We start from the raw sequence: 288,358 nt of genomic DNA, 5'->3' as shown, positions 1-288,358 counted from the left end.
TGTTCCCCTTTCTTCACATCCTCTCCAGCATAAGTTGTCATTGGTGTTTCTAATTTTAGCCATTCTGGCAGGAGTAAGATGGTATCTCAAAGTTATTTTGATTTGCATTTCCCTGATAGCTAAGGATGTGGAGCATTTTCTTAAGTGTCTTTCAGCCTTTTTGATTTCCTCCATTGAGAATTCTTTCTTCATTTCTGTACCCCATTTTTTAATGGGGTTATTTGGTTTTTTGTTGACTAGTTTCTTGAGTTTTTTGTATATTTTGGAGATCAGCCCTTTGTCAGGTATAGGATTGGTGAAAATCTTTTCCCAGTCTGTGGGCTGCCGTTTGGTCTTGTCCACTGTGTCCTTTGCCTTACATAAGCTTCTAAGTTTGAAGAGGTCCCATTTATTGTTTCTCTCAGTGTCTATGCCCCTGGAATTATATTCAGGAAGCGGTCTCCTATACCAATTTGTTCAAGGGTACCTCCTATTTTCTCTTCTAAGAGGTTCAATGTGGCTGGATTGATGTTGAGGTCTTTGATCCATTTGGACTTGAGTTTTTTTTTTTTTTTCTTTGAATTTTTTTTATTTATTTTTTTTATTTAATTTTATATAACAAAGTCCAATTAAATGAAAACAAACATTTATACACAATATTTGGGAATTTGGGCGTCGTTCTTTCCAAACTACTTCCTGCTGGTAAGGGGCGCTGTCTTGGGGGATTCGAAGAAGATTCAGATATCCTAGCTGTAGTCTGTAGGGCTGTTTTGTCCAGCTGTTTGGAATGTAGGATCAGCTTGTACTCTGTTTCAGGCGGTCTGGTGTGATCAAACCACATTAGTCTGGAAGGAATCCACATCTTTTCATTTTCTGTGGAAACAAAAATAGAAATACTTGTAACGAGTATGGTTTTTCTGCGTGCCGCCGCCCGGTCTTGTCCTGCTGCTGCGCCAGCCCCAAATAATACATAGAGACTCTGTATTAGATATAATTTTGTTGGCCCTGTTACTTGTTTCTTATCGGCTAGCTCTGCCTTAATTATTAACCCATTTCTGCTGATCTATGTATTTCTCTTACCGGGGAGCCGGCGGCATACTGCTTTCTCCAGACTCTCCATCTTGGCTCCTCCCTCCTACTTCCTATTTCCTCCTTGTCTCCTAGTCCCTCCTATCTTCCTTTCCCATTGGCCAACAGTGCTTTATTATTAACCAGTATGAGAAACATATATACATAATGGCATCTCCCATCATCTCCTCTTTTCTGTTTAAATAAAAAGAAGAGTTTTAACCTTAACATAGCAAAATATATAATATAACAGTTATCAAATAAGAATCACAGTTAACAATATTTAGTCCATTAACATTTATCAAGATTAAAAGAAACTATTCTATCATCTATCCTATATTTGTGAGTCCAAAGTCCTATTTGTAACTTATCTGTAAACTTAACTAAGGAAAACTATAACCATAACTATCTGTCTTCAACTCCTTCAAAGACCACAGAAGGATAGTATATAAACTCTAGAAATGACAGAGACAACTCACTGCCTGGTCACCCGAAGTTCTTTTGTAATCTTCCATCTTCAGCCCATAGGCCATAGTGTGTCTAGCTGACTCTTCAGCAACGCAGGAAACTTTAAACTGTCTTTTTGTATTGGCAGTTTGACAGTCACTTTTCTCTGTGTCCTGCATACTGTCTCGCAGACCATGAAGCAGGAACTCTGTAGCAATGTCCATCTTGAATCAGCAGTCACTTTTCTGTGAGTCCTGCATGTCCAGTTTATACAGCACAAAGTCAAACATTCCAGACAAGAGCAGTATCTTGTCCAAATGGCTAGTCTTGCCGTATTGGAAGTAAACTCCATAATGAGTTTCTTCAATGTCCATCTTCCTTTTTGACGCAGGTGGTGTTACCAGGAGCATTTATGTCTCATTGCCAAGTAAAACCCTAAATCATTTTAAATGCCATATTCTGTAGGTCTTTGAAAGGTGCCATATTCTGTAGGTCTTTGAAAGGTTTGAAGAATGCCTATTCATCTCAAATACATCTCTGTATATCTAGAAAACTTAACTAACTTAACTATAATATCTGACTATCATAGGTACTTATCTATAATCTGTACTACATTATACATTACATTTCTAAATAAGCTATACAAACAAGAGGAGAAATATACATATGACAAAATTGACCTTAAATTGTATCAATAAATGAAAATCCATTCCAAAACAAACTATGCATATCTATATCATAATTCCCTTTTTACCTTTAAAAAGAACTGGCTGTGATCATTAACCATTTATACCCAAGTCCATTTAAATGAAAACAAACATTTATAAATATTTGGGAATTTGGGCGTCGTACTTTCCAAACTACTTCCTGCTGATAGGGGACGCTGTTATGGGGATCCTAAGAAGTTGCAGAAATCTTGGCTGTAGTCTGCAAGTCTGCCTTGTTCAAGCTGTTTTGAATGTTGGAACATCAGGAACTCTGTTTCAGGGGGTCTGGCTTGCTCAAACCACATTAGTCTGCAAGGAATCCACAGCTTTTCATTTTCTGTGGAAACAAAAATAGAAATCCTTTTCCCCAGTAACTTGTCCTTGAACTTAAATTTTGGAGTCAACGCATTTTCAAAATATATAAATTGAATTAATCCAGCAGCATTTGTTTTAACAGTTGTTGTTTCCTCAGCAGTCAAACAATACAAAGACAATATAATACCATACAGTATACAAATTTTCTCCATCTGTGGCTTTTTATTATTCTGTTTCTTTTCTATTTTTTGAGACAGGGTTTCTCCTTGTAACTCTTATCTGTCCTGGAATTTACTCTGCATACCAGGTTTACTTTGCAAATCACAGAGATCTGCTTGCCTCTGTCTCCTGAGTGCTGGGATTAAAGGCGTGTGCTACAACACCCAGTTCCTCTTTGTCTCTTTAAAACCATTTTTTTTCATGTCTACATATATTTTAAAACACACTGTAAACCTTTACAGGTTTTTCTTAATATGAATCTGTCTTTACTGTAAATCTTTATCTTTGTCTAGCCACAAGTCTTTTATCTGGTAAACAACAACATTGCTAAAATGAAAGTCATAGTTGTGTCAGCCGCGGTTTACCAAAGATGGTGGCGGGTATTTTTACCAGCACTGAGAGCTGCGCTCACTGCCTTGATCTGCATGCTGCCGGCTTGGAGATGTGGTCACTGCCATTGCCATCTCTCATACACACCAATAAATTGTTATCTGTGCTTTGTAAAAGCCATGCGGTTTTTTGCTCCTATGCTGAGTCAGGAACCTTCCCTTAAAGGAGCCGCACAAATATCTGCTTATCTCTTGCAAAGCAGAGTCCAACAGAGAAAAATGCTGATACCAAGAAACCTTGCTTGTCTCTGTTCTTTTGTTTCTAAAATCCTTTTTTTAAGCTTTTGTTAAATTTTAAGTATAAGTTCTTAGCCACGTTGGGTGCCATTTGTAACGAGTTCGGTTTTTCCGCCTGCAGCCGCTGGTCTTGTCCCGCCGCCGCGCCAGCCCCAAATAATACACAGAGACTCTGTATTTGATACAGTGCTGTTGGCCCTGTTACTTGTTTCTTATCGGCTAGCTCTGCCTTAATTATTAACCCATTTCTGCTGATCTATGTATTTCTCTTACCGGGGAGCCGGCGGCATACTGCTTTCTCCAGACTCTCCATCTTGGCTCCTCCCTCCTACTTCCTATTTCCTCCTTGTCTCCTAGTCCCTCCTATCTTCCTTTCCCATTGGCCAACAGTACTTTATTATTAACCAGTATGAGAAACATATATACATAATGGCATCTCCCATCAAATACTTTTCCCCAGTAACTTGTTCTTCAACTTAAATTTTGGAGTCAAAGCGTTTTTTTTTTTAATTTATTATTTTACATGTCGATCCCAGTTTCCTTCTCCCTCCCTCCCTCCCTCCCCTCCAGCCCTCCCTCCTTACCTCCATTTTGCCCTCTCTACCCTCTCCCATGCACTCTAAACACCCTCCCCTCCCAACCCCCCACCACAATACCATATGTAGGGGAATGCCATCCAGTTGGGGTCATGTAGATCTGACAGGTCCTGTGAAGTAGGGACTAGGGCTTCTCTCCTATCTCTAGAATAAGGCAGTTATCCCTCCATGGGGGATATGTTTGCAAAGTCCTTTTGTGCACCAGGGATACATCCTGGCTCCACTGTCTGAGGTCTCTTAGACTGCTCAGACCTTCTGGCTGAGACCCATATTCAGGGGGGTCCGAGTCAGTCCCCTGTTGGCTTCCCAGCTATCAGTCTAGTGGCCCTTAGCTCCTCCTTGTTCAGGTAAGCTGTCTCTATGTACTTCTACCGCATGGTCTTGTCCTCTCCATCTGCTTCTGGGTTCTAGTTTGACTCAGTGTTTATGTATGGGTGTTTGCTCCTGTTTTCAACAGGCATTAGTTGAGGACTCCATGGAGAAGTTAGTTGTTGATCTCACTCTCCGGGAAGGGCATTTATGATAGCCTTTCCACGGAAGCTGAGATTGTTAGTTGGGAGCAGTCTTGTAGTTCCCTCGACCTTTCTTTGTGTTCAACTTTATCTTCAAACCAATATTGGCTCCCTCTTTTATGTTCTCTCTCTCTGTCTCTGTCTCTCTCTTTCCTATTTTCCTTTCCTAACCAGGCTCAATCCTCCTGGTCGCACATGCCTTCCTCTCCTCCCTCTCATTTTCTCCTACTTCTCTCTCCATTAGCTGTCCTCCCCTACTTTACCTGAGGTCTGGGGGACTTGTCCCTTCCCAGTTCTGTGAGGGACTTTATATGAATCTCTTAGAATACAACTTGTATCCTAGTTCCTCTGGTGATGTGAATTATAGGCTGGTGATCATTTGATCTAGTTCTAAAATCCATATATGAGTGAGTACATACTGTGTTTCTCTTTTTGTGACTGGGTTACCTCATTCAGGATGGTTTCTTCAAGTGCCATCCACTTGCCTGCGAATTTCAAGATACCATTATTTTTTTCTGCAGAGTAGTATTCCATTGTGTAGACGTGCCACATCTTCATTAACCATTCTTCAATTGAGGGGCATCTAGGTTGCTTCCAGGTTCTTGCTATTACAAATAGTGCTGCTATGAACATAGTTGAACAGATGTCTTTGTTGCATTGATGTGAATCCTTTGGGTATATGCCTAAGAGGGGGATTGCTGGGTCCTGTGGTAAACTAATTCCCATTTTCCTGAGGAACTGCCATACTGATCTCCAAAATGGCTGTATGAGTTTGCACTCCCACCAGCAGTGGAGGAGTGTTCTTTCCACTTTCTCCACATCCTCTCCAACATAAGTCATCACTGGTGTTTCTAATTTTAGCCATTCTGGCAGGGGTAAGATGGTATCTCAAAGTTGTTTTGATTTGCATTTCCCTGATAGCTAAGGATGTGGAGCATTTTCTTAAGTGTCTTTCAGCCTTTTTTGATTTCCTCCATTGAGAATTCTTTCTTCAGTTCTGTACCCCATTTTTTTAATGGGGTTATTTGGTGTTTTGTTGACTAGTTTCTTGAGTTGTTTGTATATTTTGGAGATCAGCCCTTTGTCGGATGTAGGATTAGTGAAAATCTTTTCCCAGTCTGTGGGCTGCCGTTTGGTCTTGTCCACTGTGTCCTTTGCCTTACAGAAGCTTCTAAGTTTGAAGAGGTCCCATTTATTAATTGTTTCTTTCAGTGTCTGTGCCCCTGGAGTTATGTTCAAGAAGCGGTCTCCTATACCAATTTGTTCAAGGGTACCTCCTACTTTCTCTTCTAAGAGGTTCAATGTGGCTGGATTGATGTTGAGGTCTTTGATCCATTTGGACTTGAGTTTTGTGCATGGCGACAGACATGGGTCTATCTGCAGTCTTCTACACACCCTCATCCAATTGTGCCAGCACCATTTGTTGAAGATGCTGTCCTCGCCCCATTGTATAATTTTAGCTGTTTTGTCGAAAATCAGGTGTTCATAGGTGTGTGGGTTAATATCAGGATTTTTCAATTCGATTCTATTGGTCTACTTGTCTATTTTTGTGCCAATACCAGGCTGTTTTCAGAACTATAGCTCTGTAGTAGAGCTTAAAGTCAGAAATGGTGATGCCTCCTGAAGTTCTTTTATTGTATAGTGTTGTTTTGGCTATCCTGGATCTTTTGTTTTTCCATATAAAGTTGATTATTATCTTTTCAAGGTCAGTGAAGAATTGTGGTGGGATTTTAATGGGGATTGCATTGAATCTCTAGATTGCTTTTGGTAAGATTGTCATTTTTACTATGTTAATCCTACCTATCCAAGAGCATGGGAGATCTTTCCATTTTCTGGTATCTTCTTTGATTTCTTTCTTTAGAGCCACAAAGTTCTTATTATATAGGTCTTTTACTTGTTTGGTAAGTGTTACACCAAGATACTTTATGTTGCTTGTGACTATTTTAAAGGGTGATGTTTCTCTGATTTCTTTCTCTGTCTCTTTGTCGTCTGAAAAAAGTAGGGCTACTGAATTTTTTGTGTTTATCTTGTATCCTGCTAGTTTGCTAAAGTGTTTATCATCTGTAGGAGTTTCCTGGTAGAGTTTATTGGGTCTCTTATGTAAAATATCATATCATCTGTGAATGGAGACAGTTTGACTTCTTCCTTTGCAATTTGGATCCCCTTGATCTCCTTTTGTTGTCTTATAGCATTAGCTAGAACTTCTAGTACGATATTGAAGAGATATGGAGAGAGAGGACAGCCTTGTCTTTTTCCTGATTTTAGAGGAATTTGCTTAAGTTTTTCTCCATTCAGTTTGATGTTGGCAGTTGGTTTGCTGTATATTGTTCTTATTATGTTTAGATATGTTCCTGTTATCCCTGACCTCTCCAAGACCTTTATCATGAGAGGGTATTGAATTTTGTCGAAGGCTGTTCCCGCATCTAGGGAGATGCAAGTGCTGAGATGGTTCCACTGTAGACTCAAACCCAGAAGTTGGTGACTTGGGGTGAACTCCAAAGTACACCTGACAGTCAATTCCCCGTAATATCCGTAGAAGAGGGGAGTTTCTAAAATTACTTCAAAATTTAAAACAAGATTCTGACTATCTGGAATCTTTCGTAGGTGTTGGATTTGCTGATAGACTTGAAAAGTACCACATTAAAATCTGCCAACACAATTTATATTGCAAAAATGTGGGACTTTATATCCTTGTATTAGTCAGATCCTGAAAAAGTAATAGGCGAGTTATAACCCATGGTAATTCTTAGGGCTGTATAAATCTGCCTAAGGTGAAAGTCAATATTCAGACTTTAAAACTGTAATGACAGTATCATTTTCCACTTTGCATTAAATACAGCCAATGCCTGCAGTGTTGGATTTTATATGTTTCATATTGATATAAAGTGTATAGAGAATGACGTTTATTCTACATCAATTTTACAAGAAATTGTCCTTTCAGTCAAGCAAATTTCCATTTGTGTTCAAGTTGGGAGAGACAAAGTGAAGGCCTTTCTTTTAAGCATCATAAAGGCAAGCAATAAGATACATGCAATAAGATACATTTTATATAACTGATACAAGAAATTTCTTTAAATTTAGAGGTCTAGGGTGAATCTCAGAAAGAGTTTTTAAAAAGTTGCTTCTTTTTTTTTTTTTTTTTTTTTTTTTTTTTTGAAACAGGTTTCTTTGTATCTTGGGAGCCTGTTCTAGAATTCCCTCTGTAGATTCACCTGCCTCTGCCTCCTGAGTGTTGGGATTAAAGGTGTGCACCACCACTGCCTGGCAAGAGTTTTTTTAAAAGCTTTTATTGAGAAACATAGTTTTATATCCCATGTCATGGCAAAGGACTAAAGGACTGCTTTGAAAGTGCTTCTTGTAAATCAAGATTATAAATAGTTCCTATTTATTTGTTTGCCAGTAAGAACTGGATTTCCATTTTGTGTGTGTGTGTGTGTGTGTGTGTGTATATATATATATATATATATTAACTTTGTAGGCAAGTTATATTCCATTATAATTTTTATAATATATAATGTACAACATAGAATAAGTTCATACATTAACATGGCATCTCCATAATGTTACATTAATGATACAATTTAATTTATTTTACAATATTCTCCCAAAGAATATGGGCAGAAAAATGAAAGGGCAATTTAAAAGTAATTATAGTAAAGTTTCGTTATAATTCTTGTGCTTATTCATATAGTCCTGTCTTTTTAAAAAATAATAATAAACACAATTTTATTTCTCCAATAACCTTTAAATAAATGTCAACACTCTATGATTTAGCCACAGACTTTACTTCTGAGTATTTTTTTTTTCCTGGGCCTCAATTCCCTTTGAAAGACACACTCTTATCCCAGAGGGCAGTTAGCTGTTCATCATCCCTCCAGTCTGGATAACATCCAGTGACAAATCCCACAGGGACAAGTCTATGAACCCAGTAGTCACCTGCAAGCTGAAGTAAGATTATCCTGATTATCGTTGTTTAATAAGAATCAGGATAAACAAATAGGCTGAATATATGGTTATTCAGGGAGAAATAACTTACAACCTAGACAGATGAACATCAAAGTTTCCACCTGCCAGCAAGAGAGTATTCCCAGGCTCCTCCTGAGACCTAGTTCCACAGGTCACTTCTGCCTCTGGCTCCACCCCCAATGGGCGTGGTCAGTGCCACAGAAGCTGACAAAGTGAGTATCTCACTACACCTGATTATAGCCAGGTGCATGTGACCCTGCATCCAAGGGCAGCATCAGGGAGCTAGGCCTATATAGGCCTGTGTAAAAAAGAATTCTCTGAGCCAAGGTATAGTGATACAAGTTTGTTTGTTTTTTGTTATATTTTTATACATTTTTATTTAAATTTAAAACAATCTTATTTTATATAACAATCACAGTTCCATCTCTCTCCCCTCCTCCCATGCCCCCCATCAACCCCCATCCCACCCTCCATCCACTCCCCAGGGAGGGTGAGGCCTCCCATGGGGGATCATCAAAGCCTGCTACATCATTTGGGGCAGGGCCTAGGCCCTCCCCTGTGTATCTAGGCTGGGAAAGTATCCCTCCATAAGTAATAGGCTCCCAAAGTCCATTCGGGCACTAACTAGGGTTAAATACTGGTTCCCATATACTGCCCAGGCCTCCCCACTGATACCCACATTCAGGGGACCAATCCTATGCTGGCTCTCTAGCTGTCAGACTAGGGTCTGTGAGTTCCCACTTGCTCAGACCAGCTGTTTCTGTAAATATGTTTCTCTTATTGGTTAACAAATAAAGCACTGTTGGCAAATAGGAAGGCAAGATAGGTGGGACTAGGAGACAAGGAGGATTCTGGGAGAGGTAGTAGAGAAGAGTCAAGATGTAGGAAGAGTCAAGATGTTGGACATGAGAAAAGAAGTCCAGACCCTCTCCTCTCTCCAGTAAGATACAAACATGTGGAAACACTTAGATTGATAGAAATGGGTTGATATATAAGACAGAGCTAGCCAATAAAAAAAAAATAGCAACCGGCCAACAGGTTTATAATTAACACAGTCTCTGCTTGTTATTTGGAACTGATGGTGGCTTTGGGACCAGGCTGGCAGGAAACTGCTTGTAACATGTGGGTTTCTCCAGCCTAGTCTTGACCCCTTTGCTCATCACTCCTCCCTCTCTACAACTGGACTCTAGGTGTTTGGCTCAGTACTTAGCTGTGAATCTCTGCTTCCATCAGCTTCTGGGTGAAGGCTCTAGGATGGTATTTAAGGTAGTCATCAATCTCATTACAAGGGAAAGGCATTAAGGTAGCCTCTCCAGTATTGCTTAGATTCTTAGTTGGGGTTATCTTTGTGAATCTCTGAACATTTACCTAGTGCCAGATTTCTCTTTAAACCTATAATGGGACTAGGAAGATTGAGAGAGAGAGAGAGAGAGAGAGAGAGAGAGAGAGAGAGAGAGAGAGAGATACCATAAAAGAGGGAGTCATTATAGGTTTGAAGAGAAAACTGACTCTAGAGAAATGTCCAGAGACCTACGAGGATGACCCCAACTAACAATTTGAGCAACAGTGGAAAGGCTACCTTATGACTAGCATATCTACCATTATACAACTCTCATCTAGTAGCTGATGGAAACATAAGCAGACACCCATAGTTAAACATTGAGCTGAACTCCTGGAATCCAGTTGTAGAGAAGGAGGAGTGATAAGAAAATGTAAATCTGTCAAGTCATTTGAAGTAGGGGCTAGGACTTCTCTCCTGTCTCTCAGGGTGCATGTGAGGGGGCAGAGAAGGTAAGAGGGAGGGAGGGAGGGAGGAAGGAAGGGAGGGAAGGAGGAAGGGAAAGGGAACTGGGATCGACATGTAAAATAAAAAATAAATAATAAAAATAAAGAAAATGGAGACAAGACAGGCTACAGAAACCCACAGAGACAGCTGACTTGAACAAGGGGGAGCTCATGGACCCCCAGACTGATATCTGGGAAACCAGCATTGGACCGACTCAGACCCCCTGAGCATGGGTCTCAGTTAGAAGGCCTGGGCAGGCTAAGGGACCCCTGATAGTGGAACCAGGATGTATTCCTGGTGTATGAAAGGATTTTGGGAGCACATTCCCCATGGAGGGATACTTCCCTAACCTAGAGAAAGGAAGGAGGGCCTAGTACCTATTCCAAATGACTTGACAGATTTAGATGACCCATCCTGGAAGGCATCACCCATTCTGTGGAGTGTGTGGGGGGATGGGGGGGGTTGGTCGGGGGTCATGGGAGGGAGGGAGAGAAGGAGAAAGAGGGAACTGGGATTTATATGTAAAATAAGAAATAATAATAATAATGAAATAAAACTGAAAACAATGAAAAAAAAAAAAAAAACCCTGTAATGGCTCCCTTTACTTATTAGGTATCTCTTTTCTTGCTCTCCTCTATTCTTCCCTGGACTCAATATTCCTGATCCTTCATATTCTACTCCCACCTCCTTCTCCCCTCCCCCTGTGCTCCCAATTTGCTCAAGTGATCTTGTCCCTTTCCCCTTCTGGGGGGAATGTATGTTTCTCTTAGGGTTCTCCTTGTTTTCTAGCATCTCTAGGGTTGTGGATTATCCTTTGCTCTATGTCTGATCTCTATATATGTGTGAGTATATACTATGTTTTTCTTTTTTCAACTGAGTTATGTCACTCAGGATGGCATCTTCTATTTCCATTCATTTGCCTGTGAATTTCAAGATGTCAATGTTATTTTTCTGCTGAATAGTACTCCATTGTGTAAATGTACCACATTTTCTTTATCCATTCTTCGGTTGAGGGGCATCTAGGTTGCTTCCAGGTTCTTGCCATTACAAATAATGCTGCTGTAAACATAGTTGAACAGATATCCTTGTGGTGTGAATGTGCATCCTTTGGGTATATGCCTAAGAGTGAAATTGCTGGATTTTTTTTTGAGACAGTTTTTTTTTGTGTGTGTGTAACCCTGGCTGTCCTTGCTTTGTAGACCAAGTCAGTCTGAACTCAACATAATACCTGCTTCTGCCTCCCAAATGTTGGGATTAAAGACTTGAGTCACCACTGCCATACCTTAATACTGGCACTCTGGGGAGAGGCAGTAGATCCTAATGAGTTTAGGGCCACCCCGATTGTATTAGTCAGGATTCTCTGGAGTCCCAGAACTTACAGAATGGATCTCTCTCTTTCTCTCTCTCTCTCTCTCTCTCTCTCTCTCTCTCTCTCTCTCTCTCTCTCTCTCTCTCTCTCTCTCCCTCCTACATGCCCCCTCTCTCTTCATATATAATGGATTTATTAGAATGACTTACAGGCTGTAAGGGGGGGGGTTGCGTGTCAGCTTGATGACACAATTTAGAGTAATCAGAGGAAGGAGCCTCAGCTGAGAAAATGCCTCAATGATATCCAGCTGTAATGATTTTCTCAGTATCAATGGGGGAAGGCTCAGCTCATGGTAGATGGTGCTATCCTTGGGCTGTTGGTCCTAGTTTCTATAAGAACGTGAACAAGCCAAGGGAAGCAAACCAGTAAACAACTCCCCTCCAAAGCCTCTGCATCTGCTCCTGACTCTGGATGTTGCCCTGTTTGAGTTCCTGTCTTGACTTCCTTCAGTGATGAACAGCAGTGCTGAAGTGTAAGCCTAATAAACAAACCCCTCCCTGCATAACTTGCTTTTTCATCATGGTATTTTGTCACAGCAACAGATACCCTAACTAAGGTACCAACGATGATTAGCCGTAAATAGAGAGTTCAAGAATCCAGTAGTTGCTCAGTCCCACAAGACTGGGGGTGTCTCAGTTGGTTTTCTGTACGTGCTGAAATCCTGAAGAAGTAGGCTTTGATGTAAGAAATGGATGTACTGACAAAGTGAAGGCAAGCAGGTAAAGTATCAACATACCCCCTTCCTTCTTCCATTGTCCTTTTAGCAGAAGATGTGGCCCAGAGCAAAGGTGTGTATTCCTGCCTCAAGGTCTGGATTAAAGGCTTGTGTCATCCAGCTTCAAAAATGTAGAGCATCTTGTCTCAAGATCCAGATCACAAGTGTGCCCTCCATTTCTGGATCATAGTTCATTCCAGATTAGGTCAAGTTGACAACTGAAAATAGCAATCACACTGGTCTACATAGTTCATCCTAGCACAGTCTAAGCTACATAGTGAGACTGTCAGGAAAATAAAAAAATAAAAAAATAAAAAAAAAAAAAAGAAAAAAATTCTGATAAGACACGAAAAGAAAAAAGTCTGTAGCAATTTGGTATTACTGTTGTCAAAGTAAAAAGCACTGTAAGATTACTAAGATTAGAGTTTATGATATGAGTTTCTTGGCCCAGCATCTGATGGCCCAGCAGAAACACTTCAGTAAGTCACTAAACGATTTCAGTGTGTTGGCCTCCTAATTCCACTTCTTTGGATGCATCATAAAGAAGTGACATAAAACAAAACATTTCAAACTGCCCCATGAGTAAACTGCAATGGCCATAAGAAATTTTGGAACAAGTTTCTGAACACTTAAACAACCCCAAATTAATTCAAATAAGATGTGTGACAAATCTAAGGAGCATCTGGATCTCCCTCATGTTGCATCAAGCAATTTCAAAACAACTTCTGTCTTAAAGGCACAGCAAGCCTCTTGGCTCAAATTTAGGACTATGTTGTACATTACAAACTGCAATGTCATTACTGTATACACTCTCTACTGCTCCAGAGATGTTGGTTTAATTGTGAAAGAAATAAAGACTTAATGTTTATTTTCCTAGCATCATTTCTCAAAAATTAAGTATTAAATTAACACATCTTTGAATTTTGTTGTATTGGGAAGTTTGATTTCAAAACAGTCATTTGAGATGTTGACATGCATTTTAGTAAAAAATAAAAGAATTTTGGCTTGGGATTCAAACAGCATTCCAATATTTCTGGAATGGCCATATTTGTGACTTTTTTTTCCCACATGTTTAGGCAAAATAGTTTTGTCAGAACTGATCAGAATATTAACCAGTTATGACAAACATTGAACAACAGTCTGGATATACTGAAGTATCAAATATTCAGAAGATCTAATTCTTTTTTTTATTAATTTATTTTGTTTTATTTTATATAACAAAGTCCAATTAAATGAAAACAAACATTTATACACAATGTTTGGGAATTTGGGCGTTGTTCTTTCCAAACTACTTCCTGCTGGTAAGGGGCCCTGTCATGGGGGATTCTAAGAAGATGCAGAAATCCTGGCTGTAGTCTGTAAGGCTGCTTTGTCCAGCTGTTTTGAATGTAGGATCACTTGTACTCTGTTTCAGGTGGTCTGGCGTGATCAAACCACATTAGTCTGGAAGGAATCCACATCTTTTCATTTTCTGTGCAAACAAAAATAGAAATCCTTTTCCCCAGTAACTTGTCCTTCAACTTAAATTTTGGAGTCAAAGCATTTTTTTTAATTTAATTTATTATTTTACATGTTGATCCCAGTTCCCTCTCCCTCCTTCCCTCCATCCCTTCCTCTCTCCTTCCCTCCCTTTTACCCTCTCTGCCCTCTTACCTGCACTCTAACCACCCTCCCCTCCCATCCTCCCACCCCAATTCTATGTGTAGGGGAATGCCATCAAGTTGGGGTCATGTAGATCTGACAGGTCCTGTGAAGTAGGGACTAGGGCTTCTCTCCTGTCTCTAGACAGTTATCCCTCCATGGGGGATATGTTCACAAAGTCCTTTTGTGCACCTTGGATACATCCTGGCTCTACTGTCTGAGGTCTCTTAGACTGCTCAATCCTTCTGGCTGAGACCCATATTCAGGGGGGCCTGAGTCAGTCCCATGATGGCTTCCCAGCTATCAGTCTAGTGGCCCTTAGCTCCTCCTTGTTCAGGTAAGCTGTCTGTATGTGTTTCTGCCGAATGGTCTTGTCCTCTCCATCTGAATCTGGGTTCTAGTTCAACTCAGTGTTTATGTATGGGTGTTTGATCCTGTTTTCAACAGGAATTAGTTGAGGGCTCCATGGATAAGTTAGTTGTTGATCTCACTCTCCAGGAAGGGCATTTATGATAGCCTTTCCACGGAGGCTCAAATTGTTAGTTGGGAGCAGTCTTGTAGTTCTCTAGACCTTTCTTTGTGTTCAATTTTATCTTCAAAGCAATATTGTTTCCCTCTTTTATGTTCTCTCTCTTTGTCTCTGTCTCTGTCTCTCTCTTTCCTATCTTCTATTCCTAACTAGGCTCAATATTCCTGGTCGCACATGTTTTCCTTTCATCCCCCTCATTTTCTCCTACTTCTCTCTCCATTCGCTGCCCCCACCCCCACTTCACCTGAGCTCTGGGGGACTTGTCCCTTCCTGGTTCTGTGAGGGACTTTATATGAATCTCTTAGAATACACCTGGTATCCTAGTTCCTCTGGTGATGTGAATTATAGGCTGGAGATCCTTTGCTCTAGGTCTAAAATCCATATATGAGTGAGTACATACTGTGTTCCTCTTTTTGTGACTGGGTTACCTCATTCAGGATGGTTTCTTCAAGTGCCATCCACTTGCCTGCGAATTTCAAGATACCATTATTTTTTTCTGCAGAGTAGTATTCCATTGTGTAGATGTGCCACATCTTCATTAACCATTCTTCAATTGAGGGGCATCTAGGTTGCTTCCAGGTTCTTGCTATTACAAATAGTGCTGCTATGAACATAGTTGAACAGATGTCTTTGTTGCATGGATGTGAATCCTTTGGGTATATGCCTAAGAGGGGGATTGCCTGGTCCTGTGGTAAACTAATTCCCATTTTCCTGAGGAACTGCCATACTGATCTCCAAAGTGGCTGTATGAGTTTGCACTCCCACCAGCAGTGGAGGAGTGTTCCACTTTCTCCACATCCTCTCCAACATAAGTCATCACTGGTGTTTCTAATTTTAGCCATTCTGGTAGGGGTAAGATGGTATCTCAAAGTTGTTTTGATTTGCATTTCCCTGATAGCTAAGGATGTGGAGCATTTTCTTAGGTGTCTTTCAGCCTTTTTGATTTCCTCTATTGAGAATTCTTTCTTCATTTCTGTACCCCATTTTTTAAGAGGGTTATTTGGTGTTTTGTTGACTAGTTTCTTGAGTTCTTTGTATATTTTGGAGATCAGCCCTTTGTCGGATATAGGATTGGTGAAAATCTTTTCCCAGTCTGTGGGCTGCCGTTTGGTCTTGTCCACTGTGTCCTTTGCCTTACAGAAGCTTCTAAGTTTGAAGAGGTCCCATTTATTAATTGTTTCTTTCAGTGTCTGTGCCCCTGGGGTTATGTTCAAGAAGCGGTCTCCTATACCAATTTGTTCAAGGGTACCTCCTACTTTCTGTTCTAAGAGGTTCAGTGTGGCTGGATTGATGTTGAGGTCTTTGATCCATTTGGACTTGAGTTTTGTGCATGGCAAAAGACATTGGTCTATCTGCAGTCTTCTACACACCCTCATCCAATTGTGCCAGCACCATTTGTTGAAGATGCTGTCCTCGCCCCATTGTATAATTTTAGCTGTTTTGTCGAAAATCAGGTGTTCATAGGTGTGTGGATTAATATCAGGATTTTCAATTCTATTCAATTGGTCTACCTGTCTATTTTTATGCCAATACCAGGCTGTTTTCAGAACTATAGCTCTGTAGTAGAGCTTAAAGTCAGGAATGGTGATGCCTCCTGAAGTTCTTTTATTGTATAGGGTTGTTTTGGCTATCCTGGATCTTTTGTTTTCCATATAAAGTTGATTATTATCCTTTCAAGGTCGGTGAAGAATTGTTGTGGGTTTTAATGGGGATTGCATTGAATCTGTAGATTGCTTTTGGCAAGATTGTCATTTTTACTATGTTTATCCTACCTATCCAAGAGCATGGGAGATCTTTCCATTTTCTGGTATCTTCTTTAATTTCTTTCTTTAGAGTCACAAAGTTCTTATTGTATAGGTCTTTTACTTGTTTGGTAAGCATTACACCAAGATACTTTATGTTGCTTGTGGCTATTGTAAAGGGTGATGTTTCTCTGATTTCTTTCTCTGTCTCTTTGTCGTCTGAAAAAAGTAGGGCTACTGATTTTTTTTGAGTTTATCTTGTATCCTGCTAGTTTGCTGAAGGTGTTTATCAGCTGTAGGAGTTCCCTGGTAGAGTTTATTGGGTCGCTTATGTAAACTATCATATCATCTGCAAATAGAGACAGTTTGACTTCTTTCTTTCCAATTTGGATCCCCTTGATCTCTTTTTGTTGTCTTATAGCATTAGCTAGAACTTCTAGTACGATATTGAAGAGATATGGAGAGAGAGGACAGCCTTGTCTTTTTCCTGATTTTAGAGGAATTGGCTTAAGTTTCTCTCCAGTTTGATGTTGGCAGTTGATTTAGGTATGTTCCTGTTATCCCTGACCTCTCCAAGACCTTTATCATGAAAGGGTATTGAATTTTGTCGAAGGCTTTTTTCCACATCTAGGGAGATAATCATATGGTTTTTCTTTTTCTGTTTGTTTATATGGTGCAGAAGATCCAATTCTTATGTGAAAAAAAAAACAAAAGTATTCATCTCATTCATATGCAAATTGACTTTCATTTTCAGTAAATACTAAAATTGTATGTGCACAAAAGAATCCTTTTTAGATGAATGTTTTGTGATTTATTATCAGAAAATGTTTGGTTGTATATACATTTTATATACCTATATACTGTAATATAAAAACATATAGTACAAAAAGGGGTCACCAGTGAAATGAGTTTAAGAAGCCCTGATACTAAGCACACAAGTTCTCCATATTCTTTAATGCATGATTTGGTAGGGAAATGATGGCAAACTAAACAATCAATGACATGGACTATAAAGCAAGAACCTGTCTCCAAAAATCTTAAATGAAAAACTAGTATAAAGAATTGTAAAATAGTTAAATGGAAAGAAGTCATAAAGGCAAATTGTTAAATTAGAAGTTTTCTCTGAGAAGTTAAATTATGTTTTATTAATTTATTGATTCTTACATTTTCTTTTTTTGTTTGTTTGTTTGTTTGTTTGTTTTGAGATAGGGTTTCTCTGTGTAGCTTTGTAGACCAGGTTGGCCTCTAACTCACAAAGATCTGCCTGCCTCTGCTTGCTGAATGCTGGGAGATTCTTACCTTTTCTAAATTTTCTATAAGGCACATTTTTCTTAAATATAAAATATATATTTTAAGAAAACAGGAATAGTAATTAGCTATGTAACAGATCTTGTAAGGGTTACATAAATGCCAAATATGAAGTTCTAGACTATTTACTAGATTTTTTAAAAGAAAATACTAAAAAAAATGTTTTGTGTTAAGATTAAAACCCTTCTTTTCATTTAGACAGAATAGAGGAGATAATGGGAGGTGTCATTCTGTAAATATGTTTCTCTTATTGGTTAATGAATAAAGCACTTTTGGCCAATAAAGAAGCAAGATAGGCAGGACAAGGAGCTTTCAGGAAGAAGTAGGGAGGAGTTTCAAGATGTATGACCAACAGTGTAGAACTCTGGACCCTCTCTCCGGTAAGCCAAGACCATGTGAAAACTTAGATTAATAGAAATGGGTTAATATTTAAGACAGAGCTAGCCAATAAGAAATGCTAATAACAGGCCAACAGCTTTATATCTAATACAATGTCTCTGTGTGGTTATTTGAGGCTGGCACGGCTGAGAGACCAGGCCAGCGGAAAACCTACTCCTAACAAAAGGTTTGCATCTAGCTATCCCAGTTGCTTCCATTATAAATAGTAACAAAAATCCTTGCATGATGCATAGGGTCAAGTCCTCTTCCTATCCATGCTTCCAGGAATAGTCACTGAATAATTACCATAATAGCAGAAAACATGCTAGCATGACAACTGAGGATTAACTAGACATATTTTGTTCATTTACAGAATAGAATTAATAGTAGTTTTTAAATAGAATGAAGTAGGTCTGAAAGCTATTAAAAATGAACATACCAGGACATAGCTTTAAGTGAAGGTGTGGCTGTTAAATAATGCATTATATAATTCTGGTTCTTTCAAACAAAGGCAGAATAAAATATCACCCTGCATAAAAATAACTTCAAGTGGATCATAGGCTTTGTCTTGGTTAGCGTTCCTATTGCTGTGAAGAGACATCATGATCATAGCAATTCTTTTTCTTTTTTCTTTTAAAAACAATCTTATTTTACATACCAATTCCAGTTCCCTCTCCCTCCCTTCCCCCCCCCACCATTTATCCATCCCATCCCCACAATGCACTCCTCAGAGAGGATGAGACCTCCCATGAGGAATCAACAAAGTCTGTCATATCATTTGAGGCAGGGCTAAGGCCATTCACCCTCTCCCCATATCTAGGCTGAGCAAGTTATCTCTCCATAGGGAATAGGCTCTGAAAAGCCAGTTCATGCACTGAGGATAAATCCTGGTTCCCTTGCTAGTGATCCCACAAACTACCAAAGCCATGTACTGTCAGAGGTCCTGGTTCAGTCTTATGATGGGAGATGTCATTCTGTATATGTTTCTCATACTGGTTAATGACTAAAGCACTGTTGGCCAATAGGAAAGCAAGATAGGCGGGACTAGGAGACAAGGAGGAAAGAGGAAGTAGGAAGGAGGAGTCAAGTTGGAGAGTCTGGAGAGAGCAGGATGGCAGCTGGTTCTTCGAGGGTAAGAGGAGACCATGTGGAAATACATAGATTAGCAGAAATGGGTTAATACTTAAAACAGAGCTAGCTGATAAAAAACTTGTACATGGCCAACAGAATTGTATCTAATACAGAGTCTCAGTGGGTTAATTGGGGCTGGTGTGGCAGTGGGACAAGACTGGCAATGGGAGGAAAAACCTTACTCCTTACAGTCTTAGGCAGGTTTCCCAGCTGTCAGTCCAGAGTCAGTGAGCTCCTACTTGCAAGGGGGAGCTGTTTCTGTGGGTTTCCCCATCATGATCTTGATCCCTTTGCTCATTTTATTGCTCTTCCTTCTCTACAACTGGATGCCAGGAGTTCAACCCAGTGCTTAGCTGTGGATCTCTGCATCTGCTTCTTTCAGTTACTGGATGAAGGTTCTGTGATGACATTTAAGGTAATCATCAATCTGATTAGAGGGGAAGGGTAGTTGAGGTACCCTCTCCACTACTGCTTAGATTCTTACCTGGGGTCAGCCTTTTGGATTCCTGGGAATTTCCTTAGTGACAGATTTCTTGATAACCCCATAATGGCTCCCTCTATCAAGGTATCTCTTTTCTTGCTCTCCCTCTCTGTCCTCTCCCCAACTCAACCTTCTCAATCCTTCATGTTATCTTCCTCCCTTTCTCCCCTGCCCACTTCCCTACTACCCAACTCCCCTCATGCTTCCAATTTACTCAGGAGATCTTGTTTATGTCCCCTTCCTTGGGGATCTATGATTCTTAGGGTCCTCGTTGTTTCATGGTTTGTCTGGGGTTGGACTATAGCAATTCTTATAAAGGAAAATATTTAATGGGGTGGCTTACAATTTCAGAGGTTTAGTTTGTTATCATCATGGTGCTGCATGGTGCTAGGCAGGCAGACATGGTGATTGAGAAGTAGCTGAGGGTCCTACATTTTGCAGGCAACAAGAAGTGAACTGAGAGACTGGGGGGGTATCCTGAGCATATGAGATATCAAAACCCTCCTCCACAGTGACACACTTTCTCCAACATGACTACACCTACTCCAACAGGGCCACACCTCCTAGTAGTGTCACTCCCTTTGGGGGGGACATTTTCTTTTAAACAATCACAGTCTCAATGTGTATCCTAAAACACAGAAACTGACAGAAGAAAACATAGGCAGTATCCTACAAGATGTAGGTATAGCAGAGGACCCGTCTGAATAAGACTGCATTCACGCAGGAATCAAGGCTAATAATTGATTAATGGAACCTTAGAAAGTTAGAAAGCTCTGTACAACAAAGGAGAGAAAAGAGGAAGTTGGACAAAGGGAGTCTTTGCCAGGCATACATCCAATAGGGGATTAGTATCCAGAATATACAAAGAAAAAAAAAGCCCCAGAAAAAAAGGTTCAATTTAAAAAGAAAAAAGCTACTTTTCAGAACGGAGTTATCAAAAGAAAAAATAAAAATAGTAACACATGTCTTAGAAAGTGTTCAACATCTTTAGTAATTATGACAGTACAAAGTAAAAGTGCTTTGAAATTTCATCAGAATAGCTAAGATCAAGAAACTTACTGACAAAAAAATGGTGGATGTTGGGATAAGTTAGAACTGGAATTGACCTTGAAACCTCTTTTCTGAAAAGTAGTTCTCATAGAAGCCCATGATGCTGTGCAGGCTGCCAAGAGTGAAAAGCAATTAAAAATCCTACCCAGTTGTAAAGTCCACAAATCACAATGAGAAGCACAGTAAGATATACCTATGGGTGTAATAGTGGCACTTATATCACGGGGATAACCAACAGCCACCTAATTGTATTTAAGACCTACTAAATTTGAGGGAATTTATGCCTTGTAAACCTAGCCCATTATTCAAGGCTGGTAAGGCCACAGACTTACAGGAGAACCTACTACTGCAACTTTTCTAAACCAGGATAATTATTATTTGTATTCTACTTATCATTATATTTACATGCAGGTATCTCAAATCCCTCATCAAAGACAGTTCTTTTTGCAAGACTGTTCTTTTTAGAAACCATTATGTAGGTAGAGTTTCTCTGTATCTTAGTAGCTGCTCCCAAATAGCCATTCAAAGACTTATTATTAATTATTAATGCTGAACTGATAGCTTTGGCTGGTTACTAGCTAACTCTTACATTTAAAATTAACCCATACTTCTTTTCTAGCCTCTACATGGCTGTACCTTCTTTCAACCCTGGCATGTTCATCTTACTTTCCCTGCATCTTTTGAGACTTTGCTCACTCTGCCCTCCTTCTTCCCAGCATTCTTTTAGTCTGGTTCTCCCACATAACCTTATCTTGTCTAACCATAGGCTAGTCAACTTATTTATTAAACCAATCACAGTGATATATATTCACACAGTATAAAGGAGTATTTCACACTATTACAATGATCCACACCTGGTCTGCAAACTGCAAAAATGCAGAGAATAAGTGACTGCAGAGGGTCTAGCATGGCTGTGTTCCTGTTGAAGATGCAAGGGGAGAATTCTTGTCCTCTCAAGCTTCTGAAGACTCCATTGTTGTAGCCTATGCCTCTTTCCACACCATGTTCTTTGTGTGTCTCCTCCCTTAATTTATTTTATTTTTATTTATTCATGTGTGTTTGTGCATGTATTGTCTATCAGTGTGTGGGTGTGGGTGTGGGTATGTGTGGACTACAGAACAAGATACCAGATCTCCTGGAGCTAGAACTGACATGGATACTGGGAAAAGAATTCCAGTTTCCTGGGAGAACAACATGCTCTATAAATTGCTGAGAAACTCTTGTTTCTTATAAAGATGGTCTCATCGAAGTTAGAGTTTACTCTAACTCAGTATGCTCTATTTTTTAATATATCTGCAAAAATTACATTTTCATGTCCCCTACCACTCTCCCTTCCCATCTACCACCCCCCACTCCACATGTAGAGTGATGCCCTCCAGGAGGGGTCATCTAAATCTGTCAAGTCATATGGAGTAGGGATTAGGCCTTCTTCTCTCCTGTCTCTAGGTTAAAGCAGTATCCTTCCTTGGGGGATGTGCTCCCAAAGTCCTTTTGTGCACCAGGAATACATCCTGGTTCCACTGTCTGAGGTCCCTTAGACTCGGACTGATTGCTCAGGTCTTCTAGCTGAGACCCATGTTCAGAGGGTCTGCGTCAATCCCACCAAATAACCCTATTAAAAAATGAGGTACAGAATTGAAGAAAGAGTTCTCAAAAGAGGAAATCAAAAAGGCTGAAAGACAGTTAAGGAAGTGCTCAACATCCTTAGCCATCAGGGAAATGCAAATCAAAACAACTTTGAGATACCATCTTACTCCTGCCAGAATGGCTAAAATTAGAAACACCAATGACAACTTATGCTGGAGAGGATGTGGAGAAAGGGGAACACTCCTCCACTGCTGGTGGGAATGCAAACTCGTACAGCCATTTTGGAGATCAGTATGGTGGTTCCTCAGGAAAATGGGAATCAGTCTTCCGCAAGACCCAGCAAGACCCTCTTAGGCATATACCAAAATGATCCACATCCATGCAACAAAGACATGTGCTCAGCTATGTTCATAGCAGCACTATTTGTAATAGCAAAAACCTGGAAGCCATCTAGATGCCCCTCAACTGAAGAATGGATAAAGAAGATGTGGCATATCTACACAATGGAATACTATTCTGCAGAAAAAAAAAAAATGGAATCTTGATATTCACAGGCAAGTGGATGGAACTTGAAGAAACCATCCTGAATGAGGTAACCCAGTCACAAAAAGAGGGACATGGTATGCACTTGCTCATATATGGATTTTAGACATAGAGCAAAGGATCACCAGCCTATAATTCACACCACCAGAGAAACTAGGATCCAAGGAGGATTCTAAGAGATTCATATAAGGTCCCTCACAGAAGGGGATAGGGGCAAGATCTCTGGAGCATATGGGGAGTGGGGGGCAGTGAGTGGAGAGGGAACTAGGAGGAAGAGAAGGGGAGGAGAGGAAAGCACGTGGGACTAGAAAGATCGAGTCAGGGGAGGAATAAATGAGTGAAAAGTTATTTATTTTCTTATGATGCCATCTTTATTTGGAATCTTTCCTGTGTGAGTAGGAAAGTCATCAGATTCTAGATTGTGAAACCTGATAATCCTGGCTTCCCACTTTCTAAAGTCATGTGACATTCAGTAAATCATTTGATCATTATGTTTTCAAGCAAAAATGAAATTTATTTGAGACTGGATTATTCTTTAAATCCCATCTGGGTTCATTCTGAGAAGCAGAGGAAATAAAACTTTGAAGTTAAGAAAAGTCATTAGAAATACATTAGGAAGGTCAGGGTGAACGGGCAGAGTGAAAAAGAAAAATGCTATGTGAACTGTGAGTAGTGAGGGGTGTAGAGAGTTAGAATAACAAAAACCTCAACATTTCAAAAAACACACTGGGCAGTCCAGGGCAAAGATGGGTTCTTGAAGAATCCTGTGTAGGGCAGCCATGAGCTGAATTAAATACACAGTATGTCATTACTTAGGAGCATCCCAGAAAGTATGGCCTGGGTATGAGGACTGCTGGAAATCTCAAGGTTGACTGTTGGGAATTAGCTACTTAGAGCAAATTGACATAGTTTTAGGATAGGTATCAGTTCCAAGATTCAAAATTATAAGTACTTATTTTCATTTCAGAGAGAAAGAGATTGGGTTGGGGGAAAGGTAGAAGAATAGGGAGAGGATGAAAGAGAGGGAGAAAGGAGGGGTGAGGGGAAGGAGTAGGTGGAAGGAGTAGAGAAGGAGGAGAAGAAAGAGTTAATCCTTCCAGACAATAATAACACCACTACCACAATTTTTGAGCCAAATTTGAAGCAAGCTTTATTAAGCTGGCAAAAAGGATGGACACTGGCTAGGTCTATACCCAGGATTCCCAGAGAATGGCTGTGAGTTAGTCAGATACTTATATAGGCAAAAACCACAGGGCTACATATTTCCGCCCTTTTATCCAATAGGGGCAAGCATACTTCCTGCCAATGTACCTCCTGTCTACCTGTGATAATTACATCCTGCCAGGTTGGGGCAACCAACCTTCCTTACAGAAGAGAAAACATATGGCTTGCTATATGAACGATGGCCCCTAGCATTCTAAGATCTGTCCTTGGGTAAGTGGGGCTTACAGGTTAGATGCATTTTGTTTTGTTTTATAGATCTCTTAAACAAGGTAATTAAAACTTAAAAGGCAGCTTCAGCCCTCAAAAAAGGAGTAAAAGAAGAAAGAAGAGGAGAGGAAAAGAGTGGAGAGGAAGAGAAGAAACCTCCTTTATTTCAGTCAAACTCATCCTTAGTTTGAGCCTGAGAAACCATACAGGCTTTCTGGAAAGTTGTGTCATAAGTATCCATGCTTGCCTCCATTTATTCCCTCCTAAATGATAATAATAATAATAATAATAAATGATTTATATGTCAATATCATGCTCCTTCTAGCTGTCACTTTGAAAGTTCATTGACTCTTCTCCTCTTTTCCTTCTACTAGTGATATGCAGGCAACCCTCCAAGGTTTGGCAGTGCCATTTCATCTTCTCTTTGTAAAGAAGTGTCTCTCAGCCTTGGCTTTATATTCAAATCCTCTGGGGAGCTTCAGAAAAGTTCAGTACCTTGGACAAGCCCCAGATCAGTTGAATCAGAATCCCTGTGGAGGGAGGAAAGACAAGGCATACATATGTTTTAAGGCTCTTCAGTTGGTCCAATGGTCAGGCAGGTTTAGCACTGATGCAGAGTCATAGCCCAAGGGAGAGAAGATGCACAAGGCAAGCTAATCAAAACCTCTCAGCAACAGTGTACCTTTTTTTTTTTTTTTAATGCTTTGTTTTTTCAAAAGAGACACAGCATTTCTCTTCTTTTCAATAAGGGAACCACACAGAAGTAAAATTCTCACAAACTTTCCTACTGTTCGTCACTTTGGAGTTCTATTCATAACTAAACTCTTTTATTATCTTTGGGATGACCATTTCCTACTCTTTTGTGGGTAAAGGGAAATTACTTTCCAGGAGTAATAAAAATTTTGGACTCCTTTGGAAATGTTGGGACAGAATTGATTTCTTGAACACTTGTGTGATGCTGGGGTGTCAGCCCTGTCTGAAAAACAGAGAGTGGTCTTCAAGCAGTGTTGAATAGTGTGAGACAGAATTGGTTTGTTTCATTTGTGACAATGCACCCAAGGTCTGTGCTGTAAAACCAAAGGCACACTTATTCATTGAGTTTCTTTCAGTAATTAGGTACTGTTAGTGGTAGATACTGGCTTGAGGCTAGTCAAAGATGAATAAAAAAAGATGTTGTCAATCATCAGGGAGATGGTTAATTAGTGGACCATCTTTAAAATAGATATGACTCTGACTCCCAAAGTGTAGATTAAAGCTATATTAAAATACTGGAGAGTTTATCATTAGAATGCTAAGTTTTTGCAACTTATTATATTTTTTAAACTGTGTAAGTGGTGTGAATGTACATGCTATATTTAAAAACTTAGGAGTTCACACAAAACAGTGAGTATAAATGTAGAAACAACTGAATCTCTAGGACCCTTTATACTTTTATAAAACAAAAAGGCAATAAGATATTAAGTCATGAAGCCTTTAACATCTTCCTTTGTGCCTAGTACTATTAGTCAGGCAGAAGAAAAGCTCATGGGTCTAGGAGGTAAAAGTTTTGCTAATGACTTACCAGAGCAGTAGTAAATCATGCTACTTCCACTTAAACCCTGAATTTTGGGATCCTCAACTCTTGGCTGTTGGAGACTATGTATGCAGACACTTACTTGGAGCTCATGTAGTTGTCTTTGGGAACTCTGCCATTATGCCTTCAAGGGATGATATACAGACTTGTGTTACAAGTGTCTTCAACTATCCATGCCATCATTTTGTCAACCCGGCTGCTTCACATTGACAGACAATATGGTAAGACTAATTCTCTGAACACAGACTCACTGTATTTCTTGATGCTAAACAATGCTGTGAGGAATACCACAATGGTGGGTGAGGCATGCTGGAAGTCCAGGGATAGTAGTTTTGGTAGAAGCCAAGTTGTGTGCTGGGTAGGGAAATCCAAAGTAAATGTGTATTCCAAGTACAACATAACACTGTCCCTTCAATGATGGAAGTAACCCCACTTTTCACTCTACCACTACAGAGCAGGCTGATCACAGCAGGGAATAGTATTCTACTGCCTGTAGATCAAGCACTCAGCAGTTGCTAGAGCCAGGTCAGTCTTGATGAATGGTAACCCATGATGCTGCACTGCCGCTAATCCCTATCTCTATAACAGAGTGGCCAGTAATTGGGCAATAGCACTAGCAGCTGGGGAAAGTGACTGGCTGGTAGGTATGACTCATTTTATCCTTTGGGTTATTAAAATTCTCCTCTAGACACTCCCAGTCTTGATGAGCAGGTTTTTTTTTTAAACTTTATTTTATTATTATTATCTTATATGTCTATCCCAGTTCCCTCTCCCTCCCTCCCTTCCTCTTACCCTCTCTTCCCCCTCACATGCACCCTGACCACCCTCTCCTCCCATCCCCCACCCCAATTCCACATGTAGGGCAATGCCATCCAGGTGGGGTCATGTAAATCTGTCAAGTCATTTGAAGTAGGGACTAGGACTTCTCTTCTGTCTCTAGGTTAAGGGAATATCTCTCTATGGGGGATGTGTCCGCAAGGTCCTTTTGTGCACCAGGAATACATCCTGGTTCCACTGTCTGAGGTCCCTTATACTGCTCAGTCCTTCCAGCTGAGACCCATATTCAAGGGAGCCTGAGTCAGTCCCATGCTGGTTTCCCAGCTATCAGTCTGGGGGGCCCATTAGCTCCTCCTTGTTCAGGTCAGCTGTCTCTATGTGTTTCTGCAACTTGGTCTCTTTCTCTGCATCTGGATTCTAGTTCGACTCAGTGTTCAGTTATGGGTGTTTGCTTCTGTTTCTAACAGGTACTAGATGAGGGCTCCATGATGGTGGATAAGTTAGTTGTTGATCTCACTATCAGGGAAGGACATTTATGGTAGCCTTTCCATGGTTGTTGATGAGCAGGTTTTACATCACACATATACTCTAATATCTCAAGCTTCATAAGCCTTTTGACACCTTTCACTACAATTTAATAATCTTGTCATTTCAGTATATTTAGTTTAAGAAATGTTGTTGTGGTCCACATTTTCAGATAATAAAACAAACCATTAGATTTTGCCACTTCCTCGAACTACTGAGTCTGGAGTTTGCCTGTAGATCGTTATTAACAAATTTGGACTTATTCTTCTTTCCAACTTTATATTATCCTACTGTTTTATTTTATTCTCTTACTATTATCTTGTGTGTGTTTTTGTGTGTAGTGAGATATTCACGCCTCTCACATCTGTCCCACTGACCACACCCATTGGGAGTGGGGACAGGGACAGATGTGATATAGAAGAACTAGGTCTGGGGTCGGGAACCCACAGAGACAGAGGGCATCTGAAAGCATCCTTGGAACTGGAACCTGCTGGTGTTCATCTGTCTCTGTTGTAAGTTATTTCTCCCTAAGTAAACATCTATTCAGCCTATCTGTTTTCCCTGATCCTTATTTTTCCTCTATATGTGTGTGTGTTCAAGTATGTTGAGGGGAATGGATGTCTATATGCATGTGGAGATGATGGGTTAACATTGGATGTCACCCTCCATTGCCCTCCACCTTGATTTTTTTTTGAGACAGGATCTCTCACTGATCCAGGAGCTCACTGATCTGGCTAGCAAGTCTTGGCCATCCTCTCAGTACTGATGTTGCAGGTGCATGCTTTCTGCATCTGCTATTGGCTTGGTTGCTGGGACTCTGAATGCAGGTCCTCATACTTGTAGGGTGGGCACTTTACCACTGAGCCACCTCTCCAGCCTTTCACACATTCTCACACATGCTCTCAAGATTTATGTCTTCATAAGTTGGAAAGCCAGGTGAAAATGGGAAAAAACAGGTTAATATTTTATTCTTTTACTGAACAGAATACCCATTCTTTAGGCCCAGCACCTCTCCTGGGCAGTGCAGTAGAGACAGATCCGGTGGCATGGGCACTGCTGAGCCATCCCAAGGGCATGAGCACAGGAGAACTTGCCCCTGCCTTTGCCTGCACAGTGTGGGAGGACTGACCCCGCCTGACCCCGCCCTTCACCTGAGCAAAGTGGGAGATCTGGTCCTGGTGGCATAGGTATATGAGAGCAGGTGGGCTGAGCAACTCAGCTACCACCCAGGCCCCCACACATCCACGGCTTTGAGCTGGCCCCCAACATTCATCCCATCTAAGAACTGCTGAAGAACTAAGGCTGCAGGGTCTCCATGACACAGGACAACAACAGGAGTTCCAGTGTGACACAGTAATGATAGGGTTACAGAATCCAGAGGCCATGAACATTTGCAAGTAAAGCTGTTTGAGCAAAAGGGTAGACTGTGTGACACACCATAGCTTCCACTTTGAGGTTTTTTTTCCTTTAACTTGAATTTTTATTTTTTAAGCTTTATTATTCTCCTTTTGTTTGCTTTGGGGGGAGTTGCAAGGGTAGACAGAAGATATGGAGAGGCAGGAAGATGGATGGGATTGGGGGGTGTAACATGAAATTCACAGAGAATCAATGAAACAATGAAAAGTAAAAAAAAAAAAAAAAAAGAACACTTACTCTTGAGTTACACTTCAGGTTAATCTTTAAGGCTTGTTGAGACTTGAATTTAAATTTAAATCTAAAAGTCAAAGCATGATTCCCAAAGTGAATCAGCAATGATTTGCAAGGCAACTACTTCAGGAATATATTATAGGTGTATCAGACAAAGCAGGATTAATTTCTATAAGCCAAGAGGCAGATGGGATGCTTTGATTGCACATTCTGGGAATTCAAAATCTTTAGTGTCGCTGTGATCTTCCCAAATGTCCCCATTCTAATAATTAGAATTCCATTTCTGCCAGTGGGGTTAGAATTCAGTTTTCTTTTTCTTCAGGAGAATGAAAGCCTAGGTTCAGTTTTCAAACATTCATCCTGATAGATCTAAAAATTTCTTTCAAGTATAAATAGAGACTTTTTGGTCACTTGCGCTGAGCTTAAAGTGGAAATTTGAACCCAGGACGCATCCTTTTCATCCTATGCTTTCTTAAGTGAATTTAGGAATGATCTGATGAAATATTTTAGTTTAACTGAAATGTTCAAGGTATAGAATAGCTACCAAGAACTCATTTGATTTAGAGTATGCAATGATGTATGTGGCAAGGTATGGGATGGATATTCACATGAATGTCAGTGCCTGCAGAGGGCTTTGAATCCCCTGCAACTGGAATTACTGATAGTTGTAAGATTCCTGATGCAGTTGCTGGAAACTAAACTTTGGTCCTATGTAAGAGTAGCATACGTTTTTAACTATTAAGACCTTCAGCTCTGTCTTAGTTAGGTTTCTAGTGCTGTGAAGAGACACCATGACCAAGGCAACTCTTATAAAGGAAACATTTAATTGTGTCTTGATCAGTCCATCATGGCAGGGAGCATGGCGGCATGCAGGCAGATGTGGTGATGGAACTGAGAGTGCTAAATCTTGATTCATAAGTAACAAGAAGTTGGCTGACACATTGAGCTGTATCTTGAGTATATGAAACCTCAAAGTCTGCCCCTACAGTGACACACTTCCTCCAACAAAGTCATACCCACTCCAACAAAGCCACACCTCCTATGATAGTATGGGATTATGGGGGGACAAATTACGTTCAAAATACCATAAGCACCTAGTTTTTTATTTTTAATTATGTGTTATATGTTTGACATGTATTCATGTTGGTAAAGATGCTCCTTGATCATGTATTTTAACTGTTGTGTAGTACTGTAAATGCACCACAACTAATTCCCTATTGTTTCTACTTTATAAAAGTAATTTGAAAACTGTTGAATGGAATATCCTGTGTGTAAGGAGTATGGTTTTTCCGCCCGCCGCCTGGTCTTGTCCTGCTGCATCGCCGCCAGCCCCAAATAACACACAGAGACTCTGTATATGATATAATTCTGTTGGCCAGTTACTAGTTTCTTATCGGCTAGCTCTGTGTTAATTATTAACCCATTTCTATGTATTTCCACGTGGTCTTACCAGCGAGAGACGGCTAGTGGTTCTAGTCTCTCCAGACTCTCCATGTTGACCCCTCCTTCCTACTTCCTATTTCCTCCTTATCTCCTAGCCCCTCCTATCTTCCTTTCCTATTGGCCAACAGTGCTTTATTCATTAACCAGTATGAGAAACATATACAGAATGACATCTCCTAGCCCCACCCTGTGCCAATATTTTGTACAAAACCGTTAGAAATAATTTGTAAACAGTTTCCACAATCCATAATCTATCATTACATGGATGATATATTGTTAGCTGACTCTAAAGGAGAAATATTAGAAAAAATGTTTGAGAAAGTAAAGGAAGTTTTACCTCGCTGGGGATTACAAATTGCACCTGAAAAAATACAAAAAGGAGAGTCTATCAACTACTTAGGATATAAAATAGGTCTACAGAAAATTAGACCACAAAAAGTACAGATCAGAAGAAATCGCTACCAGACTCTTAATGATCTTCAAAAATTACTAGGAGAGATTTCTCAACTGCAAACCATTATTGGAGTAGAAGGGCATGATTTGAAAAACCTGAAAATGGCCCTAAAAGGAGGTAAGGACTTGAATAGTCCATGAATACTATCAGCTGAAGCTGAGAAGGAATTAGAATGGGTAGAAAAGAGGATACTAGAAGCACATGTGGACCGTGTGGATCCAAACCTAGACTGTATTCTGGTTATATTACCATCTAGAGAATATCCTTCGGGGATTTTGATGCAGAGAGAAGATATCATATTAGAATGGATATTCCTACCACATAAACAGAATAAAAAACTAAAAACATATATAGAAAAGATCTCTGACTTGATTATAAAAGGTAAATTAAGACTTCGTCAGCTAATAGGAAGGGACCCAGCAGAAATTATAGTACCTTTAATTAATGAGGAAATTTCCTCCTTATGGAAAGATAACGAATATTGGCAGAGAGCTTGCAGTAACTTTTTGGGAACGATTAGCAACAACTATCCAAAAACTGAGAGAATCAAATTCATAAAACGATTTGGATCCTTCCACACATTGTAAGAAAAACACCTATTTCTGGAGTTCATACATTCTACACTGATGCAAACAAATCAGGTAAGGCAGGATATAAATCAGGAAAAATTAGCAAAGTGGTTTAAAGCCCTTACAATTCTGTACAAAAGGCAGAATTGTATGCCATTCTCATGGTACTTACGGATTTTAAAGAACCCCTCAATATAGTTACTGACTCTCAATACGCAGAGAGAGTCGTTTTACACATTGGGACTGCAGAATTTATTCCTGACAATACAGAATTAACTTCATTGTTTATACAGTTACAAGATACTATCACAAAGAGGACTCATCCTATACATATAAAACACACATCAGATCCCATACAGGTCTGCCAGGTCCTCTAGCACAAGGCAATGATGAAATTGATCGTTTATTGATAGGAAGTGTGCTAGAAGCCTCAGAATTTCATAAGAAACACCACGTGAACAGCAAAGGTTTAAAAAAGGATTTTTCTATCACTTGGGAACAAGCCAAGGAAATAGTAAGGAAGTGTCCTACTTGCTCATTCTATAACCAAACTCCTTTACCACCAGGCAGTAACCCTAAAGGTATAAATAGGAATGAAATATGGCAAATGGATGTGTTTCATTTTGCAGAATTGGAAAATTAAAATATGTACATCACACTATAGATACATTTTCAGGGTTTCAATGGGCTACTGCTCTGAGCTCTGAAAAGGCTGATTCTGTTATCACACACTTATTAGAGGAAATGGCCATTATGGGCATACCTGCACAAATAAAAACTGACAATCTCCAGCATATGTCTCCAGCAAATTGAAACAGTTTTTTGAGTATTATAACATAAAGCACATAACTGGTATACCACACAATCCTACAGGACAAGCAGTGGTTGAGAGATCCAAACGTACTTTAAAAGAAATGCTCCATAAACAGGCAGGAGGAACCAAGACACCCAAACACAGATTACATAATGCTTTATTAACATTAAACTTTCTTAATGCTGATGAAAAAGGAAAAACAGCTGCAGAAAGACAATGGACAATAGAAAAAACTTCTGAACTAAATCAGCCAGTGTACTTCAAGGATGTACTGACCTCAGAATGGAAAGCAGGATATGTGTTACGTTGGGGTAGGGGTTTTGCATTTGTATCTACAGGAGAAGAAAAACTATGGATACCATCTAAGTTAATCAAGATCCGAGTTGAACAAGAGAAACATCTTAATGAAGAGAAATGACAAGTCATCCAACAAATTAGGTCCCATGAGGTGTGCGGAGGCCTCTCAGAGGTAGGGGAAGTGTTCTGTTCTTGTTCTTACAGGAAAACAGAGAAAACCTATCATCAAACAGCCAAAAGACACTGAACATGTAGGTACCTACAGAAGAGAAGACAGCTCTTCAGAAACAATCACTTAATGAAACAGAATCTGATATATGGTTAAAAAAATATTTAATTGTAGTAAACTATTTCTATACAGAAATCTATTTCTCTCTACTATCTAGTATTCCTGAAGTCCCAATTTATGTAAACCAATGCTGGCTTTGGAGTTGGATCTGGCTTTCCTTCTCTAAATTCAAGCATGTTGTTAAGATTAAATTCATGGTTTCTGCCTTAAATCAAGAAGCCAATTGGTGTAAGGCAGAAGAAAACAAAATCTGGGGACTCATTTTTTATACGCAATTTTCTCTCTGAAATCCTAATTTTCTCACATACTTTTTAATGCTTATTGTTGTCCTTCCCTAATGCATACCTTAAAACTTGAAAATTTTACTTTAACATTGATGTGTAACTTTTCCACAAGGAATAATAATGATTCCTAACAGCAGTCTTTGAACTCTCCAGAAAGAAGATGGGGCTCCACATCATCGTTTCCACTTGACTCAACCTGATGCATCTGAACTACAAACATCACCCTAAAACCGGTTTGAGACTCTTTTTCTCGAGACAACTCATGACTAGCTAGCTGTAATGGTGCACCTTTTTATTACACCCTGGCCAGAGTTTCAAATACAACTACAGTCAAGAATTTTCTGCCACACAGTGACTAGCTACATATGTCGCAGCCAGTTCTGTTGAGAAATTTGGTTGCTAAAAATTTTCTTCCTACAGGATCCATTGGAGCAATCATCATCCCATTTCAGCAGGAAGTAACCTTAAGATAATGACGCCCCTTTCCCTACCCCTGGAATTTTGGGATAATAGTCATCGTCTTTGGGTTGGTTTTAGTTATTTAGGGTTGGGTATGGAAGGTGATGCTTACACTTGGGTTTATCTTTTAGACAGGAATAGGGAATGGTTGGGAAAGGTATGGTTTAGATGGGATATAGGTAGATTTTCTTGTGAATTTGAGTAAGAATGAGATAATATTTTATAGCTTACATTGTTATGTATTCTTATATGTGGTAAGCTATGTAAAATTAAGTTTATATTTTGTTATATTGTATGAAATCTTCCACTTACGATGTTTTATGCACATTATTTTTTTTACCATATTCTATGTATGTATACTTTTCTTGTATTCAAGACATTTTGTATATTGATACAATTTGGGATATTTATCATGCTGCCCTTTATAGTTCTACCTCTTGTCTTGATATTTCTACTCTACCTCTATTTTAGGGATTTATATGTATGTATATGTTTATAGTTATATTGTTTAAGTATTTGTTCCTGCTTTACTCAAGGAAGTTTTAATTAGTTTTTTAGCTAAGTTCCTGAGTATTACAGATTATCTTTACTCATATTTCCTGTACCTATGAGATTAGTCAGATATAGATGCTTAACCTTCAATCACTTCATAGACATTCAGAACATGGCATTTAAATGTTTTAATATTAGTACTCCATTGACATGAGACACTGTTGCCCCTGACAGCACCGTGCACTTTCCCGAAAATATGTTGGACACTGTGTTGCTCCTGCTGGAGTTCATTCTCGCCTCAGCTAATGGCCTGTTGGGCAAAGAATTGCCCCCACCTTGACCACTGATTTGGACATGCAGTCCTATGTGCTTGCAGGAGACAAATATAGAAGACTGCTGGACCTTGCCAAATCAGGGTAAGACAGCCATTCTACCTCCCTGCTGTTGTTGTGGCTTGTCAAGTTCTCTTGGCCTTAGCCAAAACTGGGTGTACCAACGTTGCTGTGAGACCTAGGGTGACTGTCCAGGTGGCTTGCTGTTTCTGTCCTTGCTGCACCTTTTGGAAGCTGTCCATCCGCACTTCCTGTCTACTCTAGTATCGTTATTTTCCTTCTCAGGTCTTGATGAGGTTGAAGATTAAACTATCACAACTATTATTCTCTCTTCCAGCTTAGGACAACTCTATTGTAAACTCCGTTATGTCTTCACCCTAGGACTAGATATGTAGGTCATTTTGTTCTCGATTTTCCTTTTCTTAGAGCACACTTGTTATTCACTGTTTTGTATATAGTTTTGTATTAAGCCTAAATCTTTTCTTTAGAATAAAAGGGGAATTGTAGTGAGATAGTCCTTCTGTGGCACTGACCACGCCCATTGGGGGGGTGGAGCCATGGGCGGAAGTGACCTGTGGAAGGAGGTCGGAGAGAGACGGGAAAAGCTCTCTTGCTGGCGGGACTCGGACAGAAGAACATCGGGTGGAATTTCCTGGTGTTCATCTGTCTAGGTTGTAAGTTATTTCCCCCTGAAAAAACATCTATTCAGCCTATTTGTTTATCCTGATCCTTATTTAACCGCGATACCTGTGCATGTCTCCTGTTGCTTGCTTGCAAAGGTTAGGGTGTATATTCATGAGTGGAATCATGTTTTTGTGCATCTTATTTCATACTAAGTATTGGTGAAGGCAAGTATCTTTTACTAAGACTGGCATTAGTATTCCCAATATTTTATTGTTCATGTGGCATTCAAGGTGGCCATTCAGAGGACCCTTTCCCAGTTTTAGGAAGCATTTTTTTTACTGTTATATAAATGTGAACATTTTTGATGAACAGAAATCAAGACTTATCAAATGATTCTCTGTACTTACCAAGATGCTTTCATTCTATCAATTTGCATTATAAAATGTACTAACAGATTTAAACTTTTTGAATTTTAAGAAACTTTCCCTAAGTTCTAAGCAAGTTATACTTCACTCCCCAAAAGATTATTTTCTGAGGAAGGCTATAAAACCACACTGCTGAGAATTCTGAATGACCTGGAGCATAGCCTGACTGCTAAGCCAGGTTTCTCCTCTCACAAATTTTGTCTTAAATTCTCACTGTAGAAGATCATGAGATTTCTCAGCAGGTAAAAACTACTACCAAGCCTAATGGCCTGAGTTCATCCCTGGGACTCATAGAGTGGAGAGATTTCCCAAATTCACCATTTGACCTGCAGTGGAAATGCAAACTCATATACATTTGATAGAGACAAATTAGTACTACTGGTGGAAGTGTGAACGCTTCTGAAAACTACGGAAAGATGTATGGAGGCTTCTCAAAAGCTGCAAGTAGATTTTCCATATGGTCCAGGAATACCACTACAGGTTATTTAACCAATGAACTCCAAATCAATATATCACAGACATACTTGTATGTTACTATTTGTTACACATACACATATACAATGGTTAAACTACAGAACCAACTCATGTATCCAACAGCACATAGATAAAGAAAATGTTCTGTGTATACACAAATAAATTTTTTTAACCATAAAGAAGAAAGGTACATAATTTTCAGGAAAATGTTTACAACTGCAGATATTAAGCAGAGTAAGACTGTTTTAGAAAGACAAACAGTAATAGACATGGGTCTATCTGCAGTCTTCTACATACAATCATCCAGTTGTGCTAGCACCATTTGTTGAAGATGCTTTCCTCTTTTCATTGTATACTTTTAACTGTTTTGTCAAAAATCAGGTTTTGTAGGTGTGTGGGTTAATAACAGGATTTTCAATTTGATTCCATTGGTCTACCAGGATGTATCCCTGGTGCATGAAAGGACTTTGGGAGCACATTCTCCATGGAGGGATACTCCCTTAGTCTAGAGACAGGAGGGAGGGCCTAGTTCCTACTCCAAATGACCTGACAGATTTTGACAGTCCCTCCGGGAAGGCATCACCCTCCATATGGAGTGTAGGGGGATAGAAGGGGGGGTCAGGGGGCATGGGAGGGAGGGAGAGGGAGCTGGGATCAATATGTAAAATAAGAAAAAAATATATAAAGACAAAGACAAATATAACAATTTTTCTGGTATCTGTGATTTTTAGCACATTTTTACGGTATTTGCAATTTCTAGATCTTTCTAATGTGTGATTCATGTATTTTATATAGATGCATAGAATCATCTAAGTATATATGAAAAGAAAGTGTCTGGGAGAACAAAGGGACTTGTGGAGGGGAAAAAGATGAGAAGAATGGGAAATGAGGGGAATGCACCTAAAATACAATATATTCTCATAGGAAAATATCCTTATATGACATAGTACCACATACAATTAGAATTGTTTTTAATTTTTTTTTTTTGAGATATGCTTTCTGTGTGTGTGGCATTGGCTGTCCTGGAACTTGCTCTGCTTTGAACTCACAGAGATTTGCCTACCTCTGCCTCCCTGGTGCTGGAATTAAAGGCAGGCACCACCACTGCCCACTGTTTTTAATTTTTAATCACATTTTAGTTGTTTGTTTATTTGTGTGTGAGTATACACACACATATGGGCACACATACCATGGTCCATGTGTGTATACACGAGTTGGCTTATAATTTTTGTCCTATGTTTGGGCAGATATTACTAATTTATCTTTCAAAGTTCCAGTCAGGGTTTTTGCCTTTCTCCATTGTGTTGAACATTTTCAAGATAAAATTATTTAAATGTTTCTTTTCCCCTGAATTTCTCTGTAAGGGTTTCTTTTCTTTTGTCTCGGATAGTCTGGTTTCATGAAAACTGTTTTGAATTTTGCTTGTTCCTGACCTTTTATGTTAGGGCTTTCCCCTATAATGTGAAATAGTGGTTTCCTTTTCAAACTGAATAAGAAGGAGGTAAATATCCCCCCCCAAAAGAAAATGTAAGTAAAAAGTTATCTAGAGTATATGACCAAGGAAAAGGAAAATGTAAGTCCACATAAAAATTTCTGCACCCAACTGTGCAAAAGTTAATGAGTAAACACCACATTTCACTTAATCATAACAGAATATGAAGAGCCCCCAAGGTCTCAACCATATACAAAGAACTACAGGCAACTAAGGAATGCTGAGAACAGGAGGAATAGTCTTCCCCAGGGGAAAGCAGACCAATTGGTTACCTAATATCAAATGGTCCACACTGAAAACATGCATACAAGTAATACTATGCAGATTGAATGTGTTATATTTAGGTATGTATATGCATGTATGTACATGAATCAATAATAATTAATGAAAAAAGAGACCATGGCATTGAAAGAGAGCAAGGAAGGGTTTTCTGAGGGAGTGTTTGGATGGTTTGGAGGGAGGAAAAGAGAGTGAGAAATATAAAATTTAATCTCAAAAAAGTTTAAAAGGGGTAGTAGTATTTACATATATTACAATATGTATTACTTGAAATGGTTATCTTAAGTAAAAGAAGTCAGGTGGAAGAGAACATGACTGATTAAAAAAAATGTATGTTTACACCTACATAAACACATCCAGAATAGGCAAATGCAGAGACAGAGTAGATCAATAGTTCAAAGAACAAGGATGCATGATTGCTAATAGGTAAAGGTTTATTTTCACAGTGAAGCAAATTTCTTAGGTTTGAATTTTCTGGCAGAAATGATACAACATTGTAGTATACTGATAAATGCTAAATCCATAGACTTGTTCAGTTACCCATAATTGTGTGTATGTGTATGTTTTCTTTTTAATTGTAAGTTCATTGTAGCACAATCTGCCCGGAATAGTCCTTTAGAAGAACTTATGACCTTACCTCCATTTTTACCCCATACTCAGGAATTTCTGATGCCTCACCCATAGGTGCTTTAAGGTCAGTTATATAAACCAGGTGGCCTTTTGGTACTCCTTCAAAAGTCACTTGTTTCCAGGTTGCTCTGATAGTTACTACCTGTCTATCAGCATTCAAGTTTTCATAATTTTATTATAACGTGTCTTTTAGTCTCTTCTAGATAAATTCATTTCTTCTAGAAAACCCCAAACAAAACCCACTTTAATGGTGTTTTTGGAGGTAACAAAAGTCAATATATTTACACAATCTATTATCTTTGCTTAGAATTCATTGATCCAGTTTCTGGGGATGATCTATCTAGTGTGTCTAGAATAATGTCTACTTGACAACGATACTACAGAATTAATGAAATTATGCTGAATTTGTTATATTTGCACTTTGCTTCATTTTCATTTTTCAAGTTTAACTTTTTGTTGATTGTGGATTCCACATTATGCATCTTGATCCTTCTCATCTCCCCATCCCTTCCCATCTCTCCTCTACTCTTGTAGCCCTTCTCCCAGGATAAAACAAGACAAAGTTTAAAAGGAAAGGGAAAAAAGAAAAGAAAAATCTCATTGTGGAAGCTGTAGTGTGACACAGCGAGTAACACAGTCCTTTAGACCGTATATTGTTACTTGCAAGTATTCATTACATTGAGTTGTTGATTTGGTTTGAGACCTTTGGTTTTTGCTACATCATAAATACTGGGCCTTCACTGTAGCTCCTTTTGGATATCCTTTTGTTATCCTGTGTCAAGGAGATGCTGTAACTTTGGGTTTGCAGCAACACACCCTTTACATACTCAGATCATAGGTGGAGTGGATAACGGGATGTGACAATCATAGCTCTTGTTCTGGGTCTGGGTAGTTGCTGGGTTGGTTAGTACACCAGCTGTTCTTCATTCTCAACACCAGAGGGAGCTCTCCAGTACTGCTCTTGATAGCCCATTCTGTGTAGTAAGCAGCATGGGGCAGGGGCAGTTATCCTGCTCTCATGTTCTCAGAGTCAGCTCACTCAGATCTACACCACCAGGGCCAGCCCTACTGTGTTCCCTAGTAGAGGTATAGGGACCACGATGTCTAGTGCTGCAGGTGGTAAGAGGCAGGGCCAGCTCTCTCACTCTAGTTACCACAGGGATGGCTCTTTCACCACAGTACTTGAGGGCCACAAGGGGACTTTCTCCCTTGCCAACACCACCATATGGTAGATGAGGGGGAGGGCTTGGTCTTTCACTCGTCCTTGGGATCAATTTATCCACATGTCCTTTAGTAAGATCAGCTCTACTTGTCCAGGCAAGGTGCAGGAGCCACTCTACCTAGTTCTGCATCTGACGAGGAGCAGGCACAGTTCTCTCATCTGCTGCAGATGGTACAGGTCAGGAAGGAGAGGGCATCTTTCCCTCTTCCTCATGGCAGAATAGGGCTGCAGGACCAGCAGTTCTATTCTTATGACTTCAGGGTGGGCTTATCTATGTTCCTCCCAGCCGGGTCAGTACTACTATGGTGCCCAGGTGGGGTGCAGGGCCTGCTCTCCTGGGTGCTGTAGGCACGAAGAGGTAACAGGCAAGGAGGGGCATCTCCTCTTCTCACACTGCATGGCAGATGAGAAGTGGGGCTAGCTCTTCCACACTTATGCCCTCAGGGTCTGCTCACCTGGGCATCACCAGCAGGGTAATATTTCCTAAGTTGCCCAGGTGAGATGCAGGGCCTGAGTGCCTGTTGACTGTTGTCACTATGTTTTGTTTAGGTAATCACACGGTTGATATTTCCTGTGTGCAGCATCATCCTATTTATGTCTAGAAGACTATCTAGTAGTAGGTGTTCAGGTCCTCTGGCTCTTAAAATCTTTTCTCCCCCCTTTTCTGCAATGATTTCTGAGCATCAGATATAGGGGGTGCATTATAAATTTTCAAATTGGGGATGGACACGCCATGTTCATTTCTCTGTATTCTGACCAGTAGTAGATCTCTATAGGAGCCTCTACCTGTTACAGAAATCAAGCCATGCAGTGTGAGATGTAAAGTAACAACACTGAGTTACTATTGAACTCTAAGTTTCTGTTAGTGAAGTATTTCTAGGCAAAAGTTTCCTGAATTTAAGGGTAAGACCCTATTGCTGGGAAAAGAGCACACACTTTGGACAGAGGACTTGAAGGCATGAAACTGTATCTGATCTGAAAGTCTCCTCACTGAGGGATAGCTCTCAAAGTAGCCAAAGGCACTATAAAAGCTGCTTAGAGAGAAAAACTATCAGTAGTTCTGCCCAGCTGTATAGCCTACAACAATGTCTATAAAACCACAGTGGCTGGCTTGGAAAGTGTCTTAGGGTTTTTATTGTTGCATTGAAACACACGGTGACCAAAAAGCAAGTTGGAGAGGAATGGTTTATTTGACTTACACTTACATATTGCTGTTGATCATTGAAAGAAGTCAGGGCAGGAACTCAAACAGGGCAGAAACTGGAGGCAGAAGCTGGTGAAGAGGCCCTGGAGTGGTGCTGCTTACTGGCTTGTTCCCATGGCTTGCTCAGCCTGCTTTATTATAGAGCCTAGGACTTCCAGCCAAAGGATGGCACAACCCACCATGTGCTGGGCTTTCCCCTATTGATCACCAATTAAGAAAATGCCTTACAGCCAGATCTTAGAGCAGTATTTTCTCAGTTGAAGTTCCTCCTTTTGTATATGTAGTTTGTGTGTCAAGTTGACATAAGACCAACCAGGATGCAGGATATTTCTGATGGTGCAATAGTGGCACTTTTATCTTTAGCATAACCAACTGCTGCCTAACTGGACTTAGGAAGTGCTCCATAGGAGGAAATTCATACCTGGTACTATAATCTTGTCCAACTACCCATTGCTGGAGGGGCCCTGGGACCTAGAGAAGAACCTACTAGCCCAATTTTTCTAAACTAGTATAGTTTCTAACTGTATTCTAAACACATATATCTAGAGGTAGGTGTAGCTCTAATCCCTCATCAAATATTTTTTCTTTTTTCACCAAATGAGGACTATTATTAAGATCCACAACTGGTCAAAACATGGAAAACAAGTGACTGTGAGGTGCCTAGCCCCAGCGGACACATCTGCAGTAAAACCTCTATGTTAGGCTCTGGGGACATCATGGAAAAGGGGGCAGAAAGACTGTAAGAGGTAGAGGCTCAGGACATGTGCTGTTAGATAGTATCTCCTGACATGATGGAGAAAATACATCGGTAGACTTCCAATAGTATGATTGCCTGAGTAAGACCAGCATGTTGACAATAGTACTTGACATACCAATGTGGATGGGAAATTCCACATGGTCCCACTGCCAGTGAAGAGATACTTATGGTCAATGGTTGTTGATATACGAAGAATCAGTTTCTTCTAGGGATGCACTGCATTGGCTGTTCAATCCCAAGTGCCCAGCATGTATGCATCTAATATGAACAAAGCTAAATGCATGTAGTAGGTTATGTATGCATGTGCATACACACATACATGTACATATGTATATATACATAACACAGTAATAATTAAAGAAGAGATTATAAATTTGGAGGAGGCATATAGAAGGAGTTGATGGAGGAAAAGAGGGGTAGAAGTAATATAAATGCAGTGCTTATGTATGAAATCCTCAAGAATAGTATTAAAAATAAAAACAATAAAAAGGAAGTGCATCTTTGACCATGATTGGGTTACAGAGATTATTCTTAAAATAATTCAGTTACTTGTTTTTATAACAGGTTATGCAAAATTTAACACTTAACTGCTTCCAGATCATTTAATATATATGATTTTTGTCTTCCAACTAAATTATAGGCAAGTTAAATATAAGGATCATGATTTATATATCTTTATGTGTTTCAGAGTGGTAAGCACTATGTTGGACAATACCTACAATGTGTAAATATTTTGACTAATTTAAACATATCTCTTTACCATTTGTATAATTCCTAATTAACTTATCAAAGATTCTGGTTATATTACTGCATATTAAATGTCTTAAAATTGTTCCTCAACTTTACACCAGGCCTCTTCAGTTTTTAATCACTTAGTCTTAATGACTAACTCAGGCTGCTCATAAGAGTAATGGCCCATTCATTTATCTAATCTTCAATAATTGGTGCAGCTCATTGAACCCAATAGTTCAAATGCTGTGCTTGAGCTGGCAAGTAAATGCATCTGCAATGAGTATGACAGTCATTCAAAGGGGAGATGCTGCCATCTCCATGTGGGAAGCCTGCTGGTGGCCAGGGGAATCTGAAACAGTATGGATGAAACAGTGGAGCAATAATCTGAACACTTAACATCTCATGCACAGATCAGCCAAACCATTTTTCATTGTGAGGAAATTTTGTTGAGCTGTGCAGCTGCTTAATAACAATGTGCACAAGAGTTGGGATCTTCTTAGGAGCAGACTTCTAGATGGAGGCTTCTAGACCTGTAACTCACTAGACTTGAGTTCATATAAGATGGGAGAACTGTCTTTTCAATGGTTTTATAATTAGGTAAGGCCAGAGGCACAACTCATCCCTAATTCCATATGTCAGCTGCAGCCACTGACATGATTTAAAGTGTGAGACTCTGGAGCTTTACAGAACTTTTGGGTCCCTGACTCCTGGACATAGAATCTGTATTTCTCATCAACCACTTCAAAAAAGGTTTATTAGTATCTTCATATGGTAATGGAAAGGTTCTATTTCAGGAATCTTAGCTGGGGTAATCCATGTGGATTCCTGAGAATTTCTGTAGCACCAGGTTTCTTCCTAACCCCATAATGGCTCCCTCTATCAAGATACCTCTTTCATTGCTCTTCCCCTCTGTCCCCCACAACTTGGTCTTCTTTACCCCTCATGTTTCCAACTCCCATCCCCTCACTTCTACTCCCTCCCAGTTTACCTAAGAGACCTTAACTATTTTCCCTTTCTGTGGCTCTCCATGCATATCAATCTTTTTACCTAGCTTCTCTGGGGTTGTGGAATGTATTCTGGTTATTCTTTGCTTTACATATAATGTCCACTTATGAGTGAGTACGTACAGTGTTTGTCTCTCTGGGTCTGGGTTACCTCACTCTGAATGTTTTTCCCCCTAGTTCTATCTATTCCACCTATTTGCCTGCAAATTTCAAGATATCATTGTTTTTTTTAAAATAATTTATTTAATTTTAGTTTATGGACATTGGTGTGAGGGTTTCCAATGCCCTGGACTGTAGTTGCAGACAGTTGTACGCTGCCATGTGGGTACTGGGAATTGAACCCAGGTCTTCTGGAAGAGCAGCCAGTGCTCTTAACCACTGAGCCATATCTCCAGCCCCAAAGCAATTTTTTTTTCTGCTGAGGAATACTTAATTGTGTAAATGTACCACATTGTTTTTATCCATTCTTTGATTTATGGTCATCTAAGTTGTTCCTAGGTTCTGGATATTACAAATAATGCTTCTATGAACATAGCTGAGCAAATGTTCTTGTGGTTTGATTTGGTGTATGCCCAAGAGTGGTATTGCTGGGTTTTGGGGGAAATTGATTCCCAATTTTCTGAGAAACTGCCATACTGATTTTTGAAGTGGTTGTTTAAGTTTATATTCCCACCAGCATTGGAAGAGTGTTCTCCTTACTCCACATCCTCTCCAGCATAAGTTATCATCAGTGTTTTGGGTATTAGCTATTCTGATAGGTGTAAGGGTGTCTGAATGGGCCTTCTCCTTTAATCACATTAGTAACTACCCTATGGATATAGGTTCTATGATGACAGTAACTCACAGCCAAACACTGGGCTGAGCTCCTGGAGTTCAATTGAAGAGAGTGAGAAGGGATCATATGAGCATTGGGGTGTTAATAGTATGATGGGAAAAACCAGAGACAGTTGACCTAGGCCAGTGGGAGCTCAAGGATTATGGACTGATATGTGGGTAACTTGCTTGGGACTGAACTAGGCCCTATGAATCTGGGTGACAGTTATGGCTTCACATGTTGGGGGGGGGGGGAAGCGCTGACAGTGGGACCAGGATCTATCCCAGGTACATGAACTGGCTTTTTAGAATCCATTCCCTATGGTGGGGTGCCTTGCTCAGCTTTGATACAGTGGAAAGAGGCTTGGTCCTACTTCAACTTGATATCTGAGACTTTGTTGACTTCAAAAAGGAGGCCTTACTTCCTTTGAGGTAAGGGGGGAGATGGGGAACCAGGAAAAGGGAAAGTAGGGGAACAGGGGTTGGTATGTAAAATGAAAAAAAAAATGTTCTGTCTTAATCTGTCTTAATTAAAGATTAGAATTTATGAGAGTGACATGAAAATGATTATCTACCCAGAAAATGCTTTTTCTCCCAGTGGACTGAAAAACATGGAATATGGATGCTTCACCAATTTGCATTGCAATTTGCATTGAGCAAGCATCATGCTAATCTTTTTTGTATCATTCCAACTTTAATATATGTACTGCTGAAGTAAACATTCTACCATGAATTCTGAGAGGAAGAAGCAATTGCTTATTCAAGAGTGCTGAATTGCTGGTTAGTAAGGTTAATTAAGCTCTGGTGAGACTCCTTAAGCTGGGGAGCAAATAAAAATATTAACAGCCAAAATTTAGGAGTGGGGGTAGGAGAAATCATCCTATTAAAAAAGCAAAATTTTCTTCTCTCCATGTACCAACATCTGGATCCATCCTCCCATCTTTCAATTGACTTTGATTCTCAGAGTCAATCAATTAAATCTAAGATCTGATCTATGATAAATAACAGCACAAAGAAAAATGATCAAAACGTGCGTTAGAGTTTCTATTGCTGTGAAGAGACATCATGACTCATAACGAAAATATTTAATTGGGGTTGCTTACATTTTCAGAGGTTTAGTCCATTATCATCATGGCATGCAGACAGACATGGTGCTTGGTACATCTTGATTCAAACACAACAGGAAATGAATTGAGATACTGGGCACAGCTTGAGCATAGATGAGACCTCATAGTCTACCTCTACAGTGACACACTTTCTCCAACAAGGTTATACCTACTCCAACAAAACCACACCTAATAGTGCCCCTCCCTATGAGCTTATGGGGGCTAGTTATATTCAATCTACCATGCTATCTAGGTTTTTGCATCTTTTAGGTTTTCCCCACAGGTAGTTTTAGTTTCTAATACTTTATGAACAGTTATTTAAAATACTGCAATTGAATGATAATGGAAACTGAATGGAGTTAACATTATAAGTGTATCCAAGAATCAGGACTATATACTTAACAAAATAGAATATAAATATTTGTTTAAGAACAGAAGACTTCAAAAAATGACATTTCAACATTAGCATAAGGAATTATGTTAAACTTACAACTTGAAGGATTTTATTTAGAATGTGAAACATTTAAAGACACAATGAAACAGAAGAGAAAGTTTATTAATTTGGGTAATTGTGTTTCTTGAGAACGTGGTTTGACAGTAAAATAAAAAATGCAAAGAAAGTATAATAGTAAATTACATAATGTGGGACAAAATCAGAATTAAGAAAATACTCATAGAAGTGACTTATCAAATGATCTAATTGTCCCCCTTTGGGATGGCAAAATATAAAACGGGTCATAAGTATTCAAGAGTTTATTATGAGATAATTATGAAACAGATGATCAATAGGTTCCCTGGGAAGAGTCGGCACTTCAGCAGGCTTTACTGTCATTCACAGTGGCCTACCACTGCTGATAGAAAGAGAAGTGCTAGTTGGTTTCAATGTTAGCTTGTCACAAATTAGAATCACCTAAATGTTCTTCAGACTTGTTCTGACTGCCTTGATTGACTGGGAAGAGCCACCTAGTGTGGGGAGCACTTTCTTGTAGCAGCCCAGATCTGAAGAACGTGGCAGAGGGAAGAATATTCACTGTTTGATTGTTTGGCCTTCCTTCTTGCCTGCTCAGCCTCTACCTTTGCTGCCAAATGCCTGCCTTGGTTCCCTTGAAGGACTCTAACCTGTGAGATGCAATGAACCCTTGACTCCCTAAGTTGCTCCTGGTATTTTGTCCTCCATCAGCAACAGAGAAACAGAGAAGTAAACCAGGAAAAGAAGTCAGGAATAAGTAACCATCCATGACAAGATGATTGGTACTTTGGGCAAGATGATCCTTGTAATTGTTGGGAATTTATAATCCTGTCAATCCTGAGACGATGGGAGCCATTTTACAACTCTGAAATATATGGGTGACTGACAGCAGTCAAATAATGTTGTCCTGTAGGCCCATGTCTGCTTGAGAGACTCCATGGGCTATTGTCCCCTTAAGAAACTCAGTTACTTTTGCCTCCATTTTTATATCTGTTATAAGGCTTATTATCTATAAATATGTTTGTTGGTTTGGATTCCTCTTTGAACTATGGTAACATCTTTTTCTTATTTCATTAATGAGTTAGTGATAATACATATTTTTTTCTTTTGCTGTATTGGGGATCACACCCAAGGCTTTTGTATATGCTGGACAAGTGCACTATCTCTGACCTACACTCTTAGCTCCAAAGAAAAGCTTTACTATGAGGTTGCTTTCTTATCTGTGTGAAAGTCACAATTAGAGGGATTTCTTTTGAAATGTGTCCTTTAACATCACTTAGGAAACAAAATTTACTCTATACCTAATTAGTTGGAATGAGTGACCAGAATATCTATTTCATTGGCATGCTAAATCTTCCCACACCAATTAAACATATTCTTTGCTTAGTGAGCATGTTAAAGAAGCTTCTCCTCTAATTAGTTTCTCACTAATCAATCATTTTCAGTCTGATTTTCTCCTCTTTGGGGAGGCAGGGAAGAAGGACTTTTGCCTTCGTTTGCACTGAGGATTTGGTGTGCATGGCTGCTGCTTTTCTGTTCTTATGTGGCTGATTGTATTATATAAAGTACAGAACTGTCTGTTTACTTTCCCTGAGAGATCATGTTTTAGGTTGAATTATGAAGGTCCTGTTCCTTCTTGGATAATGGGAAGAATTTATGGTATGGCTCCAGTCATGCAAGCAAATCACCAGGCGATTTCTGAGTTCTTGGAAAGATGTTACAATGTATAAGATAATACATTCTTGCCTCAGCGACTTTGCAATCCAAGTGCTAAGAGGAATTAAAAGTTCAAGTCAATACAAATCAATAAAAGGCTAAACTGGTGAATATTAAGGATGCAGTATAAGTTCAGAGCAAGGAATAATCAGCATAGATTGGCATAGTCAGCAAAGACTTTCCTGAAAGAGGTGGTCTGGGTGTATTTGCACTCTGAAATTTGTATGTTGAAACCTAACCTGAATGGGATGGTGTTAAAAGGTGAACTTTAGAAGTTTTTTAGGTCACGGGGGCCTCAGGTAATCATGGATTGTGTTAGTAGTCTTGTAAAAGAGGATCTCTGTGGTGGTTTGAAAGAAAATGGCCCCCAAAGGGTGTGGCACTATTAGGAGGTATGATCTTGATGGAGAAAGTATGTCACTGTGGGGGTGAGCTTTGAGGTCTACTTTGCTCAAGTTTCCCTCAGTGTAATAGTCAGTTGACATCCTGTTGTCTGCATGCTGCCATGCTCCCTGCCATAATGATAATGGATGGGACCTATGAAACTGTGAGCCACCCCAATTAAATGTTTTCATTATAAGAATTGCTGTGGTCCTGATGACTCTTCACAGCAATACAAAACCAAACTTAAGGTAGTATCAGGTTTAATGCCTGGGGAAGTCTACTTCCTGGTTTGTGTGTGGACCTCACCAGGCATTAAACCTGATGCTACCTTAAGTTTGAATTTAACACCCTATAGAAGTATGAGAAATAAAGACCTGCTGAACTTCAATTTGACCTCATCTCAGATCTCAGTTTACTTTCTAATATCAGCTACATGGCTCATCGTATATATTAGTTACTGTTTTGATGCTATGATAAAACACCATGATCAAATTTAAAGTCAATTTGGTGATATGTATATTTCTCCTCTTGTTTAGGTATTGTGTTTATTGAGCTCAGTTAGAAATGTAATGTATAATGTAGTACAGATTATAGATAGTTACCTATGATAGTCAGAACTTATAGTTAAGTTAGTTAGGATTTCTAGATATACAGACATGTATTTGAGATGGATAGGCATTCTTCAAACCTTTCAAAGACCTATAGAATATGGCATTTAAAATGGTTTAGGGTTTTCGTGACAATGAGACATAATTGCTCTTGGCAACACCACCTGCGTCAGAAAGAAAGATGTACATTGAAGAAACGAGTTATGAAGTTTACTTCCAATATGACAAGACTAGCTATTTGGACAAGATACTGCTCTTGTCTGTACTGTTTGACTTTGTGCTATATAAACTGGACACTCAGGACCCAAAGAAAATTGACTGCTGATTCAAGATGGATATTGCTACAGAGTTCCTGCTTCATGGAAGTGTCTGCCAGACAGCATGCAGGACACAGAGAAAAATGATTGACAAACTGCCAATACAAGAAGACAGTTTAAAGTTTCCTGCTTTGCTGAAGAGTCTGCCAGACACACTATGGCCTATGGGCTAAAGATGAAAGATTACAGAAGAACTTCAGGTGACTGACAAGGTGAGATGTCTCTGTCATTTCTAGAGTTTATATAGTATCCTTCTGTGATCTTTGAGGGAGTTGAAGATAAATAGTTATGGTTATAGTTTTCCTTAGGATTTAATGATAAGGTATATATAGGACTTTAGACTCACAAAGATAAAATAGATGATGAAATATTTTCTTAAATCTTGCTAAATGTTAATGGACTAAATATTGTTAACTGTGATTCTTATTTGATAACTGTTGTGTTATATATTTTGCTATGTTAAGGTTAAAACCCTTCTTTTTATTTAGACAGAAAAGAGGAGATGATAGGAGATGCCATTCTGTATATATGTTTCTCATACTGGTTAATAATAAAGCACTATTGGCCAATAGGAAAGGAAGATAGGAGGGACTAGGAGACAAGGAGGAAATAGGAAGTAGTAGGAGGAGCCAAGATGGAGAGTCGGGAGAAAGCAGTATGCCGGACGGCTCCCTGGTAAGAAAAATACATAGATCAGCACAAATGGGTTAATAATTAAGACAGACCTAGCCGATAAGAAACAAGTAACCGGGCCAACAAAATTATATATAATACAGAGTCTCAGTGTGTTATTTGGGGCTGGCGCGACAGCAGGACAAGACCGGGTGGCGGGTGGAAAAACCGTACTCTTACAGAGTGTGTTTTTTTTTGTTTGTTTGTTTTTGTTTTTTTCTTTTTTTTTATAGTTTTAGAGAGTTAAGAGTCCATAATGGTGTGGAGTCAGGGCAGTGCATGGTGGGCATGGTGGCAGAAGCAGGAAGTTGAGAGCTCAGATTCTCAACCACAAACACACAGCAGAGGTCAAACTGGAAATGGGCCAAGGTTTTACACTCCCAAAGCCCACCCCAGTGATCTCCTCCATCAAGGCTGCATCTTCCCTTAACTTCTCCAAACAGGGGAGCAAGTAGTCAAATGTTCCTGCCAATAGGGAGACCTTCTCATTCAAACCACTACATGCTATTTTGTTTTAGTAGCCTGAACAAACTAAGGTGAATGAGAATTAGGTATCTGTGTCAGAGCTGATGACTTGTAGAAACAGGATCTTCTAGCCTGGGATACATATTTGTATGTCAGGAAATCTCAAGAATTGTTTTTTAAAAATGAGATATTCTTATACCTGTGCATTGTTTTCTTATGAGAGAGTCCATAACTTTTGTCAGCTGCTTAAAGGTGTGTGTGTGTGTGTGTGTGTGTGTGTGTGTGTGTGTGTGTGTGTACACAAATATGTGTATGAGACTATCCAAAAATAGAGGCAGCACCTAAATCTTTGTACTCAGGAACAGGACTTCCAGGAAATTGCAAACTATTACAGTCAATTTCGTCTCAACACTTAGAGCAGTTATATTACCAGATAGTAATGTACCTAAAGGAACAGGGTTAAAACATTTATACATTTAGATGCACATAGGAATCTTACATTTGGACATAAAATAGTTTCTACTCTTAACACTACTAAAGTTTAAGTTGCTAGAAAAATAGCCATCTTATAACTTAAAACATGTAAATTCATCTTTTTAATGCTTGAACTCTTCTGTGTGCTTTTTAAGATATGGTTTTATTATGTTATCCAGACTGATCTCAAACTCCTGGCCTCAAGGGATCATGCCTCCCTTGGCAGTATCCTGAGTGGAACAACAGATATGCTTTGGCTGTGTAGTACATGCCAAGCCATCGTGTTCTCTCTCTCTCCTCCCCTTTCTCCCTTCCTTTATCTCCTTCTTCCCAATCCATTCCTCTTTTTCAACAAAGAGAATGTAAACGTAAGTTATCCTGGCCTTCTGTTACATGTATTGCTTCTCTAGATTCCATTTCCATTGCCTTGCAGTTAACAAAAGTGTTTTTAATTTTTCTTTGAATTTTATGTATAAGTTAAAGACATGCTCGATTATTGCAGAAGCATTTAAAAAATAATTTATTCTTAATTATGTGTATATGTGTGAACACAGGTACCCTTGAAGGCTAAGAGAGGATGTCAGATTTCTTGGAACTAGAGTTACAGACTGTTATCTCTGCAATAGATCAATAGATTGTGAGTTCTTAACCAATGTGCCATCTCTCTAGACTTAAGCCCTGAAGTCTTACCTGCAGATTTTTATTTTTAAAAAATGGAATAAAAATTGAATCTATTACTTAGAATTCCTATTCTTTTTTTTTTTTTGAGACAGGGTTTCTCTGTATTGCTTTGGAGCCTGCCCTGGAACAAACTAGCTCTGTAGATCAGGCTGACTTCGAACTCACAGAGATCTGCCTGCCTCTGGTTTCTGAGTGCTGGGATTAAAGGTGTGCACCACTAATGCCCAGTGAATTCCTATTCTTTAAAGCTATTGGTATAGTGGTAAAAGGTAATGGACTTATTCCAACAACTAATTATTTCCTGTGCCATATAAAATATGCTCATGAGAATAACCATGTTATGCTACATAGGTAGCTATGAACAAGCCAGACTGAGAATGTGTCTTAATTCATGTTATATGGATAAATTATAATGCCTGAAGCTGGGTACTTTATAAGTAAAAAGAGATTATTTACCCTACAATGCTGGTGGCTAGAAGGTCCAAAGCCATGACATCACGCCCATGTTATTACATCTTGACACATGTCAAAATATGAAGGAATAAAAAAACAACTTTCTGTACATAGAAAGGACCATGGCATGGGGGTAGCCTCGATTTACAAAACTGTTCTCAGAGAGAACTAACTGTTGAGACCTTCTGAAGGTGGTATCCCTATGACCTAATTATATTGCACTAGTCCCCACCTTTTAAAGGTTTCATCATGCCAACACCACCACATTGAGGACTAAGTCTCCAGTGCATAACCCCAGGGAGACAGATTAAAATCATATCCAAAGCCATTACAGGGTATTAAAGTCAAAATTTGCTTTATTCATTGGATGGCTCGATCGGCAGTAAGATTTGTATACAGCATCCATTTTATTCTCTTCCTCCACCCTTCCCTTTCTCAAGTCAAGTGAGATAGAATGTGCCACTTTCTGCTCCTGGAAGGTGCAGACATAAAAAGCTGGGGCACTTGGCCTGTACGATACTCTGACTTTTCTAAGCTGTGACTTAACAGTCATGCATGCAGAAGTATAGGCAGAGTACAACACCAAAGAAAAGCATATAGTCCAGCTTACTAAAGAAATTTCACTTTGAAAATTAATCATATGTATATACAATGTATGTTGTTCTACCCTCAACTCATCCTTCCTACTCTCACAAGTGCCCCTAAAATGTGCCCATCCCATCTTCTTGTGCATCTCCTCTTCTTCATTATTCTTTTGTAAGCCAGTGAGTCCAATGAGTGCTGTCCGAATGAACTTGGACAACTTCAGCACCACACTCACAAAGAAAAATGATGCAGCCTTCTTAGCAGCCATCAATCGCCACATGCCCTTCAACTAGGTATGGAGCCTTATGAGTATCTCTTCCACACATGCCAGAGATCTTTGGCTTGACCTCGTGCACCTCTCATTCAGGGAAACAGAGCTGTGGTCCTTTTACTTGCATTATTCATGTTACTGGGAAATGAATTTATTAAATTTTTTCACTTCTTGCTATAAAGCAAGAAACTTAGAGATGAGTACAAACCAAGCACTGTATGATATAACGTACATTTAGAGACAGTATGGGGCATTATGAGGGGAGCTTGGAGTTACAGTCTCCTATAAAGCTCTCACCTTATTTTGGCATAGGAGAAATTAGGTTGAAATAAGGACTGAGAAATATCACTGTATTTATGTTAGCATGGAAATTCAGAAAGGTAAGTTTTTTCTCAGTGAGAAATATTTGAGGGTGGCTGTTGCCTACCTATCTCCCCAACCTAGAAAGCTGCTGCATTTGCTAGGTGGTCCACCTCCTTTACTAAACTGGACACTCACTTTATGCTTGATCCCTGCCTGCAATACCTCCCACTCCCATCCCCATCCCACAGGTGCATCTCTAGGGTCCCAGATACATACCTGGGCAGCTATATTAAAGGAATACAGCAAGAACAAGCTATGTTGTTCAAGTTGCTTTGTTAAGTATTTCTGTTTTAAATGAAGCCAATTGCTCCTAAGAATGATTCTTGAACTTCACAATTGAATCACATGGATTGGCACTTACAATTTAATTTCCTACTACATAAATTTCTTACTATAAAACTGACCTAGCTACAAGAACTTGATTTCTCTAGTCAGGCAAGTGTGGGTTTGGTTGTCTTTGATATTGCACACATGGAGCTGATGACCATATTAACTCTCTCTAGATGGTTAATAATGTGGCCATTTGGGAAGTGACTAGACCACAAACACTTAAATGAATTGGTTCAATGGGGAGATGGGATGGGAGGGTGGTCAGGGGCATGGGAGGGAGGGAGAGAGGGATGGGAGGAGAGAGGGATGGAGGGAACTGGGATCAATATGTAAAATAAAAAAATGTTGAAATAAAAACAAAAGAAAAAACAAAACAAAACAAAAAAGAATACTTAAGAAAGGTGCATGTAGAAGGCTTGGGTCAATACTTGAGTCACTGTCAGCAATTAATCAATGCCAGTTATCATTAATTTAGTGAGAATTTCTGAATATCTTTCCTGAATAGGTGTGTTATAGTGACTAACTTATGTAAGTTCTTTGTGCCAGTGTCTAATCATCTGAGGAGTGTATTTGTTGTTTACTTTAAACAAACAGACTCTCTTAGCATATATTTTCTGGGTATAGGCGTTTTGCCTTCATATGTGTCTGTACCATGTGCATGCAGTAACTGGGGAAGCCAGAAGAGGATTTGGAATTTTCTGGAACTAATTTTACAGGTGGTTGTTAGATGCCATGTGGGTGTTGGCAACCAAGCCTGGGGCCTCTGTAAAAGCAGCAAGTGCTCTTAACCACTGAGCCATCCCTCCAGCCCCTTTACACATCTCTTCAAACAGCTCTGTGTTTATTATTCAGTGTTTAAAGAAGCAATCCAGAAAGATGGATTGCCTTGATTCAGATGATTGGTTGATTCAGTGATGAATAGGGATTTGAACACAACTTTTCCCTAGATTTTGATTCTTTTATCCAAATATCACAGTTCTTCATCAGTGACATAGCTAAACAAAAGACCTGAATAGTTGAAACACTAAAATCTTCCAATCTACTGAAGATGAACCCCAAGCCTGAAAATACAGATGAAAAGTAGTCAGAATAACAACAGTAGCAGAGGAGCCTGGGAATAGAGACATGACTAATGGCAATGTTGGAGGCTATATAAGGAAACTGACTAGATCATTGAGACACAACTGTGATGGTCTCAGTTGTCATTGTAGATGGGATTAAACCCCATGTCCCAACTGCCTCTGTGAATCTGTCCCTCATACTGCTACCACCATACCACAATTAAGATACACAAAGAATACATGCCAAAGCCTGCATCCCCCTCTGTCCCCCCTCCACACTATTGATCAGGTAATCTACTGTTTAAAGTAAGAGGGCTTGGCACTCACTCCTGATGGAGAGACCAAGTGAGGATGTAAACCTGTGTTTGAACAATGTTTTGGAGAGATATTCTTCATCCCTCTAAAGTATTACTTTTCAAGGTCAGGTATAAAAAACTCAGAGATAAAGATAAATTGGAATGTTAGCTTGAAATCTGGAGGCTAAAACAGTTTACAAGCCAAATTGGAAACTAAATGTAAGATTCTTTTGCATTCAACTTCTGTTTTTCAGCATTCTTGGAAAGTGTAGGCAGGAGCAGGTGAAAAGTAGATTGTCTAGGTGGCCAGCAGTTCAGGTGAGTCTCTTGCAGGCCTGCTTCAAGGGTCTGTACACAGAATCAGCAGAAACTTGGCAGATCCTCCAACTCAGTTTATGCAGGACCGAGGGATCATGGCATGCAGTTTTAGGGAACCACTTTCCTTCTTAGAGAGCAGTGATCTTTAAGCCAGCAGTTAGACTTCCTAGAAAAATCCCTTGTGCTAGTTGAGGCTAGCCTCAGTGTACCAGAGGCTGCCTGTCATTTTCCTCTCCCCAGTGTGGGTGATAACAATACAGTCAGAACTTAATGTCTTCTGAGTTGTGTGGACAGAGAACTGCTGGAGACTAGACTAGGAACATAGAGGACAGTCATTATTCTACAGGATATTTAGTTTTTGCTAAAATGGGGGTACTTGGAGAGTGGGGGTGGGGGGCACTTTAAGCAGCACTCTCTCAAGTTGCTGTAGTTTGGATCTAGAATGCCCCCCCCCCCGCCCCAAGAGGTCCATGTGTTAAAATCTTGAATCTATTGAGAGCAAAGAAACTTTGAAAGAGAGAGCACATTAGGAAATCTGGTCATTTGTGGTGTGACCCATCCCTTCCTCATTGTTAATGGCTGCTTGTCCACCACACAGTCCCCACTGTGATGCACTATCACAAAGCATTGGGGTCAACTGACCACAAACACACTTGCAACACCATTAGCCTAAATAGGCCTCCAGTCAGCCCTGTGATTATCTCAGTTATTTATTATAGTAATGGAAAGCTGACTAACAAACTTGTCCGATTACTCTGTCTGAAAATTAATTTAATATTCTTCTTGACAGAGTAAGATAGATGCTTATTAATTAGTTTTAGTGCACAGACATTATGAGTGGTTAGTTAATATTTGAAGTACCTTCCTGGGAGTGCATTATTTTTAAAAAACAGTTAACATTTGAATGAATAATGAGATGTTCCTTCCCCTAGGGTGACATTGACTTCACTTGTCTTTGTTAATTAGCATCATGAATATGAGAAAATTTCCAAGTGTTGTTCAAGATGTATAGATAGGCCAGACATGCTCAGGGGTTGCCTTCCGTGTATGAGCAGTGCATAAACACACAGGGTGCTCAAGAGCTTACCCTGTTCAGAATGGCTTATTAGGTTAAGGATGCCAAGGGAGTTGAGTGGCTGCTTTCAGCTTCCTAGAAGAAGATTTTACTTCCTACCTCTGAACAGAAAGGTAATGTGATGTTGTTACATCTGTTTCAGAATAATTCTTCAAGCATATTGTGCACAGAACTAGGATTATCCATACATATAAGTTGTGACCCTGTTTCCCTGTGGGAGAGGAGTTAAGGGGAAGAGGCTTTGTAGTGTGTATGTATCTCTAATTGCAGGGGATGGTGGATATCTTTCCAACATAGCTGAGAAGGGCAGTGAATGGCACATTATTTCTAGCCTTCTTCCCATTATGGAGAAGAGGGAATGCTTGACTTTATCATTTGAGATTTAGAGGTATGTATGAGCCAGAGATAGGTGTCCATTTGGGGTCTGAGGATTTTTGACATAATCAAGTCACCTGGGTAACAATTTTTCCTATGTATGAAGTAATTGTGCTACAATGTGTCTGTTTTGGAAAGATGGGGGTTGTTCAGTTTCTTTTTTTTTCAGAGTATATGTACAGGACTGGAGATGACAAAACACAGCATTAGGGAAAGAACTGCCCAGAGAAGGGCTTGAGCAGTGTGTAGCTAGAAGGCCTTCGTTCACCACTACCATTCAAAAAGGTATGTCCATGCAGCTAGACTGTGTGTGTGTGTGTATGTTTGTGTATGTGTGTGTGTGTGTGTGTAACTGCAGCAAACTTGTGTTCATGGTATGAAAACTGAGAATAAAATCAGGCATTGATTATTGCCTTCTACATTTGAGACCCCATAGCTGCATGGTCCAGGACAGCTTCTGGGGGGAAGCAGTAAGATCACAGAAACACTTTATGTTGTTTAACTCTACCTGGTTTCTGCCAGTTCAAATTTAGGTACTCATGCTTGCAAGGCAAGTTCTGTATCCACTGAGCCGTCTTTCAGCCCCTCAGAATGATTCATATTATCCTGAGAGACCAATGCTCAACATTTGTGCTGGAACCATTGTGTGAGCAGAAGCCACCAACAGTCCTTGATAGAACCAGAGCAAGATAAGGAAACCTTTCCTAAAGATCTTAGTCTGGGAAGCAGGTGAGATGGCTTAGTGGGTAAAGGCTCTTTCCCATCAAGCCTGAGTTTAATCCCCAGGACCCACTGTTAGAAGGAGGAGAGACTGACTAATGCAAGTTGTTTTCTGACCATTGGGTGCACACACACACACACACACACACAGAATAACAAAAATATTTTTAAAAAGATCTTAGTATGTTTGAATTTAAAATAGAATAAAATAGATGCAATAGCCTGGATAGTTTGAAAGACAGGTATTCATGTTTTCAGTTCTAGAGACTAGAAGTTAGGGTGCCAGCATGGTTGGAGTTTAGTAAGGGCCCTCTTTATTCATTGTAGACAGCTGGCTGTTGTCTGGCTGAGTTCCCAAGTGGAGGAAAGGAAATTCTCTTCCTTTCCTTATAAGGACATGACTCCCATTCACAAGAGCTCTGCTTTCCTGGTCTAATCACCCCCTCCCCAATGTCACTATGTTGGGGATTAGGATTGCAACAAGTGAATTTTGTGGATACATAGAATTCATACTGTAGTTAGGGACTGAAGGCAAGTGGTGATCCATAGCACCTTGGAATGCTCTAACAGTTTCCAGTGTTGATGTCAATTATTAGGTTGTCATTATGTTGCTTCCAAGATTCCCAGCTTCCTTTACTATGTTGTTTGAAATAGGAATATAGCTCTAACTTGACTAACTTTAATGTTTGATTAAAATTGCTACCAGAATGGGTGAAACAGTATTCTAAAGTAGCACACCTTACTGAGAACAAAGATTGAATTACGGCATGATTTGATTTAGGGAGCTATCTCAGGATCACGGGGATCAATCAGAATGCCTCCAGTTATGCTTCACAGGCTACACTGGTAATTTACAAAGGGCAGAAAACTGTAGAATAAATAAACAAAAATGGAATAAAAGCACTAAAAGAAGGAAAGGCTTATCTGTTTTATCCTGATATAATTGCAGTAGCTGGAGCCAAGGCCGTCTTCAGCTCTGCTGTCAGACGCATAATTCCCCCACTTAGAACTCTATAGGGACTATTGATGGAACTCACATGCATGCCCAAATTTTTCTACAAGCCCCGTCTGACCTGCTGTCTGCTTCACTCTCCAGCCTCATCTTGAGTGTCTGTGTCGATTACTGTTTTTAGGTCTTCCTCCTTTGGCTTCTGCCTGAAGGATTTGGGAAAACGGTTTCCATCTTATCAAGACCTCCAGTCTCCTCTCTAACATAAAGCATGGATCACTATGTAAATTCCTTTCTAGAAGGAAAAGTTGTCCCACTTTTCTAGACCTAATGTTAGGGACCTCATTATATGCTTCATCACACCTCATTTGGTTCATTTAAATTATTTTAGTTAATGTATGCAATTGCTTTCTTAATTTAGCTTAGACCAGCATACAACATGTGTCATTCTGCCCCCTCTGCATTCTGAAGAAGACAGGATTGTTGGCATCAGTCTTCTGGGCTTAAGTATGTTTGAATTTAAAACTCTCTAGTATCTGCTTTCCCTACTATGTTACACATGTTATTAAATAAGAGGTCTTATCTAATGCTTTTGACCACTATGTGAGGACTGACAGAATAAGCACTTAGTGTAAAACTTTTGACTAATAGCCATCCTTCTAATTGTATCATTTTTTTGTGATTACCCAATAATATGCATATTCCTTGCATTGATTAGGAATGTAGATATTTTACCTTCCTATTTTTCTGAATATTATACTGGCAAACTCCAGTGTATATTTTTTAAAAAACTAATTTGTTTACTTAACAGATGTTATTTAAGCCCTTATCACATACAGGGAACAATACCAGGCATTGGGGACAATGAATGAGAACAATGTATAAGGTTGTGAGTCCCTATGTGGGAATACAAATTGATGAAGCCACCCTGGTAATCAGTGTGGAGAATTCTCAAAAACCAAAAAATGAATCTACTATATCACTATACCACTCCTTGGTATATGCCCAAAGGACTCAACACCATATTCTTTGCTTGCTCAGCCGTGTTCCTTGCCATGTTATTCATAATAGCTGGGAACTGAAAATAACCTGTTGTTCTTTAACAGAAATGAAAATGTGGTACATTTCTACTATAGAATACTATTCTGCTGTGAAGAAAAATGAGATCATGAACTTTGCTAGTAAATGGATGGATCTAGCAAAGATGATACTGAGTGACATAACCCAGACTCAGAAAGATAAACCCTGTTTGTTCTCACTCATCTCCATTGTGCCTTGTTTTTAATATCTGCATTTCAGATCTGGGACCAGATTCATTGAATCAAACTCTTAAGACTGTACAGTTATTGCATTTTTGGTATTGTGCTAAGATTCATTTTTGTCCTCATTCTACTTAATCTCTCAAATACCTTTAGTGTAGACCTAATTCTCTCTTTACACATGACAGGTACTGAGGATGAAAGTTGTAATGGTCCAGATGGGGTTAGCAATCAACATCTCTACAAGCTGTACATATGCATTATTCCAATGCCAGAATGAGAGTTATTAAAATTTAATATGATTTTCACTTAGTTGGTCACTTTCATATAAAACAAACCCACCGAAAATTGTTATGTCAAAGAAAAATTATCTTCTTGCCCTAAAGCAGGCACAAAGCTGCGAGAGTTCATCAGCAGGAGACAGATTCCTATTAAAAGGCCTCTGGCTTAGCATTTAGGTTATTTTCATAATTTTTTTCTTAGAATATAACAGTCATTCTCTGGATGATCTCAGAACAGTAGCTGTCCTTTGTTATTTCATGATACTCGTTTAAGTATAATAAATATGAATAGAGTGCAATTTTTAAAATTTGAGTATAATTAAGTTTGGCAGAAGCTAATTAAGTAGGACATAGGCAGAAAGGTTCTTAATTAGCCTTTAAGAAACTGTCACTTATCTTGTGACTTGCACTCTTAAGGAAAAATGAGCCAGAAGAAACAGCACAGAACATGTGTGTAGAAGAAGGGTGCAACTCAGACCATCTGGGCACAAAGTAAAGACATTGATTCTGACCTCGTGTTGCAGAATAGTTGTCTAACTAAATAGAGGAGAACATTAATAGACTAATTTCCTCTGTTGGAATTAGCTAAACTCATTTCAGTACACTGGGAAATAGTCTGAAGAGACAAAACAAGGCATGTGGTGGCCAAGGACTGGGTGATACCACAAAATATATGGTCATGCATATGTATACATACATACAGCACCACTGCCCTGCTCACTCATTACACGAGATTTAACAAAAACAATCATGGCATTTTACCTAGAATCGGCATTACTGATGGAAATGAATATAATCTCTAAATTCTACCTTTAATCCCATCACTTGGGAGGCAGAGGCAAGCAAATATCCGTGAGTTTGAGGCCAGCCTAATATACAGAGAGAGTTCCAGGCATGGTAGGATGGTAGCACAAAGAAACCATGTCTCGAAAACTCAAAACGAATGTTTTTTTTTTTTTTTTTCATGGTGAGATCTTATTATCTTTTCATTATTAGTAGAATTTGATGCAATGATGTATCTTTTTCCATTACTGGAAATTTGTATCTTCTCTTTTTTCTTGATCAGTATATCTATGTTTAAAAGCTTTTTTTTTCTTTAAAAAAAAAACAAGCTTATGGTTTCAATAATCCTCTCTAAATTTTTAATTCTATTAATTTCCACTCTGACCATTGACCTTTGTTAACTCCTTTTCTGAATTAAGTATATTCCACTTCTCTGTTATTCTTCTTATTCTATGTCCTGTACTGAGATAGAAGCTTAAATAATTGATTTAGATTATTCTTTTAACATATAGACCTTTAAATCACAAACATTCTAAACACTGCCATAAACTGTTATACATTTTAAAGGTTTATTTGTTTATGTATTTTATCTATATGGGTGTTTTATCAGCACATATTATGCCTACACATCAGAAGAGGTCATTGGGTGTCATTATATATGGTTATAAGCCACCATGTGGTGATTAGGATTGAACTCAGGACCTCTAACTAAAATTATTTAGTTAATTAATTTTATGTCCCAATCCCAGTTTCCCCTCCCTCCTCTTTTCCTATCTCTCCTCTCACATCCCCTCCAAACCCACATCCACTCCTCCTCTGTTTCTGTTCAGAAAGGGACACAGCCAATGCTCTTAACCAATGACCCATCTCTTAGCCCTGATATAATTTAATATGCTCTTGTAGTAGCATCTCCTTGCCAGTGAATTTGTGTTGGTGTCCACACCACTTTGGCTGTGGCTTCAGAAGTGTACATTATCTGAAGGTGGAGAAGCTTGCTCTCTCTCTCAGGTCAGCGATTGGATCAGAAGGGCAGAGACTGAATCTTCTGCAACAGGAAGGCCGTGGTCTTTATTTATTATTATCTGTGTAAGTTGTTCCCCAATAAAGCACCCCTTTATTTTCTAGTGAACTCATTATTACCCCACCTTCATGCTCAATTTTTTACCATTGTTCAATTAATATATGTTCTAGTTTCTTTATTGAGTTCTTACTGGACTCAAGGATTATTTAGAAATGTTTTAATTTCCTAAATAATTGGGAATGTTTTGATTTTTCCTTTTTGAGTTGCTTCATTGGTAACAAACTTTCCTCTTTCTTCCATGATTTTCTATGAGCCTTAGGTAAAGGAGTTATGTTGTAGATGTATCCATTGGGGTTGGATGATCAGTTGTTTTCTTCATTTTGAACAGTTGTGGTTTATGGCAATAGTCTCATCCCTCTAATGAGAACTACACTTACTTGTGGCTATAAGGATAACGATTTAGAATGCAATTAGTAATTATAGTGGCTTAGGACAAGTGTCTGCAGTAGTTTCTCTTCTAAGATCCATGACACCACTATTCCTGAGTAGTTGGCTAGGTTCATCACTAATTAAGAAAATGTTCTACAGGCTTGCCTGAAGCCAATATCTTATGGAGTTTTTCTTTTTTTTTTTCCTCATTTTTTAAAATTAATTTAATTTTTACATTCCAATTCCAGTTCCCCCTTCCTCCCTCCCTCTACTGTTTCACAGAGAGGGTAAGTCTGTTCCATCATCTAGCTGAGGTAGGACCAGGACACCTCTCCACCCCCACACCCCTGTGTCTAGGCTGTGCATGGTATCTTTCCATGCAGTAGAGGTATTTTCTTAATTGAGGTTCCTCTTCTCTCAGATGACTTCAGCCCATGTCAAGTAGACATAAAACAAACACTTCAGGAAACTGGTTCCACGTTGAAACATGGGATTTAGGGTAACCTAAATTTGCATTCCAGGGCCATGATTACTCAAAATGGCTACAGAATAAACTATCTTTCATTCTCTTTGAGATGAGAACTATACTTTTTTTTCCTTGAGAAGTCCTATATATTCCACATAGTAGGCTCTTATGAGACATACTATTTGTAAATATGTTCTTCCACTTGGTGGTTATATTTTCATTTCCTATCTTATAATATCACCAAATGAAAAATATTTTAAGTTTTTCTAAAGCCACTTTGTCTAGATTTGAGTTTTATGCCTGTGCTTTTGGTGTCCTTTTAGGAATAAATTTATTGACAAATCTAACATGAATATTTTTTTCTGTATATTTTACTATTGAAAAGACCATTCTTCTCAATTGTATGTTCTTGACATTGTTGTGGAAAATCAGTTCCCCCATTGTTGTAGGGGCTTATTTGTGGATGTTATTACCGTGATATACATGTCTATAATTATGTCAGCATCATACTGCTTTGATTGTTGTATATATGCAATGTTTTAAAATCTAAAAGTGTGAATCTCCCAACTTTATTATTTTCATTAAACAATATTCATTTAAAGATCTATTTTCTATTTCTACAAAAGGGGTCAATAGGATTTTCACAGAAATTGCAAGGAATTGTTGATTACCTTAAGGGGTACTCCAATCTATGAAGAGGAATGGTTTCTATTTGTATAGGTCTCACTGAACTATGTTCCTGATAAGTCAGTTTCTGATTAGAGAGTATATAAAAACTGGCAAGGAAAATAATGATTTGCAAGTCTATGAAATATAACACAGAAAAATACATTTGAATGTAATGATATTTGTTATTAAAAAGAAAAATACTATAGGACAGGGAACTTAATAACCATTTTAAGAAATTATAAAATGATAAAGGAATTATACAATGATAAAAGAAAAGAAAACATACTAATCACTACCATCAACAACAAATCAAAAATAGACAAAAATGAAAAGCCCAGACAGGAAAATCACTAAGCTCAAATTTAACTAAACAACAACAAAAGCTAAAATAAAAGAATACAGGAAAATCTTCATAATGCTCTAAGCTTTCAGCAACACAAAACAACCAGTAATTTGTAATTTACTCACTTGAATAATCCAATTAAGAAAACAATCTCTATATGAGAATAAAAGGAAAACATAGAAGATGACTAGTGAGGTTGGTGGTGTAGTTATTAGACAACAGGAAGTTTCATAAAATTTAACTAGGTTTGGTGGTTCCTGCCTTAAATCCCAGCACTAGGAATGCATAGGCAGGTGGATCTTTCGGAGTTCGAGGTCAGCCTGGTTTAAATAATGAGTTCTAGGACAGTCAGGGCTTTGTGGAGATCCAAATCTTTAAAAAATTAGAAAAAACTAGATGGGTTATATATTAATTAGGGTTCCTATTGTTGTGACAAAACATCATGACCAAAAGCAAGTTATTTGATTTACTATTCTCTATCACAGTTCATCAATGAAGGAAGTCTTGGGGCAGCAACTCAAGCATGGCAGGAATCTGGATACAGCTAATGCAGAGACCATGGAAGAATGATGCTTAATTAGTGTCTCATTCCACTCATTCCAGGTTTACCCAGCCTGCTTCTTTATAGCACCAGGACCACCAGCCTAGGCATGGCACCACCCATGGGTGGTGCCCTATAGGCTTGCTTATAGCCTGACCTTATTTATGATAGCTTTTTTTTTTTTCATCAATTGAGGTTCCATCCTCTCAGATTACTTTAACTTGTGTGAAGTTGATTTAAAACTAGGCAGAATAGATTACTAGCAAAATAGAAGAGACCAAAGCAAAACATAGTTGTGGAAAAGTTTGTAGAAGACAATTATGTTGAAAATGAGTAAAATTCCTGTGTGTGGTTGAAGGGGATGTTCTTATGTATATATGTTTCTCTTATTGGTTGATGAATAAGACACTGATTGGTCAGTAGCCAGGCAGGAAGTATAGGTGAACCTATGAGATGAGGAGAATTCTGAGGAGAGGAGGCAGAGAGGAGCCGCGGGAGGATGCCATGTAGATACCAGGGAGACAAGACGCACTGGGTGTTCTCTGGTAAGATAAGGCCATGTAGAAATATATAGATTAGTAGTTATGGTTAATAATTAAGAGAGAGTTAGTCAGTGGTGCATGCCTTCAATCCCAGCACTCAGAAGGCAGAGGCAGGTGGATCTCTGTGAGTTCAAAGCCAGCCTGGTCTACAAGAGCTAGTTCCAGGGCAGCTTCCAAAGTCACAGAGAAACTCTGTCTTGAAAAACCAGAGAGAGAGAGAGAGAGAGAGAGAGAGAGAGAGAGAGAGAGAGAGAGAGAGAGAGAGAGAGAGAGAGGAGAGGGAGGGAGGGAGGGAGGAAGAGAGAGAGAGAGAGAGAGAGAGAGAGAGAGAGAGAGAGAGATCTAGCCATTAAGAAGCCTGAGCCATTGGCCAAACACTTTATAATTAATATAGTTTCTGTGCTTATTTTTGGCTAAATGACTGTGGGACCAGGTTGGAAAGAAAATCCAACTACATATGGTCTTTAAAGATTATTTCAGTAGCATCAAAGTTTCAAACAGATAGGAACATTCAAGGAAGGATTTATGTTACTCACAGATCCTGTGAGAAGAATCTCAGTAAAACACAGGAGTCACAGGGAAGCATGGTGGAAACAGGCTTAATCAAGCAGGGAGAATCAAAATGAATGAGATGATAAGAGGCTCTGCCACCTCCCTATTACAGTCCTCTTTCACTCTTCTGGTTTCATTGACTGTCTATATAAGGTAGTCACTTTGTTTCTTTTAGGTGCAGGTCCCCAAGGGGGTTCTTAGATCACATTATAGTTCTATTTTAATAACTTTAGTCATTTCCATATTTCCCTTTGTAGGTGCACCTGACTGAATTCCTGACAACCATGTATAAATGTTCCCCTTCCTTTACATTTTCACCAACCCTTAGTATTGCTATACTTTAGATAATAGCCATTGTCACAGGTATTAGGCAATACTATGGTTTCTGTTAGCATTTTTATGATTAGTGATACAAACTCCTTTTTGAACCACTATTGTTAAAATTGTTTATTTTTTTTTTATGTTTTGGATTCTTTTAGTTACTCATATACTTTATATTTAATCCCTCTCAGAGATATAGATCACACACATTTTTTTTGTCTCAGTTTATAGGATGCCTGTTTATTTAATCATTTTGTTTGCTACAAAATAGCTTTTTTAGCTTGACATAACCATTTTCATTTCATTGTCTATATTTTGGAGTTCAATCTCAAAGCAATTACCACAAAGACCAATGTCAAGGATCCTTCCCTCCATTTAGTTCTAGTAGTTTTATGGCTTTATGTCTTATGTTTACACCTTTAATTCAATTTTAGTTGCTTTGCATGTGAGGTAAAAGTTCAATTTCATTACATGCAGATATTCAGCTTCCTCAAGAATATGTACTAAGATCATAATTCTACCATTGATTCTTTTTGGTGCCTCTTGTTGGTATATGTTTGGGTTGATTTATGGGCTCTCTCTACTGCTCTATTGGTCCAAATTATCCAAGTACTACATTGCTTTGACTACTATAGATTGTAGTATTATTATTTTTTCTTTTTTCTACCACCACAGGGTTACACTGGCTCTTCATTACATGTTTCAGAATTGTTATTTCCGTTTTCTGGGAAAATTATCTATACTGACCATATTTGCCATGTTGGGTAGAACAAGACTCCTTAATAATATTGATTCTTCTAATTCATGAACATAAGGTTTCCTTTCATCTATTTGTGTTTTCTTCAGTTTCTTTCATTTAGATGTATTTTGCTTTTGGTGATATTTCATTTTTGTAATGAAGTTTACTCTTTTATTTTCCTTTTTTTAAATTTAAATTTGAAACAAGCTTGTTTTACATAGCAGTCCCAAAGTTTACTCCAAAGTATTGTGTTTATGTTTCATTACTTTTGTAAATGAGACCAGTTTTCTTCAGGGACATAATTACTGGTGTTAAAATTTGTATGTTGTAGCTTTTTTTTTCATCCTGTAATTTTACTGAATTCAATAGTTAGTGTTGACAGGTTTTTCTAAAATTTGTTGTGTTTGAGGAGTATTTAGTGTTTTTACTAGATTTGGGTGTCTTCTATTTCCTTTTTTTGTTTGAGTTCTCTAGTGAGATTCAAGTTCTCGGCTGATTAGAAGTGAAGGAGTGACAGCCTTGTCTTGTGCTAGGTCATAGGAAGAGCATATAGTTCTCTCCTTTGTGTTGTTTATTGTGAGATCTGAATATATGGATTTTTGTGGTGTAGAAGAAATTTTCTTCAATACCTGGTTTATTGAAAGAGTAATTAAAATCTTTTGCAAACGAAAAATGGCAGCACCATGTGGCTTTGTGCAATTAATACCAACCAATCCTTCTAAAATACTTATAAAGAACATGTGTAGTGGGTGTTTTCCTTTTGTGTGTGTGATAAGGATGGGGAGTGTGGTAGTGTGATTTTCCTTTGTGTGTGTGTGATCAGAGTGGGGAAGTATGGTAGTGGCGATTTTGTGTGTGTGTGTGTGTGTGTGTGTGTGTGTGTGGTGCATGCACATAAGTATGTATGTACATGAACCATTTGTGTGCATGTATGGGGCCATAGCAACATATTATGCATGTCTTCTTTGAATGCCTTAATGCCTAGAGATGGGTTTCTCACTAAACTAGAAGATCACCATTTTGGCTAGGCTGTCTGACCAGCAAGCTCCTGCTTGGATCTACTTGTCTGTGCCCCACAATGGTGGCATTACAAGGCATGTACAGTTATGCCTGCCTTTTACGTGGATGCTGGGGATTTATCTCAGTTTCTCATGCTTGTTTGAAAAGCTCTTTTTTTTTTTATTGAGATTCTAGTCATCTCACTAGGTCCTTTTTTAAAAATTATGACAATGTGTTTATCTTTGTCAAATGCTTTGCTGCAAATATTGAGATGATTATGTCAAAGTTCTTTTTTGTTCATCCTGTTAATATTGTATATTTCATTAATTGACTTATAAATATAAAACCAACCTTATATCCGAGGAATAAACCCTGTTTGGTTGTGTGTGTCAGCTTTTTTCACATGCTGTTGAATTTGATATAGTAGTGTTTTATTGAGGAATTTTACATCAACATCAGAAGTATTCTCTTGTGTCTTCGTCTGGCTTTGGTATCAGAGTGTTATTTACCACATATTCTTTATAACTCTATTTTTTGTAAGTGTTTTAAAAGGAGTTGTTAGTACTAATTCCACAAAGCCACCTGGTGCTGACATTTTGTTTGTCAAAAAACTTTTAATTACTACTCTAATCTCTTTATTTGCTATTGATCTATTCAGCCTTTCTATTCCTTCCAATTCAATCTTAGTAGATTATGTACCTCTAGCAATTTACTCATTTCCTGTGCATTATCCAATTTGTTGGCATATAATTGTTTGTGAGAGTCCCTTATGATGTTGTTAATTTCTGAGGCATCCATTGTAATGGCTTCACTTTTATTTCTTATTTGTTTGGGACCTCTCTCTCAGTTCACATAGCTAAAGGTTTGTCCATTTTATGTATATTTTTATAAAAATCCAATTGTTAGTTTGGCTGATTAAAAATTCTTTTATTCTGTCTTTGATATATTTCTGCTCTATTTCTATATTTCCTTCCATCTGGTAATTTGAAGTTTAGTATGTTCTTTTTATTTCCTGAGGAATAACTTTATGTTGTTTCAGATCTTTTTTTTTTAAAGGTAAGCATTTATCACTATAAAACATCTCTTAGAGCTCCTTTCAATGTCCCAAAGGTTCAGGTATATTGTGTTTCCATTTCTATTTGCTCTCAGGGGGCTTAGTGGTATAGAGTAGCTTAAGAAATAGCAGTACAGCTGGTACTTAGAGCTCTAGGAGCTTCTTGAAATGGTTAAATTGTAAAGTTTTAGGTTGCCTTTTTTTGAAATGAAAGTTTTAAAGATAGGAGAACATGCTCTTGGGACTTGTAGTCTTAGCTCATGATAAACCACAATTCTCACATCTTCCCTCCCTCTTTGTGCTGGCTAGTTTAATGTCAGCATGACAAAAGCTACAGTCCTGGAGAGGAAGGTGCCTCAATTGAGAAAATGCCTCCATATGGGCTTTGGGCAAGCCTTAGGGAATTTCCTTAATTAGTGATTGATTGGGGAGGACCCCTCCCATTGTGGGTTGTGCTATCCTTGGGCTGGCGATTCTGGGTTCTAAAAGAAAGCAGGCTGAGTAGGCAGGCCATGAGAAATAAGTAAGAAATAAATCCTCCATGGCCTCTGCATCAGCTTCTGCTTCAAGTTCCTTTCCTGGTTGAGTTCCTGTCCTAACTTCCTTGGATGAGGAACAGTAACGTGGAAGTATAAGCCAAATAAACCCTTTCCTCCCCAAGTTGCTTTTGGTAATGGTGTTTCATCATACCAATTGAAACCCTAACTACATTGATGGTTTCTTACTAAAAGCTTTCTATTACCCACTGGCCCAGAACCTGGTAGTCAATAGCTACCACCTCCTTTGCCACTCAGGTGCATAGGCAGGGGAAGGAAGAAGTGGGGTTAGGGCCTTTGTTGCTCTGCATGCTGGTAGGACCCTGTGTGCTGGTACAGAAAGATGTTTTGGTTAAGTGTGGCTATTAAAGTCTGTTTCTTGGGTTGGCGATACTCTGGAGGTTTGGGTGGTGTAGTGGTATCTTGTTCCACCAGTGTACTTGGGGTGGTGGCCACCTTATGGTATGGCTTCAGTGTCTGCATAATCCTTTATAAGGAAGAGGAGAGGCTTGCTCACACTCTTTCTTGGGTTGTGGTCAGAGCATCCTGAAGGGCAGAGGCTGTGTCTGCAGAAGATGAAGACTGGGGTGGGGGTGGGGTTATTTATTCATTGTGTGAGTAGTCCCCAAATAAATATCTGGTCATTCTTCAAGGTGGGCTATTTAATGAAGGCCTTTCAGCTGCCTTTGATAAGGATTAATTGCCTTTTTATGTATAGGCTGCAATCCATTGTGAGTAGTCATTTTCAACAGATTCAGGGGAAAATGGGCACATAGGAAAGGGAAACTTCCACTGGGGAGTCTGACTGCCCTTTCTTTTCACCCTGGGACTTGTTGATTATGTAGCCAGCAATCTAGCTTCTTTGAAGTACTCATTCAAAGCTATCTGAATCTATATTTTCCTAAATTGCAATTATCAGGCTGCAGATAAAATTCTTTTGCATTTTGAGTTTCTGAGTTTGGATGTATTGATAAAAGAGACTTGAAGCCAAGGGTCTGATGGCTGTGAGGACAGTGGTTATAGATACTGTATAGATACACAAAGTCTGATGACTTGACTTATCCTTTTGAATTCTCTTTACTTGATCATTTCATCTCCCTTCTGGCTTTCCCAAAGCTTGAAAACATCACCAGATTCAAAAGAGACATTAAGCATCATTAGCTGTAATGAGACTGTATACCAATAAGACTTTATTACTACCCATAAAATATAGACTTTGCTCTCATGCCACAAACACTCTGTCATATATAAGAGGAATCCAGCTTTGCATGACAGAATAATTGAATGTGATACATTTTGTAAAAAAGCATCTCTCATTTTTATATTGTTTGTTGACATACTCATTTTCTGAGTTCCACAGCATATCATTAGCATTTGGGGTAATTTTCATAATGTAGCAAGGACATCAATGGGACAAATTGATCCAGATTTATCTTCTCAGTGTCCCTGTTAAGCAACTATAGCTGTTCTGAAGGACACCAGAGACTTGGAAGGAAGACAGAGGACTGTGTGACTCAGCTTGTGCTAGAACCATGAACTTTGCCATATTCCTCTTGGAGTCAGTGTTGGTTTTATCAGCCTACCCAATCTTTAGTACATACAATTGGTATGAGTCTAAGATAAAACAATTTCTGAGTTTGTATAGTTTCAACCAACCTGCTAGGGCTTTTTTCTTTTTTATTTGTGCTCAATTGACTATTCTCTTAGTTTGTTATGGAGGTTTAATAAAAATAGTTTTATTAATTTTGATTAAAAATTTCACCTCACTAAAGAAAATAGGAAAAAAAGACATCAAATTTAATAGCATCTTATAATATTTGACCAAAAATTTGAGTAAATATTAAGTTTTCCATTGAAAATAAACCATATAAAATATATGAAATAACAATTTGTGAGATACATCATCAGGCATGAAAGAGAATATTTCTGAAGGATGAAAATTTAGGTGTTAAAGTTGCCTGAATTGGCTGTATTGATTTTCCAGTCTGTAGGACAGAGAGGGAGGAGCCAGGTAGAGCTTGCCAGGTGAGTAAATAGAGCCAAGAGTCCAGGAGGACCAATGTAATGAACATCCTTAGGGGAACTTACCACCACCACTGTCAGGTTAGCCAGCAGTGTCTGTATGTAGGAGATACTTGTAGTTGTGGAAAGAATGGAAAAGATTATGGGAACAATGCTCATCCCCTAACACACACTGGGACAGAGCACTACTCAGAATATGGCTTTCTTTTACCCTTATCCTCTAAGGTCCCTTGTCTTCCTTTGAGGAGGAAGTCTAGATGTAGAAACCAAGCTGATTTACTTGAAGAATCAAAAGATAATGTCTTCTACAATTCCTCCCAGATAATATTTGCTTAGATGAATTTTCATATACAAATAGTTTGCAAAGTATAGTTAAAATGCCTTCAGTCATATGATATAAGTAGGCAGCTTTTTTTCCCTGTAGGATTTGAGGGCACTTTAGCAGAATATAGGGTAAAGGCTGCACTCATGTCTGATTTTACACCTGAAGGGAATAAATTACCTTCCTAACTCTTAAGTTTGTTAACAAATATGAAATAGAGAGCTGGAGATATGGCTCAGTCAATAAAGTATCTGCCATACCACTATGAGGAACTGAATTTTAATCCCTAGAACTCATATGAAGCTGGGTACAGATGTGTACTGGGGTGGGGGTTAAGGACAGGTAGGCTGCTGAAACTCACTGGTCAATAGACACAGCAATCAATGAGCTCCATGTTCAGTGAGAGACTCTGTTTCAGAAAATATAAGGTGAAGAATGACTAGAGAGACATCCGTTGTCCACCCTGGCTTTTACATGCACCATTATACACATACACACTCACAGAAACACACACACACACACACACCATACATCAAAAATAAAATACAGACTAAAACCACAATGTCTTCCTTTATAGTATAGAAGACTAGATTAAATGCTTACCCTCATGAAAATTAGGGCCTGTCACATGGATGGGAATCACCTTGAGTTCTTATCAATTCCTATATGTGTTCAAGGCAACTTCAATGTCAGACTGTAGTTTGAAGGTTGGCTACTGCTTCTCTGCATGTCACCTTTGACTTGGGGATATAGACAATTAGTAGCAATTGAGAGAACCAGGATGGAAAGCCCAGTGACAGGAGATGCAACTTAGGTAGTTAAAGTAACTCAAAATGCTTGTTTCTTCTCTGCTGTGCTATTAGGAGAGTTGGAAGAATTTATTAAGAATCCTAGGTAGACAATGTATTTATGATGTATATAGACTCAATAACTCATAATTTACTCAAATTATCCTCCATGGATGATTTCTATGGGTAATTATGCTCCTTTCTTCTTTGTTCTGTGTAAGAAAATCCTTTTGATCATCATGTATGCCATGTACCACTTTCATATCTGTAGCTGCCCTTGCATAATGCTGTGAAATACATAGAACATGTAAAGCTACCATGAAAACCACTAAATTTTATCAAAATTTAGGTATAAGTATTACATTATAATTTACATTTTCCTTAGTACATTAAATAATAAGAAAATCTAATATGTTTCTTAATTTGAAGTAATATCACACACAATAACATGTGGTGATATATTATTAATGATTTATTAAAGCTTGTCTGAGGGTTCAGAAAGTAAAGGCGGCCTTGAGCTATAGAGATCAGGCAGTGGTGGCACATACCTTTAATCCCAGGACTCAGGAGACAGAGGTAGATGGATCTCTCTGAGTTCAAGACCACCCAGGGCTATGCAAGATTGAATCAGTCTAAAAGAGTAGCAGAGCTCATGCCCTTGATCCTAGTACTAGAGAGGTATTTAAGATAGGAACAGGGTCATAAGTGACCCCCCCCAAAAAAAAAAACTCTACCAGGGAACTCCTACAGATGAAAAACACCTTCAGTAAAGTGGGAGGATACAAGATTAACTCAAAAAGAAATCATTAACCCTACTATATACAGAAGATAAAAGGCTGAGAAAGAAATAACAGAAACATCACCCTTTATAAAAGCCACAAACAACATAAAATATCTTGGGATAATGCTAACCAAACAAGTGAAAGACCTATATAATAAGAACTTTGAGTCTTCAAAGAAAGAAATTAAAGAAGATACCAGGAAATGGAAAGATCTCCCATGCTCTTGGATAGGTAGGATCAATATAGTAAAAATGGCAATCTTGTCAAAGCAATCTACAGATTCAATGCAAACTTCATCAAAACCCCAGCACAATTATTCACAGACCTTGAAAAGACAACATTCAACTTTATATGGAAAAACAAAAGACCCAGGACAGCCAAAACAATCCTGTACAATAAAGGAACTTCTGGAAGCATCACCATTCTTGACTTCAAGCTCTACTATAGAGCTATAGTCCTGAAAGCAGCTTGGTATTGGCACAAAAATGAACAGGTAGATCAGTGGAATCAAATTGAAAACCCTGATATCAACCTACACACATATGAACACCTGATTTTTGACAAAGTAGTTAAAATTATACAATGGAAAAAAAGCATCTTCAACAAATGGGGCTGGCATAACTGGATGCTGTTGTGTAAAAGACTGCACATAGATCCATATCTATTGCTATGCACAAAACTTAAGTCCAAATGGATCAAAGACCTCAACATAAACCCAGCCATACTGAACCTCTTAGAATAGAAAGTCGGAGGCACCCTTGAACAAATTGATCTAGGAGACTGCTTTCTGAACATAACACCAGTAGCACAGACACTGAGATTGACAATTAATTAATGGGACCTTCTGAAATTGAGAAGCTTCTGTAAGGCAAAGGACACAGTCAACAAGACAAAATTGCAGCCCACAGAATGGGAAAAGATATTCACTAATCCCACATCTGACAGAGGGCTGATTTCCAAAATATACAAAGAACTCAAGAAGCTAGCTACCAAAACACCAAATCATACAATTAAAAAGTGGGGTACAGAACTAAGTAAAGAATTCTCAATAGAGGATCTAAAATAGCTGAAAGACACTTAAGAACATGTTCAACATTCTTAGCCATCAGGGAAATGCAAATCAAAACAACTTTGAGATAACATTTTACTCCTATTAGAATGGCTAAAATCAAAAACACCAAAGACAGTTTATGCTGAAGAAGATGTGGAGAAAGGGGCAAACTCCTCCACTGCTGGTGGGACTGCAAACTCATACAGCCACTTTGGAAATCAGTATGGCAGTTGCTTCGGAAAATGGGAATCAGTCTACCACAAGATCCAGCAATTCCACTCTTATGTATATACCCAAAAAATGTACATTCATGCAATAAGGACATCTGTTCAACTATGTTCATAGCAGAATTATTTGTAATAGCCAGAACCTGGAAGCAACCTAAATGCCCCTCAACTGAAGAATGGATGGAGAAAATGTGGTACATGTACACAATGGAGTACTACTCACGGAACAAAACAATGGAATCTTGAAATTTGCAGGCAAATAGATGAAACTAGAAGAAGCCATCCTGAATAAGGTAACCCAGTCACAAAAAGACAAACATGGCATGTACTCACTCATATATGGATTTTAGACATAAAGCAAAAGGTAACCAGCCTATAATCCACACCAACAGACAAGCTGGGAAACAAGGAGGACCTTAAGAGTGACATACAAGGTCCTCCTGAGAAGGGGAAAGGGACAAGATTTCCTGAGCAAATTGGGAGCATGGTGGGAGGGGAGAGTGAGTTAGGAGAAAGAGAATGGGAGAAGAGGAGGGGAGAGGAGGACACAAGGGAGCAAGAAGTTTGAGTCAGGGGAAGAATAGAGGAGAACCAGAAAGGAGATACCATAATAGAGGGAGCTATTATAGTTTAAAGAGAAATCTGGCACAAAGGAAATATACAGAGAACTACAAGAATGACCCCCAACTAACAATCTAAGCAATAGTGGAGAGGCTACCTTAAATGCCCTTCCCTGATAAAGAGATTGATGACTATCTTATATGCCATCCTAGTGCTTTCATCTAGTAGCTGATGGAAGCAGAAGCAGACACCCACAGGTAAATACTGCGCTGAACTTCTGGAATCAAGCTGCAGAAAGGGAGGAGTGATGACCAAAGGGGTCAAGACCAGTCTGGAGAAACCCACAGAAACATTTGAACTGAACAAGGAGGAGCTCATGGACACAAGTTTGATAACTGGGAAACCAGCATAGGACCAACCCAGACCCCCTGAACATAGGTGTTAATTAGGAGGACTGGCAATCTATGGGGCTGTGGTAGTGGATCAGTATTTATCAATATTGTTTGAATGGAGTTTGTGAGCCCATTCCACATAGAGGGATACTCCCTCAGCCTAGATAAATGGGAGAGGGCCTAGGCCCTGCTGTAAATGATATAACTAACTTTGAAGATCCCCTATGGAAGACCTCACCCTCCCTGAGGCACAGAAAGGGTATGGGGTGAGGGTTGGGGGGAACAGGGAAGGAAGGGAGGGTGAGGGAACTCCGATTGACATGTAAAACAATCTTGTTTCAAATTTAAATAAAAAAAAAATAGTATCATAAAAAAGAAAAAAAAAATAAGACAGGAATAGGGCTTCAGAGCAGACATTCATTCTCCAGCCACAGTGAAGATAGGAAGGCCTAGAGTCTCAGGATTCAGGATTCTCCAGCCATGCTGAGGAAAGCATAGCAATCTGCCATTGCAGTCTGAGGTTTGGTGGAGTCAGGATCATCTTTCAGTCTGAGATAGAGGTATGAGCTAGTGGCCAGCAGCTTTGCTTTTCTGACCTTCAGCTTGAAGCTTGAACCCCAACCTCAGTCCCCAGGTCTTTTATTCTTTGTGTTAAAATAACATTTCTAGGTATTTACAGTAACTGTAATATACTATAAAATTGCAGTGATTTTTGTTCTGATAATTTCTGCTGTTGAAAAAGGTCTATTTTTGTGGAAATTTGTGTCCTACATAGTAGAGGCACATGCTGAATAATTTATCAGACATCCATGCAAATAAAAATGTGACTTACCCCCAGGCAAGGGCATGAACTGTGTGTTTTGGAAGGGGGAAGTGCTTTTTCCTCTCATCAAAGTGCAGATGTGGAGTGCTTTTCTTCCGCCTATGAACCCATAGTTAAAATCCTGTCCAGCTTTGCAGAGTCTTGATAATTGCCTCACTTCCAGGTGTGTTGCTAAGCATCTTAAACAGGAGCTGTTTGCCCAAGAGCAGTGCATGTTGAAGCAGATATTAGATATACAGAGAGTAATTGGATAGATTTGAGGTGTCAGGTGTGTCAGGGAGTGCCTGGACCTTGGAGAATTGTCTTTACTTCTGTTTTTAATCCAGGTGGCTGAAATAGGAGAAGCCATGTTAGCTGGTGGCTTGGTCACAGGCCTTCCTTCTGCAGAGATGTACAGACACAGGGCTCTCAGCAAGTTTCCTGGTGGGATGCCTGTGAGAGTTGTGATCATGAAACCTAAGCTCTGATATATGCGTGGAGTTGCAAACATGAGGGCTAGTAGCTTTTGAGCAGGGTTTTCAAACTTATAAAAATATTAGGCCCAAAATAAGAAACACTTTTTACACTCATACCCCAACACTCACACCCACATACACTTATACAGCCACAATCTTCACTCACAGATGCATTGCAATGGAAACAATGTCTGTAAATGAAATTGTGCCATGTGTGATGCATTCTGATCTATTCTGTTTTATTCTATCGTGTTTTCATTAAAACATGCTAAATTGATTTCATGACTCACTAATGGGTTGAAATCGTCAGTTTGAAAAGCCTGAGTACCGTGGATCAGAAATAAATGTATTGCATTTCAAAAGTACAGTGGTTCTCTCTCCAAAATGGAAATGACTGGTGCCTCGTGGGGAAAGGGGCTGAAGGAGAAACCACTATTCTGCTTCCCTGCACCCAGAACTCAGGCTCCCTTCTTTGCAGCCCATCTCAACTAAGCATTTAGAAGGTGATCTTGACTTCCTAGGCACAAAGAGCTGGCGATTTTCTTTCAAAAAAGCACTTTAAATAGGACTTTTTGTTCCTCTCACCTCTCACTAGTAAGCAGTTCTTGAGACACTTACTGTTTTGACATCACTGTGGTCTCCTTAAGTGGTTTGTTCCCACGCTGTTCTGTGTCATTCTGCCTATTGATTTCTAGAAAGTAAGACTCACTTGGAATGCCAAGTCTTTCTATTAAGTAACTTTAGATACAAGTTTGCTAGATTACATCAAGTTTTGAGGTGATTCTTTAACCTTTATTTTATGTGACTGAGTGTTCTGCTTCCATGTGTGTCTGTATGCCATGTGTGTGCTGGATAACCTGGAAGTGGAGTTCTAGACAGTTGTGAGATACCAGGTGGGTGCTGGGAATTGAACCTGTGTCCTCTGGAGAAGCAGCTAGTGCTCTTAAGCACAGAGCCATCTCTCCAGCCCCTCAGATTGTATCTAAAAAGGAAGTTTCTGGTCTCAGGGACAGTAGTAGACAGTGGAAGACCTCATGAAACAGTAATGACAACATCTAGAGAACATTGCTCATAAATATCTACAGATAAGTTACTATAGGAGAGTTCTTCACTGGGTACAGACGCTATCTACCCTTGAACATTGGGATGAGAAGCTGCTCCAAGCTTCTTATTCACAATATTTAACATCATGGCTAATCTGATGATAGGTTCTGGAAACTTGACAATGGCAGCTTAAGCGGAACTGGGGGATATAGTATTTGTTCATAACTGATTTGGCTCCCCTTTTATTCTGTTTTTTTTTTTGAAACTGTGTGATTAGGTATTCTAATGCCCATGTACATGTGTGGAGGTCAAAGGACAATCTTGTAAGTTGATATTTGCCTCACACCTTACTCCAGTCAGGGTTCTGCATGTTCCAGGGGGGATCCTTTTGTCTCTACCTCCCGCCTCAAAGCAGAAGTGCTGGAATTAACAGATGCACACTACTGCAATATTTGTGATTTTTACAGGAGTTACAAAGATCTGAACTCAGGCCATCAGGCAAGTGCTTTTTCCCCTTCATGTCTCTCCTTGAGATTTTGTTTCTATTGTGAGTCTCATTTGTTTGGACCCTTGTGGTTTCTTCAGATCATCTTTTAACTTATGGACAGGAAGACAGTAATAGCATTCCACTGACCAATTTATCTGTAAGCATACCAGTCACATCACCTGACTTCGATTAAAAAGCATACTTTCCTGTTTTTTTTTTCTTTTAAATATTTTTTCATGATGCATTCTGATCACAGTATCTCCTCTTTCATCTACCATCTTTTTCTTTTCTGCTTGGTACACATATTTTAAAATCTAAACTATGTTCTTTCTTTTCTTTTTTCTTTTGTGTCTTGTTTTGAAATACTATCTTGTTATGTAGCTCAGGTTAGCCTTGAATGTGTGGTCATACGCCAACCACCCAAGAGTTGGGATTATGGGTATATGCCAACATGGCCAATGAAAGCTGTACTTTACATACTGTGTTTTTACAGATAGAATTCATTAATTGTGTATTAAGTTTCTTAGCTCTAGGGCATGTGGCTGAACCTGTTAGAACTTAGTTCTGAATGTGTCCACTCAGTTCTTTGCTTCCTAGCATAGCTAACTATATAAAGGAAATAAACAATGCACTATAGCAGCCTGTTACCTATTGCATCCCTAATGGTTGAGATCTACTGGAAAGAAATGAATAGTTGCTCTAATAATAATTTTTTCTCTCCCCCCCCACATGCACCCGGACCACCCTCCCCTCACATCCCTCCCCCACATGTAGGGTGATGCCATTCAGGAGGGGTCATCTAAATCTGTCAAGTCATTTGAAGCAGGAACTAGGACTTCTCTCCTGTCTCTAGCTAACAATAATTATTGATTCCACATTGTTTATTTAAAGAGTCCTGAATCAGACTCTGAGTTTTAGTAACAAAGTCATGAGGGTACCTCTGCTATTATAACTTAAAGGTTGACATTGTGAATAAAAGCAAACATTTTCATACAGTATGAGGTGACTGAGAGGGGAGATAACAGATGGACAATGACCCCTTATTTCACTATGGTGAAGGAAATGATTCTAAGAGTCACTGATCAGAAAGAACTCAGGAACTTGCAAGACCTTTTCTCAGGAGGCTCAAGATAAATACAGATTTGCTGGAGTTTGTAAATTGCCCGAGAAGTACAAGCTGCTCCTGGACTCATTGCTAGTAAAACAAGTTGTGCCCTAAGGTTTAGGGGATGGAGGAAGCCTAGGAAAGTGGGAGTTCTAGCTGAGATTGCAGGTTGGACTGGCTCTATTACCATCACAAGGTTGTTCTTTCAGGAGGGAACAACGACTAACAGCAGGGGGAGCTCTAGAGCGACTTTGGTACATCATTGTGGCTCAAGTAGGGCTGTAATCCCTGTATCCTTATGCTGCCTCAATCAGTCCTGGCTTCTGGCTCTTTTTTTTCAGATCCTAGAGTGACTCCACAGCAGCTGGGACAAACTATGAAGTAGGTGACAGCTGGGGCAGCATGTCACTCCTTGAAGAGATTCTGTCGACACATCTCCATGTCTATTTCAGCTAGTAGGTGACAGGTGAAAGTGAACTCAAGGTCAACTGATTCCAAAGCTGATGACTTCTCTCTATCCCTCTCTTTATTTTTTGAGCAAATAAATATTTACTATTTTCTTATGGAAAGGTCTTGTTCTAGATATTAAGGATTTAGTTTTAAGAGGATAATAAAAACTTTAGGAACCCCCTGCTGCTCCACTTTTAGGGGAGTATATTGTCATTTCAGGTGGAAAGAAGACAATCTCTCATAAACAAAGAAGTGGAAAATAAATTGGAAGACAACTAAAATATGTGATGAAACTTACGTGGGAAAGGTAGAAAGAACTGTGCATGTGTAGGAGGGAGAATAGGATAGATCGTGTCACTTTGGTAAACAGGAATAGAAAAGACATTTAAGCAAATACTGAAGAGGGGAAAGTGCAAGTCTTGTGGATATGTGAAGAATCATTCCAAGCATAGAAAAAAGCAAGTGCAAAGGCCTGAGGAGAAGTATGGGCACTACACTTATTCTCTCATAGAGTTTCCTTCAAGTTTCTGTGCATACCATAACAGCTAGCACAGGCCTGGTGCAGAATGCAACATTTACAAACTGTACTTATTTGTGTGTCATTGTGATAATTTTTACTATATCCCCATACCATTTCTACTATTATTTAATTATATTTATATTAATTAAATTCATATTTCACTTAAATACATGTATTTTTAATTGAAAATATATTTTCTGTACTATATCTTCTGATTATGGTTACCCTCAACAAGCTTCTCCCAGATCCTCTTCACCCACCCAAAGTCATATTTTTTCTCTCTCTCTCCCATTAGAATACAAGCAGGCATCTAAAAATAATAAAAATAACAAACAAAAAAAATCAGAAATACATGTGTTTGATAATGAATTTTATTTTGTGGTAAGCAGTATCTACAGTACTTCATTAATTTAGCTTAATCCTCCACTGTGAAGTATTAAGAGGATAGGAACTTAGTATGACTATGATGTTAGAAATGGAACATTTGAGAGGTACCTAGGATGGTATAACATCAATAAAGTGAAGCCCCATGATTGAGTCTTGATGCTTTAAAAGAGGGAGAGGACTCAGAAGAGAAATACCAACACACATGCACTCCTTGCCTCTTGCTAAATGACATCCTGTGTCACCTCAGGTCTTTGTCACCCATGCACACATGTACTTTCTGCCTCTTGCTAAGTGATGTCCTCTACCTACTCATGGCTCTGTCATTAGGCAGGCAACTATTAGATGCAGCTTTTGATCATCTATCTCTAGAACTGTACAAAAACAAACTCTGGGTTCAAGTCCTACCACTGAAAACAAAACTAAAAACAAGGAAAGCTTCAGATGTCATTGCTCAGAGACTACTGGTAAAGGAAAACCTGGAGGCAGAATTACTAGAAGAAGGGAAATATACTTGACTTTACACCATCAAGCCAAATTTGGTTCAACTTTGGTCTCAAACTGGAAGTAGGTTCAAAAATTGGAGAAACTGTTAGATATTGTCTTAATGAGGGTTTTTATTGCTGTGAAGAGACACCATGGCCATGACAACTCTTACAAAAGAAGAACATCTAATTGGGGTGGCTTACCTTTTCAGAGGTTTAGTGCATTAACATCATGTGGCAGCATGCAGGTAGACATGATGCTGATGAGGTAGCTGAGGGTTCTTCATCTTGCTTAGGCAACAGGAAGTGGTCTAAAACACTGGGCAGTATTTTGAATGTATGTGAGGCCTCAAAGTCTGCTGCCATGGTGATGTGCTTCCTCTATCAAGACCATACCTACTCCATCCAAAACAGTCAGTCACACCTCCTAATAGTGCCACTCCTTTTGGGGGACATTTTCTTTCAGAACACCATAGATATTAATCAAGTCCCAACCACACTGGGTCCATTGTTTGCAAAAGCTGAATGGAATGGCTGATACAGGCAGTGGTCCAGCTTCCAAAAGCCTGACTTTAGATTAGTGGGTTGATTTATATTGTATGTAATCTGAAATAGTGGATATATTTTTTTTTTGCCAGAGCTGGCAATTGTGGCTCAGAGGTTTTCTTTCCATATGTGGTCAGACATGGCCAATTTATATATTCAGTTGCTCATTTTTATTTTTCTAAAGCACAAAGCTAGCATCACTTTCAACATATGAATAGTTGCAGAAGCAAGCACATATGCATGAACATGTAATAGAAATTTTCATATGAAACTGGAAATAGTTGTATGAAATATTGAGTATCCTCTATAAAACGTGTCATACTTTGGGAAAAGATGAATGATAGTCATCATATTATATATGTATACATATATATTGCACACTTGGTGTAAAGTATTAATTGAATTATAACAGAGTAACAGAGAAATGTGTTTTACAGACTGTTGGAAGACAAATCCATATATGTTAGACTCAAAACAAGGAAGATATCATGACTTTTTTCTAAGCTGTTTTGCCTGATTGTCAAACATATTCTTTGTGCCTGTACACATGTAATTATGTATTCCATTTAATGCCATTTTGCATTTGTCTTCCCTAATTGACTGTGGAATCCTCAAGCTAAAATTAGTTAGAATTAGTCTTACAAATGTTTGAGATATGACCTATTAGTCCTGACTTTGCCAAATAGCATATGCTCAATAAATGTCAATTAAATAAACCAGCAAACAAATCTTCAGAGCACTTGTACCTTTGCACAAAACATTATGATTGTACTACTTGAGCCTGAAGAAAGGAAGAGCCAGCAGTCCCAGTGTTGTTCTCCCATGGATAGATCCCTATGAATGACTAATCTGTTTGAACCATGATAGCTCAGGAAACCTTACTTACAGCACTTGTGTCAGAAATACTTTCATCACCAGTAGGACAGTGTTGGGTGGGGTTTGTTAGTTGGCACTCTGGTCTAGGGTAGGTGTGGTGGGAATGGCCACTCTCCACCGAGGGCTTCTTCTGGTCAATATTGCATTTTACTAAACAGCATTATGATGATTAGAAATCAGGCTTCATAGGGTAAATGAAGAGAGGCCTAGTGTGGTGGTTTGTGTGAAAACTGTTTCCCATGGGTTGCAGTCATTTGAATACTTGGCCCCCAGCTGGTGGTTGTTTGGGAGGACTAGCATGAGAAGAAGTAGGTAACTGGAGGTGGGCTTTGGGGTCTCAAAAGACCTTTTGAATTAGGGCTCTCTGCCTCCTGGTTGAGGCTTAAGATATGAGGTCCCAGCTGCTGCCTTAGCCTCTTGCCATCATGCTTTTGCTTTGTCATCATTAGCTCTAACCCACTGGGACCATAAGCCCAATTGAACTCTCTGTGTTACCTTGGTCATTCAATTTTATCATAGCCACTGAAAATTAACTTATACACCTAGCTAGTCAGCAGGTGGATTTATCAATTAGTTCTTCATTGCTGAAATTAGTGGCACTTAGGTTGTGTGGCTTGGGTGTAATAGTTGAGAGACATGTGCCACTGTCATAAGAGAGGCAAACTCCCAAGCCTTGTATCCTTGGGCATAACTCATAAACAGTCTATGTCCAGGCACAGCGTCAGGGTCAACAGAGGCCTTTCATTACAGTATTGTCACAGGGTCTCTGATGGACTGTCATGTAATTTGATGACAGAAAAAGCTGAGGCTTCCCTGTGTAAATAGCATAGTCAGTAAAATGCTGTGCACCTGTTTACTCATCAGTGATGCATAATTAAAGCTTAGAATATGAGAAAGTTTGGCCTGACATTTACTTTCATTAAATCCACTGGAAATTATGGTGTAACTATACTTTGCCAGCGTATAGTTGTTGAAGATCATTTTCTTTACATGTAACCAAGGGTCTAGGAGTTATGGATGACTAAATAAAGGATTTCTTTAAAAAATATTTTTCTTTGTTGATACACAAGTTTTCTGTGTCCTAATTTCCAAGTTTCTTTTATCACTCTAGGTACAGAGAAGTAGACTAGAAGGATGTATCTATATCTATCTGTCTGTCTGTTTGTCTATGTAATCTTATCTGTCTATATCCATATACATGGAGATTTTTTGTAAGAAATTCCTTTGTGTGATTTTGGAATCTTCTGAGTCTGTTTGTGCAGCAGGAGCTTAGGAAGCCCCAGGATTCCCTAGCACAGGCTGGCACTCCCTAGTACAGACTGGTACTCTCTAGCACACACTGAAGTTGCTGTTTACTGGTATAGCTTAGGGAAGCCACAGTGCTGCTGAGTAATTTTTTTAAGTGATTAAATAAGGCCCACTCAAGTTATCAAGGATAATCTCTCCTGCTTACATTAATTACAGACTTTAATGGTTTTTCCAGAATTTCTCTCCACCAATACCCAGCTCAGTTTTTGATGGTAAAACAGGGATGAAAGAAGCCCAAACTGATACCACGCACGCACGCACGCACACACACACAATTCAGTTTTGGTTTTTCAGGGAGTCAAGGTGGATATAGCCAAGGTCTGTACCAACCTTTTCTGTCCATGCTTCCTGTACATCTCTTATAAAAGATCATTGCTTTTGTTCAGTCTCATGAACATTTTTCTGATTTCATTATTGTTTTGTTCATTTTGTAGAAATACCAGGTAGTATTTCTAAAGAGAGTTTGATAAGAAGCTTATCTTGATGTTGCTGTGTTTCCTTCTTAAATTCTTATTTGGATTGGCAACATGGGCTTCTCCAGCTCAATTCTCTGATTAAAGGGGATTATCTCTCAAAAATATTTGCTGAGCAGATACCACGTTCTTCTGCATCTTATACATAACAGTGGCGGTATCACAGAGGGGTGTGTCAGGAACAGACATGGAATGTAGAGTAAAATGCACTGAGCATCAAGCTTTACTCTAATCCCTAGGACATTACTTAATCTGACCAAAATTTGGCACCTTAACTGTAATGTAGAGGAAGTGATGGTATTCCCTTTTAAGTGATCAGGAATAATATTGGGAAAGCATATCATAGATTCTTGGTATATGAGTGTCATTGTCATTGAGCCAACAGCCAAACCCTTGGCTGTACCAAATGCTCTGGGATCTTCCCCTTTCCTGAAGAAAAATCTAAAAGGCCAGATCACTAAGACTAAGGGAATCATGGTTCTAACTGAACCTCAAATACAGTTACCATGTATATTTGTATATCATTATAATATTGATAAAAATCAGAGGTTATTTTATGCAATTAATAGTAATAAATGCTCCATAACATATATTCTTTCTACATTGTTGAGTTGAGGAATCAATATTGTATTTTCTATCCTCTAGCAATAGTCTTAAAAGTAGCCTGAAATAAATCTTTCTGAAGTCCCAGTGTTCACTGCAAAAGATGAGGCAGGAGGACTTTCAGAGCCAGAGGCAGTGATGACTGCAAGGAAACAGCATCTTCTGGACATAATAAGGCAGCGGCACATCTGAATTCACAGCAGTTGAGGCAGCATGCACAATTCTTGTACAAACTAATTCCAGATAAAATCCCTAGCTAAGGAGCAATCAGCAATGGATAGCTGGTTGAAGAAGAGTCAGTTTTTTTTTTTTTTTTTTTTTTTTTTTTGTGAGACAGGGTTTCTCTGTATAACAGCCCTGGCTGTCCTGGAACTCTTTGTAGACCAGGCTGGCCTCAAATTCATAGATATCTGCTTGCCTCTGTCTTCCATGTGCTGGAATTAAAGGTGTGTGCTACCACACCAGCAGGAGTTGGTTGTCTTTAAGGGTGTGGCCTCTAGGTAGGTTGGCCAGGCTTCAGTGGAAGACTGTATATCTGATAGTATGTGGGCATCACCAATTGTACATGATATACTAAAGACAAAAGAGAACACACAATTTAGTGATTGGGAGTGGTATCTGGGAGGAGTTGGGAGAAGTGGTGAATCTGATCAAATACAATGTACGAAATTCTCAAAGGATGAATGAAAAAGTTTTTCTGTATTTAGCCAAGGCAAGCATATTGGCAGTAATATATAAATTGTCTTTTATTCACTCAATAATACATGATTTATGCTGCTATGTACATTCTGTTTTATTTTAACCTTCAGACCTACAAATAGAAGATAGTACAATAGGCCAGGCTTTTCATTTACTTGATCTTAGTCAAAAGGTCAAGAAGTTATCAAGCCTTCTCGAATTGGCAAAATTTAGCGTCTCTTCCCTAGAACCAGAGAGTCCAGACATTTTCAGTTTTTATCTTTGTTGAAATCTAATAAATTTTACACTACAGGCTCAAAGAAATTATGAGTATTTGACTAGTGACAAGGAGAAAAATATTAACAAGCCAGTCAGTTTAGCAACAGGCATCATTTTATAACTCAAAATATTTCAATTTCTAAAGATGTTTCCAAAACAAATAAATTTAGTGATTTCATAAGAGTTGACATACCATTCCATTAGGGGATAAATCATTCAGCTGATATAGGTAAAAAAAAAATAATGTGTGAAATTTTGCTTTGATGTTACTTCCCTGTTTAGATTTTTTTCCTCCCTAATTACTATGCCCTTGTAGTCCTCAGGTAGATCCTAGGCAACCTCACAATTTTCTTATCCTTGCCTCAAAGAACAACTTACAATCACAGAATAAACCATAAAATCCTCTTCTTTAACTACCTTAAGTACCCTCCCCCATCTTCTTCCTGATCCGGTTGTCATCAAGTATTCTTTTCATTAGGTAAATAGTCCCAGAGATTCAGCAAAGTCCTGGGGTGCAAAGGTGAAAAAGCATGGTCGTTGTCTTTAGCAAGTTATAGGTCATTTTCTGTTGCTATAACAGAATAGCATGAATTGGATAATTTTAATACAGAATGTCAGTATCTGGTGGGGGCATTCATGTTGCAAAGAAGCACGCAAGAGAGCAAGAAAGCAAGAAGGTAAAGATGCTCTTGTCAGCATCCACTCCTGGGAAAATGCCTGCTCCATAGATAACAGCATTACTGCATCTTGAAGGAAGAGCTCACTGAGCAGCAATAGCCTATAATAGACACCACTTTCAATGGTACTGTTACTTTGACAATTCAGTTTCAATTGCTGGATGTGGTGATGAGAACTTGTGAGATGGAGGCAGAAGCAGGCATTCATAGAGTGGTAGAGCAGTAGACAGTGAAATTAGTGAAAAGGTGGTGTTTCTAGTGGAGCAGAAGTGCTGGGTTCATCAGTAGAAATCTGAGACTCCAGCACGTACCTCTGGAGATGATTTTTCATCAAGAATATGTATTTGCCAGGAAATGCAGGGTAAGAGATGTGTGTGTGTGTGTGTGTGTGTGTGTGTGTGTGTGTGTGTGTGTGTGTATGTGTGTGTGTGTGTTTCTGAGACAGGGAAATAAAGTCTTCTTGGTGGAGGGAATTGCATTAACAAATAATCAAAGCGTTAAGAAACACTGTTGTTCTTGGGCAGCTTCCAGTCAATCATACCTTTCTAGCAATTCAACAAAGCATCGAAGGGGTAAGTTTTATAATGCAGGGCAGAAGGGGAAAGACCAAATCATGAGGACAAGTGAGGAAAGAGAAATCTGCATTTTATCCTTGAATAGTGATAACTGGGCAATTGTAAAGAAATAGTGTCAAATTGACCAATTAGTTGGCTATGAAAGCTTGATTAGAGGTCATCAAGTGCAGGAGTAAAAAGGCCACTGTAGATGTTTTGGTAGTAACATAAATACAGAAAAAAGGAGAGAGATGGACATTAATTAACAAATTAATTCACCCTCCAACAAGTTCTAGTTGAATACTAAGAATGTGTCAGACATGTGGAATATGGAGATGAACACCTAATTGTTCCTTCATGCATATTTCTAGGAGGAAACCCAGGGCATACTCTTTCCAGGCTAAGCTTCTGAGATTTTCTACTGGGATTAAATGTGATATCCACAAAGAGCCTTAGGCTCAGTCACAAACCTGTCTCTGTGGTTTTCTAGCTGAGGGGCCTTAGGCAAGTTACTTAATTCATTAGTATGTCTGTAAAGGAAATGACTGTCTATATAACAGGGCTTCCAGGAAGATGAGTAGATAAAATGTACACAAACGACTCAGCAATGCTGGGCACGTTACTAATATCTCTTGCCTATCAGCAATGAGGGGGGCAATGAGTTGCCAGGACAGGAGTGAAACAGGGAATGGGATGTAGGATCACCATGCATGACATGAGTGATTTATAACTGTTAGAGGACAACACAATATCAGGACTGCATTAGAATGACTCTCTTCTTCTCTTTGATCATCTCCAGATCCCCAAATAGCACTTGTGAAGGAAGTGCCAGGTACATGCAGTGCAGGAGGTGCTCTGATTTTCTTTCAGGACCTGGGTAATCACCTTTTCTTGATTTCTCCTACTTCCAATGTTGATGATCTCTGGCTTTAGCTTATCTGGTCCTCCTTGCTGCATGAGCTATGCTCAATTTTGGAGCAGATGGATGAATTCAGGTCAGAGTTGAATTCAAGAAGATGTGAGCCTAGTATTAAAAATATAAAGTGAGAGACATAAGGCAGAAAGGAAGAGTGGTCAGAGAGAAGGGACCTGCAGAAGGAATCATCTATTTGTAGGGCAAGGCTTTGACAACCTCTCTACAATTGCTTTAAATATCCAAAGCATCTAGCTGATGATTGTCAAAACTCACATTTCAGGCAGGAGGACAAGCTTAGCATTAGCAGAAGATACACCTGAGTATAAATTGCTCTGGAGGTAAATAGTGACCACCTGATGGCTTGGGGACTAACTATAATCATTGTCCTTTAAATGTATGCCTTACATTATAGAAAGAAATTCTATATATGACAACATCAGGTCTCCCACCTGAGGATAGATAATATCATAGATAGATCTTTCTGAGATTGCAGTCTGGAAAGCCAGGAATGTCTGTTTCTGTGTTGCCATGGCAACTTCTCCCTCTTAATGATAGGAAGGAAGATAGAGGTCATGTTGGTGGGCTGTTTAAATGTTGCTCTGATCATGCTTTTTATTTCCTCAGGGGAAAGAGAAAAAGGCAATAGGCAGGAAGGAAAAAAACAAGGATAGAAAATAAAATATAAGAGATAAAGGGATTCCTGTGAGTGATTTTTAAAATAGATTCTGTTATTGAAGGATTTGTATTAATTCAATTGGATTTAAATCTAATAAGAGAATTGAAGATGAAATCTCTAACACTTGAAGGTGTAATGAGCGTTCAAGTACCAAATGATGCAATGGCCTCTTTTCTATTGTGGAGAGAGACTTTAAAGTAGATTGCAGGGAAGAGAAAAAGAGGCTATAAAAGCCATCATTTAAGATTTAGAACGAGGGGAAGAGCAGTTTTTCTTTAAATTAATGTAGCTTCTTTTTTTGATTTCTATTCCCTTTTTGAACTTACAGATTAGAATTGAGTAAAACCTCAGTTAAATTAGAGAATAGGGTAACATGAGTCAGGGATATTCAGAAGTATGGAGCCAAAGAGGCATTGGAAAAGCTAAGGATGGAGATAATGTTCCATTTTGTATATTTTAAATAGGCAAGGGGAGAGGAGACAGAGGAGGGGGTGAGGGACAGAAAGTTAGCTTGGCACTTAGGAAGAACTGGAACTGCATCCTCTTTGCCCTATGGCTATAGGACAAAGGGAGGGATGTTGTCATAGGACTTCTGGGATTGGGCAGCATGGTGAGAACTGTGACCATGGAAATGGTCATCTGTTAGGAAGAGACAAGCTGCTGTTGAAAGTGCCATCCAAATCAGAGGGTATGTGTGTGTGTGTGTGTGTGTGTGTGTGTGTGTGTGTGTGTGTTGTGTAGTACATATACTTCTTTCCACTCTCCGAAATTTTCATTTTCCAATCTTTCTTCTCATTGCTTCCCCTTAACAAGAAGCTAGTCACTGAAGGATCTAGGAACAGATGCTATGGACCAGCCTCCTGTAGTGCAGAGCAGAGGAAGGGAGATTCTCTTACAAGTAATAAACAAAGGGCTCAAGGGAATGTTAGAACACTAAAGGCTAGTAAAAACTCCGATTTGTAAAGATTTCAAAAACAATGTGGACTTGCTATTTCAAAAGGCATACCAGGTCAAATACACTCAGGGCCCTTCTTCCTGGAGTACATAATCAGTGGCAACAAATGTACCATTTTAGTTAGGGAAATCCCTTTTAGTATCAGAATGTGAATTCCCCTAACAACACATTTGTAGAATAACACAGAATTTTTCCTGAAAAGCTGTATGTCAGTTTAAAAAAAATCAATCAGAAGTGATCAAAGTTGAATTATCAAATTCCCCAAACAAAATTAACACACCAAAAACTGGGCCCAAAGTCTATGGCTCAATGAATTTCTATATGGTTAGGTGTTGAGCTTCACATTAAATATTACATTCTCAGTATCGAATATATTTAATGCACATTTATGTAAATTACAATTCTGATGTGTGATTGTGTTTTTATTTATTTGAAAGTTTTTAAATAATGAAGCTTATAAAATACAACTCCCCAAACCACAAAATCCTTAATGCAAAAACCACTCCCCTAAAACAAACTCCCCTAAAACAAACTAAATTAATATCGCTAGATATTAATTTAGAACCCCAGAATGTTAGATGCAGAATCCAGATTAGCATCTTTGCCCAGGCTGCCTGACTTCCACGCTTACCCAGCCTCTTTTGAACTAACGTTTTGGGAAGTTGCCTTCCTGAGGCAACCTGTGCCATTTTCAGACTGTTAGCAATAAATTCATTATGTTAAACAATCTGTCTTCTGCAGATTTCCTTCATGGGGCTACATTTTGCTATCTAGGGTCAAACACAAGGACTACCACTTTTGCTCTATGACATTCCTTTAAATGTTAAAAGATGGAAGTCATGTGCCCACGACAATGACATTTTTAAAACTAAACATGTCCAAGATCTTCAGAGATTTCTTCTCTTGTGGTTGAATTTTCTGTTCTTGCTGTTGTTGTTGCATCTTTTTACTTTTATATTTTGTGGTGGTTTGGATAAGAATGCCCCCCCAGACTCATAGATTTGAATGCATAATCACCCTATGCTGTGGAAATCCTGCAGCCCTGGGTCCACAAGACTGACCCTCTTCCCCCATTCTCCTGCAGATCACAGATGGGGTGGATGTTGGGGTGGGCCAACACATAACCCTGGTTTTGGACCTGGGTAGTTGCAGGGCTGGTCAGTCCACCAGCTCTCCCCTGTCTTTGCCTCCAGAGTGGACTCTTTGGCATTGCCCTGGTTAGGTCACCCCCTTCCGCAATGAGAAATGGGCAGGACTAATTCTTTAGGTATCACATCCTCAGGGTCAGTTCTCCCAGCCTACACCTTCAGGGCCAGTTATACTATGCTGTCCAGGCAAGGTGTAGGGGTCACTCTCCTGAGTGCTGCATTTGATAAGGGGCAGAGACAGCTCTCCCACTCTTATGATCTCAGGGCCAACTCTCAAACCTGCCTCAGGCATTGATGGGCAGGGGGTCGGAGGGCATCTATCCTCTACCTGTGCTACCACAAGATAGATGAGTAGTAGGAACAGCTCTCCCATGCTCACAACATTGGGGTAGGCTCACTCACACCTTCACCAGCAGGGTCAGCTCTACCTTGCTGCCCAGGCAAAGTACAGGGCCTGCTCTCCTGAGTGCTGCAGCTGGTGAGGGGCAGGGACAGGGACAGGGAACTACATCTTGACAATTTATTTTGTTTTACCTTACACAATGGTAGGGGAAGTGTATCTAAGTAGTATAGTGGTATTCATAAGGAAAACAAGCTCTATATCATGATCTGATGGTCTCATTTGTTCTTTTGTCTTCTTCATGCTGTTCTCCCTTGCCTGGAAGCTTTGTACTCTTATCTTTTTAGAGAACTCTTCCTTTAAGATCCAGCTCAAATAGTAGGCATTCTCTCTCTTTTTTTTCAATTTTTTAATTATTATTTTATTTTATTTTATATAACAAAGTCCAATTAAATGAAAACAAACATTTATACACAATATTTGGGAATTTGGGCGTCGTTCTTTCCAAACTACTTCCTGTTGGTAAGGGGCACTATCTTGGGGGATTCGAAGAAGATTCAGATATCTTGGCTGTAATCTGTAGGGCTGTTTTGTCCAGCTGTTTTGAATGTAGGATCACCTTGTACTCTGTTTCAGGCGGTCTGGCATGATCAAACAACATTAGTCTGGAAGGAATCCACATCTTTTCATTTTCTGTGGAAACAAAAATAGAAATCCTTTTCCCCAGTAACTTGTCCTTGAACTTAAATTTTGGAGTCAAAGAATTTTTTTTTAAATTTAATTTATTATTTTACATGTCGATCCCAGCTCCCTCTCCCTCCCTCTTTCGTTCCCTCCCTCCCTCTCTCCTTCCCTCCTTCCCTCCCTCCTTCCCTCCTTCCCTCCCTTTTACCCTCTCTGCCCTCTCACATGCTCTCTAAACACCCTCCCCTCCCACCCCCCCACCCCAATTCCATATGTAGGGGAATGAGTAGGCATTCTCTCTAGCTTTTCTCATCTTTACCAGTCCTAGGACTCTGCCCCTTCCAAATCAGAATATATTATTTTTGTATTCCCATGGTACACATTAATTCTCATATCTCCTACATGCCTTGGTTTTGTAGACATGTAGACATATTTTAAACCATTCCAACATTGGGGTTCAGAATTTTTTTTCCATATGAAATTTAAAGTGTAACCTTTAATAGGTTAGTAAAATAGCAAATGTTGAGAACTTTGTTGAAGACTTGGTACACAGTAGGGATTCAATTCATTTTTTATCATTATGACATTTGTATCTTTGTATCATATTTTATGGAATCCCTGTCTATAGGACAGAGTTTAGTTGAATTTTTAACATTGAAAATAGATTATTCTCTCATGCTTTACATCCTGATTCCAGTTTCCCCTCTCTCTACTCTTCCCAGTTCCCACTCCCCATTCCACCTCCCCCCTGTTTTCCTTCAGAAAAGAGCAAACCTCCAAGAGACTACAGCCAAACACAAGAAAACAAATATAGTAAGACAAGGAAAAAATACTCACAGTGAGGCTAGACAAGGCAACCCAAAAAGAGGAAAAGAGTCCCAAGAGCAGGTAAATGAGTCAAAGACACCTGCTCCCACAGTTTGGAAGTCCCATAAAAAAGTGATCTAACAGTCACAGCATATATGCAGAGGACAGGTGAAGACCACTGCAGGCTCCATGCTTGCTGCTTCAGTCTCTGTGAGCCATGCGTAGATGATTCAGTGGGCCATATTCTCCTGGTGTCCTCTATCCCCCTGACTCCTATAATCTCTCTGCACCCTCTTCCAAGGGATTCTCCAAGCTAGGAGGGGAGGGATCCAATTGAGACATCCAATTTAGATTTTCTGCATAATATCTGGTTGTGGATCTTGGCATCGGCTTCCTCTCTGATGAAGATTGGACAAGGCTTTGATCTATGAGTATAGCAGAATTTCATTAGGAATAATTCATTATATTTTTTAAGACCAGTCATATTAGGTTCTATCCTACGTCTCTAGATATCCACTCTCTGGTTCCTGGCCATTTAAGCAGTGCCAGGCATGAGAACTTTCTTATGGAGAGGGACTCAAGTTAAAGCAGACATTGCTTGGCCACTCCCACAAGTTTTGCACCACCTTTGCCCCAGCAGGCAGAAAGTATTGAAGGTAGAGGGTTTTGTGACAGGATCAGCATCCAGGTTTCTTTTTCAGTAGCCTACAGAGAACCTTCCTGCACTGAAGAGACTAGAGTATAGGAGTGAAGTCTGCATGGAGGCACCACCAGCTCCATCTCTCTACATTCAATGGGGTGTGGGGATGTTGTTCTCGGCAATGATGCCCGACTGTTAGCTTTTGGAAGGCATCTCTCTGTCCTAGGATCAGCCTGGGTTTCTTATGATTCTCCATGAGAACTCCGTGATAAACAACTTAACTGAATGTACCCTAGTCCTACCACTGGGAACCTTATCTGGCTATAAGAGATGACCAGTTCAGACTCCAGTATCCACATTACTAGGGGTCTTCATGAGGAATTCCCTTTTGTATTCCAGGAAGTTTCCCTATATTGGGTTTCCAATTCTAGCCATATCCCTCCACAAACTTCTTCCGTCCCATCTCTCCACCTATCTGATCCCTCCCACTCTCATCCCTGTCTGCCCCCCAGTTCACCAGCAAAATCTATTCTATTTTCACTTCCCAGAGAGATCCATGTGTCACCTAATAGTTCCCTCCTGTTAACCTAACCTCCTTGGGTCTATTGATTGTAGCTTGGTTATCATTTACTTAGCTAACATCTACTTATAAGTGAATATATAGCATATTTGTCTTTCTGGGTCTGGGTTACCTCACTCAGAATAATTTATTTATTTATTTCTGGTTTCATTCATTTGCCTTTAAGTTTCATGATGTCATTTTCTTAAACAGCTGAGTAATTCTCCATTGTGTAAATGTACCACATATTCTTTATCTACTCTTTGGTTGAGGGGCATCTAGGTTATTTCCTGGTTCTAACTATTATTCATAAAGCTGCAGTGAACATAAATGAGCAAGTTTCCTCATGGTAGGATGGAGCATCCTTTGAGTATATTCCCAAGATTGGTATCCCTGGGTCATGAGGTAAATTGATTCACAATTTTCTGAGAAATCCACATTGATTTCCATTGTGGCTATACAAGTTTGTACTCCTACCTGCAATGGAGGAGTGTTCCCTTGCCACATCCTTTCCAGCATGAGCTGCCTTGTGTTATTGATCTTAGCCATTCTGACAGTAATACAATGGAATCTCAAAGTAGTTTTGATCTGTAATTTCCTGATGGTTAAGGATGTTGAACATTAAGTGTTCCTCTGTTATCTGAGATTCCCTTTTTGAGAATTCCATTTAGATTTATTTTATTTTTCATTGAATTACTTTATTGAATTATTTAGATTTTTGGTATCTAGCATCTTGAACTATTTTTGCAGTTTTAAAATTTATTTTTAATTAATTAATTAATTTTCTTCCCAGCCCAATCATAGGTTTCCCTTCCTCCATCCTCTCCTCCCAGTGTCTCTCCACAACCCTCCCTCTCTCCCATCCACCCCCCTCCTCGTTTCTCTTCAGAAAAGGACAGGCCTCCCATGTATATCAACCAGGCATGGCATATCAATCTCCAGTAAGACTAGATACCTCCTCTCCTATTAAGGCTGAATAAGGCAATGCAGTAGGAGGAAAGGGGGCGCTGGTGGTAATGAGTTCACTAGGACCAAGATTCATGATAAGTGGGTGTTTTATTGGGGGAACAACTTACACAGATAATACCCAGATAATAATAAAGAACCACTACAGCCTTTCTTTGCCCTTCTGATCTTATCAAAGACCTGAGAGAGAGAGAGAGAGAGAGAGAGAGAGAGAGAGAGAGAGAGAGAGAATGCCCAAAAAGGTGTGGCCACTAACACAATACACTAGCAAGGATAGATGCTGCTTCAGGAAAGGGGTCCCAAAAGCAGCTAACAGAGTCAGAGACAGCTGCTGCTTCCACTGTTAGGGGTCCCACAAGAAGACTAAGCTACACAACTGTAACATATGTGCAGAGGACCTAGGTCAGACCCATGCAAGCTGTTTGGTTGTTGGTTCAGTCTCTGTGAGCCCCTATAACCAGGTTAGTTGACTCTGGGTTTTCTTGTGGTGTCTTTGGACCCTCTGGCCATAAATAATATTTTCTCCCTGTTTTCCACAGTTTCTTGGGCTTCACCTAATGTTCAACTGTGGGACTCTGCATCTGTTTCTGTCCGTTGCTATCAGTTTCTATCAGATGACAATTAGGCTATGCAACAATGGGTATAGCAATCTATCACTAGGATTAATTTCTTTGACTTTTTTGCCAGTCATGTTTAGTTCTATCCTAAGTCTTTGGAATGTCTTGCCTCTGCCTCCTGGATCTCCAGGCAGTGTCAGGCATGGGCTCCTTTTCCTGTACGGGGCTCAGCCTGGACCAGTCACTGGTTGACCATGCCCATAATTTTGTAGGCAAGGTCAAAGATTATGTAGTTGAGTTGGAGTCCTAATCCCTCCAATGGAAGTCTTGCCTGATAGGAGATGGCTTGTTTAGGCTCCATATCCCTTTTGCTAGGAGACTTAGCTAGGAGTAACTCTCATAGATTCCTGGGAGTTTCCATTGCAGTAGCTCATCCCAGTGATGCTTTGGATTTTAATTGTCTTTCCCAGTACTCTTGCCCTCCACCTTTCCCCATCTGATCTCTCCTGTTCCTATGTCTATGCCCCCATTGAGACTCCTCCCCCAATCCACTTGTAATGTCTATTATATTTCCTCTTTACAATGAGATTCATACATCCCCACTTAAGCCTTCTTTGTTACTTAGCTTCTTTGGGTCTGTGGGTTGCAGCATGATTATCCTTAACAGCTAATATCCACATATTGGTGAGTACCCTGTTTGTCTTTTTGGGTCTGGGTTACCTCACTCAGGATGATCTTTTCCAGTTCCATTCATTTGTTGGCAAATTTCATGATGCTGTTATTTTTAACAGCTGAGTAATACTTCGTTGTGTAAAGGTATCACATTTTCTTTGTCGATTCTTTGGTTGGTGCACATCTACAATGTTATTTATGGCTATTATAAATAAAGCTGCTATGAACATACTTGAGCAGGTGTCCTTGTGGTATGGTAGAGCATCCTCTGGCTATATGTTGAAGTAGATTGAGTCTCAATTTTCTGAAAAGCTGTCATATTGATTTCCAAAGTGGCTGTACAAGTTTGCATTCCCACAATCAGTGGAGGATTGCTTCCATGCTCTACATCTTATGCAGCATGAGCTGTGATGTGTGTTTTTTTATCTTAGCTATTCTGACAGGTGTAAGATGGAATCTCAGAGTCATTTTTATTTGCATTTTCCTGATGGCTAAGGACTTTGAACACATCTGTAAGTGCTTCTCTGCTATTTGAGATTCCTCTGTTGTGAATTTTCTGTTTAGATCTTTATCCCATTTCATAATTGGATTATTCTTTTTGATATCTAGTTTTTTGAGTTCCTTATATATTTTGGAAATCAGCTCTCTGTCAGATGTAGGTTGGTGAAGATCTTTTCCCATTCTGTGGGATGCCGTTTTGTCCTATTGACTGTGTCCTTTGTTTTACAGAAGCTTTTAATGTTCATGAGGTATCATTAATTGTGGACCTTAGCATCTGCACTATTGATGTTCTGTTCAGAAAACTGTTTCCTGTGTCAATATGTTCATGACTATCCCCGACTTTCTCTTCTATCAGGTTCCGTGTATTTGGCTTTATGTTGATGTCTTTGATCCACTTGGACATAGGTTTTGTGTAGGGTGATAGATACAGATCTATTTATGTTCTTCTATGATGACACCCATTTATGCCAGCTCTGTTTGTTGAAGATGCATTCTCCTTTCCCTTTTTATATTTCTGGCTGTTTTATTAAAAAACAAAACAAAGCAGGTGACCATAGGTATGTCTAGGTTTTGGATTTGGTTCAAGGGTTAGGCCAACCTGTCTTTTTTTTTTTTTTATTATTTTACATGTCGATCCCAGTTCCCTCTTCCTGCCTCCCTCCCTCCCTCCCTTCCTCCCTCCCTCCCACCTTCCTTCCATCCCTCCCTTTTACCCTCTCTGTCCCCTCATATGCACCCTGACCACGACCACCCTCCTCTCCCATCCCCCCACCCCAATTCCACATGTAGGGCAATGCCAACCAGGTGGGGTCATGTAGTTCTGTCAGGTAATTTGAAGTAGGGACTAGGACTTCTCTCCAGTCTCTAGGTTAAGGCAGTATCCCTCCATGGGGGATGTGTTCACAAGGTCCTTTTGTGCACCAGGGATACATTCTGGTTCCACTGACTGAGGTCCCTTAGACTGCTCAGTCCTTCTGGCTGAGACCCATATTCAGGGGGGTCTGAGTCAGTCTCATGCTGGATTCCCAACTATCAGTCTGGGGGTCCATTAGCTCCTCTTGTTCAGGTCAGCTGTCTATGTGTTTCTGCCACCTGGTCTTGTGCTCTCCGTCTGCATCTGGATTCTAGTTCGACTCAGTGTTTAGGTATGGGTATTTGCTTCTGTTTCCAACAGGCATTAGTTGAGGGCTCCATGGATAAGTTAGTTGTTGATCTCACTATCCGGGAAGGGCATTTATGGTAGCCTTTCCACGGTTGCTCAAATTGTTAGTTAGCAGCAGCCTTGTAGGTCTCTAGACCATTCTTTAGGTTCAGTTTTCTCTTCAAACCAATAATGGCTCCCTCTTTTATTCTCTCTCTCTCTCTCTCTCTCTCTCTCTCTCTCTCTCTCTCTCCTGTCTTCTATTCCTACCCTGACTCAATCTTCCTAGTCACTGTGTTTTCCTCTCCTCTCCATCTCTTTCTCCTACTTCTCTCTCCATTCACTGCCCCCCAACTTCCCCCGTGCTCTGGGGGATTTGTACCTTCCCCCTTTTGTGAGGGACTTTATATGAATCTCTTAAATCATCTTGTATCCTAGTTCCTCTGGTGGTATGAATTATAGGCTGGTGATCCTTTGCTATATGTCTAAAATCCATATATGAGCGAGTACATATCATGTTCCTCTTTTTGTGACTGGGTTACCTCATTGAGGATAGGTTCTTCAAGTGTCATCCACTTGCCTGCAAATTTCAAGATTTCATCGTTTTTTTGTTTTCTGCAGAGTAGTATTCCATTGTGTAGATGTGACACTGTATAAAGGGACTCATGGAGCTGCTTAGCCCCACCTGCCATGTGCAGATTCAATAAGACCACAGACCCTTCTGCCTTGATTTTAGATTTTCCAGCCTTCTGAAATGTGAAAAGAGTCTCAGACCATTCCATCCAAACACAAAAGAATACACCTTCTTCTCTGCTTCATATGGAACATTCTCTAAAATCGACAACATACTAGGTGGCATGACAAACCTCAATAGATAGAAGAGAATTGGAATAGTCCCCTGTATGTTATCAGACCACCATGATTTAAAATTGGAATTCAACAACAACACAAATAGCAGAAAACCTGCAAACTCATGGAAACTGAACAATGTGAAATGGCACTATACCTGGGTCAGAGAAGAAATAAAGAAAGAAATTAAGGACTTTCTAATATTCAACCAGATTGAGGACACAACATACCTGAACTTATGGGACACCTTGAAAGCAGTGCTACGAGAGAAGTTCATTGCATAGGTGCCCATATGAAGAAAACAGAGGATAATAACATTAGAGAATTAACAGCACAACTGAAAGCCTTAGAACAGAGAGAAGCAAACTCACCCCGGAGGAGTACATGCCAGGAAATAAACAACTTGAGGGCTGAAATCAATAAAACAGAAACCAGGAAAACAATATAAAAAATCAATGCAACAAAGAGTTAGTTTTGTGAGGAAATCAACAAGATAGACAAACCTTTATCCAAATTAACGAAAAAGCAGAGACAGAACATGCAAATTAACAAAATCAGAAATGAAATGGGGAAGATAACAACAGACACAGAGGAAATCCAGACAATTTTCAGGTCATACTTTGAAAACCTGTATTCCACAAAAATTGAAAATTCAAAGGAAATGGACAAGTTTCTGGATAACTATCACTTATCAAAATTAAATCAAGAACAGACAAACAACTTAAATAGTCCTATAACCTGCAATGAAATAGAGGCAGTCATCGAAAGCCTTCTAACCAAAAAAGTTCAGGGCCAGATGACTTCACTCATCTGGTAGAATTCGGAATTCTACCACACATTCAAGGAACAACTAATACCAATACTCCTCAAATTGTTCCACAAAATAGAAACAGAAGGTTCATTGCCAAACTCTTTTTACAAGGCCACAATAACCTTCGTACCCAAATCTTACAAAGACACAACTAAGAAAGAAAACTACAGACCAATATCCCTGATGAACATCGATGCAAAAATACTCAATAAAATACTGGCAAACCAAATTCAAGAATACATCAAAGAAATCATCCACCATGACCAAGTAGGCTTCATCCCTGGTTTGCAGGGATGGTTTAACATACGAAAATCTATCAACGTGATCCACCATATAAACAAACTGAAAAAGAAAAACCATATGATCATCTCCCTAAATGATGAAAAAAGCCTTCGACAAAATTCAACACCCTTTCATGATAAAGGTGTTGGAGAGATCAGGGATAACAGGAACATACCTAAATATAATAAGAGAAATATACAGTAAACCAACTGCCAAAATCAAACTGAATGGAAAGAAGCTTCAGGTGATTCCTCTAAAATCAGGATCAAGATAAGGCTGCCCTGTCTCTCCGTATCCCCTTCAATATCGTTCTTGAAGTTCTAGCTAAAGCAATAAGACAACAAAAGGAGATCAAGGGGATCCAAATTGGAAAAGAAGAAGTCAAACTATCTCTATTTGCAGATGATATGATAGTTTACATAAGCAACCCAATAAACTCTACCAGGGAACTCCTACAGCTGATAAACACCTTCAGAAAACTAGCAGGATACAAGATAAACTCAAGAAAATCAGTAGCCCTACTTTATTCAGACAACAAAGAAGCGGAGAAAGAAATCAGAGAAACATTACCCTTTACAATAGCCACAAGCAACATAAAGAATGTTGGGGTAATGCTTACCAAACAAGTGAAAGACCTATCTAATAAGAACTTTATGGCTCTAAATAAAGAAATTAAAGAAGATACCAGAAAATGTAAAGATCTCCCATGCTCTTGGATAGGTAAGATAATCATAGTAAAAATGGACAATGCCAAGGTCTGCTGCCAGCTCAAGCAATAGCTGGCCCATGCTTATAGCAGCCTCTGAGTCCTTGGGCAGCTTAACTAAGGAAAGCGCCACCCCCAGCACCTTAGGGTTCTTTCTTCTTAAGGGAAAGTCTTTCAGATGAATTTACATCTTTATACTTGTGAGCCTGTGGTGGTGTGGTTGGGGTCTGCCAATTCCCATAAGCTCATAAGCTCATAACATACTTTCTATTGTTTCAGTTAAAAGGTCTGTATTTCTCCCCCTGTACCACCCCTCCCGGCCGAAATCTCTGTCCCCAGGCTGGTTTGAACTCTCTATGTAGATGAACTCGGTCTTGAACTTCTGGTCCTCTTGCTTTCCCTTCCTGATTATTATGTCTATGTGGTGCTAGGGATCTAACCCAAGGCTTTATATGTATTAGCAAGTATTCCTCCTCTAATTGACCTACTTCTACAATGTTTTCTGCCAGATAAATAATTAAAAGTCAGGGCAAATCTTGACACAATAAGTAAGATCAGGTGAAACCTTTAGAGCAGACAGTAGCAGACAGACTCAGCTAGTAAAGAAAGGTTCTTCTTAGGGGCGAGGAAACACACATACAGCAAGCACACAGAGGGAAAGATCTTCTGCAGGGCAGAAGAGGGCCTTTGGAAGACAAAGTTCATTCTCTTCTTGATGGAAGGAGGTCTTAAGGGTATTTGGAGGGTCTTCCTAAGTTTAGGGTTGGTTAGTTTGAACAAAGACAGGGAAGCTGATAGTCCCACAGCTTTCGGTGAAACAGGACCTAATCTGTCTTGAACTTGTTCACAAGCAAAGAGGGCCCTACTGGTGGGAGAAAAAGTCTATCAGACCTTTGCTTTAAGTGTCAGGCTTTTGTCTTGAGTCAGGAGGGTGAGGAAGAAGCTGGCTATCTTGAAAGTTCACCATCTTTGTTATCTGGAAATGACTCTCTCCCTATCTGTCTGCCTGTGAGGGAATTTGTCTAACTCGTTGTCCCTCAATGCATTACCATACCAAGTTCCAGAATGTTTTCATAAAGTCTTTAATGATTATAAAAGGCAAGGAAAGTGTATTTCTTCTAGTAGCCCTTCCATATTGAATAAATATACTTTTTGTTTTGTAAACCCCTGGACACACATTCAGTTTTTATCCTTAGAAACATCCTCGTTCCAGCTATCAGGATATGAAAAATAGTGTGCAATTGAATTAAGCAATGCCAGTGAAGGGAAACAGGTTGGAGTTTCAACTAAGGCCTTGGTTAGGGTCTGGCAGATTTTATTCAAGGCTTATTCTAATAGACACGAAGGCTATTTCCTTCTTGATCTTCTCTTCTGGTCTCAGGGGTACTCACACTTGGCTTTCATCCCATCTCTCAGGACAGGCTATCTTGCTATTTATTAGTCTATTTTAGTGTGTGTGTGTGTGTGTGTGTGTGTGTGTGTCCATGTAGAACATCAGAGTTCCACAGGTCAGCTTGGGCATCTTATTTAATAATTCTCCTTATTATTTTTTAGATATATTTTGGAGCCCACCAGGCAAGACTTTCTGCCCCTTCCTTCCCAGGAGTGGGGCTATCTGCAAATACCACCACACCTGCCTTTTACATGGGTGCTGGGGATTAGACTCGGGTTCTCAGGCTTGAGCCATCTCTCCAGCTTCTCTAACTCCTTTCAGATTTTGTTCTTTGTTCTTTAAAGATGTATTCTTCCTCAGACTTACCTTTCTGCTTACTCCATCCATTCTGGGTGACCTTATCAGGTCTAGGACTGAGCTCCTGTGTCCTAATGATTCTTTCCTTTGCTCTAGCTCCAGTTTAGCAACTGATTAAGCTACTTGCCCCCCCAGATGTCTTAGGAACACGCAACTCAATAACTGAACAGAAATACATTTTTTTTTTTTACAGTTAGACTTACTGTTTTCTAGTATTTCCTTTCTCTTCGAATAGATTTCCAAGCTAGACATATGCGTGTCATTTTCTTCCTCCTCTGACAGCCCTACCAATTACCAAGTCCTGGAAATGTCTAAATATGTGGGATTCACTTTCAAATCCACCCACTTTTCACTAGTTTCTGCCACTTGCCTGCTTGCTATATTTCTGCAACTGTCTTATAATTACCCATCCAGAAAGTAGTTGTCACAATGTAACCTAAGTGGTCTTCCACCAGCCATGTTATTCTCTTGCATTAGAATCATCAGTAGTTTCATGATGCTCCTAGAATTCAATGTAAATGTCTTTAGTTGATCAACAAGGCCTTTCACTATCTGTATCCTCTTAAAGCATGGCATATCACTGAGTATTCTTTTTTAAATCAATTTTTATTTAAATTAAAACAACTTTATTTTATATACCAATCCTAGTTCCCTTTCCCTCCCACCCTCCCATATTACCTCCACCAACCCCCCAAATCCCATCCCCCATCCATTCCCCAGTGGGATCATCAAAGTTTGTCATATCATTTGGGTCAGGACCTAGGCCCTCCTCCATGTATTTAGACTGAGAGCGTATCCCTCCATAGGGAATGGGCTCCCCAAATCCATGCACTAGGGATAAATGCTGGTTCCACTGCCAGAGGTCCCATAGACTGCCCAGGCCTCCCAACTGACACCCATGTTCCTGGGGTCTGGTTCTGTCCTGTGCCAGTTCCCCGGCTGTCAGATTGGAGTCCACTTGCACTGAATGTTATTTTGGACTCTGACTGCACTGGTCCAACCACACTAAAAATACTTTTGGTTAGTATGTAATGATTGTATATATCTGTAAGTTTTAGTAAGACAGATGCTGATCAAATTCAGAACTGATCCACATCACCTTTATAGCTTCTAGGAGTCGCTATTCTACTTTTAAGTTAAATATTATAGTCTCCATATGTAATAATGTGTATTGCTTGCCTTTTCCTGTCTTGCTTATTTTATCCATCATAGTATCTTTCAGTTCCATTAATTTGTTGCAAATGCCAGACCTTTATTCTCCTTTATGACTAAATTATATCTCATTGTGTATGTATGCCACAATTTATTTACTCATTCATACACTGATGCTTACTAGCATTGGAATCTTTGCATATGCTCTTTCTTCAGTGTGAAACAATTTCCCTTTCTTAGCTCAATGGGGCTAGAGTTCTTGGTTAGATTTTGCTTCTCTACAAAGCTCCCTGTGACTTCTGTAGGCCTTCTTTAATCTCCAAAATTGTGTTAGGAGCCTTCTGTCTACTCTCATGGCGTTCTTTACCCAGTCTGAAAGTACTTATTATACTATGTTACAACTGTCAGTAGTTACTCATCTCCTACATTTAGTAAGCTATGTGAAGGCAGAGTGTTTTTTTTTTTCTTTTCTATTTTATCTCAATAATGTTTTCACTCTGCTTGGTAGACATGGTTGTGGTTGCAATGTCTGTGCTTCACGTACCATCAACTTCATGATTCTAGAGCAACAGATGCAGAGACAGCTGATGTTCAATTCTGAGGTGCTATTGCTAGTCTAGGGCATACTGTTTACTTCTCACCTTATGTACCACATTATGGTGGCCAACGCCACATAGAGTAGAAAATTGAGCCAAACCTGGACATAAAAGTATGTATTCCATATCCCTACATTAATGAATCACATGGTGTAATGCCTCAGAACCTAGCCACAATGGAGATTATACTGAACCTTGATGAACCAGAGTCATCTGAGAATCAATAATGCTCTTTTGCAACATGTACACAGACATGCAGGAGTCCATGTTTGGTGATGTCCGGGAATCCAGGAACATTTTAGCAACAATCCTTTTGTGATGATATTGAATGAGCTTTTCTATGGTAAAGTCTCTAGCTACAGAAGCAGCTCTGTTTGCAGCACCCCATTTTTCCTGCCAATAATTCAGAACCTTGGCTTTTTTTTTTTTTTTTTTTTTTTTTGCAAAATTTCCTTTTTGATCAAGAACTTGAGACCTTGGAAACCAAGGCTCTCATCTGGTATCTAGCTTTGGCTCCTGTTGGACATTTGGGACCTCAGAATTTTTCAGAGGCTGAAGTGTTAGCTCCTACTTTCTGAAGGCCATGCTAGCCATATCTTCTCTGAAGAGGTATCCAATGCCTAGCAACAATTTGTATAGATAGTCCAGTTTTTAACTGAAAAATAAACCACATTTTAGTAGCAAACTCAACTCCAGAGGCTTCATAAATGTGAGACACATATATAGATTCAGGCTACAACAAGGGATTGGGAGACTCCTGAGTGCCTGAATATCTTAGTCCATGACTCAAGTCAGCCTCCAGTGCCTCTATCAACCTCTATCCACAGTAGCCTGCCAACCATTTATCTTGTCCCTTATCTTTTCTTTATAGCGGGGTGACTTTAGGAGCATGGCCCCACTCCATGGGTAAGATGTTTTTGTTTCATTACTACATCTTTTATAGAATCAGAATCTTGTCTCATTGTCCTCCTTGCACACATCTATTTAAGCCATTTTCACAGTCCCATTGATTGGCACCACCTTCCTGTACCATATGATCCTTTGCAGCCTACAGAGCTGTATGCAACACTGTAGAATCAGAGAATGAGCCACCTTTGTGAGTGTCTTCCATCTGCATCCTTAGAGGTTGATAGTCACACTCTGTACTGTTGGTAAGTGCCTTGTTCTTTCCCTTTCCCTACCTCTTACCCCCTGCCCAACCAATGCACAGACTTCACATTCTGGGGAAGGAGAAATGAGCTGGGCCCCTGTTCTGGTCACTTCAGCCAGCACTTTCTCATGTGTTCTTCGGGGATTTTCATGGTGAGCAGAAAGCACCTGCATTCTTTGCTTGAAAGGGAAGAAGAGGTATGGATGTCTGAACAGGAATCAAAAAGATATGGGCCAGTTCAAAAGAGCCTGGTACCATGAGGATTAGATGATTTGTGGAAGAAGGGAATGGAGAAGACAGGCTGAGCCAAAGGTTGGGAGAGTGCAACTATCTGAAGTGGGAACACTGATACACTTTTAGGCAGAGGATCCAGAGCCTTGCCTGGCAGAGGAGACTTAGAAGTGGTAATGGAATTTGAAACACTCAGAGAAACCTGAGGATTCAGCCACAAGCTACAGAGGTCAGTCAATGGTGGTACACACTTTTAATCCCAGCAGTCATACTAGCTAGTCAGGCAATGGTGGCACACACCTTTAATTCCAGGACTAACAATTAAGATATAGAGGGATCTCTGTTAGTTAAATGCCACACTGACTACATGGAATTAATCCAGTCCCAAAAGAAACAGCTCACACAAAGGTGATCTCAGCATGCGGGATCACATGCATTTAATCCAAGCACTAGGGAGGTGTAGACAGGAGTGGTATGGCTGGGTGGAGAAAAAAGTGTAAAGCATGAGGAGAGCCTTTGTCTCTAAGGATTTGTGGAGACAGAATTGCCATTTCCACTTGGTGGAGGTAAGATTTGCTGACTTGGATGCTTTGCTTTTTCTAATATTCAGCTTGAAGCTTGAACCCCAATATCTGTCTCTGGGTTTTTGATTTTTTGTGCTACAGGACGGAAGTACAGTGTCCTCATTTCCTATAAAGTCCACACTCATCTTTGTACGTATTACCTTAGTTATGAGAGAGGCAACTACCAGCTTTGTCATGATAGCTATTTGACTTTTACCACTCACAAGGAATAGGATCCATGCCAAACTCTTCATGGCTTAGTTTTATAGTCTGTAATAAGACAATAGCAAGATTTTTCCAGGTTTCAATTATCAAAGTACAGAAAACCATTATCCCAGTGGTTAGAATATTTTGAGCATGAAACAGATGCCAGTTTATTAGTTTTGTCCTCAAAAAGCACAGAAATATTATAGCCAGACTGAATTCAGTTCTACTAGCCACAGGGTCTTAGACGCATTGGTTTACCTCTCTGCCTCAATTTATATTATCTTTATGTTTTTTTAAAAAGATTTATTTTTATTTATGTATATGCATGTATATTTATATAAATATTTGACACATATAAGCAGGCTCTTTCAAAGGTGAGAAGAGGGCATCTAATCTAGAGCCAGAGTTGCAGACAGTTGTGAGATGCCTGACCTGGGTTCTGGGAACTGAATTTGAGTCCTCTGGAAGAGCAGTGCATTCTCTTAACCATTGAGTCATCTCTCCAAGTTACTTTAAAGAGTTCTAAAATGGGAAACTAGTTGGATATAGCTGCAGGGATTGTTGTTGGGTGGGGTGAATGCATGCAAAGTGCTTAGAGTGTTGTTCAGCACCTGGTTAGTATAGTAGAAACAGGAGCCATTAGTACTGTCTTGCATTAGAATGAGCTTGCCCTTACCCAAAAGGGAGAGAGAAGCTTAGTTTTCATTCTTTGCTTCCCTCCAAAGGGTAAAAAATATATAATCGGATTTGACAGTATCTTTTTAGATGAGAAGTATGTGTGGTTGCTTTTCTATAGCTAAGAATACTGTGTTGAATAATTTAAAATTTCTGAGAGTAGAGCTCAATTTTTTTTCATAGCATGCACCAAAGGCTGCAGTTCTGTGAGGTGATGTGAGTTAGCTTGACAGTGGAAATTATTTTACAGTGTGTGATGATATTAAAACATCATTAATCATAGACCTTAACATTATACATATAACTCTTATTTGCCAATTATGTATCAATAAAACTGAGTAGGCACAAACCTAGAAACAAAGTGTTATTATTTTAGACACTAGGCCCATTTTGTTCTTTGGAGCAGAAGATCATGAACATCCAAACATTTTCATGAGGCACATTAAATATGGATTTGAGACTCTGCTCTTACTTTAGGGATTATCTGATGAGCTGCTGTGGCCTGTAAAGTTATGATCTTATTTGAGAATAACTACTAAAAGCATGTTTAGTTGCTGTGAATAACTTTTAATGACTTTTGTGATCAAAGTTGCTAGGAGGCTTTAAGTATATGATTTTTCAAATGCATAATAAAGCTTTCTCTTTGTGAATCTCATCAACTCTATCTGTCTTTCAGTGCAGGAAGAAACACACATAACTCAGCCTCAGTACTTTATCCTAATTCTCAGAGAAACAGAATCTCATGTGATCTTTGGGTTTCCATGAAATGAATCTTCCCGCAGCCAAAGAACACAGTTGGGAGTTATTTAATATACAAAAGAACTGACAGCAGAAGGGAGTGCTATGGCTGCCAGAATTCTGGGAGTAGGAGTTACTTTTCTGTAGTCAGAAGCTGGGTGCTCTACAACTATAAACACAGAATAAACAAACAGGAGACCTGAAAAAACCCAAGGCTTTTAGGTAAGGATCAATGTAGGAATCATGGAGGCAGAACTTACTAGCTGAGCAAACCAGAAGCCCTAACTTTCTGGCCTAGAGAAGCAAGCAAGCAAGCAAACAAACAAACAAAAAACAATGCGGCAGAAGTAAAGCAAGGTTAAGCTTGTATGCCACTTTTTGTATGCCATAGTTTGATCTCTTTGCACGAACCGAACTTTTGGTTCCCCTTACCACATTTCTCTTCTATACTAGCAGATAAATTTCCAAGGCTTTCTTGTATTTCTTAAGTCTAAAGATTGTAGGTCCTAATTTGGTTTAGGACTTTGTTTGTAAGCACGCTTGCATAGCAAAGAGCTGCAGAAGATATTTGTGTCTCCATCCAGGGAACATTTTCATTTATAGTTGGGAACAGTACAGGTGGCCTTTCCCACCAGAGCAAGGGCCAGGCATGATGTTGACCTGATGATTCACTGTGCATCCTAAGAGGCTGGGTTCTCAGGGTTCCTTTGCTGTGTTCCAGTGTGCTCAAGTGTTGTCATCTGCCCAGCCCACATTCTCTTGAGGGGACTGGTTCTCCTGAATGTGAACATGTGAATGACTTCTGTTGCTGCTATGTGATGGCAATAAATTCTAGGGGCTTGTATCTCTCACCAGTATTTGTGAGATTGTAGCAGGTTATTTGTAAATAATGTAAACTCTCAGGCCCTTCAAAATTTATTTTTATCTTGCCCCCAAAAGTAACAATATTTTCTTTGACTGCTCAATACACTGCTATATATTTCAACTCACTTTTATGACTACTTTTCTGCTGCTTCATTACATGTTAAAAGTTTCTAATACCACTTTCTACAGGGAGATAGGAAGAAGAACAGTTGGTTTTTCTAGCAAGTATGATCATTGAAAACTTGACTTGAATTTTTTTTTTGTTATTGGAATATGCAATATCTGATTCAAACATAAATTATTCTAGGTTTTAGCCTATAATCGGCTTGTATTCTAAAAAATAGACAAATTATTTATATGAGGTTCCCACCAAACATTTGTATGTCTGTAATAAAAGTCTAAACATATATATATATATTATAGCTATGACTCGGGGTAGTATTTTATGGAACAGATTTTCAAGACACTAGGAATGACAACTGAGCTTGTTACTTCTTTATTTATCTCATAATAGGAAGAATCTTTCTCAGGCTAGTTTCTGGTGTGCACATTTAGAAAACATGCTTTCCCAGTACCTTATTCTTCAGTACATACATCTAGGGAAAATTCATAACGGGACTTGAGCTAAGGTGCTGGCATGGTGTCATTGCTAAGCAAACCAGCATGGGGAGCAGTGTTACTCTCTGGTGCTGCTTTTACCAAACTTAGCAGGCTGACACAATTCTGAGCCCCAGACATGGATATGATGGATTTAGATCACCAATCTAGACATATCATGGACCTAATTTCTCATAGCTATATTCCACAGACACAGTCTCCAGGCCCACCCTATGTGAAAAGATCTGTGGTGACAAGCAAATCAGAGAGAAGACATCAGTTTTAACACAATAAGTTCTTCCCTTTCAATGTTACCAGGGCTGTGTGTTCTGGAGACTGTATTTGTAGACCCCTCCAGAGTTTAGGGAGGGACTGGTTGTAGGAAGGGGCTGTAAACTAAAGTTTCATAGTCTCCATGTACAGAGACCATGGAAGCAGAACAGAGCTGAGATTCTCAAGTCTGCACCCAGCCCAGTACTGTGCACATCTGTCCTTTATGTTTTTGCTAATATAAACAACATGAAAGATGAACCACTATATGTAATAGAACAGGATTCACCCTTCCCATCATCTGGCCAGCCTGACTTTTCTGTACATGGGACTTTTGAGGTTTTTGTCTTCTTCCGTTTTATTCCTTTTATGTTGGTATACATGTGCATGTGTGTGCATGCATGTATATTAGTGTGAGTGAGCTTACCTGTGTGATCATGTGTGGCAGTAAGACATTGATATTGAAATGCCTTAATAGCTTTCCACCATATTAGTATTTAAAGACAAATTTTGTGGTGTGTGTGTGTGTGTGTGTGTGTGTGTGTGTGTGTGTATGTGTGTGTGTTTTGTGGGTGTGTACAAGTGTTCTCACCAGTGCTGGCATCTGTGGAGACCTGAGGTTGAAGTCAGGATGTCTTTCTTAATCACTTCTCCACTTCATGTATTGAGAGAGGATGTCTCACTGAAGAGTACCATTTTGGCCAGACTGACTGGCCAGCCAGCTTGAGGATCAGCTTATCTCTGTTACTCATGCTAGGTATGTTTCACCACATCCAGATTTTACATAGGTGTGGGTGATCCAAATTCAGGTCCTCATGCTTGCACAGCAAGATCTTTGCCCATTGAGCTACCTCTGCCTTCACAGATTCCATTTCCCCCTTTTAACCTTAAAGTTTATCCCTGGACTAGAATACTTTGATTAAGTTAAAACATGGATAAGTGTTTCTATAGTATGCATATAGTTTTCTTACCCAGACCCATTCTGCTACTTTTTATTTATCACATGTTGGCTTACTGTCATATTTCCACAGTGGTCATTTAGACTTCTCTGTGGTCTTTTAAGCCCATGACCCCCATCCTAATACTCTTGTGACCACTCATTAGGTTGTCTCTCTGTTATTTTCACAGGGCTTATGCCGTGTGTGTGTGTGTGTGTGTGTGTGTGTGTGTGTGTGTGTGTGTGTGTGTGTATTTTGTGTAGGATGCAATGTCTCACAGGCTTGAGACTCTAGTCTTGGCCTTATCTTCATCAGGACAATGCTTCATTACTTGTACCCCTTTCTTTTTCAGCAATAGACACCCCATTTTTTTAAAAAGAACACCACATCAATGACTATTATTCCTTCTAAGTGTTAAGGCTTTGCTTGTGTTTTAGTTTAGTGCCTCTGATACCCTGTCCCTCCCTCATTGAAATGCTGGTTTAATAACCCACACTGGCCCTGATCCCTTCAGTTAGACACTATCTTCACAAGTCAGAGAAGCATCTGACACTGGCCAGGACTCTGCTATGTCCATCTGTGTACATGTACAGAGGGAGGGAGGGATGGAGAGAGTGAGAGAAGAGATAGAGATAGAGATATAGATAGATAGATCGATAGAGATAGATAGATAGATAGAGAGAGAGAGAGAGAGAGAGAGAGAGAGAGAGAGAGAGAGAGAGAGAGAATCTACTGAATCCTTTAGGTTTGCTCGTATTTACGTATGTCCAGGGATGACCAATTGGGTTTGGAGAACCTATGTGGGAGCCTGGCCCTAGAAGCAACTGATTCTCCTTCTCACAGCACACATTGACTTTTCTGAAGCTCTTTATCTAGGGGCAGGACCATGTAGAATTCCTCTGTCTGCACCAGCATATCAACTGGTATATTGGCCTTGTTCACACAACTGTAATTGTTGAATGCTAATGAGTGCATTCTCCCTGTTATATTTAGGGTATAATATCTAGCAGCAGTATTATACCCTAGTCTTCTTTCTACTTAATCTTGCCCATGAAAGAATATTTAATTATGACCACCCTTGGCCTTGGGTGAAATATGTTCACAAGGAAAATGACACACAGTTTGTTCTATATATGACATGTCAGGAGAAATAAAGTGCTTTGTTAAAAAGGTTAGAGGAAGGCATTGTGTGCTTAGTCTGAAAAGAGTGTTAGATGTGAATGGATGTTTCCATGTTAATTTCAAGGGATGTTTTATTTAGCTACCCCTTACACAAAATCTTCATTCTCCCAAATATGTGCATTTTATATTTGTGACTAATGGGCTTTTCATACATAAGCTTCATAATCAAATTGGTTCAAGAGTAAATTGCTAAAAGTGGAACTTTCTTATTCTCTGTGACAGGTAATGAAGATGGATGGAGGAAAGAGGGACTGTGCTTTGTGGAGGAGGAGCTCTCATCTCACTCCCCTACTGTGTTGGCTCAAGGCAAATTTGTTGCAAAGAAAAAATTAGAATCATCTAATTGCTTAATTCCTGCTGAAAGCCACTGGCAGCCAGCCTATTCAAACACACAGACTTTTGTTTAGAGAAGCCACTATAATCTTGCAAATGCACATCAAACAGCAGTCTTGATTTTTTCCCCTCCAGTGAACATTTGCTGTTACAAAAAAATGTTAATATTTGATTGAAAAGAAAAATTCTTTGACTCTCATTGATGTTCAGAATAGTTGTCTGAACATTTCTCAATTTTTTTTTTAAATTCTGGGAAACAAAGCTAGTAATTGGACTTGAGGAATGGCTAGCAATTTACATACAGGTCACTGGAAGATTTTAGAGAGGCCTTTGTTTCCAGTCAGTCATAAAATCAATAAGGTGGTCAAAATGTACAATGCAACTGGAACTCATATGCTGCTGGTAAGATTCCAATTGGTGTAGACACACAGGGGAACTGTTTGACAGGACATTCTGTCATTGAATACATTCCTATGTGGTAGCTCATCCATTCCCTTCCCACTTATTACCCACAGAAATGATTTGTATGACAATGTGAGATGCAGAGCAAGTAAAAGGAGTGAACATGGGTGAATCTTACAAACAGTGCTAAGTAAAAGAAAACAGGTCTACAAAAATATACACCATGTCCACATGGTTCTACTCTGTGTATGAATACGTTCTAGTGTGTGTGAGTGTGTGTGTGTGTGTGCATGCATGTGTGTGTGCATGTGCGTGTGTGCATGTGTGTGTGCGTGTGTGTGTGTGTGTGTGTGTGTGTGTGTGTGTGTGTGTATGCCTACATATGCACATGCATGTGGGCCATGTACATGGAGGTCAGGGATTGACATTGGGTGTCTTTCCTCAATTTTTCCCACATGACCATCATTATTATTTTAAAAAGACTATATCCAGTATATTACTCTAGAAGTGATGGACCATTACATGAAATTGCAGTCAGTTACAGTGATCTCTAAGACATATTCCTTGGTAGTGTATAGTTTTTGAGGAAGGATCATTCTCTATATAGGATGTGATCACTGTTAAGTTTTCTATGTTCTATCAGATGACCCCACCCCCATGCACATATGGGCAGTACTTACTGAACTTAATGAACTATAAGAAAAAAGATATGATACTTTGTTTTAAATCTTATTATCTACAGAGAAGGCAAAAAACTTGTCTCCTTGATCATGACTTTGTGAATTCTCCATGTTTCAAGGTAATGAGACCAAGAGAGAAACCCATATTACACTGAGTAATTTATTTTCAGCTTAGAAATAACAACTGCGACAATTGAATATTTATTGGATTTAAAGTAGTTATTAATGATACGTCTGGTTCACAGTGCCACAGAGGCTTTCATAATAGTCTGTAAACAATCTTTCTAAAATTTTTATATCCATAAATCAGTAGTCATAGACCTTTGAACTTGACTATAACTATGTCCCTTGGTTCACTCTCTTGGGACCCATGGGCATATCTAGTATTTTTTTTAAGCTTTCCTACAGGTCTTTATGCAGGTTCTGTTAATGGCCAGGTGTGGCCTTCTTATAGTTTGACTCATGAACTTTGGAAACTCACAAGTAGATACGGATACCTTACAAAACATAGGAGAGTCAAAATACTCATGTTTTTAGAATATGTCTAGGGTAGGACCCAGTTTGGGCAATGGTGGTATATTACTATTTTAATAGATTATGAAGTTTGCAAGAACAGGCTCTCTGTTCCTAACTTGATTTATTTATTTATTTATTTATTTATTTATTTATTTATTTATTTATTTTGAGACAGCATTTCTCTGTGTAGCTTTGGAGCCTGTCCTCGAACTACCTATCTTTTATAGATCAGGTCAGTCTCAAACTCACAGAGCTCTATCTGCCTCTGCCTCCCAAGTGCTCAAATTAAAGGCATGTATCACCACCACCCAGTTAGAAACTGAACTCTTTTAAATAGCAAAATACACTTGCTATAAATTACAGAAAGAATTTGGAAACAAGCAAAAGCCGCAGAGATCATTGAAACTTCATACTTCTGACACAACTTAATTCTTGTAAAATGTAAAGTTTAAGGATGTTTAGATGGCTTGTTTCTGAGAGTGGTGCAGAGTCTGACTCACTAGATGGCAGACAGCATATGCTCCGGCATTGCTAGAAGGAGACTCTTGTTTTTTTTAGCTCTATTGGATTTTAATTTTTAACCAGGAATTCTTACAAATATATGATATTTAAGATGATAGACTGAGTTGGAACAGGAAGTCTAGGGCCTGCTGTTTCTTAGTTTTGATGTTCCTGAGGAGTTAGTTAATTGTTCTAAAATCCAACATCTCCCATGTGTAGTTTAGTGTATGCTCTGACTCATTAAAATGCTGGAGTCTAATGAGATCAAGACAGTACCTACATTGAGTAGAAAAAATCCTGGAGGCTCTGTAATTGTTACCTATTACCATCATCAAATAAGAATACTGATAGAATAGTGACAACCATGTATTAGCTTATATTTATGCAGCTAATCTATCTAGTTAATACTTCTCTATGTTGGTCTGCCTGCCAGTGTGTGGAAACACCAAGCTTGCTTTATCTTGTTAACTATATTTATCCTCCATGCAGAAATGAACCAATTTATATGATGGCTTTAGAAGTGAGGTAAATAGGATGAGATTCATTAGCGCTGGACTGATTTGTGCCTAGCAACCCCATGGGAAATTTCTTGACAGCTAAGCTGCCTAGTTCCCATGGTACCAGTTAATAGCAAAATGCTTGATCTGTAGTGAGTTATTTGTTATCCTAGAGAGAACATTCAGTTTTCTTGTTTTTTGTTTCGTTTTGTTTTTATTCACAACTACCTTAAGCTCATAATTTTCCTTTAGAGGTATTGCTTACATACTACTTGGGAAAGGAAAGGAAGTCTCTTCCTGAGTGAGAGGCGATGATTAGGGCAGTAACTTTATAGCCCCATTAAAAATTGACAACTTCATAGCTGTGGAAGTTGGTGGGAAGGAAAGCCCTGTTGACTTCAAGCAACATGCTATGCACCTGAAATTCTGAATATTAGTAAAGTAGAAATATACATCGATTTTAAATAATTATGTGATGTTGGGTGTGTCCATAACAGCAGATCTTTGTTCCATGTATTTCATTCTACTGTTAGCATCCTGGTCTATAGCTTACCCACCACTCATTCACAAAGAGATGCAAGTTAGGCTTTCATGGGGCTGACAAGTCACTACCAAAATGTTGAGTGATAGGAAATAAATGAAAAAAGAGGAAGGTGATAGAACATAACTTTGCGAGATGTGGTGTGCATCACTGATCCATAATTTGAATCCTCAGTCCACAGATAGCAGTGTTTTGGGAGGTTCTGGGAAATTTTGGAGGTAGGGCCTAGCTGGAGAAATATTGCTGGGGGAGAATGATTGGGAGTTATGTTACTCTTGGCCAAGTTCACTCAGTGTACTACAATGTAAACAACTGTCCCCTTACAGAGGTCCCTGCCCACTAAAGATGTTTTGCTCAAGTGCATAGAATCATGCAATCATGAACCAAGCTCTCTGAAACTACAAACTGACATAAATATTGCTTTCTTATCTTCTTTCTGCTTGTACTTTGGTTACAGCATGGATATAATTTTATTCTGATCACAGCAAGGCACAAATAAAATAAGTAATTCATGGGGGCTTAGTAAAAGTTTTTCTAAAAGTGGCCAGGCAACATTTCCCTGAAGAATGATAAAATATGAAGTATCAGTATAGACCCTAATACGTGAATAAATTTGGTATTTTCTAGAAATAGATTTTTAAAAAAGCCAGATGAAAGCAAATGAGGAAGACACGAAAGTCATTTACATCATGATATAACTAAGAGGCTAACTCCTAATTCCTTTCTTCCTTCCAGTATCCTTGGGGTTAGAGAAACAGCAGGCTGTACCATCATGACATGTGCACTTCTGATTTGTTCTATAAAGGGATTAATTTATAACTGCAAGGGATTTTGATAGAACATGAGGTTTATGTTCCTAGAAAACATCTCTTTTAAAAATTATGTACCAAAAATAGAAAAATAACAAATCTCAGGAGTAAACAAAGTTGCAAAGATTATTCAAAACAAAAATAATTCTGTAACCAGAGCATTAACAAAAACAGTAATGGTGTTTGCAGACATAGCAGCTGGGGACTGCCTCATGGGATATTCAAAACTCATAAGCAAAATAGAGGGAAAATTCTGGTTTGCTTGTGTGGGCACAGTGCAACTAAGATCAGAGCTCTGACTAAAGGCAAGAGAGCATTTTCATGGTCAGATGTCACTTCACAGGGAAAGAAGTGCTAGGTGCGAACACTTGTGTGAAATATTATGCAACAGTGCTCCTATCTGTGAAGTCACCAAGATGAGATGCTTTTTCTTTCTGGTGCACTTCCCTTCCATGCTTACAGCTTCTTTTGCCTGGAACAAATGGGATCAAACAACACAATTCTGAATTTATAATCTCCCACCTTCTGATAGAATCCCTCTTCTTACTATTTCCTATGAACCAAATTGGCAGTAGACTGCTCTCCTGCCTTCAGGATTTGCCACAATAAGCATACCGTGAGAATTCAGCCTAATTCAGTTCACTTCTCTATTTTGATGATTACATCATGCTTAAGAGGTTTTTGTTTTTGTTTTTTTTTTTGTATGATAAAACTCCCATAACAGAATATCTTAGACTGGTGGTTTTTTTAAATTTTTATTTTATTTTATTTTATGAGTGGATAAAGCAAACTGAACCATGAAATCTGTATATAAGATCTACTGTCCATGCGATTAGAAAAACCTGATCAAACTTCAGCAGGGATATAAAATAAATTAAAAGACAAAACCAAAACAACAACAACAACAGCAAAAACCAAAGAAAACCCGTTTAATGTTATAATACTATTCTGTGTGAAGAGATTGTATGAGTGAAGCATTCCCAAGTAGTTTCGGAGTTCTGAGGAATGCCAGCAGTCACCCTCCTGGGAAATAGATGGCTGTAGAAGTTGGGAACCTATGGCCTCATCAGGATTGGAGCTACCAGATCTTGCACTTCAGGTGATGGGGTCAGTTCTCTGCCATCAATCTTCCTGGGCATCCGAGACTAGAATCCTGGATCACTCTAAGGTTCCCCAGTGTTCTCCCATTTTCTTCTGTATGCCTCCTCGGGCTCCCTCCACTGTGATGTGGCATTCTGACTCCTGCTTCAGGTGTGATTGTTCTTTGTTATCAGGAATCCAGTGTATTCCAGCTTTACCAACATCTTCTCTCTGTTAAGATGAGTTTGAGCTGTGAGAGTGAAACGTGGACTTCTTCGTTACTATTGAGCTGTTATTCAAAGGAGGCACTGTCCCACTAAAATCTCTGAGTATATCTGAGGCCTGGAGGACTATGGGCTTGTCTAATGGGCTTGGCTTTTGGGAGGGTCTGACAGGTACTTTTTTTTTTTTTTTTTTTTTTTTAACCAGGATTACTTGGATAGCCACGTGGGCAAAGCTTCTGGTCCCCTCTTATCCCTGGGAGTCACAGATGCTGTGTTTCTCTTTTCATTCTTCCTTTATTCCCTGTTTTGTTGCATTTACACAATGGAGTACTACTCAGCTGTAAAAACAATGACATCATGAAATTTGAGGGCAAATAGATGGAACCAGAAAACAATAACAACAACAAAAAACAAAACAAAACAACAACAACAACAATAAAAAACCATCCTGAGTGAGGTAACCCAGACCCAGAAAGACAAACACGGTATGCACTCACTCATAAGTGGATATTAGATGTAAAATAAAGGATAACCAGCCTATAATCCACGACATCAGAGAAGTGAGTAACAAGGAGAACCCTAAGAGAGACATACATGGACCTCCTGAGAAGGGGAAAGGGACAAGATCCCCTGAGAAAATTGGGAGCATGTGTGTGTGGGGGGGGCAGAGAAAGGGAAGGAGAGGGTGAGGGGAGAAGAAGATTGGGTCATGCGTCCACTTCTTCCAGCTCTAGGACCCCATCTGATGTATACCCATTGCAAGCCCTGTGCATGCCTACTCAGTCTTTGTGAGTTAACATGTACATCAATCCTGTTGATTTAGACAGTCTTGTTTTCTTAGTGTCCCTCAACCTTGCTGGCTCTTACACTTTTTCTGCTTCCTCTTCTTCAGGGTTCCCTGAGTCCCTAGGAGATAGATTTAATTGGAGACATCCTGTTTAGTGATGAGTGATCCAAGCTATTTCACTCTCTGCATATTGTCTGACTGTGGGTCTCTGTGTTTGTTCACATCTGCTACAGGAGGAAGCTTCTCTGATGAAGGCCGAGCATGACACTGATCTATGAGAACAGATGAGTGTCATTAGGAGTCATTTATTACTATGTTCTTTTAGTATTTGGTTTCATCCGTGGTCCTTGGGCTATCTAGTTTTAGGTTCTTGGCCACTTAAGCATTGTCAGGTATGGGTTACATCTTGTGGAATGGACTTTAAGTCACATTAGATACTGGTTGGTTATTTCCAGAAGCTTTGTGCCACCATTGCACTAGCATATCTTTCTGGCAGGTTAGCATTGAAGATCAGAGGGTTTGTGGCTGGTTGATGCTTATATTGCTCACTTGGTAGCATGCAGAGTACCTTCCGGTACCAAAGACACAGCATGTAGGAGTGAAAGCTTTATGTTATAATTCTCCATGTTCAATGAGTTAAGTGTTGTCTTTAGCAATAAAGCCTTGCCTTCAGTTTGTGGAGAACAACCTATTGTCTTGGCAACATCTTGCATTGTTTGGTGGTTCCAATGGGACCTGTTTGGCCAACAACTCAATTAGATGTAACTTATTCCTGGTAAGCTGTATTCGGTAACAAGAGATATCCACTTGGGGCTCTGTCTTCCCTATTATTTGTGATTTCATTTATATCACACACACACACACACACACACACACACACACACACACACATACACACGAAGCTTCTATTATATTAGGTCTTCCTACTAGCCCCCAAATTGTGTGATATTTTGTTTGTGTTCTGACAAGTAAATCCGACTTGGAGTCATAGGGTGGAGCTAGCCATTAGTTAGCCATAGAGGTTTGGAGGACTGCAGACAGACAGGAAGTGATAGGATGGGTGGAGAGAAGACCCCAGACTTTTTGATGGAGGATTTGGACAGGTGGGAAGGAGGCTCTCTTATCTTTCAGTTTCCCCTGCCAATATTTGACTCCCAATTCTTAATTGATTTAGATTAATTAGATTCATGCTTCATCAAAGGGCCCTTAATTTTAGTTGTCTGTCCCTGTATTTCCTCCCTCATCCTCCTCTTCTTCCCTCCCTTCCATACTTGATTCTCCTGTTCCAGCTCCTTCCCCATCATGCATAACTATCTATTTTATTTCTCTTATGTAGGGAGATCTACATGATGCCTCCTCATCCCTTAACAGAACAAAGAAAGAACACATGGTACATTTACACAATGGAAACACCATGACCACAGAGACTCTTATCAAGAAAAATATTTAATAGGGATAGCTTACAGCTTAAAAGTTTAGTCCATTATAACCATGGTGGGTCATGGTGGTGTACAGGCAGAATGTTGGTGGAGAAAGAGCTGAGAATTTTATGTATGGATCCAAATGCATCAGAAAATGAACTGAGTGTCACATTAAGTGAGGCTTGAACAAAAGAGACCTCAAGGTCCACCCCCACAATGATATACTCCCTCTTCAGCAAGGTCTCACCTACTTCAAAAAATCAACATCTCTATTTGTACTACACCCTATGAGCTTATGGGGGTCAACTACTTTCAAACTACTGTATATGGAATTCACAGGAGAATGGAACTAGAAAAAAATGATCCTGAATGAGGTAATCCAGAAAGACAAATATGGTATGTATTCACTTATATGTGGATGTTAGCTGTTAATTCAATAACCAAGCTCTTTTCTTGCTTTGAACTTCTCACTAATCTTATCACCTGTGACTTATGATGCTCTCTCAATTTCTCTGCTTATAACATTTTTTAAATTTATTTTATATAACCAAGTCCATTTAAATGAAAACAAACATTTATAGACAATATTTGGGAATTTGGGCATCGTTCTTTCCAAACTACTTCCTGCTGGTAAGGGGCACTGTCATGGGGGATTCGAAGAAGATGCAGAAATCCTGGCTGTAGTCTGTCAGGCTGCTTTGTCCAGCTGTTTTGAATGTAGGATCACCTGGTACTCTGTTTCAGGCAGTCTGGCTTGCTCAAACCACATTAGTCTGGAAGGAATCCACATCTTTTCATTTTCTATGGAAACAAAAATAGAAATCCTTTTCCCCAGTAACTTGTCCTTGAACTTAAATTTTGGAGCCAAAGCATTTTTTTAAAATTAATTTATTATTTTACACGTCGATCCCAATTCCCTCTTCCTCCCTCCCTCCTTATTTCCCTCCCTCCCTCCCAATCTCCCTTCCTCCCTCCCTCTCTGCCCTCTCACATGCACCCTAACCACCCTCCCTTCCCATCCCCCACCCCAATTCCATATGTAGGGGAATGCCATCCAGTTGGGATCATGTAGATCTGACAGGTCATGTGAAGTAGGGACTAGGGCTTCTCTCCTTTCTCTAGGTTAAGGCAGTTATCCTTCCATGGGATGTGTTAGCAAGGTCCTTTTGTGCACCAGGGATATATCCTGGTTCCACTGTCTGTGGTCCCTTAAGAATGCTCAGTCCTTCTGGCTGAGACCCATATTCAGCGGTCCTGAGTCAGTCCCATGCTGGCTTCCCAGCTATCAGTCTGGGGGCCCATTAGCTCCTCCTTGTTCAGGTAAGCTGTTTCTATGTGTTTCTGCCACCTGGTCTTGTCCTCTCCATCTGCATCTGGGTTCTAGTTCGACTCAGTCTTCGTTATTCTTACACTTTTCATTCACCACACCACAAGGGGCAGCCTCAAAATTTTTCTATTCCCCTAGGATTCAGGATGGGCCATTCATAAACAATTAAGTTTTTATCTCCCAAATAATGAAAGTGCAGGTACACATTTTGTCTTCTGAGGGTCTGATTCTTCATACATTGTGCCTTCTCATGTGTCTCTCCATGACTGAAGGAGCTAATATATTTCTTTTGGACTCTTTTTTTTCTTTTTTTCTACAGCACTGTTACCACTCATAAGGCCTAGTCTTGTGTTAGTCCTATGCCATAATGCTACCACATCATGGGGTAGGATAAGATATATGGATTCTAAGGGGAAACCATCATACTGCAGCAGAGGGGAAGAATTCTTCTGGCATTTATTCTTTTCTTGAAGTTAATGTAGTTTCCTGACAGAATTCTTTATAAATTAATCAAGACATCTGTAACTTTACTAGTTAATTTGAAATATATAACAGAAAACATTTTAAAAGATAAAACTCTACTATGAGTGTCTATGAGAACTGAAAAATAACAACCACATAATTTATCTGCTCTTTTTAGTAAGAACCTGTGTTTAAACATGAAACACACTTTCAATGACAGTAATGGAGTTTACTTTGTTGAAACATTGATGGTATGGTATGTTCTGAAAATTAGTCATCCTTGATATTATGAAAAATCTTAAGCAAAGTAAGTTTCATACTCAAGTAATTCTAGGATGAAGTATTTCACAGAATAAAACAGATGTGACTCCTATTAAACTTGAAAGTGTCTTGAAGTTTAATGTTTCTTGTGAATCTTTAAGACAATGGTGTGCTATGCATCATTACCAAAATTATTTATGAATCCTTTGTAAGATTGGTCTTCTCAGATCTGGAGATACATCTTAAGAAAATCTATTTTTCATGATTGGGAATAAACAAATTGTCCTGTCTTCTTCAATCGTAAGAATAAGCAGAAGCAGAAACAAAGCTGACAATTCTAATTTTAAAATGTGGAATTTATGATCTGAAAATAAAATATTTATATTAGCTACTTGGGATTTTAAAACCATTGTAGGAATAATTGAATCTGAAGTGTTCTGAATACAATTTTAGGGTTTGATGATGCTTATGCCAGTTCAAGAATAACATTTGTCAATTTTGTATTTAATATTGTAACTGATAATCAGATTTGACACTGAATATGCTATTTAATTTTTCTTTCAGTTCCATCAGTGTTAACATGTATCCATGCCAAAATTCCCTTCACTTACTTTTTCACTTGTTCCAATTTCATGTGTAAATGGTTCACTGAGTGATAAGAATATTTTTGGTAACATTTCGTATTTCTCATTCATATTATACAAGATACATTGAATCTCAACCTAAGCATGAAATCATCCATTTATGTAAGATTCAAGATTGAAATATTTTGGTAAATTTAAATTTAGCCAGTTTACTTTTATCCCTTTAGATTTTGCCTTTCTGTCAGCTCTTTGAAAATACACCTAAAGGTAACACCAACCTAAGAAATAGCATGTAAAACTGAAAAATTAATTCATATGGTCAAAGAACACTCAGGAATTCTGTAGCTTGTCTAAATTATAATACCCATAACTTTGTACTATAAGCTATATCCCTGTGTACTTATTTCTGGCCTATGAAGCCAAGACTAGTCTGGCATTTGCTATGTAGACCAGGTTGACTTTGAACTCAAAGACATCTGTCTGTCTTTGCCTCCTCAGTGGTGAGATTAAAGGGTGTTATATAATACCTGGCATATGTGCAGCTATTAAAAATAACAATGGACACTGAGGAAATCCAAACAATTTTCAGGTCATACTTTGAAAACCTGTATTCCACAAAATTTGAAAACTCAAAGGAAATGAACAAATTTCTGGATAAGTATCACTTACCAAAATTAAATCAAGAACAGATAAGCAACTTAAATAGACGTATAGCCCCTAATGAAATATAAGCAGTCGTCAGAAGCCTCCCAACCACCCATCCTACCCCCCAAAAAAGCCCAAGGTCAGATGGAAGAGCTAATACCAATACTCCCCAAATTGTTCCATATAATAGAAGCAAAGGGTTCATGACCAAACTCATTTTACGAGGCCACAATTACCTTGGTACCCATGCCACACAAAGACACAACTAAGAAAGAAAACTACACACCAATATCCCTCATGAACACTGATGCAAAATTACTCAATAAAATACTGGCAAATCGAATCCAAGAACACATCAGAGAAATCATCCATCAAGACCAAGTAGGCTTCGTCCCTGAGTTGCAGGGATAGTTCAACATATGAAAATCTATCAATGTGATCCACCATATAAACAAACTGAAAAAGAAAAACCACATGATCATCTCACTAGATGCTGAAAAAGCCTTCGACAAAATTTAACACCCTTTCAAGATTAAGGTCTTGGAGAGATCAGGGATAACAGGAACATACCTGAACATAATAAAATCAATATACAGTAAACCAAAAGCCAACATCAAGCTGAATGGAGAGAAGCTTAAAGAGATTTATCTAAAATCAGGAACAAGACAAGGCTGCCCTCTCTCTCCATATCTCTTCAAGTAAAGCCTTTTAAAATTAAAATTGAAGTCCTCTGTTGTTTCAGCTACATTTATTTAGTTTTTTTGAGTTTATTTAGTTTCTCTGTGCAGCTTACTCTGTAGATCAGGCTGGCCTAGAATTCAGAGATTTGCCTGCCTCTGTTTCCCGAGTGCTGGGATTAAATGCATGCACCGCCATGCCCATGCCTGGCTAAGTTACAACTTTTTTTTTTTTTTGTTATTACATATCCAAACATGTCTGGGAGTGATCATACGTGTATTCGAGTTGACATAGAATCTGTAAAACATGTTTGTCAACACAGTTACATGGCGTATACTGAACCATTTAAGCTATTTTAGACAGACCAAAGCTATACTCTCCACTGAAGATTAACTAAAATTAAAGCCATAATTTAAAGTTTTCTTTATGACAGACTAGGAACTAGGTACATGGAAGATGCAAATGTTTGTTATTGGAAGATCAAATCTGTGCTTCAAACTTTGTGAAATATGGAATAATAGATTTTAATTGTATTTGCATTATCATCAATTGACAATAAATAAATAAATATTTTTGGCTTATAGTAATAATAAATGGAAAGCATAGATGACTGTTTCTCATATCCCACTTCTCCTTTGTGAACTTCCTTGTAAGGAGTAAGGTTTTTCCTCCCGCCGCTGGTCTTGTCCCGCCGCCACCGCGCCAGCCCCGATTAATACACCGAGACTCTGTATTTGATATAATGCTGTTGGCCAGGTATTAGTTTCTTATCGGCTAGCTCTGTCTTAAGTATTAACCCATTTCTGTTAATCTGTGTATTTTCACGTGGTCTCCTTACTGGGGAGTGGGGCAGGCGTCTGGTCTCCCCGGTCTCTCCATGCTGACTCCTCCTTACTCCTTCCTCTTTCCTCCTTGTCTCCTAGTCCTGCCTATCTTGATTTCCTATTGGCCAACAGTGCTTTATTCAGTAACCAGTATGAGGAACATATTTACAGAATGACATCTCCCATCACTTCCTCACTGTCCACATCTTACACCAAAGTGATGTGCCTGAATCTGAATCTGTTCATGAATCTGTATTAACACATCATTACTTAGTCTTTATGGTTCATAGTAGGATTGTTTCTTAGATATATATAAAATAGATTTGGGAAAATATTTATGTATAAATCACAGCACTGCCATTTGGAATTGCTTCACTATCCTGAATATCGTCTATGCTTTGCCCACTCATTTTTTTATCTGTGTAAACCTGTGGTAACTGCTAGTTTTTTAATTGCCTTTTAAAGGATATCATTGGAATCATATGGTTTGTATCCTCGAAGGTTGGCTTCTTTCAATGCTTAATATGCATCTAAGTTTTTTTCCAAGGCTTTTCATTGCTTGAGAGCTTATTTTAGTGTCAAATAATGTGAATGTACTAATATTGATCTCTCGTTTACTAAAGGATAGCTGAATTGCTTCCAAGTTTGTTAAATAAAAATAAGCCTGGTATAAATAATTGACATTGGGGTCTTTGTGTGGGTATACATTTAAAAGACACTAGGAAGTGCAATGACTGAAATCTGCCACATTGACTTCTGAATTTGCCCTTTTTACTGTTGCTGTGATAGAGCATTGCAACAAAGGATCTTAAGGGAGAAAGGGCTTATTCTGGGTCACAATTCGACACTGTTCATTGTGGTAAGGAAGCCAAAGGGGCAGGAGTTTGAAGCAGCTGGCTGTTTTGCATCCGTAGTCAGGAAGTATAGAGCAATAGATGCCTGTTGATGTTAATTTCAATGTCTCCCATTGAGGCTGTCCAGCATTCCAGTCAGGGAAGGCACCTTCCAATGTGTGTGGGTTTTCCCACCTCATAATGATTCCCTACAGGCTTTCCTAGAGGCCCATTTCAGGCAATCCTGTTGATGAGCAGCACTCACCATCACAGCTTCTACTGTGGCTGTGATAGTGTTCTGCTCCTGAACAAGAGGTCCTGTTTCTCCACATTCTTCCCAAATTTCATACTGTTAGTGTTTTATATTTGGGCCAATATAATAGCTTCATAAGGGAATTTCAATGCATTTGAAATTTTAATTTCTTATTTATATATGATACAAAACACCTTTTTATATGCTTAGTTGTCATTTTGATAGTTTTTATAAAATGACTTATATATTTAATTTATGTTTATTTGTGTTTGCCTGCATGAGTTTTTGAGAATCATCTGTTTGCAGGAACCTGAGGAGGGCAGAAGAGGGCATTGGATTCCCCAGAACTAGAAGTATAGTAAACAGGCTTTCTGATCTTGTTCCTTCTTTGTTTTAGATTTCAAAAGCTTTCCCACATCTGTTGTCATGATAATGTGACCATTTCTTTAATTTGTGAAGGATTCTTGCATGTCTGGTATACTGATACATACTCAGGTAGCTCAGTTTTGTTTACCTGAGGAGGATTTTCTCTTTTGCTTTTGAAGGATGATGCCACAGTCACAGAATCCTAAGTTGATTCCTATCTCAATACTTAAATTGCTCACTGCACTCTATTCTTGCTTACATGGTTTTTTAAGTAGTGGGATGCAATACTTATCTTTGATGCTCTGCAGGTAATATTCCCTCACACCCACACCTGTTTTCTTTCAGGACTTTGATTTTCTGTACTTTGATACTGATAGGCCTAGGTGTAATTTTCTGGCATTTATTCACTCTGTGTTCTGGATCTGTGTTCTCGTGTCTAACATTACTTTTGGGAAGTTCACAGTCATTACTGTTTGAAATGCTTCCTCTGTTCTGCTCTCTGCCTGTTATATTCTGATAGCCCCATTATAAGCACACTTCTCTAGATGTCCTATAGCTCTTAAATACTTTTTTTTCTTTTCACCATTGCTTTGAAATTTTGGAATTTTCTATCTAAACATCCACATGTCATGGATATTCTTTCTCATTTATGCCACATCCACTATTAAGCCCATGAAAAGCATTCAGTCTTCATTTATGTTTTGCTGACTTTAATCTCTAGCCTTTCCAGACTTCAAGCCTCACCTCCTAAAGCCAAGGTCATATGGACTGAGTAGGATGTTTGACATTGCTACTTCTAGTTTCTCCAGTTTGAAACCCACAGTTTCAATGTCTTTTTGTTTAAAAAACTCAAGACATGGCATATGTTTTGTAAATGTGAAAAGTGATTGGAATGTCTCCAGTAAAGCCAGTCATTTCACAGAGCACATAATTTTCCTATTTGTAACATTTGTAACAAGGTAGTTTTTTTTTCTTTTTAGAAAAATGTATAGAACACTGTGGTTTCTGTCTTAGTGTGGGCTAGGAAGTTGAACCTAGAAAATGTTTATAACACTATTTGGGTGAGGCATTCTGCAACCTTGCTCCATAGCCACCAGTGTGGAACACCGTGGGATTTTTGTTTCCTAGGATCCCACAGATTTAAGGTTTTAAAAAATACAGTTTTGTATAATTTTGTTGTGTCTTCAAAAACTAGTTCATATTGCTTTTTTCTGCTTTTTCAAGTCTTACTTATTGAATTTAAGAATTAATTTGCTCTTCGACAGGTTCATACATGTACAGAATACATTCCAGCTATACTCACCCCTCTCCCCTCTCTTGTCATCTTCTCATTCTCCCCAACTTACTATGTTCTACTGTCATGTCTTTTCATTTGCTTTGTGTTGTGCTAGATTTATCCAGGGCCACTTTAAGGGTACATGGTGTGGAATTATCCACTAGAACATTTTAACTAACTATGGCTATAACACTGGAGACAATGACTTCTTTTCTCTGAACTCAGTTTCATTTGGTGGGACCCCTCGAGCCCCTCCCACATCTATAAGTTGAATGTGAGCTCACATTTGTGCAGGCCCTATCCAGGCAACCACAGCTGCTATGAGGTCATGCATATCACAGCCACATCATGTCCACAAGACAGATCATCCTTATCTGGATCCTGTGTTCTTTTCTCCTGCTCTACTATGATTTTTTTCCCTCTGAGCTTTGGAGTGGATAATGTAATGTTTCATTTAATGCTGTGTGCTCAAAAATCATTTGTTCTCAGCACGTTAACCTGCTATGAATCTCTGATATAACCATTGCTGTAAAGAGCTGCTTTGATAAAGGATGTGTATACCTTATATGGATGTATACATCTGAATTTAAGCAACAATTTGACAACATGTCCATTTAGGCAAACAAAAGTAGCATATTGATCCCTAGTCCCTATGATCTCCTCTGTCATGGGCCTTAAGCTGGGTCCATAGTACAGATCCAAAGAGAAATCAACTGGTTGCTCCTATAGCAGTTATACTATTATTGTTACTTCCTGGTCTTTATAGACCTTTGTGATTAAATAAATCTAAACAGCAAAAGTTATGGTCCACATATGAGAGAGAACAGGTGGTATTTGACTTCTGGACCTTAATTACTCACTCTTTATATTTTCCAATTTCATCCATTTCCTGAAAATTTCATAATTTCAAATTATACAGCAGAGTAAATTCCCATTGAGTATGTGCACCATATTTTCATTATCCATTCATTAGTTAATAGACATCCAGGGTGATTCCATTTCTTAGCTACCATGAATAAAGAAACAATAAATGTGAATGTGTAAGTGTCTCTGTAGAAGGGTGTAGAGTCCTTTGGGCGTATGCCTATGAGTGGCATATCTGGGCCATATGATAGTTCTAGTTCTACCTAACTGATAAACCTCCACATTGAGTTCCAGTGTGACTGGACTAGTTTTTTCTCTCAATAACAGTGTGTAAGAGTTATCTTTTCCTCACAACCATTTCATCTATATTCACATTCATTTTCATCTATATTCTTAATGATGACCTAGTCAGAATGACTAGGGTGAAGTATAATACTTAAGCAGTTTTAATTTGTATTTCCTTAATGGATAAGGATTGTGAGCACTCAAAAAACAAAATAAAACAAATCAAAACAAAACAAAACTTCATATCCATTTGTAGCTCATTTTGAAGAATGCTATGTATAGCTTCCACAGTCTAATTTTCAATTGCAATCCTGTTTAGTTTTTATCAATTCTTTATATATACTGGATACTAATCCTTTGTTAGATGTACAGCTGACAATGATTCTTCTCCCAGTCTGTAGGCTGCCTCTTCATTCAGTTGACAATTTCCTTTGCTGTACAGAAGGCTTTTAAAATTCACAAGACACATTTGTTGATTGCTGGTCTTATTTCTTGCATTATCTACATCCTATTTTAAAGGTCTTGATCATTTCTTATTAGCTGAAGTGTTACTCTCTATATTTTCCTCTAGTAGTTTTAGAGTATCATGTCTTATGTTGAAGTTCTTGATCCATTTGGTTTGGGTTTTGTGCCAAGTGAGAGGTAAGAATATGGTTTCATTCTAAACTTGATATCTAGTTTCCCTTGCTCCATTTGCTGAAAATGGTATCTTTTCTCCAGTTTGTATTTTGGGCATCTTTGAAAAAGATTACAGTGATGGACATTTCATGGACTTATACTCAGATCCTCTATTCTATTCCATTGATATGGTGCCTTTTCCCTCACAGTATTTTTGTTGTTGTTCAGGATTGCCTTGGCTGTCCTTAATCTTTTCTGTTGCCATATACATTTTAAAATAGTTTTTTTTCTCTACTTAGCTGGGGAATGGTCCTGTTATGTTCACTGGGATGCCACTGAGTTTGTGGGTGGCCACTTTTACAGTAATCATTTTGAACTATGAATGTTGGCGTTCTTCTCATGTAGTACCTTCCTCAATTTCTTTCTTCAGTGTCTTAAAGTTTACACTGCTGAGGTCTTTTATTTCCGTGCTTAGGTTATTCTCATGTACTACCTTTTATTTTTTTCAGAATGTTTGTCGTGGGTAAGTAAGAAAGATTTATTGATTATTTTGTGTGCTAATTTTTGTATCCTGCCACTTGGCTGAAATTATCAGCAGAAAGGTATTTTTTTTGAGTCTCTAGAAAATACAGAATAATATAACATGCAAACAAGATTACTTTAGCTTCTTTTTCTGTTTATAGCCTCTTTATGTCATTCTTCTGTATTATTGTTGTATTTAAGATAATAAGCACTATCTTTAATGGAGTTGAGAGAGTAGACAACCTTGTCTTGTTCCTGTTCTTAGTGGGAAATTTTAGATGTTCTCCCCTCTTTAGCCTCATTTGGCTACAAGCTTCTTATAGATAGGCTTTATCATGTTGTGGCGTATTCCCTACATTCATAGCTCTTGAATTTTACTTTATTTAGATCATAATGTGACCCATGTATTTGTTCTTCTCTGTTTTCCTCCTCTCTTTTTATCTCAACTTTTCTTCACCATCTCCTTCTTCCATCATATTAAAAGGCAGAACATAGATATCTTCTTTTTTACTGTATATTCACATTTTTATAACATTTTTGTGTTATTGAATAATTTTCAGAGACAGACTGGGTGTTATTTGAGGATCTGTAGGCTGAGTGCAGTCTTGAGTCATCATTTCTATAGCAGACATATTATATTTTATTACTTTTTTGTATCAGTTTCTTAGTTTTTCTTTTACATCTTCCTTATCACTCTCAGCCCAAGTATTGCCAATCCTAACAACAACTTTATATAAAATGAGGTTTCCATGGCTCAGGATTTGGCCCTTGTTGGGACTGGTGTAGAGCTTTGGGATTTTCTTCTAGAACTTCTGGCTGGGTAGAATGGAGCTGGAATTTCTGGTACATTATTTTCTACCACTCTGGAAGGTTTTGTTTGAGAATGAAGCCAGGTAAAAGGGAGCTTATATGAGAGTTGCAAGGCCAGATTCCTCCTACTGTTCTATTGGATTTTTGTACCTAGTCATGCCAGAAACTCCCTCAGGTTTGTGAGTCAAACTGGACCTTTTCCACTTCAGCACTGTGAAATAGGTTTCTGCTGCCCACCATTTCCAGATGCTTGCTTAATGTAGCACTAGAGAAATACCTAATGTTTCAAAAGATAATTGAAAGATAATGCTATAGGATAGATGTGTAAAATACATATCCCATGGGAACCTGAGAATTACCGTGGCCTGGCATTTTTAGAGATGAGGTTGAGAATTGCCAGGATGTGTCAGCATTCCTTTGCTGTTGCAACTCCTCTCCCCATATACAAAATTCTCAAGTCTATTTTCAGGCTTACGATTGGGGTTAATAGATTTAGCTTGCTTGGGTGAGAGCCATTTTAGGATGTGCTAGCACACTGCAAGTGTTTGGATTGACTGTACATTAGCAGGTACTGTGCTAATAAACACAATGCCTGAAGTAAACCAGTCCAGATTGTCTTACTATATTTATGCTGCTGGAAGAGTAGAAGGATAGGGAAATGAAACCTTACATATTTTCCTACCTCTTTTAAGAGACCTATTTTAGGAAATCTGGCAGGGATACACTGTCTTCTAGTCTGTGTATCTGAGTGCTTCAAATATACAGGCTAGATGCAAAGTTTTGGAGACTACAATGCAAATCTATGTCTCAGTAATGTAGTGAGGCAGAAGAGAGAGTTGTAGATTCCAGTGTGAGTCTTGACTCTTAATGGTTAAGGTGTTTCAACACATGTTTACTGGCTACAACTTCTTAGTAATTATGGCTTTTCAGAGACCAAAGAAGTACCTTAGAGCCACTCTTGGGAGTGTTGTATATGGAGGATGGATGTCCCACCATTTTGTAACCACTGCCAAGCAGTAGCACCTGGCATTTCAAAATTAAACTTGTAAGAATCACTGGCCTCACTGATAGCCATGTCAAAAGGATCTGTATTATAACTGAGACTTTTTCATGCATAGGATCTCCCAACCCACACACATACATTGTATTGTCACTTTGCTGTATTTAAACTGATCAAAAATCTGTTTTCTGAGGATACATGGGTGTTAAAGGTAATGATTCAGACATGCACTCTAAGTCATTAAACCCTCTTGGATGCTGATTCCTATGGAACATTATGTTTAGCATATCAAAATGTTACAGAAGATTTTATTTTATATGCCAGATATTCAGAATTGGTTTAATTGTAATTTGGGGTTTTTGATTGCTCATCCATGAGAGAATAGTCTTAATTTACTTAGTTGGCAGAACTATCTATTGCCAAGCACTTCTGTATTTTGGTCTTCTAGGCATATGGCTGGACTTGCCTTCTTATCCTCAGAAATTTGGCATAGTCACATGACCTGTTCTGCTGAAAAAGTGTGATTATAATGTCACATATTTTTATTTCATTTGAAAATCTTCATTATTTATTTTTTAATTTTAGGATTTTTGAGAAATGCATGTGTGATGATGGAATCTACATCACTCCTGTCCCTCTCTTCTCTCCAGTTTTTATTTTCTAAAAAGTGGCAGTTTGTCCTCCATCTTTGAGGTAGTCAGGTTTACAAGATGTGTCACTTCTGAGCAAAAAGTGCTGAAAAGCAGGTGTGTTATTCTGCAGAAACCCTTTCTACTGTGGTGTCTCACTTTTGTTTCTTGTTGCCATGTTAACAATGCACCAAATATAAGCAATTTAGATGATAAAAGGATTATTTTAGCTTCAAGTCTAGGTTACAGTCCGTCACTGCAGGGAAATCAAGGCAGTAGAAACATGGCACAGCTGGTCACACTCACAGCAAGAGCAGAGAAAGAATAAGTACAGCCATGTTTGCCAGTGCTTGGCTGTTCTTTTCTCCCTTTAAAAAAATTTTTTTTAGAAGTTAATACAATATGCTATCTCTGCGGGTCCACTCTGAGTTTCTGCAGGCAAGATCCTTGACCCCCAAATCCGGGCCTCTGCTAAAGAAAGAGGTCTCAGCTGGAGGGTTCCAGTTTCCAGTGAGATCCGACTATCCTGCAAAACCTTTCCAAATTCCAGCTCAGCCCTTGTCCTTTTCCGCCAGCTATTGGCCAGAGATGAGTCTGGGCCCAATAGGGGCTGCCTGTCCCTTACAACCTCTTCCCCCCTCCCCTGCCCAAACTCCCTGGGTTGGCCCCTGATCCTGCTGCTTCTGTCTCCTGTCCCCACCGAGAGCACCCTTGGAGCTCTGATACACCCTGACCCATCCCCACCGTGAGCCTAACCCCCTACCCTGTGCCCTACCCTAACCACGGTCCTGCCACTCTGGATGAGCACTGGGACAGAGCCAACAGTCCACCCTACTTCAGAGACTTCTCAGAGCAACTCTGAACAAAGGAGACCTGACCATCCACGTGGGACCACCCGTAATTTCCACCTGCTTGGTCTCTGACCCTGCCTCCAGTCCTCTGCTGGAGTCTGGGGCCCCTCCCAGAGATCTGGCTATCTCTGCGGGACCACTGTGAGTACCTGATGGCATCTTCTACTAGATCCTCATCCTTGACCCCATCCCTGGATCCCTGTCTGCGGAGAAACCCCCTAGAGAGCTTGGACCACACAGAACTACAGATATTGAATCTCAGACCCACATAAGCCCATCGTGGAAGTACCATAGAGAGAGGGGGAGACCCCACCAACACCTACTGGAAGGAGCTATGGGAAGAAGGCAATACAAGAAAACACCTAACAACAGAAAGAGAAGCATGACACCACCAGAATCTAGGGAATCTACACCAACTAGAATGGAACACAACAACAAAGCAGAGGAAGCAGAAGGATACGACTTAAAAATTACCATCAAAAAATGATAGAGGCCCTCAAAGAAGATGTGAGAAAATCCCTTAAAGAAATGGAGGGAAAAACAAACAAAAAAGTGGAAGAAATGAACAAATTCCTTAAGGAAAGTACAGAAAGCCAAGACAAAACAATTAAGCAGGTGAAGGAAACAGTTCAAGACTTGAAAACTGAAATAGAGAAAATAAAGGCAACACAAACTGAAGGAATGCTGGAAATAGAAAAGCTGGGCAAAAAATCGGCAACTACAGACACAAGTATAACCAACAGAATTCAAGAGATGGAAGAGAGAATCTCAGGTGCAGAAGATAAACTAGAAGAAATAGATTCATCGACCAAAGAAAATCATAAATCCAACAAATCCTTAACACAAAACATCCAGGAAATGTGGGACACCATGAAAAGGCCAAACCTAAGAATAATAGGCATAGAGGAAGGTGAGGAAGCCCAGCTCAAAGGTGCTGAAAACATATTCAACAAAATCATCGAGGAAAACTTTCCAAATCTGAAGAAGGACATGCCCATGAAAATACAAGAAGCATACCGAACCCCAAATAGGCTGGACCAAAGAAAAAAGACCCCTCAACATATAATAATCAAAACACCTAGCATACAGAATAAAGAAAGAATATTAAGAGCAGCGAAGGAAAAAGGACAGGTAACATATAAAGGCAGACCTATCAAAATTACACCTGAATTCTCCATGGAAACTCTCAAGGCCAGAAGGTCCTGGATAGATGTTCTACAAGTATTAAGAGAACACGGATGCCAGCGTAGGCTACTATATCCAGCAAAACTCTCAATCACTATAGATGGAGAAAACAAGATATTTAATGACAAAACCAGATTTTCCCAATACGTTTCTACAAATCCAGCCCTACAGAAAGTATTGGAAGGAAAACTCCAACCCAAGGAAGGTAACTATGCCCACAAAAATGTAGGCAACAGATAATCCAACTACACCAGAAACCAAGGGTAAAGCAGAACTAATATATTCACAATACCACTGGCAACAACAAACCTAAATCAAACAAGCATCAACAATCAACAATGGTCCTTACTCACTCTCAACATTAATGGTCTTAACTCACCTATAAAAAGACCCAGGCTAACAGAATGGTAATGAAGACAGAATCCATCCTTCTGCTGCATACAAGAAATACATCTTAGCTTCAAAGATAGACATTACCTCAGGGTAAAGGGTTGGGAAAAGATTTTCCAATCAAATGGAAATAAGAAGCAAGCAGGCATAGCTATCCTAATATCTAACAAGTTGGACTTCAAACCAAAATTAGTCAAAAGAGATGAAGACGGTCATTTTATATTCATCACAGGAGAAATCCATCAACACAAAGTCTCAGTTCTGAACATCTATGCCCCTAATACAAAGGCACCCACATTCGTAAAAGAAACACTACTAAAACTCAAAGCTCATATAAAACCTCACACACTTATAGTGGGAGACTTCAATACACCTCTCTCAACACTAGACAGGACCACAAATCAGAAACTCAACAAAGAAACAAAAGAATTAACAGAAGTTATGTCTCAACTGAGGTTAACAGACATCTATAGAACATTCCATCCAAACACAAAAGAATATATCTTTTTCTCAGTGCCACATGGAACCTTCTCTAAAATCAACCACATACTAGTTGATATAACAAACCTCAACAGATACAAGAGAATAGGAATAGTCCCCTATATCTTATTGGACCACCATGCTTTAAAATTGGAATTCAACAACAACACAAATAGCAGAAAACCTGCAAACTCGTCGAAACTGAACAATGTGCAATTGTACCACTCCTGGGTCAAAGAAGAAATAAAGAAAGAAATTAAAGACTTTCTAATATTCAACAAGAATGAGGATACAACATACCCAAACTTATGGGACACCTTGAAAGCAGTGCTATGAGGGAAGTTCATTGCACTAAGTGCCCACATGAAGAAAACAGAGTATAGTCACATAAGAGAATTAACAGCCCAACTGAAAACCTTAGAACAGAGAGAAGCGATTTCACCCTGCAGGAGTAGACACCAGGAAATAATCAACTTGAGGGCTGAAATCAACAAAATAGAAACCAGGAAAACAATACAAAAAAATCACTGCAACAAAGAGTTGGTTTTTTGAGAAAATCAACAAAATAGATAAACCTTTATCCAAATTAACGAAAAGAGACAGAACATGCAAATTAACAAAATCAGAAACGAAATGGGGAACATAACAACAGACACAGAGGAAATCCAGACAATTTTCAGGTCATACTTCGAAAATCTGTATTCCACAAAAATTGAAAATTCAAAGGAAAGGGACAAGTTTCTGGATAACTATCACTTACCAAAATTAAATCAAGAACAGACAAACAACTTAAATAGACCTATAACCCGCAATGAAATAGAAGCAGTCATCGAAAGCCTTCCAACCAAAAAAAGTCCAGGGCCAGGTGGATTCAGCGTAGAATTCTACCAGACATTCAAGGAACAACTAATACCACTACTCCTCAAACTGTTCCACAAGATAGAAACGGAAGGTTCATTGCCAAACTCTTTTTACAAGGCCACAATAACCTTCGTACCCAAATCTTACAAAGACACAACTAAGAAAGAAAACTACAGACCAATATCCCTGATGAACATCAATGCAAAAATACTCAATAAAATACTGGCAAACAGAATTCAAGAATACATCAGAGAAATCATCCACCATGACCATGTAGGCTTCATCTCTGGTTTGCAGGGATGGTTTAACATACGAAAATCTATCAACGTGATCCACCATATAGACAAACAGAAAAAGAAAAACCATATGATTATCTCCCTAGATGCGGAGAAAGCCTTCGACAAAATTCAACACCCTTTCATGATAAAGGTATTAGAGAGATCAGGGATAACAGGAACATACCTAAACTTAATAAGAGCAATATACAGCAATCCAACTGCCAACATCAATCTGAATGGAGAGAAGCTTAAGCCAATTCCTCTAAAATCAGGAACAAGACAAGGCTGTCCTCTCTCTCCATATCTCTTCAATGTCGTACTAGAAGTTCTAGCTAATGCTATAAGACAACAAAAGGAGATCAAGGGGATCCAAATTGGAAAAGAAGAAGTCAAACTATCTCTATTTGCAGATGATATGATAGTTTACATAAGCGACCCAATAAACTCTACCAGGGAACTCCTACAGCTGATAAACACCTTTAGCAAACTAGCAGGATACAAGATAAACTCAAAAAAATCAGTAGCCCTACTTTTTTCAGACAACAAAGAGACAGAGAAAGAAATCAGAGAAACATCACCCTTTACAATAGCCACAAGCAACATAAAGTAACGCTTACCAAACAAGTAAAAGACCTATATAATAAGAACTTTGTGACTCTAAGGAAAGAAATTAAAGAAGATACCAGAAAATGGAAAAATCTCCCATGCTCTTGGATAGGTAGGATAAACATAGTAAAAATGGCAATCTTGCCAAAAGCAATCCACAGATTCAATGCAATCCCCATTAAAATCCCACCACAATTCTTCAGTGACCTTGAAAGGATAATAATCAACTTTATATGGAAAATCAAAAACCCCAGGATAGCCAAAACTACCCTGTAAAATAAAAGAACTTCAGGAGGCATCACCATTTCTGACTTTAAGCTCTACTACAGAGCTATAGTTCTGAAAACAGCCTGGTATTGGCATGAAAATAGACAGGTAGACCAATGGAATCGAATTGAAAATCCTGATATTAACCCACACACCTATGACCACCTGATTTTTGACAAAACAGCTAAAATTATACAATGGGGGCGAGGACAACATCTTCAACAAATGGTGCTGGCACAATTGGATGAGGGTGTGTAGAAGACTGCAGATAGACCCATATCTGTCGCCATGCACAAAACTCAAGTCCAAATGGATCAAAGACCTCAACATCAATCCAGCCACATTGAACCTCTTAGAAGAGAAAGTAGGAGGTACTCTTGAACAAATTGGTATAGGAGACCGCTTCCTGAACATAACTCCAGGGGCACAGACACTGAAAGAAACAATTAATAAATGGGACCTCTTCAAACTTAGAAGCTTTTGTAAGGCAAAGGACACAGTCGACAAGACCAAATGGCATCCCACAGACTGGGAAAAGATTTTCACCAGTCCTACATATGACAAAGGGCTGATCTCCAAAATATACAAAGAATTCAAGAAACTAGTCAACAAAACACCAAATAACTCTATTAAAAATGGGGTACAGAACTGAAGAAAGAATTCTCAATAGAGGAAATCAAAAAGGCTGACAGACACTTAAGAAAATGCTCACATCCTTAGCTATCAGGGAAATGCAAATCAAAACTACTTTTTGATACCATCTTACCCCTGCCAGAATGGCTAAAATTAGAAACACCAGTGATGACTTATGTTGGAGAGGATGTTGAGAAAGGGGAACACTCCTCCACTGCTGGTGGGAGTGCAAACTCATACAGCCATTTTGGAGATCAGTATGGTGGTTCCTCAGGAAAATGGAAATTAGTTTACCACAGGATCCGGCAATCCCCCTCTTAGGCATATACCCAAAGGAGTCACATCCATGCAAAAAGGCATCTGTTCAACTATGTTCATAGCAGCACTATTTGTAATAGCAAGAACCTGGAAGCAACCTAGATGCCCCTCAATTGAAGAAGAATGGTTAATGAAGATGTGCCACATCTCCACAATGGAATACTACTCTCCAGAAAAAAAATAATGGTATCTTGAAATTCGCAGGCAAGTGGATGCACTTGAAGAAACCATCCTGAATGAGGTAACCCAGTCACAAAAAGAGGAACACAGTATGTACTCACTCATATATGGATTTTAGACATAGAGCAAAGGATCATCAGCCTATAATTCACACCACCAGAGGAACTAGGATACAAGGTGTATTCTAAGAGATTCATATAAAATCCCTCACAGAACTGGGAAGGGACAAGTACCCCAGAGCTCTGGGGAAGTGGGGGGGGCAGCGAATGGAGAGAGAAGTAGGAGAAAACGAAGGTGAGGAAAGGAAAACATTGCAACCAGGAAGATTGAGCCTGATTAGGAATAGAAGACAGGAAAGAGAGAGAGAGAAACAGAGACAGAGAGAACATAAAAGAGGGAGCCAATATTGGTTTGAAGATAAAATTGAACACAAAGAAAGGGCTAGAGAACTACAAGACTGCTCCCAACTAACAATCTGAGCTTCCGTGGAAAGGCTATCATAAATGCCCTTCTAGGAGAGTGAGATCAACAACTAACTTCTCCATGGAGCCCTCAACTAATGCCTGTTGGAAACAGTATCAAACACCCATACATAAACATTGAGTTGAACTAGAACCCAGATGCAGATGGAGAGGACAAGACCATGCGGCAGAAACACATACAGACAGCTTACCTGAACAAGGAGGAGCTAAAGGGCCACTAGACTGATAGCTGGGAAGCCAGCATGGGACTGACTCAGGCCCCCCTGAATATGGGTCTCAGCCAGAAGGACTGAGCAGTCTAAGAGACCTCAGACAGTGGAGCCAGGATGTATACCTGGTGCACAAAAGGACCTGGTGAACACATCCCCCATGGAGGGATAACTGCCTTAATCTAGAGACAGGAGAGAAGCCCTAGTCCCTACTTCACATGACCCGTCAGATCTACATGTCCCCAACTGGATGGCATTCCCCTATGTATGGAATTGGGGTGGGGGGATGGGAAGGGAGGATGGTTAGAGTGCATGTGAGAGGGCAGAGAGGGTACAAGGGAGTGAAGGAGGGGAGGAGGGAGGGAAGGAGGGAAGAAGAGAGGGAAGGAGGGAACGAAAGAGGAAGGGAGAGGGAACTGGGATTGACATGTGAAATAATAAATTAAATTTAAAAAGTTGCTTTGACTCCAAAATTTAAATTCAAGGATAAGTTACTGGGGAAAAGGATTTCTATTTTTTTTTTCCACAGAAAATGAAACGCTGTGGATTCCTTCCAGACTAATGTGGTTTGATCAAGCCAGACCGCCTGAAACAGAGTATGAGGTGATCCTACATTCAAAAGAGCTAGACAAAGCAGCCTTGCAGACTACAGCCAGGATTTCTGCATCTTCTTTGAATCCCCCATTACATCGCCCCTCATCAGCAGGAAGTAGTTTGGAAAGTACAATGCCCAAATTTCCAAATATTGTCTACAAATGTTTGTTTTCATTTAAATGGTCTTTGTTATATAAAATAAATTAAAAAAATTAAAAAAGTCATTAACAGTTGCTGCTAAATAAAACAAAACAAAACAAATAGATCCAACAAAACAAAATAAAACCTTGGTATAAAGGTAATCAAGGAAGTGAAAGATACCTACAATGAAAATTTAAAATTGACTAAGGAAATTGAAGATACCATATGATGGAAAAGACCTTCAGTTTCATGGGCTGGGAGAATTAATATTGTGAAAATGACCGTCTTGTCAAAAAAACATTGCGCCCATTCTTGATGCAATCTTCATCAAATTCCAATGCCATTCTTAATAGAAAAAATTATCTTAAATTTCACATGGAAGCACAAATATTGCCAAAGTCATCCCAATAAACATAAAGTCATCACATCACATAAAAAAGAAGGTAATACAATATATCAATCATATTCTTTTCCTCCTCCCAGCTCCTCTCTGATCTATTTCTCTACCTACACACCTTTTTGTTCTTTCTTTTTTAAAACCAAACCAAACCAAACCAAAACACACACAGGCTCACACACATACACACACACACACACACACACACACACACACACACACACACACACAGAGTGAGAGAGAGAGAGACAAACCCACACAAAATTTCTCTCTCTTTCCCCCTCTCACTTCATGGAGTCTTATTTCTGTTGACCAACTGATACTGAGCATGTGTGGCCTTTCTTGGAAGATAGTTGATAAACTCTGTCACTCCATTAAAGATAATTGATTCTCCCCAGCCCCTAGAAGATACCAATTGCAAATAGCTCTTTGGCTAGGCATAGGGCTTTGTATCCACTTATCATCCTCCATGGGAGTTTTTGTTTGGCTTCAGCTGGTGCAAGTTTTGTGCATGTTACCCACAATCTCTGTGTGCTCATATGTGCATTTGCATATCTCTGGAAAATGTTGTTTTTAAAGTTTTCCACCACTTCAGGCTCTTACAATTTTCCTCCCTTCTTCCACATAATTTCACAATCCTGGACAGGAATGATGTGATAAAGACATCCCATTTATATCTCTGTAAAAAAACTCTCACTCTCTGAATAGGTACAGTTGTGGGTCTCTGTGTTAATTACTGTCTGTTAAAGAAGACACTTTCTAGTGAGGGTTGAATGGTGCACTGATCTATAACAATTTGTCATTAGGAATCATCTTGTTGCTATGTTCATTTGGCAGGTTAATACAGTAGGTTTCCAGTAGCCCATGACTTACTTAGTCTCAGGTTCTTGGCCACATTTGCAATGTCAGGTGTGGGTTGCTTCTCATAGAGTGGGCCTTTAAATCAACCAAAAAGTGTTCAGTTTACTCCTATAACATTAGTGCTCTGGCAGGTAGGTTGCTATTTTAGCCTGTGAACTTTCTAGCTGGGTGAGATTGGTAATAACTTTTTTCCTTTGGTAGCATATATAGAATCTTCCAGCACTATAAATACTACCCACTAGGGGGAAAGTCTCCAGTTGAGTAGTAGTCACATTTCTTCATGTTCTGTGACATAAGTATGTGGTATCTTCAGCTATAGGACCATCCCATGATGTTGTGGATGGTAGTCAACAGCACTGACAAGGACCTAATTCTAGGGAATAACACTGTCCACTGTTAGGCTAGATCTTCCCTGATCAATTGATGTAATCAGGATGTTTGTTCACTGGCAGGTCCACAGGCCAACCTGACCTGGATAATCCCTGATTGAGACCCTTTTGGGAGATAATTCTAAATTGTATCAAGTTGACAATTAAAACTAACAGTCACAGAGAGTTTATTTAAGCCAAGCCTTTGGTCATGATGAGCAGAGACCTCTGTGTACCCACACCACAATGGACCCTATTGCTGACTTCCCTCAGCAATGGCATATGACTCAATAGTTGTAAGCTAAAATAAACACTTTCTTCCCTAAGTTGTTTAGGGTCATGGTGCTTGATCACAGCAATACAAAACCTAAGTCATGTAATCAGTTTCCTAGGTTGAATTCTCTCCGCTTCCTTTTTTTGAATGTGTGTTATGCGTGTATGTATGTATGCATGCATGTGATACAAGTCTGTGAATGCAAGGATGTACGTGTGAGTGTGAGAAGGTGTGCTTTTGCACGTGTATACATTTGCATGGAGGCCTGAAGTTGACATTAGTTGCTCTCTTCAACTGCTCTCCACCTTATGTGTTGAGGTAGTGTGGTGGTTTGAGTATGGCTCCAATAGACTCATGTGTTTCAGTGCTTGGCCCATAGAGTGGCACTATTAGGAGGTATGGCATTGTTGGAGTAGGTGTGACATTGTTGGAGGAAGTGTGTCACTGTGGAGGTCTGCTTTGCTTTCTCACAAATGCTAACACAGCATCCATTGTGATGCACTGTTCTCTTCTGCTGCCTGTCATTCAAGATGTAGAGCTCTCAGCTCCTCCTCTAGCATCATCTCTACCTACACACCAGCATGTCCCACCATAAAGATATTAGACTAAACCTTTGAAACTGTGAGCCAGCCCTAATTACATGTTTTCCTTCATAAGAGTTGTTGTGTTTATGGTGTTTCTTCACAGCAAAAGAAACCCTAACTAAGATAGGTAGAGTCTCCCACTTGAACCCAGAGCTCACTTATTTGATTATCCAGAATTAGCCAGAATGTATTGAGTATTCCCTGTAGTCTTTCAAGTGTTGGGATTACATGTGGGTGGTCACACCTATCTGGAATTTATGAGAGGGCTGCACCACAACCATTGTACCTGTTGAACTATCTCTCCAGCCATCCTCTGCTTTCTGAATGTATTATGACTGGTATCTGGACTGATACAGTTATTTTAAATTTTATTATAATGAAAGACAAACCCATGCAATTGTCCCTTCATCCCATGTCCTTAACAATAGTTGCTATTTAATAATGTAGTTTCTCTTTCCTATTCCACTGTCTAGCTCCTTCTAACAAATAGTTGTTAGTAGCCTTGAGTTTATGTTTGACCATTTTTACTGTATTTGTATATATGAGCAACTCTAAAAGATGATATATTTTAGTTACAGTTGTTTTAGTTTTATATGAAGACGTGGCATACAATAGTCAAGATTTAATATTTTTTTCAAGATTTACTCTTTAATTCAATTATTATGTTGTTAGGATTTACCTACAGAATTGCTTATTGCTTAAGGTTTTTATTTATATATAATGTAACACTGAGTGAAAAGGTGAATGTGTATAATTTGAAATAAGTTACAAAATGAATCCTGTTTTGCTTATCTCCCCTTTCAAACTGTAGTCTTCATATAATGTTAACCTTCAGTAATGAAAAGGAAAAACAAATCCCAGGATTTATATAACATGAAAGCCAAGGCTTTATATTTAAAAGGGAACTATATAGGATACTGTTGTTGGGAATAAATTTGGCTGTAAGCCAGGCAGTGACTCATGAGTGAGTGCATGTCCCACAGAGCTTTTGCATGTGGTAAATAAGCAGGGCTTCATCTCAGAAATATTTGAATGGAATGGAGTTTTGGGTTTATACAATTTACCTTTGTAATCTAATTAAAACGAATCTACAGGTGCAAAGAGAGTCACCACAAAGGCAAGATTACATGGACCAGATAATTAGGGTTTCAGAATTTTCAAAGTTGTCTCTGTGAATCAACACTGTACTTAAAAAGCATTTTAAATGAAATGTGAGGGCAAAACATTTTCCATGGGCTCTAGAAACAGAGTGGTACTCAGAAGCTGATAAACTACAAATCATCATTAATTGCTATGAGCAATATTGGAAAAAATAGCAATGAACTAAAAGGAACATCTTTGTTTGTCTTAAGTACTTCTGTCATAAAGCATTCAGCCAGTCAATTTTATTGCTATCAAGGAAAACTAACTGTGGTTTGGATAAATGTCTGCCAAGGCTGTTTCCCAGGTTGTTGCCATTAAGGCTTGTCAGAGCTGTTAGGATGTCAGGTCCAGTGGGAGATCTTTAGGTTATAGGGGACATGCCCTTGAGGGGGTAATGGAACTTCAGTTCCTTCAGCACTTTTTTTTTTTTAATATTTCTGGCCATGAAATAATTTTGCTTCTCTGTTAACTCCTGCCATAGTGTATTGCCTTACTACTGGCCAAAGCATTGAAGTTGGTAGATGGAGGCAAAAAGTTGCAAGCTGAGGCTAGTGAGGGAAATGTTTCAAGTAATCTAGGACATCTGAGGATAATGTGCTTTCCTGTTATGAATAGTCCTGAGCTCAATCTCCTTCACATATATGCTTTGCATATGCTTCCCCCACTCTCCCCACAAATACACAGAGCCACTGATATTGAAGATATAGAGAAAATGGAGTGGAGAATGACTTTTCAGATTCCTGGTATGGATATATGGTGAATGCAAGAGTCAGTTATTGAGGTAGGGAATGCAAAGGGAAAGAGATTATAGGAGGAGGAAATTGATGAGTTTACCATGTTGAGTTTTAGGAAGTTAATGTTAATGTTGATTAGACAGGTGGCCATATGGTCTCATGTATCTGCAATCACGTCTGTCTGCCCTTCAGTATTACTGTTGTGTTTGCCTGGAGATAAAGTGATTCATTTAGAAGGCACTGGAAGAGCTTCAATAATTTTGACGATGCAATTAAAAGGGGATTGTGAAACTATGAAGGTCAGGGATCCTAGTAAGCAATATTATGAGAAGCAAAGGTCAGGTGACATTCTTGAATCCTTATGCTGAACCCAGTCTCAAATTTATCTTGTATTTGGAATTATTTCCTTATCTCTTCATTTCTAGCATTTATGAGTGAAATTTGATGCATCAATCCATTTGTGTTTCACATCTACTTATTCTTATTCCATAATCCCTTACTTATAAACAAAAGAGTTTCCCTCCCTCAGTTTGAAGATATTAAAATATTTATGTCACAAGCATTGCAAGCTGCTTTATTGTGTTACTTTCTTAGGAATCAGTTTCCCCCACTGTTGAGGTTGTTGCTTTTACAAAATACTTTGCCTTTCTTAGTAAAGTTTTAAATTTTGACTTCAACGATCATCTCTAATGGTTTTATTCTCTCTTTCCTGATTCCTTTTTGGAAGTCAATTCCTTTGTGGTATTAGAAGTCCTAGGACAATGCACAGAAAATGAAAAGATGTGGATTCCTTCCAGACTAATGTGGTTTGATCACGCCAGACCGCCTGAAACAGAGTACAAGCTGATCCTACATTCCAAACAGCTGGACAAAACAGCCCTGCAGACTACAGCTAGGATATCTGAATCTTCTTCGAATCCCCCAAGACAGCGCCCCTTACCAGCAGGAAGTAGTTTGGAAAGAACGATGCCCAAATTCCCAAATATTGTGTATAAATGTTTGTTTTCATTTAATTGGACTTTGTTATATAAAATTAAATAAAAATAAATAAAAAAAAGAAGTCCTAGGACAATGCAAGTCTTATATTATCTTAGGAACATTAGGAACATTAGGAACATTATACACTAGGCCCTGGAAATCTTTGTTCTTTTTATTCAAAACCAATGGCCTTTAATTTAAATATGTATTCACGGACAGAAGTAATTTAGCCCCAACTCACACTTTCCTTGTTTTGTGTCAATAGGAAATTGAACTTAGGACACTGTGCATGTTGGGTAAGTGCTTCACCACTGGGTCACATTCCACATTCCATCCTAATGCACATTAACACAGAATCTCACTCTAGGCTTTAAAAACACTGCTATTGTCCTTGCTCTCCTATGAGCCATCAACTTTCCTATCACTGCCACTTGGGTTTTATTTTCAATCATATAATGTTTATCATTACAATCATTTTAATTGTTATAGATTTAGTTTTTATGTGAACCATAAAGTTTTATAGCTCTACTTTTAAAAGGCATTTCAAACAACATTTTGGGCCCTGCTTGGAGCCTCCTGAGGACTGGGGACTGCATGCAGGATAGCCCATCCCTGTGGACCAGAACATATGGAGTCATCTAGCCACCTGATTCCACCTCCATCCATGGTAGGAGGAAGGTTGGGCCTGTTTCCAGCATATCCAGAGTCTGCCAGGATCCTGGTCTCATCTCCACCCATGGAAGGGGTCCCACCACCACCCACTGGAAGAGGAGAACAATTGAAATATTGGACCTGCTTGCTCACACCAGAAGAGAACCTTGGCCCTGTACCCACTAGGAGAGGGAGAGACCCTACCAATATGCACTGGAAGAAGGGATGAGTAGACTACAATATAAGAACACAATCAACATCAGAAAGATTGATATGATGCCACGGAGTCTATGAACTCTATACCAGTAAGATCTGAACATGCCAACACAGATGAAGCAGAAGAGAATGGCCCTAAAAACAGCTTTATTACAATGATAGAGACCCTCAAAGAGGTAATGACAAATTCCTTAAGGAAATGGGAGAAAAACAAACAAAAAAATTCAAGAAATGGAGGAAAATACAAACCAAAATTGCAAGAAACAATTCAAACACTGCAAGGCTTGAAAGCGGAAATACAGACAATAAAAAGAAAAACACAGTCTGAGGGAATACTGGAAACAGAAAAGCTAGGCAAATGATCAGGAACTATAGATGCAAGCATAACCAACTGAATACAAGAGATGGAAGAGAGTCTCAGGCGTTGAAGATACACTAGTAGAAATAGAGTCATCAACCAAAGAAAATCTTAAGTCCAACAAATCCCTGACACAAAATATCCAGGAAATATGGGACATTGGGAAAAGGTCAAACCTAAGAATAATAGGTATAGAAGAAAGTGAAGAAACCAAACTCAAAGGTGCAGAAAATATATTCAACAAAATCATAGAAGAAAACTTTCCCAACCCAAAGAAAGAAATGCCAATGAAAGTACAAGAAGCTTACAGAATACCAAAAAGGAGTAAACCACACATGTCCCCTTATTACATAATAATCAAAACATCAAATGTACAGAATAAAGAAAGAATATTAAGAGCAACAAAGGAAAAAGTTAAAGTTACATATAAAGGCAAACCTATCAGAATTACACCTAACTTCTCCATGGGAACTCTGAAGGTGAGAAGATCCTGGATAGATATTCTACCAAAAATAAGAGATCACAAATGCCAACCCAGACTACTAAACCCTGCAAAGCTTTCAATCATTATTGATGTAGAAACCAAGGTTTTCCATCACAAAATCAGATTTAAACAATACATCTCCACTAATCCAGCTACAGAAAGTTCTGGAAGGAAAAGTCAAACCCAAGGAAGGTAACTACACCACAAAAACACAGGCAATAGATAATCCCACTTTACCAACAGCCAAAAGAAAAATGAGGAGAAACCCACACACAATACCACCAACACCAACACATCCAAAACAAACATGAATTAACAATCAATGGTCATCAATATCCCTCAATATTAATGGTCTTAACTCACCTATAAAAAGACACAGGCTAATAGAATGGATATGAAGAGAGAATCCATCCTTCTGCTTCTTACATGAAATATACCTCAACTTCGAAGACCTCAGAATTAAGGGTTGGGAAAAAATTGTCCAATCAAATGGATCCAAGAAACAAGTGGGTGTAGCAATCCTAATATTTAACAAATTAGACTTCAAGCTAAAATCAATCCAAAGAGAAGAAGGTCATTTTTCATTTACCACAGGAGAAATCCATTAAGATGAAGCCTCAGTTCTGAATGTCTATGCCCCAAATACAAAGGCACCCACATTCCTAAAAGAAACATTACTAAAACTCAAACATAAAACTTCACACATTTATAGTGGGATATTTCATCATCCCACTCTCAACAGTAGACAGGACCACAAATCAGAAACTCAACAAAGAAACAAAAGAACTAACAGAAGTTATGTCTCAACTGGGGTTAACAGACATCTATAGAACATTCCATCCAAACACAAAAGAATATACCTTCTTCTCAGTGCCACATGGAAGCTTCTCTAAAGTCGACAACGTATTCAGTAATATAAAAAGCCTCAATAGGTACAAAAAATTGGAATAATCTCCTGTATCTTATCAGACTACCATTTGAATTCTTTAAAGTTAGAATTCAATAACAACACAAATTGCAGAAACCCCTACAAACTCATGGGAATTGAACAATGCCCAATTCCACCATTCCTGGGTCAAGGAAGAAATAAAGAAAGAAATTAACATCTTCCTAGAACTCAATGAGAATGAAGACATGATACCCAAATTTATATAACACTTTGAAAGTAGTGATAAGAGGAAAGTTCTTTGCACTAACTGCCCATATGAAGAAACTGGAAGAATAGTCATACCAGAGAATTAACAGCACAACTGAAAGCTCTAGAACAAAAAAGGAGCAAATTTACCCCAGAGGAGAAGATGCCAGAAAATAACCAATTTGAGGGCTAAAATCAATAAGGTAGAAACTAGAAAAACAATACAAAGAATCAATGTAACAAAGAGTTGGTTCTTTGAGAAAATCAACAAGATAGACAAAGTTTAACCAAACTACTCTAAAAACAGAGAGAGAACATGCACATTAAGAAAATCAGAAAGAAAAGGGGGACATAACAAAATGCACCAAGGAAATGCAGAGAATCTTCAGGTCATACTTTGAAAACTTGTACTACACAAAATTCAAGTATTAAAGGAAATGGACTCACCAAAATTAAATCAAGAACAGATAAGCAATTTAAATAGACCTATAAAACCCCTAATGAAATAGAAGCAGTAACCACAAGTCTCCCAACCAAAAAAAGAAAAAAAAAAAAAAAAAAAAAAAAAAAGCCCAGGAACAGACGGTTTCAGTGCAGAATTCAGAACAGCTAATACCAATACTCCTTAAAGTGTTCCACATAATAGAAGTAGAAGGGTCATTGCCAAACTCTTTTTACAAGGATAAATTACCTTGGTATCCAAGCCACACAAAGACACAATTTAAGAAAGACAATTACAGACCAATCTCCCTTAAGAACATTGATGCAAAAATACTCAATAAAATACTGGCAAATTAAATCCCAGAACACATCAGAGAAATAATTCATCATGACCAAGTAGGCTTCATCCCAGGGATGCAGGGATGGTTCAACATACAAAAATCCATTAATGCAATCCACCATATAAACAAACAAAAAAAGAGAAGCCACATGTTCATCTCACTAGATGCTGAAAAACCTTTAACAAAATCCAACCTCAATTCATGATAAAGGTCTTGGAGATCAGGGATAAAAGGAATATACCCAAACATAATAAAAGCAATACACAGTGAACCAACATCTGACATAAAATTAAATGGAGAGAAATCAACACGATTCCTCTAAAATCAGGAACAAGACAAGGCTGCCCACCCTCTCCATATCTCTTCAATATTGTACTTGAAGTTCTCTCTAGAGCAATCAGACAGCAAAAGGAGATCAAGGGGGTACAAATTAGAAAGGAAGAAGTCAACTTTCATTATTTGCAGATGATATGATTGTTTACATAAGTCACTCAAAATACTCTTCCAGGGAACTCTGACATCTGATAAACACCTTTAGCAGTGTGGAAGGATACAAGATCAACCAAAAAAAAAAATCAGTAGTTCTACTATATACAGATGATAAATGGGCTGAGAAAGAAATCATAGAAACCTCACCCTTTACAATAGGCACAAAAACATATCTTCGGATAATGCTAACCAAACAAGTGAAAGATCTATATAATAAGAACTGCTGAGTCTTTAAAGAAAGAAATTAAAGAAGATACCAGAAAATGGAAAGATCTCCCATGTTCTTGGATAGGTAGGATAAATATAGTAAAAATGGCAATCTTGCCAAAACAATTCACAGTTTAAATGCAATCTCCATCAAAAATCCCAGCACAATTTTTCACTGACCTTGAAAGAACAATACTCAACCTTTCATGAAAAAAAAAAAAAAAAAAAAAAAAAGACCCAGGATAGCCAAAACAACCCTGTACAATAAAGAAAGGAACTCCAGGAGGCACCACTATCCCCGAGTACAAGCTCTATTATGGAGCTATAGTCATGAAAACAGCTTTGGTATTGGCATAAAAATACACAGGCAGACCAGTGGAATTGAATTGAAAACCCTGATATTAACCTAGACACCTATGAACACCTGGTTTTTGACAAAGCAGCTAACATTATACAATGGAAAAAAGAAAGCATCTTCAAGAAATGGTGTTGATATAATTGATGGTGGTATGTAGGAGACTGAAGATAGATCCATATCTTCACAAAACTTAAGTCCAAATGGATCAAAGACCTCAACATAAATCCAGCCACAGTAAACCTCTTAGAAGAGAAGAGAAAGTAGGAGGCACCTTTGAACAAATTGGTACAGTAGAACTCTTTCTGAAAAAAAAAAAAACACCATAGTACAGACACTGAGATCAACAATTAGTAAATGGGACCTCCTGAAACTGGGAAGCTTCTGTAAGAAGGACACAGTCAAGAAGACCAAATGGCAGCCCACAGAATGGGAAAAGATATTCAGCAACCCCACTTCTGACAGAGGGTTGATTTCCAAAATAGACAAAGAAGTCAACAAACTAGGTATCAAAACACCAAATAACCCTATTAAAAATTGGGATACAGAACTAAATAGAGAATTCTCAGGAGGGGAATCTAAAATGGCTGAAAAACACTTCAAGTACTCAACATCCTTAGCCATCAGGAAATTGCAAATCAAAACAACTTTGAGATACTGTCTTACTCTTGCAGAATGTCTAAAAACAAACAAACAAACAAACCCACCAAAGACAGTTTATGCTGGAGAGGATGAACACTCCTCCACTGCTGGTGGGAGTACAAAATCACACAGCCACTTTGGAAATCATTATGGCAGTTCTTCAGGAAAATAGCGAGATCAGTCTACCTCAAGATTCAGTAATTACACTCTTACATATATACCCAAAAGATGTACATTCATGCAACAAGGACATCTGTTTAACTATGTTCTTAGCATCATTATTTGTAATAGCCAGAACCTGGAAGCGACCTAAATGCTCCTCAAGTGAAGAATGGATGGAGAAAATGTGGTACATTTACACAATGGAGTTAGTTGAAAACACAATGGAATCCTGAAATTTGCAGAGAAATGGATGGCACAAGAAGACACGATCCTGAGTGAGGTTACACAGTCACAAAAAGACAAACACAGTGTGTCCTTACTAATATATGGATTTTAGACATGGAGCAAAGGATTGCCTGCATGCAATCCATACCACCAGAAAAGCTAGGAAGCAAGGAGGATCCAAAGGTAGACATAGCTGTTCCCCTGGAGAAGCAGAAAGGGACAAGATCTGAGCAAATTGGAAGCATGAGTGGTAGGGAGAGAGATAGGAGGTAGAGGTGGGGGTGGTGGCCATGAGGAAGCAGGAAGATTGAGTCAGGGGAAGAATAGAGGGGAGCAAGAAAAGAGATCCCATAATAGAGAGAGCCATTATAAGTTTTTTTTTTTTTTTTTGAGGAAGGGTTTCTCTGTATTGCTTTGGAGCCTGTCTTCAAACTAGCTCTGTAAACTGGGCAGCCCTCAAACTCATGGATATCTGCCTGTCTCTGCTTCCTGAGTACTGGGATTAAAGGTGTGTGCCACCAAGACCCAGCTGCCATTATAGGTTTTAAGAGAAATCTGGCACTAGGTAAATGTTCAGAGATCTACAATGATGACCCCAGCTAACAATATGAGCAATAATGGAAAGGCTACCTTAAATGCTCTTCCCCTGTAATGAGATTAATGACTACTTTATGTGCCATCCTAGAGCCTTCATCTAGTAGATGATGGAAGCAGAAGCAGACACCCACAGCTAAACACTGAGCCAAACTCCTGGAATCCAGTTGCAGAGAGGGAGGAGTGATGAGCTAAGGGGTCAAGACCAGTCTGGAGAAACCCACAGAAACTGCTGACTTGAACAAGGGGAGCATAGGACCAACCCAGACACCCTGAATGTGGTGTTAGTTAGGAGGACTAGGCAGGCTATGGGGCCTCTGGTAGTGGATCAATATTTATCCCTAGTATATGAATGGACTTTGGGAGGCCATTCTACATACATGGATACTCTCTAAGCCTAGACACATTGGTGAGAGCCTAGGTCCTGCTCCAAATATGACAGACTTTGAAGATTTCTCATGGAAAGTCTTATCCTCTCTGGGGAGCAGAAAGGGGCTGGGATGGGGGTTGGTTTGGGGAAAAGGGGATGAAGGGTGCGGAATCTGGGATTGACATGTTAAACAAGATTGTTTTAAATTTAAATAAAAATTTGTCAAAAAATTTAAAATTAAAAAAATATATAAAACTGCATTTTGATAACCTTATCTAAGGATTTGTGCATAGTGCAGTGGAAGCAGTGTGTTATATTGCTGCTCTCTGAATTTTCAATTCATTGTCAACATGTTCCGGAGTGACTTAGAGCAGGGATTTCCAAGTGAACTCAATGTTTATTGAGTTTGAATTTTGTCCATTTTTTAAAACAGGAAAGCAGAGACATAATTGTTTACAAATGTAGAGATATTCCAGCCAGAGAAAAGCAAATATAGACATATTTACCTTCAGAATCTCAGGATGAGGTATTGTTGGTAATGAGTAGGAATTTGTTTTAACAAGTTCCCTGAAAAAAAATTGGTTGATACATATAGGCTTGGCAAGAATAAGTAAGTAAGAAATTATGGACTTACAAAAAGTTTTCTATTTCTATGAGCTGAGGCAGCTCAATGGTGAAACCAATCTTCCTGTATGTTAGAGAAGAGCAGGAGTGGAGACAAGATGAAGAAGAAAATTAGTCATGGTTGTAAATCCAGGCTTCTTATCTGTGGTAAATTATTTCTTTGGGCATGATTTTTTCCCAGTAGAAAAATTACTTTCTGAATCAAAATGTTATTTCTTCTGTGTTTAAAAAATTCTTTGGAACATTTTAGGCTCTATTCCGTGGTGTTGTTGTCCTAATATAAACACACTCTTGTTGTCCTAATCTAAATGAAATCTTATAGTACATTTCCATTAATCTTTATGATGGTACCTTGGTCCTTTTGATTGTAACATAATGCATTTTGTATGCAGCCTAAAACAATATTGGCCTTTGGCAAACATTAAATTGCATTATCACTCTATTCTTTTTGTTTTGTTTTGAGGCAGGGTCTCATGTAGCCCAGTCTTGTCTGGAACATGCTATTTAGCTAAGAATGGCCTTGAATCTTGATTCTTTAGTCTCTGTCTCCAAAGTGCTGGGATTACTGGTGTGCATCATTCCTAAGAACTAGCTCTTATAGTATTCAAATGGGGTTAAGCAAGCTCTCAACAGAGTAAAACTATCTATAGTCCTACCCAATTATGATGTCTATGAATCATAATCATAGCCATTAATATATAACCAAGGATGCAATAGTGGCACTTGTATCTTAGGGATAATCAACAGCTGACCAATCAGACATAAGACCCACTTCCTAGGAGGGAATTCATTCCTGGTATGGTAAACCTACCCAACTACCTGTGACTTATCAGGTCATGGACCTTTGAGGAGAAATTACTACTTTTCTAATGCAGTTATAAATTCTAACTGCATTGGAAATACATATCCTTATACTCATAGATAAGTATAGTTTTCATCTCACATCAATGAAATTTATTTTTGAAGTGTATTGAGACCATCATAGAAAACTACAATTGGTCAAAGTGTAGGGAACAATTGACTATGAGCTGTTCAATCCCAAGTGATACACACATTCTACACCTCAGTCTCAGGAAACATTGATGAAGAGGGCACACAAGATTGTAAGGACCAGGTCATGCACTATGAGATAGTGTTTTCTATATGTTGATAAAACAATATGGCTGTCTATGATGGAAACAGCTAAACACTCAGCTGAACTGGAATCCAGATGCAGGGAGGGAGGACAAGGCCAGGCTACAGAAACCCACAGAGACAGCTGACCTCAAAAAGGGGGAGCTAATAGACCCCCAGACTGATAGCTGGGAAACCAGCATTGGACCTACTCAGACCCCCTGAACATGGGTCTCAGTTCAAAGGCCTGGGCAGTCTAAGCGAACTCTGACAGTGGAACCAGGATGTATCCTGGGTGCAGGAAAGGACTTTGGGAGCACATTCCCCATGGAGGGATACTCCCTTAACCTAGAGGCAGGAGGGAGGGCCTAGTCCCTACTCCAAATGACCTAACAGATTTTGTTGTTCTCTTCTGGAAGGCATCATCCTCCTTGTGGAATGGGGGGAATGAGATGGGAGGGTGGTCGTGGGGATATGGGAGTGAGGGAGGGAGGAAGAGGGAACTGGGATTGATGTCTAAAATAAGAAAAAATAATAGGAAAAAATCAATATGGTTGTCTAAGCAAGACTTGCATAATAACAATGCCAACATGAAAGGGGAAATCTCATGGGGCTCCACTCCTAGATGAAGAACTATGGGCTGCTGATAGAGGGAGAATCAGTGTTCTCCAGTGACAAGCCCCCTGATAGATTACCCAGTCCCAAACAGTTAGCTCTAAGCACATAATATATGAGCAACACTAAATGGACTCAGCAGGCTCTCTCTCTCTCTCTCTTCTTTCTCTCTCTCTTTACCTCTTTCTCTCTCTCCCTTCTTCTCTCCATCTCCTCCTCTCCTGCTCTCTTTATATAAAATGATAGCTCAGAAAGAAGTCATGAATTTGAAACAGAGGTGGACGGACATTAAAGGAGTAGAAAGGGGAGAGGGAGAGGTGGAAACCCGCACACACACACACACACACACACACACACACACACACACACACACACATGCTGTAGTTTGCATTTGTCATTTGTTGCTTATTTTGACTTTTCAGTGACTCAGGATGGTACTGCCAGAGTGACCCCTTCATGAAATTCATTGTTAATTTCACAATAGAGATGACTGCTGCTGCTTTGTGGGTCAGGATAGAGCCTTGGTCTGTGGATAATGCTAAACTCTCTTGGTAACTATGCTTTGGGAATGGAGCTTGTCCCACAGGGCCAAAGAACTCAACCTGTGTCCAGTGGCTGGAGGTAGAAACTTGCTTTTCCCATTGTCCCTGACTTATCTCTGGGATGGTTGAGTAGACAAAGTTACTGTTTTTCATTTTTTTTTCTAAAATATTCACTTACAACTAAAATATCTCTGATCACTACGGTTTTGATGAAATTCCATATTACTGGATATACTATACCTCAGTTATAATTAGTTAAAATATTTCTCAATTCCCTATTAGATATCCCTGTGATTTGTGTTTTGTTTAGTCTTTAGTAGTATGGTATTTAAAAATTCTTTTTTTTTTTTTTGCTATAGATTTCTAGTTTATGTTTCTTGAGTTATTTTGATGTTGTAAGGATTCAGGCATTATGCATTATGCTGGTCACCTGGCAGAATGCACTCAGGCAGTATCCTGGCCAGCCCAGGATTCCATGAGTTCCAGTTTACAGGCAGGTGCAAAGGACACCTTTAAAAGACAGACCTTGACCACCTACACTCTCTTTGCTCTCTTTCAGGATCTTCTCTCTCTCCACTCTTTTCTCTTTCTGCTCTCTTACTGCACTCCCCACTCTCTCTTCCCACTGATCTCCTAGGGAAACCAGGACTTTTCCTGTCTCCTTTTCTTTTGTCCTTTTTTTTTTTTATAAATAATGCAATATTTTAATAATGTATAAATGAAATGGTTTAATATGTGCATATATATTTTTTCTTTTTTTAATTATTTTACATGTTGATCCCACTTCCCTCTCCCTCCCTCTCTCCCTTCCTATCTCACTCCTTCTTACCCTCTCTCCCCCTTCACATGCACCCTAACCACCCTCCCGACTCATTCCCCAACCCCAATTCCACATGTAGGGCAATGCCATCCAGGTGGGGTCATGTAAATCTGTCAAGTCATTTGAAGTAGGGACTAGGACTTCTCTCCTGTCTCTAGATTAAGGGAGTAATCCTCCATGGGGGATGTGTCCCCTAGGTCCTTTCGTGCACCAGGAATTCATCCTGGTTACACTGTCTGAAGTCCATTAGACTGCTCAGTCCTTCTAGCTGAGACCCATATTCAGGGGGCCTGAGTCAGTCCTATGCTGGATTCCCAGCTCTCAGTCTGGGGGCCCATTAGCTCCTCTTGTTCAGGTCAGCTGTCTCTATGTGTTTATGTAACCTGGTCTTGTCCTTTCCCTCTGCATCTGGATTCTAGTTTAACTCAGTGTTTAGTTGTGGGAGTTTGCTTCTGTTTCCAACAGGTATTAGATGAGAGCTCCATGATGGTGGATAAGTTAGTTGTTTATCTCACTATCAGGGAAGGGCATTTATGGTAGCCTTTCCACGGTTGCCCACGGTTAGTGGGCAGCAGTCTTGTAGGTCTCTACACATTTCTTTAGGTTAAGTTTTCTCTTCAAACCAATAATGGCTCCCTCTTTTATGTTCTCTCTCTCTCTCTCTCTCTCTCTCTCTCTCTCTCTCTCTCTCTCTCTCTGTCTCTCCTGTCTCCTATTCCTACCCTGGCTCAATCTCCATAGTCACACGTGCTTTCCTCTCCTCTCCTCTTTCTCCTAGTTTTCTCTCCATTCACTGCCCCCCCCCCCACTTCCCATGTGCTCTGGGGGACGTGACCCTTCTGTGAGGGACTTAATATGACTATCTTAGAATACACCTTGTATCCTAGTTCTACTGGTGGTGTGAATTATAGGCCGGTGATCCTTTGCTATATGTCTAATATCCATATATGAGTGGATACATATCATGTTACTCTTTTTGTGACTGGGCTAACCCATTCAAGATGGTTTCTTCTAGTTCTAGCCACTTGCCTGGGAATTTCAAGATTCCATTATTTTTTCTGCAGAGTAGTACTCCATTGTGTAGATGTGCCACATTCTTTCCTCAGTTCTATACCCCATTTCTAATAGGGTTATTTGGTGTTTTGGTGACTAGTTTCTTGAATTCTTCTATATTTTGGCGATCAGCCCATTGTCAGATGTTGGATTGGTGAAACTCTTTTCCTAGTCTGTGGGCTGCCATTTGGTCTTTTCCACTATGTTCTTTGCCTTACAGAAGCTTCTAAGTTTGAAGAGGTCCCATTTATTAATTGTTGATCTCAGTGTCTGTGCTCCTGGAGTTATGTTCAGGAAGCGGTCTCCTATACCAATTTGTTCAAGAGTACCTCCTACTTTCTCTTCTAAGAGGTTCAGTATGGCTGGATTTATGTTGAGGTCTTTGATCCATTTGGACTTGAGTTTTGTGCATGGCGATAGACATGGGTCTATGTGCAGTGTTCTACACACTATCATCCAATTGTGCCAGCACCATTTGTTGAAGATGCTTTCCTCCCCCCCCCCCCATTGCATTCTTTTAGCTGTTTTGTCGAAAATCAGGTGTTCACATGTGTGTGGGTTTATATCAGGATTTTCTATTCCATTCCATTGGTCTACCTGTCTATTTTTATGCAATACCAGGCTGTTTTCAGAACTATAGCACTGTAGTAGAGCTTAAAGTCAGGGATGGTGATGCCTCCTGAAGTTCTTTTATTGTATAGGGTTGTTTTGGCTATCCTGGGTCTTTTGTTTTCCAGATAATGTTGATTATTATTCTTTCAAGGTCAGTGAAGAATTATGCTGGTACTTTAATGGGGATTGTGTTGAATCTGTAGATTGCTTTTGGCAAGATTGCCATTTTTACTATATTTATCCTACCGATACAAGAACATGGGAGATCTTTCCATTTTCTGGATCTTCTTTAATTTCTTTCTTTAAAGACACGAAGTTCTTATTATATAGGTCTTTCACTTATTTGGTAAGTATTATGTGAAGAAACTTTATCTTGTATCCTGCTAGTTTGCTGAAGGTGTTTATCAGCTGTAGGAGTTCCCTGGTAGAATTTATTGGGTCGCTTATGTAAACTATCATATCATCTGCAAATAGAGACAGTTTGACTTCTTCCTTTGCAATTGGATCCCCTTGAGCTCCTTTTGTTGTCTTACAGCTTTATCTAGAACTTCAAGTACAATATTGAACAGATATGGAGAGAGAGGGCAGACTTGCCTTGATCCTGGTTTTAGAGGAATTGCCTTAAGCTTCTCTCCATTCAGTTTGATGTTGGCTGTTGGTTTGCTGTATATTGCTCTTATTGTGTTTAGGTATGTTCCTGTTATCCCTGACCTCTCCAAGACCTTTATCATTAAAGGGTGTTGAATTTTATCAAAGGCCTTTTCATCATCTAGGGAGATGATCATATGGTTTTTCTTTTTCAGTTTGTTTATATGATGGATCACATTGATTGATTTTCGTATGTTAAACCATCCCTGCAAACCAGGGATGAATCCTACTTGGTCATGGCAGAGATAGGTGGATCTCTGGGAGCGGCCCGGAGTTCCAGTAGAGGACCAGCGGTGGTGGTCGGAGACCAGGCAGGTGGAAATTACAGGTGGCCCTGCGTGCATAGGCAGGTCTAGTGTGATGAGAGCTGCTCCAGGAAGTTCCCTGAAGGTGTCTGGATATTTGGCTCCACCCTCTGTCCCAGTGCTATACCAGAGCCATGGGAGAGTAGGCAGGGTAGGGCATAGGGTAGGGGGAGGGCAGGGTTTTAGTTGGGGTTGTGGTGTTGGTGGGGATGTATCTGAGCTCCAAGAGCGCTCTTGATTGTGACAAGACACAGGGGCAGGGAGATCAGGGGCCAACTTAAGGAATTCCCGGGGAAGTGTGTAGGGGAGAATCCACCCAAATTGGTCCCAGACTCACCTCTAGCCAAGGCCTGTCGATCTCTCTGTGTTTCTTTTACCTCTTTTCTTCTCCCTCCCCAACTCCTTCTAATATAATTCTCACTTAAACTCTGTCTGCCTGATGTGTTTATCCCTCTGCCTCAGTTACCCTCACCTGCCATGGAATCTGCCCCCATACTCACATTCCCTACCCAAGGTCCCCCTCAAACTTTATACAAACAGATGTTTTGACATTTGCTTTATGATCTATCACATGGTTATATTTGCTAATTATTTCATTGAACTTTAAAATGTTTGTATTGCTGTGTTCATTTTACTTATTTATGCAAACCAAGTAGTTCATTTTATTATGTAACTTATAATGCTTAGTTTATCTGCTACTTAGAAACAGATATTTAAAATCATCCAGTGTGATGATTAATATGTACATTTTCTGCATTGTTAAGTTTTGATTTATATATTTTAAATCTATAAAATGCAATTAAGAAAATGCTCTGGGAAGGAACATTGTCAGCCTACGTGCTTTTATTTAAATAGTTAATAGTATACATTATGACTTTCTAGATGTCCTTGTTATTTTACCCTCCTCTCTCCTTCTGTATTTATTGCTTTCTTTCTCTCTCATTAGAGTCTCCCTGTCTTTCCCATTGCTGATCAAATGACTGGTACCCTATTATTCCCCTCTTTATTGCTCTCCCACCCTCTACTCTGAAATAGTCCCTTTTCCTTTCCTGGTCTTTTCAATTTCTTCAAGATATGTATTCGTATCTGAAGATTTGGAGTTGAGAGCCTCAAATGAGAAAGAACATGAGGTATTTGTCATTGAGTATGATCTTTTCTCATTCTACCTATTTACCTGCAGATTTCATAGTTTCATTTTTCTTTGCACCTGAAGGATAGTCCATAGTATGTATGTACCATACTTTCATTATCTATGTGTCAATTGAAGGACATTTAGATTGTTCTGTTTCCTTGCTATTGTGAACTGAGCAACAATAAACATGCCTGAGTAAGTATCTGTGTAGTAGGATGCTGAGCCCTTAGGGCATATGCCAGTGAGTAGTATAGCTGGGTCATATGGTAGATTTATTTTTAGCTTTTAGAGAATTCTCTACACTGATTTCCATAGTGGCTTGACCAGTTTGCAATCCTACTAACAGTGAATGAGGGTCCTTACCCCCATACCCACTCCAGCATTTGTTATTCATTGTTTTCTTTATCTTTACCATTTTAACTCAGGTAATTTCAAAGTTGTTTTGATTTGCATTCCCCTAATTGTTAGGTAGGTTCATCATTTTTGGAGATATTTCTTAGCTATTTTTCTTCAGTTGAGAACTTTGAGAACTTTCTTTTTAGGCTGCAGGTACAAAATTTGAACTGATATCTTTTTTTTTTTTGATATTTTGTTTTTTGAGTTTTTTTTTTAAATGTAAATCCTCTTTCAGATATATAGCTGTCTAAGCTTCTCCCAATCCTGTAGATTTCCTCTTCACCTAGCTAATTGTTTCTTTAGCTGTGCAGCAGATTTTTAGTTCCACCAAATCTTCTTAACTGCTGGCTTTAATTCTTGGGCAAATAGAGTCATCTTCAGAAAGTTCTTTTCTAAACCTACATCCCAACTGTTTTCTTACAGCAAGTTCAGTGTTTTAGATTTAATCTTTATGTCCCTGATTCATTTGGAGTTTCTTTTTTTTTTTTTTTTTTTTGATAATATGCTAAATACAGATCTAATTTCATTCTGTGGCATGTGACCATCAAATTTCCTAGCACCATTTCTTGAAAATGCTTTTTTTTCTTCCCCAGAATATATATATTTTTGGCATTTTTATGACATATTAAGTGGCTGAAGTTACATGTATTCATCTTTGGGTCTTTGATTTTGTTTTATTATTCTACATGTCTCTTTTTGTGCAGTACCAAATTATTTTTATTGCTATGGTTCTAGGGTTCTATAATATATCTTAAGATACATATTAGCCTTTTGATAATTCTCTATGCTGGTAATACCTCCAGAACTGTTCTATTTATTCAGGATTGCTTTCGCTGTCTGTGGTCTTTTGTGGTTCCATATGAAAATTAGAATAGGTTTCCTATTTCTGTAAACAATGAGATGGAAATTTTTAAATGGGATTGCAATGAATCTGTAAAGAGCTCTTGGTAAAATAGCCATTTTTACAATATTATTCTATCACTCCATGAACATGGGTTGTATTTCCATTTTCTAATGTCTCTGTCTCTAGCTTCAGAGGTTTAACTTTTATGATGGGGAGCTCATTCACTCTCTCTGTTAGGTTTATTTCTTACTGTTTTATTTTCTTTGAGGCTGTTATGAATAGTTGGGTGTCCATGAGCTCTTCCTCAATTTGTTTGCCATTGGTGTTTTTAAATCTATTGATTTGTGCAGGTTTATTCTGCATCCTGTCACCTTGCTGGGTTTGTTTATTGTTTCTACAAGTTTTCTGGTGAAGGTTTTGGGTTATCTAATGTACAATGTCATCTTTAAATAGGTGTATCCTGACTTCTTCTTTTCCTGTTTGTATCCTTATAATTTCCTTCTCTTGAGTGATTGCTTCAGCTAGTGGTGATATTGTACATCTCTGTGTTGTTCCCGACTTCAGTGGGGTTGTTTCAAGATTTCCACCTAGGTTGATATTGTGCATGGGTTTCTCATATATAGCTTTTATTATCTTGAGAATTTTTTTCCCTCTAGGACTTTTATAATGAAGGTTTTCTGTATTATTTTAAAGACTTTTTCCTGTATCTGTTAAGACAATCACATGTTTTTTCTTTAAGTCCATTTGTGTGATTTATTACATTTATTGACTTGCATATGAGGAAGTAAGTGTACTATTTATCCTGTTATTACTTAAGATTTTTTTAAGGGAATAAAATTTGTGTGAAAAATGTATGCCCACCTAGAGAATTTATATATCTGAAAATAGTTTTTGTCATTTAAAAGTAATTAATACTGAATTATTAGCACTAAACAATGCAGCTTTTGTCTTGGTTAGATGTCTCATGGCAAGAGACCATGCTGCACAATTGAGATGTCCCAAATGTAATGTCTGGAAGCTTCAGTGGAAGAAAAAGAAACAACTTCTGAAAGCTGTTCTCTCACCTACATGTGCTGTGGGTGTGTACTCCTATACTTTCACAAACACAACACAACACAACACACACACACACACACTTAAAATAAAAAATAGTGTTATGAATTGTTTGGTACTTGTACCAATCACAGGGGGGTGGGGTTCAGTTTGGGGACTGATAGCACTAAAGACCAGTCATTGGCATCCAGGCATCTCAGATAATCTGGAGTAAATTTACAATGAAATTGTAACCTTCAAGGTTTCTCAATTTTTTCTTTTGGATCTTCTCAGACTGAACTGTTACATCTTGTGCCTGGCATCACCAGCAATTTATCTGCAGGGCTCCAATGGCTGTAATTTATGCTGCAAGCCTTGTTTGCTCTACTTGGTTTTATTTTTAAGAACAGCCTTCTTTCAACGTGTCCTAGTCAGGTTCTGTATGATTATGAGAGGGAAGCTTGTTAGCAGGAAGGAAGTGCTGAGATGAAAGCCTGTGTTCTCTTCTCACTTGCTGTCCTGAATGCTGTTTGCTAGGAGGAAGCACTTATCAATGGATGCGCAAGCTGCTGCTGCTGGCAAGTCTGAGGGTCTGAGGCCTTTTTAGAACACATGCTGATAGACAGGGGATGAACAGTTGCCAGTGGGCTTAATCCTGGCTTGTTGCCAAGCCAGCACCTGGGAAGCTCACAATAGGAAATGACAGGTGCATTAATGCATAAGGCAAGGGTATGACTTGGCTTTGGACAGAGGCCACAAAGAGCTTGTTACCTTGGACACTCTTCACTTCTCTATTCTTTCACCTCAACACATGGTTTTCTTCACAAAGCCCACAAGGTTTTGTCCTTGACACTTTTTTTTAAGGGATGGATTTACATCTTTGCTTTGTATTTAACATGAGTCATGTGCAGCGACATCTGTTGGCTGTATTCTGATGGGTCCAGGCAGGAGACAATATACCCCCAGTTTTCTCATTTAATTATAAGGGAAAGAGCAGATTGTCCTTTTGTCACATGCTTTGGTATTATGGCATTTCCAGCATCTGGCACCGCATGTGGTGCAGTTAGGCTCATATGGCTGTGCGGCAGCAGGAGGATGCCCAAGGCAGATAGAAATTGAAAGCAAGATTGCGGGCAGAGTCAGACTAGCAGCACATCATTTTTAGAAACACTGAAATATTGAACAGAGTCTTGACACAGGCAGTAGATTGGCTGCACATAGTCTCTTCTTACAGTGGCTGTTGATGTAACAGCTAAAGAGACAGTGGAGAAGAAATTTGTGCTCTGGGAAGTAGGCAAAGAATACCTGAGAAAAGAGGTGGTTCTGATCATGTGTGTCTTTATTTGTAATGTTGTCTTTAGAAGTGCAGCTTGCTGCTTATTACAGCTCTGGTCACCATTAAAGCTTTCACCATATGTGCTAAATCCTAGAGTCACAAAAGCAGTTTCTATTTAGTGAGCATGTATACAAGAAACATTGACTATACTTAGAAGAATTATATAACCAAACATGTTTGATTAGACACAAACAAATTTATGATGTGTGTTCTTAGAAAAGCATCTGATTCTATTTCAGAGAGAACATTGTGGAGAACAACCTTTCTTCTTTGAAATGGTGCTCTTCAAATCCCATCAGAGTCAAAATGGAGCCAGGTTTCCTTCCCTTTCTTTTTTTGTAAGTGATGGTGAAAGGATTTTGCTTCCCTGTGACTCAGCACTCCCTCTAGCTTTTCTTACCACCTTCGAACCAAGGAAGCTGCAATAGGAAAACAAATACCATTATAAGTTATTCCTTAGACTACTCCGTTGAGAGTTGACTCAATATCATCCTGTTCTCTCCCCTCTTTTAAGTAGTCTACTATTAAATTTATCAATAAAACATGATGAGATTGTCTGCATAAGAAACAATTTAAGATATACCATTTACTTTTCAAACTACAAAGGGGTTGGAAATGGATATAGCTTTTTGAAGTTAAAGTCTTTAAAAGTTTAAAGTAAGACCTTTCATTTATTACTGTTGTAGCACTCTGTTGTGTGTGTTCTCTGGAGTTTTTCAGTAAATTTTCAGAATTAATCTTGTGAAGCATAAAAGTGTGGCTTACTCCTGCAAGACCAGTACTTGGAAGGCTTAGGTGGGAATATGATGAGTTTGAGACCAGTCTTGGCTATATAGCGAATTACAGACCATCCTGAGATTTGGAATGAGATGTGGTCTCAAAACAATAAAACAGGGCCTGGAAAGATGTTTTCTGTGGTTAAGAGCACTTGCTGCTCTTCTAGAAAATCCAAATTCAGTACCTAACATGCACATTGATTGGCTCAGAATTTCTTGGAACTCCAGCTCCAGGGGACCCAGTACTCCCTTTCTGGCCTCTGGGGGGGCACCAGCACTTATGTACACACACCCCTATCAGACACACACATATATGCATAATTAAAAATAAGACAAACAAATAAGCTTAAAAAGAGAACAAAGAAAACTCATGTATATCTGCCTTTTGTATCATAATTTCTTAGAATTTGTGGTATTTTATCTTTTATTTAAACAGAAACCAGAATACACAGTGATTTTTCTATTTTTAAAGGCAAACCAGTTGTAAGAGTAGCACTTAAAAAACACTCAGATGAAATAATGTTTATTATTCCCTTAAAATGTTTACATCTCATGCAAAATGGTTTATTATATAGTGCTATAGTTTATACTTACATAATCTATGGTTTAATAATGTCCACTTCAACAGTCCTCTGTGCCATAAAAAAACATGGAGGCAGGGAAGGAGGCTGAGAAGACTCATATTTGTTAGACACCAAGTTAATCAAGACTCTTTTGGTTGTGGCAAACATAATTAAACTTTTATGTATATCCATGTGTGTATATGTACATATAAATATATAATGCATATATGTATAAACATATAAGCATATACACATACATAGTCATATGTACATGCACATTCTCCTGGCAAAGTTTATCTGTGCATAGATAAATAAACTTATTGGCTTAATCAGCAAATTAAAGAGAAAAACTTAGCTTTAAGTCTGCTGAATGTAGATGTATAGCTATTGTTGATGTCTTCAGGAGTCTGAATCATCTGCTTGATTTCTTATTTTGGCTTTCTCTGGGTAAGCTTTATTCATGCTTAGGAAGGTAAAGCTGGACCTCAGTATGGCCTGAAATGTACACCATCCTTACATCTAGAATCTCTTTCCTGAAGTTTCAGGCAAATCTTGACTCATCTGACTTGTATCACATCATCTTTATTATTATAGGAAAGCCTGATTTACATTCTAGCACAGGGCTAGAAACATCAGAACCATGGACAGCATTTGTGCTGTCCAAGACATGGTGAAGATTCTAGCTAGACATCTGTCTTCCAGCAATGCTCTGTATATAGGAGCATTTGGTTTCTTGCTAATGCTCAGTCTCATTGTAGCAGGCCTGGCACTGAGTTTCATACAAAGCACCATTCTAAAATTTGTGCCCTGACTTTTTAGCTATTGGAGTCTTGCTTTCTGCTCTGTTGCCTAAGGCTGGAGAAGGATTCTGTTGGCAGTCACTTAACTAAGTAACAAGGCTCCAGCAGACAAGCCCATGAGTACTAGCATAAGGAAAAGAATAATGTGGCTTTGCCTGGCATTGTGCATCACCATGGTAATACTGGTAGTGGGTTTTAGTCTTAGGACTGAGACTGTGGTCATTCCTTCTAGGCAGAAGGTTTCTCTTTTAAAAATTCTTAGAGTTGAGAGTGGCAAAAAAGCAAAACTCTGTCTTTTCTGTCATCTTCACAGTGTCTTTTCTCATTATAATACTTAGACAAGGTGTCATGGTCTCTTGTCTCATTCCAGCTCTTGTGAAAATAGCTGTTCAAATTGGCATGTCTGTGGGGATCAATGTATGATTTTCTTCATATTCCTTATTGCTCTACCCTCCAAATCCCCAATTATCACAGAAATATAAATAAAACAAAGAAATAATAATGTAATTAGAAAGTGGGAAACAGATTAAAACTTTTGAAACTATTTATTTATTTGTGTTTGTGAATGTGTGAGGCAATGTAGCCATGTGTATGTCATGACCCATATGTGGAGGTCAGAAGACAATATTTGGGATTGGTTCTTGCCTTCTACTTTGTTAAGGCAACTTCCTCCTTGTCCCACTGTGCCTAGTGACTCAGGCTAGCTGGCCCATGGACTTCCAGTTGATTCTTCTGTCTCTGTCTCTCATCTCATGGTAGTAACGCTGGGATCACATATGCATGCTGCCACATTTGGTCTATTTTTTTTTTTTGATTATGGTTTGCTTGTTTGTTTCACATATGGGTTTCAGGGATTAAATTCAAGTTATCAGGCTTATGTAGCAGGAGTCTTTACCCATGGAGGCATCATTCTGTCCCCCAAGTTAATCTCTATATTATAAAAACATTTACAAATGGATAGATAGAAGTTATAAGAAAATATACTTACTATCACTAATAATCAGGTAAGTGAAATATAAAAAATGCATTGAAATATAATTTCTCTATAGAAAGATTAACTGTTACCAAAAAAAAAAACTAAGCATAAAAAGTGCCATTGAGGATACTGGTAAATGTGGATATGGCACATTGTTGGTGAGATTCAAAGAAAAAGTGGCTATAAACTTGAGTATGGTGACATGAACATGGTTGGAGGATGGTTGAAGGGAGAAATAAAGGGGAAAGTAATGTAATTCTGTTTAAATTAAAAACATTTAAAAAGAAAGCAAGTTAATAGAGCCATTGTAGAAAACAATACAAAGATATATTTTAGGAAGTCAGAAACAGGTCTACCATATGATGTAACACTTCTACTCCTGGTGATTATCCAGTGGAAATTAAATCAATAAGTTAAAGAAACTACTGTATTCCCATGTCTATCACCAAAGCCAAGAAATGGAAAAAACAATGAAAATGATTTACACATATACATTAGAATGTTACTCATCCATGAAAAAATAAAATCCTGACATTTATGACAACATGCATGTCTCTGGAGCTAATTATGGTAAGATGAACAAGCAGGTACATAAAAAACAGCACTGCAAAATCTCACTCATATGGGAAACATTAAGCAGGTGATCTATGTATCCTGTGATTCTATGACACTCCATTCAGAATAGCCATCATCAAGAAAACACACTTAATTATGTGTAGAAACAGAAATCTTACACACTGGTAATGGATATAGAAATTGGTGTAGCTGCTATGGAATCCAGTGTGGAGAATTGTTCTAAAAAAATAACACTAAAAAAAGATTTGCTATATGTTTTAGCTATACTATGCCTGGATATATAACCTAAGGAAGCTAAGCAAATATCCCACAGGAATACTTACATATCCATATTTAGCTATTTCTAACCTGAGATATGGAACAAACCTAGATGCCACCAACAGGTGAATGGATAAAGAAATTGTGTTGCATATACATAATGGAATTTCATTCAGGTATAAAGGAGAATGGAATTATACCATTTGAAGAAAATGTGAATGGAAATGTGGTTAAATCAGCCAGACTCAGAAAGATAGATTTCACACATTTTCTGTCATATTTGGAATTTAAAGAAGAAGACATGCACCCAGAAGATAATAACTAGGGAAGAAGAATAGGACCAGCAGGATAAACAAAGTGAGGGATGAGTATGATCAAAGTATGTTATGTGGTTGTACAAAACACAAATGAATACATGATTTGTAGAATTAACATTTGTGAACAAAATGTTGATCTCATAGGGACAGAATATAGAATGGTGGTTGCCAGGGGAGGAGACAATATTTGGTAGGGTTGGGGCCTTCAACAAACCTGGTCAATCTAAGCTACAGTTAGATTTGAACAAAAAATGTTCATGTGTTATTATACTGTCAGAGAATTATAGACAATCATGATAATATATCTTAATATCTCAAAAGTCTAGAAGAAAAGATTTTGGATAAGTATAATAAGTTTGAGGAATTAGACATATTTAAATTCACTTAAAGATTATACAGTACATGTATGTATTGAAACATTGCATGTGAACATTGTATTTACACCACTCTCTTCCCTTTTCCTCCTCCAGTTCCTCTCTCCTTCCCAAATACATGTTCTGTCCTTTACTTACCATTATTACATGTATCTCTAATATATCTTACATACATATATAAAACCTACTGAGTCCATTTAGCTTTGCTCATATGTGCATATATTTAGGCTGATCATTTGGGACTGGATGACCTATGTGGAAGTTCACCCCTGGAGGCAGCAGATTTTCATCTTTTAGTAGCCCTTATAGCCCTTATAACTCTCATATAGGAGTGAGATTATGTGGAAATTTTCCTGTCTGAATTTGACACACCTTTAACAAACTCCTAAGCCTAAGTCTCAGGGATATTTGGTGTAGAGGGGGTAGAAAAATTAAAAAGACAGAAGCCTAGTATACTAGGTGATAGAGTGGATCTCCTAGATGTGAAGAGGAAAACGTAGCCATGATCTCATGACCATCTTGTTGTCTAAGCATGATCAGTTTAATAACAATATCACCTGATATTTCTAATCTAGTTGACTTTTAGTGACCGACTGAGATACTCCAACTGAGATACTCCAAATAATTGCCCCCCACACAAAAGATGCATAAAGGCTGAAATAGTTATACTATCCTCAAATGAAACTATAGACATCTGGAAGTAAATCTCATTTTCATTTTGTTTATCAAATTCTGTGACACTTTAAAACTTAAATTTATGTAACCCATTGATAGGTAAACGGTTGAAATGGTGAAAAAGTTTCATAGCCTCTAAGTGGCCTGCCAAGGTTTATTTTGAATCTCAATGACATGAGGCTCAAAGCTGCCTTCCACTAAGACTTAACATGAACCAAACTTGACCAGCACAAATTACAGTAAAATACCAGTTACATCTCATACACTAAGAAATAGCAGGTTAGTATTGGAACATTTGTCTGGATATGGAGAAATAGTTGAGCTAATAATATTTCTTAGATACTGTGAGCTCTGAAGGTAGATGTTCTTAGCTATCCCCATAGATTCCCCCAGCTCTAGTCAATACTTTGTTGTATTTGCTTAGAGATGTCTGAGCTGTATGGAAGAGGTTTTCTCTTTATCTTGGAGAGCAAACAAAAGTAGGTTATGTCTTCATAGTACAGCTTTTCTGATGAGCAGAACCTGCATTTACTCCCTTGGTTTGTCTCACGGATGAGTAGTCTGTACATGTACTTCCATACGATGATAGATAATTCTGATTTTGTTTATTGGCGTGAAAAGCATCTGTGTCTCCATACTAAGAGGGACTGGTTGGCTTAGATAGTGTGACATCTGCAAAGGGGCCAGGATAGAATGATGCTTACCATCCTTGAATTCTCTAGAGAATCTGGCATTTGTAGTCTGACAGATGTTAAACTCTCAACTTTGATCAATATTCCTTGAAAAGCATTGTTGTTATTTTTCCTTTATAATAAAGAAGTGAGTTGCTATGCTTTAGGAGGCAGAGATGACAAAAGTCTTTTGAAATTAAGGACATTTCCAGTTGGTTTCTTATTTTCCTCAGAAAGCTTGAAAAAGGCACCAATTATTTCTGACTGGTAGCAAGGGGATTTTGAGAAACTCTCTATTAATGTGTTTTTTGGTCATTTGTCAGCTTATCTGTATGGTCTACTAACACTCGGCACTAATTGACAAAACTCTGAAGGTGGTGAAAACAAAGGACTCACCTATGTTCAGTCAAACATGACACTGAAAGTAGCTGGGAAGGTCATGTTCTTTCAGAGATAAAGTCCTGGAAAGACCTTTATGCAGACCAGCCAATAGCCTGCCTATGTTCTTCCCCGAGTATGTTCTAGATTGGATAGTAGAACAAATAAAAGACAGTTCTGAAGTGATTATTATGTTCCTGGTACCTTAACAGCTTATGTTACTATCTTTTGACTTTTGCTTGCTATGGCATAGTATTTCTTTCCCTGATGATTATCTCCTTCTTTAGTGCCTGTCATTATCAATTGTCAGAGAGCTGGTATGGTGGTATATTTTGACACACCAATCTTTATATAGAGAATGTTATTTCTCTGTCCATCATTATCCCTAAAGTGTGTGTGTGTGTGTGTGTGTGTGTGTGTGTGTGTGTGTGTGCATGCGTGCACGTGTACAGATGCATGTTTGTTTGGGTTTGTGAGACAATGTTATTTACCTTCAAGTAGTATCTAAAGTGCCAAATGAAAGCTCAATGAAGTATATATTTCTTAAGTGTTTGGTTAGATTTTATAACAAATGGCAAGTTTTGTTTCTATTAAATAGCAAAATTCTATGAGATTATAATGAGGTTCCCTCCTCAACATATCTCATTATGGTGGCTCTGAAGGCCATTTCCTCTTCTTAGTCAGAGTTGTTCTTTGTGAGAGCAAACTGATGCTGTGTTTAATTGGCTCCATCCTTGTTCATGGCAGCAATTTCTTTTAGGTGCTGTGCTCTCTGATGTCTATAAAGGTTAATTTAAAGGTGCAGTGGTGAGAAATATAGAGGAAGCTTTGCTAACATTGTTTTCACATCTTCTATTGGATAAAATATTGATATTTTAAGAAAAATCAATTCAGAAAGCAAGTACATTTTGGGCATTTGCCTCTTTCATGGATGGTTGATAAAAGGTCAGCCTGGATCACTGAGGATGTGGAGTAGGGTTGCATGGTGGAGAAATCTTGGTGTATGACTCAACATGATGAAGGCTTATTTTCTTAAAAATGCTCTTTCAGCCAAAGATGTGCATTGGATATGCATGGGACACCAGAACATTGGTCTAAGTCAGGAAGGAGGGCTCCATTTTTTCAACTAATATTTGGCTCCTCTAAGTCTAGATGTGACTAATTTCCAACTATTTAAGAAGGGATTTGGCCAGTGGTGGTGGCATAAACCTTTAATCCCAGCACTCAGGAGGCAGAGACAGGCAGATATCTGAGTTCAAGGCTAGCATGGTCCATAGAGTGGGTACTGAAACAACAAAGGCTACACAGAGAGACCATGTCTCAGAAAAACAAAACAAACAAAACAAAAACTAAGAAAGAAAATAATTTTTAAAGGTATTTGGGGAATTTAATTTCAGTATGTTTTGACATATTTCTTCACTGATTCAATGTTTCATCATTGATTCATTCATAGGTATTATGGATTTGGATTTATATGACACTCTGAGGTGTGAACTAAAGCAGCATCACTGCATTTCCCATAACAGTGTTGTTGAGAAGATTCTGCCCACGGTCTCCAGACATAATTAGGACTGAAGATGTTACAATTACTCTTATAATTGTGGTGAGTAGCATAAAAATTATACTTTACTCTTTTGGTTGACCTCTATAAAGCAGAATTTGTGGCCTCTCTATTAAAAGAGGGGCTTAATAGGACGTGTTTCTGTGTGAACCCACTCTACTTTCCTCATCTTGCTTGTATTTATCATCTTATAACTCTACAAACTTAATACAGTTTTGTAATGACAATTTGAATATGTCTCTGAAAACCTACTTAAATTATTTTTTGGAAAAAGGTGACCATAAAATAAGTCAAATTCCAAGAAGCTAAATTTATACAATGGAACAAAGAAAGTATCTTCAACAAATTATGCTGGCATAACTGGATATTGGTGTGTAGAAGACTGCAGATAGATCCACATCTATCATCATGTACAAAACGTAAGACCAAATGGATCAAAGACCTCAACATAAACCCAGCCACACTGAACCTCTTAGAAGAGAAAGTGGGAGGTGTCCTTGAACGATTTGGTAAAGAAGACCACTTCCTGAACATAACACCAGTAGCACAGATGGACAATTAATAAATGGTACCTACTGAAACTAAGGTTTTGTAAGGCAAAGGACACAGTCAACAAGATAAAATGGCAGCCCACAGAATGGGAAAAGATATTCACCAACCCTACATCTGACAGAGGGCTGATCTCCAAAATGTACAAAGAACACAAGAAGCTAGTTATCAAAACTCCAAATAATACAATTAAAAAGTTCAGTACAGAACTAAATAGAGAATTCTCAATAGAGTAATCTAAAATGGCCGAAAGACACTTAAGAAAGTGATCAACATCCTTATCCATCAATGCAAATCAAATGAAACTCAAAACATCTCTGAGATACCATCTTATTCCTGTCAGAATGGCTAAAATAAAAAACACCAAAGAGTTTATGTTAGAGAGGATGTGGAGAAAGGGGAACACTCCCCCACTGCTGGTGGGAGTGCAAATTTGTACAGCCTCTTTGGAAATCAGTATGACAGTTCCTCAGGAAATGGGAATTTGTCTACCTCATGACCCAGTAATTCCACTCTTAGGCATATTCCCAAAAGATGCACATTTATACAACAAGGATATCTGTTCAACTATGTTCATAGCAGCTTTATTTATAATAGCCAAAACCTGGAAATGACCTAAGTGTTCCTCAACTGAAGAATGGATGGAGAAAATGTTACATTTACACAATGGAGTAGTACTCAGAAGAAAAACACAATGGAATCTTGAAATTTGCAGGGAAGTGGATGGAACTATAAGAAATCATCCTGAATGAGGTAACCCAGTTACAAAAAGACAAACATGACATATACTCACTCATATATGGATTTTAGACATAGAGCAAAGGATTACCAGCCTACAATTCACACCACCAGAATAGGTAGGAAACAAGGAGGACCCTACGAGAGACATACATGATCCTCCTGAGAAGAGGAAAGGGACAAGATCTCCTGAGCAAATTGGGAGCATGGAGGAAGTGGAGAGGGAGTTAGGAGAAAAAGAAAGGGAAAGGAGGAGGGGAGAGTTGACCATGAGGAAACAGGAATATTGAGACAGGGAAAGAATAGAAGAGACTTTGGCAGCCCATCCCACATAGAGGGATCTTCTGTCAGCCTAGACACATGGGGGAGGACCTAGGTTCTGCTCCACATGATATGACAGATTTTGAAGACTCCCCATGGAAGGCCTCATCCTCTCTGGGGAGCAAAAAGGGGATGGGCTGGAGTTTGTTGAGGGTGACATGGGAAGATGGGAGAGTGGGGGAACTGGGATTGACATGTAAAGCAACCTTGTTTCAAATTTAAATAAAAAAAAAGAAAAACAAGTGAAATTCTCAAACTACTTCAATCTTTAATATGCATTAGTAATTTCCTCTTGTTTTTGAAGTCTCATTTATTAAGAGCATGATCCGGAACAACATTGGAGCTGTTTCAAAGTTTTGAATAGGTGAGAAGGTAGATAGATGTGGCAAAAGGGTGGAGATTCTTTATCATTTTTCCCTTTGGCCTCTTACCTATGCCCTAGAAAATGTAATTGCATTACTTTTAGTGAAAAACAGAAATCCTGAGAGTTCAGCATAGCAGTTAAAGAGAAACTGTAAAAAGAAGAATAGTTTGTAGCAGCCTTTCTTGGATCCTCAAACCATGACATGGAGACTTACTAATTATGAATGGTTGGCCTTAGCTTGGCTTGTTTCTAGTTAACTTTTTTCTTTAACTTAAACTAACCTATTTCTATTATCTATGTGCTGCCCCAAAGCTAGTTTGCCACATCTACTTACTCTCCATCCTGCTTTCCTTCTTTCTCTGTGTCTGTCTGTCTGCCCCCTTAGCTTACTGCCTGGTTCCCTTATTCTTTCTGCTCACAATCACCACCTATCTCTTCTCTGCCTAGTTATTGACCATTCAACTTTTTATTAGACCAATGAGATGCCTTAGACAAGCAAGGTAAAATGGCAACATATCTTCACACAGTTAAAGAAATGCAGCATAAACAAGGGCAACATATATTTACATAGTTAAACAAATATTCTATTTCAGAATAGTTAAGTGGGAGCACCAGAAGACCACAGGTGAAGCCTAAGGTTGCAGTCTATTTTTGTCCCACTGGGTTCTCTTAAAACAGGTCTGATGCCTCTTGGAATGCTTGTTTTTGACATACCTGGGCAGAACATAGCAGATCCAAACATCCTGTATTTTACTATAGTAACAACCAGTGGAATCAAGTTGAGACAAATCAACAAGAAAATATTATTAAACCTAAATTTCATTAGTGATATTATTTTTTTGTATTCTAAATTTCAAAACAAAAAATTGATGTTAATCTTTTTTCTAGTGAAAGTATTTTCATTCTTATGAATAGTTGGTAACACTTGTTCTGGAACCTGTGGGAGTTTTAATAACATTGTCTAAAATCGTGTTCTGTTGGCTCCATGCCTGCTCAAGGAATGTGCTTCTTTTGTAAACCTTTGAGCTTTTCTTATTGAACTGGCAAGAAAATTCCTGCCTCACCCAGCAGAATTTAAGCTGGGCTCAAGCTTTGAACAGCAAATCATTACGGGTGATTTGTGGACAAAAGTTAAGATAGCCCTCTGTCTATGTTCAAATTCCACTTTGTAGTGGAATTATCCTGATTTGATCATGACATACTGTTAGGATATATTGGAATATTGAATTTGCTCCATAAATAAATTTCCATAAAAGCAGGAACTGTCAATTAAATTATGTTTCATGAATCAAAAAGAAAAGCAAACCCAAACTTTATACATGTAAGTTACAATATAACATGAAGGAAACATCAAAGAAAAATCACTGCTGTGTAAGTTACAATGTAATAATTTCCAACTAACTTTATTTTATATGTATTGAAAACTTCCTTTAGATTCAGACAAAAAAAAAAAATCACAAACAATATGGACGGTCTTCAGTACAACTTACTAAAACATTATCTCTCTTTTCAGGGTCAAGACTAGGCCACAGAATCCCACAGAGAATATATATATTCTAACTATCCCTTGATACATGAAAATCACTATTTGTGTTTGTAGTTCACAGTTTACAACATCACCCTTTGCAATCTCATGTAGGTGACACATTGGTGAAAAGAACTAAAGAGTAAAATAAATCAACCCAAACACACAGTAAATGAACCCAAACCAGGGTCCTTAAATACATACCTGTGTGTCTTGCTAGGTGTTTTATATGCCTCATGTTTCCTCACATGTAAATGGGCAAACAGCATTTCCAACTTCAAAGGGTTCCTGATGGTTATTATTGGATGTCACCTTGATTATATATGGAATGGATTTACAAACCAGAAATGGAGGGCACACTTGTGAGAGGTTAGTTTATGCTTGGTTTGAAGGGGTTGAATCTACTTCTAGTGTGGGCCTTTGAGGTAAGAAGATATACATCCTTGATCTGGATCTTGAGGTAGGAAGACACACTTTTAATCTGGGACATACCTTCTCCTAGAAGTGTATAATGAGAACATGGAAAAGGAAGAGTTTGCTCTTTGCCTGCTTGACTATTCCTTCACTGGCATTAGAACCTACTTCCTCAGGATTCCAGCATGTGATGAAGAGCGGCTTAGACATCCAGTCTCGTGGACTGGTCAACTAGTGGAGTTTTGGACTTTCCATTCATAGCCAGTCAATGTTGGATAGGCTGGACTGAACCCTGTAAGTCATTCCAATAAATTCCCCCTACCCTCTCTCTATATAAATGTATATAACTATTACACATAACTATTACACACACACACACACACACACACACACACACACACACACACACACACACACATTCTATAAACTCTGTTACTCCAGAGTAACTTGACTAATACAAGGCTGTTATGAGGAAAAATTGGGTTCAGATATATAATTCCCAGAGAAGATCTGGCATGGTCCTTTACCTTTAGAGTAATTAGGAAAGAATTTTGAGGTGCTGCTTGCCTCTCTTCCCTCTACTTAAATTCTGAACTTGATCTGAATATGTAGTTACATATTATAATAAGTACAGTTAAAAACTTTTATTTGAAAGTCTTCTAATTTCAAATGAATTAATTCATTATTTTTCTATATAATCTGTAAGGTGTTAGAATTAACAGTTTGTATATAATCAAGCATTTAGTTTGGAATCCTACTATCCCTCATGGATTAGAACATGAATGATAAAATATGGCCTGTGGCTCAATCATATATGTATGTATGTATGTATGTATGTATGTATGTATGTATGTATGTATGTGTCAAAGTTCTATTGGATGATGGCTCTGGTAACTTGCCTTTAATTCCACTACTTGAAAGGTAGAGACAGAAAGATCAGCAGTTCAAGTTCATTCTCTACTCCATGATGAGTTTGGGGTAACATTAAACTATATGAGACTCTGAAACAAACAAGCAAGCAAGTGAGCAAGCAAACATATTTTTTATTGGAATGTGGCCATGTACATTCATTTTCATAGTGTCTGAACAAAAGGACAAAACTGAGTCATTGCTTCAGAGACCAATGTAGAACACAATGAACAGGCATTTACTGAATGAAGCACTCTGTCAATCTCTGGTTTTAATTTATTAGATCTGAATCTTCTCCAGACTGAAGTTTTTATGTAAAATGTCTTGATTTTGTCACATCTCCTTGTTACCTATTATTTAATATTTTCTTTAATATTTTTTTAAATTAAGTTTATTTCATTTAAACACTTCATATTTCTTTAACTGAAGAAGGTTAGTAAAACATAACAGAGGTAAAAGGATTTTATGGAAGCAAGTATTATTAAAATAATGAATTTGATATTATTCTAGCTAAATTCTATTCCCTGTCAGTTTGAGACCTGTCCTCTTGGGTAATAAAGGAGACTCTTTTTTCAATAATTAGAAGATGATAAGGACATTTTGGACAGAAAATTGAATTTTTAATCTTGGTTTAATAAGAAGGATTAGTGAAAATTAGAAAATAAAGCTCTGAATTTCTCACTACACATGGTTCATATGAAATGATTCTGCATGCCCCCATAGCAACTTCAAACATCACCCTAATCCCTAATTGCATGATCTGCAGCTGGGCACATGGTGCATACTCAGAAGCAGTGGCATGGAGGTGGAGATGGGAAGGCCAGTGAATGCTAGCTAACATCCACTTAGAGCTTATTGCCTGCTGGTTGCTCTTATAAAGCCCCAGCATTATGGATTTTGGTCTCAGGACAAGTTCTGCACAACCTCTGCTGTTTTCCTGTTGTATAGATGGGTCAGCTCAGGTAGAGAGGCTAGTACTTGCTCTAAGTGCACAGCCAACAGATGTCACTGTTGGCTTTGAGGCAGTGAGTAGTGATGTTATGGCCATCATGTTCCTTCTAAAAAATTAGCTCAGTTGTAAGTTTTCAACTCTGTATCATAGTATTTCCCTAGAAGTTTGAAAGAAATTTCACTAGAAACTTTTAGTTGACTACGAAACTTCTGTATATTATTTATCTTTCTAAATTTTCAGAATGAATGGACATAGACAAATACAACTTATGATAAAATTTCATGCTGTATTATGTGAAATAGTTTTAAAATGGTAAAATATCCAACTCTTCTAGGTGTGGCTGTGAGTGTTTTTAACCCTGCACTTGGGAGGCAGATGCAGGTGGATCACTGTGAGTTTGAGGCCAGTCTGTTTTACATAGTGAGTTCTATGCCATTTAGGACTACATAGAAAGACTTCGTCTCAAAATAAAATACTATATTTATATCATATTTAGTGCTTTAGATATATACATTTGTGGTAGAAGTTGTTTGGTAAGAATATTTATAGAAACTTTTTTTTAAATTTTAAGTTAATTCTTCCCTCACACAGTACATCCCAACCAGTTTCCCCTTCCTCCACTCCTCCCAGTCCCCCTCCTCATCTCCTCTGTTCTCCCTCCATTTCCCTTTAGAAAAGAGCAGGTCTCCTGGAGATATCAACCAAAAAGAGTATAATAAGTTACAATAAGTCTGGGCACAAACACTTGTATCAAGGCTGGATGAGGCAACCCAGTAGGAGTAAAGGGTCTCAAGAGCAGGCAAAAGAGTCAGACATACCCAACTCTTACTGTTAGGAGTCCCACAAGAACACCAAACTACACAACCATAACATATATGCAGATGACCTGGCTCAGGCTCATTCAGACTCCTTGATTGCTGCTTCAGTTTCTGTGAACCCCTATGAGCTCTATTTAGTTGATTCTGTGGGCCATGTTCTATTGTTCTTGATGATCCACCCCCCCCCCCTCATGGCCCCTATAATCCTCTCTCTCTCTTTTCCACAGGATTCTTTAAGATCCACCTACTTTTTGGCCATGTATTTCTGCATCTGTTCTCATCAGTTCCTGAATGAAGGCTCTCTGATGACAATCGGGCTAGTCACTAACCTGTGAGTTTAGGAATCATTTCATTGACTTTTTTGCCAGTTATATTTTGCTCTATTGTATATTTCTGGGCTATTCAGCCTTCAGTTCCTGGCAATACAAGCAGTGTTCAACATGGCTACCTCTTGTGGTGCGGGCCTCACGTTAGACCAGTCATTGGTTGGCCACCTTGCAGGCAGGATAAATTGTAGGCTGAAGGTTTTGTAGCTGGGTTGGTGTTCCCGTCCCACTTCTGGAAGCCTTCCCTGATAATAAAACATTGCTGATTCAGGCTTCATATCCCCCAATTACTTGGAGTCCTGGCTAGATTCCAGGGAGCTTCCACCATAATAGGTTTCGACATTGTCCTCTAAGTTTCCCCCCCAGTTCCAGTCATCTTTCCCCATACTTCTCCCTCAACCCCTCTTGTTATCAATGATGATAATCAACTAAACCTCTGAAAATGTAAGCCACCTAAAATAAAGGGTTTTTCCTGTATAAGCATTGCAATGGCCACTGTGCCTCCTCCCAACAATAGAAGCCCTACCTAAGATACTCACTCAGGATAACCCTTTTTTTTCAGTTCCATTCATTTGCCTGCAAATTTTATCTTATTTATCCATTCTTTAGTTGATATGTATGTATGTATGTATGTATGTATGTATGTATGTATGTATGTAGGTAGGTAGGTATAGGCTCTTTCCAGTTTCTGGCTACTATGAATTATTTAAGTACCATAATGAAGTTTTCTTTCTTCTTCTGTATTGTTGCTGTTGTTGATTACACAATCTCCCCTCTGTGACAGAGGACCTCTTTTATTTATACTATTAACAATGAATTCATTATGTTCAGTGAGTCCTGTAAAATATAGATTTCACATAATCAATTTTCAAGTACTTTCAAGATTACTTTGCAGTGTTCCTCAAGTCTTATACCCACTTTCCCCCTCCATATTTGGGCAACAAAGGTGAATCACAGGCTATCAATTCCTCACTCAAAGAGCACCATCCCTTCCAACAGGTTGGGTAAGAAACAGTTGGCCTGAGTCTAGCAAGTGACTTAGGTTTTTTATACTAACTAAAATATTCTGGCCAGCTATCATTTGTGGTTACAAGGTAATAGATAGTGAGTCTTAAGAAACAAATCTGAAAGTTATTTTCATTTTTCAAGAAGTCTTATGCAGTATTTGCACCAAGTAATAAACATTTAAGTTTTCTAGGTTTAATTATAAGCACACATTCCCTTTGTCCTTTTGATCTTATGCCAGCTATTTTAGGCACAAATGTAGACTTTAATTAAGCCTTGCTCTGTGTAATCAGATGTTCTCAAGTTCTCTGTAGCAATGTGCCTGTAAGTTCTTAGTATCATATACCTACGAAATATTTCCTGGGATAGGCGCCTCTCAAAATACAATCAACAGGACACATTAAATGCTCCTTAGTGGGTTCAAATAAAGAATTTCTTTTACAGCATTTGGGGTAGTCATAAAATTATGCTGAGTAGGAGTGAAAGATACAGAGGAACTTTTCACCTTTTCAGACATTCACTGGAAGAAGTATTTGCCACTTTCCTGTAACATCCTCTTATTATTTGCTTGTATACAAATCACCATGAAAAAAAAAAAAAAACTCAGCAGCAACAGCAACAAGACCAAGACAGGAGAGACCTGGAACCAGACACCATTCTGTGGAATCACAGGGCTTAGAGAGGAATCTTCTTGCAGGATCCTTATTATATGGCAAGGAGCTCAACAGGACTCTGCCATACAGTGAGGCATCCACTCTATATATCTGCACTGATCCCAGCAGATACATGCCTCCTGTCATCTCTCCCTTTATTCATTTTTAGTAATTAAATTCATTTATCTATTTTATATCTTAACTGCAGTTTCCCTTCCCTCCTCTCCTCCCATATTCCCCTAGCTCTCCAATCTATTCTTTCTGTTTCTGTTCAGACAGCATCAGGCCTCCTGTGGGTATCAACAAAGCAAGGCATATCAAGTTGCTGTAAGACTAAACATCTCCTACTCATATAGGGCTGTTTAAGGCAACCCAGTATGAAGAATAGGTTACTAAAAGCCAGCCAAAGTCTTAGGGACAGCCCCTGTTTCCACTGCTAGGACTCCCACAAATATACCAAGCCAAACCACCCCCCCCACGAAAAGTCCTATGTTAGTTCCATTCAGGCTACCTGGTTGATGGTTTAGACTTTGTGAGCTCCTAGGAGCTCAGGTTAGTTGTTTCTTTGGGATTTCTTGTGTTGTCTGTCACCCATCTGGTTCATATTACCCCTAGTTCTTCTCTTCAGTGGGATTCAGGATTGTCCAAGCTCAGCCCAATGTCTGGCTCTGGGTCTTTTAATCTGTTCCTGTCAGTGTTATGATCAGTTTTCCCAGTGGTCCCAGAGTCATGCCAGCCCCAAATAACACAGCGGCACTGTATTAGATATAATGCTATTGGCTTGTTCCTAGCATTTTTTATTGACTAGCTCTGTCTTAAATATTAATCCATTTCTATTAATCTAAGTGTTTCCACGTGGTCTTATCTTACTGGAGAGAGGGTCTAGACGTCTTCTCTCAAGTCCCTACATCTTGACTCCCTACTACTACTACATCTCCCAGAATCTTCCTTGTTTCCTAGTCCTGCCTATCTTGCTTTCCTATTTGCCAACAGTACTTTATTCATTAACCAATAAGAAAAACATATTTACAGAATGACATCTCCCATCACATCAGTTACGGGATGAAGCTTATCTAATGGCAATTGGGGCAGTCAATAATCTATGATTATAGCAGAATATTGTTAAGAATCATCATATTGAGTTTTTTCTTCAGTCATGTTTGGTTCTACATAAGTCTCTGGGCCATCCAGCCTTTGGGTCCTGACACTCCAGGATGTCTCTGGAGTCAGGGATGGGCTCACTCTTGTAGTATGGGTCTGAGGCTGGACTAATCATTGGTTGGCCATTTCCACAATCTCTGTACAACCTTAGGTCCACCCCCTGTACATCCAATGGGCAGAACAGTCTGGAAGTCAAAGACTGCATGGCTTGATTGGTATCTCAATTTCTCCACTGGAAGTCTTCTTGCCTCGTCACAGAAGATGGCCAGTTGAAGCTACATATCCACCATTGCAGGGATTTTTCAGATGGGGCGATCCTTGTATATTCCTGAGAGTTTCTTTTTCACCAGGTTTCTATCTTACCCTGAAATAACCACCTTCCTTCCATTCATATCTTTCAGTACTCTCTACTTCCTTCTATCCCCCAACATGATCCCTCATGTTCTTATCTCTACCCACCTCCAGTCCACCCAGGAGGTCATTTTCCCTTTCCTTGGGCCCTCTGTATTATCTAGCCTCTCTGGGTCTGTGGATTATAGCATGATTATCCTTTACTTTATAGCTTACATCTACTTACAAATGAGTATGTACTATGTTTGTCTTTCTGGGTCTGGGTTACCTCATTCAAGGATGATTTTTTCTAATTCTGTTAATTTGCCTACAAATTTCATAGTATTAATGTTTTTAATAGGTGAGGTAATTTTCCATTGGGTAAATGTATTAAATTTTCTTTATCATTCTTTGGTCAAGGAGCATCTATCTTGTTTTCAGGTTCTGGATATTACAAATAAAGATATTATGAACATAGTTGAGCAAATGTCCTTGTGGTATGATTGAGGATCTTTTGACTATATGCCCAAAAATGATATAGCTGGGTCTTGAAGTAGATAGAGTCCCAGTTTTTCTGACAAACTCCCATATTGATTTCCTTAGTGTCTGTACAAGTTTGCCCTCCCACCAGTAATGGAGAAATGTTTCCCTTTTTCCACATACTCTCTCGCATAAACTGTCTTTTTGATTTTAGCCATTCTGACAGGAGTGAGATGGTATCTCAGAGTTGTTCTGATTTGCATTTTTCTGATGGCTAAAGCCCATGAATTCTTTCTCAGCCCATTTCTTGTTTGTAAATAGGAGGGCTACTGAATTTTTTAAGTTAATCTTGAATTCATCCACATATCTGAAGGCATTTATCAGCTGTAGGAATTCCCTGGTAGAGTTTGTGGGGTTGCATATATATTTTATCATATCATTTCCAATAGTGATACTTTGTAGTGAGATATCCACTCTGCCTACACCTGCTGCACTGACTATGCCCATTGGATATCTCATTAAAATACTTTGATTTTTTTTCTTTTTTCTTTTGTATTTCCTTGATCTGCTTTTGTACTATATTGAATAGATATAGAGTGGACAGATTTGTCTTGTTCCTGATTTTAGTGGAATTATTTTAAGTTTCTTTCCATTTAATTTGATGTTGGCTGTTGACTTGCTATATATTGCTTTTATTATGTTCAGGTATGTCTCTTTTATCTTCATTCTCTCCAAGACTTTTATCATGAAGGTGTGTTGGATTTTGTTAAAAGCATTCTAAGCATCTAATGAGATGACTGTGTGGGTTTTTTCCTTCACTTTGTTTATATGGTGAATTACATTGACAGATTTTCATATGTTGAACCATCCTTGCATCTCTGGGATGAAGCCTATTTGATCATGATGGATGATCTTTTGGATCTATTTTCAGATTGTAGAGTCTTTGTGTGATTTGGGTATCTGGATGACTGTGGCCTCATAAAAGGAATTTGACAGTATTGGTATTAGCTCTTTGAAAGTTGTGTAGAATTTTAAGTCTTATAGAAACCATCTGGCCCTGGGGATTTTTTTTTGGGGGAGATTTTAACATCATCTGCTCCTATTTCCTTAGGGATTATAGGTCTATTTAAATTGTTTATCTGTCCATTTCTTTTAGAATTTCTAATTTTGTTGAGTATAGATTTTTGAATCTAATGATTCTCTGAATTTCATCAGTGTCTCTTGTTAAGTCTCCTTTTTTTGGTTCAGATTTTTTTTTTTTAAATTTGGATATTCTCTGTCTTTTGGTTAGTTTGGGTAAGGGTTTGTATATATCGTTGACTTTTTTTCTGCCTTGTTCTCTTTGTTTCTATTTTATTGATTTCAGCCCTGAGTTTGATTATTTACTGCTGTCTACTCCTCTTATGTGTGTTTGATTCTTTCCAGGTGTTCTGCTTAGTCACTATGAGGTTTCTTCAAATTCTTTATGCAGGCATTTAGTGCTATGAACTTTTCTTTTATCACAGCTTTCATTGTGTGTCACAAGTCTGGGTATATTGTACATTCATTTTCATTGATTTCTACAAATTCTTCAATTTTTTTATTTATCCCTTGACTTAGTGGTAATTCAGTTGAGAGTTCAGTTTTCATGCATTTGTAGGCTTTCTGTAGTTTGAGTTGTTGTTGAACTCCAGCCTTAATCAACAGTGATCCAATACAACAAAGGGGGTTATTTCAACTATTTTTATTATTTGTTGAGACTTTCTTTGTAACCAAGTATATGGTCAATTTTAGAGAAGGTTCTATGAGGTGCTGAGAAGAAGGTATATTCTTTTGTGTTTGAACAAAGTGTTCTCTAGATATTTATTAGGTACATTTGAGTTGTAATATCTGTTAGTTCTGTTGTTTCTCTGGCTAGATTCTGTCCATTGGTGAGAGTGGGGTGCTTAAGTCTTCCACTATTAATTTGTGGGGTTGAATGTGTGATTTAAGCTTTAGTAATGTTTCTTTTTTGCAAATGTGAAATGTGGGTACCCTTGTATTTGGGACGTTGGTGGTCAGAACTGAGACATCATTTTGATAAATTTTTCCTTTGATGATTAGAAAATGTTCTTCTCCATCTCTTATGATTAATTTTGGTTTGAAGTCTATTTTGTTAGGTATTAGGATAGCTATACCAGCTTCCTTCTTAGGTCTGCTTCTTTGGAAAATATTTTTCCAAACTTTTGCTTTGAGGTAATGACTATCTATGATATTGAGATGTGTTCCTTGGTTGGAGCAGAAGGATGGTTCCTGTTTTCATATCTATCATATTAGCATATGTCTTTTTTATTGGGGAATTGAGTCCGTTGATACTGACAGATATTAATGGCCAGTGATTGTTAATTCTGTTATTTTTGTTGTTAATGGTAGTGTGTGTATCTGTGTGCATAACTTTATAGGCATGTAGTTTTTTAGGTGAGAAATTTTCTTTTATGATTTTGTTGAATGTATTTCCTGGCTCTTTGGACTGGGATTTTTTTCCTTCTTTCATTTCTCTTATTCTCTTTAAAATTTTTTTATTTAATAATTTCTTCTTATTTTACATATTGATCCCAGTTCCCTCTCCCTCCCATATTCCCCATCAATCCACCCATCCCATCCCAAATCCATTCCACATGGAGGGTGAGGCCATTCATGGGGGAATCATCAAAATCTGTCAAGTCATTTGAGGTATGGCCTAGGCCCTCCCCTGTGTCTCTAGGCTAAGGGAGTATCCCTCTATGGGGAATGGCCTCCTGAAGTCTGTTCCTACACTAGGGATACATCCTGGTTCCACTGTCAGAGGTCCCATAGACTACCCCTCAGGCCTCCTAACTGAGACCCACATTCAGGGAGTCTATGTCAGTCCTATTTTGGTTTAACAGCTACCCGTCTGGGGTCCATGAGCTCCCCTTTGTTCAGTTTAGCTGTTTCTGTGGGTTTCTCTAGCCTGTTATTGACACAGTTGCTCATCACTTCTCTCTCTCTGCAACTGGATTCTGGGAGTTCATCTCAATGTTCAGCTGGGGGTGTCTGCCTCTGCTTTTGTTAGCTACTGGATGAAGGCTCTAGGATGACATATAAGGTAGTCTTCAATCTCATTATTAGGGAAGGGCATTTAAGGTAGCCTCTCCACTATTGTGTATGTTGTTAGTTGAGGTCATTCTTGTAGGTCTCTGCACATTTCCCTAGTGCCAGATTTATCTATAAACCTATAATAGCTCACTCTAGGATGGTATCTCTTTTCTTGTTCTCATCTATTCTTCCCCCGACTCAATCTTCCTGCTCCCTCATGTTTTGCTCTCCCCTCTTCTTCTCCACTTCTCTTTCTTCTAACTCCCTGTGCCCTCACCCTCACTCACAATTTGATCAGGACATCTTATCCCTTTCCCCTTATGTGGGGGACCATGTATGACTCACTTAGTGTCCTCCTTGTTTCTTAGCTTCTCTGGCAGTGTTATTTGTCCTATGTCTAAAATCCACATACGAGTGAGTACATACCATGTTTGTCTTTTTGTGACTGGGTTACCTCACTCAGGATGGACTCTTCTAGTTCCATCCAATTGCCTGTGAATTTCAAGATTTCATTTTTTGATCCCCTGCTGAGTAGTACTCCATTGTGTAAATGTACCATATTTTCTTTATATGTCCTTCAGTTGAGGGGAATCTAGGTTGTTCCCAGGTTCTGGCTATTACAAATAATGCTGCTATGAACATAGCTGAACAGATGTCTTTGTTGCATGAATGGACATCTTTTGGGTATATGTCTAAGAGTAGAATTGCTGGATCTTGTGGTAGACTGATTCCCATTTTCCTGAGGAACCACCATACTGATCTCCAAAGTGGCTGTATAGGTTTAGGTTTGCACTCCCACTAGCAGTGGAGGAGTGTTCCCCTTTCTCCACATCCTCTCCAGCATAAGCTATCCTTGGTGTTTTTTATTTTAGCCATTCTGACAGGAGTAAGAGTTGTTTTGATTTGCATTCCCCTGATGGCTTTGGGTGTTGAGCACTTTCTTAAGTGCTTTTCAGTCATTTTAGATTCCTATTGAGTCCTGTACCCCACTTTTTAATTAGATTTTTTGGGGTTTTGGTAACTAGCTTCTTGAGTTTTTTGTATATTTTGGCAATCAGCCCTCTGTCAGATGTAGGGTTGGTGAATATCTTTTCCCATTTTGTGAGCTGCTGTTTTGTCTTGTTGATTATGTAATTTCCCTTACAGGAACTTTTCCGTTTCAGGAAGTCCCATTTTTTTTGTGATCTCAGTGTTTGTGCTATTGGTGTTATGTTCAGGAAGTGTTCTCTTGTACCAATTCATTCAAGAGCATAGATGTTCAGAATTGAGGTTTTGTCCTGATGGATTTTTCCTGTGATGCATATGAAATACCCTTATTCATCTCTTTTGATTAATTTTAATTTGACATCTAATATGTTATATATTTAGAGAGCTACAACTGTTTGTTTCTTAGGTTCATTTGATTGGAAATTTTTCCCAACCCTTTACTCTGAGATAATATTTGTCTTTGAAGTTGAGGTGTGTTTGTTGTATGCAGCAGAAGGATGGTTTATGCCTTTGTATTCATTCTGTTAGCCTGTGTCTTTTTGTAGGTGAGTTAAAACCATTGATATTAAGGGATACTAATCACCATTGGTTGTTAATTCTTGTTTGTTTTGGATTTGTTGTTGTTGTTGGTCTTGTGTGTTGATTCCCCCTTTTTTCTTTTTCTTTTTGGTAAAGTGGAATTATATTCTGCCTATGTTTGTGTGAGTGTAGTTAACTTCTTTGGGTTTGAGTTTTAAAGGAGGCAAATTCTATGGCTTGCACAAGTTTTCTCTTTAGTTATGGCTTTTGTAATTCCAATGGTTAACAAGTTTGGTAAGACTGTGGTAATGTTGGAACTTCTAGGCTACCTTCAGTTCGCCCTTTGCCTATTAATGGTTTTGGATTGTTTGGGTCTCACATTATTGAGCAGAAATAAAGAAGCTTATTCTGCTATAACTATTGAAATAGGGCAAGGTATGTGAAGGATCTCTACATTTCACTTCTTTCACATACAATAAGAGCAAGAAAGAAACACCACTGTGGCTGAATCACAGGTAGTGATGCCTTGTGTCTCTGACATGTTGATTGTCTTTGTGCAGTATTAGTTTTTACTTTTTTTTTCAATGTATCATTATAGTTGTTTGATTTATATGCCAACTGCAACACTACTCTTCATTTACATACAGACACCAAATAACTCAGTAACAAATTATTCCAACTACCAGATACTGAAACAAGATTTTTACATTTGCCTATAGTTTAGCTCTTAAGTGTTGGAACTGTTAAGAGTCAAGGCTCAGGGGTGGTTTTTAGATCATTAGCATCTTGCCCTTGCAGTATAGTGGGCCTCTGGTCTCTTCTTTTTCTTGCTCCTACTGCTTTGAGCTGAGTGGTTTTGATTCACAAGGCACTGCCACCATGATAGACAGTTTTTATCACAGAGCCAAAGCAATGGGGCCAATTGATCATGGACTGAAGCCTCCAAAATTGTGAGCTAAAATGAGCTATTCCCTGTAAGTTGATTTATCTCCAACATTTCTTGTGGTAAGAGAAAGCTGACATAGCTCAAGGCCTTGAATATGTTATATGTTCTGAGCCTTGGTTTCATTATTCATAAAATGGAGATAAGAGTGCATCATTCAGAGGACTAGAAAAATTTACAGTTTAATTTCATGGGCTTATAACACAGCTTGACACATATATGCACTCTCTGTGTGTTGTTACATAAAACACTTTGACATCTCTGAGAAATGTCAACAAGAAAATCACTTTAACATTTCCAGAAGCTTATGGTAAAGGTTTTAATATTCTGCCACACATCTTTCACGTATGAGTTCTTGAACAGTGAGAAGGCTGATTTGCCTGTGCTGTCTTTTGTGCCTGGTCTTTCAGAGTGTATGATGTATAATCTTGTTGTCAAGGTAACAAGATTCAACATGGCTAAGATGATAACAGGACACTTTAAAAAATAATTCTTGGAAATGCTTGAGAAAGAGAGGTGTTTTAGGAACAGGCTTTCCTGAAGTCTCATCAGAGAATCAATTGTTCTGCAATTCAGTTGAAATATTGAAAGTAGCCCGTGTTTTCAAACAGGTGCCTGACATTTTGTAACCCCACAATAACAGAGCAGAAATTCCAAAAGTAAGAGTATGTGAAGTTGGTAAATTTCATTCTCTTTGAAGAATGCATGAAGTAATGGTGGCTTCACTTGCTTATGATGGGCAATATGTGCAGATGGTTAATATAATCAATGCCAGCAGTAGAAAGGATTTGTGAGTATTGTCACGTTTACCTAGCTACTCCATACTGAGGCCAAGTTAATAATACTAATAGAGCAAACTTAGGGAAATCTAATTTGGGAATACATAACCCCATTTATATGACATCTAATTTAAATTATTCAGAAGGATTATTGCTATTTTGGCATCCATTAGCTACATAGAAAATTATGCTTATTCTTCTTTTATGATGCTCAGAAAAGAGAAGAAATATATGATATGCTTTACAGGCTTATTGTCATGTTTTGATTTTAAACAAATACAGATTTTTGGAGTTAATATGATATATAAAAAAGAAAATGTTAGTTTATCCTCATTATGAGAGTTCAGAATAAGACTAGCAATAAGTTAATGCTCATGTCTAGTCCCCCCAGGAATGATCCCAGCCCTCCCTTTCCTGATATCACTTGCTCCAGATTTAAAGTCCAGGGCAGAGCCTGCAGCTAAGCTCTGCCCTAGTTTTACACAGGTGTGTGAGAATTTGACTCCCACAAAGATCCACATGGTGGAATCTCCTTCTACTTAGGAAGTACAAATACTAAATAGTACAAAGAAAACACAACATCATGAGCACACTTGAGTTCCGTAAAGATCGTTTCGAAAAAAATAAAGGAATAAAGGCGATCTATTCATTGTGTGTGTGTGTGTGTGTGTGTGTGTGTGTGTGTGTGTGTGTGTGTGTGTTAACAGGTAATAATATACATACTCACTTCCAGAAAAAAGTGTCCTCCTTGATGTCCTTGAAGTTCATCTCTATGCCATTCTTGGTGATTTTGGCTCTCTTTCACCTAATGAGAAGAGGAGAATGAGAAAATTACTTTTCTTCCTTTGTAACAGCTCAACAGAAAGCACTGTCTTTTCTCCTGAATTTTGTTTTTACACTAAAGGAGAGGGAATATAGCTAGTTGTCCTCTAAACAGTTCTCTCAAGTAGCTTAGCAGAGTTATGTATTTATTTGTACCCCAAACTGCTGATCATTAGAACTTAAAGTATGATATGAATAGTTTCCTGTGCCCTTAGTTTGGGCTCTCAGTCTTAATTTGCAAATAAAGAAAACATTGCCAATAACTTTCTTTCCTGAAGAGATCAGGTGAACTATAGTTGCTTGAATGAGAATGACCCCTGTAGACTCCTCCACATGTGTGGAGGAGCTGTGTCACTGGTGTTGGTCTTTGAAGTTTCAAAATAGTCATAGAATTGCCAGTGTTCTCTTTAGGCTTCATGATTTTGAGTCAAAATGTGAGCTCTCAGCTGTTCCTTCAGTCCATTATCTTAGATCCCAACCCTCAGAAACTCTAAGCCAAATTAGATGCTTCCTTTTATAAGTTGCTTTGGCCATGCTGTTTTATCCCAGCAAATAGGAAAGTAACTTGACACAAACCATATAAATGATACTGAAAAAGAGAATAGAAACATCTTGTACTGAAATAAAGGAACCTGATGACAAAGGGCTTAATAAATATGAGGGGAAAGACACATCAAACTGTATGTTAGACAAGCCAATGTTTTTCAAGAATCTGAAAATAAGGCTTAGGGAAAAAGAAAAAAAAAAAAACGTTAGCACACTTAGAATGTATCAGATGTGGTGGCTTTAATGAGAACATTGTGGAACATCTTGTGTTGGGAAGGAGAAAGTGTGACTCCATGATTTTTAAAAATTTTACCGAAGATAAAATATCACAGACAAGTAATGTCAAAGATATAATAGGGAAATCGGCACAAGTTAAGACTAAAAAAATGGTGGAAATGAAGCTTTCAGAAATCAAGATTTTAGAAAGACCTCTGAAAGAAAGAAGCTAGTATTAGAATGAAGAGTATAATGTTATGTTTATATTAGAATTGGCCATGGTGATTATAGGAACTGTGCTTATGGTGCACAGTTTAAATATGATTAATATAGAAATGTAAAAATAGTAATTTAATATAGTAAGAGATGGGGAGAAAAGGTGAGGTAGAAGGAAATAAAAGCATAATTATTGTTTCTTTAAATTAGCATAGAAGATCATAAGTGTACACAATGCAGAGACCAATGAATTGGGTGAGTCCAGCCCTAGTGAATACCTCTACATCACAGTCCCTGTATCTCTGGCTCAGCAAATACTGCCAAAGATGGGGTAAAAAATTGTAAGAGCCAGAGGACCAGAAAGTCTGCTTAAAAAATGCTATCTCCTAGAAATGGTTGCAGAAACAGACTGGAACAATGGCCATATTAATGTGAAAGGAGGAAAATTCATGGAGTTTCACCTCTAAACAAAGAACTGAAGGCAACTAATGACTGCTAAGTGTATATTTTGAAGCAAAGGGCCAAATACTATGTTCTAAAGTAGAAAATTCAAGAACTGTGGTTTAAGGATGTTATTTAGCCAAATGGATCAAAAGGAGTAATTAAATGTTAATAATGAAGAAATGAAACAGATGTATAGACCCACAGCCAAATACTAGGTGGAGCTCAGGGAATTCCTTGGAAGAGGAGAAAGAAAGATTGTAGGAGCCAAAAGGGTCAAGGGCACCACCAGAAAATCCACAAAACCAATAAATTGGGATCACAGACACTCAATTGATAGCCAGGGAGCCTATGTGGGACTGATGTAGGTACTGTACATATATGTTATGGCTGTGTAGCTTGGTTCTCTTGTGGGACTCCTAACAGTAGGAGCAGGGGCTGTCTCTGATTTGGCCTAATTTTGGGACCCTTTTCTTCATACTGGTTGCCTTGTACAGCTGTAACACGAGGGAAAGTGCCCAGTCTTACTGTTACTTGATATGTCATGTTTGGTTGATAACCATGGAGAGAAACAGAGGAAGAGTGGATGGAAGTGCGACAGAGTAGAGGTGTGGGAAGTGACTGGGAGGAAAGCAGAGAGGAGAAACAGCACTTGGGATGTAAAAATAGTAATAATGGTTAATACAGTTAAATAAAGAAAATGAAATGTAATTGTTATGAGAAAGTAAGGGAATTGACCATCATGGAATGTAGTAAGAAACCAAAAAAGAAATGAATTTTCTTAGAAATATAAAAATTAATAAATCTGGTTCAAAACAGTTGAAAATATACTTCCCCAGAATCCACAGAACAAAACATTTAGCTTGGTTATTGTTGTACTAAAAACATATGATCAGATCTAATAACACATTAAGTAAAATGAAAGGTCACACTAAAGGCTGAAAAAAAATCACCTGTTATATATGTATATATAATGTATATACATATGTATGTATCATCTCTTTATCTTCTACCTATCCATCCATCCATTTCTATTTCAGATACATGTTTAAGAATATATTATACACATAATATACATGCATATATATTATGTAAGGAGTAATTTCTTAATCTAAAATTCCTAAAACCAAAGAGAAAGCAACTCAGTAGAAAAAAAGAATATGCATGGACATGTCACAGAAGAGTAAATATACAAATAAAATTTCAATATATGAATAAACATAAAGAAGAAATTGTTGATATAGAAATCCAAATGAATAAATACTAAGTACTGCACTCTCACCAAACTTTTCAATCTATTCTCTGAAGAAAATATAACATTTGCTCTGAAATTTCAAATTGATACATTTGTCCTTCACCTTTCTCATGTTATGTAGTTAGTCAAAATGGTATGGTAAAATCCAAATAACAAATGAGGAACAATAGCCTGTTAAGAGCAAGGAAGATAATTTACCTGAATTTAACCTTTAGCTGCTTAGAAGAACTTAACTTTAAGTTTTTATTTCTTAATTACCAGCATTTGTAGCACTCCTGGTAGCTCACACAGAAATGGAAATTCTTTTGGAAGACTGTATTTTTCCCTCTTAGCATTTTATTTTATTTTATATTTATTGATCCAGAATATCTTGCCATACCAACAGGCTTATTTTTTTTTTAATTTATTTTATATAACAAAGTCCAATTAAATGAAAACAAACATTTATACACAATATTTGGGAATTTGGGCATCGTTCTTTCCAAACTACTTCCTGCTGATAAGGGGCGCTGTCATGGGGGATTCAAAGAAGATTCAGAAATCCTGCCTATAGTCTGTAAGGCTGCTTTTTCCAGCTGTTTTGAATGTAGAATCACCTGGTACTCTGTTTCAGGTGGTCTGGCTTGATCAAACCATATTAGTTTGGAAGGAATCCACATCTTTTCATTTTCTGTGGAAACAAAAATAGAAATCCTTTTCCCCAGTAACTTGTCCTTCAACTTAAATTTTGGAGTCAAAGCATTTTTTTTAATTTAATTTATTATTTTACAGGTCGATCCCAATTCCCTCTTCTTCCCTCCCTCCTTAGTTCCCTCCCTCCCTCTCTTCCTCCCTCCATCCCTCACTCCTTCACTCCTTCACTCCCTTTTACCCTTTCTGCCCTCTCACATGCACTCTAACCACCCTCCCCTCCCATCCCCCCACCCCAATTCCATACATAGGGGAATGCCATTCAGTTGGGGTCATGTAGACCTGACAGGTCATGTGAAGTAGGGACTAGGGCTTCTCTCCTGTCTTTAGATTAAGGCAGTTATCCCTCCATGGGGGATGTGTTTGCCAGGTCCTTTTGTGGACCAGGGATACATCCTGGCTCCATTGTCTGAAGTCCATTAGACTGCTCAGTCCTTCTGGCTGAGACCCATATTCGGGGGGCCTGAGTCAGTCCCTTGCTGGATTCCAAGCTATCAGTCTGGGGGGGGGCATTAGCTACTCCTTGTTCAGATAAGCTGTCTCAATGTGTTTATGCTGCCTGGTCTTGTCCTGTCCATCTGAATCTAGGTTCTACTTTGACTCAGTGTTTATGTATCGATGTTTGTTCCTGTTTCCAATAGACATTAGTTGAGGGCTCCATGGAGAAGTTAGTTCTTGATCTCACTCTCCTGGAAGGGCATTTATGATAGCCATTCTACAGAAGCTCAAATTGTTAGTTGGCAGCAGTCTTGTAGTTTGCTGGACCTTTCTTTGTGTTCAATTTTATCTTCAAACCAATATTGGCTCCCTCTTTTATGTTCTCTCTCTCTCACTTTCCTGTCTTCTATTCCTAACCGGGCTCAATCTTCCTGGTCACACGTGTTTTCCTTTCCTCCTCCTAATTTTCCACTACTTCTCTCTCCATTCGCTGCTCCCCCCCCCCACTTCCTCTGTGCTCTGGGGGACTTGTCCCTTCCTGGTTCTGTGAGAGACTTTATATGAATCTCTTAGAACACATCTTGTATCCTAGTTCCTCTGGTGGTGTGAATTATAGGCTGGTGATCCTTTGCTCTAGGTCTAAAATTCATATATGAGTGAGTACATACTGTGTTCCTCTTTTTTGTGACTGGGTTACCTCATTCAGGATGGTTTCTTCAAGTGCCATCCAGTTGCCTGCGAATTTCAAGATACCATAATTTTTTCTACAGAGTGAGTAGTATTCCATTGTGGAGATGTGCCACATCTTCATTAACCATTCTTCAATTGAGGGGCATCTAGGTTGCTTCCAGGTTCTTGCTATTACAAATAGTGCTGCTATGAACATATTTGAACTGATGTCTTTGTTGCATGGATGTGGATCAATTGGATATATGCCTAAGAGGGGGATTGCCGGGTCCTGTGGTAAACTAATTCCCATTTTCCTGAGGAACCACCATACTGATCTCCAAAATGGCTGTATGAGTTTGCACTCCCACCAGCAGTGGAGGAGTGTTCCCCTTTCTCCACATCCCATCCTCTCCAACATGAGTCATCATTGGTGTTTCTTATTTTAGCCATTCTGGAAGGAGTAAGATGGTATCTCAAAGTTGTTTTGATTTGCATTTCCCTGATCGCTAAGCTAATGTGGAGCACTTTCTTAAGTGTCTTTCAGCCTTTTTGATTTCCTCTATTGAGAATTCTTTCTTCAGTTCTGTACCCCATTTTTTAATAGGGTTATTTGGTGTTTTGTTGACTAGTTTCTTGAGTTCTTTGTATATTTTGGAGATCAGCCCTTTGTCGGATATAGGATTGGTGAAAATCTTTTCCCAGTCAGTGGGCTGCCGTTTGGCCTTGTCAACTGTGTCCCTTGCCTTACAGAAGCTTCTAAGTTTGAAGAGGTCCCATTAATTAATTGTTTCTCTCAGTGTCTGTGCTCCTGGAGTTATGTTCAGGAAGCAGTCTCCTATACCAATTTGTTCAAGGGTACCTCCTACTTTCTCTTCTAAGAGGTTCAATGTGGCTGGATTGATGTTGAGGTCTTTGGTTTATTTGGACTTGAGTTTTGTGCATGGCGACAGACATGGGTCTATCTGCAGTGTTCTACACACCATCATCCAATTGTGCCAGCACCATTTTTTGAAGATGCTGTCCTTGCCCCATTGTATAATTTTAGCTGTTTTTTTCAAAAATCAGGTGTTCATAGGTGTGTGGGTTAATGTCAGGATTTTCAATTTGATTCCATTGGTCTACCTGTCTATTTTTGTGCCAATACCAGGCTGTTTTCAGAACTATAGGTCTGTAGTAGAGCTTAAAGTCAGGAATGGTGATGCCTCCTGAAGTTGTTTTATTGTATAGGGTTGTTTTGGCTATCCTGGGTCTTCTGTTTTTCCATATAAAGTTGGTCCCTCCCTCCATCCTCAATTCTCTTTCTCTCTCTTTGTTTTTTTGAGACAGGGTTTCTTTATATTGCTTTGGAGCCTGTCCTGGAACTCACTCTGTAGGCCAGGCCAGTCTGGCCTTAATGTCACAGAGTTCCACCTGTTTCTGTCTTATGAGTAGTCTTTTCCAGCCAGATTGTTCCCACAGTCATCCCAGCCCCAAATAACCCACAGGTATGCTGTATTAGATATTATGCTGTTGGCCTGTTACTAGCATTTCTTATGGGCTAGCTGTGTCTTAAATAGTAACCCATTTCTATTAATCTAAATGTTTCCATTTGGTCCTGGCTTACTGGATAGATGATTTGGAGTTCTGCTCTCTTTGTCCTCCATGTCAAATCCCCCTCCTACTTCTTTCTCTCTCTCTCTAGTTTCCTTGTCCCACCTATTTTGCTTTCCTATTGGAAAATTTATTCATTAACTAATATGAGAAATATATTTACAGAATGACATCTCCCATCATGTCCTCTTTTCTGTCTAAAATAAAAAGAAGTGTTTTAATTTAATATAGCAAAAATATAACAAAACAGTTATCAAATAAGAACCATGGTTAACAATATTTAGTCCATTAACATTTAGCAAGATATTAAAAAAATCATCATCTATCCTATCTTTGTGAGTCTAAAATCCCATATGTAACTTATCTTTAATCCTAATTAAGGAAAACTATAACGATAACTATCTGTCTTCAACTCCATCAAAGACCACAGAAGGATAAAATATAAACTCTAGAAATGACAGAGACAACTCACTGCCTGGTCAGTCACCTGAAGTACTTCTGTGATGTTTCATCTTCAGCCTATAGGTCATAGAGTGTCTGGCAGGTGCCTCAGCAAAGCAGGAAAATTTAAACTGTCCACCTGAATAGGCAGTTTGTCAGTCACTTTTCTCTGTGTCCTGCAGAATGTCTGGCAAACTCTTCCATGAAGCAGAAATCCTGTAGCAATGTCCAACTTGTATCAGCAGTCACTTTTCTGTGGGTCCTGCGTGTCCAGTTTATATAGCATTAAGTCAGACAGTTCCTCACTGTTATGAAAAACTCTAAACCATTTTAAATGCCATATTCTGTAGGTCTTTGAAAGGGTTGAAGAATGCCTATCTAATTTAAATATATCTCTGTATCTCAAGAAACCCTAACACTATAAGTCTTGACTATTATAACTATCTATAATCTGTACTAAATTATACATTACATTTCTAAATGAGCTATATAAGCACAATACCTAAACAAGAGGAGAAATAAACATATCACAAAATTGACCTTAAATTTGTATCAATAAATAAAAACCCATCCCAATATAAAGTATTCTAGCTATACCATAATCCCCTTTTTACCTTTAAAAAGAGATTGGTTGTAATCATTAACCATTTATAACCAACACCATTTAAATGAAAACAAACATTCATAAACAATATTTGGAAATTTGGGTGTCTGCTGGTAGGGGGCGCTGTCATAGGGGATTTGAAGAAGATTCAGAAATCCTGGCTGTAGTCTTCAAGGCTGCCTTGTCACAGCAATTTTGAATGTTGGATCACCTGGGATGCTGTTTCAGGGTGTTTGGCTTGATCAAACCATCTTTGTCTGGAAGGAATCCACAGCTTTTTATTTTCTGTGGAAACAAAAATAAAACTCCTTTTCCCCAGTAACCTGTCCTTAGACTTAAATTTGGAAGTCAAAGCATTTTTAAAATATATAAGTTGAACTAATTTAGCAGGATTGATAACCAAGTCTATTGTAACAATTATTTCTTCCTTAGCAATAGAGCAATTTAAAGACAACACAATAGCACACAGTATCCACATTTTCTATGTATTTTCCATTTTATGTAGCTTTATTATTACTCTATTTCTTTTATTTTTATTCTTTCATTTTTTGAGACAGGGTTTCTCTGTGTACCTTTGGCCGCCCTGAAATTCATTCCGTACGTACACCAGGTTTACTTTGAAATCACAGAGATTCGCTTGCACACCCCCTCCCCCTGCCCTGAGTGCTGGAATTAAAGGCATGTGCTGCCAATGCCTCAGCTACTCTCTTTCTATTTTTTTAAATTTTTTTATTTTACTTTATTTTTTTTTTAATTTTACATGTCGATCCCAGTTCCCTCTCCATCCCTCCCTCTTATCCTCTCTATCCCCTCAGCAGCACCCTGACCACCTTCCCCTCCCATCCTCCCACCCCTATTCCACATGTGGGGCTACAAGCATTCCTTTTAAGTGATGAACATGCTTCCATCCCATACTCCCTCACCTTGACCAAAAATACAATATTTTCAGTGTAGTTTCATCTCTTTTAATTGGTGTCTGTTTTGTTATCATGGACACAGGGCATGTCCAGTGTCAAATTTGCTTCCAGAATTCTCTCTCCTCACAGCTGTTTAAAAGGATAACCCTTCATAAACTGATGAAATCTGTCTTCCTCTCCTTTAGACAGTGTACCTTGTTTCTGTTCTGAATGCTTAAGCACATTTGACTGTAGTGTTTAAACCATTGTATTCCTAAAATTGTAAAATGTATCTCTTAATCTAAGGGGACAGAAACTTCTATTCCTGGGTTCACAAGGACTAACATAATGAGTTGATTTGTTTGTTTAGGTGTGGTTTGAATTCCACTTAAAAGCTTATTGGTATAAGAATATTGACATTCCACTAGGTCAGTGACTTTGTCATTTTATTGGGTTGCTTTAAATGTTAGTATTTGAATATTCTACTTAGTAGAAATAAGTGCAGAATTGTGACCAGGAAGCTTTTACATATTCCATAATTTGTTATTGCAATCAGTTGCTGTTCTTGCAACCAATCATTTTCAAAATTACATTGTGAAACAGGGTATAAAGACTGAGAAAAGAGGGAAGTTCCAGTTCAAGAGGTTCAGGAGGAAAAGCAGTGACAATTTTCTGTAAAAATCAACATTTTGTTCTATTCAGCAGCATTCTGATGCAATCTGGTTTAGGAAACCCTTCATTTTCTTCTAAATTTTGTACCCCCTTTAGAGAAAGAAGGTCAGAAACAGTAGGACTTTTGAAAAGACAGTTGGAGAAGAGCCGTAAAATTTGCTTTTGTAGTATTTTAAATGTGTGTGTGTGTGTTTGTGCAGAAATACTAAAAATTTTTATTTCCTTCAGAGTGTAACAGTTTACTATTCCAGACCCCCTCCCAGTACCCAGTCTGTTATTTTACCTTATAGCTCACACATATTATCAAGCATGTTTTCATTTCTACTTCTACTTGCTTCCATGTGCCAAATGTTATCAGCTTTGTGGTGACTATTGTAGAGTCTCTCCCTCCAGGAATTTCTTCCTTCTCCACACAATCTTTTGGGCTACATACTGAACCATAAACAAAGCACTTCCTTTTGAGCTCATGGAAATGACAAATCATGATAAAATCTCCCAGCTCTTTCTGATCCTAACTGGATTTTTAAAAGTGTGTCTCTTGAGTGTACAGTTTATATTCTAGACATATAGAATGTCTTGCTGTTCTTTGACACACTGAACATTTTTTTTTGCTTTCATTTCCCTTGTCATCCAATTCTCTTTACTTTGAATGTCCTGTCTTTCATCATTCATTTAAATTGATTATATCTGGCAAGAAGCAGTGCCTACTTCAAGTATTTCAAAAGAAATCATGGCGCCTTCTTGAATGGATGTGAATTGCTTTTGTTTCCCTTTAGTATGTTGTTTTCAACACGCATTACTGGTTTGTCATATTCCCATTCTCCTAAGTCAGCAGCAGATATTTCTCTATTCATTTTTGTTCATCCTGTGGTGTGTAGCACAGAGAATACTGTAGATCTGTTATTGTCACCTGTTATGACCACCAAAAATGACAAGACTTGTACTGAATTGCCATTAACTTGCTTTTGCCCCATTTAAAAAGGCATTAATCATTTAACCTGTTGTAAACAGGACTCCCACAATACATCAAAATTGCTTTCTGTTATTAGACCTGACAAATTTTCTTTAAGGTTGTCAATCCATCATTGTTAAGGTCGTGTGTTGTTAATGTTATCAAGTTGGGAACTATTGTCTTTTTTTGAACATGGTATGTACTCATTCATAAGTGTATATTAGACAGCACAAAGGATAACCAGCCTACATTCCACAACCCCAGAGAAGCTAGGAAAGAAGGAGGACCCTAAAAGGGACATAATTGGACCCCCAGAACAGGGGAAAAGGATAATATCTCCTGAGGAAATTTGTAACTATTTTAAAGTTGTAGCATTCATAACATTTAGAATTTAGAAATAATGACTAATGTTAAATGTTAAAATTAATGGCTCCCATTTAGTAGGTTTCTTATGAATATCCTACAGCAGTGGAGTATTGTTTTGTGTTATCTTGATCATTGACAGAAGTTCATAGAAAATCAATCATAAATAGATTTTCCAATGTATTCATGCATTTTTTTTCTAATTGACTCAATGATTTCTTCAATGCATTATTGTAAACATAATTAAAGGGTATCTTTTACTTTTAATGAATTACTGCTCTGAGTAGAAGGAGCTGATGAAGATCTGTAGAAGAGTTCTCTCTACTAGATGGCTCCTCATTGGTTTTTCAGCCCACATTTGTATAGTACCCAGGACCATCAGCTTAGGGAGAGTATCACCCACAATGGGCTGAACTTTTCCACATCAATCACTAATTAAGAATTGGGAAGGAAGAAGCCAAACTGTCACTATTTGCAGGTGATATGATAGTTTACATAAGTGACCCAATAAACTCTACCAGGGAACTCCTACAGCTGATAAACACTTTCAGCAAACTAGCAGGATACAAGATAAACTAAAAAAAAAAAATCAGTAGCCCTACTTTATTCAGACAACAAAGAGACAGAGAAAGAAATCAGAGAAACATCACCCTTTACAATAGCCACAAACAACATAAAGTATCTTGGGGTAATGCTTACCAAACAGGTGAAACACATAAATAATAAGAACTTTGTGGCTTTAAAGAAAGAAAATAAAGAAGATACCAGAAAACAGAAAGATCTCCCATGCTCTTGGATAGGTTGGATAAATATAGTAAAAATGGCAATCTTGCCAAAAGCAAGCTACAGATTCAATGCAATCCCCATTAAAATCCCACAACAATTCTTCACTGACCTTGAAAGGATAATAATCAACTTTTTATGGAAAAGAAAAAGATCCAGGTTAGCCAAAAAAAAAAAAAAAAAAAATAAATAAATAAATAAATAAATAAAAAAATAAAATCCTGTACAATAAAAGAACTTCAGGAGGCATCACCATCCCTGATGTTAAGCTCTACTACAGAGCTATAGTTCTGAAAACAGCCTGGTTTTGGCACAAAAATAGACAGGTAGACCAATGGAATCGAATTAAAAATCCTGATTTTAACCCACACATCTATGAACATCTGATTATCAACAAAACAGCTACAAGTATACAATGGGGGGAGGAAAGCATGTTCAACAAATGGTGCTGGCACAATTGGATGATGGTGTGTAGAACACTGCAGATAGACACATGTCTATTGCCATGTACAAAACTCAGGTCCAAATGGATCAAAGAACTCAATATAAATCCAGCCACACTGAACCTCTTAGAAGAGAAAGTAGGCGGTACCCTTGAACAAATCGGTATAGGAGACCACTTCCTGAATGTAACTCCAATAGCACAGAAATGGAGATCAACAATTAATTAATGGGACCTCCTCAAACTTAGAAGCTTCTGCAAGGCAAAGGACACAGTCAACAAGACCAAATGGCAGCCCACAGACTGGGAAAAGATTTTCACCAATGCAACATCTGACAATGGGCTGATTGCCAAAACATAGAAAGAATTCAAGAAACTAGTCACCAAAACACCAAATAACCCTATTAAAAACGGGGTACAGAACTGAAGAAAGACTTCTCAATAGAGGAAATCAAAAAGGCTGAAAGACACTTAAGAAAGTGCTCCACATTAGCTTAGCGATCAGGGAAATGCAAATCAAAACAACTTTGAGATACCATCTTACCCCTGCCAGAATGGCTAAAATTAGCACCACCAATGACAACTCATGCTGGAGAGAATATAGAGAAAAGGGAACACTCCTCCACTGACGGTGGGAGTGAAAACTCGTACAGCCATTTTGGAGATCAGTATGGTGGTTCCTCAGGAAAATGGGAATTAGTTTACTACAGGACCTGGCAATCCCCCTCTTAGGCATATACCCGAATATTCCACATCCATGCAACAAAGACATCTGTTCAAGTATGTTCATAGCAGCACTATTTGTAATAGCAAGAACTTGGAAGCAACCTAGATGCCCCTCAATTGAAGAATGGATAAAGAAGATGTGGCACATCTACACTCTGCAGAAAAAAATAATGGAATCTTGTAATTCACAGGCAAGTGGATGGAACTTGAAGAAACTATCCTGAATGAGGAAACCCAGTCACAAAATAGAGGAACATGGTATGTACTCGCTCATATATGGATTTTAGATACAGAACAAAGGAATACCAGCCTATAATTCATACCACCAGAGGAACTAGGATACAAAGTGTATTTTATGAGATTAATATAAGGTCCATCACAAAAGGGGAAAGTAACAAGTCCTCCAGAGCACATTTGAATTGGGGGAGCAGTGAATAAAGAGAGAACTAGGAGAAAGAGAAGGAGAGGAGAGGAGAGGAAAGCACGTGCAACTACGAAGATTGAGTCAGGGGAGAAATAGAAGTGAGAGAGAGAGAGAGAGAGAGAGAGAGAGAGAGAGAGAGAGAGAGAGAGAGAGAGAGAGAGAGAACATAAAAGAGGGAGTCATTATTCATTTGAAGGGAAAACTGAACCTAAAAAAGGTCTAGATCTAGAGACCTACAAGACTGACTCCAACTAACCATTTGAGCAATTGTGGAAAGGCTACCATAAATGCCCTTTCTAGATAGTGAGATGAACAACTAACTTATCTACCATCATGGAACCCTCATCTCGTACCTGTTGGAAACATAAGCAAACACCCATAACTAAACACTGATTCGAACTAGAATCCAGATGCAGAGGGAAAGGACAAGACCAGGTTACATAAACACATAGACACAGCTGACCTGAACAAGGAGGTGCTAATGGGCCCCCAGACTGATAGCTGGGAATCCAGCATGGGACTGACTCAGACTCCCTGAATATGTGTCTCAGCCAGAAGGACTGAGCATCTAAGGGACTTCAGACAGTGGAACCAGGATGTATTCCTGGTGCACAAAATGTCCTTGTGGACACATCCCCCATGGATGGATACTGTCTTAACCTAGAGACAGGAGAGAAGTCCTAGTCCCTACTTCAAATGACTTGACAGATTTATGTGACCCCACCTGGATGGCATTGCCCTACATGTGGAATTGGGGTGGGAGGATGGGCAGGTAGTGTGGTCAGGGTGCATGGTGGGGGGGAGAAGGTAAGAGGGAGGGAAGGAGGGAGAGAGGCAGGAGAGGAAAGTGGGATTGATATGTTAAAAAAAAGAAAAGAAAAGAAAAGAAAATGCCCTTCAGATTTGCCCATGGTCTAATCTAATGAATGTATTTTCTCAGTTAAAGTTCCCCGGTTCTCAAATGCTCTAGCTTGTGTCAAGGTTACAGTATACTAGGCAGGGCTTATAGAATATATTTTTGTTATGTTTTTCCTCTCCCAACTCCTCCCAGATGCTCCCAAATCTCCTACCCATCCAACTTCATTTTCCTTGCCTCTCTTCAAAAACAAAAGCAAAACAAAACAAAAAAATCAACAAGGAAGGAAATACCAAAAATGGAACAAAAAGCCACAACCTACTCACAACTAAACTAATCAACCAAAACATTAGTTCTTTTTGTGTTCACCAGCCACTTGTGGGAAGAATTCCTTAATTACTTAAATAATTTGAATGTATTTAATTCTAATATATATATATGTGTGAGTGTATATATACATATATATTATTTAATATTCTCTCAATTTCTAAATTTATATTATCCCACTTCTTTAATGAATTATTTAAATATGACAATGAAGACATGTTAATGTCCATCTACATTAGGCGTAGGATATTCCTGTTTGTTTCAATCAGGTTCCCCAAATGCCCATTGCCTCTCCAGTACTGCCTGAGGTGCATTGATGGGAGATGTCATTCTGTATATGTTTCTCATACTGGTTAATGAATAAAACACTGTTGGCCAATAGGAAAGGAAGATAGGAGGGACTAGGAGACAAAGAGGAAATAGGAAGTAGTAAGGAGAGTCAAGACGGAGAGTCTGGAGCAAACAGAACCGCTCTCGGTAAGACCACATGGAAATATAGAAATGGGTTAATACTTAAGACAGAGCTAGCCAATAAGGAACTAGTATCTGGCTGTAATGAGTAAGGTTTTCCACCCGCCGCCCAGTCTTGAACCACCGCTGCGCCAGCCCCAAATAATGCATTGAGACTCTATATTTGATATAATTCTGTTGGCCTGGTATTAGTTTCTTATCGGCTAGTTTTGTCTTAATTATTAAGACATTTTTATGAAAACGAACACTTATAAACAACATTTGGGAATTTGGGCATCGTTCTTTCCAAACTACTTCCTGCTGATAGGGGGCACTGTCATGGGCCTCCTAAGAAGATGCAGAAATCCTGGCTGTAGTCTGCAAAGCTGCCTTGTTCAAGCTGTTTTGAATGTTGGATCACCAGGAACGCTGTTTCAGGGGGTCTGGCTTGATCAAACCACGTTAGTCTGGAAAGAATCCACAGCTTTTGATTTTCTATGGAAACAAAAATAGAAATCCTTTTCCCCAGTAACTTGTCCTTGAACTTAAATTTTGGAGTCAAAGCATTTTTAAAATATATAAATTGAATTGATCCAGCACCATTTGTTTTAACAGTTGTTATTTCCTCAGCAGTCAAAAGATACACAGACAATATAACACCATACAGTAACCAGATCTGGCCAACAGAATTGTATCTAATACAGAGTCTCAGTGTGTATTATTTGGGGCTGGCACGGTGGCGGGACAAGACTAGGGGCGGGAGGAAAAACCTTACTTCTTACAGTGCATATATTATCATGAAGTCATATATATAAGGACATATATAGTGTCCTTAATTGTTTCCCATAAAAATCATTTACTTATAAAAAAGAATTCACAAGAACAAGTTGCAATGGAAACACATTCTAGGAGTTACCCTTAGAGTCTTGGAAGCAGCCAAGTAAATGTGGTTGGAGCTGAAGTTCCTTAACTTTATAGTAACAGTACCGGTCCTAAGACATCCATGACTCTGTGTGGCTTGGTCTCACTCAGCTGATATTCTGTGCCTATAATTTCTTCTTGAAAATAAGCAAGGTGTTTTAAGAAATTTCTTGACAGATTTGAATATTGATTTTGGGGCCAGAGAGTTGTACCAGTCATGTGACCATATGGAATAGGGTGTGGGTTGTGATGGCTAATCATGGTTGTCAACTACTGGGTCTGGAATTGACACAAACTCTACTGAGAACTCCTATGGAGGACTTTTTTAAATAATATTCTTTGAAGAAGGAAGAGCCATGTTAGATATTACAGACACTCCTAGAGGCAGCCAAGAGAGAAGGAAACTTTACTTTGTGACTGAGTGCCCTTATTGTGGCTGGCAAGTTCATTTATCCTGTTGCTGTGGTAGTCCTCCAACAATATGAGAACAATCTTGTTTGGAATTCCAACAAGAGTGAAGACAATTATCTCTTCAGGAATCCCCTAGACCATCAGAGCCTTACTGGGACTGATGAAGTATTTACCAGAGTCTCGGCTTCTCCTTCATGACACAGCTATTGTTGGAACCAGGCCAAATAGTATAAACCAAGCATATATGCTAGCATATTGCTACTAGCCCGAGCCCCTGCTTACTTTCTCTTCCTCCCCCTTTTTCCTCCATTCCTTCTCTCTTTCCTAGTTTTTAACATGGTCTAGAAAATTAGCCCAGGTTATCATTAAACTTTCAATTCTCTGCCTGTCTTTTCTTAGTAAAAGGACTATGATCCAGATAGCACATTGCACATCTGTAAACCCAGTTATCAAGAGAAGAAAAGTTTGAGGCTAGCCTGAACAACAGTGCCTTCCTGTTTAAAAGGGGTAAAAATGGGAATGAAACGGAAACAGTTACAATTGAATGACTGAATGATTATTGATTGGATTTGTCTATGGAGTTCTGGAGAAGATTTTTTTATAATTATAAAATCAAAATGAAAACTTAGAAGTCTGAACACATAAAACAATTGAGCCCACCTTATAAACTGCGTGTTGAAATTATGACTTAAGCATTCAGAGGTGACTGGCTTTGAGCATTTCTAAGACAAGGTAATATATCTGAACATCCCTAGAGGAGGGATGTATATAAAGAACAAAACTGTAATCACTGTTTTACTTATTTTAGTTGACTATATTTCCATAAAAACATTGTCATTGTTATTTTGAAATTATTTAATACAGATAAGGTCTTTTTAGTAGATATCAATAGGCAACATTGAGAAAACAAGTACAAAATAAAATGATTAAGTTAAAACATAGTTGTACACTTGGATAGAAAGTATCAGCATAAATTCATGATGTATTCTTACTTAAAAAATATTCGGAGTCATGTGATTTAGATACTGAAAATTATTGAGTCTATGGCTGATTTAGAAACAGCATGTCTACTGAAAGAATTTGGGTATTTGGTGAAATAGCTGATTCCAGATATGAATTAAGAAATGTATGAGAGTCAGTCATATGGCTCAGTAGTTAAAAGGGCTTGCTGTGCAAGTTTGACAACCTGGGTTTGATCATAGGAACCTACTGCAGAAGGAGAAAAATGACTATTCAAATTCACCCTTTGACCTTCACAGGCATGCTGTGACATGAACTTGCCAGCACATGCACACATACTACACCAAGCACACACATACCTAAATAAAACCACAAAAACATGTATGGGATAAGCCTGGAATGTCTTATACATTGTGTCAAGGATTCTTTCTGAAGCAATCATTAATCTAATTAGGTCTAACCCTGATAACTCTTGTATGAGACGAAGAATTTTACCATATAAAAGTAAAATTTTTAATTGATTGAAATACATCAAAAACATTGAAATCTGGACATATTGAATTATAACAAAACCTCACTTCTAGAAGATGCCAGAAAACAATTATTCTGACAATCAGAAAACGTCACGCATTTCCTATACAACACTTTTAAGAATGATCTTTTTAAAATTATTTCTTTATTTTTGTGAGTCTGGGAACAAATTTCGGGGCCTATTTATGCTAGAAATGAGCTCTCCAACTGAGTTATACCCCATGCCTTTAAGATTATTCTCTATAGAATCTCTACAGAATATTTTCAGTTAATAAATACAGAAATGACAACTTCATATGCTACCACTTTACACATACACACACACACACACACACACACAAACAATTTTAATCTAAGATCCTAATATAGGATTTAAGTTTTCTTTATGACTGAATAAAACTCCATTGTGTGTATGTATCACATGTTTCTTCATTCATTCTTCTACCGGTGGACATCTAGGCCAGGCTAGCTGACATTTGGTCTAAGCATTTTTTATTTCTCTTTACCATTTATTCACTAATTTTTTATTCAATGCTTTATATTGTAAAAAGTACTTATCTAAGATAAAAGTTGACTCAGAAGAGACATTTTTTGAATGCATTAATTTCTTGTCAGGGAGCATAGGACATGATCATAAATAGCAATAACATGATATTGAGTGAGAGAGCATTCGAGGGAGTGAGGAGACAGATTAAGGGCTGCTATCCTTCAGAAAGAATAATGAATGGACTCTGAGCTGAAATCATCTTGGAGGAGGTGGTACTGGAATCGGGTTAGGACAGATGGGTAGTGTGTCATACTGCACAGCCAATCATGCCCTGGGAGGACAGTTTTGCTAAAGATAAACCATAGTTGCAATTCATAAAAGGCGTTATTAATTCTTTTGGTGTTGGATGCTGCTCTCAGAATGTCAACTAATTCATGTTCTAGGGTCTATAGGAAAAAAGAAATCTTCTTCCCATTGATATCAATTTTCTTCTGACTTTTCTCTGTCCTTTCTTTCCTATGTGTAACATTTATCCTGGATGTCCTTGTAGGAACCCCAGAGATTAGGTAGCTGGCTTTGAGGAGCTGTTTTCTGGTTGAGTTTTCAGACTTGGAATTCCAGTATGTTGCAAGGAGCAGTTTTCTGTATGTGTTTCCCATATTAGAAGGACACAGAGCCATCAGCTCTGCACACAACTATAGGGTGTCATGTGCTGTCAGCAGGGGGAACTCTGCAGAGACTGTCCTGAAACCTTGCTCTTGCTCCTTTTCCTGAGCCAGAGACAGCCGTTTCTCTCTCTGCCTTTGCCAGACTCCTGTCTCTAATGGGAGATGGAAGACAGTCATATTCAATATCTGTAATGGTTAGAAATTGCTTTTTTCATGTAAATAATTCTCCTAATGATAGGGCTAAAAATGATCTGAGCTAAAGGGGATTTTTTATTCCTCTTTTTAATAGAGATCTGAATGTGGATCACAATGAGGAACTGGAATAAATACTGTCATTCAACTCAAGTGACATCAACATAACTTAAAAATAATTTTCATGTAGATCAAAGTTTTTAAAGGTACAGTTGGAGCATAAAAAGATTATTCAAAGGAACGAAATTCCTGGTACCATGCTACCCATGGAAATAACCTCTTCATTGGATCTGGGTGGCGGAGTTACTAAGTGATGAGTTAAAGTGAAAAAAATAATAAAAATACAGATTTGGGGGCCATATGAATGCAGTAATTTTCATAAAGGTGCTATTAGATAATCCTATCTATTCTTTGGCAGTAAAGTAATTTCTGTCATTAAAGGCTAGTCTTCTTTGAAAGTATGTGCTCATTAACACAAAGCCCCCAAAATCAAACCCTATTCATGCACACACAAAGCAGAAACACACTCATTAGTCACGATAAACTGAGTAATTTTTGTAATGAATTTTCTGCATATCTTTTTGGCATTCAGAATAGTGTTTCCTGATGTCACAAGTGCATTACTTTCAGAACATTTTCTCATGTCTTAAATGGCTCATGTTATTAATTTTTCTATTTATATGTTGTCTGCACTTAAATCTTAAGCTTGTACAATGATCATACTGATATATTCACAGCTTAGTGAAATTGAAGTGCCACTAAATACTATAGGAATCAGTGCACTTAAAGTACAATAGTTTGGAAAAGTTTTGCACCTATTTGGTGATAATGAATTCTTATGGGTTTCTTTTGCTATTGAAAAATATTTATGTGCTTTGCTATAATAATTAATGTAGCGATCACAGAGTGAGAAAGCAGTCAGGCTGCTAAGGAATACAGGGCACTTCCCTTTAGGGACAACAGATTCTCTATTGTCAACTGTTTAAGTTGGTTTATTTTTTCCACATGCCATGTGTCTCCACTGGGTTCATGTCATTATCATTACGTTTGAATGGTCGAAATACATATTCTTTGACAAGTTATTTTTTAGTGACATTTTAGTCTGCATCCATCATGGTACTTTATGAAGTAGTCATTTTTTTTACTTTCATTTTCCACCTCTGTAGCTAGAGAGAGAACTACAGAGGTAGGGAGGAACAGCAGAGAGGAGAGGCACCTGACTCTAGTCTGCTTTGGCTTTGTTGGTAGTGTCATTTATGACTCCTAAAGCCAGACATGGTGGTGTTAAGCTGTTCTAAGCACTCAGAAGGTTGAGACAGAGTGATGGTGAGTTTTAGGACAGCCCGAACTACATAAAAAGTGTTACTCTATCCTAGTCTACACAGTGAAACCCTGTATCAAAAACCAAACAACAATAGTCAAACAGATTCAGTTCTTTGATTTGTTTGTTTGTTTGTTTTGGTAGCGTGTTAGCAGTAGACAAATCCTGTTGACTGGCTAATGTTCTAGTCTTAGGACCATGAACTACTCACAGGGGATAACCTGGGAATTCTTTGGCTATCTACAACATACATAATGTTAGATAGCCATCTGCAATAAATAGTTTATATGAAACGACACAAAGTATTTGTGTGTGTATTGGAGGTGGAAGTGTGTGTGTGTGTGTGTGTGTGTGTGTGTGTGTGTGTGTGTGTGTGTGTGTGAAGGACAGAGGTTAACTTTGAATGTTGTTTTTCAGGAGATAATCATCTTGTTTTTGAGACTGTCTCTTGCTGGGTCCTGGATTTTGCTAATTAGGCTAGGCTGGCTGCCTAGGGAGCTCCAGGGATCTTTGACTTTGACTTTGGCACTCCAGCTCAGGGATTCTAAGCATGTGCCACTGTGCTTAGCCTTTTTACATGGATACCAGGGATTGAATTAAAGTTCTCTTGCTTGTGGAATTCTTCTCCATACTCATGAGCTATCCTAGTAGACAGAACAAAGTTTTATCATTCATGATTTTTTTTCACATGCTCAAAAGGGAATTGTAATGACTCTTAAGCCCTTGGCCATTCACATACAATAGAATTTCAGGCTTTGAGCAAAATGAGACAGATACACAATTATGAGTGCAGAGAATTGCATTATGGAGTGTATTATACATTTAGTATTAAATGTGTAAAGGAAAAATATAAAGAGAATATCACTATTGACCAAATTATCAGGAATTAAATATTGCTCTTACTATGATCTTTGCCTTTTGGCTTTAGCTAAATTTAACTTTCTAACTCTTTGGTTTCTTTTGCAATATAACAGATTGGCAGTGACCCCTCCGAACTAGATAGCCAAAATAGAATTGTGAGTACTACGATAGCAAAAAATTATAAAAAGTTAAAGCATTGGTTTTACTATTAGAAGAGATAAGCACACTTTTCCTCAATATTCCTAGTATTCTTTTCAGCTGCTTGAAATGAAAGGACTTACATTTGCTCCCCTGCAAGGACATTTTTTTTTTCTTGAAGTATGTTTTAGAAGCATTGGGGAATATCTCTTTGTCACTGTTTATGTAGTAGTGACAGTGGGATGTAGAGCCCTTGACAATAGTTAAACTTTTGTCCTGTAGGGAGTGAGTCAGTGCAACATACAGTCACAAGATGAAGCATAAATGACTGTCAGTTAAAACTTGGAATGTTTTGAAACATTGCTTTCTCCTCTCTCTCTCTCTCTCTCTCTCTCTCTCTCTCTCTCTCTCTCTCTCTCCCTCTCTCTGTCTCAGTCTCAGTGTGTGTGTGTGTGTGTTTGCGTGAAAATCCATTCCTATCAGAAAATTACATATCAAACATCTCTTTTTTTATTATAGACATCTTGAAAAGCAAAATTATACTTTGACTAAGTTAAAGAATGCCAATGTCAATATCATTCAGATATGGGGTGCTCTGGGGTTACTGGGCTTCAAAATTATGTTCTTGTGCCTTTCAGCCAGCACGTTATGTGTTTCATGGATATTCTTGTTGGATGTGCAATGATTAATGAGAATAATCATCAATTAAGAACTCATTTATTACACTTCATTAAACCAGTGATCTATTGACACTCAAAAGATATGAACACAGAATACAATTTAACGATTAGAATAGGATTGTATATTGAATTTAGGAAGCAGTATTAACTCACTGGAGAATCTGACAAAAATGATGATTTTCGTGCCTCATAAGAGAGCTTGCTAATTTCATATGAACTTCAACTAAAGGAGAGATATGAATTTTAAGTAGTAGAATGTCATCAGCTTGGTAAAGGATGCTATATTCTGGAAAACTTATTCCAAAAAGAAAAAGAAAAAAGAAACTACAGAAATGAAATGTCATGAAGGAATGTGGTAGAAAGCCATGGCAATATTCATTCAATTAATATTTATAATATACCTACTATGGGCACAGTGCTAAGGAATGAGAAAGTTTTATGATAAACTCTTAACAGATTATTTAAGTAAAACAAAACAACAACCAATAACTGTATTTTTTGAGACATGGTTTCTCTTTGTAGTCACTTGCTACTCTGCAACTCAGGAGACCAGGATGGCTTCGAATTCAGAGATACAACTGCCTTTGCCTTCCAAGTGGTGGGATTAAAGGTATGCACCATGGCTGGCTCCAGTAACTCTAGTTTATATTTCAGTTTGCAAGAGTACTCTACCTTTAGTAATTAGAACAAAACACATTTATTTTCTAAATTATATCTGGTCTTCACAACAGATTTAAGGCCATCTATCCAATGCTTCTGCTTTATAGATGGGATAGAAATTTGGGGTGAGTTTGCTGGGGAAGAGTCAAAGGTTGGGGAAATGATATAGTTGCTTGTGGGTCCCCAAAAAAATAAATATTGATGAGAGATGTTATTTTGTATATGTTTCTCATACTGATTAATGAATAAAGCACTGTTGGCCAATAAGAAAGGAAGATAGGAGGGACTAGGAGACAAGGAGGAAAGAGAAAGTAGTAAGGAGGAGTCAAGATGGAGAGTCTGGAGAGAATGGAACTGCCATTCCTCTGCTCTTGGTAAGACCACATGGAAATACATAGAAATGGGTTAATACTTAAGACAGAGCTAGCCAATAAAAAACTAGTAACGGGCTGACAGTATCATATCAAAATACAGAGTCTCAGGGTGTTAATTGGGGCTGGCGCGGCGGTGGCATGACCAGGCCAGCGGCGGGAGGAAAAACCCTACTCCTTACATATAGATATTGGTTATAAATGGTTATTGATCACAACCAATATCTTTTTAAAGGTAAAAAAGGGATTATGGTATAGATATGAATACTTTGTTTTGGAATGGATTTTCATTTATTGATACAATTTAAGGTCAATTTTGTGATGTTTGTATTTCTCCTTTTGTTTAGGTATTGTGTTTATATAGCTCAGTTAGAAATGTAGTATATAACTTAGTACAGATTATAGATAATTACCTATGATAGTCAAAGCTTAGAGTTAAGTTAGTTAGGTTTTTCAAGATACACAGAGATGTATTTGAGATAGATAGGCATTCTTCAAACCTTTCAAAGACCTACAGAATATGGCATTTAAAATGGTTTAGGGTTTTTCTTGACAATGAGACATAATTATTCCTGGCAACACCACCTGCATCAGAAAGGAAGATGGACATTGGAGAAACTCGTTATGGAGTTTGCCTCCAATATGGCAAGACTAGCCTTTTAGACAAGATACTGCTCTTGTCTGGACTGTTTGACTTTATGCTGTATAAACTGGACATGCAGGACCCACAGACAAGTGACTACTGATTCAAGATGGACATTGCTACAGAGTTCCTGCTTCATGGAAGAGTCTGCCAGACAGTCTTCAGGACACAGAGAAAAGTGACTGACAAACTGCCAATACAAAAAGACAGTTTAAAGTTTCCTGCTTTGCTGAAGAGTCTGCTAGACACACTATGGCCTATGGGCTGAAGATGAAAGATTACAAAAGAACTTCAGGTGACTGACAAGGCGAGATGTCTCTGTCATTTCTAGAATTTATATACTATCCTTCTGTGGTCTTTGAGGGAGTTGAAGACATATAGTTATGGTTATAGTTTTCCTTAGTATTAAAGATAAGTTACTTAGACTTTAGACACAAAGATAGGATAGATGATGAAATATTTTCTTAAATCTTACTAAATGTTAATGGACTAAATATTGTTAACTGTGATTCTTATTGGATAACTGTTGTGTTATATATTTTGCTCTTAAGGTTAAAACCCTTCTTTTTATTTTAGACAGAAAAGAGGAGATGATGGGAGATGTCATTCTGTATATGTTTTTCATACTGGTTAATGAATAAAGCACTGTTGGCCAATAGGAAAGGAAGATAGGAGGGACTAGGAGACAAGGAGGAAAGAGAAAGTAGTAAGGAGGAGTCAAGATGGAGAGTCTGGAGAGAATGGAACTGCCATTCCTCTGCTCTCGGTAAGACCACATGGAAATACATAGAAATGGGTTAATACTTAAGACAGAGCTAGCCAATAAGAAACTAGTAATGGGCTGACAGCATTATATCAAAATACAGAGTCTCTGTATTTTAATTGGGGCTGGCACGGTGGCGGCATGACCATACCAACAGCAGGAGGAAAAACCCTACTCCTTACAGAATATCATTCCTCTGGGAGTGCATAGAAACTTGGGAAGTATTATAGAGCTTCCCTCTAAATCCAGATATCTACTGCTACATATAAGTGCCACTCTCAGACCTCATTGGAGACGGATCCTTAGCAGTGGACAGTGGTTAACCCAGAAACTCACAACTAGTCAAAGAGCAGTAAACAGGTATATGTGAAATATTAAGTCATAAATGGTTCCATCCTCAGTATCTTGCACCCCTAAATCTTGGGGGCTACCTCAGAAGAGCAGGTGGAAAGACTTTAAGAACCAGAGGTTTGGAAGACTGGAGAAAAGCAGTTTTTTTTTTTTTTTTTTTTTTTTTTTTTTTTTGTATATGGCAGGACACTGCAGACACAAACTCACAGTAGCTGTGGTTGCCTGCACAGGACCAGAACAAGGTTAAGCAAGTTAATATGGTGGGGCAAAGTGCTTACTGGATTTCACTCTCTAGCTAAGAAGCTATGGACAGTTGATAGCTTCAGGGAGGATGAGTCAGTTTTCTTTAAGGATATGGCACCTGGTAGGTTAATCATGCTTCATTGGATGGTCACAACAAGAGAACATGGACAGCACAAATAAGACTTGAAATAAAAAAGAGGACACAAAATTTGAAGGGGTGAGTTGGTGGAGTGAGTAGGGGGGTGAATTTATCAAATACATTGTATGCTTGTATGTAATTCTCAAAAACATAATAAAGGTGTGATATTTAAAAGATAGAAACTTATACAATGGTCTTTTATAAATTTGTGAGGCATTTCAGGCCCTTATCATGTGAATGTAGTAGCAGCTATCAAGGGCATTAGATTCTTTACAGTGCACAGGTATTCCCATGCAATCAAGACTTGTCCTGTGACTCCCATAAATTTTGATTGTCTAACCAGGCATTCCTGTGTCATATATTTCCTGTACCTAATTGAATCTAGCTGCCAAAACCATTTCTCCATATGTAAGTACACTTTTCCACATGGGTTAATATATACTACATATTTCATGACTGTGACTGCTGAGTAAATCAGGGGGAAGATTACCCTTAGGCTCATCACCTTACAAAGAATTGCACATTATTTTGAAAAATCACACCTCTGAAGCAAATGCCAGTGCATGATACCAGCATGAGATGTTCTTTATGGAAATCTCAGCTGTTGTGATTTCTTATTTTAAGGTATATGTCACTTGCTTTCATCATTCTTTCTACAGTGGTTTGTGCAATGAGTTCCATGTTTAAATGTATATTTAATTATAAATTGCCTTCCACTTACTGTTGAAAATGTAGTAAAGATTTTGTATGTGTGAATATAATGTAATTTAAACATACAACATATAATCTGGAGTTACATGTCAGGTGGGTTATCTTATCTATAAATTTTATCTCATTTATAAAAATAGAGCATTGGAACCATTGATAGGGGCTGGAGAGATGGCTCAGAATTTAAAAACTACTTGCAGCTTTTGCAGAAGATCTGAGTTACATTCCCAACGTCCATACAGCACATCTGAAAATCCAGTTCCAGGGGACCTGAAACCCTCTTCTAGTCTCTCTGGGTTCTATATGCATATGATACATATCACACACACAGGAAAAACACTAATACACATGAAATAAAAGTAAATAAATCTTAAAAGACAACCCCTGGTAGCAGCGATGTGTTATCTGTCTCTCTTACAGTAATCAACAACAACAGCAAAAACAAACAAACAAACAAACAAAAAAAACCAAAACAAAACAAAAAAATCTTATGTGTTGACAAAGGCCAGAATTTTTGGCAGTGTTTCTAGGAGAGTTGGTGAGGGTCTCTATGCACATAAGCAGATTTGCTGTGGTATTCAGATAACAGAGCTTGGGATGGTGCTCATGAGGGAGGCACTTCCTAGCACCCCTGTGTTCTGTTGATCAGTAGCAACAATAATGGGTAGCTTTGCCTTTTTTTTAAAATCTGAGGGATACATGTCTGAAGTTTTTCTAAGACAGATAATGCTTATGCATTTCATCACATTCAGAAATTTTTTATTTTATTGCTATTAATTACTTAGCAGTATGTTTTTATAATTGTATGTTTCAATGTGTTTAATATCAATTTGATTTTAGTGTATATTATTAACATAGAATATGGGCTTCATTGTGATACTTTCACACATGCATGTCATGATCATATCTACTTTGGTCATATCTTCTCCATGATGCTTTCTCTTATCCTATTTTCCCCATCTTCCATCTTCTGTAGTAGTTTCCCATTTTATTGTCATCGTTATTGTTTGTGCTTGCTTGTTTGTTCTAGAATGCCTTTATGAAAAAAAGTCTGGTTTAGCTAGCCTAATGTGTCTTCAGCATCTAATTTTCTAAAAATAATAGGTTTTCATTTTTCTTTATGGCTGAATAATACTCTATTGCCTATATGTACACACACACACACACACACACACACACACACACACACACACACACACATGTCATTTAAAAACTCCATCAGCTGACGGAAATCTATACTGGTTCATGAACATTTAATGTAAATAGTGCCATCATAGCTGTGAGTATATAGGATTTGTATTGTATGATGACTTTGATGCCTTGTAGTATATATGGAAGAGTGGTACAGTTGGATCATATGGTACTTTTATGTTTAGTGTCTATTATATTTACATGGTAATTTTTTTTTCATTGCCAACATCTCTAGAGTAATTCCAGTATATTTGAGTGCAGATCATTACAGGTTGTGTAGTCAAATGACTAAGGCCGTGTATTCCTGAGGTTGCTACTTAATCAAGGTTTTATTAGAGAGTGTTTACCTCATTCCTATCCACTTTTCTTCTCAGGCATGCTGATTTGAAGGCTTCAATTTTTAGTTAGTTGTCTTGTGTAACAGGAATAATATAAACCTACAGATGCAGAGATAGATATTGGTTTTAAGCCAAAGATAAGAAAAGCAAAGTAGTCAAGCCACCAGAGAGCTCTTACCTTTACCAAGGCTAGGGTGATGCTGTCCTCAATGTGGCTGGAGACTAACAGCCAGGTCTGAGATCCTGCTTCTGTCTTGTATACCTCTTTACTGCTGGGCATAAAGGAATGCACCATCACCATCCAACTTCTATGGTTAACTAGCATGGCTGCTGGGGTTAAAGGTGTGTGCCACCACTGCCTGGACTCTATGGCTGTGGCTAACTTTGTTTTCTGATCTCCAGGCAAGTTTTGTTAGATCATAAATAATATACCACCACAGTCTCAGTCTGTCAGTTTATCACATGTGCACTGATTCTGAGGAATGAAAATATCATAGAGTGTGCTCATGATGAAAGAGAAAGCCAATCATTTAACATCACCTTTTTTTCTTTTCTGTTGCATCATATTAATTTGGTCTTTCTTTGATCTTCTGGAAGATAAGGTCTTACTCTGTAGTCCATGCTGGTTTAGAACTCATAGTGTAGTCTCGGCTGGTTAAAACTAGTGCTGATCCTCTTTCCCATGTCAGCCTATTATCACAGCCTAGTGCTGTGATAATGTGTGTGAGCCTCCACAGCCTGCTTAGTTTTATCTTCCCTTTCAGTTAACGTGGAACAGTTACACAAACTTGTGGTTGAATTTGTGCTGGTTTTGTACATGTGTGAAACATATACTAATCAAGTTAGTGTTCTTAACAGTTCTGTCTCACTTCTTTATATGTGGAAGCTTCACACTTCTCTCTTTTTTGGCTATTCACAAAATAAAGAATGGATTATTATCAACTACAGAACACGGTATTTTATTCATCCTACCTGACTGTGCTATCTAACCTCCCTCTGTTATCCTCTCCTCTTCCTAGTCTCCAGCTATTACTGCTCTCTTTTCACTTTAGATCAACATTTTAGACTCTGCTCATGAGAGAAAACATTCTCACACGTCTCTCTGAGGAGTTATTTCATTTAAAGTATCCCAGCTTCATGCATTTTACTGCAACTGAACATTTTTATGGCAGAAAAAATATCTAATTTGTAGATGTATCATATCTACACATACATCACTGCTATGATCTGGACAAGTATCTCCCTACAGCTCTTGTGTAGAGGGTGTGGTTGCCAATCCATGGTGCTGCTAGGGGGAGACTTTGAGAGATGAAGCCCCAGTAAAATGAAGTTAAGTCACTGAATGTGCTTTTGAATGGGTTGGTGACCCCAGCTGCTTCTTTCTTGCTTTGCTTCCCAGCTGCCATCAAGTGAAGAAGCCTGCTCTAGTACTTGCATCTGACATTGATCACTAAGCCATAATAGTTCCAAAGTAATGGGACCTCCTGACCATGTACTGACATTGCTAAGAAAAAGAGACAAATAAATCCTCCCTTAAAAAAAAATAAATGTTTCTTACCTCAGATCTTTTTCTCAACAGTGAGACAATGCTAACTAGTACATCTATTTGTTCCTGATAAATAACTTGTTTGATTCAGAATATTTGCTATTGCGATCAGTGTTGTAGTCATATGGAAGTATAAATACCCTTTACATGCAGATTCAGTTTTCTTTATTTGTACACACACACACACACACACACACACACACACACACAGAGAGAGAGAGAGAGAGAGAGAGAGAGAGAGAGAGAGAGAGAGAGAATAACAACAATAATTAAAAAGAGGCCATGGATTTGAAAGAGTGTTGGGGATACATGGGAGGAGTTGCATGGAGGAAAGGGGAGGGAAAATGATGTAACTATAATTTCAAACAATAAAGTTATAATAAAAATAAGGTTGATAATTCATTGCAAGAGTAGAGCCTGAAACACCTCTGACTTCTTGGAAAGGTCCATTTCTTAATACTGTTGCACTGAAGATTAATTTTTAACAAGAAATTTGGCATTACCACAAACATTCAAACCATGCTAACACTGTTAGAAATGTGTATTTTATATTTTACAGAAAATGATCTTTTAAGTCATGCTTTTCTTAAGCTTAATGTATAATTAGGAAAGGAAAAGGCTAACTTTGAAGGGTATAAAGTGTTCCTAGGGTTGGTGGTAAAATAAGCTGATTTTTATTTATGGTAACCCATTACAGCTTTAGTTTGATTTACTGTGCTTTTCTAATTATAATAAATCATAGTGATTGCTTAGAGAGGATTGTCAGTTAAAGGAGTGAGTCATAGAAAAAAAAAATCTAATAAGGTGCCTCATTTGAAGATGATGATGAACAACAACAAAGAAAGGAATTTAGGGTTTTTTTTTTTTAGCTAGAGCCAATTAGTCATTTTGTGGCTGACCATAAAAGCTATGAAATCAGAGTAAGACTGACTTAGATTTTATGTAAAAGCAGCCGGTGGTACAGTCTTCAGAATAACTAAGGGTGTTCTAAGCACTCCTCCAGTTTTAGTCCTTTCACTCGGGGCTGTTGACTCATATCCGAAACTTTAAAAACTAGAAGCTCTTTCTGAAAAGTCTGATGACATTTTATTTTGCTTTACTGTAAAAATAAAATATGTGTTTTTGGGTCAAACTATGAATAACTTCCTCAGGGAATTAAGAACCAGTCATGGGGAAAGATTCCTTCATTTTCCTGCAAATGCAGTTACACTTTGAGCCATCTTGGAGATTGTTCTGCTTTCTATCCAGCGTTCTTGTTGTTAGACTTGGGAGTGGTTCAGATGTGAGAATCAGAAAATATTCTGTGAATTCAGGAATAAGGCTGAAGGCTTTTGTTTCTTCCCTCCCATTTTCTTTTTCTCCCTCCGTCCCTCCCTTCCTCCTTTCCTCCCTCTCTCCATTCTTTCTTCCCTCCCTCCCTCTACTATGGAGAACCTTCAGGCGTGCTACACATCTCCCATCTGTTTTCTCTTGCCATCTGTGAGTCTCATGGAAATGATGAGTAGTAGTGTGAGTGGCCTAAATACCATGAAAACATCTCCATTTTGCTTTTTGCTTTCCTTTGTGATTCCACTTGTCTGTGTTAGGCAGAAGTGAGAGTGGAAGTCGTGAAAAATGTCCTTCCACATTGCAGATCCTGTAAGCAATAGAGTTCAAAGACAAATGAACAGTGTTGGCATTATATTTTCATTTGTTTCTCGATAGAATAGTTGTGGGTGAATGAGGATGGGCCTTGTCCTCTTAAATGTAGCAAAAAATGGCTGTCGTTTCTATTCTTAAACCTAGTCTAGACTGATTGGTAGGAGTAAGCTATTTTAAAAGGTACCAGTAAGAAGGATGGAGTCTCTATGTAAGATGTAAAATGGAAGGTGGGGTCTTTTAAGACTCCCCGAGGCTGCGTAGACATTCTCTACCCAGAGTTCCAGTGAACTCTTCTCCCTGTCTCTGCTTTTCTTACAGCTAAAACTTGGCTTCTAGTTTTTGATGTTTCTTATTAACAACATGCACCTCTCATGTTCTTCCTCTGCTTCTCAGGCCCCTGTTTGTACTTTCCTTGGCTTTCAGCTCCCACTCCTGTAACAAGATATGCACCGTACTCCCAGTTACAGAATAGAGATGGGGGATACACGCAGCTGAACTTTTCACAGGAAGGCAACTCACAGACCACTGGATATCTGAGAGGTAGTGCCCTCACTCACTTCATAATTAATTTTGTCCCAGTGGAGACAAGGGAAGTGAGTCGCACAACATGCCTTTCTCTGCAGCGGGGGAAGCCATGGTGAGATTCTTCAGCAGGAACAGTGTGGAGAACCATTTCTTTGGAAGTCACAAGTGGCAAAATGATTGACGTGTATGGTGTTGCAGTAAACACAGACCCTAAAGATTTGTCAAGAGCTGAGCCATCACTCAGTGTATCAAGGGAAGCTGTGTCTCAGGAGATCTCCAAGTGGCATTATCAGGACCCAAGGGGTTTTCTATTGGAATGTGATGCCCTAAGGGAAAGCAAGCTTTCTCATGCAACCTGTAATGGTTAGTGATTTAGCGAGGGAAGGCCTTCCTGTGTCGCTGCTTTATCTATTTTGGGAAATTGCATGGGAATATTGATCAATTTTTACCATAGGAACAGAGACCAGTGCTGCAGTATTCTCCGCGCTTCCTGGCAACCACATGCTACAATTCTTTTTCTCATCAGGCATCTGAAGACAGATCTACAATAATTAAATGCAGATTAAAATGTGACAAGACTTAATAAAAACCTTTATGCTTCCAAGGAAACTGTAATTAGTGAAGCTTAAATTTCAGACAAAATAAAAAATAAAAAAAAGGTAAATTATGGACTATCTTTTGTATCTTATCAGTTATCTAGAAACCATGGATTTATTTATGACTTTGAAAGTAAAGAGCATTCGTCTAGTTTAGTGGCAATGCTGGTGTATTTTAATCATGGACTAAACAATAAAATCTGTTAGAATATTTTGCATAAAAGTTCTTGTATTCCAACATGACCTTGGAGTTCATTCTATCTCACTTAGGTGTCTTCTTACACAGACAAAATCCATGGATGAGTTAGCACACTCTTCTGGGGGGCAGAGTTTCAGGATTATTCATATCAAAGGTACATGACTGTACTTAAAAGTAACGTATGTTGAAAGGATTCATTTGTTAAACTTTCTTGTGGAAGTCATTTGATGTGAAATACTATGAAATATTGCATTTTATTTTTTTAAAAAATTTGATTCTCCATAAATAAAAAAAAAACTGTCTTAAACCAGCAATAAACCCAAACCCTTTTTATTCTTCATGAAATTCAAATTATATTCCTCAAAAGTCAATTAGTAATGAAACAACCAGTGTTTTGAATAGGTATGACCTCCATAGACTCCTGTATTTAAATGCTTGGCCCATAGGGAGTGGCACTATTAGAAGGTGTGGCCTTCTTGAAGTGGGTGTGGCCTTTTGGAGTAGGTGTGGCCTTGTTGGAGGAAGCATGTCACTGTGGGTGTGGGTTTTGAAGTCTCACAATGCTCAAGCTAAGCTCCATGTCTGCCTGTATGCTGCCATGCTTCTCAACATGATGATAATGGCAGAAAGCCTCTGAAACTGTATCCCAGTGAAATGTTTTCTTTTTTAAGAGGCACCATGATCATGGTGTCTCTTCACAGCAATAGAAATCCTAACTAAGGCAACATATAATGCTAGTTTTCTACTGGCTAGTTTATTGTAAATCTGTTTATAAACTATATTAAGTTTTTAAACTTTACCTGAATAGTATATATTTATATATTTAATATTAACAGTTATATATTTAATATTACAGTTATATACTTAATATTCTTTTTTCCTTTTTTAAAATTTAAATATATTTTAATATTCTTACATATCGATCCCAGTTACCTGTCCCTCCCTCCCACGCCCCCCAACCCCTGTCCCATAACTTTCCTCTTTCAGTATTACTTTTCTAGATAAACTGGTTGTTAAAATTCATTCACTTTTTATACTTGTATAATATTTAGTTATTGCATACATTTATCTGATTTTGTATTTTAAAGTTACTGAGACATTGGAAAACTTCACTCAGCAGTCATAACACTAATTTGTAACCCCAGTGTATTATAATAAAAATTCCTATTTTTTATATTTATGAAAAATTTGAACTCTATTTAAATTTTACAAATTTGGTTGACACCAAAGGTAAGTTTCTTTTAATTTATTTTTTTTAATGACTGCTAGTCAGAACATAGAACAGTTAACTATTTGTTTACTGTCTGGCTGCCTTGGACTTGTGAGCTGAAGTTGCACAAAAACTGTGTTAAAGATTCTACAATACTGATAGACAGAGTAGAACTTAATGATTGTGAAGTATTGAAATGCCAAAGTCTCTAGGCTGACTACAGTCTTTGTGACTGTCATGTGTCACTTTTGTGGATGTATTAACATAACAGAATGCTAGTTTTAAAACATACAGAAAGCTGGAAATCATCAGATAATGTGTGAAAGCTATAGCCGAGTCTCCCAACTTTCCCATGTTCCACTTACTTGATGTTTCTATCACAGTATCTAAGAGTACTTTGATTTATGACTTTCTTTTGTTCAGGAATCATAAAGGCTTCATGAAAACATCTCCATGTTGGAACATAGCACTTGGGGCAACCTGAGTCCTAGTTTCTAGGCTCAGGTCAGGGATAAACTATCTCTTGTTTTCTTTGAGACAAGCTATGTTTTGCATCAATAGTACCCATGTAATACACCCCACTTGTCAATCTACGTTTTATTGGTTTTGTTTTATTTTTGATTGATGCGTAGGAAATCTTTGGGGATTATGAATCATATCTTTATTCTTTTATGTGAATATTTATGGTGCTTGCATGCATAATATCTACCTCCAGACTTTCTTGCTTTTTTAAGAAAAAGGTAGGTCTTTTTTTTTTTTGACACAGTGTTTATTTAATTCCAAATTAGCCAAATGCACTCATCTTATTAACAGGGTTTATACTTATGCATTTTGTTTAGGAAAATTGTCCTCATATTGAATTCATGAAACTATGTACTTTTTTCTGAGGGGTTGAAATCTTGCTCTTGCTTTTCAGGAATTTATTCCACTTGGCACTTTATTAAATGTATAAGCCTGTAGCTAATATTATTTTTATTGCTGTGGAGAGTATATTTTTTTCAGGACCATTTACTGATGTTCATCTCTTGTTTCTCTTAAAGCAGATATTTCAGGGTGTAGGTGGGCCTGTGTCCAGCTCTGCTGTAGCTGTCTGTTTTCCCTGGACAGGAACTGAGGCCAGGCATTTCCTTTGTTCTGGCTTCACAGTAAGTCTTCCTAGCTTGTAGGAGCGGATACTTCTTTGTTTTCAGATATACTTTGGCTATTATTGGTCACTTACTTTTCTACTTACCTCCCAGTGTCCCCTTGTTAAGGTCCCTTCAAAATTGTGTTGGCACTGGACAAAACATAGCTATTTATTTATTTATTTATTTATTTCACAAAATCTTAATATTGTCATCATATTTTGTATCTTCGTTTGGTTTGTTATTAGGCACTTTATAATTAATAAAATCAAAACTTTTAAATGTCACAATTGTTCCTTTTGGTAATTTTCTGTCTCATTATTGTGACTTATACTCTATCACAGTGTTGAGTCTCCTTATTGTGGCTATTGCTATGCCACAGTGTTGACTCTCAATATTTTAGCTAACATTATACCATGGTGTTAAACACTAAGCACCTTTATCTTGCTTTTAGAGCAATGGTTTTTAAATTTTTTCCACCTGTCTCTTCTTTGCCTGAGAAACTTTTTATTTTTTTATTTAATATTTTTTTTTATTTTACATATTGATCTCAGTTCCCTCTTCCTCCCATCCTCGCAGAGCTCCCTCAGACCCCCCCCCCCATCCCATTCCATATCCACTCTCCCGGCAGGGTGAGGCCTTCCATGAGGGATCCTCAAAGTATAGGCTGCCCCACTTGGAACACAGCTTCAGCAGCCTCTGTGTGCTGGTGTGGCTGGCCAAGAAAAAGCATTTCCTGTGATGGGTCATCTTCATTGCCCAGTTGACTGTGTTTAGAAAACCACTAGGAGGCACACTTCTGGGCATGCTTGTGAGGTGTTTACAGAGAGCATTGCCTGAGTGTGGATGGCACCCTCCCATGTGTTAAAAGCCCAGGCTGAAAAAGAGGAGACAAGACAAAGTCATATAAGAGCCAGCATTCCCCTCTCCCTGTTTCTTTAGATGTAAATGTACAGTCTCACACCTCTGGTGCCACAGTCACATACCACTCCCACTGCTATGTTTTCTCTGTTTAACAGCCTGTGCTGTCAACTTGTTGGCCAAAATAGTTATCTTTCTGAAGTTGCTTCTGGTTTCAGCAAAGAGAAAAGTAACCAATACAGTAACAATAGTAAAAAACCCTTAGCCAGCTCTCTTTCCCTAGGACATCAGGGCAGCTTAATGGCTCTATCTCTCAGCTACTCTCTGATCATATTAATTTGCATATTTTGGGTGAGCCTTTGATGAATAAGTCTTGACCTCCAGGCATCATTCTTATTGTTTCTAAAGAATGAAAGCTTTCTCTTTAATTCATCAGCAATTATTGTAACTTTCCCCATTTGATCCTTGTTTCAGCTGGCTGCAACATTGACTGCATCAATGCTCCTGTTTGACAAACTACACATCTTTCACATCTCTCTGTTCCTTTTCTGCTCAATTCTCACTGTAAATCTAAGGGCACTGTACGGTAACTGCTCTATAATCTGAATACTATGCTATCTGAAATTTCCTCTACCAGACCTATTAGTCAATTACTTTGGAATCCAGCCTCACTCAAGTTTTCAGAAGGTGGGCAGACTAGAACCAAATTCTATGTAAGAGCATAACACAAATGCCCAACAAAATCATGGTTGTCCTCTGAAGCTTGACTTGCCCAGCCTTAAGCTTTACATTTTTGTGCTATGAGGGTATCTCTCACTCCCACATAATGGCTCTTTAAGCCCTGCTTATAGCATTCTAGGACTTCTCAAGACTACATCTCCAAACTCTTCCACATTTTCCCTACAAGCCTGTTCCAAAGGCCTCTAAACCACAGGGTCAAGTTTATCATTGAGATGGCTTCACTTTCAGGTACCAATTTTCTCCAACACTTTTCTATTACTTTTTGTGTAACTGTGATTGAATAGCTGATGAAAGAAACTTGTGAGAGGAAGGGTTGCCTCTGGTTTGTGATAGTTGTGGGGAAGGTGTGGTAGGCAAAGCTGATCACTATGGCTACAGGAATATGAGTGGCTCATAACATTTCATCAATATTCAGGAAGCAGACATTTTGTTCCAGGTGCAGGGCCAGCTACAACTTCCAGGCATGGCTTCTAGCCACCTTCTTCCACCAATTAGTTCCTATTTCTTAAAGTTCCACAACCTTCCAAAACAATGCCACCACCGGAGGACCAAGATTTCAAACACACATGATCTTGCAGGACATTTCATACTCAAACTCACACAAGTATTTTCTTTTAACACTTTAAAAGAGTAACCCTATTTGGTTTTGCTATTTATTGAGCGTGGGTATGAAGGATCTTAGTCTCAATGCCATTTCTTTGAGGATTTTCCTCTGTTTCTTTTATTTTTTTTTTCTCATCACCTTAGGAAAATTTCAGTTTCACTTTGCTGTGTTTACATAAAACTTTATTGCTATTTGCCCTAGTCAGTTCTCTGCTTTTTTCAATAACACTTTTTTAAAGTTATCTGTATTCCATTAATTCTATTCATTTCTTTTTATTTGAACTCATATTGGAATTATGTTGAAACTTCTCATTCTAATTCTCACATCTTAGCTATTCTTTTGTGTTTTTCAAGTAATGTTGCATCCTGTATAATTTTTAAATAGCTAATTATAAGAAACTATGCAGTCCTGTTTGATAATATTTGGAACTAGTCCAGAAAATATAGTTTGTATTTATTTCTGAGGTTTTTAGTTGAGAATAAATATCCAAAATATAATTGTTGTTGGTGTTCTTTTCTGATGGTGTACAGTGAATACAGGAAGAGAAATATATTTCTAGAAAATTAATAAGAAAAATAATGCTTGTTTTAACTGGGTTTTTCCAAAACTAGAGCATAAGCTGGCACATATGTATATGTATTTTATCAAATCATAATTTCAGGGAGTTGGAGCGAAGGATGGGGAATAAAGTGGGAAAAAATGATACAGCAAAAGGACAGGGGTTCTTTGCCATAATGGGAGACTTGGTAAAGCATATTCCTGGGCCATTATTTGTACTGGATTCTTTCTCTCTGTGTTGGTCAACCTTTTCCCCCATGAAAATTATATTTAAGGACATAGGAACTCATACTGCACATGTATCCATAGAGAAGCTTGGCCCTCGATAAATAATGCACAGAGCATGGACGAAGGTAGAGCACTGGATGAAGTTGACTAGAGCCCATCGCAAAGTATGTTCACTGAGGTTCCAGACAGGTGAAGCCAAGAATGCTTTGTCACAAAGGATCAAAATCTTGAGTCTGTGCAGCTAAGAAAATTTTATTAGCGTATTATCAGTAGATGAGCATTTATTTTTATATTGGAAACTTCAAACAAAATTATTACTAAGCAATATGAAGAATATAATACTAGCCCCAAGGCACACACAAAAAACAATTATTTGGAAGTGTGTGATAGACTGGAAGTATGATGACATGTAAATCTCACTGCAGAGTCATCTGGCAGAAACAGATTTAGAGGTGAGTACAGATGCATCTAGACTTGTATCTAGGTACAGATGGAACAAATATTTTACCTACAGCCACACATAAGTGTGGCCAATGCTTCCTTTCTTTTTGCCAAACTATCTCTTTAAAAAATACAGAGCTTTAGCAAGATAATATTACAGGTTCCATCTGGATAGCTCAGTGGGAAGACATAATGGCTATGCAAGCCTATTTACCTGAATGCAATTCCTGAAAAGTTGGAAGGAAGGTCCTCTGGCCTACACATTCGTACTGTGGCATGTAAACCCCACACATACACAATAATTTTAAAAACTGAAAAGGAAATTACTACAGATGATTCTCAAATTATGATGGAATTACATCAAGGTCAATGATCCAGCATACTTCAAAAAATAGAAAGTCAAAAACACATTTACCATGTCTAAAACCAAGCTCAAAGCCTAACCTATCTTAAGTATGAATAGAAAACATAAAGCAGCCAAGAAGCTTAATTCACAATAGAACACTGACTAATTAACTATTATCCTTAAATTGAAAATCAGAATTTCTTATGTATACATTTTCATACCATCTGAAAGTCAAAAAGTAACCAACACCTTTGAGTTAGAGGCAACCTGTATTTACTTCATAGTCTAGTCCTTGACTGTTAGTCTTTTCCTGAGGAATGTGTTGGAGATAGCTTAGGTAGTTTGAGTTCTTTCCTACCTTTTATTGATGTATTGTTTACAATAAAATACACACATATATAATTAGTCTCTGTACATTTCAACTTTTTGGATATTTGTTTATCATATATTAACAATACTTAATATATAGATTTGTAAATGAAAATTTCTAGGAATTCTCAAGTTAAATATTTTAAGTCCCAAGAATTAAAATTTACATGTTTGCATTGTGTCTACTTCACTGGGATAGATATGCTTTTTGATTTTAGATATCCAAGATGCCTCAGGAATTATTAAAGTTTCCTGGTTTTGTTGGAAAGTTTTGGCAAAATTATGCTTTATACTTACTAGTAAGTTAGTCACTGTTTTGGTGTTAAATAAATGAAGAAATGGAATATACCTGTCTTAGGGTTTCCAATGCTGTGAAGAAACACCATGACCATAGCAACTCTCTATTTTATTTAAATATTTTTCATTTTAAATACCAACCACAGTTCCTCCTCCCTCTTCTTTCCTGCACCCCCATCCAGCTCCCCTGTAAAGAGTAAGGTTTTTTCCGCCCACCACCGAGTCTTGTCCTGCTGCCACACCAGCCCCAATTAACACACTGAGACTCTGTATTTGATACAATGCTGTTGGCCCAGTTACTTGTTTCTTATGGGCTAGCTCTGTCTTAATTATTAACCCATTTCTATGTATTTCCACGTGGTCTTACTGAAAGCGGAGGAATGGCAGTTCTGTTCTCTCCAGGCTCTCCATCCTGACTCCTCCTCTCTACTTCCTATTTCCTCCTTGTCTCCTAGTCCCTCCTATCTTCCTTTCCTATTAGCCAACAGTGCTTTATTCATTAACCAGTATGAGAAACATATATATAGAATGACATCTCCCATCTCTCCCCCATTTACTCCTCAAAAATGTAAGACCTCTCATGGTGAGTCAACAAAGTCTGGCATATCAAGTTGAGGCAGTACCAAGCCTTTCTCCCTGTATTGAGGTTGAAGGAGGTATCCCTCCATAGAGATTGGGCTCCAAAAAGAGTTTATTCACTAGAGATAAATTCTGATCCCATTGCCAATGGCCCCACAGACTGCCCAAGCCATAGAACTCTCACCCACATTCAGAGGGCCTAGTTCAGTCCTATCCATGGCAACTCCTATAAAGGAAAACATTTCATTGGTGGCTTGCTTACAGGTCCGAGGTTTAGTCTATTATCATCATGGTGGGAAGCATGGTAGCATGCAAGCAGACATAGTGCTGGAGAAGGGACTACATGTTTTACATCTTGATCCACAGGCAACAGGAAGAGAGAGAGAGAGGCAGAGAAAGAGAGAGAGAGAGAGAGAGAGAGAGAGAGAGAGAGAGAGAGAGAGAGAGAGAGAGAATGAGTGAGCTGGATTGAGCATTTGAGACATCAAAGTTCACTCGCCTACTCCTAGTGACACAGTTCCTCCAACAAGGCCATACCTCATAATAGTGCCACTCCCTATGAGCCTATGGGGATCATTTTCAGCTCAAACACTGTTGTCCACTGTCTTAATTAAGGATTCTATTACTGTGAAGAGACACATGATCATGGCAACTCTTATAAGGGAGCACACTTAATTGGGGCTGGCTTACATTTTCAGAGGTTTGGTCTATTATTGTCATGGTGGGAAGCAAGGTAGCATGCAGGAAGATGTGGTTCTGGAGAGGTAACTTGGAGTTCTATGTCTTGCTCCTCAGGAAACAGAAAGTGAACTGTTGAGCAAAGGAAACCTCAAAGCCCACTTCCACAGTGACATATTGCCTCCAACAAAGATATATATGCATTCTTTATGAGGGACAATTTTTCTTTCAAACCACCACATTCTATTCCCTGGCCCCCATAGGCTTATTGCCATATCATAATGAAAAATGCATTCAGCCCAGCTTCAAAAGTCGTCATAGTCTATAACAGTCTCAAACTTATTTAGAAGTGTAAATTTCAAAGTCTATTCTGAGATTCATACAATCTCTTAACTGTAATTCCCTATAAAGTCAAAAATCAAAAAGCAAATCACACAGTTCCAACACATAATGGATCAGGACATGCATTACTGTTTCAAAACATAGGAAAGAGAGCATAGTGAGGAATGATTGTATCAAACTAAGACAAAAATCCAGATGTGCAAACTCCAAACTCTGCATCTCCATGTCTGATGTCAAAATGCTCTTGAGATCTCCAACTCCTTTCAGCTTTGTTGACTACAATGCACTTCTTCCTCTTGGAGTGGTTCTACTTCCTGCTAGCAGTTATCCCATGGCTCTGGCATCTATAACATCTTGGGGGCACCAAGGCAATCCAGGCTTTACATTCACAGCTTCATGCACTGGCCTCTCCAGGCCTCCAATCATGGACACCCCTGACACATGCCAGAGTTTAGCAGTTTTCCTTAGATATGGAGGAATATTCCTAAATCCTTCCTCCTATCCTGAAAGAAGGAACCATGTTGCTGAAGCTGGCATGTTCTGCTGCTTGTTAGGGCTGAAACATGGGCCCCTAGTTCAATTACATCTTCACTAGCTTTATTTTCAATGACGGCTAAACTTGACTGTCCTGGAACTCTATGGACAAGGCTGGCCTGAAACTCAGAGACTGTCTTACCTCTGTCCCCCAAGTGCTGGGATTAAAGGCGTGCACCATTATACCTTACTCTAAATGTTTCTTTAATTCTTTTTAACAAGTTGAAAGCTGAGCATTGTGGGGTCTATCCCAGACATTACCAGTCCCTTTTTTCCATTTCAGATCAGGCTTTTATTTAAATTTTTTTCCTTGTGCTCCTTTTCCATTAAAAATGTAGATTTTGTATTTTTCTTAGCTCATCTTGATTGTTTTCATCATAGCTTTTCATAAGACTGGCCACCAATAACCACACAACACAGGTAGTACTAAATTAGCTTGAGAAATCTGCTTTGCCAATGCCGTTAATCCAAAACTCAATTTAACCTCAGGTAGACTTTTTGGAGAAGGGCAAAAAGCAGCCACATTCTTTGCCAAAATATCACAAAACAGTCTCTGCGACACATACTAATATTCTTGTCCTCTGAAACCTCTTAATCTGGGTCCCCACAGTTCAAACCACACTCTGCACCACTGTCTACCATGATCATTTCAGTATGACCAGGTAAGCCCCCACTTAAAGTATTCAACTGCTTTCCTAATCCAAGTCCACAAATCTACATTGCTTCAAAAACAAACAAAACAAAACAAACAAACAAAAACAAACAAACAACAACAAACCCAGCACAGCCAGGCCTACCACAATATCCCAGTCCCTGGTATCAACTTCTGTTTTAGTTAGGGTTTCTATTGCTATGAAGAGACACCATGACCATGGCAACTCTTCTTCTTGATAATATTTTTATTTAAATTTGAAACAAGCTTCAATCCCAGTTCCTACATCCTCCAGTCCTCCCCTGTTCCTGCCACCAACCCCCATCCCATCTGCTTTCTGCTATGCAGGGAGGGTGAGGCCTTCCATGGGGAGTCTTTAAAGTCTGTCATATCATTTGGAGCAGGACATAGGCCCTCCCTCATGTGCCTAGGGTGAGGTAGTATCCTTCTATGTGGAATGGGCTCCCAAAGATCATTCATATGCTAGGGATAAATACTGATCCACTACCAGAGGCCCCATAGACTGCCCAGTCCTAACTAACACACATGTTCAAGGGCCTTGGTCTGTCCTATTTTGTTTTCCCAGCTGTCAGACTGGAGTCCATGAGCTCCCCCTTGTTCAGGTCAGCTGTTTCTGTTGGTTTCTGTAGCCTGGTCTTGACCCCTTTACCCATCACTCCCCCGTGTCTGCAACGGGATTCCAGGAGGTCAGCTCAGTGTTTAGCTGTGGGTATCTGCTTCTGCTTCCATCAGTTACTAGATGAAGGCTCTGGGATGGCATATAAGGTGGTCATCAATCGTATTATCAGGCTAGGACATTTAAGGTAGCCTCTCCACTATTGCTTAGATTGTTAGTTGGGTTCATCCTTGTAGATCTCTGAACATTTCCATAATGCAAGATTTCTCTTTAAACTTAAAATGGCTCACTCTATTATTTTATCTCTTTTCTTGCTCTCCTCTGTTCTTTCCCTGACTCAGTCTTCCTGCTGCCTCATACCCACATCTCCATTCCTCTTCTTTCTAACTCCCTCTTCCCTCTCTCCTTCTTCCCAATTTACTTGGGAATCTTGTACCTTTCCCCTTCATCAGGGGACCATGTATATCTCTCTTAGGATCCTCCTTATTTCCTAGCTTTTCTGGCAGTATGGATTGTAGGCTGGTAATCCTTTGCTCTATGTCAAAAAACTATTTAGATTGCTTCCATGTTCTGGCTAGTACAGATAATGCTGCCATAAACATAGTAGAACAGGTGTCCTTATTGTATGAATATGTATCTTTTGGGTATATGCCTAAGAATAGAATTGATGGATCTTGTGGTAGACTGATTCCCATTTTCCAAAATGGCTGTATGAGTTTGCACTTCCACCAGCAGTGGAGGAGTGTTCCCCTTTCTCCACATCCTCTCCAGCATAAACTGCCCTTGGTGATTTTGGTTTTAGCCATTCTGACAAGAGTAAGATGGTATCTCAGAGTTGTTTTGATTTGCTTTTCCCTGATGGCTAAGGATGTTGAGCACTCTTTTAAGTGCCTTTCAGCCATTTTAGATTCCTCTATTGAGAATTCTCTATTTAGTTCTGTACCTTACTTTTTAATTGGATTATTTGGTGTTTTGGCAACTAACTTCTTGAGTTCTCTGTATATTTTGGAAATTAACCCTCTGTCAGATATGGGGATGGTGAAGATCTTTTCCCATTCTGTTTTATCTTGTTGACTATGTCCTTTGCCTTACAAAATCTTCTCCGTTTCAGGAGGTCCTATTTATTTATTGTTGATCCGAATGCCTTTGCTACTGGTGTTTTGTTCAGGAAGTGGTCTCCTGTACCAATTCATTCAAGGGTACCTTCCACTTTCTCTTCTAAGAGGATCAGTGTGGTTGTATTTATTTTGAGGTCTTTGATCCATTTGGATATGATGATAGATATGGATCTATTTGCAGTCTTCTGCAAGTCAACATACAGTTATGCCAGCACCATTTATTGTAGATGCTTTCTTTTTTTCCGCTGTATAATTTTAGCTTATTTGTCAAAAATCAGGTGATTGTAAGTGTGTGGGTTAATATCAGGGTTTTCAATTCGATTTCTGTATAATTTTGTGCCAACACCAAGGTTTTTTCAGGACTATAGCTCTGTAATAGAACTTGCAGTCAGGAAGGTAATGCCTCTGGAAGTTTCTTTATTGTACAAGGTTGTTGTGGCTATCCTGGGTCTTTTGTTTTTCCATATAAAGTTGAGTGTTGTTCTTTCAAGGTCTGTTAAGAATTGTGCTGGGATTTCGGTGGGGATTGCGTAGAATCTGTAGATTGCTTTTGGCAAGATTAGCATTTTTACTATGTTGATCTTACCTATCCAAGACCATGGGAGATCTTTCAAATTTCTGGTATCTTTAATTTCTTTCTTTGAATATTCAAAGTTCTTATTATATAGGCCTTTTCACTTGTTTGCTTAGCATTACCCCCAAATATTTTTATGTTGTTTGTGGCTATTGTAAAAGGTGATGTTTTTCTGATTTCTTTTCAGCCCTTTTATCATCTGTATGTAGTAGGGCTACTAGGGCTACTGATATTTTTAAGTTAATCTTGTGTCCTGACACTTTGCTGAAGGTTTTTATCAGCTATAGGAGTTTCCTGGTATAGTTTTTCGGCTAATTTATGTAAACTATCATATCATCTTCAAATAGTGAAAGTTTGACTTCTTCCTTTCCAATTTGTATCCCCTTAATCTCCTTTTGTTTTCTGATTGCTATAGCTAGAACTTCAAGCACAATATTGAAGAGATATGGAGAGAATGTACAGCCTTTTTTGTTCCTAATTTTAGAAGAATCACATAGAGTTTCTCTCCTTTTAGTTTGATGTTGGCTGTTGGTTTGCTGTATATTGCTTTTATTATGTTTTGTTATGTTCCTGCTATCCCTGATCTCTCCAAGTCTTTCATCATGAAGGGGTGTTGGATTTTATCAAAGGCCTTTTCAGCATCTTGTGAAAGGATAATGTGGTTTTTCTTTTACAGTTTGTTTATATAGTGGATTACATTGATGGATTTTTATTTGTTGACCATCCCTGGGTCCCTGGGATGAAGCCTGTTTGGTCATGGTGAATAATTTCTCTGATGTATTCTTGGATTTGATTTGCCAGTATTTTTTGAATATTTTTACATGTGTTCATGAGGGATTGGTCTGTAGTTCTTTTTCTTAGTTGTGTCTTTGTGTAGCTTGGGTTCTAAGGTAATTGTAGCCTTGTAAAAGGAATTTGGCAATGATCATTCTGTTTCTATTGTGTGGAACACTTTGAAGAGAATTGGTTTTAGCCTTTATTTGAACTTTTTGTTATGCATTGTAACCATCTGACCCTGTGCTTTTTTTTGGGGGGGGGTTGGGAGATTTTGATGACCACCTCTGTTTCATTATGGGTTATAGGTCTATTTAAATTGCCTATCTCTTCTTGATTTAATTTGGTAAGTGGTATCTGAAACTTGTCCATTTCTGTTAAATTTTCAAATTTTGTGGAGTACAGATTTTCAAAGTATGTCCTAAAATTTATCTGGATTTCCTCAGTGTTTGTTGTTATGTCCCCCTTTTCATTTCTGATTTTGTTAATTTGTTTCCCTGCCTTTTTTGTAGTTTAGATAAAGGTTTTTCTATCTTGTTGATTTTCTCAAATCATTACAATAACTCTTTGTACTGTTTTCCTAGTTTCAACTGTATTGATTTCAGCCCTCAGTCTGATTATTTCCTGGCATCAACTCCTCCATGGTGAATTTGCTTTTTTTGTGCTAGTTGTGCTATTAATTCTCAAATGTGATTGTTTACAGTTTGTTCATGTGGGCACTTAGTGCTAGGAGCTTTCTTATTAGTACTGCCTTCAAAGTGTCCCGTATGTTTAGGTATGTTCTGTCTTCATTCTCATTGAATTCTAGGAAGTCTATAATTTCTTTATTTCTTCCTTGACCCAGGAATAGTGCAGTTGCACATTGTTCAATTTCCATGAGTTTGTAGGTTTTCTGCAATTTGTGTTGTTGTTGAACTCTTTACAGGGTGTTATTCCAATTTTTTTGTACCTATTGAGGTTTGCTATATTAGCGAGTATGTGTTCAAGTTTTAGAAAAGGTTCCATGTGGCACTGAGAAGAAGGTATGTTCTTTTGTGTTTGGATGGAATATTCTAAAAATGTCTGTTAAACCCAATTGGGTCATAACTTCTGTTGCTTCCTTTGTTTCTTGATTAAGTTTCTGTCTGGTGGACCCATCCAGTTTTGAAAGTAGGGTGTTGGAATCTCTCACTATAAGTATGTAAGGTTTTATGTGTGATTTGAGTTTTAGTAAATTTTTATAACATGGATGCCTTTGTATTTGGGGCATAGATGTTCAGAATTGAGGCTTCATCTTCATGGATTTCTCCTGTGATGAATAAGAAATGACCTTCTTCATTGGTTTTGATTGATTTTAGTTTAACATCTAGTTTGTTATATATTAGGATTACTATACCCACTTGTTTCTTGGGTCAATTTTATCAGAAAATCTTTTCCTAACCCTTAACTCTGAGGTAACACCTGTCTTTTCCTTTGCTGCTCTTAATATTCTTTCTTTATTCTATATGTTTATTGTTTTGATTATCATGTGTTTTGATTATTATATGAAGCTTCTATAGTACTAGATTTATATATGGCAGTTTCAAAGGTCTTTAGTGTTCATTAGCCCCCATTCTACTCCCTCCTCTATCTTACCCTTTCATCCTTCACCCCACTTAGCCTTTCTTGTTCTATTGTATGTATTCTAGTTTTGGACAACACTTTGGTACAAAATAAAACTTATCAGGAAATACATGTAGTTCTTTCATTTCCTCCCCCATCCATTCCCAGCAGAGCCTAAAGCAATCCATTGACCACTATGAGTAAACCAGCACAATTTATCATCATCAACTACAGTCTGTAGTTAGAATGAGGATTCCCTCTTGATGTTGTATATTCTATGGATTTTGAAAAATATGCAATGATATGTATTTACCATTAAAATACCAGACAAAGTAAACTGTTTTACCTGACCCCTTTGCTCTATTATCTGTCCCTCCTTCACTTTAAATCATTGTCAGTCATTTACCATAATATTGCCTTCCCATTCTCCCCTTTTCTAGGGTGTGTAATTGGAATCTCATAGTATTTAGTCTTTGTAAATTGGCTTCTTTCAGTTGTTTACCTGTGCTTAGGATTTCTCCATACTAGTTTGTGTTTTGATAGTTCATTTCTTTCTATTGCTGGTCTGATATTGTTTTTAAATTGTCTGAATATATCATAGTTTTTCCACTCACCTATTGAAGAACATGTTGGTTGTCTTCATGTTTTGGAGAACATGAATAATGTTGTTATAAACATTTACACGCAGTTTTTGTATAGGCATAAGTTTTTTTTATCTCCTCCATATAACTATCAATTATGATCACTGGCTCCTTTGGTATGAATATATTTAGTTTTGTAAGAAGCTGCCAAACTGCTTTCTACATTAGCTATGTCATTTTGCATTCCTGCTAGCAATGGATATATTTCTTTGGCTCATGCTGCCAGCATTTGGTTTTGGATTTTAGCCATTCTAATAAATGTTCAGTGATAGTTCATTTTAAGTTTCATGTCCCAATGACATCTCACACTGGGAATCTTATGCTTACTGATCATCTGTGTGTGTTTTCTGGGGAGGCATCTGAATGTTTTCCTATATTTACTCAGGTTACTTACCTTTCCATTGTCTTAAAAGTTCTTTTTTTAGTCTGACCATAGTCCTTTAGCAGATATATCCTACTTGTGTTTTCATTCCTCAACTATTTCATACTTTACTCTCTCTTTCTGAAACTGTGTGGTATCTATTTTTCTATCATTTCCTGACATAGATAGTATTTGAGAAATTTGCACTAAGGTGTAAATAGCTTAGATAATTTGTTTTCTCAAAGAAGACTGGAGGAAAATGACAAGGATGGCCATTTGGAAATAGCTTCCAATGATAGAATTTAATTTAAAGACTCATGATTCTTTTAAACTTTTTACTTATTTTACATACCACTCACAGTTTCCCTCACTCCTATTCTCATGTTCCCCTCTCCACATCCTTACTACTCCCCTATCCACTCCTCTGAAAGGGTCAGGCCTCCCACGGGGAGTCAACAAAGCCTGGTATATCAAGTTGAGCCAGGACCAAGTCCTTCCCTGTTACATCACAGTTGAGCAAGGTATTCCACCATAGGAGATAGATTCCAAAAAGCTAGTCCATGTGCCAGGGACAGAGCTTAGTCACACTTCTAGGTGCCCCACAAGTAGAACAAGTTACACAATTTTCACTGACATGTAGAGAACCTAGGTTGGGCCCATGCAGGCTCCCTAGCTTCACTTTAGAGTCCCTGAGCTTGTAGTACTTCAGGTCAACTGTCTCTAGGTGTTTACCTATTATAATCTTGAGCCCCCCTTTTTTTAATATAAGCTCTCCTCCCTCTCTTCAATCAGACTCTAGGAGCTCAGCCCATTGCTTGGCTGAGAATCTCTGCATCTGTTTCCATCAGTTACTGGATAAAGGTTCTATGATGACAATTAGGATAGTCACCAATCTGGTCATTTCACGTACCCTCTTCATTATTGCCAGGAGTCTTAGCTGGGGTCATCCTTGTGGATTCCTGGGAATTTCTCTAGCACCAGATTTGTCTCCAACCCCACAATGGCTGCCTCTGTCAAGATACCTGTATAATTGTTCTTGCTCTCTGTCTCTCCCCCAACTGGACCTTCCTGATTCCTCATATTCCCACCTAGTTTATCCAGGAGATCTAGTCTATTTCCCATTCCCAGGGTGATCCATGCATTCCCTCTTAAGATCCTCCTTGTTACCTAGCTTCTCTGGGGCTGTGGATTATAGCCTGTTTATCCTTTGTTTTACATCTAATATTCACTTATGAATGAGTATGTACCATGTTTGTATTTTTGGGTTTGGGCTACCACATTCAGGATGATCTTTTCTAATTCTATCTATTTGCCTGAAAACTTTATGATGCCATTGCTTTTGTCCCACACTAAGTAATACTCTATTGTGTAAATGTACCACATTTTCTTTATTCATTCTTCAGTGGAGGAACACATATGTTGTTTCCAGGTTACAAATAATGTTGCCATAAATGTAGTTGAGAAAGTGACCTTGTGGTATTTGCCCAAGAATGGTAATGCTGGATCTTGAGGTAGACTAATTCCCAATTTTGTGAGAAACTGTCATACTGATTTCCAAAGTGACTGTACAAGTTTGCACTCCTACCAGCAATGGAGGAGTGTTCCTCTTACTCTACCAGCATGAGCTCTCATCAGTGTTTTTGATCTTGTTCATTCTGACCATTCTGACAGGTATAAGATGGTATTTCAGAAGACCTGTGATTCTTAAATGAGAAAAAAATCATTTTTTGGAGGAAGACATTTTTTTTAATGATTTCCCCTAAGTATGAATGACTTTAAATACATACATACATATATGTGTATGTGTGTGTGTGTGTGTGTGTGTGTGTGTGTGTGTGTAGAAAGAGAGAGCTGTAATTGTATTTATTAGTAGGATTTTAATTTTCTATCATTATTTACCTGACACTTACCATAATTTGAACATATTTTGAAGGCAAATAAAAGGAAATGTACTTTGGTCAATTAATAATTGTCTTAAATAACTCATGTCTAAATCCCAAGCTCCTATAACATAAACAATTTCAAAAAATAATTAACTCCATGGTGAGAATTGAATCTGCGGATTATTGCTTGCAATGACAACTTAAATCAAATTATTTTAATTAAAAAGCAAGCAGGTTGGTTCTGTACCTGTGAAAGCCAGTGGGCATTTGAATAGCTTTGTTGTTTCTGCTTATTCACTTCATTCCCATACTGGAATTCCCTACCTCATAGGAAATATTGTTACGAATGCCCACAAGCTTATATGTGTACAGGTCATTTTCTGAGAGAGCTCTGCTAATGTTTACATAGCAATATTCCCTGAAAACATTGCTGGGTTTCTTAGGTAATGTCCCCTAAGCCAGAGATGAAGATCCTGTTTAATTGGATATCATATGTCTACTTTTATGATCTGAGAGGGGCTAAATTCAAAGTCTCTTAAACTATACGATTTTGTTAAGGAACTATTTTTTTAAGAAAAAAAAAATGGTATAAGGATCTTTAGATAGTCCAAACAAGAAATGTTCAAATTATACATTTCTTATTGATGCATGATATTCCTTCCTTATCTTCAGTGTGTGCTTATCAAATCCCCTTTCCTTTGAGCAGCAGAGTGCTTTGGATAACACACTGTTCACATTACACTGGATATTGTTTTTCTAAAATTCATGATATATTCACTAGCTGTGTATATAAAAAGTTCAAAGTGCCAACAAAAAATGAGAAAGCATTGCCTTTTTAGAGTAAATAACACCTGTCAGGCTATTAATAGAACTGTATTTGCTCTATTCTACAAGTCATTACTTAAGAATAGAATGCAGAGATAAGCAGTATTCATTATTTTTTTCCTGGAATTATGGTAACTTCTTTGTGTAGTTCATTTTCTGCCTGGTAGTAACTAGGCAACAAGACTAGTGAACTATGAAGACTAAGTTTTAATTGAATCTTTATTAGTTCTTATTTTACATGGCTTCTTTCAAGGAATTTTTAGCCCAGTTCTGCTCTCTCTATCCTTGTTTTTCTCTGTTTCTCTGAAGATATGGGAAAATGATTTCTTATGATAACTGATATGGTATAGAACCATTTCAGAAGCTCTGGGTTGGCTACATCTGCCAGTTAATATCTCTGTGTTAGTTAGGTTATTGAACCTTAGGGATTAATACTTGTATTTCAGAATGGAAACAGTAAAAGAGAAACCTTATAACAAAAAAATTATTTTGATGAAAGAGAAGCCTTGAAGGGAAAACAGAAGCAAGGAAAACAACCCTACAAGACTTTCAAGAGGAGTACCTGGGGTAAAGCAAGCAAACCCCTTAGAGTGTGCCTTGGTGAGCAGTGCCTGTTCATCCACACTTAGAATATAATAAGTATTTTGATACTCATCTATGAAGGCATACAAATGATTTGGGATTTCAGTAACTATTAGTGTTAACTACTCACTAGAAAGGACCATGGCTGGGGAGTGGAGCTATGTGTTAGGACACTTGAAGGCAAATATTTTATATTCAACTCTCAGTAGTGAGGTACAGGAATAGTCTTAACCTGGTGCTCCAAATCCACTGGTGGCCAGAAGACAGATTCAGTCCATAGTCAGAAGTACATAATGAACATGAGTAAAGTTCATAATAAAATTATGTCATCACACCACAGAATCTATAATAAACTTTACCTTTAGTTCAATAGTTTCGGTCTATTTTTCTTTTTTTATGTGCAGATTAATTTTTATTTTATACCAACCAGACATAAAATTAATGAGTTCTTAGTTTATAACATTGATGTCTCAAGGAAAAGAATCTTGCCATTGAATTGTTAGTGTATGTAAAATACAACTGAAACCACCAACAAAGATTTGGGACTTTGTTGTCATTAAATTTAAATTTCATCCACCAAGAAAACTAGTGGTAGAAAATTTTGCAACATATATATATACTTACATTTTAGAAAACAAGTGTTTGTGTGAATGAAGTATAATTTCATATTTTTCCAACATTCACAAACATTTACATATCATTGTGTGTCAGAAATCAAAAAGCACTATGATATTATTAACAATTTAAAAAACAAAACATGCCCCCAAACTGCCAATTGTTGTTTACTGTGGAACACTATATTCCAAATAGAACTGACATTGCCATCTTAGTCAGAGTACCACAGATCTATGACAAGGCCAGGACATCCTTCCTAGAATGAGGTGGTGACAAAGATCATTAGACCTTACACTTTCTCTGCTCCTTATAGCAAATAATGTGTGTGGTAGGGGATTAACATAACATATATGCAAAGAGTTCCTACAACTTACTACAGAGAGGATATATGGATGACCAACTAATATGTGACAATGTGTCCAGTATCAACAATCAGAGAAATAAAAGCCAGTTTCTGAGTGAGATACTTTTTCACAGTGTTAGGGTGGTCATTATCAGAAACTAAGAAACCTGGGTGTCTATCAGTGGGTGAGTGGCTAAAGATTTTGATTTCTCTATGCAGAGACTGAGGTGTAGATCTCAAAGAAAGATAGAGCATACTAGTGGTTCCTGAACAATAGGAAGAGTGTGAGGGAAAAGGTGGAGAGAGGATGGTTAATGCAAACATGGGTTTAGTGGGACAGGAGGAATGGTTTCTAGTGTTCAGCATAGTCCACTGTAGCATGTTAGGATAAATACATTGACAACATTTAATTGATTATTTCAAAACAGCTAGTAGAGAGGATTTTGATTTTTCCAGCAAAAATAGATAAATATTTAATATGATAGGCACATCAATTATCCTGCTATGGTCATTACATGTTGTATGCATATATGTACTGTGATGTCACACCACACCACATAAACATGCTAATGTTTGGTTATAGAGTAGTAGAAATATATTGTTTAATAGTTTCAATTTTTCAAGAAGTAAAGTGTTGTAAGGATGAATGACAGTAATGGTCATACAATAATTGAATATACTTAATGTCACCAAATTGTATACTTAGTTATTGTGGTAAATTATATGTTAAGTGGTTTACTACGATAAAAATATTGGAAAGGAAAAGGAGGTGATCATCCACTCTAAATTTTCATTGAGTCATTTTCTAGAGATCATTTCTTTCATTTGGCATTTATTTTCCAATTTAGCTTTGCTGAGAGAAACTGAATTCATAATCTGAAAAGTTCCATTATAGAGATATTTTATATTTTGCAATTCTTTTTAGTTGAAATATAATGTGCATGTGCTTTTTTATATTTTCCTGGTTTTGCACAACTAGTCTGAATTTATAAAATTTTATGATACAGTATATATGCTTTTTTCAGGTAACTTTGTGAAAAGTAATTACCTTCTGTTAGATGATATGAGCTGTGATACCAAGACATATGAAACTTGACATTTACTCAAAACAGCTCTTGACATGGCTTTCATCATTCATTTTCTTTCTTTTCTTCTACTTGCTGTTGTCATAGTTTCCTCATTTCAGAGGGGAAATGTTTCTTTTATCTTTTATGACACATTTTGAACTGTGCTGTAGGACCAAATGTAGACTGTAAGTAGGACTGTTTCATAAGACATGGACCTCTTGATTAGCTTTGGAGATTCTGATCTGTCATCCTGTAGAGCTAGTTTCTTCTTGCCATTCTATCCCATAGACCATCTCTTGATGTTGCCTGATGTCATCAAGGAAGGTTGCAGCATGGTTCTTCAAGGGAAGACTTCTCACCAAAGCACACAACCAAACACCATTCATCCTTTAAGATTTTATCTGTTTAATTATTCAAAACTTTCCATTTCCTTTCTTAAGTAGCTTTCTCTCAAGTTTTACTTCCTGTGATTTAGTCAGGTCAGCACAGTATTTGAAGGACTTGAAAGATTCATACTGCTTTGTTGTTGCTCCATGATCTCTTTTGGGGGCTCTTTACATTTTTAAATGATAAAAGCCAATACCGTTTCTTTGTAAAACATTTGAAGAGATCAAAATGTTGCAAGTAAAAAGTAAAAGTTCTCCTCCTTTAGGTCCTCTCCCTCTTCCAATCCATCTACTGAGTTTAGTTGGAAATTCAGCTTTCTTTTTGCCTTACCTATCAGTCTTCCAGTTCTAGGAACATAATCACATTTTCTGCTCACCACATTTCATTGTTATTGTTTGAATGTGAAATGTTTCTCACAGGAGAACTGAATCTGTGTAGAACAGGCTGGCCTGGAACTCAGAGATTTGCCTTTCTGCCACTCACAGGATGGAACTAAAGGAGTTTACCACCACCATCTGGACAGCCTAACTCTTGTTAGATCTTTCTCAGATATGAGAGGGCAGGTAAGCAGTAATGTTCCCACAGTCCTGGAGCCACCTGCCAAAATCCCTTCTCCAACATGATGGGCTGCATCTCCTCAGGCCATGAGACAAGATAAACCTTTCCTTCTTTAAGGGAGTTTGTCAGAAATTTGGAAACAGTGACAAGAAAAGTAGCTAATCTGGAAAGCTGGTGCTAGGAATAGCATCTATTGCTATTGCTGTGGGCATCTTGACTGTGACTGACAGGCCTTTGCAACTCAATGGTGGGCAGAATGCAATCAAGTTTCAAGTACTGTAAACAGCTTAAGGAACCATTTTCTAAGACAGAGGAAGGTCACAATGTTGATGACATTGGCTCATAAGTTTTCAGAAGTAAACAAGAATTCTATCAGGCAGTGGGATAAAAACCATTTTTGTTATATCCTGGAAAAGAATCTGGTAGTATATTTTCAAGGTCCTAAAAACTTGAACGAGGACCTCTGGTGGAATTCTATGCTCTAGTGCAGTCTCCATCAGCCTGTAGACAGGCAAGAGGCCTACTTTCAAGCTGTGCCTAAACCCTTGACACCCACTGCACTCCATTGCTCCAACACCCACTCTGCTGCTCTACACATACCTGAATATTTTCTCCATGGCCAGCCCTTCCTCACAAACTGAGCAGACTGCATAAACACAGGCAAAAACCACACCAGTTGGAAAATCAGGTGGGTGACTGGCTTCTCAGTTTGACTGCCCAAAGTCTAGACCCTAAGTAAACTCTAGAGAACAGTCCCCACCACCCTGCAGGCAGGTGAGAGACCTGCATCCAGGCTGTGCTCCCTGCCCCAGCCACTCACTGCAGGCAGTCCCTCCAAGACTCACCCTGCCTCTGCCCAACCCACACATCTGAACATCCACCCCATGCCCAGCCCTCCCCTGTGGCTACAACAGCACAGGCAGGCACAGGTGCAAACCACAATAGTTAGAAGAATATGTGCAATCATAAGCCACACTAGTTGGAAGAAAAGATTAGTAAATGCTAGTATAAGAATATATTCAGCAACCAAAACAGAGCAATATGGCACCACCAGAACTCGGTGATCCTACAATAGCAAAACCTAAACATTCTAATGCAGATGAAACACAAGACAATGAACTTAAAAATGACTTTGTGAAGATGACAGAGGCTCTTTTTTTATAATTTTTTTATTTAATTTTATATAACAAAGTCCAATTAAATAAAAACAAACATTTATACACAACATTTGGGAATTTGGGCGTCGTTATTTCCAAACTACTTCCTGCTGGTAAGGGGCGATGTCTTGGGGGATTCGAAGAAGATTCAGATATCCTAGCTGTAGTCTGTAGGGCTGTTTTCTCCAGCTGTTTTGAATGTAGGATCAGCTTGTACTCTATTTCAGGCGGTCTGGCGTGATCAAACCACATTAGTCTGGAAGGAATCCACATCTTTTCATTTTCTGTGGAAACAAAAATAGAAATCCTTTTCCCCAGTAACTTGTTCTTCAAGTTAAATTTTGGAGTCAAAGCATTTTTTTTAATTTATTATTTTACATGTCTATCCCAGTTCCCTCTCCCTCCCTCCCTCCCCTCCAGCCCTCCCTCCCTCCTTCCTTCCCTTTTACCCTCTCTGCCCTCTCACATGCACTCTAAACACCCTCCCCTCCCATCCCCCCACCACAATTCCATATGTAGGGGAATGCCATCCATTTGGGGTCATGTAGATCTGACAGGTCATGTGAAGTAGGGACTAGGGCTTCTCTCCTGTCTCTAGATTAAGGCAGTTATCCCTCCATGGGGGATATGTTTGCAAAGTCCTTTTGTGCACCAGGGATACATCCTGGCTCCACTATCTGAGGTCTCTTAGACTGCTCAGACTTTCTGGCTGAGACCCATATTCAGGGGGGGGCCCGAGTCAGTCCCCTGCCAGCTTCCCAGCTATCAGTCTAGTGGCCCTTAGCTCTTCCTTGTTCAGGTAAGCTGTCTCTATGTGCTTCTACCGCATGGTCTTGTCCTCTCCATCTGCTTCTGGGTTCTAGTTCGACTCAGTGTTTGCTCCTATTTTCAACAGGCATTAGTTGAGAGCTCCATGGAGAAGTTAGTTGTTGATCTCACTCTCCGGGAAGGGCATTTATGATAGCCTTTCCACGGAAGCTGAGATTGTTAGTTGGAAGCAGTCTTGTAGTTCTCTAGACCTTTCTTTGTGTTCAATTTTAACTTTAAACCAATATTGGCTCCCTCTTTTATGTTCTCTCTCTCTCTGTTTCTCTCTCTCTCTCTTTCCTGTCTTCTATTCCTAACCAGGCTCAATCCTCCTGGTCGCACATGCCTTCCTCTCCTCCCCCTCATTTTCTCCTACTTCTCTCTCCATTCGCTGTCCTCCCCCACTTCACCTGAAGGATTCACATCCATGCAACAGAGACATCTGTTCAACTATGTTCATAGCAGCACTATTTGTAATAGCAAGAACCTGGAAGCAACCTAGATGCCCCTCAATTGAAGAATGGTTAATGAAGATGTGGCACATCTACACAATGGAATACTACTCTGCAGAAAAAAATAATGGTATCTTGAAATTCGCAGGCAAGTGGATGGCACTTGAAGAAACCATCCTGAATGAGGTAACCCAGTCACAAAAAGAGGAACACAGTATGTACTCACTCATATATGGATTTTAGAAGTAGATCAAATGATCACCAGCCTATAATTCACATCACCAGAGGAACTAGGATACAAGGTGTATTCTAAGAGAGTCATATAAAGTCCCTCACAGAACTGGGAAGGGACAAGTCCCCCAGAGCTCAGGTAAAGTGGGGGAGGACAGAGGCTCTTATAGAGGAAATTAATGAGTACCTTGAAGAAGTGAGAAAAATTAAAAAAAATGAAAGAAATCAATAAATTACTTAAAACAGAGAAAGTCAAGAAAAAACAATCAAACAGGTGAAGGAATAGGTCAAGACTTAAAAATTGTAATAGAGCCAATAAAGAAAACACAAACTGAGGGAATTCTTGAAATGGAAAATCTGGGTAATGAACAGACACTAGTGATACAAGCATTGCCAACAGAATACAAGAGATGGAAGAGAGACTCTCAGGGGTTGAAGATACAATAGAGGAAATAGATAATAAAACATTAAATCCAATGATTCCTAACAAAAAAACATCCAGGGAATCTGGAACACCATGAAAAGATCAAACCTAATATTAATACGGATACAAGGAGAAGAATCCCAGATCAAAGGCACAGAAAACATATTCAACAAAATCATAGAAGAAAAGTTTATCAATCTAAAAAAGAACATGCCTGGGGCTGGAGAGACGGCTCAGCTTTTCCAAAAGTCTTGAGTTTAATTCCCAGCTGCAGGCATACATGCAGGCAGAATGCTGTATATTTAATAAATGAATCTTTAAAAAAAAAAAAAAAGGACAAAGGACGTGCCTATAAAAGTACCAGAAGCTTACAGAATACCAAGTAGGCAAATAGGCAGGACCAAAAAAAAAAAAAAAAAAAAAAAAAAAAAAAAAAGAGTTTTGTGCATGGCGATAGATATGGATCTATGCATCTATCTGCAGACCTCTACAAGTCAGCATCTAGTTAGGCCACCACCATTTGTTGAAAACTGAAGATGATTTCTTTTTTCCATTGTGTAGTTTTAGCTTCTTTGTCAAGAGTCAGGTGTTCATAGGTGTGTCGGTTAATATCATGGTTTTGAATTTGATTCCATTGGTCTTCCTGTCTATTTTTGTGCAAACACCAATCTGTTTTCAGGACTATAGCCTCTATAATAGAGCTTGAAGTCAGGGATGGTGATGCCTCCTGAAATTCCTTTATTGTACAGTGTTGTTTTAGCTATCCTGTCTTTTTTTTTTTTCCATATAAAGTTGAATATTGTTCTTTCAAGGTCTGTGAAGAATTGTGCTGGGAATTCGATGGGGATTGCATTGAATCTGTAGATTGCTTTTGACAAGATTGCTATTTTTACTATGTTGATCCTACCTAACCAAGAGCATAGGAGGTCTTTACAATTTCTGTTATCTTTAATTTCTTTCTTTAAAGACATAAGGTTCTTGCTATAGAGGTCTTTCACTTGTTTGGTTAGTGCCACCCTAAGATATTTTATGTTGTTTGTGGCTATCGTAAAGAGTGACGTTTCTCTGATTTCTTTCTCAGCCCCTTTATCGTCTGTATACAGTAGGGCTACTGATTTTTTTTTTAAGTTAATCTTGTATCTTGCCACTTAACTGAAGGTGTTTATCAGCTTTAAAAGTTCCCTGGTAGAGTTTTTCAGGTCACTTTTATAAACTATCATATCATCTGCAAGAAGTGAAAATTTGACTTTTTTCTTTCCAATTTGTATCCCTTTTATCTCCTTTGTATCTATCACCATACACAAAGCTTAAGTCCAAATGGATCAAAGACCTCAACATAAATTCAGCCACACTAAACCTCTTAGAAGAGAAAGTGGGAGGTACCCTTGAATGAAAGAAGATACTGCTTCCTGAATATAACACCAGTAGCATAGACACTGAGATGAACAATTACTAAATGGGACCTTCTGAAATTGAAAAGCTTCTGTAAGGCAAAGGACACAGTCAACAAGACAAAATGGTAGCCCATAATACAATGGGAAAAGATATTCACCAACTCCACATCTAGCAGAGAGCTGACTTCCAAAATATACAAAGAACTCAAGAAGCTAGTTAACAAAACACCAAATAATCCAATTTAAAAGTGGAGTACACAACTAAATAGAAGGTTCTCAATAGAGGAATCTAAATTGGCTGAAAGACACTTAAAAGAGTGCTCAGCATTCTGAGCCATCAAGGAAAAGCAAATCAAAACAACTCTGAGATACCATCTTACTCTTGTCAGAATGGCTAAAATCAAAAGTACCAAAGACTTGCTTGTACCAAAGTACTATGCTTGATAGGATTTGGAGAAAGAGATGAACTTTTCTATAACTGGTGGGAGAACAAACTTGTACAAACTTTGGAAATCAGTATGGTGGTTCCTCATGATATTGGGGATCAGTCTACTTCAAGATCTTGTAATTCCATTCTTAGGCATATAATCAAAAGATGAACATTCATACAACAAGGATATCTGTTCAACTATGTTCATAGCAGCATTATTTGTAATAGCCAGAACTTGGAAGCAATCTATATATCCCTCAACTGAAGAATGGATGGAGAAAATGTGGTGCATTTGTACAATTGAGTACTTACTACTCAGCAGTAAAAAACAAACCAAAACAAAAACAACAACAAAAAAACAACAACAAAAACCAAACCAAAACAAAAACCAAACCAAAAAAACAATGGAAACTTGAAATTTGCAGGCAAATAATTGGAACAACAACAAAATCCTGAGTGAGGCAACCCAGTCACAAAAGGAAAAAGATATTATTTGCTCACTCATATATGGTTTTTAGTACCAGCTTACAATCCACACGGCCATCAAAGCTAGGAAACCAGGAGGACCCTAAGAGAGAGTACATGGTCCCCTGGAGAAGGGGAAAGGGATAAGATCTCCTGCACAAATGGGAGCATAGGAGGAGTGGGGGGGAAGGAGTTAGAAAAAAGAGGAGGGGAGATGTGGGAATGAGGGAGCAGGAGATTGAATCAGGGAAGGAATACAGGATAGCATGAAAGAGATATGCCCCAATCACCAGGCTTCTGCCAGAGACCCACCTATCCAAGAGGGACCACTCTGAGTCCCCGCCTGCCTGATCTTTGCCCCCCATCACCAGGCCTCTGCCAGAGGTGAGTCTGGGACCAGTTCAGGTCGAATACCCGCCACACCCTTCGCTGGAAACTCTCTGGTTAGCCCCGAATCTCGCTCCCTCCTATATCCTGGCCACAATGAGAACACTCCTAGTACTCTGATCCACAAAGACCCCCACCCAGAACCTGCCCTCACCTACCCTGTGTTCTACCTAGCCCACAGCCCCACTGCTCTGGTTGAGCACTGCAACAGAGGGTGGGTCCAACAATCCTGCCACCTCCAGGGAACTTCTTGGATCTGCTCTGAGCATATTAGACCCTCCTATCCACATAGGACCACCCTGATCTTTGACCCCCATCAATGGGCTTCTGCTAGAGTGCCAGACCTCTGCTGGAGACCTGCCTATCCACTAGAGGACACTCCGAGTCCCTGTCTACCTGAACTTTGACTCCCATCTACAGGCCTAGAGAGTTTGGGCCACACAGAGCTACAGACATCGAACTCCTGACCCACCTAAGCCCACTGGGGGAGTAGTGTAAGGAGAGAGACCCCCACCTACACCCACAGGAAGAAGTGATGGGAAGATGGCAATACAAGAAAACACCCAACAATATAAAGACAAGCATGACACCACTAGAATCCAGTGACTCTACAATAACTAGAGCTGAACACTCCAAAGCAGATGAAGCAGAAGAAAATGACTTAAAAATATTCATAAAAATGATAGAGGCCCTCAAAAATGATATGAGAAAATCCCTTAACAAAATGGAAGAAAAAACAAGCAAACAATTGGAAGAAATAGAGGAAAAGACCAAGCAAAAATGCAAGAAATGAACAAATCTCTTAAAGAAAGTTAGGAAGCCAAGTAAACATTAGCAAACAGGTGAAGGAAATAGTTCAAGATTTAAAAACTGAAATAGAGACAATAACAAAAACACAAACTAAGGGAATTCTGAAAAAATGGAAAAACAATTAGGAACTACAGACACAAGCATAACCAACAAAATACAAGACAAGGAAGAGAAAATTTCAGGCACTGAAGATAAACTAGAGGAAATAGATTCATTGACCAAAAAAAATAATAAATCCAACAAATCCTTAACACAAAACATCCAGGAAATGTGGGACACCATGAAAAGGCCAAACCTAAGAAAAATGGGAATAGAAGAAGGCAAAGAAGCCCAGCTCAAAGGTGCAGAAAACTTATTCAACAAAATCATTGAGGAAAACTTTCCAAAGCTGAAGAAAGACATGCCCATGAGAGTACAAGAAGCATACCAAACACCAAATAGACTGGACCAAAGGAAAAACACCCCTTGACACATAATAATCAAAACACCTAACATGCAGAATAAGGAAAGAATATTAAGAGTAGCAAAAGAAAAGGCCAAGAAATATATAAAGGCAGACCTATCAAAATTACACTTGACTTCTCCATTGAAAACCTCAAGACCAGAAGGTCCTGGATAGATGTTCTACAAGTACTAAGAGTCCACGGATGCCAGCTCAGGCTACTACACCCAGCAAAACTCTCAATCACTATAGACAGAGAAAACAAAATATTTAATGACAAAGCCAGATTTTCACAATATGTATCTATAAATCCAGCCCTATAGAACGTTTTGGAAGGAAAACTCCAACCCAAGGAAAATAACTATGCTCACAAAGACATAGGCAGTAGATAATCTCACTTCACCAGAATCCAAGGGTAAAGCAGAGCAAATATATTCACAATGCCACCACCACCACCAAATCTAAAACAAAGAAGAATTAACAATCAATGGTCCTTACTTTTGCTCAACATTAATGGTCTTAACAGGCTAATAGAATGGATATGAAGACAGAATCCATCCTTCTGCAGCAGACAGACATTACCTCAGGGTAAAGGGTTGGGAAAAGATCTTCCAATCAAATGGACCCAAGAAGCAAGCAGGTGTAACTATCCTAATATCTAACAAGTTAGACTTCAAAAATTAATCAAAAGAGATGAAGACAGACATTTCGTATTCATCACAGGAGAAATCCATCCACACAAAGTCTCAATTCTGAACATCTATGCCCCAAATACAAAGATACCCACATTCATAAAAGAAATGATACTAACATTCAAAGCTCACATAAAACGGCACATACTCATAGTGGGAGACTTTAACACTCCAATCTCACCACTAGACAGGACCACCAGACAGAAACTTAACAAAGAAACAAAAGAACTAACAGAAGTTAAGTCTCAATTGATTTTAACAGACATAACAAGAATATACCTTCTCTGCTCCACATGGAACATTCTCTGAAATCGACCACATACTCAGCAACATAACAGATAAAAAAAAAAAGTCCCCTGTATCTTATCAGACCACCATGCTTTAAAGTTGGACTTCAACAACAACACAAATCACAGAAACCCTAAAAACTCATGGAAACTGAACAATACACGATCACACCATACCTGGGTCAATGAAGAAATAAAGAAATAAATTAAGGACTTTCTAAAATTCAACAAAATAAGGACACAGCATACCCAAACTTAAGACACACCTTGAAAGCAGTACTACAAGGGAAGTTCATTGCACTAAGTAACCATATGAAGAAAGAAAGTAGTTACATTAGAGAATTAACAGCACAACTGAAAGCCTTAGAACAAAAAGAAGCAAATTAACCCTGGAGGAGTAGATGCCAGGAAATAATCAATATGAGGGCTGAAATCAATAAAGAAGAAACCAGAAAAACAATACAAAAAAATCAATGCAACAAAGAATTGTTTTCTTTGAGAAAATCAACAAGATAGACAAACCTTTATCCAACCTAACCAAAAAGCAGAGAGAGAACATGCAAATTAAGAAAATCAGAAATGAAAAGTGGGATATAACAATGGACACTGAGGAAATGCAGAGACTCTTCGGGTCATACTTTGAAAACCTGTACTCCACAAAATTTGAAAATTCGAAGGAAATGAACAAATTTCTGGATAACTATCACTTACCAAAATTAAATCAAGAACAGATAAGCAATTTAAATAAACCTATAGCCTCTAATAAAAAGAAGCAGTCTCCAAAATCCTCCCAACCAAAAAAAAAGCCCAGGGCTAGATGGCTTCAGTGTAGATTTCTACCAGAAATTCAAGGAAGACCTAATACCAATACTCCTCAATTTGTTCCATACAATTGAAGCAGAAGGTTCATTACCAAACTCTTTTTACTAGACCACAATTACTTTGGTACCAAACCACACAAAGACACAACTAAGAAAGAAAACTACAGACCAATGTCTTTCATGATCACTGATGCAAAAATACTCAATAAAATACTGACAAATAAAATCCACGAACACATCAGAGAAATTATCCACCATGACTAAGTAGGCTTCATCCCTGTGTTGCAGGAATGGTTCAATATATGAAAATCTACCACTGTGATCCACCATATAAACAAACTGAAAAAGAAAAACCACATGCCTTTGACAAAATTCAACACCCTTTCATGATAAAGGTCTTAGAGATCAGGGATAATAGGAATACACCTAAATGTAATAAAAGCAATATACAATAAACCAACAGCCAACCTCAAACTGAATGGAGAGAAGCATAAGGCATTCCTCACAAATCAGGAACAAGGCAAGGCTGCCCTCTCTCTCCATATCTCTGCAATATTGTACTTGAAGTTCCAGCTAAAGCAATAAGACAACAAAAAAGAGGTAAAGGAGATAAAAATTGTAAAGGAAGAAGTCAAACTGTCACTACTTGAAGATGATATGATAGTTTACATAAGCGACCCAAAAAACTCTACCAGTGAACTCCTACAGCTGATAAACACCTTCAGCAAACTAGCAGGATACAAGAGTAACTCCCTCCCCCCAAATCAGTAGCCCTACTTTATTCAGACAAAAAAGGGGCTAAGAAAGAAATCAAAGAAACATCACCCTTTACAATTGCCACAAACAACATAAAGTATCTTGGGGTAATGCCTACCAAACAAGTGAAAGACCCATATAGCAAGAATTTTGTGTCTTTAAAGAAAGAAATTAAAGAAGGTACCAGAAAATTGAAAGATCTCCTATGCTCTTGGATAGGTAGGATAAATATAGTAAAAATGGCAATCTTACCAAAAGCAATCTACAGATTCAATGCAATACCCATCGAAATCCCAGCACAATTCTTCACGAACATTGAAAGTATAATAACCAACTTTATAAGGAAAACATAAGACCAATGATAGCCAAAACAACCCTGTACAATAAGGGTACTTCAGGAGGCATCACCATCCCCAACTTCAAGCTCTACTATAGAGCTATAGTCCTGAAAAAAAAAAGCCTCTTATTGCCACAAAAATAAACAGGTGGCCCAATGGAATTGAATTGAAAATTCTGATATTAACCCACACACCCGTGGAACCTGATTTTTGACAAATAGCTAAAAGTATACAATTGGAGGAAGAAAGCATCTTCAACAAATGGTGCTGGCACAGCTGGATGATACTGTGTAGAAGAGTGCAGATAGACCCATGTCTATCACTATGCAACAAAACTCAAGCCCAGCTGGATCAAGGAACTCAACATAAATGCAGCTACACTGAATCTCTTAGTAGAGAAATTGGTAGGTACTCTTGGACAAATTGGAACAGAAGAGCACTTCTTGAACATAACCTCAGTAGCACAGACACTGAAGTTGACAATTAACAAATGGGACCTCATCAAACTGAGAAGCTTCGGTAAGGCAAAAGACACAGTTGACAAGACTCAATGGAAAAGATCTTCACCAATCCTTCATCTGACAGAGGTCTGATCTCCAAAATATATAAATAACTCAAGAAACTAGTCAACAAAACACCAAATGACCCTATTAAAAAGTGGGGTACAGAACTGAAGAAAGAATTCTCAATAGAGGAAATCAAAAAGGCTGAAAGACACTTAAGAAAGTGCTCAACATCCTTAGCTATCAGGGAAATGCAAGTCAAAACAACTTTGAGATACCATCTTACTCCTGCCAGAATGGCTAAAATTTAGAAAAACCAATGACAACTTATGATGGAGAGGATTTGGAGAAAGGGGAACACTCCTACACTGGTGGTGTGAGTGCAAACTTGTACAGCCATTTTGGAGATCAGCATGTTGTTTCCTCAGAAAAATGGGAATCAGTCTACAACAGGACCCGGCAATCCCACTCTTAGGCATATACCCAAATGTTTCACATCCATGTAACAAAGGCATCTGTTCAACTATGTTCATAGCAGCATTATTTGTAATAGCAAGACCCTGGAAGCAACCTACATGCCCCTCAACTGAAGAATGGATAAAGAAGATGTGGCACACGTATACAATGAACTACTACTCTGTAGAAAAATACAATGGAATCTTGAAATTCACAGGCAAATGGATGGAACTTGAAGAAACCATCCTGAGTAAGGATGGATTTTAGAATTAGAGCAAAGTATCACCAGCCTATAATTCACAGCACCAGAGAAACTAGGATACAAGGGGGATTCTAAGAGATTCATACAAGGTCCCTCACAGAAGGGGAAATGAACAAGATCTCCTGACCATATTGGGAGTGAGAGGCCAGTGAGTGAAGAGGGAGCTAGCAGAAAGAGAAGTGGAGGAGAGGAAATTATGTGGGACTAGGAAGATTGAGTCAGGGAGGAATAGATGAGAGAAAAAAATGAGAGAGAGAGAATAGTTTCAAGAGAAAACTGACTGTAAAGAAATAGTCAGAGACCTACAAGACTTATGCCACCTAACATTTTGAGCAGTAGTAGAAAGGCCCTTCCCTAATAATGAGATTGATGCCTAACTTATCCATTATCATAGAGCCCTCATCTAGAAGCTGATGGAAACTGATGCAGACTCCCAGAGCTATACACTGAGCTGAATTGCAGTTCAGATAAGTTTAGGCTATAGAAACCCACAGATGCTGCTGACCTGAACAAGGAGGAGCCAATGGGCTCCCAGTCTGATAGCTTGGAATCCAGCATTGGACCTATTCAGACCTCCTGAGACATGGGTAGTCTATGGGACCTCTGCCAGTAGAACCAGGATGTGTCCCTGGTGCATAAAAGGACTTTGGGAGCATGTTTCCCATGGAGGGATTCTCGCTTAGCCTGGAGGCAGGAGAGAGGGCCTAGTTCCTACTCCAAAAGACTTCACAGATTTAGATGACCCATCCAGGAATGCATCACACTAAATGTGGATTGGGGGTGGTGGGATGGGATGGTGGTTGGGAGGGGGTGTGGGAGGGTGGAAGAGAGAGGGAAGGAGGGATGGGGAGGGAACTTGGATCAAAAAAGATATTTTTTATCTTATATAATCAAAAATTAAAAAGAAGAAGAAGAAAAGAGATACCATAATAGAGGGAACCATTATTGGTTTTAAGAGAAATCTTGTACTAGGGAAATGTCCAGAGATCTACAAAGATGATCCCACCTAACAAGATAAGCAATAGTGGAGATGCTACCTTCAATGCCCTTGTCTGATAATGAGATTGATGACTACCTTATCTGCCATCCTAGAGCTTTAATCTAGTAAGAGATGGAAGTAGAAACAGACATCTATAGCTAAACACTGAGCTTTGTGATGAGCAAAGGGGTCAAGACCAGGCTGAAGAAACCCACAGAATCAGCTGACCTGAACAAGTGGGAGCTCATGGACTCCAATTTGACAGCTGGGAAACCAGCATAGGACAGACCCTGAGCCCCTGAATGTGGATGTTAGTTAGGAAGACTGGGCAGTCTATGAGGCTTTTGATAATGGATTACTATTTATTTCTAATATACAAATAGACTTTGGGAGCCCATTCCACATAGATGTATACTCCCTCAGCCTAGACACATTGGGGGTGGCCTAGGCCTTGATCCAAATATTATGACATACTTTGAAGACTCTTCATGGATGTCTGCTCCCTGGGGATCAGAAAGGGAATGGGATGGGTATTGGTGGGGGGGAACCAGGGGAGGACAGGATGGTGCTGGCACTGGAATTGACATGTTAAACAAGATTGTTTCAAAAATTTCAAAAATAAAAATTATCAAAAGAAAGAAAAAAGTCCCCTTACCACATAATAATCAAAACACAAAATATACTGAATAAGGAAAGAAGTTTAAGATGTGCACTGGAAAAAAAGGCCACGTTACCTCTAAAGACCTATTAGAATTACTCCAACCTTGCAGTGGAGACTCTGAAAGACAGAGGTTCTTGGACAGATATTTTACAGACTCTAAGGGATCATGGATACCAGCCCAGACTACTATACATAGCAAAACTTTCAATCAGCATAGATGGAGAAAACAAGGTATTTCATGACAAAATAACTTTAAGCAATACCTATACACAAAACCACTACAGAAAAGGAAAACTCCAATCCACAATTCCATAAGAACACAGGCAAAAGATAATCTCATAGCAGCAACACCCAAAGAAGAGAAACACGAAGACTACCATCACCACCAACAATACCAAAAATATAACAGGAATTAGCAATCACTGGTTAATAACATCTCTTAATATCGATTCACCAATAAAAAGAAAGGCTAACAGAATGGATTTGAAAACAGGAACCTTCTGTTGCATATAAGAAACACACCTCAACTTCATCAAAGGAAAACTTAAGATGACATTTCAATTCTGAACATTTATGCCCCAAATACAAGGGCACCCACAATTGTAAAAGAAACATTACTAACATTACTGAAGCTTAAATCACACATCAAACTCCACACATTAATAGAGGGAAACTTCAACACCCCATTCTCACCAATGGACATGTCTGCCAGATAGAAACGTTATGGAGTAACAAGGCACTAACAGATATAACAGATGTTATGACACAGATGGGCTTCCTAAACATCTACAAAACATTTTATTAAAACATACACAATACCTTCTTCTCAGCATGTTATGGAACCTTATATAAATTTGGCCACACTGTATCATAAAGCAAGTCTTAACAGATAAAAGAAAATAAGAGTAACCCATTATATGACCACCATGCACTAAAGTACAACAGCAACACAAACGACAGAAAGCCTATAAACTCATGGAAACTGAGTAACTCTCAACTGAACCACCTCTGTGTTAAGGAAGAAATAAAGAAATTAAAGACTTTCAGGAATTCATTGAAAATGAATCCACAACATACCCAAACTGATGGGACACTTTGAAAGCAGTTCTAAGAGGGAAGTTCATAGCTCTAAGTGCATACATAAAGAACATGGAGAAATCTCACATAAGTGACTTAACAGAATACCCAAAAGATCTAGAACAAACAGAACCAAACTCACACAAGAGGAGTAGATGGAAATAATCAAACTCAGGGCTCAAATCAATAAAATTGAAACAAAGAGAGCAATACAAAGAATCAATGTAACAAAGATTTTGTTCTTTGAGAAAATCAACAAGATAGACAAACTCTCATCCATACTAATCTAAAGGCAGCAAGAGAATATCAAGATTAACAAAATCAGAAAAGAAAAAGGGGGACATAACAACAGACTCTGGGGAAATACAGATAATCATTAGGTCATACTTCAAAAGCCTATACTCCACAAAAATTGAAAAATCTAAAAGAAATGGATGACTTTCTTGATAGATACCACATACCAAAATGAAGTCAAGACCACATTTATAATTTAAAAATACCTATAACACCTAAGGAAATATTAACAGTGATTAAAAGTCTCCCAACTAAAATGAACCCAGGGCCAGATGGTTTCAGTGCAGAATTCTACTTGAATTTTAAAGAGGAGCAAACACCAGCAAACTGTTCTACACAATAGACACAAAGAATAGTGCCATTTTCCCCCATGAAGCAACAGTTTCCTTGATACCCAAAGCAAACATAGATGCAACAAATAAAGAGCATTAGAAACCAATCTTCTACATGAACATTGATGCAAAAATACTCAACAAAATACTGGCAAACTGAACCCAAGAACACATAAAATAAAACAAAACAAAAACATCCACCATGACCAAGTAGGCTTCATCCTAAAGTGAAGGCAAGGTTGAAACGACTTTGCTAAATAAATGATAAATGAATGTTTATTGGGGAATAATTACACAGAAAAATAAGATACAAAGAACTGCAGGACCATTTCCGTGCTCTTCCTACTGGATCAGCTAACCCACCAGAAAGGACAAAGGAAAGGAGAGCTATGCCTCAAGCTTTCCTCCTTCCACTTTCCATCTGCCTGAATCCACAACCAAAGGGGTGTGGCCACTGTTATAGGACAGAGGCTTACACCAGAGATGCAGGGATGCTTCAGCATATGAAAATCTGTCAATGTAATTCACCATATAAATACACTGAATGAAAAATCCCACATAATCATCTCATTGGATGTTGAAAAAAAACCTTTGACAAAACCCAACACCCCTTCATGATAAAGGTTCTAGAGAGAACAGGGGTACAAGGAACATACCTAAACTTAATAAAGGCAATATACAGGAAGATGACAGCTAACATGAAACGAAATGGAGAGAAACTCAATGTAATTCCACTAAAATAAGGGACAGGACAAGGTTGTCCACTATCTCCATATCTTTTCAATATAGTACCTGTGGTTCTAGCTAGAGCAATAATGCAAATGGAGGGAACTAGAAAAGATCTCCTGAGTTAGGTAACCTGGATTCAAAAAGTCAAACAAATGTACTCACTCATAAGTGGTATTAGATGTAAAGCAAAGAATAAGCAGGTTACAATCCTCAGACCCAGGGAAGCTATGTAGAAAAAGAGGATCCTAAGAGGTTGCATGGATTACCCTGGGAAGAGGAAGTAGATTGGATGTTCTGGGTATACTGGTGCTGGGGGAGGAGGGAGTAGACAGGAGGGACAGAGGGGATGGAAATATGAGGGATCAGGATGGTTGAGTTGTGGGTGGGATGGTGTGAGAGAGAGTGATGGGGGAGATGGCTTGATAGAGGGGACCATTGTGGGGCTGGAAAGAAACCTGGTGATAGGGAAATTCCCAGAAACCCTTAAGGGTGATCCCAGATAAGACTCCTAGCAATAGTGGAGAGGGTGCCTGAACTGGTCTCCTCCTGTAATCAGAGTGGTGGATACTATAATTGTTATCATACAACCTTCATCTACTACCTGATGGCAACAGATGCAGAGATCCACAGCCAAGAAATGGGTTGAGCTCCTGGAGTCTGGTTGAAGAGAGGGTGGAGGGTTTGATTGTATGAGAAAGGGAATGGGGACTAAGGTCATGATGGGAAAACCTGAAGAGACTTCTGACCAGAACTTGTGGGGGCTCATGAACTCTGGACAGACAGCTAGGTAGCTTGCATAGGACTGACATAAATCTCTACATCTGGGTGACAATTGTGTATCTTAGTCTTTTGTGGGGATGCTAGTGGTAGGAACAGGACCTATTCCCTATGGTGGGATGCCTTGTTCTTCCTTGACACAGGGGCAGGGGGGAATCTTTGTCCTGCCTCAACTTGATGTGGCCTGCTTTGTTCATTCCCACTTGGCTATCTTATGGAATGTCTCCCAACTGAATCTTCTAAAGGTAAAGTTTAGAGTCTGTATTTCATTTTATCATTTTGGGTTTTTGTTGGTGATCCCCATTCTCTTCTAGTTGACACTGCCCCCTCTCTAAGGCTTTTAGTATATTTACTATACTAGAGCATTGGATCTGTTTTAAAATCTCCCCAACTTTTTCTGTGGCTCAGATTTGATATTGCATGTCTTCAAAAGCTACCCAAATCTTCCCCTAAGCCTGTTAAAAGTAAATGAAATACTGTGACATGTGATGTGACACGCTTTCCTATGTGTCGGTCTTGATCTAGTGCTGCAACTTTACTCTATGCTACTTTTTACTCTTTTTCATGCCTTCTTCAGGCAAGGACAAGAGTTTACCTTTCCCTAACATGTTCCATTCCTCTCTACTTTTATGTCAGTCTTCAAATAATCCTCCCAGCATGCCCTTTTATATGTCTCCATCTAAAGTATATCTTTCTTTCCCAGTCTGATTCAGAGGGCACTATTAGCATGACATGTGCTTTTATTTCATATGTCTTTCACACTTGATTAATAGAATTAACTATCTCTTCTCTGTGTCACCTTTATTCTCTATTATTAATCTAAAGCAAGTTCACTTATCTTGAATCCCTGAGAGGACTCACACTGCATGGAGAATAAAATTATCTTCATTGTGTCTACACAAACATCTTGGGCTACCCAGCATGCACTGATGATGGATTTTTCTTAGCTTGGAGAGCCAGAATATGAGTTTATACACTGTTGTACAAAAATTAGTTTGTTATTAATAACTAGGCAGCATGGGACAGAAAAATATCTCAAATGAATTGGGAACTGGTCTTTTGTGGCTCTCTGGGATAACATTTCTCTATATGTCCCACAGCCAAGATACCAAGAGACCTTCCCTAGATTACATATGTTAGGGCCACGTGACAGATTGGGCAGAGTTTTTAGAGAGAAACCAAGCCTGGGTTGTACCTGGAGATTCCCCTGACTCCAAGATGTTACATTCTCAACATTGGACAGGATCATCACTCAGGCTATTTCAGGCAGTACTTATCTTTCCAAGGCCAAGTACACCTCCAGCATTCTCGATATTCACTCATTAAATTTCAGCAAGATGATGTGGGGGAACTGGGTTGATCCAATGCTATCAGGAGAACTAGTCAGCAACTGAATATTTCATAAAATTCTCTAGTGAGGAGGTTGTTAGGCCTGGGTTTTTCTTTGCATGTATTTGATTACTCTCTTTACTGGTTATGGTCTGTGAAGACCTTATCACAATTCAGTTATATGATTGTAATAGTCTCTTATAATCTCTTTCAATTTCTCTGACATCAATTGTAATATATCTTCTTTCATTTTCAATTTTACTGAGTCTACTGTTTTAGTATTCCTTAGCTTGTCTGTGGGTTTGTCTACTTCATTGGTAATGCATATTGTTCTACCTCTCTATACTATACTATACTATACTATACTACTATGAGAGTAGAGATAGTAAAATCTATATATAAATTTGACTCGCAGATGCCTAAATATTTCAAGGAATAAATTGTTATGGCCCATTTTCAGTATGAGGTGTATTTAGAATTCATCAGAGTTACAGAAGAGTAAGAGGCAGAAGGTTGCTGTTTCCCCTAGATGTGTGCTATCTTCTGCTTGTTTCAAAATTCTGATAGTTAAAAAGTTATAGGCAGCTTGTTTCAAAATTCTGATAGTTAAAAAGTTATAGGCAATCAGCTATTTGGCTGAGCCCACAACCAGTGAAGGAGGAGTCTCAAGCCTCAAATTACTCATTAAATAAAGATTTGTTTCTCTTAAATCAAAAAGGATGGGGAAAAGGGGACTATGCTAGATTGTGAATCTCAAAAGGTCTGGCCTATGGGAGAAAGAGACAGGGACTTCTTATGGTCAGGGTTTAAACACCACTGTTTTGGGCCAAATCAGCTTAAGAGGATTTTTTCCTTTTTCACTATGTTGGTGTCCCCTCTGCAGAATGGTACATTACAACTGCATCATTTTCACTCTTTAATTTGTTATTAACTTATTTCAAATGGTACCAAGTGATTTTTACTATTTGAATTTCTAATGTGATCTGTCTGTGCTATTGTTGACTTTCAGTTCTGAAAATTTTTTCTTTGTAGAAAATAGAAAAGTTTAATGTTTTCTTTGTAGAAAATAGAAAGTTTTCAAGTAATTGCATATGGATTTAATGGAGGGAGAGATGTATGTACATATTTCCTAAAAGACACATTAAATTTTATGTTTCCATAGGGACACCTTCATAAATTAGTGCTAAACTGGAAGTTTATGCTTCATATCAATATACATTTTCAATGAGAGACATTCAGTTCTTCATCATCCAAGTGAGAATTCACTTTCTTTATGTTTTCTGTCTTAGAGATCTCTATTAGTTTTTGTTAGCAAGAATTCATTTCCTCCTCAATGTCTCTCTTGGTTACGTTTGCACTAGGCAATTACCTGTTTGCACTTAGATATTCTCACTATTTAGGTAGGCATACATATTCTTGAGGAAATTAAATGTGGCAATGTTTATGAGGCCAGAGGATCAAATTTTATGTAAACCCTAATGTCTCTCTAGAACCAAAAAATATATAATGTCCTAGTTTGCTTCCTATTGCCATGACAAATACAACAAAAAGCAACTTGTCAAGGAAAGAGATTATTCATCTAACAGCCTGTAGTTCATCATGGGAAGGCCAGTTGGGGCAGGATTTTAAGGCAGATACCTGGCTGGAGGCAAGCACTGAAACAGAGGATATGGAGGAATGCTGATTATTTGGCTTGCTCTTCATGGTTTTCTCAACTTGCCTTTTTTAAAACCCAAGTCCACCTGCCCTATGGTGGCATCACCACAGTGTGCTGGGCCCTCCCACATCAATCATCAGTAAAGTGCCTCAAAAGCTTCCCACAGGCCAATCTGATAAAAGTAATTTCTCAAGCAAGTATTCCCCTTCCCAGATGACTGGAGTTTTTATTAAGTTGACATAATACTAATCAGCACACCTTTGCAGCAGTGCCATTTTCAGATAGTTTCTTCCACATTTCTGCCTTCTAGAGACCATGGTACCCATAGCTTGTGTTTAAGTGGGTACTTTCCTAAAATTATATTAAATATTTTATTTATATTATAATTGAAAGAGACCTTGGAAGAGGATACTCACTCTTAGTGCTGGAGTTTTTAGTTGATACTTTGTAGCTATAGCTAGAAATCAGACTAGGTATGTTATAACATAAATAGTATGAACCTAGAGACAGATATTGAGGTTCAAGCTGAAGATTAGAGAATCATAGTAGCCAAGCCACCAGAAAGCTCTTACCTCTATCAAGGTTAGGCAGATCCTTTCCTCAATGTATATAGAGAATAATTTCCAGCTCTGTAACCCTGCTCCTGTCTTATAAAACTCTCTAGTGCTGAGGCTAAAGGCATGAGCTCTGTTTCTCTTTTAGACTAATTCACTCTATGTAACCCTGGGTGGCCTTGAACTCAGAAAGATCCATCTGCCTCTGTCTGTTGAGTCTTGGGATGAAAGGCATGTGCCTCTATGAGGCTGGGCCTTTATGGCTGTGGCTAGCTTTGCATTCTGATTTCCAAGCAAGCTTTGTTAGATCATAAATAATGGTATCACCACAGTATGTGTCTTCTTTTGTTTCTCCATTACTGAGATAAATACTATGATCAAAAGTAACCTGGGACAGAAAGGGTTTATTTCATCTTAAAATGTTTAGGTTAATAGCCCAGGTATGAGGGAAGTTGGGGCAGGAACCAAAGAAATGAGAAAATAGAGCAGAAACTATGGAGGAATGCTGCTTACTGGCTTGCTCAGCCTGCTGTTTTATACCATCCAGTACCCATGTGTAGTACCACTCACAGAAGGATAGGTTACTCCCTTATCAATCAACAATCAAGAAAATGACCCACACAGATACTCACCAGATAATCTGATGGAGCTATTACCTCTCCTCATGTGACTCTAGTGTGTGTCAGCTTGACAAAAACTGGCACAGTCAGCTTAAATTTTAGAAAATGGTTGACTTCTCAAGGAGTTTTCTCTTTATTAGTAGAGCAATGACAATCTATGGTTTCAAGAGTAGAAGTAGAGTGGATAGTCAGCCTGGGGCTTTGAATTCTTTTTCTTTTTAAGTTTTATAGAGTTTTACATTTGGTCTAATTGTGTTGGCGGAGTGGAGAAACCTATAAAAGCCTCCTATAAAACTGAGGCTTGGATTTGCCTCCACATTTTGACTGCAGTGGATTTATGGAAGAGAAAAGGTTTTTTTTTTTGATTGAGGAACTTTATGGAAAGAACTCTGCAGAAACAATCCCAAGTATATCTAGTAAATGAGCTGTTAAAACAGCATGACATTATTAACAGCAATATGCAGGTCAGAGTTTAGGAAATGTGAAGATATATAAATGTATTGAGATCAATCTAAGGTTTTAGAGAAATATTAACTAAATCACTTCCTTATATGTCAATAAGGAGAACATTTCATTCTCATTCAATGGTTCTTTACACACACACACACATACACACACACACACACACACACATATATATATATATATGCACACACACATATATATATATACACACACACATATATATATACATATATATTTTTTCTTATTTTACATATCAATCCCATTTCCCTCTCCCTCCCTCCATTCTTCTCTCATTCCTTCCCAAGCCCCTGACCACCCCTCCAGTCCCATTTCTCCCCATCCAAAGGGAGGATGATTTCTTCCAGGAGGGATCATCAAAATCTGGCAAGTCATTTGGAATAGGGTCTAGGCACTCCCTTCTGACTCTAGGCTAAGGAATTATCCCTTCATGGGGAATGTGCTCCCAAAGTCCTTTCATGCACCAGGGATACATCCTGGTTCCACTGTCACAGGGCCCTTAGACCGACCAGGTTTTCTAACTAAGACCCATGTTCAGAGGGTCTGAGTCATTACAATACTGGTTTCCCAACTAATAGTCTGGGGATCTAGAAGCTCCCCCTTGTTCGGCTCAGTTGTCTCTTTGGGTTCCTGTAGCCTGGTCTTGACCCATTTTCTTATCACTCCTCCCTCTCTGCAACTGGATTCCAAGAGTTTGGTTCAATGTTTAGCTGTGGGTATCTGTTTCTGTTTCCATCAGCTACTAGATGAGGACTCTATGATGGTATATAAGTTTGTTATCCATCTCATTATCTGGGAGGGCATTTAAGGTAGCCTCTCCACTGTTGCTCAAATTGTTAGTTTCCTTCTGGACTTCATCCAGGGATTCTTACCATCAAAAGATGCTCATCAGAGTTCCTTGGTATGACTTTTGAGATGTAATCAACAGAGTACAAGTCTGTGAATTTTAGTTAAACAAAAGCTGATTAAGTGGCTTGTTGTAACCTGTGCTGCCTATTGAATCTTTATCTTATTCTGAATGTTTCTGCTCAGGGAAGGAGGTCAGAGGGATGATGGAGATTACAGAATGAAGTAGTTATGCTATCACCAGAAGCTCTATGAGAGAGGTCATTGAAGTAAAGAAAATTGCTTTGAAGTCATTATATTTCCTATTAACTCTTGCTTCAGGCTTCTCAGAGTTACACCCTTCCAAAATGTAGGTGAGAGTGAGGATAGGGAATGTTTATCTCTTGCCCTAACAGAGAGACAGAGAGAGCAGCAGTAACTTCTCATGGCGGAGTCCTGTAAAATATATGAAGGAAAGTTGAAAGATAGAGAAATACTAAATAAACAAAAAAAATGACCTGTAGATCCCTCTAGATTAGTTGATTAGTTTCTGAGGAATGCTGGGAAAGGTTCATCTTTAATTTCCTCTTAACCCGAACCCTTCTGAACCCTACTGCCACAGTCTTTTGCTTGGTCATTTTCTCAGACTCCCCTCTGTGTCTCATGCCACATTTGCCTTTGGCCAAATTCCAAACCAGTTTCCTTTTTTATACAATATTTTTCAGTTTAATCAATACATGATGCTAACTCATGAATGAAGAATTGTCTCTGAAAGTGGTCTGGCTGGGAAGAAATAAAAATTTAAACTAGGCACAAATTTAGAACCAATCAGAGTATATCATTGGCCTGTATAGTAAAGCCAGATGGGGAGGTTTGGAATTCAAAGACTGTGGTCTGGCTCTAGCCTTCCTTTGGAGACTCATTCATACAGTCCTCATTCATATAGACATGTGGTCTGATTAGATAGATCTGCTTCTGTCTTGGAATTCTTGTCTGTTCCTGCCTTTGGGACTTTGCCATCTTTCTCATGTGAGTATTCCTTCTCCAAACTCACTTACCTACTTGAAATCTAGCCAGACATCAATTCTACTCAACATTGTCTCCATTTCTCTCTGTTTCTCCTGAAGCCACTCGTTTAATATTTATCATGTATTGAACTCCTGATGCTTAATTGTCAACAAACATGTATTTGTCTCAAGTTATAACTGCAAGCTACATTAGTAAAACAATTAGGTACAGTGCTTGTAGTGGCCTAGGTTTTTCTTTCCCGTGCATTTCCAGTTATAGCAAGGCACAAGAGAGACATGATATTGAAGGGAAGAAATGGTTCATATATATTTGGAAGCTCACACAGGTTGTTGTGATAGCCGACTCATCCTTCTTTTTGTGAGGCGTTGGCTCTGGCTGGGACTGTAACTACTCCATCATTTCATGAATGTGCTTTCAGCTATTTGTGTGTTTACCTCCAAGAGGCAGACATCTATGTTTTGAAGGACACTTATGACACCATGTTCAAAAATGAGAGAACTGACAAGTTTCAGTTCAATTTTATCTTGACTGAAGTTACAATTTTGATTCCCCTAACAAACATCTGTTCCTAAGCCAGGCCCATTTTCCTGAATGTTCTTTGCATGTAGATAAATTAATATCAATATTCCAGGAAACTCTATGCCTGCTAGCTTATATAGTATCAGAAGGTACTAAGCAGGCACCTGGGGGACAAAAGACATCAAGTCTGTGACCCTTCATGCTATAATATCAACCTCCATTCGAAGACTCTACTATAATAGTGGCATGCTCATTTTGGGGGTTGTCAACCTTTTTATGATTAGTTTTGACCCCTGCTCCACAGCAATGAATTAATTCCTGACTATAAACCTGGTTAAACATGCACAACTGAGGAGATGATAGGCTTTATGGCAAACCTACTCTTGTTGCTATAATAAATGACCATGCTGTCAAACTGCATTCTAGAAATTTGTGCTTATATCCAAAGGGTTCTGTTGCTCTAAGCTTTGCTCAGAAAAACTGTTTGTGAATTGATTAATAGTTAATGCAGAGACTCCTAACTGGTCAAAGGACTGAGCATAAGTAACTATGAGTATCCAGTTGTGGTGAATCTGAATCATCTATATCAATGTCTCTCCATTCCAAGGCTCAGGTGAAATCATGGAAGAAGGGCACATAAGTAAACAAAGCTGTGAAATGTTGACTATAGGACATGGCCTGGGTATTGGACTTATCAACTCATGGCAGCTGTGGTTACCTGCATAAGACCTGTGCAAGATCAATCCAGTAAAAAATCTAGAATGACATGGGGCAGAACCCCTAGGGCTTCATCCTTGGCACAGGACCTATTGGTTGTTGATGGCTACTAATGGAGATAGAGTCACTCTTTCTTGGGGATATCAGCCCTAGTAAGTTGCCCATGCTTCATTGGATGATCCTACAACCAGATGCATGTGGAAAACACTAAGTGAACTCAGGGAGTTATTAATAAGAACAAGGAAAAGAACATGAAGTTGTGAAGGAGACAGAGGCAGGGCATCAGAGGGAATTGAAGGTGTTTATGGTAGATGGACATGGTAAAAATATATTAAACACATGAACATTTCAATAAATAAATACAAAATATTATTATTGCTTTACAATTTATTTTTACATTCCAATCTCAGTTCCCTCTCCCTCCTTTCCTCCTGCTCTTCCCACTTCCCTCTCCCACCTCCCATCTGCTACAAGATACTATTTTTAAAAAGTTGATGCTGCTGTGATTTGAGGAATTTCAACATCTTAACATCAATAAGGTCATTCACTGGATATCTTTGTATTCCTGAGTCAAGAGTCAGTAGTTTCAACAAAGAGCATTTCAATGTCAGCAGCATTATATACATAGAAAGGCTAGCGGGAGATGAATAATACGTTGCCCACTACGTAAGCTATAAAGCTGGTGGTGATTCTTAAAATTGATCAGAATGAAATAACTATTAATTCCCCCTCTCTCAATACTTGTAAAATGTATATTTATGCATGAATACATAAAGCTTTATAAAACCTATTTATTATCTGTATGATAGAGTATCTCAGTGCATCAGAAGGATAGTAATAATAACAGTAGGACTTAAGAATCATTATAGAAAGGAGAGAGAAATTGTGACATAAATCAGGCAAAAATGAATAAAATAAATAAGAAATGATGAAGGTAAATAGATACATCACAATATCAGAAAAAAACTGAAATAAATCTTTGGTAAACAACAACTGGGGATGAATATCAATAAAAGTAAACCAAAATTTGGGAAAATAAACAACTGACAAAGACAGAATTCCTCCAAAGTTTGCATAGTATCTGGCAGATGGTCCTTCTGTTGAAAACAGACTTTCTCAGGGTGCTCTTGTGAGTTTGCTGAGACACTTTAGGTACAAAAGAGGGATTATAGGCCATGAAATGTAGGCTATATTTAAGAGTAGTGAAAAGAAATAGATTATAGCAAATTAATAAATAAATAATCCCCCCAAAACAAAGCAAAACAACAAAACAAAACCAAAAACAAAAAAGAGATACCGTAATAGAGGGAGCCATTATAGGTTTGAAGAGAAAACAGACTCTAGAGAAATGTTCAGAGACCTACAAGGATGACCCACAACTAACAATTGAGCAACAGTGGAAAGGCTACCTTAAATGCCCTTCCCTGATAATGAGATGGATAACTAACTTATATGTCATCATATAGCCCTCACCTAGTAGCTGATGAGAACAGAAGCAGATACCCACAGCTAAACACTGAGCAAAACTCCTGGAATCCAGTTGCAGAGAGGGAGAAGTGATACGAAACGGGCCAAGACCAGGCTACAGAAACCCACAGAGACAGTTGACCTGTGGGAGCTAATGGACCCCCATACTAATAGCTGGGAAACCAGCATTGTCCCTACAGAGGCCCCCTGAACTTGGGTCTTAGTTAGAAGGCTTGAGCAGTCTAAGAGACCTCTGATAGTGGAATCAGGATATATCCCTGGTTCATGAAAGAACTTTGGGAGTACATTCCCCATGGAATTAGCCTAGAGGCAGGAGGGAGGGCCTAGTCCCTACTCCAAATGACTTGATAGATTTTCATGATCCCTCCTGGAAGGCATCACCATTCCTGTGGCATAGGGGATGGGCTGGGAGGTGGGTTGGGTGTAATGGGAGGGAGGTACGGAGGGAGAGGGAACTGTGATCAATATCTAAAATAAGAAAAAATAATAAATATAAAAAATAGAGTAGTGAAAAGAACTGTGAAGAAAAGAGAAAGACAAAGGAAAGAAGGAAGAGAGAGGAGAAGTTGGGAAAGGAAAAGGACTTACTAAAAAATAATTTTAAAGGTGACATTATTGTTGTTCTTGTTTTAGTTGTATCAGAGAGAATAAAACATGAGTACATGTATGAAGTATGAGTGTGTGTGTGTGTGTGTGTGTGTGTGTGTGTATGTGTGTGTGTATACAAGTAATGCATGTATGGAGATCAGATGACAACTTCTCGGGTGTTGATTCTTTCTTTCCACAGTGGCATCTGGCAATTAACTCTGGCTTAGGCTTTCATGACAAGAGCTTTTAATCAGACAGCTAAGCATTTTAGAAAATACTTCTTTAAATTATATGAAAATTAATATACAAATTGTAGCCTATATTTTGAAGTTACATGATTTATTAATTCATTCGACCTCTATTTATTAAGTGCTTATTTTGCATCCTATAAGTTATAGAATACAGAGTGTTAAAAGGGATAGACCTGGTCTCTGTCCTGAAATAGCTTTTAATAGTCTGGTATCACTACCAGGCATTAAGAAAGGAAGAAAACCATCATAGGGGATAAATGTGAATATCAGAAATCATATAGAACTGAAAAACAGTGTATTATGAGGTCAAAGCCAGGGTCTTCAACAAAGTGTGTTCTGACTCAGAAATAAATGATAAATAGACTTGGTTAGAGAGAAGTTTGCAAGAAGAATGAGGGTATGATCTCAAAGGCATGGAGCGAATGCCTGAGATGATTACTTGAGTGTTAAAATTAAAAAGAGAGCTTGTACAGGATGAACCCGAGAAATGCTGCATTATACATTGTAATCCCTTGTAGAAATAGTTGAAAATTGATTCATATGGTTGCTAAATCTGAGGCTCTGTAATGTCTTAAAAATAGGATGACACTAATCAATTTATAACTCAAATGATAATGCTGGTTACAGGGTGGCATATTGACTCCAGGACAAGAAAAATGGAGGAGAGTCATGAGTTAGGAGACTACTGACACAGGTGTTAGACATGGTGGTGGCTGGAGAGCTGTAAAGGTGGTGCTTCTCTGGGTCCCCATCCTCACATTCTAATTTGCCAGGCTTGAGGTAGGTCCAGAGAATGTGGATTTCCTAAAAAAAATAATCAATGGCATTCATTTCATATTTGGGAACTCAACTTTGGGTTCATTAGTCTTAAACATATACTACCAAGCAGGTGAACAAAAGGGAAGAAGAAAAGACCAAGGTGGATCCATGGGCTTGCTGGTACCAGACTGCCAGTCTGTTGAGCTTTGCTTCTTCCCTTGAAGGTAAAGGAGAGGTCATCTGCTGAAAGGAACTGAGACGGCAACTGAGCAACATGCCTGAAATGATGAATGTTCAAGAGTGGTAATTTAAGTAGAGTGGATAGAGTTGAGCTTCCAATAGTCACCGTACATAAACCTACTAGATTGTCAAGGCTATTTTTTTTCTTTACAACAAAACTCAGAGTTCTGAGTACATGTGCATTTAGGTTCACTCTGGGTTACTGTTTCCTAGAATTGTAGGAGGATGATAAGACAAGGAAAATGAGGGATTACTGAGTTATTAGGCCTCAAATACAAGCTGAAGTTTGAGGAAAGGGACAAGAAAGATAAGAATGGAATGTGTTGAAAGCTAAGTTTACAAATAAGCCAAAATAGTAAGATATATTAACTATGGAAATTAAAGTCCTTGTGACAGTTAATGCTGTCAATTTGATTGAATTGAAAACCACCTAGAAAATTAACAAAGCTAGGTGTGTCTGTGACAGCATTTCTAGAGACTCAATGACAGGATCGATTCCTTACTGGATTCATGGCATGAGTCATTACTGGGTGGGTAATAAGAGAAACACCAGAGTTGGAGGGCATAGACACACAACAGTATGTGTTTGTGAGCTCTACCTTACTCTGGGCCCTTCCTGATACCCCAGTCTCTGCTTCCTGGTCACCATGTTATATTCAGCTTTCTCCTCCCCATATTCTCACCACCACAATGCCCTACCCACGTACATAGAATGCAAGAAACTATGGACTGAAACTATGATGCTGTGAGCCAAAATAAGTAATCCTTCTGCTAGTTATCACAGTGACACAAATATTAACAAGCACAATACTGAATGTGTGATGGTAGTTACTTGTCATTGTTCTCATTCATAGGTATCACAACTGGGAAGGATTATTGGCTATTTTTCTCCTTTGGAAACTTGCATAGCATCTCAAGATTCGGTTTTAATCTTTTGAGTCTTTTGACGAAAGTATATAGTTTCTCCTGCAACAAGGTCTTTCTTGCCTGCAAGTCCCTACTAGTCTTTTTTTTTTTCTTTTATTTTTTTCTGATTGGTCTTTTGTCATCTTGACACAAGCTAGAGTCATCTGAAAGAAGGGAACCTCAATTGAGGAAATATCTCCATAAGAGCTAGCTATGTTAATTTTAAATAATTGATTGATGGGGAAGGCCATGCCCATGGTGGGTGATGTCATCCCTGGGCTAGTAAAACCCTATCTAAGACATTACCTTATGAGTCTCGGAAGCAGCCAAGGGGAATGCCAATAGTCTATATTTTTTGGAGGTCTCTTGGATGCACTGGAACAATCAGAAATGAGGTTTTTCATCACTAATGCTAGGGTTTTGTTAGATATATCATTGCCACCCCAAGAAGCATAACTTCATTTAAGATTATATGCAAATTTAGATAAATATAAAATAGTATTACTTCTTAAGGCATTTCCAAACACCTTTATTGTTATTTGCCCTGCAATCACTCTCTCTTTCTGTTTACAGTGGACTGTCTTTTGTTAATAACAAAGCTAACATTTAGCAGAGAGTTGGAGTTTGCTAATAATTAAATATGATTTTAGATAATCTATGGAAGTATTTTAATTTATGAGATAGAAGCAACATATTGGAGAATATTGTTGGGAAGGGATCAATAAGATTGATATGGACTTAATTCTTCATTTGTAGTTTGCTGAAGATTGGGGAAATTGCTGAGATTGTCATTAGCTAAAGGAAGTCCTTCACATGCTTGAATTCCAGCAGGTTTGATTATATTAATGGCCCAGAATGAAAGTCATACTATATATGCTCAATTAGCATATTGATAATTTGAAAACAGAAATTTCATTGTCTTACTCTCTTTAAGAAACACATTTATAAACCACATAGACATTAACCAGAATTTTGAGAACAAAGACACCTAAGTATGACTAACTAAAAATGTTAATGTGATAAAGATTCTCTAGTTTGCCATTCCTGATATCACCATAGACTATAAAATGGAAGCTACTACACTGAATTTATCACATTACTAGATTAACATTATAGAGTGTATTGGGTCAGAGTAATTTAGTACTAAATAACTTGATATATCTATAAAATGATTAAAAATTCTGCTTATTAGTTTTATGTTGTGATGACATTTGCTACTCTCAAGTTCCTTGAGAAAGTGATTTTTGATTGTATGATAATTTCTGTAATAGAGATAAATTCAGATTTTATTTTTCATCCCATCCTTACAAACTGTCTCACAGCAGAGTGTGAGTCTGTAGGGAAAGCACTTCACTTCTATGCTGGGCTTTATTCTAAGGTTCAGTGTATGTCATTCCTTCCCCAGCTCTGTTTCATTGTGACGAAAGCCCTCCTTCAGGATGCCTTTCCCAACTCTCCTGGACCTGATAGACAGAAGACTGGAATAGAGCACTAGGGAAGGGAGGTACTGGTTTTCTGTTTTTTATTCTCTTTCTCAGCTTTTATGGTCAAGTTAATTTCTCTCCTGAGAGTCTGTAGTGACACAATCACACTTCTGATGGCATAGGATCCAGGTTTCAGCAAGCCACTAAGTCATCATATACCACCACCAGTAGGGTAGCCATATTTTCTGCTGGCTGGAGATAGTATCCCTAACTATCTTTCTAATTTCATCAGTTTAATAAAGTCAATTTGTTTAAACACTAAAAAAGGTTTTTATTTCCCTGGTTAGACATGATTAATAGAAACACCTAATTCACAAGGTTCTTGTAAAGACTTGAAGTATATATACAGAAGACAGTGATTGATAAAATACTTAAACATTTTCAAGTGGGAAAAGCAAATTGTCAAAGCTACTAGACAAAATCCTTCTAAAAGGTATAGACACATTCACTAGATGCAATTACTTTCAAACTTCTGATCATTGATATTGGCATGTTTTTTTTTTAAAGAATGAGGTCATGGATATGGTAATTTAAATCACTTTGAGGAAAATAACAGTCATCAGAATGCATTCTGATTCTGAAGTACTTCTTGCCACAGTTGTAGGAAGTTTAGGTACAAGGAATTTACATTTCATACAGGAGCTGCTTTTCTGAAGGCCACCTGTAATTCAAAATGCACATAATTCTAGACTGGATTTCCATACACTGAAATCATCTACAGTATGTTTTACTAGATCAAGGTATTGTAATCATAGTTTGGCTTTCTTCGTGGTCTTTTTATCTCATGTATTCCGTAATAATTGATTTTAGCCTATTCAGGAATTAACACTAACCCTATCAGTTGATCAGTATGACACAGGATATTATGTATGGGGAGAAAAATTAAAATATGATAATGATGATTGAAAATAGCTGCAAGGTTTTCTATCTAGTTCTTATGGCAATAGACAAAATATGATTTATGTGTCAGAAGATTGTGAATAGATATTCTGAACTAACATGAAAGGGTCATTTGTTTGGCAATATTATGCATACAGTAAAAAAAAATGACTTCACAGCTCTGAAATGAGGATTTTTGTGAGATTTTAAATCTGGAGAAATTCAGAGTTTCATTGTTTTCCAAATTTTATGCCAGGAATGAGAAGTTAGCAGCATGTTATTTTGCATCAAACCAAATCTAGACAGTTTATTTAATATAAAAATGCCAAGGCTAATGCAAAATGCTTGATATTATATCAATTTAAAGTCAAAGGACATACACACACATACATACATACACACACACACACATACATACATACATACTCAGAGGTGTTTTAAAAATAACATAAGAAGTCTGAGGAAAGTGTGAAAGATTTGTTTCATCCCAGCTTCTAGTGAAAACAGGATTTGATTAAAAAGGCAACTGTGAATACCAACACAATCATTTACACATACACCTCTTTAAAATTTTTCAAAATTATTATTCTGTTAGGTTTAATAACTGGAAATAATGTTGGGCTATTGGTAGAAATGAAATTCATGACTGGCTATTCCTCTTTGCCCTACAGCCTTTCTTTTATTAAAGATAAGATATTAGCTAGTCTGTGCATTGCCCAAGGGAATGGCTATGACAGCTGCAGAGTAGGAGAATAAGTTATTTGGTGGTTTTTAGCTTTATAGGCAGGTTTATATGTGGGAGGGGAAAAACAATAGTTTTAAGAGATCAAAGTTTTTTAGGGTTTGAAGAAACTGAGCATTTTTCCTGGATTCGAAAGTGAAAATACTGAAGTCCTCAGAATGTGAAGTATGCCACACAGAAGTTATAAAAACATAGTGCCAAAGACAGTTTCCATCATCCAACCTAGATAAATCTTCAGCAATCTAGAGGTGGTAAACCCAAGGGAAAAAGGAGTCAGGGTGTCAGAATCTCTATTGGTTATGTGGGCATTCCTGGAGAAAGCAGAGATTAAAAACTCCACATGTGTTCAAATACTCAGGTGTTAGGGTTTGGTTAATGCCATGTCCCACATAGGTTCATGCATTAAAGATTTGGTTCTTAGATAATGGTGTGATTTCAAAACTCCAGGTGATGGGACCTAATGAGAGGAAGTAGGGTACTAGTGAGTATATTATCTTTTCTGCACTTTCTGTCTGCAAAGAAGTGCTTCTTACAGCATGATATTCTTTAATCATGAGTCTCCAAAACATTTTTTTCCCCGATAAGTTGTTCATGTTAGGTATTTTGTCAAAGTGATGAGAAAAGTAACTACTACATATGGTTCCTAAGGTTTTACTTCAGGCCCAAAGACCCAGGAGGTAGAAAGTTATAAGTGGAAACACTTTTAAATTTTTACAACTTCATGGAAAATGAAGGAGAACATCTATATGGCATGTCTGGGGAGAAAGGGCATTGGACAGCTTCAGAAAGGTCTCTGCCATTCTTCAGTGGCATAGAAATGACACCATACCTTTTATAAAATCTACTGAGATTCCAAAATAGCTTAGGAAAAAATCCAGCACTCCAGACCTCATTCCATCACATGAGGAAATACAGGCAATATTTAGACATCTTGTATGGACAGCCAGCAGTAACCCTGCTGTCTTAATGTGGTGTTTTTGAGTTATGGTTATGACCAATAATATGAAAGATATGGTATAGTATATAGCTTAGGATATGCAAACTGTTCCCAAAATAATATTTGTGATATAAGTTTAAATTTCTTTTTAGAATTTTTGTTCTTGCAAAATTCTTTCAGGTTTCCTGAGTTAGATATAGTACCACACTCCTATCCAAGCATTTAAGAGGCTGGCAATTTAAATGCCTTTGGCCACATAGAGACACTATATCAACAACCACAAAAGAAAAAAAAAATTTGGTATAATCACCTAAGTTGATATACTTCAGAACTTACAGTTTAAGAAAAAGTTCTTAGTGGATACCAGTGGATGCTGTGTCATGACATATAACTCCTCACTGATGATACACTTAAAGGGATTGGAGACTTTAAAATCGATGGAGGTTCAGAACAAGAGAGGATTAGGTGGAGTTGCAGATATATAGTCATTTCACTATATCTCATGTAAAGTTAAGAATGTGGGTATGATGCTTCTATTCACTGTAGTGTTTGATGGTTATACTTAGTAAATTCATTTTAAACTCTAAATCAAAAGGAAACAAATGTTGAGCTTTTTGAACCATTTGGAAACCTATTTAATGGTAGCCTTTTCAAATATGCAAAGAATACATGCTTCTAAATAAACTCTTGAAGAATCAGTATACTAACTCCAATCACAGAGGAATGAGATTTTCTGTAACAAAGAGTAAACCTCTCATACATGGGCACACACATTATATATAGACATATACAAGATAAAAGAGGGAGTAATGTTATCAAATGTGTGTGTGTGTGTGTGTGTGTGTGTGTGTGAGAGAGAGAGAGAGAGAGAGAGAGAGAGAGAGAGAGAGAGTATTTATGCCTGTGTGCATGTATGCTTTTATGCATGTGCTATTGTAGGGGTCAGAGGCTAATGTCAGGTATCTCCCTCTTTTACTTTCCACTTTACTTTGTGGAGACAGGATTTCCCACAGGATCTGGAGCTTTCCATTTTAGTTAGACTGGCATTTAGCTTTTCTCTGAGATTAATTTATCTTTCCTTCTTAGCCCCGGGGTTACAGATTAATGCAGCTCTCAGATTTTTATATGGGCCCCAAGGGTACAAACTCATGTCCCCATGCTATGTGGTAAGCACTTTATTTACCAAGACAATCTTAAAATTCAATTGATTCACAAATTCTGTTAAACAAGAGGGCTCTGGTCAGTTTTATGCAAGTTATAGGTAAGTTAGAGTGATGACACTTTGTCAGTAGTCAAGTAATTGCCTGAAAATTATTCTCCTGTTTTGTTAGTCTTAGAGTAGTATATCATTTTAATTATAGTTTTGTCTGACACATTTGCATTATATATATATATATATATATATATATATATATAATATATATTTCTTATTTGTCACTTTTCTTATTTGTCACTCTTACACTCTCAATTGTTATCCTTTGGTAGAAATTGAGTCAAATTCTATACTGGAATTCTAAATCTTAATTTTATGGAATTCTGTTTCAATACAATGTATACAAAACAAGCTTCTAAAGAGCTCAGACATGTTGATATATGATAGTAAGGCAAATGGGATAAGAATCCTTGATGTGGTAGTTGACTAATTATGTCCTGTTGGTACACACTGGAACTATTAAGTGGGAAACTGACAGAGGTACAGACTGATAACAAGGTTGCATTTGAGTTCAAACACAAGGTAACCCATGGGGTTCAGAACATGGCCTTTTGGTTCTTCTCAATGATTACGTGAATAACTTAGATGCTTCAGAATTTTGCAGGTCACTATACACTTAGATATTGGGTCAAAAGGTCATGAAATAGAACAACCACACTTGTTAGTGAAATCTTGTGTCTCAAAATGCTTGTCATATAGGAAATATTTGAATTCAGGAAATGTTTCTTTTCAATTACATTGAGTAACATGCATGTATATTTATGGCATACAGTATGATGTTTCAGTGTATGCTTACATTGTGTAATGATCAAATCATGGAATTAACACATAAATCACATCAAGTGTTTATCATTTCTTTTCACTAGGAATAATCAAAATTATCTTTTCCAGCTCCTTTGAAGTATACAACACATGATCTCCACTTTATTGTACAATGGAATACCACATTTTATTGTTATTATCAGTCTTAGGAAATATTTTTATTATTTTTTCTTATTTTACATATTGATCCCTCCTCCCTCAGTCCATCCATTCTCCCCCCTGAACCGCCTTCTATCCCATTCCCCACCCACTCCCCATGGAGAGTGAAGCCTTCCAGGAGGGATCATCAAAATCTGTTAATTCACTTAGAGTAAGGCCTAGGCCCTCCCTCCTATCTCTAAGCTAAGGGAGTATCCCTCCATGGGGAATGTGCTCCCCAAAGTCCTTTCGTGTACAAGGGATACATCCTGATTCCACTATCAGTGGCCCCATAGACTTCCCTGGCCTTCTAACTGAGACCCAATTTTAGGGGGTCATGGTTAGTCCTATGCAGGTTTCCAAGCTATCAGACTGGGGTCCATGAGCTTCCCCTTGTTCAGGTGAGCTGTCTCTGTGCATTTCTGCAGCCTATTCTTGACCCCTTTGGCCATCACTCCTTCCTCTCTGCAACTGGATTCCAGGAGTTTGGCTCAGTGTTTATCTGTGGGTATCTGCTTCTGTTTCCATTAGCTTCTGGATGAGGACTCTAGGTTGGCATATAAGGTGGTTATCAATCTCATTACCATTGAAGGGCATTTAAGGTAGCCTTTCCACTATTGCTCAGAATGTTAGTTGGGGTCATTCTTGTAGGTCTCTGGACCTTTCCCCATTTCCCTAGTGACAGTTTTCTCTTCAAACCTATAATGGCTCCCTCTATTACAATATCTCTTTTCTTGCTCTCATCTATTTGTCCCCCGACTCAATCTTCCTGGTCCCTCATGTCCCCCATTCCTTTCCTCTTCTCCCCTTCTCTTTCTCCTCACTCTCTCTCCACTCACTGAATCCCCACTCCCACTCCCAATATGCTCAGGAGATCATGTACCTTTCTGCTTCTGTGGGGGACCTTGTCTGACACTCTTAGGATCCTACTTGTATCCTAGGTTCTATGGAGGTATAAATTTTAGGCTGGTGATTCTTTGCTCTATGTCTAAAATCCATATATACAATGTTCATCTTTTTGTGACAGGATTACCTTATTCAGTATAGTTTCTTCTAGTTTCATCCATTTGCTTGTGATTTTTCAGATTCCATTTTTTTTTCTGCTGTGTAGTAGCTCATTGTGTAGATGCTCCACATATTCTTTACTCATTCTTCAGTTGTGGGGCATGTAGGTTGCTTCCAAGTCCTGGCTATTACAAATAATGCTGCTATGAACATAGTTGAAGATGTCTTTGTTGCATGGATGCGCATCTTTGAGGTATATGCCTACAAGTGGAATTGCAGAATTCTGTGGTAGACTGATTTCCATTTTCCTGAGGAATCACCATACTGATCTCCACCAACAGTGGAGGAGTGTTCTTATCTTTCCACATCCTCTCTAGCATAAACTGTTATTATTGTTTCTGATTTCAGCCATTCTGACAGGGTTAGGCCAGGTTAGGGAGTAAGATGGTACTTAGAGTTGTTTTGATTTGCATTTCCCTGATAGCTAAGGATGTTGAGCATTGTTTTAAGTGACATTCAGCCATTTTGTATTGCTCTGCTGAGAGTTCTCTCTTCAGTTCTGTAACCCACTTTTTATTTGGATTATTTGCGGTTTTGTTGACTAGCTTCTTGAGTTTTTTTTTTTTTTGGAAATTTTGGGGATCAGCCATCTGTCAGATGTAGGTTTGCTGAAGATCTTTTCCTAGTCTGTGGGCTGCCAGTTTTTCTTGTTGTCTATGTCTTTTGCCTTATAGAAGCTTCTCAGTTTAAGGAAGTGCCATTTAATAATTGGCAATTTCAGTGTCTGTGCTACTGGAATTATGTTCAGGAAGCAGTCTCCTGTACCAATTTGTTAGAGGGTACCTCCCAGTTTCTCTTCTAAGAAGGTAAATGTGTTTGGATTTTTGTTGAGGTCTTTGATCCATTTGGATTGAAGTTTTGTGCATGGTGATAGACATGGATCTATTTACAGTCTTCTTCACACCAGCATCCAGGTATGTTAGCACCATTTGTTGAAGATTCTATCCTCCTTCTATAAAATTGTATAATTTTAGCTGTTTTATCAAAAATAAGGTGTCTATAGGTGTGTGTGTTAATATCAAGGATTTCAGTTCAACACTGTTGGTGTTCCTATTTATTTTTGTGCCAATTCCAAGCTGATTTCAGGACTATAGTTCTAATAGCTTGAAGTCATGGATAGTGATGCAATCTGAAGTTCCTCTATGATGCAGGGTTCTTTGGCTATCCTGGGTCTTTTGTTTTTCCATATAAAGTTGAATATTGTTCTTTCATGGTCATTGAAGAATTTTGCTGGGATTTTGATGGGGATTGTATTGAATCTGTAGATTGCTTTTGGCAAGATTGCCATTTTTACTATGTTTATCCTACCTATCCAAGAGCATGGAAGAGCTTTCCCTTTTCCGGTATCTTCCTTAATTTCTTTCTTTAAAGACACAAAGTTCTTACTATATAGGTCTTTCACTTGTTTGGTTAGCATTATTCCAAGATGATTTATGTTGTTTGTTGCTATTGTAAAGGGTGATGTTTCTCTGATTTCTTTCTCAGCCTCTTTAATATATATATATATATATATATATATATATATATATATTAGAACTACTGATATTTTTAAGTTAATCTTGTATCCTGCTACTTTGCTGAAGGTGTTTATCAGCTGTAGGCGTTCCCTGGTAGAGTTTTTTGGGTCGCTTATGTAAACTATCATATTTTAGAAATAGCAACAGTTTGACTTCTTCCTTTCCAATTTGTAATCCCTTGATCTATTGTTTTCTCATTCCTTTAGCTGGAACTTCAAGTACAATATTGAAGAGATCTGGAGAAAGTGGACAACCTTGTCTTGTTCTTGATTTTTTTTTTTTTTTTTTTTGCATATAGAGTATTTTTTATTTAATTTTATATAACAAAGTCCAATTAAATGAAAACAAACATTTATACACAATATTTGGGAATTTGGGCGTCGTTCTTTCCAAACTACTTCCTGCTGGTAAGGGGCGCTGTCTTGGGGGATTCGAAGAAGATTCAGATATCCTAGCTGTAGTCTGTAGGGCTGTTTTGTCCAGCTGTTTGGAATGTAGGATCAGCTTGTACTCTGTTTCAGGCGGTCTGGTGTGATCAAACCACATTAGTCTGGAAGGAATCCACATCTTTTCATTTTCTGTGGAAACAAAAATAGAAATACTTTTCCCCAGTAACTTGTTCTTCAACTTAAATTTTGGAGTCAAAGCGTTTTTTTTTTTTTTTTTTTTTTTTTTTTTATTATTATTTTACATGTCGATCCCAGTTCCCGCTCCCTCCCCTCCCTCCCTCCCCCCAAGCCCTCCCTCCCTCCTTCCCTCCCTTTTACCCTCTCTACCCTCTCCCATGCACTCTAAACACCCTCCCTCCCAACCCCCCACCACAATACAATATGTAGGGGAATGCCATCCAGTTGGGGTCATGTAGATCTGACAGGTCCTGTGAAGTAGGGACTAGGGCTTCTCTCCTATCTCTAGAATAAGGCAGTTATCCCTCCATGGGGGATATGTTTGCAAAGTCCTTTTGTGCACCAGGGATACATCCTGGCTCCACTGTCTGAGGTCTCTTAGACTGCTCAGACCTTCTGGCTGAGACCCATATTCAGGGGAGTCCGAGTCAGACCCCTGTTGGCTTCCCAGCTATCAGTCTAGTGGCCCTTAGCTCCTCCTTGTTCAGGTAAGCTGTCTCTATGTACTTCTACCGCATGGTCTTGTCCTCTCCATCTGCTTCTGGGTTCTAGTTTGACTCAGTGTTTATGTATGGGTGTTTGCTCCTGTTTTCAACAGGCATTAGTTGAGGACTCCATGGAGAAGTTAGTTGTTGATCTCACTCTCCGGGAAGGGCATTTATGATAGCCTTTCCACGGAAGCTGAGATTGTTAGTTGGGAGCCGTCTTGTTCTTGATTTTAGAGAAATCACATTGATTTTCTCTTCATTTAATTTGATGTTAGTTGCTGGTTTGCTGTATATTGCTTTTATTATGTTTAGGTGTGTTCCTGTTGTATATGGTCTCTCCAAGACCTTCATAATGAAGGTGTGTTTGATTTTGTTGAAGGCTTTGTCAGCATATAATGAGATGATCATATGGTTTTTTTTGGTTAAGTTTGTAATATGGTGGATTATACTGATAGATTTTTATATGTTGAACCTTCCCTGCATCCCTGGGATGAAGCTTACTTAGTCATGGTGGATGATTTCTCTGATGTGTTCTTGGATTCGATTTTCCAGTATTTTATTTAGTAATTTTACATCAATGTTCATGAGGGATATTGGTCTGTAGTTTTAGCAGAAGAGATTGACCTAAAAATATCTAATATCTTCATGTAGGAGATAGAAGCCCTCAAAAATGATATGAGAAATGGAAGAAAAAACAAAAAAAAAAAATTGGAAGAAACAGAGGAAAAGACCAAGGGAAAATGCAAGAAATGAACAAATCTCTTAAAGGAAATAAGGAAATCCAAGAAAAAGCAATCAAACAGATGAAGGAACAATTCGAACAGTTCAACACCTGAAAACTGAAATAGAGGCAATAAAGAAAACACAAACTGAGGGAATGCTGGAAATAGATAAATGGGGTAAATGATCAGGAACTACAGATGCAAGCATAACCAACAGAATATAAGAGATCAAAGATATAATCTTAGGTGCTGAAGATAGACAAAACAGATTCATCGACCAAAGAAAATCTTAAATCCAACACAAAACTTCCAGGAAATGTGGGACACCATGAAAAAAAAAATAAACCTTAAAAATAATAGACATAGAAAGTGAAGAAGCCCAGCTCAACGGTGCAGAAAACATGTTCAACAAAATCATTGAAGAGAAATTTCTCAACCTGAAGAAGGACATTGCTATGAAAGCACAAGAACCATACTGAACACCAAATAGACTGGTACACTGGACAAAAAAAGAGTAAAAAGTCTCATTACCACATAATAATAAAACACTTAACATACAGAATGAAAGAATATTAAGAGCAGTAAAGGAAAAAGGCCAGGTAACATAGAAAGGTAGAGCTATCAAAATTTCACCTGACTTTATGAAACTCTGAAAGCCAGAAGGTCCTGGATAGATGTTCTACAAACAATAAGTGTCCAGTGATGCCAGCCCAGGCTACTATACCCAGCAAAACTCTCAATCACTGTAGATGGATAAAACAAGATATTCCAAGACAAAACCAGATTTCCACAATACATATAAATATATCCAGCCCTCCACAAAGTTCTGGAAGGAAAACTCTAACCAATGGAAGTTAACTATACCCACAAAAACATAGGCATTAGAATAGTTTTTAAGTGCAAAAGTGTGATGTCTTTTTAAAAAACTTGTTTCAAACTAAATTCCTCTAGGGGTCAACTAAAAACAGATACATGCTTGAAATCTGGCCTAAAGAGTAGAGGCAATTAGGAAAAATCAGAAAAATCTTTTCTGGGTGAGAAGACAGTCATTTTAGATGGTGTAGGATCAAAGTAACTGTCAGCACCTGTATTCAGCTTTTGTCAAGTAATTTACTGAAAGTGTTAATTCCATTTTGGTGGAGTTCAGTGAATATGCACATAGCTTCAAATTGTCCTGCCAAGCTCAGCTGATCAGTGATCTTGGAACACTCAGCTCACAAATCAAACTCTGCTATCCTAGACTCAAAGCATCTGTTAGCTCAGGGGCAAGAAATGGGGGGTTGAGATGGATTGTGCATAGTTTTATCCTTTTCATGAGGAAGTTCCTTCAAAGGACACAGTTCCATTTCTTTCCCCTCCTGTCTCTAAGAAGGTGTTAGGAACAAAGCAAAGCTGTTCCTGTCCCCAGATAAGACTTACTGTGGTAATGTATTACCCATACACGTCTTCAAACAGGTCCTCTGAATATATATCATTGCTTCCAGTTTAGTGTTTTGATGGGATTCCTGAGTGCAAATATGTGGGTCTCTGCATCTATACCTGTTTCTTGTGCCGATTTTAGGTCTTTTCCTTTTGTTTGTTTTGTATAATTCCAATTAGCTTTTACTTTATATGTTTATCATATCATATTATATTTATTATAATCCCTTAGAAGCCTTTTGTTTTCTAATGAGAGGTAGAAAGAAGTGGAGCCCCATCGCCAGGCCTCTGCTAAAGAGGCCTCAGCTGGAGAGTGCCAGGCCCCAGCTAGATTCTCCGCCTATCGGTGCCAAAACATCCTGAGTATCAGCCTAGTCTTTGACCCCCATCGCCAAGCCTGGGCTAGAGGTGAGTCTGGGACTAATTCAGGTGGAATCCATCCCATACCCTTCCCTGGGAACTCCCTGGATTGGCCCTGTGTCCTGTTCCCATCAAGAGCGCTCTTGGAGTGCTGATACATACCTATCCACCCCACCAAGAGCCTGACCTCTCCCTACCCTGTCCACTGTCCCACCACTCTGGTTGAGCACTGGGACAGAGGGTGGAGCCAACAATCCTGCCACCTTTGGGAAACTTCCTGGAGCTGCTCTGAGCACACTGGAACTGCCTATCAATGCAGGACCACCAGTAATCCCCACCTACCTGGTCTCTGACCCCTACCACCCGTCCTCTACTGGAGTTCCGGGCCAGAGATCTGCCTTTCCCCACGGGGACACTCTGAGTTCCTATGGGCTGGATCCTTGACATCCATCGCCAGGCCTCTGCTAAAGAGGCCTCAGCTAAAGAGTGCCAGGCCCAGGCTAGATCTGCCTAACTGAGCACAAAACATCCTGACCCTCATCACTGGTCTTCTGCTGGAGCTGATCTTTGACCCCCATCACTTAACCCCTGCCTGAGGAGGGATCTCTTAGAGAGCTTAGTCCACCCAGAGCAACAGACATCGAACCTCTGACCCACCTAAGCCCATATGGGGGAATACCACAGAGAGAGAGAGGAGAGAAACCCCAACTACACCAAGTAGAGGAAGCAATGGGAGATGGCAATATAAGAAAACACCTAACATTAGAAAGACAAGCATAACACCATCAAAATCTAGGAACTATACACCATCTAGGCTTGAACACCCGAAAGCAGATGAAGCAGAAGAGAATGACTTAAAAATTATTATCATAAATGATAGAGGCCCTGAAAGATAACGTGAGAATATCCCTTAAGGAAATGGAAGAAAAAACAAACAAAAAAAAATGGAAGAAATGAACAAATTTCTTAAAGAAAGTACAGAAAACCAAGAAAAAAAAAAAACAATTAAACAGGTGAAGGAAATGGTTCAAGACTTGAAAACCGAAATATAGACAATAAAGAAAACAGAAACTGAAGGAATGCCGGAAATAGAAAAACTGGGCAAATGATCAGGAACTAGATGCAAGCATAACCAATAGAATATAAGAGATGGAAGAGAAAATCTCAGGCATAGAAGATAACCTAGAGGAAATAGAGTCATTGACCAAAGAAAATCATAAATCCAACAAATCCTTAACACAAAACATCCAGGAAATGTGGGACACTGTGAAAAGATCAAAGCTAAGAATAATAGGCATAGAAGAAGGCAAAGCAGCTCAACTCAAAGGTGCTGAAAATATATTCAACAAAATCATTGAGGAAAACGTTCCCAATCAGAAGGACATGTCTATGAAGCATACCGAACCACAAATAGACTGGACCAAAGAAAAAAAGACCCCTCGACACATAATAATCAATCTGAATCTTCTTCGAATACCCCAAGACAGCGACCCTTACCAGCAGGAAGTAGTTTGGAAAGAACAACGCCCAAATTCCCAAATATTGTGTATAAATGTTTGTTTTCATTTAATTGGACTTTGTTATATAAAATTAAATAAAAATTATATATATATATATATATATATATATATATATATATATATATATACACAAAACACCTAACATACAGAATAAAGAAAGTATATTAAGAGCAGCAAAGGATAAAGGACAGGTAACATATAAAGGCAGACCCATCAAAATTACACCTGACTTCTCCATGGAAACTCTCAAGATCAGAAGGTCCTGGATTGATGTTCTATAAGTACTAAGAGTCCACGGATGCCAGTCCAGGCTACTATACCAGCCAAACTTTCAATCACTATAGACAGAGAAAACAAGATATGTAATGACAAAACCAGATTTTCATAATAGGTATATATAAATCCAGCCCTACAGAAAGGTCTAGTAGGAAAATTCAACCCAAGAAAGTTAACTATGATCACGTCACCAGAACCCAAGGGTAAAGCAGGACAAATATATGCACAAAACCACTGACAACAACAAATCTAAAACAAACAAGCATTAACAATCAATGGTCCTTGCTCTCAACTAATGCCTGTTGGAAACAGGAGCAAAGACCCATACATAAACACTGAGTCGAAGTAGAACCCAGATGCAGATGGAGAGGAAAAGACCGGGTGGCAGAAACACATAGAGACAGCTTACCTGAACAAGGAGGAGCTAACAGTTGGGAAGTTGGGAAGCCAGCATGGGACTGACTCAGGCCCCCCTGAATATGGGTCTCAGCCAGGAGGACTGAGCAATCTAAGGGACCTCAGACAGTGGAGCCAGAATGTATCCCTGGTGCACAAAATTACTTTGTGAACACATCCCCCATGGAGGGATAACTGCCTTAATCTAGAGACAGGAGAGAAGCTCTAGTCCCTACTTCACAGGACCTGTCAGATCTACATGACCCCAACTGGATGGCATTCCCTTACATAAGGAATTGGGGTGGGAGATGGGAGGGGAGGTTGGTTAGAGTGCATGTGAGAGGCCAGAGAGAGTAAGGGAGGGAAGGAGGGAGGGAGGAAGGGAGGGAGGGAAGGAGGGAGAGGGAACTGGGATAGACATGTAAAATAATAAATTAAATTTAAAAAAATTGCTTTGACTCCAAAATTTAAGTTGAAGGACAAGTTACTGGGGAAAAGGATTTCTATTTTTGTTTCCACAGAAAATGAAAAGATGTGGATTCCTTCCAGACTAATGTGGTTTGAGCAAGCCAGACCGCCTGAAACAGAGTACCAGGTGATCCTACATTCAAAACAGCTGGACAAAGCAGCCTGACAGACTACAGCCAGGATTTCTGAATCCTCTTTGAATCCCCCATGACAGTGCCCCTTACCAGCAGGAAGTAGTTTGGAAAGAACGATGCCCAAATTCCCAAATATTGTCTATAAATGTTTGTTTTCATTTAAATGGACTTGGTTATATTAAATAAATAAATTAATTAAAAAAAACAATCAATGGTCCTTGCTCTCCCTCAACATTAATGGTCTTAACATGCCTATAAAAAGACACAGGCTAGCAGAATGAATATGAAGACATATTCCATCCTTCTGTTGCATACAAGAAACACATCTAAGCTTCAAAGATAGACATTACCTCAGGGTAAAGGGCTGAAAAAATATCTTCCAATCAAATGGACCCAAGAAACTTGCAGGTGTGGCTATCCTAATATCTAACAAGTTAGTCTTCAAACCAAAATAAATTAAAACAGATAAAGATGGTCATTTTGTATTCATTGTAGGAGAAATCAATCAACACAAAGTCTCAATTCTGAACATCTAGCTCCAAATACAAAGGAATCCACATTTGTAAAAGAAATGCTACTCAAACCTCACATAAAACATCACAAACTTACAGTGGGAGACTTCAATACCCCACTAGACAGGACCACCATTCAGAAAGCTAACAAAGAAACAAAAGAACTAACAGAAATTTTGTCTCAATTGGGTTTAAAAGACATCTATAGAACATTCCATCCAAACACAAACCAATATAACTTCTTCTCTGCTCCACATGGAACCATCTCTATTATTGAACACATACTAGGTGGCATAACCAACCTCAACAAATACAAAAAAATTGGAATAGTCCCCTGTATCTTATCATACCACCATGCTTTAAAATTTGAATTCAACTACACAAATCACAGAAACCGTACAAACTCATGGAAACTGTACAATGCACAATTGGACCATACCTGGTCAAAGAAGAAATAAAGAAAGAAATTAAGGACTTTTAAAAATTCAACTAGAAGGAGGACACAACATACCCAAACTTATGGGACACCTTGAAAGGAGTGTTACTAGGGAAGTTCATTGCACTAAGTGCCCATATGAAGAAAACAGAAGATAGTCACATAACAGCACAACTGGAAGACTTAGAACAAAAAGAAGCAAACTCACCCCTTAGGAGTAGACACCAGGAAATAATCAATTTGAGGGCTGAAATCAATACAATATAAACCAGGAAAATAATACAAAAAAATCAGTGCAATAAAGAGTTGGCTTTTCCAGAAAATCAGCAAGACAGACAATCCTTCGTCCAAACTAATGAAAAAACAGACAAAGAACATGCAAATTAACAAAGTTAGAAATGAAAAGGGGAACATAACAATGGACACAGAGGAAATCCAGATAATTTTCGAGTCATACTTTGAAAACTTGTTGTCCAAAAAAATTAAAAATTCAAAGGAAACAAACATATTTCTGGATAACTATCACTTACCAAAATTAAATCAAGAACAGACAAACAACTTAAATAGACCTATAACCCCTAATGAAACAGAAGGAGTCATAGAAAGCCTTCAAACCAAAAAAAAGCCCAGGGCCAGATGGTTTTAGTGTAGAATTCTACCAGACATTCAAGGAAGAGCTAATATCAATACTCCTCAAATTGTTCCACACAATAGAAACAGAAGGTTCATTACCAAACTCTTTTTACAAGACTACAATCACCTTAGTAGCCAAGCCACACAAAGACACAACTAAGAAAGAATACTACAGACCAATATCTCTGATGAATATTGATGCAAAAATAATAAAATACTGGCAAACTGAATCCAAGGATACATCAGAGAAATCATCCACCATGACTAAGTAGGCTTCATCCCTGGTTTGCAGGGATGGTTTAACATATGAAAATCTATCAACATGATCGACCATATAAACAAACTAAAAAAGAAAAACCATATGGTCATCTTCCTAGATGCTGAAAAAGCCTTTGACAAAATGCAACACCCTTTCATGATAAAGGTCTTCCAGAGGTCAGGGATAACAGGAAATCACCTGAACATGATAAGAGCAATATACAGTAAACCAACAACCAACATCAAACTGAATGGAGAGATGCTTAAGAAGATTCCTCTAAAATCAAGAACAAGACGAGGTTTCCATGTTTCTCCATATCTCTTTAATATTGTACTTGAAGTTTTAGCTAAAGCAATAAGACAACAAAAGGAGATCAAGGGGATCCAGATTGGAAAGGAAGAAGTCAAACTGTCTCTATTTGCAGATGATATGATATTTTACATAAGCGACCCAAAAAACTCAACCAGGTAACTCTTACAGCTAATAAACACTTCCAGCAAAGTAGCAGATTACAAGATAAATTAAAAAAAAATCAGAAGCCCTACTTTATTCAGATGACAAAAGGGCTGAGAAAGAAATCATAGAAACATCACCCTTTACATTATCTAGAAACATCATAAATTATCCTGGGGTACTGCTTACCAAGCAAGCGAAAGACCTAAATAATAAGAAGTTTGTGGCTTTAAGAAAGAAATCAAAGTAGATACCAGGAATAGAAAGATCTCCCATGCTCTTGGATAGGTAGGATAAACATAGTAAAAATGACAATCTTGCCAAAATCAATCTACATATTAAATGAAAACTCCATTAAATTCCCAGCACAATTCTTCACTGACCTTGAAAGGATAATACTCAGCTTTATATGGAGAAACAAAAGACCCAGGATATCCAAAACCACCCTGAACAATAAAGAACTTCAGGAGGCATCACCATCCCTGACGTTAATCTGTACTACAGAGCTTTAGTCCTGAAAACAGCTAGTTATTGACACATCTAGACAAGTATACCAATGGAATCAAATTGAAAATCCTGATATTAATCCACAGACCTACAAACACCTGATTTTAGGCAAAAGAGCTAAAAGTCTACAATGGGGGCAGGAAAGAATCTTCTACAAATGGTACTGGCACAATTGGATGATGGTGTGTAGAAGACTGAAGTTAGACCCATGTCTATTGCCATGCTCTAAATTCAAGTCCAAATGTATCAAAGTCCTTAACATAAATCCCACCACACTGAGTCCCTTAGAAGAGAAAGTAGGAGCTTCCCTTGACCAAATTGGTATAGGATATCACTTCCTGAATATAACTCCAGGAGCACAGACACTGAGATTGACAATTAAAAAATGGGACTTCCTCAAACTTAGAAGCTTCTGTAAGGTAAAGGACACATTGGACAAGTCCAAATGGTAGGCCACAGACTGGGAAAAGATTTTCATCAGTCCTACATCTGACAAAGGGCTGATCTCCAAAATATACAAAGAACTCAAGAAACTGATCAACTAAATACCAAATAACCCTATTGAAAAAACGGAGTCCAGAACTAAAGAGAGAATTCTCAGTAGAGGAAATCAAAAAGGCTGAAAGACACTTAAGAAAGTCAACATATTCAGCTATCAGGGAAATGCAAATCAAAACAACTCTGAGATACCATCTTACTTCTGCCAGAATGGCTAAAATTAGAAACACCAATGACAACTTATGCTGGTGGGAGTGTAAACTTGTACAGCCACTTTGAAGATCAGTATGGTGGTTCCTCAGGAAAATGGGAATTAGTTTAGCCCATGACCTGGCAATCACCTTCTTGGGCATATACTCAAATGATCCACTTCCATGCAACAAAGACTTGTGCTCAACTATGTTCATAGCAGCATTATTTGTAATAGCAAGAACCTGGAAGCAAGCTAGATGCCCCTCAACTGAGGAATGGATAAAGAAGATATGGCACATCTACACAATGAAATACTACTTTGTGGAAAAAAAATCAATGGAATTTTGATATTTGCAGACAAATGGATGGAACTTGAAGAAATTATCTTGAATGAGGTAAACCAGTCACAAAAAGAGGAACACAGTATGTACTTACTCAAATATGGATTTTAGACCTAGAGCAAAGGATCACCAGCCTATAATTCACCACTGCCAGAGGAACTAGGGTATAAGGTGTAATCTAAGAGATTCATATAAGGTCCCTCACAGAAGGGGGAAGGGACAAGTTCTTCAGAGTATATGGGGAGTTGGGGACAGTGAGGGGACAGGGAACTAGGAGAATGAGAAGGGGAGGATGGGAAAGTAGTGGGACTAGGAAGATTGAGTCAGGGGAAGAATAGAGACAGAAGAGAGAGTGAGTGGGGCATAAAAGAGGGAGCCATCATAGGTTTGAAGAGAAAACTGAACCTAAAGAAATGTCCAGAGACCTACAAGACTGACTATAATTAACACTTTGAGCAACAGTGGAAAGGCTACCATAAATGCCCTTCCCTGATAATGAGATCAAAGAATATCTTTTCTACCATCATAGAGCCCTCATTGGGGTCTGTTGGAAACAGAAGTAAACACCCACAACTAAACACTGAGCTGAACCCAGATGCTGAGAGGTAGCACAAGACCAGGCTACAGAAACACATAGAGACAGTTGACCTGGGAGCTAATGGGCCCCCAGACTAATAGCTGGGAATCCAGCCTGGGCCTGACTCAGACCCCCTGAATATGGGTCTCAGGTAGAAGGCCTGAGCAGTCTAAGGAACCTCAGACAGTGGAACCAGGATGTATTCCTGGTGCACAAAAGGACCTTGCAGACACACCCCCCATGGAGGGATACTGCCTTAACCTAGAGACAGGAGAGAAGAAGGCCTAATCCCTACTCCATATGACTTGACAGATTTAGATGACCCCTCCTGTATGGCATCACCCTACTTGTGGAGTGGTGGTGGGTGGTATGGTAGCGTGGGAGGGGTGCATGTAAGGGGGTGAGATAGGGAAACAGGGAGAGAGAGAAGGAGGGAGAAGGAACTGGGATCTATGTACAAAAAAAAAGGGAAGGAAGTGGATCTATATTTGTGGTTGAGTAAAGTGGGAGGAGTTGATAGAGTGGAAATTGTAATCAGGATATACTATCTGAGGGGAAAAAAAATCTATTTTCTGTGAAAGGAAAGGAATTATTGTGCTAATGACCGATAACTTACTCATAGAATACTCCAATTTGACAATCTGGTATCAATTATTTTAATCTTTTTTCAATGACTACAACAATTACCACTAAAAAGTCAGAAAAATGATGATACATGTAATCATTTTATTTCCTTTCTCATTGAGTCCCTTATTTCCCCATTATTTCAGAGATAATCTTAGGAGAAATTTTCAATACAGAAATTGAAATTAAAAAATATTTTCTTTGAGTACTACAGATGACTTTTTGTCAAAATGAAATATATAATTCAAACATACTATATGCCTTGTTTTATATCATAATAGTATTAAAGTACATATTAGCATAGAAATGATGCTAAAACAGTATAAAAGATTTTAACAAAAAAGTCATTTGAAAATAATAAAAATTAACAAAGAATTTTCAAGTTAACTTTTAAATTATTTTAACCTAGCTAGAGAGACAACTTACCAAATTTGCTGGGGTTTTCTCTCTGTTCGTTTGTTTTGTGTATTGCTTTGTAGCCTGTCCTGGAACTAGCTCTATAGAGAAGACTGACCTAAACACACAGAGATCTGCTTGCCTCTTCCTCCTGAGTGCTGGAAGTAAAGGCGTGTGCCACCAATGCTTGTAATAACTAAATTTGTAATAACTAAAAAAAAAAAAACAGCACATAAAGGTAACATACAGTGATCCACATAATATTCATATATACATACATACATACATACATACATATATCAGAGAAGGTAAATCATCTAAAATCAATAATCTGAGTTTTCACTTTAGGTAAGTAGAGAAAGAAGATCAATTGGATCTAAAGAGGTAGGTTAAAACAAATGATAAAAATTAGGGCAGAAGTCAATGGAATATGAAAGCTATAAGATTAATGTGTGAAATATAAAAAGGTGATTCCCAATAAAGATCCACAAAACTTTTGCCATAGCAACCATTAGAAAAGAAAGAAGGCACACTCTTTAGTCATGGACATGAACATGTTTAAATAGTATTGAAGTCTATGACTATGTAAATTCACAAGTGTTAAACTGTGGGATGGAATGTTAGCCAGCTTTTGGTCATTGTAGTTAAAAACCCTGATGAAACGTAAGTTATCAAGAAAGAATCATTTTAGCTCAATGTTTCATAGGATTTACTCTACAGCTGGCTGTTTCTTTGCTTTTACCCATGTGACTCAGCAGACAGTACTTGGTGGTGAAGCAGTGCTGAGAATCTCATGGTGGCCAAGAGTCAGAGAGAAAGAGATGGCAAGGATAGAATAAATGACAATTTTCAAGGTCACATGTCACATAGTTTTTACAATTATGTCCTATTTCCTAAGGATTCTACTTGCTGATAGCTATCAGTTCATGAATGGGCTAACTCATTGTTCAACTCAGAGCTCCCATGATCCAATAAACTTACATGATCAAGAGTTTTAACCTGAACACTGCTACAGGAAGAATCAGTCCTTTTAACACATGAGTTTTATAGA

Source organism: Phodopus roborovskii, unplaced genomic scaffold (assembly GCF_943737965.1).
Source record: "Phodopus roborovskii unplaced genomic scaffold, PHOROB, whole genome shotgun sequence".
Taxonomy (NCBI): Eukaryota; Metazoa; Chordata; class Mammalia; order Rodentia; family Cricetidae; genus Phodopus; species Phodopus roborovskii.
Note: the sequence above shows the minus strand (reverse complement) of the source record.